We start from the raw sequence: 288,358 nt of genomic DNA, 5'->3' as shown, positions 1-288,358 counted from the left end.
AGTATTATTTTTCTCTCTATCCCATTGAAATTATAAAAAAAATAGTGATTCTTCTTTGTATTTTTGTGATAAATAAACAATTTTTGTGTTAAAAACATGGGTGACCGTGATTTTACATCTATAAGAGGTGTGGCGAACGAACTCTTTCGTTCGCCCACTTTAGGTTAGGCCATCTACATTCACATTCCAGATTCATTTCATATTTAGAATTCCCTCGACCGCGCATGCGTGGATATATTGTTTCGCCCATGCATTACATCTTTACCGTTTCTCCATTCAACATCACATCATCACTTTGATAGTCCTTTTATTTTATATCCTTTTACAATTATTATAACCAGTTCTTCATTCCACACCGCCTTATATCAATATACCAAATATCAAACCTCCATGGCAATAGAGTCATTATAGCACCTATTGCCAAATTGAGATTTCTTATAATTAGCATTTTCCACGCTGTAGTGACATGAAACATTTTTTGTTGCGTACGGCAGCAAATTTATTTTGCCCTTGAATTCCTCGCGACGCTTAGGGTTCCTTCCTGAATCCTTCGCTTGCTGCTTCGCTTTCGCTCTGTAAAAAGAATGTACCGTCAGTTGAGATCCAAGTCATGTGTCTACTAACTTCTCGATAAAAAAGGAATCGAAAAAAATAGAATAAATCTTTCTCCGTAAGTTGGCTACAATGTCAAATATAGTTACATATACCTGTTATTCGTTAACAATGGACATATCGCGTTTCAAAGTCAGAGTGCAGTAGATACTCGTGTCCTTTGTACAAAAGAAAAGTTTCACTTCGATATATTTTGCTCCGCTATTGAATAGCGCTTTGAAATTTTCAACTATAGCGAGGTATTTTATTGTATTCCACGTGGAAATTTTAAAGCCGGTTTTACCACCTTGTGATAAACAGTGTCTGATGGCTTCACAAGTATTGTCTTTGTTTAGTTTGTCATCTATACTAATATTATAAAGAGTATTTGTGGTATTGTACGGGGGGTAATCTCAGGATCTACTGAAGCGATTTATACGGTGAGGTGCTAGTTTGACATAAAGCATTAAGGTTAACAAACTTACGATTAGTCTATCCCAGTATTTCTCAAACTTTCGGCTCCACGAACCAGCGCCGGACCGAGGTAAATTTTAGAATGGAGCGAGATCCAATTATGGCGCCTTTCCTGTTTGCTCCTAACATTATATACTAGGGACGTTTGAAAAGTTTCTAGCTTAACGTATATCGGAATGTCATACATTTATACAATTACATACAATTTGCACCATAGGTAAAGAAAGACGCCTCTATTAGAAGTAAATTCACGCACGTCGCGTTCATCTCTTCGCTTTAAATATAGACGATCGAAAAGAAATAAATTTTCGATCTTGTCTTTGCCATTTCGGCGCCCCCTAGGATTTGGCGCCTGGAGCGACCGCTCCGTTCGCCGTATGGACGGTCCGGCCCTGCCACGAACCCTTGTTAAAATTTCCGAGTTACAGCGAACTCCTTACTAACTAATGACCCCCCCCCCCTCCCTTATGAAAATGTTTTTATTTGAATAAAATAGAATATGGGTGGTTTGGTATCAATCATCAGTAATAAGCCAACATTACGTAAATCTTGTCGCGAACCCCCTACCGTTGAATTGCGAACCCCTAGAGGTTCGCGTACCCCAGTTTGAGAAACCTTGGTCTATCTGACACTGATGGTCGTGAAACCGGCCCTTAGTGTTTCGCGCTTTATCTAATACGCTATTAGACTAATTTCATCCACCGACCTTTGAAAAATGTTGATCCAAATCCGCCCCCAAATTCTTTCTGATGATCAATTGGTGCAAATTTCCCTGCCTAATTCTGTGGGTTCGTTTGATACAACTCAGAAACTATTCGACAGATTTAAAATATAAGCTTCATTTTCACATAGGCTATATTTTATGCCCGTATTCCCACGGGAACGGGAGCGTTCCCCGTATTCCCGCGTATTTTAGCTATTCTTTATATTCTGTAAGTGTATAAAGATTTCCAAGCTCCGCCGAAGGGTCTGTAAAGTGCAAAGGCTCACACTTAATATCGACTTATCTATAAAATATTCAATAAGGCTTTAGCTGAGCCTTTCAATTTATTCATAAGCTTGTGATAAGTACTTTAGTGTAAGTATATGAAATACTTTTTTGATATTTATTATGATCTACGAGTATAATAGTAGGTACATACCTAATTTACTTTTAACGTCGCGTGGTTTCAGCGTTAATTATATTTAAGTTAATCCTATTGGACTATTATCGTATTTGAATTGTTTTAGGCATAATTATGTGTCGTTCAAGGCAAATACTAAGAGTCAACGATTTTAAATTAATATTATACAAACACCCCGCGGTTTCACCCGCGTAGGTATTACCCGTTCCCGTGGGAATACAGGGATAAAATATAGCTTATGACACTCACAAATAGCGTGGTACTATTGGTAATAGTACATTAAGCTGAAAGTGCGGTAAGTTGAAAATTACAGGCGAGGCGATAATATGTATATAGTAAGGAAGGCAAATTCTGTAATTATCAAAGCGCACATATATCATACGACGTTTTATAACACATTTGCGAGAAAACACACCTTGAACACACATTCTGAAAATGAATTTGCATCTTTGCTAGTTTTCCGTATGATGTAATTTTCACACGCTTGTAATTTTTACACAGATAGCGAAGTGTTAGCGGAATATGTGAAATTTTGTCACCTTTACGTATCGATTAGGTTATCCTGAGAAAATCCATCGTAGTAAGTAGTTTGAATAAGGTTAGGTATACATCTTAATACCTATTTGGATAAGTATGAAGTCCATTATTAAATAGAAATAAGCTAACCCAATATTATATTTAATATCGTAATACATAACAACAGAATGTTCATTTCAATGGTAATAATATATTTGATAAATCAAGTTACGACTGTATTGTATAGGGCAACATTGTAAGTTGTAACGTAATGATATCGTGGCAGCGTACTCGTAAACGCTTTTAGAGAGGTCCGAGCTTGTCGGTTCCGATACTAATCGATAAACTTGTTTCATCTCACTGAAAGCCGGGTTTATCCATTAATCCTTGTCCCCACATAAACCTAGAATTCATTTTGTTGGCGTCACTCACTAAAATTAAAAGGTTAGCTTTAAAAACTGCCAGTGAGTAACGTTGCAAAAAGAATTGCTTTTAAAATACACAGTAAGGGCTCCTGCACACGAGCCACCGGCCACAACCACAAAATATTTCCCCTAGTTTTCATACATTTTATACGGACTCACCGCACACGCTACAATCGTCGCTGCTAGCTTCTTGTGGCCCGCACCGGCCACTTAACGTCGACATAGAACGCCGCCACATGCCACTCGCGCTCACCTCTCAGTAAACCTGTTAGAGGCGAAAAGGGCAGCTACTTTTGTGGCCCTTTATGCTTCTTGTGGTTGTCGCGTGTGGCCCGTGTGTGGCGACACTTATAGGTACAACCGACTCCGCTATCGGGAGAGCTCCTAGCTTAACATACTTATTATTCATAACCATAATAATTATCTGTAACAGAAACACAAAAATATTAATTTACTTTATTAGTAATACTGGCTGTTTTTAGTGCATTTGCTTAAAAAGAAAACGCTGGTCGAGCACCAGTTCGCTATCTTTAAAAAATCCAATATTCTTTAAAAAAATGAATCACAAAAGCCTGATCACGCATATGTTGTCCAGTGAGCAAGACTTGATTGGAGATATGGGCAAATACCGTACTATTATGTTGAAGAGAGAAGAGAAAATAGCTAGAGAGTTGGCATCTCGGCACCATGCTGACTTCGGAGACAAGAAGAGGTCATTTAGTCAGTGCGAATCGTACACGCCCTGCCCAAATCTCCCCAAGTCTACAAGGATTTTTTCCTTCTCGGAAAAAAAAAACAACCGACCGTAGAACCTCCTCCTCCTCATTTTGAAAGTCGCTTAGAAATAGTTTCCAGTTCAAGTCATAATATTATCCTAGCTACATTTATGTTGTTGCAAGTAGGTCATCCCTAAAGAGTAACATGGAAACAAAAGTCTCGGTAATCTTCTCAAAGTACCTACGTCATACTTCACGTATAGGGTGTCCAGGTTGTAAAGCTAAATTGCCGGACAGAAATACCACGTTACCAGTTTACATACATTATTACGGAGCACTACTGGGCAAGTCTGCCTCCCTATAGGAGATGCGGGTTTTTTTCTATTCTTTACAAGTTAGCCCTACAATTTCACCTGATAGTAAGTGATGATGCAATCTAAGATGGAAGCGGGCTGACTTGTTAGGAGGTGGATAAAAATCAATACCCCTTTCGGTTATTACGCGACATCATACCGTTAAATCGCTTGGCGGTAGGTACATATTTGCCGGCAGGGTGGTAACTACCAATGTCCAACGCCTGGCGGGAGGCCACAAAAACCGCGGGTTGGTGGGCTTATGGTGATAATGTTAGTATGTAGTATGTTATGAGAGCACATTAAGCCGTCGCTCGGTGCCAATCATTATTGCTCTCCGAGACACAGGTGTTACACCATTGATTTCTCAATTCGGGCTGAAATTCTTTTTACTGTCTTATTAAGAACTAGCGGACGCCCGCGATTTCGTACGCGTGGAATTTACTTTTTCACAAATCCCTCGGGAACCATGGATATTTCCGGGATAAAAAGTAGCTTATATGTTAATATATCTCAATTCCAAATTTCAGCTAATTAGCGGTTCATTAGTCGATGCGTGAAAGAGTAACAAACATTCATATCATGGATTTTTTTCGGGATATATGTTAATACAGAGCCTATGTGTTAATACAGAGTAAAATCTATTATCATTCAATTTCAGCCAAATCGCTTCAGTAGTTGCGGCTTAAAAGAGTAACAAACATCCAAACATCCATACAAACTTTCGCGTTTATAGGATGAAAAGTATTAGTAACATAGTTCCATATTAAACCTTATCACATTCTTACCATCTAACAATAGATGTAATGTAGGTTAGATGGTAAGCATGTGATTTAGTGCCGGATTCACCAGTAGGCTAAGTAGGTTGGAGCCTAGGCAGATTCTAGGGAGCAGCATATTTAACCCAAAAATCTTTATCTTACAGAAATAAGGAAAATGAGTCTTGAATATGTAATAATGATGAGATATTTATTTTGATTACATTACATAAGGAATTTATAAGGTGGCTAATGAACATCTATACTATCAAAACTAATTAATTTAATTGAATTGAATTTTAATATTTAAATTTAATATATTTAGTTTAATTATTTGGTTCAGTCCTAGATTAAATTAGTTTTGATTGCGAACTATGAGTACATATCGAATTTCACAGTTCAGGGTCTGCAAAAATTCAATAGCCTACTGGCGGTAAATACGCCACTGATTGTAGACAAACGTAAACGTATTTCATTTTATAAAACTTAATCCGGTTTTATCCGGACGCGTGGTAATCCTATATACGTTTATATGTATAACTCTGTTTATCTCTATAACGTGAACAGTTTTGCCTTGTTTTCCGTAACTCAACAGGTTTATTCAGCTATGGTTCGAGACCGGGTTGGTTTAAAAAGGTTATTGGGTTGGGTACATTTTTCTTTCACAAAATTCTCAGAAACGAATAAAGTTGGGTATTTGGATACTTACTTATGCTTTGGATGATATCAGGTTCAACTGCTTCGAGTTTCAATTGCTTATCCATTAATTACGGGACATCCTGTATATAATCGCGCTCGTGGCTGGAGAACAGAAATACAAGAGTATACATAAGGAGGTACATAATTATTGCAACTCTGTTAACCTCCCACTTTATTTGATTACGTTCAAATCGTCAGATTTAAAATCTAACTGCACACCTTTGAGCTATTTATTATATTCAAATGTTAATTTATAATTCATTTATTTAAATTGGTTTAGTTTACAAGCACTTCTGAAACATCAAGTTATGTTGTGATTATGGTGGTAATTAAAGTCGAAAACATAAAATTGAAGTTACGAGGGTTCCAAATACGCCTTGATCCAGGAAGAGTCCACAACAAACGCAGCCAAGGTTTATTATTATATACTAGTGGACACCCGCGACTTCGTCCGCGTGAACTTGATGTAAACTTTCAAGTACCCCTAAATATTAGACCTCTTTAATCCAGCCCTTACAGTAGTATCGCTGTAAAAATGGAGTAACTTCTCCCGTTTTCCCAACATTTTCCTTCACCGCTCTGCTCCTATTGATCGTAGCGTGATGAAAAGTATACTGTAACCTGCCCAGCAGTATGAAGAATAGTTGTACCAAGATTTGTTAAAATCCGTCAAGTAGTTTTTGTTTCTATAACGAACATACAGACAGACAGACAAAATATTTACTGATTGCATTTTTGGCATCAGTATCGGTCACTAATCACCCGCTGATAGTTAATTTGGAAATATATTTCATGTATAGAATTGACGTCTCTTCAGATTTATTATAAGTATAGATGTTTTCATAAATTACAGCCACCCTTATCTGACGTGTTGGTTGAGTATTCTTGAAGTATTTTTTTATTGGTAACCTTAAGCATACCCGCCAGTATTGAGGGCTCATACTTGGTAGAAGTACTCAACAGCATGAAGTCTGACGCGCTCGGGTATGCCCAAACTTCCCCCCTTTTCAACTCCCCAGCTATTAGTAATCAAATTAGTTGCGCAAACCGCATAAAACCAATCATCTGAGACAAGAAACATGGAGGAAAATGAATTTTCCATAGCATTCTCGATGTTACCTACAGTACCTACTCCATACGCATGCTACGTTACACAAATCGATAGCAACGTCACCTCGCTCTGTTGGCATTGTGTTAATAAGTCGTAAAACATTATGTCTCTGCCTTGATAAATCAGAGCTTCTAGCGCACATAGAGAACTAGCTGACACCGCGCGGTTTTACCCGCGTGGTTCCCGTTCCCGTTGGAATACGGGGATATTATATAGCCTATATCCTTCGTCGATAAATGGGCTATGTAACAATGAAAGAATTTTTCAAATCGGACCAGTAGTTCCAGAGATAAGCTCGTTAAATCAATCAATCAAACAAACAAACTCTTCAGCTTCACTTTTCCCCCTCCAACTAAGCGAAGCTTGTGCTGGGATGAATGTAGTCTTATTGGTCTTATACTTATTCTTTGGTTTAGGCGAATATCGAACCCTTCGAAATTATTGTGAGATATTTAGTCTTACCATTGCCTTAGATCCCCCATCGTATGTCCTATCTAATAATAATGCACTCCTGACGGAATTTCAGCCTCGGCAGTTAGCCAATCTCACCGGAGAGTAGCCAATTATGCAGAAGATATGCATAAGTGCAAGCGAGCAAACCGTAGAACAATTACATCGTAAAGGTCATCCTCTATCTGCCTGGTACCTAACAATTATGTCGTAAAGGTCAAACTCGTTAAAATACGCGCGCAGGTATTTTTCTTTCATTTCTTTTTCATTGTCATATAGTCCTTTACAAATTTTGGCACGTGGCCTCTGAGTTACGGAAAATTGCTACTATAAAAAAAAACAATTTAATTATACAGTGGCGCAGTGAGTAGTGACCCTGCTTTCTGCATCCACGGCCGTGGGTTCGATTTTCACAACTGGAAAATATCTGTGTCTGGAGCATGGGTTTTTTCCAGTGTCATTGTATAAAGACGCACAGTCTTTATACATTATATAAGTATTTAAAGGCAGTATATAAATTTATATGGATATTATAATATCAACTATCTTAGTACCCATAACACAAGCTATTCTATTAACTTACTTTGGGGCTAGATAGTGATGTGTATTGTTTAAGTATATATACATAAAAAAAATAATAGGAACGTGGTGAAGAAGTGTAGGTACACAGTGAAATGTTTACGTGTAATATATTTGTCTAATAAAAATAAAATTAATATCACTTAGACACAGTGCCGTAACTTTTTAGGTTTTTAAGTTTTTTAGGGGCCGATTGTAAATTCGAGCCTACCCTCTGCCCCCCTATTTTAATTATTACTTTATTGTTAAAATATTTTATTCATTTCACTCCGTACAACTTATTGAAAATCAAGAATTAAAAAGCTATAACACTGCTTTGATAGAAGCACACATCTATTAGAAGAAACGGCTAATCGAGCGAATCCAAAATTATTGTAGGCTTTGAGGAGGAGGGTTAATATTTTCGTACTAGTTTTTGTCTAATGATTTTTATGAGGGGTATACATTTGGATTTTCTAAATTTTTTTCATTTTAAATTGACAAAATCGCGGAAAAAACTGGATTGTATTTTGCCTTACAAATTATGTGAACTTAATTAGTTATTGTAGATTACAAACATATATGCGAAGCTTTGTCTCAATCTCTTTGAGTCAACAATAACGTAACTACTAAGCCGCCGCATTCACAGTATGTCACGGAGCAATCTCGTCTTGTTATTTAAGTAATTAATTAATTAAAAATATGTAAATGAAAGAAAGTGATGTTGAGGTCCGAGTTTCAAGGGAGACGCCGTTAGAGAGTCGTTCCGCCCATCTACTCTGCTTATGCCTTCCATCATCATCACAGGCGATGTTTCTGCGCTCGCCCAAGCTACCTGGTGACGCGACTGAGGTCACATTAAGCCTAGAAAGTGATGATTAATAATAAATCAATATTCTATTAAGTACTTACTAACAGATGCCCGCTGTTTCACCCGCGAATTTTCCGTTAAAATATTTACTAACTATAAAATATTTAATATAGGGGTTAAAATATAGCCCATGACATTCACAAATAACGTGGCTATATTTCTAAGAGTAATAAAATTTTCAAAATTGGTTCTGTAGATCCCCCTACAATCTCACAAACTTTAACTAATTATTATTGGTAAAAATAACGCTTACCTATTTTAATTGAGTTCCTAAACAGTGAGAACATTAACCAGTTAGGTAACCACAGAAATCGGAATCTGTTTTCTGTGGTTAACCAATTACCAATTAAAACAACAAGAAACAAGGTGTAACAGGTAAAATTAATGTGCACTTCGGTTAAAGTATACGGCTATAAAAGACAAAACGACTCTGAAACGCGACGCCTGAAGCGGATGGGGGAGAACTAATTAAAAAAACCGGCCAAGTGAGAGTCGGAGTCACCCACCGAGGGTTTCGTTCGTAAAATCATTATAACTAGTTCAGGAATCGTACTGCGCAGTTTTTGCCTGTTTTTCAGACTTAATGGGGATGATGACTAGGTTTGAATATATTGATTGATTTTTATGATACATTCGGGTAAATAGGGTCAATGTTAACAAATTCAAACATAAAAAGCAAAGATTGTCTGGATATTTGCAATATAAATGAGATTATAAAATTTCAAAATCTATTAAAAATATTTTATCGTAATTAGATGAAAATTCATACAGTTTTAGCTTCCTTACATTAAATTACATTTTTTAATATATAAACTATAAACATAAACGCACAAATAACAAAGATATAGTAATTTTGTTTAAACGCACATACAAATCTAACGATCATTACATTCAACAACACTACAACCTACGACGTCATTAGTTCGTGCCATTTTGTATGAGGCGTTTTACAGGGATCCGCGTCAGCGCCGCAAATCTGACCCTTTAAATCCCTGTAGCTCCGAAAGTAACGATTGCAGATACCCTGTTTTTTTTTCAAAATTGCTTTACTATTAGCATACTCTTAATTTACATACAATTTAAAAAACTGTCATCATCCCTATTATACAATTAGACACATGTACTTATATGATGTAGATTTTTTCTTATGCTTGTAGTCGATAACGACGTTACTCACAGTTCTAGGTCAACGAGAATTACCCTATGAGTTTTGATTCCTCCAAGAGTGTTGAAATGCGTGTTTTTGCTAAATAAACTAGGAAGTTTGACTTTTTCACTATTTAATGGGGGAAGTTTCAACTTCCACAGACAGACAGACAGAACTCAGAAGGACAACAAACTGATCTTCTAAAGGGTTTTCCGTTTGAGGTACAGAATCCTATTAAAAACGAAGTAGGCAGACAGTATTCTCTGGTCACAGATTACTTTGTGTTACAGGTATAAAGGAGTTTCCATGCGTAATAAAGAATTTCTAACTTTTTCCCAAGTTGTTATTTGCTTTGTGCAAATAATTTGACTTTTCGAATGTAAGAAGTTACCTACTTACCTATATTTTTAACCAAAATTTGTGTTATTAATTTATTTTAGAATCTCAGATTATTATTATTATTATTATTATTATTATTATTATTGTATTTTCTATGAAATTATTTTTAGTATTAACTCTAGGATTTGGCACCAATTTATATATATTCTTTTGCCGGTGTAGTCGATAACACACATTTTTAATATTGAATTTACCTTTCATTTCCTTATGTTTTAGTATGATTACATTTCGGATATTTAAAAATGGAAGTGAACTGATTTTATGTGGCAATGAAGTTAAGTACAAACAAATAATAAATACGTAATTACGTATACCATATTACACTGCTAAACAATACAACAGTGCCTTAGGCTATAGGTATACAAGCAAAATGTAATAAGAACGACCTTCTCATTTCTTCCCCTGTCAATGGGGAATTTGAGGCACACAAATAAGTCTCAAGCAACTATTTCAATAACCGTTTGCGTCCCAGCTGAACAAGTGCTGAACAAATAATTCATTTTATACGAACATACCTACCTACTCGTATGTACTTGAGAGAGACGTTATTAATCTTGGTAAATAATGAGCTTACTGGATCTTACTGGATACTAGCCGACGCCCGCGATTTCGTCCGCGTGGAATTCAGTTTTTCACAAATCCCGCGGGAACCATGGATTTTTCCGGGATCAAGGATAGCCTATGTGTTAATCCAGAGTAAAATCTATTTCCATTCCAAATTTCAGCCAAATCGCTTCAGTAGCCGCAGCGTAAAAGAGGAACAAACATACTTACACACTTACACACAAACTTTCGCCTTTATAATATTAGTGTGATCTAAATTAAAATCTTTTGAATAAGCGATCTTAAAATGGTACGAAAAGTAAATCATACGAGTACTTAGGTCCAATCGTATACCTACGTAATTTACGTAATTAATTTACAGTTAAACTATTTACTGTGGTTAAACATTGTACAATCCCAGAAAATATTATAAGTATAATAATTAATAGGCTGACCAGGGGCGTAGTGAAAGGTGGAATTTTGAAATTTGCAAACTTTGATTTTCATTCCGAGTGGTTAGACGTAAATTAAACTCTTTAATTTACCTTTAAAAGCCTCCAAGGCTCCGTCAAAATATACTGACATTGGTGATTGTGATGATGATGATGATGATGATGATGACGATGATGATGATGATGATGATGATGATGATGATGATGATGATGATGATAATTAAAGTTGAAAGAAAATTACCGTTCAAAAGAAATTAAAATGATATTAAGCTAGCAACCATCTTTGATCGCGTTAAATCTCAAACTTTTCAGATGAAAAGGGACCACTTTCTTGATATTAAATTTATTTCAATTTCAACCTTGAACTCGCTATCTGTCGATTAGACGGAGTTATGAGTTTGGCAAAGGCTGTCTGATTTTGAAACTTTCCAATCGTTAGGGAACTTTTGCTGAATCTCGGTAGATTTTCCGCTATCTGGCTTTATGCAATAGCGTCGTTTTTGACAGAGGATTTAATATTTTAACTATCCAGAGAAAATTCGTTACACCACTTGTGAAAATCGGATTAATTATTTAGCTCGTACGGTGGTTTAGGTTAAATATCGTATAAACGTATAGGTAAATTCAATATTTTCTTTAGTTATTTAGTTTAGTTGTTTGGGCTTTTGGTTAATTTATTGATTTCATTTGTCGTTATGAAAATTAGCGACACTATTTTGACGTCTAATGGCGTCGCTTGGCTTGGGATGTTATCTAAATATATGGAAAGGTCACTTATCACGAAATCTCAATAACCGCCTGACGTACAAAGTTAAAAGGTAGAGAGGAAGTTTATAGTCAGTCCTTCAGTCGTGTTCCTTATATTGAGGGTCGTGACCACCTCCATCCATATACTTTCATTCTTTTCTGTTCATTAATGGGGTGGTTTTCTTGGGAAAAAACTCGCAGTGGATTCCCTCGTCCTTCCGGATCAGTCTTTTAGAGGTGATTTAGATCTCTCGGTCACTGGTTACTGTTGTCGTTAGTTGTACTGTGGACGTTAGGTGGCCATGGTGTTGTCGGGTTATTTGCCGCCGCCTCAGACTCGGCGTTGACCTTTTACGGTAGGTATCCCTCCTGACCAACCCTCCTCCTTTTACATTCGGGCTTGGGACCGGCAACGGTGGAGTTAAGGAGGTCTAAGGGCGAACAAAGTTGCGGACGTCCGCAAGTGTTACATATTTACTCCTACCAATGTTCAAGCAAAGCTCGGGTGACAAATAAACACGAGCTGAATCCAATTATCTCAGAAGATTATATTCAAATCCCACGAGTGACGTTGGAGTGACATAGCCTTTGTATAGAAATTTCCTATCTATTTTATGGTTATCCCAACACATTCGTGATAACTGATAATAGCTTGGCGGTTTGTTTGGAGTTTGATATTTAGCGGCTATGTACTAATGATTTTAAACTTATTTCGTGGCTGTTCATTATGAATATTAATAAAACGACGAGATTTTTAATGTCGATATTTGTATATGCAACTGGGTCGAATTATCGACATTAAAAATCTCGTCGTTCTATCGTGGTATGTACCCGTTTAAATAAATAATATTCATAGCGGCTATGTAGTACCTATATGTGGTGATTCTAAGTATATTTACATAAGTAATGACATGTTATCTAAACTTAAATAAATTGTTAGTATTTAACTTAAAAACTAGCCTCGGCTCGGCTTACTCGACCGATTTAAAGAATTCTTTCTCCATTACACATCAACATCTCCACCAAGTAAGCTATGCTATGCTAGTATTGGTAGTAGATTAGCCACGGAAACGGGAATTACGCGATGAAACCTCAATTATTATTGAAAGACTAGCAGCGGACGCCCGCGACTTCGTCCACCCTTAGACTTCTTATACGGCCCTATCGAAAAATTCGTTCTTAGTGTATAACTACTAACTATAAAGCACCTCCCTGCCAAATTTCAGGTTTGCATTTCAAGCTGTTTTCGAGATTTCATGATGAATGACCTTTTATATATAGGTATTAAGGTGCATAAATCATGAAAAAGATTACAAAACATAATGTGATATCAGAAATTTTAAAATTCAACCTCAAATCAGGGTTTGGGTTTTCTATTCTGTCGTAGCAAAGGTAGCCTTCCGTTCTTGGCGACCGCGACCTGCGACCACGACGGTCGCACGAACCACTGCTTAGTATAAATTATGGAGCACTAAACAAAAGTGGTCGCGCGTCGCGGTCTAGAGCTTAGCTTAGTTCGTTATCAACCCATATTTGGCTCAATGCTGAGTTCGAGTCTCCTCTCAGAATGAGAGGGGTTAGGCCTTAGTGCACCAAGCTGGCCCAATGCGGATTGGCAGACTTCACACACGCAGAGAATTAAGAAAATTCTCTGGTATGCAGGTTTCCTCACGATGTTTTCCTTCACCGTTTGATATTTAATTTCTTAAAATGAACACAACTGAAAAGTTGGAGGTGCATGCTCCGGACCGGATTCGAACCCACACCCTCCGGAATCGGAGGCGGAGGCTATCACGGTTTAGTTTAATGCTCCACATAAATTCATACTAGTGAGTCGCGCGTTCGCAGGTCGCGGTCGCGCGTCACGGTCGCCAAAAACGGAAGGCTACCTTTGCGGTAGGTTAATAGGGTGAGTTTGGCTAGGCTTAAGGCTGTTAAGCCTCATGTTTCTGTATTTCACAGGCAACCCTTCACCCTTCAGACCGAAATACAGCGATTGAAAACTTAATTTTTCACAGTTCTTTTTTAATACCGTCGCTGAAGCCCGACAAATACGGCTTAAAAGGTTTTGTGAGAAGTTGAGGGTGGAAGCGTTTTATTGAGATCCATTTGTGATTTAAAATCGTCCACTCGCCTTGATTGCATTACGTAATAGGATTTTGCGCACTTACCGCTTTGCCGAGAAAATGAAACCAGGAAACACTCAAATCTTAATACCTTCTGGTGAATTTTAATTGGATCCATCGTCGAATAATCATTAGTTATTGTGTGTACGATAAAATAAATAGACGGTTAACTCATGTGATCATTGGCGTATCTAGGATTATTTCCTAGGATGGGCCTGGCCCCTGACATACCGCTGAGAGTCAACACTCAATATAGCTCGTTTACAATGTTTGTGGACGCTGGCCTCGGAAACGGGTCTATTGATTATATTGATTTTTTTTGTATATTTAAGACGCCCGCGACTTCGTCCGCGTGGAATTTAATTTTCCTCAAATCCCGCGGGAACCATAGATTTTTCCGGGATGAAAAGTAGGCAATGTGTTAATCCAGAGTAAAATCTATTTCCATTCCAAATTTCATCCAAATCGCTTACGTAACAGCTGCGTAAAAGAGGAACAAACATACTTACACACTTTCACACTTACACACAAACTTTCGCCTTTTTAATATTAGTGTGTTTTTGACGTCCATCACATAATTTTAAATAGGTAGCCTATAGGAATTCTAGTTTGGGCACTGGTCCATTCTAGGGTGGGCACGGCCCACCCGGCCCCCTCGCTACATACGCCTATGCATGTGATTTTGTCGGAGTATATCCAACAGTTTCAAATCCATTCTTTGTCCCTAGTAGTACTACGATTGGGATGAATCGTTAATATCTAGCGGAGGAATGGACTGCGTGGGTGTGAAATCGTGCGTGCGGGGAAGTGAGGTGCATCTGTCGTGGGTTTCTCGTTCATCGCTACACGCCCCCCGGCCCGCGCGGACCATCGGAAGTGTTACGAACGGAGTTGCCAAGTTATATTTTACATTATTGCCTTTTGGTGATGCTCTATTAAAGAAGAGTGACAGCTAACAGTGTGTACGTAGCCTTAGGTTTATTAAACCTCAAACTGACGTACAGCCAGGTAGGTAATCCTCTGCCTTTCATAAATATTTATTGAATTTAAAGGTAACTCTCAAGGATTAAAATTTTCAAGCTTAGGTGCGATACTATGTAGCTTTCGAGTTGGGTAACGTTTAAATGATAAAAGTTTACTAACATTAAATTATATCTATACCTATAATAAATCTGGTCGAATTGTATACAATTATTCGCAATTTGAGATTTTACTTATACCACTTGTAACCACAAACGTTAGCGTGTCATAACTGACGACAGCGCCATCTAGGATCTATACTTATAATACGAAGTCGCGGGCGTCCCCTAGTGTTTTTATTTCGTGGAAACTATTAACTTTTTGGAGATCTTGTAAGTTAGCTGTATATTTATGCCAAGTTTTTAATACATGTTTACGTACAAATAGAAGAAGCTATCAATAGTCAATGGTATAGACTAGAGCTCAAAGCCACAAAACTTATCTAGTTAAGCTATATTTGTTATAGAAAAAGTCTTCTTGTATTATCTTCGGGATAATACAAGAAGACTTTTTCTATAACAAATATAGCTTAACTAACCAACGCTTTATACTTAAAGACTGAAGGTTTGTAATATATTTACATACCCATAGTTGTTAAGTCGCGGTTACATCCACGTACGTACCTACTCGTAGTTCCCGTTCCCGTAAGAATACAAGTATGTACAAAATAATACCTATCCTATATATAATATTATTCGCTGATAGTGAATCTTTCTACTTGTGGAAAAATAGTTAAAATAAGCTTCAGAGCGTATTCTCTACTAGACTAAATAGTCAACTGACCTATCAAAAGTGCTTGTAAACTGAGCCTACTTGAAATAAATGAATTTTGAATTTTGAATTTTTTGAATTTAGTAAATATTTTTTGTAAATTAAATATTTCTTATTATAATACAATTCGAAACTTTCGCTCTATTACTGGGTACTTTTATAAGTATTCTTTAAGTAAAAGTAATTGTTCTCCCGCAGCATTGTCCTGAGGCGGCGTTGGTGTCAGCGAGAGTGCTGGCGGCGGAAGGCACGCCAGCTACGCGGTCTGCGTCCGGAGTAGAGAGGCGGCCGTCGGCTCCTCGCCCGCCGCTGTGCAAGAGGGGCTCCGGTTCTCTACTGGCGCAGTCTCCACCGCAGTCCAAGTAAGTGGAACTCCATCTATCATGGAGGATTGTGTGACACACTACAGGGTTACAAGAGTGCTGGCGGCGGAAGGCACGCAGGCTACGTCGTCCGCGTCCGATGTAGAGAGCCCGCGATCGGCTCCTCGCCCGCCGCTGTACAAGAGGGGCTCCGGGTCTCTACTGGCGCAGTCTCCACCGCAGTCTAAGTAAGTGGAGTCCCCATCCATCATGGACGATTGTGTGGCACACTACAGAGCCACAAGAATGCTGGCAGTGGAAAGCACGCCGGCTACGCGGTCCGCGTCCGGTGTAGAGAGGCGGCCGTCGGCTCCTCGCCCGCCGCTGAGCAAGAGGGGCTCCGGGTCCCTACTGGCGCAGTCTCTACCGTGGACCAAGTGAGCGGAGCTCCATCCATCATGGAGGATTGTATGGCATACTACAGGGCCACAAGAGTTTAATCTGTATGTTTTAATCTGTAAAGATCACTATAACGCCAGCTAATCACGATCATATCCTTTAAGTCTCCAGTGTATATTTTAAATTAAATAAAAAACTATAAAAGTGAAAAAGGTTCTATCATAATGTTATCTTTCGGATTGTATTTCTTGTGGAAAATTGATTAGGGAAATTGTGTTGGTTTTGAGTTGAGCAGCGGAAATTAATTTCAATGACTTCGTGCGCCGAGGAGACCGCTACCGTCCTTTAATTAAATATATTGTTGACAGAAAGATCTTAACCGTGCTACAGACGTGCAGTTTTAACTGAACGTGTGTAGTGTCCGTCAGTTTTAACTGTACAGTTTTTTCTAATGATTTTGATTTTCGAAATATCGAGTAGATACAACTGTACTTTTCAGTTATGTGCACTTTAAGAAATTAAACATCACGTGTCTCAAACGGTGAAGGAAAAACACCCTGAGGAAACCTGCATACCAGCATTTACGCATTGGGCCAGCGTGGTAAACTATTGGTCTTACCCCTCTCATTCTGAGAGTAGACTCGAGCTCAGCAGTGAGCCGAATATAGGTTAATAATAATGATGACAACTGTATTGTTAAAACTGTGCAGTTAGAACTGAAGGTCTGTGAGCTATCATCTTACCTGTCAAGTATATGTGCCACGAACTGCACAAACTGCACGACGTTTTTAACTAGGCTAGGCATTACTCTTATAAATTGTGCAGACTTGTACTCGTACTTGTACTCAAAGAAAATCATTCTCCGATAAAAAATTGTGTTAAGTCTTCAGGGTAGGCAGTGTATTTTGAAATCTAAGAAGTGCTCGCCTCGCTACGCTATATAAACGTAAAAGTGCTACGAAATTTTTTTTACGAAACGTATACATTCGTTTTTATTCGAATCCGTTTTCCGTGTTCGGAAAACCGAATGCATGTAATCAATATAAAACACACGTACCTACGTTGTTTCCGAACGGAAGAAATTCCTCATTGTAAAGATTGCGAGCCCTTGCGATAATATACATTCAGAATGAGAATACACGTAAAGTCTGCGGTAGAGTCACGGAATTCCAAATCGAAATAACGCATTAGGAAAACGAATACGGCTAATGATATGATATGTAGCCGGTCTGACAAGTCACATTCTCGTGGGTTCATTGATTTGTTTGTTATGGCTTCGGATCACGATATCCTCGGTTCGAATCTTCGGTCGGGCTGTGAAATGTTGAGTATGACAGTCCTTTAGGTTTAATTTTCGAAGCGTTAGCGATTGTAGAAAGTGAATCGATCGACGTGACTAAAGCGGCTATATGTATGTCATGTTCAGATGTACCTACGAGCTACATTTATTAGGATCCTCTATATTTTACATGACGTAACATGTAAATTGTAAATGTCTGCGGTTAGCCTTCAGGCTTAGGACGAACCTGACGTGGGTACGAATACATAGCTTACCTATATTGTATTTGTCTAAAAGCTTGTGACGGCCACACCTTCATCCTTTTATAAAAGCTATGTCAGCTTCTGCACGTAAAGAAGAACAAAGTTTCAAAAGTTAAATAGGGCAAGTAGAATGTATTTTATTCTGGCGAAATGTTAACCTACCCCTAGGCCTATGGCAAATTCATGGCCAGAAAAATATCACATTATTTTTTAACCGACTTCAAAAAAGGAGGAGGTTATCAATTCATCGGATTTTTTTATGTATGTTCACCGATTACTCGAAGACCCGATTTTAAAAGTTATTTTTTAGTTTGAGAGGGTATGCTCTGCAGTTGTTCCCATAGTAATCGTGTCAGGATCTGATGATGGGATCCTGGAGAAATCGAGGGGAACTTTCGAATATTATAGGGATAACTAGTGCGTTTGTTAATGTTTTCATTAATTATTTTAATGCACTATAATTCAATAAAGGTCTGGTGTCAATCTGATGATGGAGCCGAAGCACAGGCGAGGGAACTCCTCATCGATTTACAGCAGTTACCTTGTGTTTGGACTTAATTAATTTGTATCGATGAGAATTTTACGTCCACATGGGTTGTGACTGTCATTAGCGGTCTGGTGATAAGAGAAGAGGGACAGTTAAGGGAACTCCTTAACGGAATCCGTTTTATTTTTTTATTATTTTTTTTTATTTTCATGTACATACATGGTTAGATTATTCATATATTTTACATGGCTCACGGCATTACGGATCGAAGGCACCTACGGACCAAGACCCCTCGCAATTTGACAGCCTTGCTACATTGTAGTGAGGTCACGGTTTGAATCTTTGTTAGGTACCTGCTACTATGACTCAAATTCTATGGTTGGCAAACCTTTCTGTGGTAGAGTGGTAATAAACATTCAATTTTTAGGAAATGACGAAGATCTGACCGTAATAGGCTCATTAATGATTTTAAACTTATTTCGTGGTTGTTCATTATGAATATTATTCAAACGGGTACATACCACGATAAAACGACGAGATTTTTAATGTCGATATTTCGACCCAGTTGATTGGATCGTGGTCACGACGGGACTGTCTAGCTCATTATCAATAATATAATATTAAACATGTTATGCTGCCTCCCTGTACCACTATGACCTAAAATATATGGTTGGCATACCTTTCTGAGGAAGGAGCTTGAGTCGACAAATATTCACTTGTTATGAAATGACGAAGTTCTGACCGTAACAGGCTCTGGCTCTACATTATCAATATGAGAGTGAGTCTGTCGTTAACGAGACAAGACGAAAAGGTCGCCAAATTAAACCTGTTATGCTGCCTCCTTGTGCCACTGGGAGAAAACAAAATATATGGATAAGATACCTTTCTGTGATAGAAGCATGCAAGCGTGGACAAACATCCAACTGTTATGAAATGACGAAGTTCTGACCGCAATAGACTACATTATCAATATGAGAGTGAGTCTGTCGTTAGCGAGACAAAACGAAAAGGTCGCCAAATTAAACCTGTTATGCTTCCTCCCTGTGCCAATGTGACCCAAAATATATGGTTGGCATACCTTTCTGAGGTTTTTTTCATTCAACTGTTATGAAATGACGAAGTTCTGATTGTAGCAGGCTCTAGCTCTATATTATCAATGTGAGAGCGTCTGTCGTTAGCGAGACGAGACAAAAGGGTCGCCAAAGTAAACAGGTTGCGAGAGGATTATAAATACGAGGACATTTATAATGTAGTTAGGTGAAGGGCGTAAGGAGGCGAGGGGACATTCCACGTAATTTTTATTAGCTCTGACGTAATTATGTCTGGGACGGCAAATAGAGTGCTGGTAATAAATAATATGATCTTGTGAATGATTTATTTATCACCAAATTTATTATTGACTAGCGGACGCCCGCGACTTCGTCCGCGTGGAATTTAGTTTTTCACAAATCATTCGGGAACCATGAATTTTTCCGGGATTAAAAGTAGTTTATGTGTTAATCCAGGCTATAATATATCTTAATACCAAATTTCAGCAAATTCGGTTCAGTAGTTGAGGCGTGAAAGAGTAACAAACATTCATATCATCAAGATCATCAGTTTTCGCCAATCTCGGGAAACCATGGATTTTTTCGGGATAAAAAGTAAAAATCTATTTTCATGCCAAATTTCAGCTAAATCGCTTCAGTAGTAGCGGCGTTATAGAGTAACAAACATCCAAACATACGTCCAAACATCCATACAAACTTTCGCGTTTATAATATTAGTGGGATAGGATTAGCCGACGGTTTCACCCGCGTAGTTCCCGTTCCCGTAGGAGTAAGAGGATAAAATATAGCCTATGACATTCACAAATAGCGTGGCTTTCTAGTGGTAAAAGGATTTTTAACAATCTGTTCAGTATATCAAGATATTACATAGATACAGGAGATCCAGATATTACATCTTACTTTTTGTCTCTCATTTATTTATTTTTCCTCTTTTTTTTTTAATTTTTAACAATTTTATACATAAAATATACAAAACACTATTAAAAACTTATAAAAAAAAATCAAACTACATCTTTATTATTATGTATGGGTTTATTTGTTTACGCACCGAACACAATAATAAAACCACATTTCTTTAAATTTCTCGCAGGAGATAATGTTGGAAAACTGAAAATGTATAAATTTAAATGCCAAATGGGTTTCTCAACTTTCTTGTGCCATAACGAAAGTATGAAATATACTTTCGTTATGGCACAAGAAAGTTTCCTTACGGGGAGAAGAAACGTACAATAATGTTAAAACCAAAATTTCCCTGGGCAGCCCTGAAAAAACCCTGGTCACGCTATATTTGAGAACGATTTCATAAATTTTATTCATCTGTTTTTTGTTTTGAAAGGAAATTGCTGTGAGGGAAAACTATTAGCGTATTTTTCAGAATCTTTCATCGCAATATTTTTATTACATTTCTATCGTTCTTTCGTATAAACCGATATGTTTTATCGTCGACATATTATTTTCCGAACGTATAACGTCTTTCGATCCATTATAAGTACACATATTATTGGATAATATGTAGGTAATGTATAACCCTTTATAAGAGAAAATTCTTTGAAATAAATGATGTAGTGGTTTACTCAATTAACGATCGCGCTCATACTAGCCCAAGTAGGTAGGTACCTAAATAGGATTAAGTCATTCAGAGAGTTTTTTTTTTTAATATTGGTACATGTTTTAATATGGCCAATATTCTCCTAACCCTCTAAATAGTCAGATAATAGGAGTAGGTACGACAATAATTCAGCTGGCAGGGATCGAACTCTTTGTGATAAGTCAAGCTGTTAGCGTGGCAGGCATGTGAGCTTTCTTGATCATAAGTGGCTGACTTAGAAGATGAGTTTAATCTATCAATAGCGCGCCAAGGTATTATTGCTATAAAGCGGCTGAGCGGCCTCTTCCAGGCAAGAGGAAAATTTAACATCAAACGGGTTGGTAAAAGTTTTAATTACACGTAAAAAGTTATCACACATAGTTACTACAGCATAGGAAAAACTGAAAACAGGTTTCCTTTTGTTGTCATAGCAAAATGTGAAACCCAATTAGAAGTTTGGAAAACAATTTGGTAGCGTAGCGACAGTTTAATTAAAACAACCGCATCGCGTACCTTTAGTTTGGTGACAACGTTGGATTTTACCTTAATTTAATTTATAACTACTGCTACACAAAACAGTGATGAAACTGACATGAGACCGCTTTTTTGGGGAAAGATCGATTCGTGTCGCTAGAATTTTTAGGAATGAATTCACATTTGGTCACAGTGTTGGTCTATGGACTTACGACATCAAGTTGGTTGCCAGGTGCCGCTGGACGCTGGCGATTCTTCGTCGGCTTAAGACGTGGTTCCTGTTTTATTACGTCACATTGACATGCATGTCAACCACGGTATCAGGACTGATTTCTTTCTTCCCATACCCCCATATTAACCCCAGGAGCGTCCTACAAACTTAATGCATATTACGCTCTACTAAGGGCGGGTCACATAGTTCAAAGAGCCGATGGACGTTGGGGTCCCAAAGTGCTGGAATGGCGACACCGCACTAGTAAGCGCAGTGCTGGCCGACCCCCCACCAGGTGGACTGTTGATATCAAGCGAGTCGCAAGGATTCGCTTGATGCAGGTGGGTCAGCATCGTAATGTTTGGAAGTCCCTACAAAAGGCCTATGTCCTGCAGTGGACGTCCATCGGCTGACATGATGATGATGATGATGATGAAGGGCGTAACGCCGCTCAATCCGTAAGCAGTAGAATCTAGCTCGAGGGCTAGATCGCAAACGAAGTTGCGAGCGGTTGGGGCGTATAAGTTGGATGGATTTTTTCGTTCGTATATATATTATAGATTTTGTTAATACATCAGTTAACCAGTCTACTTGTTTACATTGATATTATTGGACTGAGAGACAGGACTAATGGACTAAGAGGTTATCTAGCGTCGTGTCGATCGGGCGCGTAGATACATGAAATCCCAAATATATTGTATTAAAAACATCAAAAAATTACGTTTTATACTTGGATAATTGAGGGTCTCGATCCTTGAAACCAGCAACCTTCCAAAGTCACCACGGTCTAAAATGCAAGGCTGAAAAACTTTCGACCTTCAAAACATGTGGTCTGTCTATCGGTCTCGTTCTATAAACTTACAAAAGATTTAACAAATTTATCCATTATCTCCCAATTAAAATCTATTATCACAGATCTTCAATTAAGATCTGCTCAGCGAGGCTCTCTCAACAGATCTTGATGTGAGATAAATAATAATGAAAGTGAGTTTTAACTTTTCCTACTAAAACTCGTCCGTTAACGCTTCGCCTTTACGAGATTGTTTCATGCCCAAGAGACCTGCAATATCGTTATTACGAATCTTATGTTCGTATCGTAAAGTCGCTTTTTCGACATCGTAAAAGATATAACTTTGCTTGCCTGTTCCTCTTTATTGTCAGTTTATGACTGATCGTAAATGAACACAATAATGAGAATTACTTTTCATTGGTGTTTTTATTTGGTCCAGAAATGTAAGGTCAGTGAAGAAAATAATAATTGTATATGTCCCTAATTGGCATTTTGTCATTGACCTCATTGATATTATAATCAAAGGACGCACAATCATGTAGAAAACGCTACTTAAAACTGGCCAATTATGCTTTGACAGTTTTAGAATTTTTGGTAAAGAAAATTATACCTAAAGGACTTTAAATATAACATCACAAAGTCCAACATTCAATAAAATCCCAAATTCAGAGCAAATACAACCATAAGGATTGAGTTTAAGGTTGAATTTGCAAATGCGACTCCTTGAATGGAGTGCCAAGAAGTTGTGATTGGCACTTGTTGAGTGCGGACGTTTTTTGGCTGCTGATTGTGCATCCACTTTTGAATAGAAGATCGATGTATTTATTACTAAAAATAAGCGTAGCTTCGAAAGTTCAAATCTTTTGTTCCTCTAACGTTATCGCCATTGGCCTAGATGGCATCATCTAAATGCATTTTCTAAAATCAAAATCAAATTCAGATGATGCAAATGTACGTCTCATTATCATCACCATCATTATCAGCCAATGGACGTCCACTGCTAAGCATAGGCCTTCAAACAACGGCTTTGAGCTATCTGCATTCAGGGGCTTGATATCTTATGTCCACCGGTAGAGTGGGGGGTCGATCAACGCTGCGCTTTCCAACGCGGGGTTGTTCCAGCAACCCAACGACCAATATACATCTACACTTTATGAGCATTAAAAAAAACTTTTAAAAGTTCTTCGTTTCTGTTCATTAGATACCTCTGGATAAGGATAGCCCTTTTCGAGCGTCAACTCGCCAAGATCATAGAGCATCTGGTCAACAACGCAACGCGGTATTACGAGAGAGACGCACTGGTTGCTGATCCTGATTACGGCAGCATACTCAGCTCTTTGCTAGTTGGCCCTTGCGCCTTGGAGTACTCCAAGGCAAAGGCACCAGCTTGCTTCTGGACGGATCCCCCAGCGGATGAGCTAGTAAGTTGATTAGATAAAGGACGTATAAGGTGGTATGGGTAGAATTAACTTTTTAGTTAAAGCCAAGCTATAGTCTGGCAAGTTCGTTGATAACACTCCCATGATATGCGGGCGTCGGGTGGAAAGACTATGCGGGTGTGATATAGTGCGTTCGGGGAAGTGACGTGCATCATTCATGGGATTTTCATTTCATTTCTACACGCCCCCCCGCGCGCAACGTCGAGAGTGTTATGAATGAAGTTGCCAAGCTACCATCTTAGACTGCTTCTTCACTTAACAGGTGATATAACAGTCAAGGGTTAACTTGACATTGAATAAAAAATTAAGAAAGATTATCGTGAAAGTTACATCATTAATTAAAAACTTAACGTAAGCCGTTACAAAGTATAAACTTTTTCTTTACGCTTTGTCCTTTTCTACTTTGATCTAAAATAGAAACATTTTGTTTACCAATTTAGGGTAAAGTTTCCTAACTTTTTATGTTGGAAAGTTTTGGGATTATTTTATTATTTAACATCATTTTTAAAAATAAAATACTTACTTACTTAGTATTTTTTATTACCCGATGCAAGAAGGGTTATATTTTACGCGCGTATCTTGTATGTATGTATGTAACTATGTAATATTCTTTATTACTTTATATCTTCCAAACCTCTGAATAGATTTAAGTACATAATTAAGATATCATCAACCAATAAAATATTATAGATAGATTGATTTTTGACTGCATTACAACCAATATTATATTAAAGATTGATTTTAGTCTGCATATTTAATAGGGCCAGACTGTTTTTTAATTGCTTTCAACAATTCTAGACTGGGCTTGTTTTTTTTTTTCTTTTCAGTTTATATATTGTATGCAGTCGAGTTTTTTTAATTTTTTAATTATCTTATTTATTATTAAATGTATTTACAATTATACCACATCCTAACATTTATAATGGAAGTTTCAGGAGTTACCAAATGAAGTACCAAATTACAAATATACCTAATACTATACGAGTGTATGTTTGTTTTTTCAAGATCGTTGTTACAACAATTAGTACTTTGACAGGTTCAGAGGCACAGAATGTCTGCTGGTACGACAACGCCGCCGTCAGTTCGACGACCGATTCTTAATTTTCGGAGAAGTCTTAACGCTTCGTCTGATGATGGCGGAACAGTTCAAACAGGTAAAAAAACAGGAAACTGTCATATTTAAGTTTTATTTCAGTTTATGATGTATTTATATGGAAACTAGTAGACTCCTGCGAATTCACCCGCGTGTAACCTTTCTATAAAAGCGGATCCCACTATCTCACCAAGGGTTGACTATTTTCAACACTTTCATTTATCGTCATAATTCAACCAATTTATACAAAATCTTGACATATCATTCATTACTATCAACCCATATTCAGCTCACTACTGATCACGAATCTCCTCTCGGAATGAGAGGGGTTACGCCAATAGTCTACCTCGTTGGCCCAATGAGAATTGGCAGACTTCACACACGTAGAAAATAAGAAAATTCTCAGGTATGCAGGTTTTCTCACGATGTTTTTCCTTCACCGTTTGAGACACGCGATATTTAATTTCTTAAAATGCACACGACTGAAAAGTTGGATATGCATGCCTTGGACCGAATTAGAATCTATGCCCTTCGCAATTAAAGGCAGAGGTATATCCACTGGGCTATCAGGGCTCCCTTTTGACAGATATCCCTATATATAAATATTCCTCATGATTTACTTATAATATTGGTGCAAGCCGTTTGAAAACCCGTTCATCTTTTTTTTATAAAAATCTAGCAGACGCCCTGCGGTTTCACCCGCATAAATACTTTTGAGAATTGGCTCAGTAGATCCACAGATTACCCCCCGCAAACTTACAAACTTTACCTATATCATTATCATCATCATCAGCCGATAGACGTCCACTGCTGGACATAGGCCATTTGCATTGACTTCCAAGCACAACAGCCTCGAGCCGCCAGCATCCAGCGGCTCTTTGCAACCAGCTTGATATCCTCGGTCCAACACTGCGCTTTCCGGTGCGCGGTCGCCATTCCAGCACCTTGGGACCCCAACGTACATCGGCTCTTCGTATTTGCCCTGTTCATTGCCACTTCAGCTTCGCGACTCGTTGAGCTATGTCAGTGACTTTGGTTCGACGGCTGAAAGTCACTCAGTGGGCGATGGAGCGAGCTATCAGAAATGAGGAGATCCTCTTTATAATATTAGTATAATAAACTAATGAAAATAAGTTTTCTCATAATCTAACTTGGACCTAAGCTTGTAAGAGATTCATTAGGAGAAATTCCATTCAGATGAAACAACTTTTCGTTACTCGACGTGTAATTCACGTAATTGAGTTGGCAAACCTTCTAGCTACTTTGTTCTCAGTTTGTTCCGAGTTATTGTAACAGAGTTTGGTCTATGTTTCTGTTTCCTAAGCGTATTTGCTAATTAGCTTATCTATCCGATGGAGGGTTTACCTAACATTGCTTTTTAATTATTTTACTGTCAACATCAGATTAATTAATTGTGAAATCGAAAGTTTTACTTTTTAACCGACTTCAAGAAAAGGAGGAGGTTCTCACTTCGACCCGTATGTTTTTTTAATGTTTATTACCTCATAACTTCGTCATTTATTAACCGATTTTGAAAATTATTTTTTTGTTTGAAAAAGTAGGTATACTTCCAGATTGATCCTATTTCGTTTTCTTAAAAATCGGTTGAGTAATTTTGTGTAAAAAGCAAAATAACTGAAATACGTCTTTGAAGCCAGTACCATTTTTATGTTAAAAAGATTATTTTTATTATATATTTTCATCAACAGTCAATAACAATCCATATTTGTCTCAGTGTTGAGCACGAGTCTCCTCTCAGTATGAGGGGGTTAGGTGTTACTCCAACATGCAGACCAAATGCGGATTCGCAGACTTCACACATCTAGAGAATTAAGAAAATTCTTCAAAAAAGGTTTCCTCGCGATGGCTTTCCTTCACCGTTTGAGACACGTGATATATATTTTTTTTTTGCATGCCTCGGACCGGATTCGAACACCCTCCGGTATCGGAGGCTGAGGTCATATCCACTGGGCTATCACGGCTCAATATTATTATAATATTTTTGTATTATGTAACGTTTGCCAGGTCAGTTAGTTTATTTAAATAGGTTTACGAGCAGCGTATGTTTTGCTATTATGATTTTGTTTTTTTAAATTATAATTCATTTAATTTTAAACAACTGAGTTTAAGACTATTTTCGAATTTGTAGGTTCGGGTAATGCAGCAGCATCCAGTGCCAAAGATTACGTTGAAAGCTTACACCAAAACTCTAGAGCGACGCTTTTGTATGGAAAAAATAATGTACGCGTTCAACCAGTAAGTGGAAATTATGATTTCTTTTTTTAATACCTTTCAAGTTTAACCTAAGTTAAGAACGCAATTTTATATATATGTCGGCGGGGCATACTAAATACTACTTCTGATAACGGAGAAGCCGTAGTCTAAGAGCAGGTTCTAAGCTTTACGTGTCAAGGATGGCATATACACAAAGTAACACTGCCCCACTCTGATAAACGTACCGATCACCCTCCATATTGGACGCAGTGCATCTGCACATCAAATCAATCTTTCACAGTCTTATTTATTTAAACAGTAAATAACTAAAACCCAATTACATGAAACCTGATTCTAATATTATTGTAATAATTAACGTAGATTTTGCTAACCGATTAAATAACTCACTCACCGACATATATTCCTTTTTTTTAGTCTCTCATTATTCTAGCAATCTGTCGTGAGACATCCAGCGGGATTTTAAGTATTTAGCGTGTTAGGTGCAAGATCCTGTGATTTGCCCAAATATAATAATGTAGTGTCTATTTCATGACATCTTGTGGTGCTCGTGTCACCACAAGATGTCATGTATATCATCAAATTCATCATCATTATCAAACCATATTCGGTTCAGTGCTGAGCTCGAGTCTCCTCTGAAAATGAAAGGGGTTAGGCCAATAGTCCACCACGCTGGCCCAATGCGGATTGGCAGACTTCACACACGCAGAGAATTGTAAAAATTCTCCGGTATGCAGGTTTCCTCACGATATTTTTCCTTCACCGTTTGAGACACGTGATATTTAATTTCTGAAAATCATCCATAGGTAATAATGTATTTATACCTAAATTCGTAGAAAGACGTGGAAGAGCCAATGCCTGGCTATCTAAGTCTCCACCAAACATCTGCTGGGCTGGTCATAAAATGGACGCCCAATCAACTAATGAATGGATACGCTGAAAGTGAAGGCATTGACAAGAGGTGTGTTTCATTCTATTCTATTTAATATTCTTTTTGTAGGTGCTTAATTTAAATGTGATTTTTGCTTACCTAGTTTCCAATTTTTTACGTCAATTTAGATATTGTCTTAAAACTGTTGTCTCCTTTACTATTTTATTATTATTAGTTGCTTTCTTAATTGTTGTGTTCTTAATGGTATTTATTTTATGACCGTTAAATCCTTTATTGAAACCGCTTAGTAATTCATCAATGTTTGAAACATGCATGTGTAATTTTCGTTTTCAAATGAGCCGTAGCACAGTAGATATATTACAAGCTGTATAATAACTCGGCCATATTTTTGAAATAAATACCTACAGCCGCGCGCTCCGTAAACATGTGATAGGGCTGCCTGCCTCCAGCATTTTAATTACATTTGCCAACTTCGTGTTTCCATTTAGTTATGTGATTGTAAATATACTTTTTTTTAAATAAACATTTTTTTTTTAAACAAATAAAATACTTTGTAAATTGTAGTAAAATAGGAAGTGATCAATAAAATGCGTGTTGTTTTTTGATTGGTAGATTTAAATAAGGCTGATACTAATCAATGATCTTGAAGGACCTTCATATATTTATTTTGGTGATGCCATCTATCTATTACCACCACACTAGGTGACCAAATAATAAAAAATCGGTCAAGAGCGTGTCGGGCCACGCGCAATGTAGGGTTCCGTAGATTATGTTAGCACTTTAACCCCTTATGTAATGTACAAAAATACCGATAACGATACCCCCACACTATAGAATAGACGATAAAAAATTGACCCTGACTTGGCATGTAGGGAAGGAACTACAAAAAACAAATTGAGATTGACCGGGTTCGCTAGTAGTTTAATAAAAAAATCTGGATAGGTATATTGATATCAGCTGGCTCTTTACTTTTTTTATTCAAATACATTAAAGTATGAGCAACACAATAATGTTGTTAAATTCAAACAACTTCTTTACGTAACTTCTTTATTATCTTAAAATACAGGTATACAAAACATACATGTCATAAGATTTAAATCTATGTATTACATAATAATCAAAGAAAACAACCTAAATGAAGAAGTTAATAAATAATTATTTAATAATATTATATTAACGTTTACGTCATTTACCTATTTACACAATTTTATCATTTAAGCATTTATTTATTTATATATATTTATTAAATTATGCCTTTAGAATACAAAATATTAATCAAACTTTATAAAAATAATAACTTTTTTCCTAGTCGTCATAATTAAAAAATCCAATACACTGCGTTCGTCACCGCGGCACAGTCGCAACGGTCTTCACCCCACGATCACCCCACGTACGAGCTGCGTAGGTATAGCTCGCGTTTCGACCTTTAGTATGAAGTCCAACTACTGCTTGTAATATATCTACTGTGGCCGTAGTAAGTAGTGACTTAGTGCTTGTTCACGTTGACTCGCGGGCGCGGAGGCGGACGCGGATACGAAATATTAAACATACAGCATAATACGCTAATGTTCAAATACGAAACACACTGAGCTCGCTGGTATAAAAAACTTTTGATATTGTTTGTGTATGTTTACTGCAACTAGCGAAGGAGCGATTGACTCGCGAGTAGACTAAGTTCTATCAGACTGAATTAATTTCGTGCATTCTACTAATATTATGAACGCGAAAGTTTGTATGGACGTTTGTTTTGATGTTTGTTACTCTTTAACGCTGTAACTACTGAACCGATTTAGCTGAAATTTGGAATGGAAATAGATTTTACTCTGGATTAACATATAGGCTACTTTTCATAGTTTTCATCTTGGAAAAAATCCATGGTTCCATAGTTTGGATGGGGTTGTTAATAACTAAATTTCACGCGAACGTAGTCGCGGGCGTCCGCTAGTATCGAATAAAAATTTGAACATTTCCTACTTTAGGTATAAATTAATCGATTAAAAATTAAAGAACGACGTCTATGTTTTAACCCTTCACAATACCTCAAACTTCTGGTAGCCAATCTGAACACGAGCTCGTCCGCTTCACCGCGCCCGCCATCGCACCCGCGCCCGCGTGTTGAACATGACCAAGCGCTTAGTGTAAGCTTGTGTACTTGTGTAGTAAGCTCCGATGGCATCTAGTGCATGCGTCAGCCTGCCCTCACGAGTGTATTCTGTGCAGTGTAGAACCTTGCAGCGTGTATAGAAGACGATGCTCTGGCCCGCTTTGTATCGACTGGTAAGTATCACATACAGCGTAACTAATACTTACCCGTAGTTTAACTTAGGTAACGAAGTCTTGACTATCAAAAGTAAGCATTGGAGCGTAGTCAACAGGTTGTCTATCTGGGAGTTATTTTCTAGATTCATTTTGGTCTCAAGAACTTTCGATTTAGATTTCCCTCAACGTTTCGTTAATACCATGGTTACCGGCATCTCGGTAATCTATCACTTCTGTGGTGCATATACATTCTACGTGTACAGAACGTTTTTGTTCCTACTTCTTAATACTTCTTAATGTGAGGATACGGATTGCTCTTCCATCTTCCGTTTTCCCTGTTGCCATTGTAAGTGTGGTCAATTCTAGAGCGAGATTGTACAGTGGGAGTGAAGATATGTGATAGATCTCGAGATCATTTATCTGTAACCGTCCGTTAGTAGTAATCGACCGTCAGTCCTCTGAGCAGAGCAATGTAAAGACGAGTCACGAATATTATGCTTAGGTGCAGCAGGGTATTAGAACAATGAGCTTACTTTGGCTCCTAGATACACTGCATGAGGTATTCGACGACCTTGGTTGCTTGATAAGCTTCTGGAGTAAGCTGCGTTGACCACAGTGACTCCAGCAGGGACCAGCTAGCACTAACGACCTCGTGACCAAGTGCCAAAAAGACCCAGCCCCCCTAGCCAAGTGGCACGTCGATTCTCTTTCTACGATCGCTAACGCTTCGAAAACTAGAAAATGTATGGGAATGACAGATCTCGATCACGTGACCTATCGATAGCAAATGTCATTCCCTGCCAACAAATGACCTGCCACTTAGCTAGCATGTTTGTTGCGGCTCAATTCTGTACTTTCCTCTGGTGCGGTACGAGCTTTTTTGACCTCATTCTTAAACTTAATGTGGTGTGCTACGAGGTCCCATCGATCTTGTAACTCTTGAAGACGCTAGACTTACGAGGTCAATTGACCTCGTACCGCAGCGAACGTGCTAGGGGACAGAAACGAAGACACCTACTCGTATATCACTGATTGATTTATTTATTTTTATTTATTTTATTTATACTTTATTGCACAAAACAAAAACAATAACAAAGAAAACAAAGGAAAACATAGAAAACAAGTATGTGCAAAGGCGGTCTTATTGCTTATAGCAATATCTACCAGACAACCTTTGGATAAAGGAATTAATGTAATTAAATGCGGGATAGTGCAACAAAAAAAAAATGTATATATAATAATAAAAATAGTATATTTATATACACTACATATATTGATATGTGTAGGGCAGCGCATTGGACAAGGCAATATTATATTCTCAGCAGCCAGTATATCTGATAAAATTCTGTTATAGGAAAATGGTTTTCCACTTAAGATCGTTAGCTTGTTACGGCAATTATGGCTATAAAAATGCTCAGCAGTTTAATTTAAGCTATGTTAATAGAGAAGTGGCGTGAGGCGGTGCCGTAATTTAATAAACTTCCCTCGAAGCATTTCCACTATATCCGTTCAGGTTTACGATATTATGTTATTAACGTTGAATCAGATTTGCATCGTTGCAGCTAACGTTTATTAGATTTACTTACGTGCATTATATTTAACTACTAGCGGACGCCCGCGACTTCGTCCGCGTTGGAATCAATGTAAACTTTCAAGCCCTACTTCACCACTTTAGAGAATGTTAAAAATTTCTAAATTCCATTATATTTCGTATTTTTTTCATGATTTATGTACAAATTTTTAAAACTGTAACTCTAAAAATTAAGTCCTTTCCATACAAACTTTCAACCCCTATTCCACCCCTTCTCATTTTATTTTCGCAATAAAAAGTATCCTATAGCCTTCTCCATATAATGGTCTTAAGCTGTGCCAAGTTTCATTTGAATTCATTTAGTAGTTTTAGCGTGATGCCCGAATAATAAAAAAAAAAAACACGAACAGAACAGACAAAAATTCGAAAAAACTATTTCTAGCTTCAGTATCGATTATATAATGCCCCCCAACAAAAATTTTCAAAATATCTTCAATGTACAGAATGTACAAAATGTATAGAATTTGTATTATAAGTACAGATTCTAGATGGCGCTAGTAGTACTCTATGCCACGGTAACGTTTGTTGTTACAAATGGTATAAGTAAAATCTCAAATTGCGAAGAAATGTCTAGAACGCGACCAGTCTTATTATAAATATAGGTATAGATATTGGGTAACCATAATAAAATACTTCTACACATATCTATTATCTTCCTAATTTTATGCATATTCATTTTTAAAACAATGTATATTTATTAGGAGCATTAATCCTTAATAATTGCTCAATAAAGAATATTTAGGTGGGGGTTTTTCACATAGCTTGTTGATGTTCTGATTTAGGCGGACGATTAGGGTGTGTGCCAATTAATTTATACTATTATAGCTTGTTAATTGACACCCCGCGTAGTTCCTGTTCCTGTGGTAACACGGGGATAAAATATAGCCGACGACACTTACAAATATATATTTATACCCTACAACAATGATATTTTATATACTATAGATATGTCACATGCAGGTAGAGCCGTTATAGCCCAGTGGACCTCTGCCTCCGATTCTGGAGGGTGTGGGTTCGAATCCGGCCCGAGGCATGCACCTCCCAACGTTTCAGTGATATTTAATTTCTTAAAATGCACACATTTTAAGAAATTAAATATCACGTGTCTCAATCGTCATCAACCCATATTCGGCTCACTGCTGAGCTCGAGTCTCCTCTCAGAATGAGAGGGGTTAGGCCAATAGTCCACCACGCTGGCCCAATGCGGATTGGCAGACTTCACACACGCAGAGAATGAAGATAATTCTCTGGTATGCAGGTTTCCTCACGATGTTTTCCTTCACCGATTGAGACACGTGATATTTAATTTCTTAAAATGCACACAACTGAAAAGCTGGAGGTGCATGCCCCGGACAGGATTTGAACCCACACCCTCCGGAATCGGAGGCAGAGGTCATATCCACTGGGCTATCACTGTGTCTCAATCGGTGAAGGAAAACATCGTGAGGAAACCTGCATACTAGAGAATTAACTTAATTCTCTGCGTGTGAGAAGTCTGCCAATCCGCATTGGGCCAGCGTGGTGGACTATTGGCCTTACCCCTCTCATTCTGAGAGGAGACTCGGGCTCAGCAGTGAGCCGAATATGGGTTGATGACGACGATGTTACATGCCTAGCAATGCAAAAAGTGATCCAAATTTAGCTACTCAACTGAGCGTGCACTCCATGCACAATTTTGTGTTTAATTTTCCTGAACTCGACGTTAATTGATTGTCAAGGAATTCCTTAACCCTACGCCCTTTGGTCACAAGTCCAGGACTCTGCTCGGAGTTTTTCTCTCTATACTACGCGATGGACCCGGCACCCGCATGGTGAATCCAGATATACTAGATTTATTATATTAGATATATTATATTAGATTTCATAAAAGTCATGTTCCCTTAGGGTTAAAAACACGTATTTAAGCAAGAAATAGCTTTTAAACGAACAAGTACATTTCTTCATCATAGTAAAATCTTTTAATTTAAAAGTTTGCAGTTGCACAGCGGGCTAGAGTTTCATCTCAGCGTGTTGCGACTAAAAGCACGCTGAGTTGTGAACAAAACTAATTTAAAATGTTATGTTCTTGTTTTGGGTCGATTGTTGAATGTTGAAGTGTTCGTTTTGATAAAATTCAAAGTGAACGATACCAGCATTACCGCCACGGTTATCTGCCCTGAATGTTGTGTTCTGGTTTTGGGTAGATTTTTGAAGTGTCCGTTTTGATAAAATTTGAAGTGAACGAAACCTAACAGGTTTTACCGCCACGGTTATCTGACCAGAACGTTGTGTTCTTGTTTTGGGTAGACTTTTGAAGTGTCCGTTTTGATAAAATTCAAAGTGAACGAGGCTTATTAGTATTACCCTACGGTTTTTCCGCGAAGATCCGTTTCCATTGGGTATATCGTAACAAAAGCCAGTATGCTTTTCTATAGAATAATCTACTTCGGTGCCAAAGTTTATCCAAACAAGCGTACCTGTGTCCAGCCGTTCTGGAATTATAAAGGTCGTTATACACCAGACTTACAGACAAAATGTCGTGTTTGATGTGTTTGCCTGTGTATCTATTATGTGTCTATCTGTGGTACCTAATGTCTTGCCCAGGTGATTGAGGCATCAGACACTAGAGCGCGCGCACGTTTATTTTGTGGTTGGAAAAATCGGAACTAATCCAAAGTGCCTCTATCTCTATATATCTCTTGTCGGGTATCTCTATCTATCTCTTGTCGGGTAGATCACTAACGCTGGCAACATAATTGCGCCGCCAGTCGCGTGCAGACTTATCTTGCACGCACTGTACAGTAGTGCTTAGGGTATGTTGTGTGTGCCACAATTTAAAAATAAACGTTTTTTCTTTCTTTATTAGCTTCTAATTTCTTTATGGTTCTTAGCTAAAGACGAAGATCCGAAAAGATCCGAAAATATCGGCGTTTTCTTTTTTTGATGGCTCTAATTTCTGACAATAAAAGTCGTTAGTTTAGCAAAATTCATAAATTTATTTGTGATGAGCATGGGTGTTTTCCAGTGTCTGTGTGTATTTATACATTATATAAGTATAATATGTAGTATATAATTGTATATAAATATTATAATATCAACTATCTTAGCACCCATAACACAAGCTACTCTGTATGCTTACTTTGGGGCTAAATAGTGATGTGTATTGTTTAAGTATATTTATTTATTTATTATTTTATTTAACTTGTTATATTTTGCAGCGTTTACTGGGCAATGTCGCTGCAAGTTTGCGTCTGGGAAGTTGTCTACGTGCATGTACATCGGTCTCAAGCGAGCGATGCGCTTATATTGGTCGGTCAAGACGGAGTCCAGCGACCTCCCATACAGTTTCCAAAAGGTAGGTGAATATTAGTTGTAGTAGGAGCCATGATATCCCAGTGGATATGATCTCTGCCTTTCGATTCGGAGGGCGAGGGGAGGGCGGAGGGGTTCGAATCCGGTTCGGGCATGCACATCGAACTTTTCAGTTAGGTACCTATGTGCATTTTAAGGAATTAAATCGCATATATCAAGCGGTAAAAAAACATCGTGGGAAAACCTGCAAACCTGAAAACTTTCTTGATCTACGTGTGCGAAATCTGCCAATCCGCATTTGGTGGTGGTGGTGGTGGACTAAGCCCTAACCCCTCTCATTCTGAGAGGAGACTTGTTCTCAACAGTGAGCCGAATATGGGTTATTGATGATGATGATGAGGTTAATATTGATAAATATCACGAAAGTTATATATTATAATATTGGGCAAACCAGCATGCGAGTCACATAGCGTTTAGTGATTACCGTCGGCCATTCAATCAATCAATCAAATCATTTATTTGCTAGAATGTGGTACATGTTTTGATCTTAATATTATTGACTTACCTTAACCTATACATTTAACTAATTACAGTATGCAAAAGTTTTTGACAATTAAAATACATTAAATAACTCATTGGTTCAGTGGTTGGCTTATGTGGCCTTGAATCTCAAGGTCCTGGGTTTATATCGGTGTCCAAGAAGTTCTTAGCTAAAACCGGCCAGAATTAGGTACTGTTCTACCCCTGTGCCTTGGAGAGTAAGTTAGCACGTCGGTCCCGTGCTAACTTACTCTCCAAGGTCGGTCGTCATCATATCAATAAAATATGGCAGTGATCGTGACAAGAGTACACGATATCATTCTAAGCCCGTCAACTCAAATTGAAACAGCGTGGTGAGTCTAATTCTTTACTTTGACGGCTTCCGTGGCGCAGTGTATGCGCGGTGGATTCACAAAACGGATGTCCTGGGTTCGATCCCCGGCTGGACCAATTGAGATTTTCTTAATTGGTCCAGGTCTGGCTGGTGGGAGGCTTCGGCCGTGGCTAGCTACGACTCTACCAGCAAAGACGTACCGCCATGCGATTTAGCGTTCCGGTACGATGTCGTGTAGAAACCGAAAAGAATATGGATTTTCATCCTTCACCTAACAAGTTAGCCCGCTTCCAGGGTTCCAGGGTGGCTTGGGTCTGTTGACCGTAAAACCGCAGTTTACTATTTGGAGCCCTAAAAGGATTTATTTACTCGCTATATAAGCAACCAAACCCGACTAAAACATTTGTTTAAATAACATACTGGATTCTTTTTTATAAATCCTATACGTAATAACTTATTTTATTTTCAGGAGGACATTTACTTTCGTTTTTGAGCAATTTGGAAACCGGTTTGCTACCACATGGACAACTAGATCCTCCATTATGGTCACAAAGGGGAAGTGGAAAGGTGTGTTATTAAATGGCTTTTTGAATAATTATCTAATATGTTGTCCCGCCAGCTTAACTCTACCCTATAAGGAGGCCTAGTCTTTTAATAGGCCGTTAAAATAGGCTGATATTATGATAGGTGATCCCGCACTGAATCCCTCACTATGTAGACCCTGATAACATTCACTGAGTTACAGAAATGGATGGATGTGCATGGTGTTCTACGTCTACTTACTTGAAATAAATGAATTTAGATTTTTTTATTTTTTTATTTTTTGGTCATTGGCAGTAGCTTCTTACAAGAAACCTTTTTCCAGTAGTGGATGCCCTGTGGCTCATTATGCTGATGATGATGATAATGATGATATTGTGGTAACAAGATACCACAATGTACCAGATAATAAAGTTAATAAATAAATAAGTATAGCTGATACTTAAATTGTATAGCTCACATTACTAATTGATACTGTCCATCCAAACCAGTTTTTACAGCCGAAACCGAAACCGAATTTCAGCTTCAGTCTCAGTTTCGATTTCGGTTGTAGTTACAGCCAATTTTCGGCCGAAACCGATACTAAGCTGAAACCCGCTATTTCGCCGAACTTTGGCTGGAACTGAAACTGAAACCGTCAGTTTCGACGGTAAGTAAACGACACTATACTCGTATTGACAATCTCAATTCACGATACAGACGGACGTCGAAAGCAGGAGAGAAGGCAAGAAACGAGTATCTTTAGTTATTTTCTTTAAATTGAAGGTTTTGATGAATTCTTGCAGGTATTCGGTCGAGGCAAAACACGCAGGCGGCCGATGCCGAGCCTCTGTGAGAGCGGGCAGGCGGAGGAGCCGGAGGACGTCGCTGGAGATTACGTGTTTCGCATTGTCAATAATGCTATTGCTGATAGGGAAGGTGGGTTTTTGAAAGTAATATGGGTAATTTGATCAAATCTTCATGATTATCAGCCGATGGACGACCACTGCTGGACATAGGCCTCTTGTATGGACTTTCAAACACGATGGTCTCGAGCCACTAGCATTCAGCGGCTCCCGGCAACCAATGTCCTCGGTCCACTTAGTGGGGGATCAACCAAGACTGTGTTTTTCGGTGCGGGGTCGCCATTCCAGCACCTTGAGACCCCAACGTCTATCGGCTCTTCGAACTATGTGGCCTGCCCATTGCCACTTCAGCTTCGCGACTCGCTGAGCTATGTCAGCAGCTTTGGTTCGTCTGCGGATCGCATCATTTCTGATCGATCTCACAGAGAAACTCAAATGAAAAAACCATTATTTAACTTCAACTAACTTTAGTCAACCTTGGTTGTAGGCTTGTACATCAAATAACGAATGCAATGGGAATTCGCAATGCAGAAGAACACGAATTCCTGCGATGCGATTTCGTGCAGCAAAGCGTCTCCCTTCCACGGATTGGGTGATCTTTCCTTCGCGCGATGCGAATCTTTTCGGAAGTTCTTGCGATGCGTCTTGGGACTCCTAGATTTTTACGATTGGACATCGCATCGCAGTTTTATTCACAAGCTCTTACCAGCCCTTAACAGAGTAAACCCTTACTCTACTCTAAGCGGTATACCTTAAAGAGTCGTGATAGCCCAGTAGATGGATGAAATGGATGACATCTGCCTTCGTTGCGGAGGGCGTAGACTCGAATCAAGTCTGGGCATACCTACAACTTTACAATTAAATGCATTTTATGAAATTAAATATCGCGGCGAAGGAAAAACATCGTGAGGAAACCTGCAAACCTGAGAATTTCCTTAATTCTCTACGTTAAGTCTGCCAATCCACGTGGGCTAGCGTGGTGGATTAGTAGCCTAATTCCTCTCATTCTGAGAGGAGATTCATGCTCAGTGAGCCGAATATGGGTTGGTTATGATGACCTTAAAAATGGCTCTCCACGTGGTAATCAATTGCTTCAATATTTTTAGCGATGCGGCATTCGCTTCTAGAACGCGTAGTGCACTCTCCTCCACGGACGCCACGACGTCCATTGGCGTCCACGTCCACAACGTCTTCAGATTCATCCACCATGTCTGTGGACTGTCCTACGTCTGCTGGACTGAATGGACCACCTCCTGTTGCATTGCCGGCATCAAACCCCATTGTTGAAGAGGTAACGGTCGTTGTAATAGTCTATACCATAGGTTCTCAAAGAGGGCGATTACACCCCCTTGTGAGAGTTTTAGAGTTTCAGTTTGACAGAGTACCCAGAGAAGTAAAGAAGCATTGAGATGTTTTTAATCCTCATTAGAGCGTAGTGGGTCTAAGTTTTATATCCTCATATTAGTAGTAATAATGATGATGATATTAGGCATATTAAAATAGTACAGTACAGTATCAGATTGAAATAATGAGACACACGAAATAATTTTATTACGTGTGTGAAAATCACATAATTTGGATGCCAATCAAAGTGAAAGAATTTACATTAAATTGGTTTGCATGAAAAGCTTTTTTAAAAGCGTATGATACTAAGCGGTTCTTGTGAAGAAAATTTTCAAAGAGCGCGGTGGGCAAGGTACTTGTAAGATTTAGAACCTATGGTCTTTATTAATGTTGTTCCTCAAATATTTGCATCCTATAGAGATAGTGTGTGTGTGTGTAATATTGTTTTTACTTTCCAGACCGCATCCATTGAACTGGTATGCAGTACGATGCGACGTCAAATAATCTCGAGGGCATTCTACGGCTGGCTTGCATACTGCCGGCATCTGTCTACAGTGCGAACTCATCTTAGTGGTCTAGTGCATCCTAACATTGTACCGAGAGGTAAGACCAATCTGTACAACATCAACTATTTGAATGACTCAATAGGCTAGTTGACACTTTTTTAAAATTCGATGGATTTTTAAACTAGCTCGCTAGTCCCTGTCCACTTAAGAGGAGCGGAGATTTTGTGCAATCCTATTGGTTAATATGTCTCCGTTTCTCGGCTCCGCTGCCTCGCTCCGACTTTGACATTCTAACTTTGACATCCTAAGGCCAGTCAGCAGTCTTAGGATGTCAAAGTCATTTATTTCAACTGGGCTTAGTTTACAAGCATTTTTGAATCTTTAGGTTGTGTTATGAGATAATGGTGAATTGGTGATAACTTATGATTTAAGTTACGAGTTAAAGTAAAGATGTGTTACAGTTTAAATTATGGTTACATCTCCACAATAAGTGATGTGAATGTAAACGTAATATCTATCTATTACCACTTAGTATTAAAAATAAATAAAATAAGTTCATTTAATTTAACTTTGTATTAGATGACACCGAGGATGGTTTAACAGAAGAGTTATGGCGGTCAATGATGGATAACAGAGGCGTAGTGAGCGATAAGGATGAAGTGTATCGAATAGTTTACTACAGTGGAGTACAACACGATATTAGGAGAGAAGTCTGGCCTTTCCTACTTGGATATTACGAGTACGTACTTTTGTTAAATTGTTAAGTAGGTATTTACAGTGACGTAATTATACCATTTAAGGCTATTTTATTCGATGGATCATGGCTCTACAAGATACAAGCCGTGGAATTGTGGCATTTTTCCAGTTTGCCGCTGGGTAAAATAAAAACTAATTTTAATAACACATTATACAGACAGACAGACAGACAGACATTATAAAGACAAGACAGACACAGAACTTTGCATTATATTAAATTATAAACCGAGTATGAGTCGAATATTTTAGTAATCCGGGTTCGCGTCCATTTCGTGGCAGAGAGAAAATCTCCGAACGGAGTCCTGGACTTGTAATCAATGGATGTAGGGTTAAGGAATTGCTTGATAATAATCGATTAACACTCCCTTTCTCCACTCTTGTTTTTCTCCCTGCCTAGCCAAATTTGGTAAGATCCGTAATTACGAGTTCTGAGGATGAATCTCTTCGTACTGGGTACCCATGGAAAACCCACCCGAAGCCTTGCGGTGGTGAACCTAATATCATATTAATATACATATCTTATTACAGATTTGGATCAACGGCAGAAGAAAGAAGTGATCAAGATGTCACATATCGGCGACAATATGAAACTACTATGTCTGAATGGCTATGCGTCGAAGCTATAGTGCGACAGCGAGACAGAGAAGCGACCGCTGCGTCTATCGCACGACTTACCGAGGCTTCAGGGAAACCACGGCCGGAGGGCATTGAACCTGCTGAGGTTAGGTCGAACTTGCTTAAAGAACTTGCTTAAAGAGAATAACACGAACGGTAAAAGTGAAATCTATTTAAAAGGCGCTCCTTAATTCTACACCTATAGTCAAAAGTACAGGACAGGAACCCGGCATCTGCATGGTGATTTTATGGAATGCTAAGATATATGTCTCACTCCTTTCCGTGAAAACCTGATTACTCTGTATCGTGATGCCTCTAAATCCCACAATATATCCTCAAGGGGCCTTTTATTATAATTATTTTTTGAAATCAAATAATATCGAGCCTAAAGCGACCATTGTGGATATTATTTTAGATCTGGATGGCATTGCCATACGAAATTTTCGCGAAAAATAGCAAAATTTTGTTATTGGTTGTAAGCTATTATGTTCCACAAAGTGACTATTACCATTCAATATTAAATACTGTCAAAAGTATAAAGTAAAATATTTTTTTGTTTCTTTTCATAAAGGTATTCGAAGATGACTGTAGCGTAATATCAGATAATCCACCGATCGTCTCACCAGAGCCTAGTGAGATTGAACAAAGGAAAGAATCTAAGCCTGTCCTCTCAAGGGCGCCGAGCATAGACGAAGTTGACAACATTGAAATGGATTCCGAAGAGAAAGTGACTGAAGATAACGATAATGTTAACGGGGAGACTGAAACGACTGACAGCAGAGAGCATATTGATCTTGACAGTCTTAACGATATAGATGATGATGACGATGATGAGGAAGTGTATATTAAAAGCGTAGTCGAAAATCCAGATATGAGAAGAGAAAGTATAGCTGAGATCAAGAGATTAGCGGAAGGGATAGTACAAAAAGGCGACGGTAGAGGGTTGTTGTGTAGTGTAGATAGTGCAAATGAAACCAAATTAAATGGCAATGATTATAGGTCATCTTTAGATGAAAATCAACCGAATGCACATCAGCAACATACGAGTGTAATTATTACTAACCCTTCAGTCGATATAGTGCCGTCTGGTTCTCCTGCATCTGGAGGTACTACAGGTAATAAAAATAACATACGTTTGATCATTCTAAATATCAAACTCAAAGTGTTGTTAATTTTGAACCGTCATAATACATTTGTTATTGATTTTTTACTTTAATCTAAACTAATCATCGATCTCTTAAAGGTCAATGATACTAAAGTTAAAGAGTTTGTTTGTTTGCTAATCTCAGGAACTACTGGTCCGATTTGAAAAATTCTTTCAGTGTTAGATAGCCCATTTATCGAGGAAGGCTATAGGCTATAAATGATCCCAGTATTCCTACGGGAGCGAGAACTACGCGGGTGTCGGCTAGTAGAAACATATGACCATAAAAAGTCGCAAACTTTTAAAGTTACGATTAACTTGTACCTAAATTTATTAAAAGTGCCTATGATATATAGATAATTTTCACTTTTAATCTATTCTACCAATAGATTAATGGTGAAATTTATTTCAAAATCATTTAATTCTTCTCTTCCAGCAAATGTTAGCCCAGCGCGGAGTCCATTGGGTGTTGTACGTGAGGAGTCGCATTCGGCTGGAGCTTCTTTTGATACATTGGAGCCTAGTGACGCACGACCAGACAACCGGTCTAACTGCGTCTCCCCTGCCAGCTCCAATGGAGGAGTTTATTCAGTAAGTACTCATCTTTCTTCTTCATCTTCTGAGTAAACTGCTAATTATTCATTTTATAACATAGGCTAAGACTTTACTGCAATCACTCGTGGTGGTATGATAAAAATGTAGGCCACGACAGAAAACTTTAAGCTTCTTCTAGAAGCTCTTGAATATACTGGCATTGCAGAAAGGGATAGGAAAATTGCGGTTGTACTCGTATAATAAAACGGTAAAAGGGGAACTATATCAAAAAGTAAATAACAGGTTAAGTATTGAAAAGGATTAAAGTTAACAATTAACAACTATCACGTTTTCTTTTATTTCAGAACGAATTGGTGGAGAGCTTCGCACTCAATCTACATCGAATTGAGAAGGACGTGCAACGATGCGATAGAAATTATCCTTTCTTTACCGATGAGAATTTGGATAAACTGCGAAATATAATGTGCACGTAAGTTACAAGCTGGGGTTGGGGCCCCAAGGTGCTTGAATGGTGACCTCGAAAAGGCGTTATTTGATTGAAGTTTGAAGCTTTATTTGACTGGCTTTAGTTGATTTAGTACTTTTATTTGTTTCGAAACTGTACTGCATTTTGCTATACTGTACTGCAAATAGACTGTTGATGATTTTTTTAATTAATTTTAATTAAAATAATATTATTTATCTTCTGTCAACAGATATGTCTGGGAACATCTAGAAATGGGCTACATGCAAGGGATGTGTGACCTTGCAGCCCCTCTACTGGTTGTAATGAAAGAAGAGGCCGTGGCTCACGCGCTGTTCTCCCGCCTCATGTCACGAGCCCGAGACAACTTCCCGTCTGGTCAGGCAATGGACGCACACTTCGCTGATATGAGGTTAGATGATCGTATTTTATACTATAGCTATTACTATAAATAATAATATTAATAACTGCATTTATTCAGTTAGATTAAGTAAACCAAAAACATCATTTTAACTTTTTTATTATAAAAACACATTCGTAACTTGTTTATTTTCTCGTTGTTAATCGGCAAATGCTTCCTCGAGTTTTTTGCCATCAATCATCATCACTACCGCTTCTCTAATATTGTTGTTTCTGCTGTAGACTGTCACTTTTCCTTTTACCTTCTCTAGGAACTAGTTGAAGACTAGATACTACACCGGTATAATTCTTTCACAGGTCATTAATCCAGATATTAGACTGTGAGCTGTACGAGTTGATGCATGCTCACGGGGACTATACCCACTTCTACTTCTGCTACCGCTGGTTTCTACTCGACTTCAAGCGAGAACTACTCTACCAAGATGTAAGTACAATTACCTAATTTTTTTTGCAATATGTATTGGTTTTTGGTGATCCTTGTATCGTTTTAGCTAGTTAAGATTGCCTACATTAATATTGTGCGTGAACACTTATAATTTGACGACCACCCTGGCTCAATTTGTTATGCTGTAGTTTTCTGATGAGGGTCATTGTAGCACGAGTGGTTTTTGTGCTAATAACGTGGCGTGGCATACAATACCATTTGACATGATGAGGCATTCAAATGTGCAGTTCTCTGTGAACATAATTATATGTTCCAAATGTTTAGTACTTTTATTTGATTAAAAATTGTACTGTATTTTGCGGTACTGAACTGCAAATTAATGTTCATGATTTTTTTTTACTTTTATTAATAACGGACGCCCGCGACTTCGTCCGCGCGGAATTCAGTTTTTCACAAATCTCGCGGGAACCATGGATTTTTCTGGGATAAAAAGTATATGTGTTTGAAAAGTATATGTGATTTTTCTGGGCTAAAAAGTAAAAATGTGTATGCCTATGCGTTAATCCAGAGTAATAGTAGATTGTTATACAAGGGGCTAAAAAGACCCATTATATACGAGGTATTTTTAGGGCCTGAGACGTAAGTCGAGGGCCGCCTAAATAGAAACCGAGTATATAATGGGTTTAGCCCCACGTGTTACACTCTGCTTTTCACTACGATTGCGAGAAAATAAAATAGTTTAGTTCAATATTCAATGATTTATTTAATTGAAAATTAAATGTACAAAGTCTACAATTTTGGATATTATGGGAGATGCTTTTACCCGGTAACATAATTTCCGACTACTGTGAAGATGAATAACGAGTATATGAGGTAAACGTGGGAGATAATAGTTTTTAAAAACTCCTTTCGTAAGTGAATCCATTTGTTGTTGTTTTCTTCACTTATTAAATTTTTCGTAGGTAAGTATTTAAGTAAATGCGTCTGGACTTTGATGGTAACAGATTGAAAATTTCATCCATCTCCAAATTAGGATCACCATTCTCAGTAGATGAAGACACCAATAACAATTAATGTTGAAATATATGAAAGTTACGGTCACAAATTTACAATTATTTTCTGAAATAAATCAAGTATGTATTATTTGTTTTTTGAATTCTCGCTTTTTAATTTTATTTTTTTCACATGAGAAAAAGGCAAAGGTATTATTATTAAGGTATTACACCGTAAAGGATGTCCCATGTCTTCAATACAAATGAAATAAAAAAATGAACGCATTCCACAGACAAGAACGCTGGATTTTTTTTCCAATTTCAAGTTTTTTATTTATTTTTCAAAACAATCAGAGCCTTACCTATAATGATTCAATTTTCGAATAAAACCTCCTCCGTTTTATAGTAGGCTAGTACTCGTAACAGACAAGAATTAAAAAAACAAAATTACTTTAGCCCCTAGAGGCTAATATGCTTGTTTAGCCCCGCTGTGGAGTGGTAATATGACAGTGTTTTTGAGCAAGAGTAGTGAAAAATCTATTTCCATTCCAAATTTCAGCCAAATCGCTTCAGTAGCCGCAGCGTAAAAGAGGAACAAACATACTTACACACTTACACACAAACTTTTGCTTTTATAATATTAGTGTGAAGTGTGATAATATTAGTTATCTTCTGTCAATAGATATGTTTGGGAACATCTAGAAATTGGCTTTATGCAATGCAAGGATTAATGGCCTTGAAAATTCTAGGTTTTCGCGGCATGGGAGATGATCTGGGTAGCTCGCTACGTCGCCTCCGAGCACATGGTGTTGTTCATAGCGCTCGCCCTGCTCGAGACGTACCGCGACGTGATCCTCGCCAACTCCATGGACTTCACGGACATCATCAAGTTCTTCAACGGTGATTACTCTTATGTTTACATAGTGGCGTGGGTTTTCGCCATGCCATCAAGTTAGTCTATCATCATCATCATCATTAACAACCCATTTACGGCTCACTGTTGAGCACGAGTCAGAATGCTAACCTCCCCCCCCCCCCCCCATTTCCCCATTGGCCAAATGCGGATCGGCATACTTCACACACATAGAAAATTCTTAGGTATGTAGGTTTCCTGACAATGTTTTTGCTTCAGCGATTGAGGCACGTGATATTTAATTTCTTAAAATGCACATAACTGAAAAGTTGGAGTTGCACGTCCCCGGACTGGATTCGAACCTACGCCCTCTGAATCGAACACAGCTTGGCAAGTTCGTTGATGAAACTCCCATGATATGCGGGCGACGGGGGGAAATTCTGCGCGGGTGTGTAATCGTGCGTGCGGGAAAGTTAGGTGCATCAGTCGTGAGGTTTTATGTCTGTAAACGTTTGTCAGTACCTTAAATATTAAAAATTAAGGTAACAAACATTTTTCTTACTAAGCTTAGCTAGGCAAGTTTCTTCAAAATCGGTGCAGTATTTTTTTTAATTATGTTTGAAGTCGGTTTAATTCATTTTAAATTAATCTCGTAAGTATGTAGATGTGTAAAAATTATATAAGATGTGGGTAGTAGGTAGGTTAAAATAGTAATTTACCCATAATGACATGTTACGAGTATAAATATATAATTAGTTCATGTTTTCTTTCCAGAAATGGCTGAACGTCACGACGCTTCCGCCGTGTTATCTCTGGCTAGAGATCTTGTTCTGCAAGTTCAAACTTTAATAGAAAACAAATAGGGTTCAAAATACAACAACGCACAGCTCTCCTAGAGACGATGGTCAATGTTATGCATCATAGAACAATTAACTTTAAAATATAGTTGTTAGAAATTAGATGAAACTTATATAACAATTTTATCATGTTATTAGACAAATGTTATATAACTGTATGTATCGAATAATCGGAGTGGTAATATTATTCAAAATGTCGATTATTTGTCACTTCATGATAAATTAAAATATAAAAACTATAAAATTTATTGCTAAAATAAAAAATAGGTATGTGGTATATATTACTTACTACAGTATTTTACATTTTTAAGGAAGGTGACGTAAGAAGATAGAGTAAGATCGGTTTTAGTTAAAACAAAAAACGGACACCTTTTGGTTTGGCGTGTTTATTATGTTTACTAAATCTATGACGTCACGGAAATCACGAAAAATAAATAAATTACGCAATTTTTTAACTTGAGTTTCTAAAGTAATCTTTTAGTTTTTAGTAGGTAGATGTCGTGTAGAAACCAAAATGGGTGTAGATTTTCATCCTTCTCCTAACAAGTTCCATCTTAGATTGCATCATCACTTACCATCAGGTGAGATTGTATTCAAGAGCTAACTTGTAAAGAATAAAAACAGGTAAGTACTATACGAAATGAATATTATTTATATTAAAATTTATACAAGTCAACTATAAGTCTATTATGTAAGAACTTACTCTAATACGAAAATTAAAAATTAAAAAAAATTAAAATTATCATTCTTTGATTGTAATTATATACGAGTAATGAGTAAATTATATAATTTACCATTATATTTTATCTACACTTATATTATATAAATTACAGAAAAATATTGCTATGAAATACAAAATTTTTATATATTACTACTATATATAACTGATTATATGTATATCAATATTGGTTCATTTAGTTTGTATCCATGACCAATAGCTGACATAAATGTCAGAAACGAATTTCAGCAAACAGAATTTTTTTCAGCAGAATTTTCATAAAATATCTTTTATACCTATTAACATGTAAATGTATAATATTGACATAGACTCGTACATCAATATTTAGGGCATAGTGTACATTGACTTTTTTTTTATTCTGCGCTAGAGAGGGTTTATACTTATTGGATTAAATACTTAAAAAACATTTAGTTTGTTCAGTTAAAAATATATTTTTAATGATGAATAAATATATATTTACACAAATATAGAGGCATATATAATAAGTCGATAATTCATCAAGGTGACAATTATTTGAATTTATATTACAATATATCATTACAATTATATATTTGTGTAGTTTGCCAAAAAATGTTACCATTAAAGATAAAGTTTATTATTAAAAGTAACAATGTGCACTAAGCCTGGCTTTTAAGCACACTGACATGAAATTCTATAAATAAATAAATAAAAATACCTCTATTTTGATACTTATCATCGTCGTTTTAGATAATATTTATACTCATAATAAAAATTCAATGTGTCTAGAATAATATAATCAAAGAAAATATTGTAAGGGGTCGTTATTGTAGTAATTTCGATTCCATGTAATATATGATATAAGTACATATTATATTATGGTAGTAGTTATAGCTTGGCAAGTTTGTTATTGACATTGAAATGCGGGCGACGGGAGGGGAAGTAATACACGCGGGGCAGAGAGAAGGTACTGTGCGGGTATGAAGTCGTGCGCGCGGGGCATCGCTACCGCCTCCCCCTCCCGCCCCCCGCGGACCATTGGGAGTTTTACGAATTAATTTACCAAGCTATAGTTTATTTAATAATAATAATACAAATAATGTTTCATAATTTTACTTGTCAGTGTCACCTCCTGTTTCCAATTAAGATATATTGTCAGTATGTCTGACGAAATAACACTCGTCATTATATGTTATGTTATAATTTTATGAATGTTTCTAACGCTTAAAAAACGCTTAAGCAAAATCGAACAATATCAGTTTTATATATATATTTTTTTACTTCTCTTGCTCATCATTGCAGCTTACCAAGCGAGGAAAAAATAGAATATTATCTCTAGGTAAACAAGTATCTTTATTTCTGTGACTGGCCGCATCTCTTGATAATTATAATAGGTTCATATTATATCAATGGCCGCTACCATAGACAACTACGAGACTACGAGAAACAAGTCCCGTAGACGAGGCGCTAATATCATAATGGCGGTCTTATTGTCATTTGCGTAAAGGCGTTGTCAATCTTAGTTCAGGTTTTAGCCACGGGACTTCTTTCGTGGCGCGGAGTATAAACACTAATGTTTTCGTTAGAATGCGAGTGAGTGTAATCGTTGGTTCTAGTTCCATTTTAATAACTTAACACTTAATTCTTCTTTATTTAAATGCAGCTACAAGTACCACACAACAAAAACTCATTACACTAGGTAAAATTCGAGGAAAAATATATATTTTTCCTGGAATTACAATACCGAAAAATATTTTTTTATTAAATATTAAATATTTTTTTACAGAAATGTAGTAGCAAATAATATACCCACATTCTATTAAATAATTTGAACTATGTAATTTCCAAGTTTATAAGCTAAGTTTCTTATATTAAAGTTTTATTAGAATGACAGCTGTTATCTACAAAATAAAGGAGTGATTTTATTTTAATGTTATGCTGTAAATATAACTTGTTTTAGTTTCATGGCATCAGCCAGAAATTTTATTATTCGTATAAAAAAATTATATTTTAAAACAAAATCTATTTAGCTACTGTGATCATAGATCTGATTTTTAACGCGTTAGCCATACTTAAGTTTCGCTTAGTTTTGGACGTAAAAAATAGATAATAAAAGAAATATAGTTATGAACTTTAAATGACATATTTGCTGAGAAATTTCCAAGTATATTTTATATTTAATTATACATATTATTTTAAATATATCACAGAATAACATATAAAAACAAATATCTCCTTGACATCCGCGTGTACAAACTTTTTCAAAATTTAAAACTAACAACAATTACGTAAATTAATATAATAATAATAATAATAATAATAAAGCTTTATTGAATTCCATATAAATCTTAGAAACTAACACACAATCTTAAATAACATATCTAAAATAAATTTGATTTTTTTTTTTTTTTGTTTATATTTACACGTTTTTTATTTATTTATTTTTATATGGACCCCCTAAGGGTAAAAGCCTCCTCCAATGTTTTCCACCTTTCCCTATCTTTATCTCTTGCCATTTCACTCCCGCTGTCGCCTCTATTTCGTCTACCCATCTAGCAGCTGGGCGGCCTCTCGATCTTGTGCCTATTGGACCTGCCCATTTCATCACTCTTTCGGTCCATCTTCTGTCGGTACATCTGGGCAAGTGACCAGCCCATTGCCATTTCCTTTTTAGGCAGTAAGTTAAGGCGTCGGTTACTTTTGTTTTATTACGGACCTATTCGTTTCTCACCCGGTCTCTCAACTTTATGCCTAAACAACTTCTTTCCATTTTTCTCTGCGTAGTCTGGATTTTCCTTTTTGTTTTAGCATCAAACGTCCAGGTTTGGCATCCGTAAGTGAGACAAGGTAGTATTTCCGAATCCATAACTATCTTTTTAGATGTGAGCGGGAGCTGCGATTTAAAGATCTCTTTACGAGCCCAGTACTTATTCCAACTCATCGCCACCCTTCGATCTACTTCTGCCATATTTCTCTCTTTGTTAAAAGAAATCTGTTTGCCTAGGTAGACGTACTTCTCTACATATTCGAGGGGGATGTTATTTACCATGATAGGTGCCGTGTTGTGATTAGTCATTACTTTCGTCTTGTCCAGGTTCATCTCCAGTCCAACTTTTATGCTAGCCTGATTTAGGTCCTTTATCATTTATCATCATGATGATGATAAATTAATATAATAATCAATAATTACCAATAATAAAATACTCCATCTTATTTCTTTAGTTTTTGTAAACAGTTTTTAAAATATTTAAAAATATAAGACGCCCTTTTTCTTGAATAATATTGAAAGTTACTGATGCGTAACTTACTTACTTACTTTACTCACTAACTTCTGGTTTGTATATGTATACCAATTCGAAATACTTATTTACAATGAATATATACAAATTTATCTTGAGGTGTGCACTAAATTCCTTTATTAATTAATAATTAAATATTTGTACTAAAATATAAAAAAATCTGTTTTAAATAAACTAAAACACAAATACGTACCTGCCCTATGCAGTTACCGAGTACTCAAGTAGGTACGAACTGTGTACACTGTATAAAAAATATAATCAAATTAAAATATCTCTCATATCATCTTGTTCCTCCGTGCCTTGAAAATTCAACATACGAGTACTTAATTTTAACCCTAAAATTGATATTCGATTGTAATGTTTTATTACAAAATTAATAACATATTATCATCAATATTATATATACATAAATTAATTGCTCATATGCGGTTACTATTAAAGTTATAGATACTTTATGCTTTTTAATAAAGCAAATGCTAAAATTATTAATTAATATAAAGTCTTACCCTAAAATATAAATTATTTTCTAAATCTGTAGTAGAATTTAGGTACCTACATAAATTGTCATATAAGGAAAATAATTGTAATAATTATATATTGCATTAATACAGATACTTAGTACCTATTAGTCATTAATTATTTGGCTTCACAGTATACCGAATGTTATGGAAGGGCTTTTTTTTCAATGTTGGAGAAATAATTGCATATTTTTATTTAACTCCGGTTTCTCATTACCTATATACATATTAAGATACCTGCTTGTATAAACGTCGCAATTATGACATATTTCTTTAAAATATAGTTATCATAAATATAATGTGAATCCCCTTTATAAATGGCTATGAGATATTCGCAATGAAGGAAGTAAAGTTACGTTTATAATGTTAAGTAATTTTGTCATGAGGACTGAGGTAGTGATTATTAAATAGCTACCTGTGTAGCTTAGTGAACTAATTCACTACCTAATTATTGTTGTTTGAGAAAAATATAGAGATATTTAAGAAATAAGAAAATACCTTTGTCATTAGATAATATATATCTACTCAAATATATTATAAAAATACTAAAATTTTGGAAATAGAAACTACAATTACAAGTACTTAAAAAAAAAAGAAATTGGTGCCACATTAGTAGCTGCGGAAATTATAAAACTGAACAAAGAATAAAATTCTTCGACGTATGTGACTGAAGCGCTATTCCTATTGATGTTTTATAACTCGACAGTGTGAGTTTCAAATTCGTCTTCATCTCTCTCCGTCTAACACGATAATATACTCGTAGGTAGAGAGAGACATAAAACTCACATTTTCGAGTTATAAAAACAGTAGAACAGCGCTACAAAGTGTCTTTTAATATCGTTAGTTAACTTAGTTTTAAATACGAAACTTAATAAATCCAGGCTTTATGAAACAAACCTTGTGCTTCCAGTTAATGCAGCTTATGAATTTGTTACTTCACTTGTATTAATTTTATGAACAATGTTGCTACACGAATCATTAAGCTATTTGTAACAGATACCAGGAAATGAGTATGACGAACCAGTAACGTTTTATTGAATGTATCATCCATAAAAATGTCCCTTACATTTTTTAACATACTTACCTTTACTAAAAATAGGTACAATATATTGTGTACTATTTACATTTCAAAATTATGAAAATGTTTAAAGCAGGAAGAGAGATATTCTTTATAATATTTTGTGTTAGTGTTTATTTTAAATTAATTTTCTACATAGGTTATTCTGAGTGCTTAAATTTTATAATGATCTATATAATTTCATTTTCGAGTAAACAATGTGTATTATTATATTAGGCTCTATGAATAATAAGGAAATACTTATTGTAAATATTTGTGTATGAATGTCTCTTTTAGTATTGAATTATATAAAGAAAAAAATATGTAGGTAACGGTACCTATTTTGTAAGGCTTTCGTTGATGTTTCTATAACGTTATGCTTCAATGTTCCAATTATTGAAATGTTTGTGATTTTGTACGCTTAATAATAATTTAAAACATTTAAGTGCAAAGATCTGTATCCATTATACACACTGTGTTACTGTTAATGCGAATAGTTTTGGACGCTTATAATACCCGTAATTTAATTACGAGACTGCAAGTCTTTTCCCGCCGTTAAATATACTAGTAATCAATTATATATAAATACCGAGTAAAAAAAACCAACACCGCAGTCTGCTTAGTTTAAGGAAATCTTATCTAGGTATATTTTAATTATAGCTACCCGTCCCTGTCAGGTAAAAATAATTTGCTTATAACAAGATAGACAAACGAATAACAAGCGAAGATTTAATAACATCTTGTAGTAAACACAACATTGTCAAATGATGAAAATATTTTCACATATGCTATTTACGCTACGTCATTGATGGCGCATTGATGCTTTTTGGTCCACATCGCCCTCTTTTCGAAGTGAGATTTTATTTAGACTTACACTATGAGCCTATAACGTAAACGTGCATAGTACGTGTTCATCAGACTCGTTGATCAAATTCATCGATTACGTCGATTACGTACGTAATAACAGCCTCAAAACTAAATAGGGAACATACCTATCTATAATGCTACATTTAATAGGTTTTAATAAATGTGTGTATGTAAAGACAGTTATTGTTTTGTACTTGTTAAATAAGAAATATATTTACCAAAGTTTAGTGTTTATTGTTATCTCTAGAAAGAATATTTTCTCTATAGGTACCTATCTGATCTTTTCCCTTATTTGAGGTTTCCCACTATAGGCTGGGATCAATGGTGATTGCTACTGCAATCAGACCAACATCAATGCGATCTTCTAGCCGATTTTACTTTTATTTTGATTGCTTGGTGCATACTTGGTGCTTTCTTTTAAAAACGTCTGCAATTTACGCTTTTTTTCCTTGGCTTTCTCTTTTCCTTGGCTTCTATTATTTATACATTTGGCGCAATGTTAAATATTTAAGTATTCTTAGCAAAACATTAAAGAAAAGTTTTGCTCCAAAAGAAATATGTTTATTGTCGTTAATTTATAACCGTCACTAATTGATAATGATCAAAAAAGTTAATTAAACGATTAGTTTAGAATTTCACTTTTAAAAATCAATTGCATTTGAAAACCAACTATAATAATGCAGTGTTATCGGTCGTTGAATGGTCATTTATAATAAATTAATCATTAATGTAAAACATATTTAATATGTAAGTAAAGACATAATCTCTCATATTCTCATTGTACCTTAAATATAATAAAAATATTTCTTCTACGTGTCAGAAACATATAGAAATAAATGCGATATTATAGCGACTATAATATGATGAAACCTATCATAATAATATATTTATAGTAAATGATTTGTAATAAACAACTATTTTTGTGAAATCATCTTGTCATTAAAATGTTTCCATTTATTATGTACTTACTTGTAGTTTGAATTTAAGTCCACTTTTGACCTCCCTTGACAAATTTAACTACATACCACGTAACATTCAAATTCCTCTCTATTTATTTCTTTCTAACACCATACTACAGATATATAGAGATACAGAACAATTCAGACTCACCAGTCGAATTTTAAAAACATCGTACGAGTATACCGCTACTCTTCCAAACTATTGGACAGATCTTGATGAGATTTTGGTATTCAGGCTTGCACTTTAACGACAGTCATGCACTAATGTTGTGACGATATTAATGTCTGGAAGTAATCAGAAAAAAAATTCATCCACGTACAAAGTCACAGGCATCAGCTACATCTATATTTACGAGTAACAAATAGGAGAACTTCCTAAATACGGGGGTTTTATCTCAACGATTAGAACAAACAAATGAGTCATCTACATAGGTCAGTGGTCGCACAAACTAAGATACATCTCGTAGATTTATCATTTACTCACAATCATTATGTTGCGTCATTATCATTCACGCGAGAAACTTTACTGTGAAATTTGTTTGTATAGGCTAGGGAAATACCTTATTGGTTGAACTATCATGCCTTATTTATTTCTTGTTTAGTTATTTAAGTATTAATATTAATATTGTCCATATAGAGTTTTGGATATGGGTAATTTTATCGGCATATAACCAACTCTTCAGGAAGTATCTGATTAAAGACGACGCGGACGTCATGATCGGGGAGCTTTTCATTCTCGCCCGACGTTGAGTACCTAGATATTGTATATTTTGTGAAAATTACACAGTACATAGAAAATGCTAAAGCCGACGCTCTCTATATTATTAATAGGTTATAGGTATAAGAAAACAAACATATAAGTTAAATTTCTACCAATATATTTTAATTTGAGTAATTTTACGATCCGTTTAACAGAATTTTTGTAAAATATAATCAATATTAAATCTATTGTATATTATATACTAACATCTATTAAATCTACTTTTATTATTATTGTTCTAGGAAAAAGTTTTATTATATTATGTATATTTACATTCCTATATAAAAAAAGCTTAGCAGAAATAATATTAATTTCATTACTTTTTGAAGTATTATTGTCAATACTTTTGATTATAATAGGAACTTCCCTCTGAACCCTACTACAGAATACATAATCTCTAACTACCAGTGCGTTACAGTACCATTTTTTACTAGGTATTTTTTTATTTAACAAAGTTAGGTAAAATTATTTGTAATAAAATTTTATCATAACTGGGTACTTACTTTTATTATAATTTACAAAAAAAGACTACCTAGTAGGCTATAAATACGGATAAAACATCTATGCCACCTTATTCTATTAAGACAAGTAGGGTTAGAAAATTTTACTAACTTAATAACTTTTTTAATTTTTACTATACTAACCTACTTTTTAGTAACAGGTGTTTATATTACTATACTTACTTAGTATGCAGACACAGATATTTAGAGTAAAATTTTAGTTGTTTATTAATAACATAAAATGGAGATAAAATTAACCTCAATGGAATTTTTACATGACATGAATAATTAACCATGAAAAACCCATAATTTGTGTATTCTCCGACTACCAAGTCATTGAAGTTGTCTTAATATAATTCAAGTCATGAAAATCAAAACTTACTTATTAAAACTATAACTGTGTTATAGCAGAGAATACATAAAATAAGGTACTAGTTTAAAACATGATCATCTCAGTTTCAAAACTAAAATCAATGCTTAAATAGCACCGGCAGCAATGTTTTTATAACTCGACTTTGCGAGTTTCAAATTCACCTCTATCTCTCTCTCTCTTTCTTTCTAATACATGGGAGGGATTGAGACGAATTCGAAACTCGCACTGTCGAGTTATAAAAACATAATTGAAGAATAGCGCTACTATAATGAAAATATACTTTGCATTACCTAGTTACATAACTAGTTAATATAGACGGCCGCGTGGCGCAGTGGGTAGTGACCCTGCTTTCTGCATCCACGGCCGTGGGTTCGATTCCCACAACTGGAAAATATTTGTATGATGAGCATGGGTGTTTTCCAGTGTCTGTGTGTATTTATACATTATATAAGTATTTATATGTAGTATATAAATGTATATGAATATTATAATATCAACTATCTTAGTACCCATAACACAAGCTACTCTGTATGCTTACTTTGGGGCTAGACAGTGCTGTGTATTGTTTAAGTATATTTATATATTTAGTTATTTACAATAAAACGCACGTAGGCAATAACGTTTAATTATATAATGATGATGAACTTCCGCAAAGTAACGCCTGCTTCTATCCAATAATAACGTTTAATTCAACCAAGCTTCATGTGTCATGGATAGTTTCACTATTAACATATGAATAGTTATGATATATTTAATTATCTAAAAATAGAAGAATCAATTGTACACACATACAGCCACCCACCGTATATTATACCTTTTTATTTTTTTTTTATTGGGGGGGAAATCTCTTTGTGAGCCCTCAGTCACAGTACAGTGCATATTGGGATGCTTCGGGATCTCATTGAAACTCGCCGGTGAGCGTATATTATACCTACTCTACCTTCCTGTTCTTTTTTTAGCTATCGTGACAGTGACAAGTTAAAGTAAAGGTTAAAGTAAAGCTGATAGACTTGTAATCCAGTCAAATAACACTTTGAAGGTAAATAGACACAATCAATCCCCCTTGTGCAAAAAAATTGATTGATGGTGAAAGTTTGCAAAAATAGGTTTTTCGCGTTTTTTAGCTAAACGGTGAGTTTAACAGCAAAAATAGTTTAGACAAAAGTATTGTCATTTCCGTGATACAGCAGTTCAAAGAACTATAAAAATTATTATATTTATTGTGAACATTCATACCAATTTTTAGCTCTATGGGAATTATTGTAACCGTAATTCTATTTTAAGGATTAATTTAAATGTTACATCACACAAAAATACAAAAGCATTCTAGCGAGTAGATTTGCTTGGAGCTTTTTGCCGAGCCAAGAAGTTCTGTTTAAAAAATTTCAAGATGTTTTAGCAATTGACTCTATGCTTGGCTCGGCTCGTTGTTCAGTTCGATAAATATAAAAACGGCGAATGCTCGATGTTCTGTTACAAGTAAATGCTCAAGTCTGTCAGCACCTTTATAGTCACAAAAATATTGCATTTTAGTCTGCAAATCTGCCAACAATGAGGCACTTAGCTTATCTTACTAAAATAAATTATTTTTACTTTATAACACGGCACTCAATGTCGGAGTAGGCCCGACTAGTTTCAAACGCATACGGGGCAGTTAGTCAAGAGCTGGATCTTTGGAGTTTTACCGTGTTTTATAGAAATTATTTTAATATGAATAACACTCACGACAGTTAAAATTCTAAAATATTTAATTACTTACATAATATCTCTATGTCTATGTTTAACTTGAATTGGGTACCTACTTATTACTACCATAATATACCATAAATAAGTATTATTCTTTGTACATTCATGATTATCATCATTATCAATTCATACTCGAGTCACTGCGGAGCACGAGTATCCTCTCATAATTAAAGGAATTAGGCCTGTAGTCCATCGCGCTGGCCCAATGCGTATCGGCAGACTACACACGTAGAGTATGAAGTCATTGTACATTACCTACTCTAAAATCAAATAAATTTCTTTCACTTTCGGTAAATCGTCAACCGTAGATGGAAAATGGGAGTAATGTTCCCAAGTCTGTATCTCTTCGTAGAGCGTGTCCCCGGGGCACATCGTGTCGCGCACTTGTCTGTGCCCCACCAGTTTGTAATCAGCTCTCACGTATCCCAGTTCCACTCCCGCTGCTATTAGAGCTTGAGCTGTTTTTAGTTGATTCGTCGGAGGTAGACAATCTGTAATTGAAAAAAAAGTTCCAATATTTTCTTCTACGTGTTAGACGACACTTTAATCGAACTATCTTTCTTCTCCTAGCCGTAGCCTATTCTTTTTCTTGAGGCATACTTAGGTACACTATAGGGATGATGACAGTTTTTTAAAAGTTGTATATAAATTAGGAGTATGCTAATAGTAAAGTAATTTTGTAAATGGAACCGGGTATCTGCTATCATCACTTTCGGAGCTACAGGGATTTAAAGGGTCAGATTTGCGGCGCTGCCGAGGGTCCCTGAAAAACGCCCCATACAAAATGGCACAAACTAATGACGTCGAAGGTTATGTTAGATTGATGATCATTAGATTTGTATGTGCGTTCAAACAAAATTACTAATATCTTTGTTATTTGTGCGTTTATGTTTATAAATCATTTATTAAAAAATGTCACATTTAATGTAAGGAAGCTATAATAGTATGAATGGGGATGATGACTAGGTTTGAACATATTGATTTTTATGATACATTCGGGTAAATAGGGTCAATGTTAACTAATTTATACATAAAAAGCAAAGATTGTCTGGATATTTGCAAAATAAATGAGATTATAAAATTTCAAAAACTACTAAATTTTTTTTATCGTAATTAGATGAAAATTCATACAGTTTTAGCTTCCTTACATTAAATGTGACATTTTTTAATATTTGAACTATAAAGATAAATGCACAAATAACAAAGATATTAGTAATTTTGTTTGAACGCGCATACAAATCTAACGATCGTCATTGCCTATGACGTCATTTTTTCGAGCCATTTTGTATGGGGCGTTTTTCAGGGATCCCCGGCAGCGCCGCAAATCTGACCCTTTAAATCCCTGTAGTTCCGAAAGTAATGATCGCAGATACCCTGTTACTTTTACAAAATTGCTTTACTATTAGTATACTCTTAATTTATATACAATTTAAAAAACTGTCATCATCCCTATTTTCATCTAATTTCAATAAAAGATTTTTAATAGATTTTAAAGTTTTATAATCTCATTTATTTTGCAAATATCCTTTGCTTTTTATGTATAAATTAGGTAACATTGACCCGATTTACCCGAAAGTATCATAAAAATTAATATATTCAAACCTAGTCATCATCCCCATTATATGAAAATTTCTCCATCTATATGTTACAAAATCGTAGAAAATACCAAACATTTAAGGTAAGCCTCACCCGACGATTTTACCGGTACGAAGAAGTGAACGATATTATTTAATACCTCATTTACACTCTCGTGCGAGCGCCGAGACGAGCCGCGAGGCGAAGTATGGGGCGAGTATGTAAACAGTGCGTTCGTAGTTCGTCTCGCTATTCGCGGCACTTGCGTTCTGACCGGTTGCTACTAGACACGCGAGGCGAGGACGCGTCGAGGTACGAGACGATAACCGAGGTGCGAGTATAACTGAGCTAAGGATACTGAAAAAAATGATAACTTACCGGACCAGTCGCCAATGAGGCATATTCCAATGCTAACGTTGTTGAAATGCAGTGCGTGTGCGCCGATCACGTCCCAGCCCCTGCCTTCGTACGCCGCGCCGTCTGAGCCCACAGCGAAACTGGACGTTGAAACACAAACATTTAATAGGTAAATCAGGGGCGTAGCTTCGGCCGTATCAATCGTATCAATTATACAAGGCCCCCAATACCCCCTGTATTGGGGGCCTTGTATAATTGATAAGTTAAAAGTTAAGTTTAAAAGCAAAAATTTCATCTCTCACTTAATCTGGTGCTTCCAGAAGAAAAAAAAACACAAAAGACCTTTAAAGAGATTTTCGGGATTCGCCGCTCGTCTATTGGAGCCCCCAACTAATTTTTATTCAGGGCTCCTCCAAAGCTTTAAAAGCCTCAATATGTTGTATGATAGGCAAATGCCACCGACTTCTAATTTCAAAGTAACATAAACTATAAGTTATCCCCGTAGTCCCACGGGAACAAGAACTACGCGGGTAAAACTACGAGGCATCTGATAGTCTCTTTATGTTTCTAATTGGATTTATTGGATTATTGGATCTGATAGTCTCTTTATGTTCGGATTATACTGATGAAGCAACTCTCGTGCGAATGACGGCTAAATCTCTTAAAATATTTAAGAGATTCGTCGCCGTCATTCGCACGAGAGTTGCTTCATCAGTATAATCCGAACCCGAAATAATTTACATTATTTACCTACTTACTTAGAATTTTGGAAAAATCCAATTAGAACGCTTTTTTAACGTCAGTTAAAAAACTCTTGTGCGAATGACGGCTAAATCTCTTAAATATTTTAAGAGATTTAGCCGTCATTCGCACAAGAGTTTTTTAAACAGTTAAAAAACTCTTGTGCGAATGACGGCTAAATCTCTTAAATATTTTAAGAGATTTAGCCGTCATTCGCACAAGAGTTTTTTAACCGACGTTAAAAAAGCGTTCTAATACAACAAATGCATTCCCAATTACATATATCACACTACAGCGTTTTTAAAACACAACGCTTTTTACGAGTGTTGCATTTTCAATTTAGGGCGTTGTAAATGGACCTTCATTTAACTTCATACTATAATTGAAACGTTTTTTTGACGTCCGCTAAAAAACTCTTGTGCGAACGAGAGCTTAGATTGTTCGATGCTTATCGGAAAGTAAAACGCATTTTCATAACCTACTGAAAACTTGAGCAGATTAATTACCTGTATCCAATGTCCCACCAATCGCGATCGTCCATATGAAAGTTCTGCATGCTCCTCATGGCTTGCCTACACTGAATGCCGTCATAGCACGCCGCTGGTGTGTAGGAATGGTGGATGACTACGTAGGGCACTGGGGTCTGCAGGGGCAACTTCTCTTTAGCAGTGCGAGCCGACCACTGCTCTCGCGACACGAACGGGAAATCGTACGATGATACTTCATTGTAGTCTGCGTCTGCTGAAGGTAAATACAAAACTCATTAATACCTACTCGTCTTGCTCGTAGAGCGGCAGGGAGGCTTATCCTCAGTAGCGTAGCTAGGTAACCAAGGGCTCTGTAAGTAAAAAATGGGGCCCCACTCTATCTTAACTGGTTAGGTTTTATCAAGTAAAAAGTTATACTTATAATGAAACTGGTCGAATTGTATACATTTATCGTCGAATTATACGTATATTTTTCGATTTTTTGTCTGTCTGTCTGTCCGTGTTTTTTTTTGTTATTCGAGCATCACGCTGAAACTACTATGAATTCGTAGCGTAGGGTTGATGGACATTGAAATATTCGACGTGGCTATACAAGATCCAAGATCACACAGCAGCGTTTTTAATGCTAAAATGCAATTCCTATTATTATATTTCCCATATACCAAAATATCTCAAAAGTGTAAAAAAAAACATATCCTACTAATATTATAAACGCGAAAGATTGTATGGATGTATGTTTGTTACTGTTTAAAGCCGCTACTACTGTAGCGATTTGGCTGAAATTTGAAGTAAATGGAAATAGAATTTGGAATAAAAATAGATTTTACTCTGGATTAACACATAGGCTTTTATCCCGAAAAAATCCATGGATTCTCAAAATTTGCAAATATCCTAACAGTAATTTAGCTATATTACGATTCTTATTTTTTATCGGTTCTTGAACTGTAAGTAAACAATACAATTTGATGTATATTATAAATATAATCTGATTAATTAGTTCAGATAAAAAAAATGTAGTCACTTACTTTTGAACACTCCAGGTGCTCCCACCGCGACGGCCAATATATTTGTACACATCACGAATTTAATAAAAACCATCGTCACAACTTTCCATCAAGTAGTTCCAGCTTCTCGCAATGTTTTTATATAATTTGGACACTCTGTAAAGAACATTGAATCAATTTAAGTATTTACGTCAAATAGTACGAATAGTTATAGTTTGTATGTAAAACATTATGCGTGTTTTCGTTATTTTATATAACAAAACAATGGTCGTGATAAAGTTCTTATCACATTTAATTTATTTACTAATTATTTCCTCCAGTTCCACTTGCGTAATGATCATCGTCACCATCATCCTCTTTTAAGGCAGGGTAGGCTCAATTTACTCCAATTTATGGGTTTTTTGGGCCTGCACCCACTGTTTCATTTCGGATTTGATAGTACCAGAGACAGACACCCATAGCGTTCAAATTTATCATCGTTATCATCATCATCATCATTATCATCATCATCACCATCAGCTTATTTTATTTCTATGTAGAGACGTTTATTATTTTCTGCTTTATTTACAGGTCTCGTGGGTTTCAAAGCACTCTCAGGATTTTTTTAACCTCAGCTTTTCTTGCAGTACAATCTTAGAATCCTTCATTTGCGTGCATTGACAGCAAACAATTTTGCTGCCTTGCATTCTAAAATATGTATAACTTTTACTTTTTCCGCAAAAACCTTAAAACGCAATCGAGAATCGAGTATAAAAAACAAAGAATAAGTAGGTTTATTAAATCTTCCCAAAAATATAGAGAAAAAATCGCAGTTTTCAGATATTTAACAGGTTTCACATATATAAATTTTGAATTTGGAGGATGTAAGGCAATACAGAGTAACTTTTTGGTAATCTGACTGGAATTACGCTCGTGAGTCTATGGGTTCACGTCACTCGTGTGAAAAAAATATTATAACTCGCAAAACATCATAGGGGTGATTCGAATATCCAAAAAAATTTTTTTTTGTAATGTTATCTTTATTCTTGCACGGACGGACGCATTATTATATGTACGGACAACGCATAGATTAGATAATCAGTGTTTTATCAATGACGAATGATTTGACGCAGGTAACAGATGAAGTGGTGTCATAATATGGTGGAAATCGGAATATCCGTATTAGCTGGGGAGCCCAAGAGGGGGATTTTCATTTACTCAGATTTACTCGAGCGTGTCAGATAAGGTTAAACCTTTCATGCTGTTGAATACCTCCACCAAGTATGATCCCTCAATATAAGTGGGTATGCTATGGGTGATAAAAAATAACTACATAAATACTCGATCAGCACTTTAAACAGGAAAAAGGTTAGAATAGTTGATATTTCGAAAATATAACGATTTGGGCATAACTTAGAGGAATGGGAGAGTTGCCAATTTTCAAAAAAAAACTCCTTGTATTCTGTTCTCGAGCCACGAGCTTTTTTATGTAGGAAATAATGCCTTTAAATAATCTCAGTTATTTTGCCATGTCGAAATAATGAAAATTGTCTTTAAAATCTGTAGATTTTTTCTACACCGCTAATCCTGAAAAATGAATGATGATGAACGAGAGCGATTGCTCTCCAAAGCCAGAGGCGTAGCTAGGTAACCAAGGGCCCTGGTGCAAATGAAAAAATGGGGCCCCTCCCTATATAGACTGGTTAGGTTTTACGAAGTTAAAATAGTAAATAAATACAAATACATAAAAATTCGAAGTTACTTTATTTATTAGTTTTCGTTTTCGTAATTTCTCAGTACAGTTAGATCGCGATTTTCTGGTAAGGATTCGAGGCCCTCTGAGCTTTAGGGCCTCGTGGCATTGCACCGCCTAGCCTCTGGGCTACACCATTGTCCAAGGCACGCCTGTGCTTTGGAGAGCAAGTTAAGCCAACCAGTCTAACATAACCAGTTTTTCAAAGGAGATAGTCCAAAATTGTATGGCGCCCAGGATTAGTCATTGTACCCTGTACGTATAAAAGAAGATATTTTTTTAACTATTTTTGATTATACAAATCGACGAATTTACTTTAATTCTTTCGTAATAATATTCATTATCTCCCGAGAAATGCAACATTATTAAGAGTAATAATGGCGGATAGATGACGTTTTCAATGCAGTAATCGATTTGACGTTTGCTGTCAATTGTCATGTCATAGTTACTATGGGCGCCATCTTGATATATCTCAAAAACTTGGGTTTTTATTTTATTTCTTTTTATTTAAAATCCTTGTATTTTTTAAATTTTAATGATACAAGGAACAAGAGTGGACCTGAAATGGACCATCTCCTTTGGCCTGCTACTGAAGACTTGAAAGAAAAACCCTTTTTGTAGTAGTAAATTACACCGTCACTTTTACGAGTACTTTTTTGTTAAGTTTTTTAATTCGCTAGAATGATTTTTTTTGACCTTGCTAAATTACTACCTATTGAGTATGGTTATAAATAGAAATACAAATTGGTTTCTATTCGTTCTTATGAAAAAGTTGTCACAAAAAATTACCTACGATAAAAAACGAGTAATCCTATAATTGCTTGATGTAGTTTTTGTGACGCTTGATTAAATTAGAAATATTAATAAACTACGGGCAGATCTGTGCTATGGGGATTTGTTCACCAACAGATTAGGTATTTATATTTTGAACTTCAAAAAAAGTTTTTGAAGTTGACGTCTTCCGTAACAATTTTATGATTAAAAAAAACATACCTACATACAGCCGAACGTAGAACCTCCTCCTTTTTGGAAGTCGGTTAAAAATTAGAAACTAGCGAAATTCTTTTAATCATTACGAGTAGGTATTTAGAATTTTTATATTAATAAAACATGTAGGTACTTTTGTTCTTTAAGTTTTTGAGTTTCTTGTTTGTTACGCTTTAAACTATCTAGATATCTAGATAGTTAGTAATAAACTAATTACGACTGTTTAATTTTATTTAAACTATTAATATGCTAACTAATTAGTTTCTAAGTGATTCATGTGCCATACAACATGTTCAATATCCCTCGCAAAAAAAAATCGGATTAAAAAAAAAATCTGCTTTTAAGTTATTTTTATTATTCTTTAATTTGCGTCAAAATTACTGTTTTCTGTAATAGCATATTTAAGAAACTTCGTCATGTAAATTATTTTTTATGCTATGCAACAATTGACCTCATGTTGAACTTTGTAATTACGTACTATAAGATAATATTTACGATATGCAATTAAAATGTAATATAAACTCACCTATGTAATATAATTTAGAAACGTTGTGACCTATTGCCGATAAACTCGATAACCGCAAAACCGATTCTTCAATTTCACTAATTACTTTCGAACGTCATTTTTCGTATCAAAAGTAAACACGAGGAATAATAAGGCCACTGTCCATTCTTCGGCGGCGAGGGCCATACTATAGCTAGTAAGCAACGATGGTAGAGCTATGTATAGCCGCTGGCACGGCCAGGGATATCCCCGGCCGTTTCATGAATGAATCGAGGCGAAAACACTGTTGAGAAAAAACATGTTATGAGAATTTAAATTGTTCGTACCAAAGTTTCTACCTGTTTCTTTTTTTATGATAAATTGGACAATTATTTCTATATGCGAGATGTTGTTGTTCCTGGAAGGAATTTATACATCAGACGTGTGACGAACATATTAACAATAATTTCTACTATGAATGTTATGAAGGTATGTGGTACTTATGTATTTGAAAAATCATTTTTTTTTATTTTTGCCGGACCTACCCTTCGAATTCTAAGGACCAGTTTTATACAAAGTTTTCCCAGCTATCAACCTCACCTCCCCCTTCCCTTAAAGTAAGCCTTAGTCACATTAAATTCTCATGAGTCATATTATCTATACTAATATTATAAAGAGGAAATGATTAATTGTTCGTTTGCATTGAATAGGCTCTGAAACTACTGAAACGATTTGAAAAATTCTTTCACTGTTAGTGAAGCTACACTATCCAGGAATGCTATAGGCTATATTTTATCCACATGTTCCTACGGGAACGGGAACCACGCGGGTGAAACCGCGCGACGTCTGCTAGTACAATAATATTTTTTGCAATCCGATTGGCAGCGAATGGCATAGTAGGTACGTTTAAACAAACAAACACACACTAACTTTATTATATTGATGTTGGTAAAAACAAAATAATGTCGGTACACCATCATAATATCTGAAACACACATAAATCTTATTTGCCAGGCTATTCTGTAACGATATTTTTATAACTCGCAAGTGCGAGTTTCGAATACCTCAATCTATCTCTGTTTAACTAGATACTATAGAATGAGAAAGATAGCGGGGAATTCGGAACTCGCACTTGCGAGTTATACAAAACATCGTTAGAGAATAGCCGTGCAGGACATCATATCTGGATTACACATACACGTAGCTATTTTTTATGCCCACATGCCCATCACCAAGGATACGGCATAGATGCGAGTGGAACCGCGGGATGCAGCTAGTGTATATAACCTACAAAGGAATGAATATTATTTAATGTAATCATAATAATTAACTAACCAAATAATCATACTGCAAGGTTGATTAAATTGCGTGTTGATTAGTATCGGATAACATCAGTACAGACCATAGCCGATCAATGGAAATTTCCTACGTATAATTTACATAATCATGATTATATTCACAAAATTTTGAACGATTACGTCAAAATAAGCCGCCTCGTTGGTCCAGTGATTAAGGTACTTAGATTATGGGGTTCTGGATTCGAGTCCTGGGAAAGCTATGAAATACTTACTAAGCTTTTTTTTCTTACAATATATTCTCAGTAAACATACTTAACCCAGTGTTTTTGTGGTGGGGATATTTGGTTGTGTTACATCTTCTTGCCTCACAAGTATTTATTATTTACTAGCGCGCTCCAGCTTCACACGGGTAATATGTAGATACCAATATTATGATTAGTCTATACGTAGGTGCTATAGCCCCCTAGCCAAGTGGCACGTCGATTCTCTTTCTACGATCGCTAACGCTTCGAAAACTAGAAAAATGTATGGGAATGACATTTGTCACGACAGGTCACATGATCAAGGTCTTGTCATTCGAAGCGTTAACGATCGTAGAAAGAGAATCGTCGTGCCACTTGGCAGGATATCTATAAAGTACACGTGCCTAAGTATTTTCCATAACTTAAAGGTTGACGAGTCTACTTATAGGAGCCGAACATAACTAATATTTTTTTTTACTAAAAAATACAAAGTAATTCAAATAATTCTGACTATCCATGTAACACAAGCCTTTATCTAACCATTGCATTTTAAAATTTTGACGTTTTGCTACGTCATAATTAAAGGATACGTATAGGGGATACATTTTCAGATCTATTAGCAAAAGAAATATTATTTACTCCGAAAATATTAGTTTTAGATGTTCTTTGAACATGTTTAATTAATTTTCGGTTAAGAATAAAGCCCCCCAGTTATGGGAAATACTCCCCAGCACCCTGTATAAGTATCTATCGTGTATACGTAAAACCTTCCTTTGAATCATTCTATGTTTGTTGAAAACTGCATTAAATTCCGTTTTTAAGTAATGATTTAATTTTTATTTCTGTAAATTTAAAATTTTCTTCTTCCTTTTTCCACGTTATTATTCTAGTACTTATACAATAAAAATGTAGGGAACAGAAGATTAGTGTTACATAAATAACTCAGAGACGTATAAGGAAGGTCATGTTTTTATTTAAAAATGGCCATTTTAGGAAACTAATGATGGAGGCGTGAGGGGTCAATGACAATAGCCAAATTTAGCTTACCTTTACGTGTTCTCAATGCATTTGTGACATCGTAGGCTATAATTATTATACACAAAACAAGTGTCGCTACACCATTGAACTTATGAGCAGCTAGACAGAATTTTGTGATCTTTTATTTTGTAGGATTTGCCTTAATCAAATAGCAATAACGTCAAAAAACATCTGTACAGTAAAATGAAAATATAAATTAAAAAATCAAGTCAGATTCGTGCATGAAGGGTGCGCACGGCAAAAAATCAAGTAAGTATAGGAGAGCCCTTGAAAGTTTTATTTATTCTGTTTTTTTAACTGTGAAAATTGGCTTGTGGGAGGCTTTGTCCGTCGTGTCGTCGCTAAGCGATTTAGTGTTCCAGTACGATGTCAGCCGGTTTCCATCTTAGACTGCATCATCACTTACCATCAGGTGAGATTGTAGTCAAGAGCTAACTTGTAAAGAATAAAAAAAAATATTCAATTGTCTATCACAGTTCATGAAATATCAACAGCCTGGTGACAGGCTGACGAACAGACAACGTTCTTAATAATAGGATTAACCCTTTGGGTATGGAACCCCAAAAATATGATAGATCATGCGATTTTTGTGTGTGAATATGTCCAGTTCATTTATCAAAAAAATACTTCAAATTTTTTAGGGTTCCGTAGTCAATGTTCTCGAATCTCTAGACAATGTACCTTTATGTATTTGAATAAATAGAGTTGCTCTGTAAATAGATAACTGCCATTGATTTGAGAGGTCATGCGAGAGTATTATGAGGGTACAATGCCATTAAATATTGTTCTCATCCGTTTGTGTTTTTGTTATTGACAAAAGTGCTATTTTTATTAGGTAACCAACGACATTTTTATACTATAAAATCTTTGGTTACATAATTCACTCCAAATCGGCTTAAAAGTTTTACTTTTTTTTCGTTTTAGTTCGTGGATTATTACGGAAAAAAAGTAGCCAATGTTCTGCTCCAAGGTGCACTTTATCATTATCTCTATACCAAATTTCGTTCAAATCGGTTCAGCGGGTTCGTGAAAGGGTACCGAACAGACAGACAGACAGACTTACTTTTGCATTTTTAATATTATTATAGATTTTATTCGTACAAGCAGTCAGTCATAAGCGGTTTGTCGGTTAAGCTCAATTTTACTATGATTCCTCTGATTGTATGTCCGTGATTCTCATTTTGATTTATTTACGTTTTCAATTATTCGCATGTGAACTACGCGGAGATGTAAAATTAAAAACTAGTTTGGGTCAATTTCACACTTACATCATTTTAGATTATTTGCCGAGACGGCGTTGATTTCATTCCTTATTTGTAATCTTAGTAGTAGTAGTGCTGTAGGTAAGTGAGCTCGTCCAGGGAAGTGCATACTACAACTGTGTTTATTTCTAGTCATTCTTGTAGTCCGGTGTAACAGCGGTAACATTACAAGCAAATGAGGCTTAATTATTTTAATTTAGTATAATAAATTATTAAATTAAGGTGGGTACACTAATTATGCAACAATACAATAAAATAATTATTGTATGTTGTATTCCTTAAAATTATATAACTTATATTGTTGTGTATGTTGCTATATGTCTTTTTTTCTTCTATTATGTTCTTTTAAGTCCTCAAGTGGCAATGGACGTTGGGATTCCAAGGCTCAGGATCGTGATGTTTGGAAGTCTCTACAATAGGCCTAGACTGCAGTGGACATCAGTGATAAATGATGATAATAATGATGTTCTTATATCATGTTCTTCGGACGTATTACTTATAATATATAACATGCTCTGCATAGTGTTGGTCTGTTATAGGTATTTTTGGCCCATCTATTCCAACTTCCATCACATCATATAAAAGTATTTAATATAAAATAAATGCAAGCAATTTTCTTCTCGACTGTACTGCCCTACAACTAGATGCGATCAAAACATGTGTTGCAATGCGTTCTAAAACCTTCCATTGTACTTGAATCTTTATTTGCGATCGTTATTATGACAATTTATCGTCATCGCAGCAACGTCAGTATAGTTAGTTAGTATTTAAATAACCATTAGATAAATACATTGTTTAAACGCCCTGGTGGTTCAGCGACAAGCTAACGGTTACGTATTATTTGGGTCATGGGCTCGGGTTATGAAAATTTTGATTATTTTTCTTTCCAAGAATTTAACAAAAGTAGGAATCGACAAATTGCGATGTAGAGTAACTGACTACAACATTTTATTGAAAGAATGTGTTTAAAATTATCAGGAAAGAGAAGAATTGATTAGTGATCTTAAATACGAGAGATAAGTGACATAATAGTCCAGTTGATAGGACCTCTGCCTTCGATTTGGAGGGCATAGGTTCGAATCCGATCATGGGGAATGCACCTCCAACTTTTCAGTTGTGTGCATTTTAAAAAATTAAATATCACGTGTCTCAAACTTTAAAGGAAAAAGCGTCGTGAGGAAACCTGCATACCTGAGAATTTTCTTATTTCTCTACGTGTGTGAAGTCTGCCAATCCTCATTGGGCCAGCGTGGTGGACTAAGGCCTAACCCCTATTATTCTGGGAGGAGACTCGTTCTCAACAGCTGTTAATGATGATGAGGGGGAGGGATATTGGTTTATTTAATACCATTTTAGCTTGAACCTCCTCACAATGCGCACCGTGTCGCGCCGTCTCAAGAATTACCTCTTAGTCTTATTAAAAGACCTACTAGGTACAGGGGGGTCAACTAAACCTAAATTAGTTTAAGTATTAGTTAAGGTAAATTATAATATATATGTTTTCTGTGGCAGTAGATACATCGGCATTCTTTTCTCGTCTCTTTTAGAGTTCCGTAGTGAACAAGGAATCCTTATAGTTTTGCCATGTCTGATGTCTCCTCTATCAGTCATTAAAGCCGTTTCTGAAAGAACCACGGGAAAGAACTTTCTTCGGGAATGAGTCTTTAAATCCTAAAAATGTATGATTTTATCAGCATCACTGTGTTGGCACCGCCTTTAAAGTGATCAGAAGGTAGCACATACGATGTAATTTTTCGCTTTTTAGTTTATTTTTTGATTTTGAAGTCGGTTAAATTTTTTTTTTAAAAAGATTTTATGTTTCTGTTTTTAGTGTGTCTTAGCATAGTGAACGAAAGTGCCACAGTGCAGGCAACTTCGTTATTTTCACTTTAACTCAAAATGACAGAACCGATTTTTATGAAAATTAAATAGGACCAATCTGTTTTTCTTGCAAACAAAAAAGCATTTTCAAAATTGATTAAGAAATGACGAAGTAAAAAAAGTAAAAAGAACATACGCGTTGAATAGAGAACCACCTCCTTAGTAGGTTAATAAAAATTGAACCGACTTCAAAGACATATTTCAGTTATTTTGAATTTAACACAAAAATACTAAACTGATTTTCATGAAAATGAATTGGGACCAATCTGGAAGTATATGTAGTGTGAGAACCTCCTCCTTTTTTCAAAGTCGGTTAAAAATCACCATAATTTTTTAGTTGTTGACGTGCAATTACGGAATCCTTCGCTACGTGAGGCCTTACTCGCACTTGGCCGTTTTATGCTCTGTTATTTAATTTTAAATCATTAACCTCAACGGTCGCAAAGGTCGCAGTGGGTGTGTTTCAAAACCAGTCGTGAATATTATACCTGCTTCGTATGATACTATCTATATTAGTAGTTATAATACAATTGTATAAAGTACGTGCTTGATATATCATTATTAGTCCTCAAAACCTCGTAAATAAATAAAAAAAGGCTTTTCTTTCATTAAAAAAATACAGGGACAGGACATCCAGTTTAATAGGACTTTGCCACAATTTGCTATAATTTTATAACTCAGTGTAAGTTTTTTTTTCCTGATTGTGTAAGTGCCGTAGGCTCCTTATGGGATCTCAGCGGTTTCACCGAGGAGTTTGGGCGAGCGCAGAAGCATCGCCTGATGGGGCCCGAAGGCAGAAGCAGTGTAGATGGGCGGAACGACGAGGGCGCCTCCTCTGAGACTCGGACCTCGGCTTAGAGGGCCGTTCGGGAAGGGTGTTTTGGCCTGAGTGTATCAGTCCAGGCGCTCCCGAGATCGTGAGTTAAAAAGCCTACGTCTGGGTGACGTCAGATATCGGGGACCTCGTCTTCGCCGGCGAAGACGCTGTAATTGTGAGTTGCTGTATTTACGGTGCCTCCATAATTAGTGTCGGACTCAACTACGAGAGGTCTAGGTTCGATTCCTACCCATTGTCGTGTACACTTTATCTAGGTACCTTACTGCTAGCACAGAATAAATATATTATACAAGCTGCTAGAGACTTTTAAATTTTCTGGAAAAGTGGAATGTTGGTTGGTTGCAAATAAGTAATATATCTTTTTTTTTTATAATGAGGTAAATAAAACTTATACGTAGTAATGATTAATACTATTGTTTATTAATATCAAATTTTTCTTCAGTGAAATGGTCCCAAGTGGATATGATGTTCAGTAAAGCGGTCCCGGGGCATTCGGTCGCCATGACCTGGCTGTGACCTTGCAGCTTGTATGAGGGGCTGATGGCTCCGTTGAGGACCCCCTCGCTGATGAGAGACTGCGTTGTGTCGAGCATCTCTTGCGGCGGCTGTTCCACTGCGAACAACAATCATCATCAATCATATACTTGGCTGGTGGGAGGCATCGGCCGTGGCTAGTAGTGGCCGTGGTTACCTTACAGGCAAAGACGTTTCGGTACGATGTCGTGTAGAAACCGAAAAGGGTGTGGATTTTCATCCTCCTTCTAACATGTTAACCTGATTTCATCTTAGATTTCATCACCATCAGGTGAGATTGTGGTTAAGGTCTAACTTGTAAAGAATAAAAAATAAAAACAATCCTACCTAATAGGTATTATAAATGCGAAAGTTTGTATGGATGTTTGTTACTCTTTAACGACGCAACTGCGGAACCGATTTAGCTGAAATTTGGAATGGAAATACATTTTACTCTGGATTAACACTTAGGCTACTTTTCATCTCGGAAAAATCCATGGTTCCCGCGGGAATTGCGAAAAACGTGGGCGTCCGCTAGTAATAAAAAAAAATGTATTGGCCCTTTACAGGGGCAGGCTGCTCCATTTCCCTCCAGGGGATAAGGAGCTTAGACCCACCACGATGTTCCAATTTAGGTTGGCGGGCTTAGGATGACATTGTTAAATTCGATAACGACCACTATCAGCTGTTATTGCTAGTGATACACACCAACTTTCCAACAACTTGTAAATTCAAGTAAAATTTTTTTAGAAGAAAGAAGAACTCAGTTTCTCATATACCTAACCCTACCCAGGATTCGAACCCCAGGATTTCGTGATCCCAATGATTCGTGATTTTCGTGATGCCATCCCATTGGCAGGGACTGAACCGTGTTATAGGATTAGCTCATAATAAATATGATACTTTCTTGATAAGTAAATCATGATAAAACGGCCATTGTTTTTGTAATAATTTCTTTGTCTACTTAAATTACAAATAATATGTGTACGTATAATATCATATACTTACCTACCTTTAATAAAACATATTTGAGATAAGTACAAGTTTGTCTGTTTTCCATTGTAAAGGGAGTGTACCTATAAAGGTTTTTCATCGGATATTTGTAACTAAAAAAAACATGATCGGTATGTTTTTTTTAGTTACTTAGTACTAGTAAGTTTTAGTACTTGAGAACTTCCTTCAAAATTATTTTTAAGCAAATAAAGAAAATATTCATATGTATAATTATTTTTAAGCAAATAAAGAAAATATTAATATGTATATATAGGTACACTATTTATGTTTTCTATCTTTAACATAGCGTAACCTTAGGTAAATTAAATTTAATATATTAAACCGAGTTAAAATAAATTAGCGCATACCAATGTTAAAACAGGTTTTTTACCGAAACACCTGACGTTATATTTTCTTTTTTTTGACGTTCCTAAATTTAGTCATTTCATTTAGACCATATCCAACGATATATTTAAAACGTACGTCATTAAAATGTAATGAAATCGTTTCGTTGAAAAGGAAGGGAAGGAAAAATTTTCATTACAAAGTCTATAATCAGTTTCTAATATTGATTCATAAAAAATAAGACCAAAGGACACTCGGTGGAAATACCTGGCAAATACACGGTAAATCCATGGTAAATTAATGCTAAGATATTCATCTACTTGTAGTTCAATACAACTATCATCATTCTCATCCTTAAAACCGATGGATGTCCACTGCAAGACATAGGCCTTTTGTAGGGACTTCCAAATATCATCCAGCCTGCATCCAGCGAATCCCTACGACTCGTTTGATATCGTCAGTCCACCTGGGTAGACCAACAATGCGCTAGTTCTAGTGCGGGGTTGCCATTCTAGCACCTAGGGACACCGACGTCCATTGGCTATTCGAACTAATTGCCCCGTCCACTGCCACTTCATCTTCGCGACTCACTGATGTATGTCGGTTACTTTGGTTCTTCTGAGGATACACATCCACATAATGGCAGTTACAATTCATTCATAATAATACTGTTATTTACCTCTCCAATCTCCAATAAGACAGATACCAACGCTGAGGCCGTTGGCTGGACCGGCGTGAATGCCGCGGTTGTGCCAGCCTCGGCCTTCGTAAGCTCCACCCTCGCTGCCTACGCAGAAGCTGTAACAACATAGATCAACTTTACAAAAGAGAAAAAAACCCTAAATATCTTACAGAGAAGCCCAAAACATCTTGAGCACGATCCCCGCCAGTGTAAGACTATTTACGATCGATTTCTAGCATCTATACCATTAATAAGAGGAATGAAAAAACAGAATATTGTTCATGTGTAATTAAGGGTTCCGCTTTTGTACCTACATAACTACGAATTTTGGAACTCTAACAAAACGTTGAGTGACTCTCGTTCAATCGGCAGATGTCTGAGACATATCTGCTAGTACGGGTTCATGCATATACTATCTTATATTAAGCTAAATAATTTTAGGCTAAGCTAACTAAATATTATATTATAACAAAATTAATTTAGTATTTTTGTTACAAAATGTCGTAATTTTATTAAATTAGCACAGTTTACGCGTCACGCGTGGTGTAGTCCTAAGAATGCAACCGTAATTTTCTTGTCAAATATTTCATACCTACTGGTACGAGACTCGGCATAAGGAATATACATGGTGTCCAGTAATTAATGGATAAAATCCTTAAGGTGACCAAGTTATATTTTATTTCGAATTTTTTAAATGTTCTATCTTGAATCAGTTTTTTCAATGTTGTCGCTTCTGTAATTATTATTATAGGAAGCATTGAAAACATAATAGATACTTGTATTTACAGACGCCTCAAGGTTTCACCTGCCTAGTTTCCGGTTCCGTTGAAATACGGGAATAATAGTAGATTGTTATACAAGGGGCTAAAAAGACCTATTATATACGAGGTATTTTTAGAGCACGAGCCGTAAAGCGAGGGCTGCTAAATAGAAACCGAGTTTATAATAGGCTTAGCCCCGCGTAAGCACTATACTTTTCTAATAATACCTCGTTTAAAATGGGTTTTTTAGCCTTTTGTATAACAATCTACTATATCGTAATTATGACACAAATAGCGTGGCTTATTTCAATCGGTTCAGTAGATTCAAAGATTGTCTTCTACAACCTCACAAAGTTAACCTCTATATAATAAACCTTATTGAATTCTTAGTAGTAGCTAAAGAAAGAAAGATCTCTAGCTCATTTGGTCACGTCTTCTCAATCGTGAGAGAGTGGCTGAAAAAGGCACCTCATACGGTATTTACAAAATATTGCAACCTCTATAACCAACTACACGAGATGATTGAAATATATTATGTATATCTCTGAAAGTCTTATAGTGATAAAACCAAGGTAGAGGTGCCGGCCTCTACGTCGTGAGTTCATGGATTCGATCCCCGCCCAGTTTTTCTGACTAACTGGAGGGTAAAAGAAATATTAGTCTAATCTTAATGTATTAAAAAATGTATGACAAATATTTTTCTTCAGAAATCTGTAACAAAATTCTCAAGTAGGTAGCGAGTAGCTAGTTAAATTCATAGAGCTGTTCAAACGTAATAAAAACAAATAACAAATGATAGTATAGTCACTCAAGCACTCGATATCTGTCGTAGTAGATACGTTTCATTATCTACAATTGATAGAGATACTTTTTATTAACCGACTGCAAGAAGGGTTTTGTTTTTCGCGCGTATCTTGTATTCGTCTAATATTTTTTATTACCTCATATCTTCCAAACCGCTGAACGGTTTTACGTAATTAAGATATCATTATGTTTGTATTAATAACTCAAGTGATCTTGGATAGGTGAAGTTAAAAAAAAAACCAACATGACGACTGTGTTGTTACAGACTCGAATTGAAAAAAAAAAATTTTCGAATATTGCGATATGGATATCAAATTCAAGGGCTCATCAAGAGGATAATGGTATATCTAAAAATATTTATAAAGGTATATTTAAAAAACCCTAAATTAGAGAAACGTTATTTATTAATCGCTATACAAAATACGCTAGACCGATGGCAAGGTGCGAGGGTTAGGCAGGTTTTTTTTTAATTTTTTACCAGACTGCAAGAAGGGTAATAGATTAAGGGCAGCTTCAGTGCCTTATGTTCTGTGATTAGTGTAGTTAGTAAGTAGCAGTATTATAAATAATACTTACTGGTATCCAATATCGCCCCAGTCTAGACTATTGTGGTAGTTCTGCATAGACTTCATGGCGGTTTTACATTGTTGGGTGGTGTTGCAAGCTTCAGGTATGTATGTATGGTGTATGATCACATAAGGGACGGGGGTCTTCAATGGCTGGACGTCGGTGGCGGGAACTGCACCCCATTCTTCTCGTGTGTACAGGGGGTAGGGTTTTTGAACACCTTAAATATGAATATACAAAGTAAAAAATATATATATAACAGCTCACTACAAGTCCTAACCTTGGCTGTAATCTCACCTGATGGTAAGTGATGGTGCAATCTAAGAAGCGGGCTAACTTGTTAGGAGTAGGATGTACCGGCGAAGACGTACAGGTACGCTAAATCGCTTGACGGTACATCGTCGCCGGTACCAATTAAGAAAAGCTTAATCGGCCCGGAATCATAATACACCGCGCACACCTCTGCGTCACGGAGGCTGTCAAAAACGTGGTTTTTTTTAGAAGTCAGAGTTGCGAAGTGCGTGGTGTGACACCCCGTTCCTCGCAGAGCACGTTGAGCTTTCGGTGATCGGTCCCATCCCATTTTCACTCTAAGCCTTAAGCCAACCAACCCACACTGGAGCAGCATTTGAGGGTTAAATCTTTTTTTTTATTCTCTACAAGTTAACCCTTGACTACAATCTCACCTGATGATAAGTGATGATGCAATCTAAGATGAAAGCGGGCTAACTTGTTAGGAGGAGGATAAAAATCCCCACCCCTTCCAATATCTACAGGACATCGTACTAGAACTCTAAATTGATTGGCGGTGCGTCTTCGCTGGTAGGGTTATAACTAGCCACGGTGAAGCCTTCCGCCAGCCAGACCTAATTAAGAAAAGCTCAATCGGCCCAGCCGGAGATCGAACCCATGACCGTCGTATAAATCCGCCGCGCACACCACTGTGTCACGGAGGCCAAAAAAACTGGTCGTTAAAGTGTCATCACCCTACACCAATCGGATCTGTATTTAAGGAGGGTATAGCTATTAGAGGGCCGTTAAAATAGAATGATAATGATGAAATATATAAACTCACCATAAATCTGCGGACTCCCGACTACTAATAACACGTGACTGATCAGCACTAACGTTTGAACAGATAACGACATAATTACTGTTTTATATAATTATTTGTTTACTATAAACACTATACGTAAGTATGTTCACGACAATTAACAACGTTCCTTTGACAGTTCGTACTTTAAGCGTGGCTTATATTGCGAATTGGAAGAGCCGGTACTTTCCCACGAAATTTACGAAGTCTTACTGTGAACTAGTGTGTAGCTTCGAATTCGAATGCTTTCAGATGACGCTATATCATCATTATCAACCCATATTCGGCTCACTGCTGAGCTCGAGTCTCCTCTCAGAATGAGAGGGGCTAGGCCAATAGTCCACCACGCTGGCCAAATGCGGATTGGCAGACTTGACATACGCAGAGAATTAAGAAAATTTTCTGATAAGCAGGTTTCCTCACGATGTTTTCCTTCACCGTTTGAGACACGTGATATTTAAATTCTTACAATGAACCCAGACCCTCCGGAATTGGAGGCAGAGGTCATATCCACTGGGCTATCACGGCTCATGACGCTATATTGCGACTTGATATTTTTAGCCTGTTTGGGTATTTATGCAGGTTTCGGGTTTCCACCAATTCCATAACAATACTAAATACATATACTTAAAGAAAATTGAAGTGTGTGTTATTTCAAAAAACCTGTTTTCTCAAGTCATAAAAAACAGACTTCTTTAAATGATATCTGTCTCTCTGTCTGCTTGTCCAGGCTAATTTCTGAACCGGTTGATTCGATTTTAATGGGACTTTAACTGGAAGGTAGAGGAGGTTATTGAGCAACATCTATTCTACTTTTTATTTCGAAAAATCCGTAGTTACCGCGTGATTTGATAAAAACAAATCCATGCGGGCGAAGTCACGGGCGTTCGCTAGTTATAATTTTAGTATCGTATAAAAATAAAACATTGTGCTGAGACTGTATAATGACCTGAACTTCGCGATTTTTAGCAAAGGACAAGTTTAAAAATATACCTGCCAAGTGTGTTGAATTACGTAGATTCCGTTCTTCAATTCCGTTCCGTTCCGAGAGGTTCCGTAGATGAGATGAGATGGCAGCTGACATTTTTTTCTTGCTTGTCCAATCAAAATGTGTTGGTACTCAAAGTTCAGAATAGCAGTGTTGCAAAGTACATGGTCAGCAGTAGGTAGTCACTTAACATCAAGGGATTGCGTGCTGTGATCGACCTCGAAGTATCATCCGCGACACGACGACTCACTTGAGAACGCGTTAAGTAAGCGGAAGAATCATGTGTTGGCGGATGCCAGCATGGATGCTCTACTGGTGGACGCTCGAGATATCTTGAAATTAAACAAAAAACTCATAATTTCTACTCTTCCTTTTTTGTTATTACTATTTCAGAGACTTCAGTTTACCATTTCAGTTTTCAACTCTCATTTGGGCATAGATAATTATTCTACATCGATGCCTGTCATAGGTAGTATCACAGAATATAGACAACAATAAATTTGACGCTTTAGTTATTTCAGTGGGTAGTGCAATTTTTTCCCAAGCTTTTTACCAGACTTGACGGCCTCCGTGGCGCAGTGGTATGCGCGGTGGATTTACAAGACGGAGGTCCTGGGTTCGATCCCCGGCTAGGCAGATTGAGATTTTCTTAATTTGTCCAGGTCTGGCTGGTGGGAGGCTTTGGCCGTGGCTAGTTACCACCCTACCGGCAAAGACGTACCGCCAAGCGATTTAGCGTTCCGGTACGATGCCGTGTAGAAACCGAAAGGGGTGTGGATTTTCATCCTCCTCCTAACAAGTTAGCCCGCTTCCATCTTAGACTGCATCATCACTTACCATCAGGTGAGATTGTAGTCAAGGGCTAACTTGTAAAGAAAAAAAAAAAAAAAGACTGCAAGGAGTGTTATTTATAGCTACGGTGCTCTCCTGTGCCTTCCATTAGTCAATCAGTTCGCTAATTAAAAACATCCCCTATAACAAAGTATACTTAGCTGTAATAGGTTTACTTTTAACCTAGTTATAATTAATTATATTACAGTGTATTATAATTTTTTGGCCCATCGAAATGCAATTTAAATGTGAGTTTTTCTGGCCACAAAATCTCAAACGGATCCCTACAATGCAATGATTTACGTCTTCGAGTTACGATTGCTAATGAAATCTCTCGTTAAGTTATTTGTCCTTTTTTATTTTTTTACAATGTTAGTATAAAAATATAATACAAAACACTATTAAAAATTTATAAAAAAATCATCCCTCCCGCTGCGGGATTTTTAAGTGCCCAAGCAACCGGTGGTCAGGGCGCTAGAGTGAGGAACCTTCTCACAATACGCGCCGTCTCAAGAATCACTGCCTCTGTATTCTTTATCCATGTGAGTTTTTATTATTATTATTGTTTCACCAAAACATATGGTATAGAAAAATGGAGTCATGAGCAAACTTAAACTAGGAGTACTTGTTTATAAGTAAAGCGTCACTACGAGTAGCAAATTTTAACATTAATGTAACGATAACACAAGTCAATTCGACGTATCTATTTTATCTTCAAGTAACTACGTTTGTACTTGGACTTACATAATATTTTCTACGAGTTATTATAAGTGGAATGAATCATTTGGTAGGTAACTACTCCTAATTTTCATTGTATTTTTTCAAGTGCTTGGTATCATAAGTGAAGTCCAAGTTGTTTTGGTATAGCGATGACTGTCATTATATGACGTAACTTGCAATGCAAACGGTTTAACTCTTTGGACTTTGGACCATGTGGCACGTGGTCACGTGGCTTAGGACCAGTGGCGCAGCGTGCCTTGAAGGGGCCCTCTATCAAAATTAGTTGGAGGCGCAAGAGAAGGGTAAAGATTTCTAAGAAAAGAAAGAGAAAGAGATTAACAATTCAAAAAAAATTACACTTTTATTGTCTTTTTTCGGCAAATAATGTATTAAACCAGGGGCGTAACTACCGCTGTACGAGCCGTATCAATAATACGGGGCCTTCGGACTATAGGGCCCCCTAACGTGTGGAAGCATAAATTAGTAATCCACAATTTCATTTTTCCCTGGTTGAGTGTGCGCCCAAAAGATCGAAATATCTTAAATAGGTTAAGTCACTGATATATTTATTTAAAGCAAGCTTTATTTGGTTTCTTTTTTGAGAATTTTTTACCCTTCAGTGGGCCTCGCAAATACTTTTGATACAGGGCCCAAAGGCACGCTACGCCACTGTTATAGAGCTTTTTTTTGAAAGTCTCATCAGTCATCACCCTGGAGTTGGGAAGTTGTGTTACACTCCGGTTCCGGTCATTATTTTTAACCTCTGATATTGATCAAGGTCAATAGATTTTTTTACATAGGTACGTAAAATTAATCAGTCGAATTGAAATATCAATTAAAAGCAATCTATTGTTTGGGAATTATTATTGATTTATTATATTATGAATATATATTATAATCGGTCGATTCAATGTTATCAGATAGTTATCAAGATAAATCTTTCGATACGCAAGAGGGGGTCGACGGGGAAGTACCGCGAAAATAGAGTCATTATGTCTTTGTTCTACGGCAAGCTTTCCTTATTAAGGCTAAATATAATAGAAGCTATACTATATATAGCTTTTTTATTTATCTAAGGTAGACCTTATTAGAGAGCACTTATGACACTTTGTGAGATCTATAGGTATTTTCTCTACTTGGGAATATAAATGGTTCTGCTATAGTATTTTAAAATTGTTTAGCTAGTTACAATTACAATTGATTGTTTACGTGCGGTGTTTTTACGCCTAAACTTTTAAACTGATCAAGATGAAACACAGAGATAGAGAGCATTCTAGAGTCAGATATCATTAACCATATTCGGCTCACAGTTGAGCACGAGTTTCCTTTCAGAATAAAAGGGGTTTGGCCTTAGTCCACCACGGATTGACAGACTTCACTTACGTAGAGAATTGAGAAATTTGTCAGGTAAGTATGCAGGTTTCCACACATGTTTTTCCTTCGCCGTTTGAGACACGTGATATTTAATTTCTTAAAATGCACACAACTAAAAAGTTGGAGGTGCATGCCTTAGACCGGATTCCAACCTACGCCCTCCGAATCGGAGACAGAGGTCATATCATCTGATCTATGACATATCTGAATCTGATAAAGGATACTTATATTTTTAAAGCAATAACAAAAAAGCTCCTTGAATAAATATAAGCCCATGTATCAACGTCTGACAATACTCCGATTTCAAAGTGATTTTTGTCTTCCGTGAATTTAAGTAGTTTAACTTGCAATATATAAATCTTCTATGCCTTATGTTATCATCAGTTCTCTTTTCACGAATATATTTGGCTAAACAATTTTAATAGTCTTTATTTATTGCATTTTAAGTAACTCAGAGCACAACATAAAGCATGTAATCAAGTAAAATTGAGATGTAGCAAATAAAAAATAAGTTTTTATAAAAGTAATTTAATCAGACACTATTTATTTACCAATATATTTTTTCATTTAAATTTATGAACTTTTATAAAATACAAATTGTTAGAACTTTAATTCTAATTAATATCTTATAGCAACAGCGATGGAATTTAAACCGATAAGGTAATTAATTTTGTTCCACAATGTTATCATAAATATCACGTGTGACGTAGAAAAAACCCATTTATTTACAATAATACAACAACAAATACACAAAGAAATCAAATAGTCTCAGTACAAAAAAAAATCAGTATCAATATCAATCTTGATTAGATTACGTGTATAGCTAACGTTCGGATTTTTTGTCATATGATACATTAATAAATAACATGTAAATATTTATTTACACAAATAAATAAATTAAAAATAAATAATAACATAATTTATTAGAATAGACAAGGAATAGGTACTAAATAAAATTATTGACAAATACCTACACTGGGATCACATCATAGAATAAGCGTACAGAATAACCATTTTAAGCATTCGTAGGCTTAGAGTAAATATTTGTACTCTAAGGTAAGAGGTATTCGTACTGAAATTGCCCCACAATAAGTATTTTAATTTAATAAGTATTGTAGGTTGGAGTATCGAAAATATCGACTGAGTAAACACTTGTTTTAATTTTACAAATATTCGGTATGTACCTACCTAACAACAGAAAGTAAAGTTTCAAAATTTATATCGTTCTTGAACATCTAAGATTATTACAATCGACTAAGAACAAAAGGTTTGTTTTCTATTAATAAATATGTAATAATTATAAAAAAATATCTGGTGCTTATCACAGGTTTGTCATGATGGATATATCCTATACACATATTTCATCAACTACTCGTCATGCCACTTTTGTATAAAGGCGCGTTCTCACTTTGTCGTAACTAAGAAACATAACGTATAATGCAGATAAAAATTGCCATGGCGTGTATTTTTAACAATGGACGTTCACTTAAATGATGGCTCCATTAATTAACATCCACAACTTTTTAAAGTAAAGAGAGGTTATCAAGTCAATAAGAACCTATGGACAGCTGGATGATAGTCTTCCAAAGATAAATTTATAGTTATGACACAGTGGAAACACGACTTATATCGCCTTTTAGGTAATAATTCGCTATACAACAGTCGAGAAGCGATCCCACGTCGATATCTCCTGGAAAAGTGCTTCTCCTGGACATTCTGTGGGCTTGACTTGTCTATGGCCAACTATCCTGTAGTCTGGGCTGATGTAGCCGAGTTTTACGCCAAAAGCGATGAGTTTTCTTGTTGTTGCCATTTGTATTGCAGGTGGGACGACGGCTGGAAACACAATAGTATTGTTTGTAATTAAAATTTAAAATTTTGGAAGGTTAATTTTTACGATAAAACACCTACCTACTCGTGATTAGCGTTGCCAAGCGTCCGGAAAAAGCCGAATATAGTTGGGCTTTTAAGTTGCGTGTCCGCCTATTGCTAGGCTTTTTATATTTCTAAACTTATTTTTTACTAATGACATTATTTGAATGATTTATAACTATTAATTATAAATTACTGGCTTTTTGGTTGCGTGTCCGGTAAAAGCGAATAGCGTCTGGATTTTGCTAGGCTTTTTAAATTTTTAGAAACGAATTTTTACTAATGACTTTATTTGAAAGATTACTTTTAGTAATAAATTACTCAAACTGGTAAGATTTTTTTTAATATTTATTTAGAATTTAACAATATATAAAATAATAGTTAAAAAAGCTTATACATACTTTTTTGTCGTACACATTTCGTCATTATTGAAGATTTGTTTGATTTTTGATTTGATTTTATTTGATTCATTCAAATTTTTAATAATGTGTCCGTATGAGAGTGTCCGGCTTTTTCACCCTAATGTCCGGCCAAACTGACTAGTCTGTCCGGCAATTGAGCTTGGCGACCTGGCAACCCTACTCGTGATGCTCTTTGTCATAACGGTATGTGTTATAACCAAACACCGACACGGTTCAGGAAATAAATCATCGTTACCTTCCTTGTCGGTATGATAACGTTATAGGGATTTACCTTTACCGCTCTTTATTTCGGAAATTGTCATACAATTAATTAGTCATTAATTTTGGGAACTTATGTGACAAATAATTAATAATCGTGACACGATAAGTCGTTATGACAGCTTATTATAAAATATTATACAGGAAAATATAGCCAAGATAGTTAGTTATGGCTACTTGCCTGCCACCATACCCAGCACATAGTCACTAAAGTAGGTACACATTTTACCTTAAATTTATATTCGATGATCAGAATCAACCATTACCATTGTTATAATATAAATCTTTCTTCTTCAAGTTCACGATCACTTAATGTGGATGGCATAAATATCCAAAATAGTATCTATATTTTGTACAAGCTGACGCCGCGCGGTTGGTTCCCGTTAGGTTCCCGCCCCGGAGGAATACAGGGATAACATATAGCCTACAGCCTTACTCGATATCTAACACTGAAAGAATTTTTCAAATCGGACCAGTAGTTTCAGAGATTAGCGCGTTCAAGCAAACAAACAAACAAACACTTCTGCTTCAGCTTTATAATATTAGTATAGATTTCAATAACATTGTTAAAAATAATCTATCAATATAATAATAATATAATAATCTTATCAATCATCATTCAAAATAATGATGAATGACGAAATAATGAGTTTTGAAAAATTACAAAAATGTTTGGATCACGCGACAAATCCACAGCAATTTTTACTTGTGATTTTTTACTCGTACTCACTATCTTTTTAGTTTTTTGAATGTAGCCCTAAAAATGAATGCCACAGCTATCAAATCGATCGTCTTATCGTGTCACAGATATACCTACTTGTAAGATACGTAATGTGAGGTCAACCACACTTTTTGGTACGTGAGTGTTAATTATTATTATTTTCCAATAATTTGTACCAATTAATTATTACTATTTCCCTGGTAGGGTGTGTAATAATTTAAGAAATTGACGTTACAATTAGTAAACTATTTTAAATTATTTACCCCTTACTCTTAAGGTTTGGGAGTTTAACAATACCTATAACAAAAGCGCAGGCGATCATGTTGGATTTGATCAAAGATGGCTGCCATCAAAAAGTTCAAAGGAGGTCATGTCTTCTATATTTTTACCTATTTAATTACATACCATATCCTTCACTGTAACATAGCAATGCTAAAAAAAATGGTAGTAGGATTTTCCCACACAGACTCGGTCACACAAAACTATTGATTAAATTAAAAAAAATACGCGTGGCACTCTGAGACTGCCGAGGTAAAGCTATTGCATAGTATTTTTTATCAACTAATGCAATTATAATTATTTATTTATTTATGCAGTATTTTTTTTCTTTAGAAATAATTTCAAAAAGTCTTCACGTTGAGCTGAAATCGAACTCTGGTTTAATAAGTTTCACACCACTTGTCCAGTTGAGTTGATATAAAACGTCGAAATGTGTTGATGCACGGCTTGGGTGTTAGGTTTATTTTCGTTACGGAATTTCTTGATTCGGTCGCCACTATATACACAATAGTTAAAAAACAAAAAATAAAGAAGGCTACTCACAAACCCAGTCCCCGATGAGAACGATGCCGATGCTGCGACTGTTCACGCCAACCGCGTGAGCGCCAACTTGGTCCCAGCCCCGACCTTCGTAGGCGTTACCATCGCTGCCTACCGCGAAACTGCGCAAAAGTGTTACTAATTGGCAACTTCGTTCATAACACTACCGATGATCTGCGCGGGCCGGGGGGCGTGTAGCGAAGAATGAAAATCTCACGACTGATGCACCTCACTTCCCTGCACGCACGATTTCAAACCCGCGCAATCTTTCCCCCCGTCGCCCGCATATCATGGTAGTGTCATCAACGAACTTGCCTTACTATGGTTAGGTAGGTACTAAGTAAACGCCCAAGGCGTCATCCTCGTCAAATTCAGTTTTTCAGAAATCGGAGGGGAAACTATGGATTTTTAAGAGTTAAAGATGTGTTTAATCTATCTCCATTGTAAATGTGCCCCCGCACTAGAGCTACTTTTTAAAAGTCCCTAGTATATTCCCAAGGGAATGGGTACTACGTACTGCTGGTTCAATATAATACTTTTCAACTTACTAATTGGTCTGCTTCATATAAAAAAGCAAGACAAAGTCAGACTCTCTACTATCCGAAGCAAGACCAAGGTCAGAGATGTGGCAGTAACAGTTAAGAAGCTTAAGTGGAAGTGGACAGGACACTTCATGCGCGATAAAAGGGATAAGTTTACCAGGGATGTGACAGTGTGGTATCCTAGGATAGGAAAAAGGAAAAGAGGTCGCCCCAGCCAAAGTTGGGAGGATGACCTCAGACAGACAGCAGGAGACATATGGAGAAGGAAAGCAAGAGATAGAGAACTATGGAAGTGTCTGGAGGAGGCCTATGCCCGAGGGCAAGCTGAAGAAAATAATCAGAGTCATATAAAATTCAGTAATTAAAGGCTTTTATTATTATAATTGGTCTGAGCTTACTTATATCCAATATCGCTCCAGCCGTTGGTAATCTGATGGACGTCTTGCATAGACCGCATAGCTGCTGAGCAGTCTCTGATGTTGAAACACGCACGGGGCTGGTAGCTGTGATGGATGACCACCAGGTCTACAGGCGTCACCATCCGCGTCGGCTGTCTAGCAGGCCTGCCGCTCCAGGCCTCTCGGGTGATTAGGTTGAATTCTTTATACACTGTAAATTTACATTATTTAATTTGTTTGTAACACGAGGCATAAATAGTTCGAAGAGCTGATGGATGGATGGGACTCCAAGGTGCTGGAATGGCAACTCTGCACCGAAAAGCGCAGTGTTGGTCGAGCCTTAACTAGGCAGGATACACGTTATGGCATGATTACAGGCTAAGGCATAAAAGTTACCAAATTTACAGAAATAAGTCAATAAGTCAACTCAGCAAGTCGCGAAGCTGAAGTGGGCGGGGCACACAGTTCGGAGAGCCGATGGACGTTGAGGTCCCCAGGTGTTGCCCGAATTGGAAACCGCAGTGGTAGCCGACCCCCCACAAGTTGAATTGACGACATCAAGCGAGTCGCAGGAATTCGCTGTAAGCAGGTGGCTCAGGATCGTGATGTCCTGCAGTGAACGTCAACAGGCCGAAATGATGTTATTGACAATAATGGAGGTACGTTTAGGCCAACCAAAACAAAAGTAACTTTAGAAATACTCAACCAGCACGTATTTCATTACGTCAGGGGTAAAGTGGACTAGTTATTAGCTAAATGTGTACATCCCACATTTTTGTATTCACACTTACACGTCAATATTAAGTACGTACCTATACCAAAAGATAATTCGACCCCCCACAAGTGGACTGACGACATCAAGCGAGTCGCAGTGATTCGCTGGATGCCGGCGGCTCAGAAACGAAGTCCCTACAGGCTTATATCCTGCAGTGGACGTACATCGCCTTATATGATGATGATGTTGATGATGATGATGATGATGATGATGATGATGATAATATAATAAACAACTTACAATATTCATTTCCCAGTATCCGAGGATTTGGTAAACTGAATCCGCAGGCAAAAATAGCCAACAACACGAGGACTGTTCGTTGAATCATTTTTCTGAAACAATATTATGATATAAAATTCGACATTATTATGAAAACTAGCTGACGCCGCGCGGTTTTACTCGCGTAGGAAAACGGGGACAATATATAGCCTATAGCCTTCCTCGATAAATGGGCTATCTGACACTGAAATATTTTTTCAAATTGGACCAGTAGTCCCTGAGATTAGCGCGTTCAATCAATCAATCAAATATACAAACAAACTCTTCAGCTTTATATATTAGTATAGATTAATAGAGATAATATACATATAAATCCCAGTCAAATAAAATAAAATATATATTTATAAAGAGTTACGTATTAAAATAAAGAACTCACTCGCTTTGTCGATGTTACAAAAATGTTAAGTCACGTCAAACCGGTTTGTGTAATCAATGAACATGATAGGTGATACCTTACGTAAGTAATGATCAAAATTTGTTTTGATCAGGAAGTAATATTGATCATCGATTTACGAGTGCTTATCTATCACAGAATAAAGAATGATCCAGAATGAGTCTTTACAAACAGTATGGTAAAGCCGGTAAAACCTATAAAAAACAAACGCCACACGTCTCCTTGACATCCGTTTAAACATAACATTTGTATTTCAAGATTTAACACTAACAATAATTACGTAAATTAATATCATATTAGACTAATAATAATCAATAAAAAATACTCCATCTTATTTCTTTAGTTTTTGTAAACAGTTTTTAAAATATTTAAAGGCATAGTCGCCATTTTTCTTAAATAATATTGACAAGTAGCTGATGCCGCGCGATTTCACTCGCGTAGTTCCCGTTCCCGTAGGAATACGATGATAATATATAGCCTATAGCCTTTCTCGATAAATGGGCTATATAACACTGAAAGAATTTTTCAAATCGAACCATTAGCTCCTGATATTAGCGCGTTCAATCAAACAAACAAACAAACTCTTCAGCTTTATAGTATTAGTATAGATTACTTCGTGTCGTACTGATTTGAGAATGTATTCGTTTTTGAATTTTGTATTTGGAACGGCTACGACACCGTCGTGTTCCGTACGCTCTATCTGTATAATCTGTGCTATCTATAAATAACACCGAGATGCGCTAATAAGTCAGACAAAAATCAAGAATTTCTGATAAACAGGTATATATATATATATAGTTGCAGATAGCAGATGCCCCGCGATTCCACACGCGTAGTTCCCGTTCCCGTGGCAATATAGGGATAAAATATACACAAACAATGTGGATTTTTATTGGTAAAAGAATTTTAAATATTTTACCCTGATAAGATTATTTTACCCCGGTCAAAATACCCTTATGTAAACCAATAAATTATTTGTTTATAGAACATGTATAAAGAATTATTAGCCCTCCCAAATTGCCCAATAATTGGGAAATCCTTGCAAATTTTCTCGTCGACATCAACCCATATTCGGCTCACTGCTGAGCTCGAGTCTCCACTCAGAATGAGAGGGGTAAGGCTCCACCACGCTGGTCCAATGCGGATTGGCAGACTTCACACACGCAGAGAATTAAGATAATTCTCTTGTATGCAGGTTTCCTCACGATGTTTTCCTTCACCGATTGAGACGCGTGATATTTAATTTCTTAAAATGCACACAACTGAAAAGTTGGAGGTGCGTGCCCCGGACCGGATTCGAACCCACACCCTCCGGAATCGGAGGCAGAGGTCATATCCACTAGGCTATCACGGCTCTCAAATTTTCTCAGTAAGTTGAAAAACACGATGCCATTATAATGAAATTATGAAAAATCCCCAGTGTAAAAGTAAATTTATGCAAGGCTCAAGGTTCGTGAAAATAGGTGTTTGGGATTTTTAATTGGTACCTACGAGTAATTTAAGACAGAAGACGATCTTTGTCTAAAGTATATTTTTTTTTTAATCTAACCGGTTTGCTAAAAAATCCATAACAAACGAACTTTGACCTTGCATAAAATTTTTGCTCATTGCACTGGCTTAGGCTAATTGCACCGGGTTATTAAATTATTTCTATATACAATTCAATTTTATATATAATTTATTTATAATCAATTCAATAACTAAATAATAGTATATTGGTTACATTGGCGCACTTTAAAACAAATAACATATTTAAGCTCCTGTTTGTATGTTTGTTTGCAGATCACATTGCATTTCTGAAAATTCGGAAAATGACCCTCAATGGGTTAGAGAATGAAAGTTCTAAGTAAAAAAATAATACATTTACCTAATTATGAAATATCTTACAGAGGAAACCGCGGAGCGCAGCTTGTTAATATGCAGGAAAATCAAAGTAAATATTTGAAACAATAGATAGAAAGGGAGGTAGGAAGATAAAAATCATTACAAATACATGTTAATGTAGTGAATTCTTTCAGCTTTTTCTTTATGGGTGTGCTCTGGTTGGAAAAACTAAAAATTAGGGAAAGATGCAAAGTGAAATAGGGATAGAATGCATTTCAATATTTGAATTTTACACTGAGAAAATGAATAGGGACTAGTTTAAGAAAGTAATATAATTGTTTGTTTTCCAAAACCAAAAATTTTTTACAATTAGATAAGTTACGTTCTTATAAAATCACCGCTAAAAGTGATCCGAATTTAGCTACTCCACTATACTGTGACTGAGCGCATTCATGCATAATTTTATGTTTACTTATTTTATATACATAAGTAAATACATAAGTTATATACATAATTTATATACATAATTTATGTATAAGTTATGTACATAAGTAAATATAGTGTTTACACACAACTCGGAATTTTTAGACAGTATTTAAATATTATTTGTTTAAATATTTTACGTTGTTTACAATGCGACTAAATGAAATTAAGACAATTAGCTTATTTTGTCCGTCTCAGTTTCGACTCGCTAGTAACATATCTATAGTATAAAATCTTTGACCAAAAACATAAACAAAATGACGTCATAACAGAATACAAAAAACGATATAAACTCACCTTATTGTTAGAACTATTAGATCACAAACAGGTCCCCTATTTAAGTGCGTGCTAACACAGTCCAGTGATCAATGTCTCTCAATGGGACGTGTTTATATATATGCTAATGACGGGCCGATAAGTAATCGGTTCTTCACAAAAGATTCGGAGATATTTCACTACACTTCGCGATATCTACCATCTATCGCAGAGTGTGTTGCCGCTTCGATTCAGCCTATATCACGGGTAATCACTTTTTCCGTTGGACACTTGAAAAAATCGTCATGGCATTTGAACGCTGAAACTGTTGACTAAGCAAAACGTTGCAGTTGTAACTTTAATGATTGTCACTATCGATCTTATCATAGTTACATGTGTTCAAACATTTCTTTCTAGAGTCATTTACCTGTACAACTAATGAGTCGTTTATTGGTACGTAGTTTGTAATTAAATACGACGTCGTTAACTAGACAACGCCCGGCGGTTTTACCCGCGTAGTTCCCGTTCCCGTGATGTACGCCATTGACGATCAATTATTATCTCGTTTCTGCAGCACCCACGACTATAACTGATCGTGTATATGTCGCTGCGTGCATGACGGCTCGACATATGAAGCGTCTTCGCTGCCGTTTGCGCTGCAGAAACGTGAGAATAATTGACCGTCAATGGCTGACTTGATAAAATGCAGCGACACTCACAAATAACGTGGCTTTCTAGTAGTAAATTTTCAAATGCTTTAGTAGATCCAGAGATTACCATACAACACCATAAACTTAATCCTTTATTAGTGTAGATAAATGTAGGGTAAAGTTGCCCATAAGGAAACAATACGGGATACTTAAATTGTACACGTTTTCTACTAATTATTATCACCATTATCTAATAAAAGTAGTAGTATACTAATTATCTATACTTATAATAAATCTGTAGAGAGAAGAAGAAGAAGAAGAAATATTTTTTTTTTAATAAGAGAGGTTAATTCTGTACATGAAATATATTTCCAAAATAACTATCAGGGAATGATTAGTGATCGATACTGATGCCAAAAATGCAATCAGTAAAATTTTTGTCTGTCTCTTCGTTATAGAAACAAAACTACTCGATAGATTTTAACGATTTGGTACAATTATTCCTCATACTCCTGGGGTTATAGTATACTTTTCATCACGCTACGATCAATAGGAGCAAAGCAGTGAAGGGAAACGTAGGGAAAACGGGCGAAATTACTCCATTTTTACAGCGACACTACTGTAAAGGCTGGATTAAAAAGGTCTAAGGGCGCACGAAGTCGCGGGCCTCCGCTAGATATCTAAAGTATTCGAAAGTGTTTGTAAACTAAGCCGAGATAAATTAATTTAGACTTTGACTTTGACTTTATAGTCATAGTTGTACCTTACATATTGTCAATAATACACACAACTTACCTATTGACTGCGTGTAGGCACCCTTAAGAAATACAGACTTCCAAAAAAGTACGTCCTTCTTCCGTTCAAGAGCATGATATTCAAGAGATTTACGTAACAGTTAAAGTTAATTATAGGTAAGGTGTCGTAATGATTGATTACCGCAAAAACCGCAGGCGCAATAGCAACCATGGTGTTTTAGTCCACACTTGGAAGACCAATGTGGCCGACGCCTAATGGCTGTATAGTTAGGGCGGAAACTATATAATGCGAGACATACATTTCTCTTTATATAACGACATACTGCAGATGTTTTCAAATGTAAAACGCAATGTAACTGAAATTTACAATACAGAGGTACATTTAAAATTTATCCATGTTCTGTAGAGATTACCTATGTCACTTTTGCGACAAGATTTGCGTGTTCCATGTTTCTATGGACACAAATTGTAACTCTATGGCCGGTAATTAATGGTCACCATACCTAATGATTACTTGATTTTCTTGATTTTATCTATTTACAACTGCGAAGTAAGAATTTGAGCGAAAATGTTAGTGTGTATGCAACTTTACTTTGCAAAAAATCTATCCAATCGGCAATTATGAGTTTAGGTACCTATTTAATGTGGTGTTTGGTAGTTTCTAAATCCCGAGTTATGTTTAATTTATAATTACAAAGTGACCCAGCAAACGTTGTTTTGCCTTAAGCAGGGCCGGACCGTCCATACGGCGAACGGAGCGGTCGCTCCAGGCGCCAAATCCTAGGGGGCGCCGAAATGGTAAAGACAAGATCGAAAAGAAATTTATTTCCTTTCGATCGTCTATATTTAAAGCGAAGAGATGAACGCGACGTGCGCGAATTTACTTCTAATAGAGGCGTCTTTCTTTACCTATGGTGCAGGGAGTGGTAATAGAGAGTGCTAGGTTGATGATTGCACCCGGGCGCTGCGTGAGCTAGAGAGTCTTTACTTATAGTACAGGGGGTGCGTTACACCCGGATGTCGCGATTTCAGGGGCGCCCAAGCGCCACTCGCCGCGCGGGTTCTATAGGTACTAGGGGGCGCTACGGTGATGATTGCACCCGGGCGCTACGTGAGCTAGAGTCTTTACCTGTAGCGCATGGGGTGCGTTACACCCGGGTGCCGCGATCTCAGGAGCGCCCAAGTGCCACTCGCCGCGCAGGTTCTATAGGTACTAGGGGGCGCTAGGGTGATGATTGTACCCGGGCACTACGTGATCGAGAGACGGTATTTTGCCTGATTTTCAATTGGCCTGAGTATGGTCAAAATCTTCGCGTTCCATAAGTTCGTAGCCTAAGTAAACCAGGAAACTACAAAGCTATAATTTTTTAGGTAATTTATTTTTCAACTTTATTTAGAGCTCATTACACTTATTTTGTTGGCCTGGAAACATTTCTATACCAGCTATTTTTGTTCTTTAAACTCTTAGAAAATGCATAGACCACTTTCATAAAAATTTTGAACTCGATAAGTGCTTTTTCTAGATTCGGAAATAGACAAAAGTCTGATGGAGACGAGACTAGATCATATGAATATGGTGGAAAGGTAAGAATTCTAAATTATACTGATGAATTTCTGATATGCTTTTAACAAACGTTTCACACGTTTGTTAAAAGCATAGCAGAAACTCGCAAATTATCCTGATGAAACAAAACTTTTCTTCTCAATGATCACGGCCATTTTTCTTTAATTTGTCCTCTGAAACATCGCAGTAGATTTCACTATTAAGCAGAGTTTATATTTACGCCTTTCTTTAGTAATCCACCGTAATTACATCCCGCGAATCTCAAAAAACTAAGGCCATTACTTTTCCAACACACAAAACCGCTTCTGCCTTTTTGGAACATTGGATCCTGGTCGTGTCAACTTTTTAGACTGTACTTTTGTTTCTGGAGTTAAAGTAATATACTCAGGTTTTAACCATGGTCACAAAACATACAAAAAAGTATCTGCCTCAAACAACTCCAAGCAGTTGCGAAAATTCGTCAGTCGATCGCGTATTTGTTCAACTCAAAGAAGCCAAGGCGATTATGTGATGTTTGCCTTCTGTTGAGATACCAATAGTGTCAGCTATCTTCCTAAAAGTCAATCTATCTATCTATCTATACTATAATAAAAGAGTAGAAATCGAGTGTCTATACTTTGCCCAAGTTTAACTAAAATCAAGTTAGGGCAATTAGAAATGAGCAATTGAATACGAAAACATTTTTTTTAATTTTCTTGTCTGTCTGTCTGTCTGTCTGTCTGTCTGTCTGTCCTTCTGTCTGTATGTTCGCGCTATTCTCTGGTTCTACTGAACGGATTTTGATGCGGATTTCACAAATAGAGTAAGCATAGTCCAGGGCAACAGATAGGCTTTGTTTCATTAAGATCGGATATATAGCAAAAAACGCGAGGCCTTTGGCCGCGAACTTTATTATACACCGGCCTTCGGCCGGGGGTTTGTAATAGGGCTTTCGACCGTGGCTATGGCTGGGCATTTTACCCAAGCGCAAAAAAACGCGCGGCCTTCGGCCGCGAACTTTATTTTGCACCAGCCTTCGGCCAGGGGTTTGTAATAGGGCTTTCGACTGTAGCTATGGCTGGGCATTTTACCCAAGCGCAAAAAACGCGCGGCCTTCGGCCGGGGGTTTGTAATAGGGCTTCTGACTGTGACTATGGCTGGGCATTTTACCCAAGCGCAAAAAACGCGCGGCCTTCGGCCGCGAACTTTATTTTACACCAGCCTTCGGCCAGGGGTTTGTAATAGGGCTTTCGACTGTGGCTATGGCTGGGTATTTTACCCAAGCGCAAAAAACGCGCGGCCTTCGGCCGCTTATTATATTGTGCACCGGCCTTCGGCCGGGGGTTTGTAATAGGGCTTCTGACTGTGACTATGGCTGGGCATTTTACCCAAGCGCAAAAAACGCGAGGCCTTCGACCGCGCACTTTATAATATACTACTATATCATAAAAAAGTTTCCATTAAATTAAAAGCGAAACATAACATCGTATGTGCTATCTTCTGATCAGTTTGAAGGCGGTACCAAGTTAGTGCTGTGTTAAAGCCGTATCTGAAAGAAGTGTCTGAAAATCCAGTTAAAATCTTTATGATTTAAACGGCTTGAATCGAATCGAAATCGAACGGTCGAATTGAGAAACCTCCTCCTTTTTTGAAGTCGGTTAAAAATGTATGACATCCCGATATACGTTAGGCTACGAACTTTTCAAACGTCCCTAGTATATAATGTTAGGAGCAAACAGGAAAGGCGCCATAATTGGATCTCGCTCCATCCTAAAGTTTACCTCGGTCCGGCGCTGGCCTTAAGTACTTATAAATTATCCACTAGGGGCATGAAAAATAGACTTTGACCGATTTTCAAACCCACCCGATAGATATGCACACAAATTATAATTAAAAACTGATCAATAACAAAAAACTATTTCAGAGGTAAAAAGACCGCGACATGAGAATTTTACAATTATCATTTATTTATAGAAAATGGAAAACTGTACTTACTAATGAAGACCGTTGTCAAACATGGCAAATATCTAAATAATATACCTAAATTAAACATACCAAAGATAAACAAGTGCTACACAATATAGAACGAAAGCCTGCAATAGATATACCATTTCTGAATGCTAAAAGTTCGGCAGTCCAAATGTCTACTGATCATTTAACTGCAGTCGAACTATTCAGTTAATTCGCCCGTGTGTGGCGTCCGTCAGTTTTAACTTACAGTTTTTTCTAATAGTTGTGCTTGAAATTTCGATTAGATAAAACTGAACGTCTGTAGCGCGTGTTATAGTTATTTACGCTATCAAAAATTATTACAAGCTATCACACTATCTTATGTAGTTAAATGTATAAAATATGATATGGAAAGAAAATTATGCAAATAACAGGTTTTTTCATAGTTTTTTAATTGTATCAATAATTCTATATTTAACAGGGGTAAAATAACATTTTTTTATATACTCGTATACTTTAAATATTCCATAATATTGAACCATACTCTATAATATAAAAATAAATCGCTAAATGTGTTGCTAAGCGCAAATCTCGAGGACGGCTGAACCGATTTGGCTAATTCTTTTTTGAAAATTGTTTAATCTGTGGTCTGAAACCATAAAAAAAAAAAAAAAATGTCTATGCCAAAGCAAAATTGCCTAAATGAGACATTGACTCGACTTAACACTAGCGATAACCTTTTTTCTTATTTCTGTAATGGTATTTAGTTGTACTAATAAAGAAAGTCTTATAACATAAATTTGTTATTTTTTGTAATGGTTAAAGAAAGACTTAACATAAATTTGGTCTTCGTGCCGGATACGCAATAAAACACGAGAAGTACAACTACAAATTGCCTCGTGGTCGACGTCAAGGCGCATTGAGCAAGCGGTATACAAGCCACGCCAAGCTGCACCCAGCGGAGTCCTACGGGCGAGGCGCGACGGAGCATCGTGTTCGGCCTTCGTGTCTGAGAGACGGTACGAGAGGTGGCAGGTCTGCTGCCGGTGGCGGCGACTCGGGACATCGGGTTTGTTGAAGCGGTTTCATAGTCATAGTGTGTCAGTGAGTGATAAAACAAGATGGAGGCTCTCTACAGAGTGCAATCCAATTTAATTAACAATATCGAAAAAGCTCAAGTGAACTTTAAAAAGAGTCCAAAAACTAGATTAACAGAAACATACGTAGAAGCTCGGTTGGACAGTTTAGAATGTCAGTTTACAACATTTATGAACAATCATACCAAAATTGTGGAATTAGCAACTGATGAATTGAAAACCTATCAATATTTTTCGAGTGAACTATATGAAAGGGCTGAAGAGTTATATATTGATTATAAATCTGAACTAAAACAAATTTTAAAAAAATCTAGTGAATATAGGCCTAGTGGTAGTGCTTCCCAGGGTTTGGATATTAAAGAAGGCACAAGTGTCAAGCTGCCTCAAATATCCATACCTATATTTTCAGGAAATTATAACGAATGGCTAAGTTTTAGGGACTTATTCAGGTCCTTAATCCACAGTAATTCTAAAATTGATGAAGTTCAAAAATTACATTACCTTAAGACGCACATATCAGGGGAGGCAGAGCAGTTGCTAAGACACATACCTGTAACATCACAAAATTACCAAATGTGTTGGGACCAATTAGATAGGAGGTACAACAATAAAAGATACTTGGCAGATGGTATACTGAAAAGGTTCATGAGCCAAAGAAATGTAACAACTGAGTCTGCATCATCATTAAAGGAGCTTTTAGATACAAGTAATGAATGTTTGTGTGCTTTAGATAATTTAGGTATTAATACAGAGCATTGGAATGTTATTGTAATTTATATTCTTTGTTTAAAGTTAGACACTGAATCTAGAAAACTATGGGAGGTTAGATTAAGTGATTCATCGGAGGACATTCCTACGTTTAAAAATTTTAAGGAATTCCTAGAACAAAGATTTCGCTCTTTGGAGTTTTTGGAGAATAAAAATTCTAAAGGCTCAAGGAGTCATACTGTCAAAAATTTGCATGTAGTGAATAATAAAATTCAATCTTGTGGTTTTTGTCAAGATAATCATAAATTGCCTAATTGTAAAAAATTTGCACAAGAATCTGTTGAGTCACGGCGTGAATTTGTTAAAAATCAACGTTTATGTTTTGGATGCCTCCATAGTAACCACTCTGTTTTCGCTTGCCGTCTGCCTATTAAGTGTAAAATTTGTAATAAGCGACATCATTCATTGCTGCATCCTACGGTTGCAGAGACACGAGAAGGTCATTTGAAATCACAAGCACTGGCACAAAGTAGTAGTACCGTAGAACCAAAGGAAGTTAAGTTGAGCAATATTGTAACTTGTTTCTCAAATATTCATTGTCAAGTGTTATTGGCAACGGCCTTAGTTAAGGTCCAGGTGAGAAACAATTATAGTATTATTGTAAGAGCATTATTAGATCAAGGATCTCAAGCATCCTTTATCACAGAGGCAACCGTGCAGCTTCTGAAGTTGAATAAAATATATACTGAAAGTAATGTGATAGGACTCGGTGGTGATCAGCAAGGGTCAGTAGTATCTAAGGCTGTAGTTTTATTGAAGTTACAATCACTCCAAGATCCTTCATATAACATAACTGTTAAGGCACATGTATTAAAAAGACTAACTTCTTTCCTTCCTGAAAAACAGGTGATATTGCAAGCATGGGAAGAGTTGTCAAAGTTAAAACTAGCGGATCCATTATTTCATACACCTAATAAGATTGATATTTTGTTAGGTGCGGATGTCTATGGACAAGTGTTAATCAATGGAATATTAAAGGGTCCGCCAGGCTATCCAATGGCCCAAAATACAACATTGGGGTGGATAGTCTCCGGCCAGGTTGGGAACAGCAATATAAGCAGTTCACAGACATGTTGCACTTCAATTATCAGTATGCACACTGAAATATCTGAAAGGGATTTATTGCAGAAGTTTTGGGAAATAGAAGCTGAACCAAAAGAAAACAAAAAAAGGTTGTTAACTGAAGAAGAAATAAAATGTGAAGAAATGTTTAAAAATACAACTAAAAGAGATGAAAATGGAAGATACATTGTGAAGTTACCCTTTAAGTCCAGCAACCCACCATGCAAGTATGGTAACAGTAAAGAAATTGCTTTAAAAAGATTTGACATGCTGGAAAAAAGATTGTCAAAAAATAAAAAATTGCAAAAGGAGTATAGCAATGTAATACAAGATTATCTAGATTTAGGTCATCTAGAAGTTGTACCTAATAATGAAGAGGATGAACCTGAAGCAGTTTATCTTCCACACCACTGTGTGATTCGGGAAGAGAAGGATACAACTAAAGTACGGGTTGTCTATGACGCCTCATGTAGGGATAAAAATGGGGAATCATTAAACAGCAATTTGATGATTGGACCTACCCTGCAAGATGACTTGCGTACCTTGATCATGCGCTGGCGTGGTAACCCAATATGCCTTGTTGCCGACATAGAGAAAATGTATAGGCAAGTAAAAGTGAGCAAGGAAGATGTAAATTTCCAACGTATTTGGTGGAGAGATATAACCAATCCAGAATCTGTAATAAAAAGTTATAGATTACTCACGGTCACCTTTGGAACTGCGTCAGCTCCATATTTAGCTGTTAGAACACTGCAGCAACTTGCACGTGATGAAGGAAGCAATTTCCCAGCAGCATCTGAAATAATCCTACAAGATTTTTATATGGATGATTTGCTGAGTGGCTGCCAAAATATTGAAGAAGGAAAACAACTTCACCAAGAAATAAAAGAAATTTTAAGGAAGGGAGGCTTCATATTAAAAAAGTGGTCCAGCAATAATGATGAGTTGCTAAAGGGAATGCGAGAAAAAGGAATCGAGGAACTGGAAATTAAAACTGACAGTATATTTAAAATTTTGGGACTTACCTGGGACCGAATCTCAGATAGTTTCCAATATAGTGTGCAGCTTCCTGAATCTTCTGGACCTGTAACAAAAAGAAAGGTTATATCAGAAATTTCAAGACTCTTCGACCCACTCGGTTGGTTAGCCCCATCAATAATCATTGCAAAAATACTTATTCAGAAAATATGGCTAAGTGGTATCGAGTGGGACCAAGAGCTCACACCTAGTCTATTAAAAGAATGGAATAGTTATAGAAACGAACTTACTGAATTTATGAAATTTATAATTCCAAGATGGATACATACCAGTAAGGGTGACACATGTGTGCAGTTGCATGGTTTTAGTGACGCTTCCAACAAAGCATATTCAGCTGTAATATATGTTCGAGTTATTGATGAACATAAAAATGTGCATGTTGCTTTAGTAACCTCTAAAACTAAAGTTGCTCCAATAAAGCAAGTGTCAATTCCCAGACTAGAGCTCTGTGGAGCCGTTCTCTTGGCTAAACTGTTGAAGGAGGTATCAGAGGTTTTAAATACACCAAGGGAAAATATAAAGGCATGGACTGACTCAACGGTAGTACTTGCCTGGTTGAGCAGTCATCCTGGAAGGTGGAAAACATTTATAGCAAATCGAGTGTCAGAAATTATTACTCATTTTGATAGATCCTGTTGGGGACATGTACAATCGAAAGATAATCCAGCAGATTGTGCATCTCGAGGAGTTAAACCCTCTGAATTAAAGGATCTAAGATTGTGGAAAGAAGGACCTATGTGGTTACAAAATAAAGAGATTCTGTTGGATAACAATAAGTCCTATGAAACAACCATTGAAGAAAAGGCAAAACCGGCTCATCATGCAGTTGTTAGAGATCATGAGAATATGTTGTTGAGATTTGGAACACTAAGAAGACTTGTAAGAGTAATTGCCTTATGTAGGAGATGGCTACCTCAAAAACAAATCCAAAAAACCAAATGGTTGAGAGCAGAAGAAATAAATGAGGCACTCTTAATCTGCATTCGACAGATGCAAGTTCAATATTTTGGAAAGGAGATAGAAGATTTAAAAAAGGAAGGCAAAATTAATAGAAAAAGTAAACTTACCTCTCTTACTCCGTATCTGGACAATTCAGGAATCTTGAAAGTTGGGGGTAGATTGGAAAATGCTGAAATAGAGGAATACCAAAAGCATCCAATAATATTTCCTGCTAAAGCACATCTTACTGATCTTATAATTGCAGATGCACATGATAAAACTCTGCATGGAGGTATGCAAGTAATGGTAAACTACTTAAGATTAAAATACTGGATCCTGGATGTAAAAAATCGGGTGAAGTTTTATATAAGAAAATGTGTTCAGTGTGTACGATATGCAGCTCAAAACCGAGAACAACTTATGGGGCAATTGCCCAAGGCCAGAGTAACAGTAAATAGACCCTTCTATGAAAGTGGTTTGGATTATGCAGGGCCTGTATACCTCAGAACATCTAAGGGTAGAGGTCATAAATCATATAAGGGGTACATTTGTTTGTTTATTTGTATGGCAACCCGAGCAATTCATTTGGAAGCAGTAACCGATTTGACCAGTCAAGGATTTTTGGCAGCTTATAAGCGTTTTGTGGGACGCCGTGGAATTTGTAAAACCTTGTACAGTGATAATGCCTCAAATTTTGTTGGTGCTTCCAAAGAGTTGAAGAATTTGTTAGCAGAAGAAAAATCAACTGTGGCAATTGAAATTGCAGATTGGTTATCAACCAATGGAACAAATTGGCAGTTTATTCCACCCCATGCACCCAATTTTGGAGGATTGTGGGAAGCCGGCATTAAATCTACAAAAAATCACTTGAAACGAACAATTGGGAATGCTACACTTACCTATGAAGAGATGGTAACAGTCCTGGCACAGGTAGAAGCATGTCTAAATTCAAGACCTATATCTCAGTTAAGCGATGACCCAAAAAACCCCTTTCCACTTACCCCAGGTCATTTTTTGATAGGAGAACCTTTAATCCTTGCTCCTGACACTAATTATGAAAATTCTAACGTCACTAGCCTTAAACGGTGGCAATTTACTCAGCGTTTGGTACAGCATTTTTGGCGTAGATGGTCACAAGAATATCTCACTCAATTTATGCATCGATACAAATGGTCAAAGGTCACACCTGAACCAAATATAGGTGATGTAGTGCTTGTGATGGAAAATGATCTTCCACCATCTAGATGGTTGTATGGTAGAATCTTGGAGAAGCATCCGGGACAAGACAACTTGACCCGTGTGGTGACTCTTAAGTGCAAGGATTCTGTATTTAAAAGACCCGTGTCAAAACTTTGTATTTTGCCAGTCACAGTTTAATGATAAATAAATAATATCAATAAGATGGTCATCTTCTTCTTTTCTGAGGGATAAGCAGAAAGATGGTCATACTCATTATTCAATTAACTTTATTAAATCCCATTTTTTTACATTTATTTGATAAATGTTTATTAAATTGGTATGTAGTTAATATAACTGTGTCTTAAAACTAATTACACAAATGTAAAACATCTTTCTTAAGGCATTTATTACCAACATGAAGGTTGTAATCTATATGTATTGGTTGTAATTACTTAAAAAACTAAATATAAAAAATTACTAATATGGTAGAAGTATATTATAATGTTTAATTTGTATAAGAATGTATGCATTACTATAGTTTCTTATTTGTTCTTTATAAAGTAGAGTAAAGTTTTAATTTGTTTGTAAACTTTGATTTTTTTTAAGGTTCATCACTTATATATGAACCACAGCTTGTTGTTCACATAATAAATGGAACATACTTAGGACTTAATTAATTATGCAACTTATTGTTAAAATATTTTACTAAGGTTTCCATACCTAATTAGTAATACAATTTTTTTTATGTATATTGTAATTTACTTTGTTAAAATGTTACTTTGTTTAGTTTAATAGTTTACTTTAGTTTTCTGGATAGAATTTGTGTTGCAAAAGGTACCAGACCTATTTTAGTATGAATAATACAGTCCACAACTCATTTTTTGGTTTGTAAAAATAATAGAAATGTATTTCTTTAGTCTCCAATGTATGTTGCAAGCTTTATGGACAAATTTATGCCTGTGTTCAGTCATAATTTCTCCATGGCGGCCGGTATGTTTAATCTGTGGTCTGAAACCATAAAAAAAAAAAAAAAAAATGTCTATGCCAAAGCAAAATTGCCTAAATGAGACATTGACTCGACTTAACACTAGCGATAACCTTTTTTCTTATTTCTGTAATGGTATTTAGTTGTACTAATAAAGAAAGTCTTATAACATAAATTTGTTATTTTTTGTAATGGTTAAAGAAAGACTTAACAAAATATTCCTTGAAGTACGACGATGGTTATTACGAAGAGTTTGTTTAGGGAAGGTGTAGGGTAAGGGTAGGGTAGAGGTAGATTACGGGTAGGGTAGAGGAAGGCTAGGGGTTGGATAGGGGTAGAGTAGGCTTAGGGTAGGGGTAGCTTTGATGTTTACATCAAAGCGAAGCTTGACCGGGTCCGCTAGTAGATGATATAAATAATAAAAATTATCATCTCCTTTACCTTATTTAATTTACCTTTACCATAATTAAGTGGTGTCAAGGCAAAGTAGGTACGACAACCTCTTCAATTCGTAAACTTATTACACGTACATGTATGTCCTCTTTTACACACATCAACCATACGCTACATTATCGCTTAATCTTTTTTCAGCTAACATATTATTTTTTAGTTTTGTTTTAGCAAGTTTTCTTCATCATCATCATCATCATTATCAACCCCTATTCGGCTCACTGCTGAGCACGAGTCTCCTATTGAGTAGGAGAGGGGCAAGGCCAATAGTCCACCACGCTGGTCCAATGTGGATTGAAACGCTGGCCCAATGCGAATAATTCACACACGTAAGCAGGTTTCCTCACGATGTTATTACTTCACCGCCTGAGACACGTAGTATTTCATTTCTTAGCAGTGGATATTTAGAACCGTCACCTTCTGGTTATTGGGTAGGTACTGATGGGTAACAATGTCACCTTTTAATATTGTTAAAATAAAAAAAAAACTAATAAGTAATAATATATTTAGCCGTCTGCTTGGAGTTTGCTACGCTGGTATCATATTCATGAACCCATTGAATAACATGAATTCCTTGAACAAACAATATTCGCGCTAACCGAACTTGAGCCCTTTGGGGGAAAAACCTCAGAAAAGAACCTAGTGTATTGAGAAAGCAATAAACCTTCAGTGGGCCAGTGTCAGAGATTAAATAAACAAACATCTGACAATACACGAGGAAGAACTGGTGCGCATAAAGTTGAGAATTTACTGCATTCAAATTAACGGACAGTTCAGAAACCACACGTAGTAAATTTTGAATCACGCTATTTTCATCCCTTTTTTAGGGTTCTGTACTTTTACGGAAAATCTGCTGTCCATCCATCCATCCGTCTGTATCCACATATCTCATGAACCGTGTTATTTTTCACAGATAACGTTTTTCTGTTTCCGCTTGATGCGGAATACAAAAAACAGAATAAAATAAATATTAAAAGGGTTTCCCATACAACAAACGTATTTTTATGTCGTTTTTATAGATATGTTTCGGAACCCTTCGTGCTCGAACCCGACTCGCACTTGACTGGATTTTTATTAAACAATATTAATTAGCTTTCCCTGTTTGCAGGGTTACATTGGTCAATGAAATTGTACCTACCCTTTGATAGATTGATCTGATATGTGGTACCTACATAATATCTTCAGTTCTGATGGAAATACAATTTAACATAATTTTTCAGTGTTTGTAATTTAAAATCCAACATGGCCGCCGTTACAAATTGGTGGATTTCAAATATCTCTTCACAAGTCCCTCAATATGGGTATCAAATGAAAGAGCTTGATTAGTAGAAAACAAAAAAAATACAAATCCAGTAATTAAGTGAATAATGAATTACTAAATGAAGTAAATGAAAAATGTAATTTAATAAATTTTGGAAACTTGAAATTTATCACTATTTTCCTTTGGTGACCATTCGTATTCACTATTCGCATTTTCCACTTACTCGTACATATGTTTTACCAAACGTCATTACGTTGTGATTCCTATTTGTATTTTTTTCCTCATTATACGAGCAGATTACGTAATTATTTATTTTAGAAAAGTCAATGTCATGATTAGTAAGACTAGGTTATGTAAGAGATACTATTTTTATAACGCCACAGGTAAATATTTATCAATATTGGCACATATGTATACAGAACGAGACAGTGTTAGCCAGACATACCCAATGCCGGATTAAGGTAATTTGATGCCCTAAGCAATGTACCTCTGTGGGCCCCGCTATTCGCAAGACCCGAACGTCAATGTCAATTTAAAAAGCGCGGATTTTAAAATTGGTTTATTTTTTCGTGTACTCGTTTTTTTTGTCGGTTGTCTCTAGTGCTCCCAAGATGGGATGCCTTAAGCAATTATTAAATAGCTTATAGGCTAAGGTCACATGCCACATTAAATTATGAAGGCAGATAGGTTGTCAGACCATCCTCCTACAATAGGTACGTTAGTACTTACAGTAGTCAATTATGATATTTGAAACGTGGAGGCTTTGGAAGGTAATATGTTTCAAGGCTTCAGATTTAGTATTTAATTGATATTAAAAAACTAAAAGATATTTAAGTGATTGCTTAGGACATCCCGTCTAGAAAGCCCTAGATGATCTTTTTTTTCCTTTGTTGTAAAGTACCAAGTAAATTCGCACCTTATTTTAATGATCTATTTGTAATGTAGGATTCCAATCTAGCATATTCAAGAAGCATATTCTTGTCGTAGCATCTTTCTGATTTTTGCAATTAAACTTGCATACCAGACTTTGTCAAAAGCTTTTTCAATATCAAGAAACACCGTAGATTTCCCTTTTTTATCTTCAATTTTATTGTTTTTACTATGTTATTGACTCTATAAACTTGGTCGATAGTTGAGTGTTGCTCTACTAGAGACGACCGACAATAAAAACTAGCACACGAACAATAAAGCAATCGCAAAATCCGCGCTTTTTAAATTGACGTTATGTGGTTATGTATAATCAATTTTGTATTGTTCTGAGGGCCTAGTGGCAGTTTGATACTGTTACTATCGCGTTAACGTAAACGCGAATTTCTAAGGAATTGAAACACAACTGTTTCAATTCCATATAAATTCGCGTTTACGTCAACGCGATTGTAACAGTATGAAAATATTGAAAACTCCCACTAGGCACACTGGTCGGTCGGGGTCAAAATATTGCGGGCCCACTGAGGTACATTGCTTAGGGCATCAAGTTGCCTTAATCCGGCACTGATTCCAATTGATAGTAAATAGTAGGTACCTACTGAAACCTGCTAAAAGGTGCCTAACCTATTATAATATTATTCATTCATACTTAAGTTCAATTCAATGAATAATGTTGTAATTATAAGAAAGCGGGGGACTTTTTATTAATTACGTATTATACTTATCTCGATGCGTCAATTGTTACGATTATTTTGATTACTCAATTATTTATCGTAATGATATTATCATGTAAATATACCTACTATAAAGTCCACAGAACATAGAAAACGCTAAAGTTAACGCTACATAGTCAAACTTGAATCTTGAACCTTCTATAGAATAAAGAAGGTAATTTGGTCTGAGGTCTTGACTGACACAAAATTACTTAATTTGTCCAGTATTCAAAAGGTGAAAAGAGCTCTGATTTTGTTGTACTTAATATATTTTTTTAATATTACCTATGTAAACAAAATTCTCTGAAAATATGTAGGGCTTGGATCGCAAATTACTTATTATTATAAAATGGATGGATGGATACAGAAGGAAAGTCGCATCGTCGCCGTTGTATAAAATATAACGCTTTTACTTTATTAAGTCACAGCGTATTTTTAAGCTACAGCGTATTTTAAAGTTACTATTAGAAGAAAATTGAGGCTTAAACTTTAATCCATGTTTATAAATATGCCCGCCAAAGTTTAATATTTAACATTGGTTTAGAAGCTTTGCGAAGAAACTTCTTTTCTCCTGAAAAAAAATATATGATTTATAAATGGATTAGGGTTTTACCTGTGTTACCTTATACATACCTCCGAAAGCAACCATGATCCAGACTATGGTTGCTTAATACCTACGTACCAACAGCAGAGAGTTCATGCAAGGCGATTCCCACCTTTAAAAATCTTTGCATATTCATTGTTGTATTGTATCTAGATAATATATGAGAAAGTTTTTATCAAGCTATATCTTCCCTTTTCTTTACCTTCATACCTTACCTTCATCTAAATTCCATCCTTCGCCACTGCTACGTACTTAACTAAGATATGAACATTCACTGACTTTTCAGCTTTTGTAAAACAACCAAAACGGCGATTTTTCGTTAGATTTATTATAACAGCAAACTTAATAAAAAAAACCCGTTATAGCTCCGTGGATATGACCTCTGCCGACGATTCCGGAAGGGTTGTGGGTTCGAATCCGGTCCGGGGCATGTACCTCCAATTTTTCAGTTGAAGTCATTTCAAGAAATTAAATATCACGTGTCTCAAATGGTGAAGGAAAAACATCGTGGGGAAACCTGCATACCAAAGAAATTTCATAATTCTCTGCGTGTGTGAAGTCTGTCACTCCACATTGGGCCAACATGGTGGACTATTGGCCTAAACCCTCTCATTCTGAGATGAGACTCGAGCTCAGCAGCCGAATATGGATTGATAATGATGATAATGTATTATTATGTATGTATATATGTGTGTGTGTATGTATGTATGTATGTATGTATGTATGTATGTATGTATGTATGTATGTATGTATGTATGTATGTATGTATGTATGTATGTATGTATGTTTGTATGTATGTGTATATGTATTTCTTTGTATATATGTATGATGTAGTTTAGTATAGTCTATGTATTATTATTATGTATTATTGCTTAATATTTATGTATTTAAATTACTTAACTTTTCTTATTTTTTGCGTATACCCGAATCGGTGCTTACGTTTTTTTTTTCTCTTCCACAGTGGTTGTCTGGAAGAGATCGCTCTTTAGCGATAAGACCGCCATTTGTACATTAGTTTCTAAGTGTTATTATAAGTTATTGTTTATTTTTGTTTTTAATGTACAGTAAAGTATATTTCTTCTTCTTCTTCTTCTTCTTCTTATTATGTACTTACTTTGTCTCTATAAATCTATAAAATCGGTCATAAAAAATTGTAATTGAGCAGCATAATTTACCTCGTGGAATATGTTCTTACCTACGTAGGTAATTTTTATATACGTAGATACCTAAAGATAATATTTCAAATTTACCTACTTGCGTCAGTTTTCCTTGCTGTTTTCCACTGTAATAAATATAACACGTCTGCTGTTTCACCTGCGTAGTCCCCGTTCGTGTGGATATATGAGGATAAAAGAGTCTATGACACTCACAAATAATGTGACTATTTTATTGGTAAAAGAATTTTCAAAATCGTTTTAGTAGATCTAGAGATGACTTACCTTGTACAACCTCACAAACTCACTCACTTTTCAAGAGTGCCTTTTATCTTTAAATAGCAGAATACTACCTGTACCTAATTGTCTTGTGGATTATCTAAAACGCATGTGTCAAACGAGAAGATAGATTTCGACGCAATTTTTAAAAGGAAAGCTGATTTTAAGAAAAAAATTAGCGATATGTGTTGAGGAAACAATACAATATTTCACTTTGGCAACACTCTCTTTAATCTATGAACCACTCTTCTGTAATGTCTACTTTTGTAATGTCGGCCCGTGATAGATTGTGATGTGATCTAATACCTAATACAGAATTAATCAAGTTCCACTTTGTTTTATTGGACTACAAGTCCTAACAGGTTATGCGCCCAGGCTCATAATTCTGATTAGGTGAAGTTGAAGATCGCAGGGGAAATGTCTATCGATGTAACACGGTAGTTAGTGTTGGCGGCAAGGAACAACGTGCGTGGTCAGCAGGAGAAAGATAAGTTATTTTGTCAAGCGGTGTCTGGAGGAGGTCGTGCGGAGGTTAAAGTACGACATCAGGCATCGTGGAGAAAAGAAAACGCGCGTTGGGGTTCCACAAACACAAAGATGGATTTGCAGACAATGGCGGCGTCGACTTCAAATGTCATCAGACTGGAAGGCCAGAAAAATTGGAATGTGTGGAAATTCCAGGTGGCAGTTACATTGAAAAGTGCAGATGTGTTCCTGGTGGTTAACGGAACAGAAAAGAAATCCGAAGCCAATGTAACAGATTGGATGAAAAGAGATATAAAAGCACAGAATATTATCGTGTCAAGGCTGAGTGAAGCGGCTATGGTACATGTTTTAACATGCGAGACGGCGGCTGACATGTGGCTAAAATTACATAGTGTATTTGAAGCAAAATCAGCAACCAGTACCATGATGCTGCAACAGAGATTTCTTCAATATAAGTTTGAAGATGGAGAATTATCTGTATTTTTAGCTAAACTTCAAGAAATGGCTTGCCAATTAAAACAGGTTGGTGAAGAGGTGTCTGAGAAATTTTTAATCACCAAAGTCTTACTGTCCTTACCTGAGAAATACAGTCATTTTATATCAGCGTGGGAATCAGTAGAAATGTCTAAACAAAAATATGATGACATGGTGGCACGCCTGCTTGTTGAAGAGGAAAGGTTAAAAAGTAGAGAGAAGGATAAAGAAGGGGATAACATGGCGTTATTTGTAAAGAGACAAGCTGGATATGTCAAACACTGTTTCAAGTGCAGAAGTACACAGCATTTGGCTAAAAATTGTACCAGTGAGGCTGATGTTCGCAGGTGTTTTGTCTGTGGTTCCAGAGATCACTTGAAGTTTGCATGTCCCAAGCGTACAGGCACAGAAAAGACAGGAGAACACTTATTGAAGAAGGAAAAATTGGGTAATGCATTTACAGCAGCTTTAACAATAGATTCCAGGATTGAATTTTTGAATAACATAGACAAGAGGTCTTTCAATCAGTGCTGGGTGATTGACAGTGGAGCGAGTGAGCATATGACAGGAGATCGCTCTTTGTTCACTAACTATAAATCATTGTCCACTTCAAATAGATTTGTTGTTGTTGGAGATTGGAGACGTTTATCTATTGTTGGTGTTGGTGATATTAAACTAAGTGTGTTTAATGGGAAAAACTATGTTGAGTCAACAATAAACAGTGTGCTCCATGTTCCAGACATTAAAATTAACTTGTTCTCCATACCAAGTGTGACTAATAAGGGTTATAATGTAACTATTTCAAATGGGCAATGTTTAATTCACAAAGACAATTCATTATGTGCGTTAGGTCATCGTGAAGGGAGTTATTATGTACTTAAAGCAAAGAACAGTCCTTGTGGTGAAGTTGTAGCATTAGCAACATTAACTGAGTGGCATGAGAGACTATGTCACCAAAGTGTTGGATATGTAAAGCAAGTTTTAAAAAATAATAATGTTAACTATACAGGAGACAGTTTTAAATGTGTTTCGTGCTTAGAAGAACAAACTGGACAGAAAGATAAAAATATTGAAAATCTTCAGGAAAAGGATAATATAATTTCACTTGATATACCGTTAGAAAATAATGAGCAGGAGGAGGAGGAAGATGAGTTCTTTGATACCAATGAAGCAGAGACACAGAGAAATGGACAGAACCAGGATGAGGCAAATGATACAGTACTAGATGTTACTCAGGATCAGAGTGTAGGACATGAAAATGAAGAGCAAGATGAGAGCTTTGATTTTCGTCAAGAAAGTAGACAAACAAGAACTGTAAGAAAGCCAAAGTACCTACAGGACTATCATCTGTATATTGCAGAACCTAGAAATTATAAAGAAGCTATAATGTCAGATGAGGCTGAAAACTGGAAAGAGGCTATCAGTAATGAACTTAGTCAGTTAAAGGAAAATAACACGTGGACAGAAGTAGATCAAATACCAGATGGAAAAGAGGTAATTAGTTCAAAATGGGTGTTAAAGAAAAAGGCAGACTGCTACAAAGCAAGGTTAGTGGCCCGAGGTTTTGAACAGGAATGTGACGAGGACTTATATGCCCCTGTAGCAAAGCTAAATACTTTTAGGATTTTTGTGGCTGTTGCTACTAAGCTAGGATTAGAAATAAACCAAATGGATGTCTGTGGAGCGTTTTTAAACTCAAAGCTTGACAAAGAATTGTATTTGATTTTACCAGAGGGAACAGATACTAAATATGTAAAGCTTAACAAGGCAATTTATGGTTTAAAGAAATCTCCTAAGCATTGGAATGAAACATTTAATAGTGTAATGATATCTTTAGGTTATAAACAGTGTGATAAGGATTTTTGTTTGTATTCAAAATGTGGAGGGCTTAAGAAAACATTTTTATTATTGTATGTTGATGACATTTTGTATTTTAGTAATAGCGACAAGTCATTATGTGAGCTGAGAGATGTATTGTGCAAAACATTTAAGATGAAAGTTATGGGAGCTATCAGTAAATATTTGGGAATAAATGTAAAACAAAATTTAGAGAAAGGAATCACTATTATTTCACAAAAGGAGTATTTAACTAAGTTGTTAGCTCAATATAATATGTTAGAGTGTAAAACATTGCAGTTACCTATTGATAAAAATTATAATTTTCATATCTTGAAAAGAGAGAAGTCAGAGAGTTTAGAAATTGAGAATAAATGTAGAAAGTTAGTGGGAAGTTTAATGTATGCAGCAATGGGAACTCGACCTGATATATGTGCAGTTGTTAATATTTTAAGTCGATACCAATCTTGTGCATCCCAGCTGCTATATAAACTTTTGTTAAATGTTTTAAGATATATAAGAGGTACCCTTCATTTGTGTTTGATATATAGTAAGGACTATGATAATGATGTTGTTTGCTATGTTGATAGTGACTGGGGTGGTTGTAGTGACCGTAAGTCAACTTCAGGGTGTGTTTTTAAGGTGTTTGGTTGTTCAATAATTTGGTTTTCTAAAAAACAGACAACCGTAGCCTTGTCATCAACAGAGGCAGAGTATATTGCCTTATGTTCAGCGACTAGTGAGTCTTGTTGGCTGAAAGATATTATGTTGACTTTCGGATTTAAGGTAAAAATAACTGTTTATGAAGATAACCAGTCCACTATCAAAATTGCTGAGATGGCCACTGGTAATTCAAGAATTAAGCATTTGGAAATCAAACAAGCTTTTATTAAAGAGAAGCTAGAAAAGGAAATAATTAAGTTAGAATACATAAATACCAGTGACCAGCTTGCTGATTTATTCACTAAAACATTAGGGGGAATTCAGTTTAAAAAATTAAGGGATAAATTGTGTTGCTAGGTGGATAATGTTAGTTATTGGAAATATTTTATTGAGGGGAGGTGTTGAGGAAACAATACAATATTTCACTTTGGCAACACTCTCTTTAATCTATGAACCACTCTTTTGTAATGTCGGCCCGTGATAGATTGTGATGTGATCTAATACCTAATACAGAATTAATCAAGTTCCACTTTGTTTTATTGGACTACAAGTCCTAACAATATGAAAGTAAAGATCAGTTAAGCTCGATTCAGAAGTGTCAATATTATTCGTCTAAAAAACACAAATAGTTGCAAAATACATGGAATAACAAAAGCAATTAGTATAATTTGTTATTATCAAATGCCCCGCGGTTTCACTTGCGTAGTTCTCGTACCCGAGGAAGTACGGGATAAAATACTTTACTCAATGAAAATGTAGCTTCGCATGGTGAAAGAAATTTTAAAATCGATTGAGTAGTTATTGAATTAAACAAACAAACAAAGCAACAAAAAATTTACTGATTGAAGTCAGAGCAGAGCTTTTCTATATTTTTACTTAGAACTTGTATTGTATTTTTTGCCAGACGTATGACCATACCTTCTGACGTATACCTTCTGACTATTCTGTTAAATTTATTGAGTTTCTCAAACTTTCGGCTCCACAAACCACTGTTAAAATTTCCAAGTGACAGCGAACCCCTTAAGAACCCCTGAAGAAAAAAATTAATTTGACTGTTGAAGAAAAATTGTTACCTTTTATTCAAATAAAAATATTTGAATAAAAGGTAACAGTAAAGTACCAAAAGAAATGTTGCAAATGTTAGGAGTAATTTTGGACAATTTAACCATAATTCTGACTTAGTATCAGTTATCAAGCCACCATTACGTTAATCTTGTCGCGAACCCCCTGGCGACTTCGTCGTCGTCTCACTTTGAGAAACCTTGTGTTAGAACTTTGAAATGATCAATGTTAAGGTTCGATAAACAAACAACACTTTTTGCCGCCTCCATTTCTTGGTAATGTTATGTTATTTGTTTTTATAGTAGGTAGGTAAGTACAGTTGTAAATATAATTCAGCTGGTAAACAAGTGGTCGTGTCCAATGACCTTATGGATCTAGTTTGATTAAGAAAAGAGCCCCGGCGGTTCTTTACCGATCATTCACGCATTGTGCATTCAGTTTTCACTTTAGGTAGGTATTTATATTATCTGCATGTTGGGTATAGCGACTTTGGCCGCGTGGACCTGAGTTTTTCAGTTTTAGTTCATCCTATACGTTGCTCTACCTCCTTTAACGTTTAGTGAAAGTTCCATTTAAATCGGTTTAGCTGTTCCAGAGATTAGCCCAGACAAACAGACAGATAGTGAATTTTTACACTGACACTTAGGTATTCTTGCCATATAAATATATGTAAATTATGTTCTTTAAAACTTTAGTTAGGTATAAGGCTTGCTTAACTCGATCCATTCTGATCTACAAGAAGTCTTTTGTCTAAAAATTTATTGATGGCAACGTAGGTAGCTTAAAGCTGGCCTATTCTCTAACTTTTAGTGACTGTTGTGGATATACACGAAAATTATCAACTAGCTACTGTTAGTGATTCTAAAATCACGTTATTTCGTATTCATTATTCATTTATATTGCTATCTGACTAAAATTACTAACCACTAACCAGCGTGATTAACTTTGTGATTTTCGTTAACAATAGTAAAGTGTAGTTAACAACATTAGGTTGCTAATGTACCAAAGTTAGTGAATAGGCTAACTGAATATTTGAAACTGTGTCTGTAATTGTACCTAGGTATCCTGTAAAGCTCAAATAGCAATAATGCTTGGCACGTAAAATAGGCATGCCTGTAAGTAATTCACTGAACGATCCTGAGCTCAGCTACAAATTACATCAACATTGATCTATATTTATCCGACTTCAAAAAAAGGAGTTCCGAGTTTCTCAAAATCAAAAATCAAAATCAAAAATCATTTATTTCAAGTAGGCTCAGTTTACAAGCACTTTTGACACGTCAGTTGACTATTTGTAAAGATTCTACCACCGGTTCGGAAGGCAGGTTCTGCTGAGAAGATACCGGCAAGAAACTCAACAGTTGCTCTTTTGAAAAAGTCATACAGTATTATAATTTACAATTAATAACAAGTACTGTTTACATTTCTTATAGTTTTACTTTCTGTGTGAAGGTGGAAGCTGATCCAACGGCCTCCAAGCATCTTTATCATTAAGGAACTCATCAATGTTGTAGTACCCTCGACTAAGTAAATGTTTTTTAGCACATTGCTTAAAGCTATGCATTGGCAGGTCCATCACAGTCTTGGGGATCTTATTATAGAAGAGTACACCCAAACCTCTCAATTCGTCTCAATTCGTCTGTATGTTTTTTTTACTGACCCACTGTTGTACCTACTTGGACAGCGGGCTTGTTTGCTCTCTCTAATAAAAGTTTTTGTTTTGGGAGGTTAGGCCCGTCAGTCTACTGCATGTTAGTGGGCTTCGAACAACGATATTTTATACAATAGATGTGTTACGTGCTACAAAATCAACGTAAAAAGTGATCCGAATTTATCTACTCCACTGAGTGCACTTAAGCACAATTTTGTGTTTATTTACATTATATTATATTTAAGTATGAAGTTTTTACACTTCCTGAACACACATCTCGACATTGTAGATAATATTATTTGTTTTAATAACTTTCGTTGTTTAAAAGCGACTTAATATAATTAAGACAATTATGCACATTTGTCCGCATCAGTTCAGATGCGCTAGTGCCTCTCTAGTATAAATGTTTTATACTTACTAGAGAGGCGTTGCCTTTAAATTGTAATGTACCTAATGATCACTAAAGGATGGTAATGACACCGGAACAGACGGCCGTGCTACCCAAAGCACGAATTATCCAATTACTGATACCGATAATTTCTTGAAGAAAGAAAAACCCCAAAATTTTTAGAATCACAAATTACTTGAATCAAGGATAATGACTATCAACTAGGACAAAGCAAACAGATTCATCTCACATGGTAAAGATACCGCAAAAAAAGAAAACCCAATACTAAAATAGACAATTACATGTACATACATAAACAATACTTATTCAGTACTTACCCTGATTTGAGACAACACGTGTTGTCACACTTCAGTGGACAATACCACGTCCGATGGAGTTCATAGATCAATTAAGATTGATAGTCCAGGAAGGAGTGGTCCCAAGTTGTTACGCAAGGCGTGACAGGATCTACGGTGGCTCACACATAATAGGAAACGAAGGGACAATAGATATTTGATAATATCTATTAGGTATAGGAAATCATAATAAACTAACTATAAGAGCCCCCGCTCACTTACAACTTTTAGTTGACCGACTTAGTTGGACTATAGAACAGGTATAGCGATGTATGACAGCCCGCACATCTGTCCAACTAAATCGTCCAACTAAATCACGTACAATTAAAAAGTCGTCCAACTATCGGCCAACTAAAAATTGTCAATGAGCGGCCACACTAAGTATCTAATAATTAGTATTATTATACGTGACGTGAAGTGATATGACCTCTGCCTTCGATTCGGAAGGTGTAGATTCGAATTCAGTCCGGGGCATGCACCTCCATCTTTTCTGATATGTGTGTGCATTGTAGGGTGATATTAAATTAACGGTTACAATCAGTGTGCCTAGTGGGAGTTTTCAATATTTTCATGCTGTTACTATCACGTTGACGTAAACGCGAATTTATATGGAATTTAAACAGTTGTGCAGTAGTGCAACTAGATGGCGCTGTTTCAATTCCTTAGAAATTCGCGTTTACGTTACGTGACAGTAACAGTATCAAACTGCCACTAGGCCCTTTGATGTCAATAATAATGACCGTGACAGTAGGTTTAACGTGCTCTAGGCACCAGCTTCCCAACTCCGGGGACTCTTACTCAAATTATCTTAAAAAAAGCTCAGTAGGTACTTCATGACCCGACCCAGGATTCGAACCCAAAAGCACTTGATCTGAATCTACATAATCTAACCACTGGACCAACGAGGCAGTTATTATTCTCTTTTTTTTATTCTTTACAATTTAACCCTTGACTAACAATCTCACGTGATGGTAAGTGATGATGCAATCTAATATAGAAGCGGGCTAACTTGTTAGGAGTAGGATGACATTCCACACCCCTTTCGGTTTCTACACGACATCGTACCGGAACGCTAAATCGCTTGGCGGTAGAGCCACGGCTAGGAAGCCTCTTAGAGCCAAAAATGTCTTTAATTTATAAAACCTCAATTAAGTAGAAAAATATCATATATATCTAAAACATCAATATATAATATAAAACTACAATATTACAAGAAATAAAATAGATACAAATATGCACAAAGGCGGCCTTATCGCTAATAGCGTCGCGATCTCCAGACAACCTGCATTAAGAACCTTTTAGTGTAAAACTTCGGAGAATCTTTCCTCATTTGACATAATGTTCTCCTTCATTAGTCAGGGCAAATTCTATTTTAGTAGAATTACGAATTGCCCATCAAACTATATTTGAGCTAATTAACTGGCTCTGGTTATAAATCCGGTAAACGCTACAGAATGGTTTTAAGATTGTGAAAATACGGAAAAACTCTTTTATAAATTACAGGGAAACGGCCAGGCGTGTTTTTAAATAACGTAATGACGTCACACCTTCTATTTTTATGATTTCCTGTTTTATTTTTACGATTGACGGACGCGTTCATTATACTTATTAATAAACTTACTTATCTGTGGATATGTTTGAGAGGGAATTTGAGAATAATTTTTACTATCGATGTAGAATAAGTCACTCTGTCATATTTTTACGGTAAAGTATTGCAGAATTGCATAATTATTACTTAATTGATAATATTAATTTACATTTTGCCATAATTCGCGTTATGGACGCTTAGTTTGATTTCAATTCAATTTACATAAATGAAATTGATATAATTCATCATTATCATCATCATATCAGCCGATGGATGTCTGACGTGACGTCATTAACAAAACATGGGCCTTCTCTAGGGACTTCCAAACATCACGTTCTTGAGCCGCCTGCATCCAGCGACCCTAACGATAATAATCCCTGCGACTCGCTTGATGTCATCAGTCCACCTGGTAGGCGGTCGAATTTTCCAAAATTGGTTTAGTAGATTCAGAGATTATCCCCTACAGTACCACAAACTTTACCTCTTTATAATATTAGTACAGTAATATAGTATATAATATATATACTAATAATACTAGCGGACGCCCGCAACTTCGTTCGCCCTTAGACGTCTTTAATCCAGGTCTTACAGTAGTATCGCTGTAAAAATGGAGGAACTTCTCCCGTTTTCCCAACATTTCCCTTCACTGATCTGCTCCTATTGACTCGATGAAAAGTATGCTATAACCTGCCCAGGAATATGAAAATTAATTGTCCCAAGTTTCGTTAAAATATGTTGAGTAGTTTTTGTTTCTATAACGAACATACAGACAGACAGACAGGCAAAAATTTTACTGATTGCATTTTCGGCATCAGTATCAATCACTAATCACCCCGTATTAGTTATTTTGGAAATATATTTCATGCACAGAATTTACCTCTCTACAGATTTATTATAAGTAGGTATGAGCCGTGATAGCCCAGTGGATATAACCTCTGCCTCCGATTCCGGAGGGCGTAGGTTCGAATCCGGTCCGGGGCATGCACCTCCAACTTTTCAGTTGTGAGCATTTTAAGAAATTAAATATCACGTTTCTCGAACGGTGAAGGAAAACATCGTGAGGAAACCTGCACACCAGAGAATTTTCTTAATTCTCTGCGTGTGTGAAGTCTGCCAATTCGCATTGGGCCAGCGTGGTGGAATATTGGCCTGATACTTCTCATTCTGAGAGGAGACTCGGGCTCGAGAACCGAATATGGGTTGAGAATGATAGAAGATAAATGTACTTCAAAAAATTCGTAACATACGACGTCGCAGACAGTCGCTGGTCCGAGATATATATATTATTATGTTAATAGAGCTTACACTCCCGAATTATACGTTCTACATGCCATCTTGCCGCACCTATTTATAAATTCCAGCGTGTTCGAAGCTGAAATTCCGCGGCTAGTCTGTATCCACGCGCGCTTGACGCAGCGTCCTGAATATTTTTTATCTATTTACACATTTCAACAATATTATTAATTTTTTTTAGTTCAAATAATGATCAGTTGAAACTTTAGTGTTGTGTCTAGTGTTTTCTGTCAAGTGCGTATCACATTTGTGCTTTACACACATTCACGCAAAACACATTAGCGTAAGATAACATGAGTTTTTAACACATTGAACCAGATGCATTTTAACAATATAATACACAGTAATCTATAACTATTATGTTATTATTTAGGTACTCTTTATTATATTGTAAACCTTGAATTTATTTTAATAAACAGGCTAACAACATTTATGCTCACAATATAATTTATTTTATTTTAAGACAGATATACTGGAAATACATGTTTAAAACATTAATTATTATCGGTAACGAGCTTGTACAATAGACAAAAAAACATTAGGAAATAAACAGAACAAAACATACTATAAAACAATATACCTAAACTACGAATACAAAATAAATAAAGAAAGAAAAAACAAAACAAAATGAACTAGGAGCAAATTATAAGGAATTAAGATAAATGGAAAAAAAAACTTAAATAAATTTAATAAGCATACGTAGGTACATTAATGATATTACACCTTAGGTATACGTATCTAAATAAATAATGCAAAATACTGCAAATAATAATTTGATTATAAGTAATATTTGCGATACATCCCTGTATTTGGGTCACACCGATTGATATGTGCACCAAATTTCAACTGGATTGGTTTGTTATATTCGGAGAAAACGGACAGACATTAAAATGTGCGCGAGTGAGATTAAAAGGGTTCCGTTTTTGTACTACGTACATTCGGAAACCTAAAAACTGATACAATGCAATAATTCTTTGTTGTTAAATTGAAAATATCGGTGTTAGAGTCAGAATTACACAGTTTTGCTTGTAAATTAGTAATTATTACAACATCATCGCTAAACACAGCAGGAGAATGAAAATTTTAACAGCCGGCAGATCTCATGGAACATCGTAAACTTCGAGCGAATAACTTGGCAAATAGAATAGCTGCAGACTAACACAAATCACATCTGGTTAGAGGATTTTGCAATGTAACCCTTATTGAAAGGTACATTAAGATCAAATTAGATATCAACAAAGGTATTTACATAAATATAATATGATTGGTTTACATATGCATACGTATCATTGTTTCTTTTGTTTTAATAATATTTTAGAAAATTAACAAAAAATAGAATAAAATTGGAATTGGAAATTGGAAAGTGCAAAACTATAGCTAATGATTTTAACTTCCTGCTGGTTACTTAGAACTAAGCAGGAAAAATATTGACAAATAAAGCACATATACCTAACAGTAGGCACATTCGACATTAGTACAGTAGTTTGTGTGTGTGTGTAAGTGTTTATGTTAGTTACTCCTTCACCTTGCAACTACTAGACTGATTTGGCTTTGGATTTTGGAATTTAGATAGATCATACCTTGGATTAACACAATTTAATCGTCCGTTAGTAAGTATTAAAGATGCTCAAGCATCTGCTTTAAACTCTGTTTAACCAAATTATCCAAAATTTTAGATCTGATCTCCAAGTATGTAGACAAAATTCTATAAAATCTCAACTTACAATCTTTAAAAAAAGAAATAACTATGTTTTAAATTGTAGTTTGTATTATTAAAAAGTAATACATAAAATTGGAAATGGAAAATCAAGTATTTACCTAATTGAAGGTTTGCTGAACCTCGAAAATATCAAGTAAAATAAAAGCTCGCAAAAAATATTCATAACTCAAATTCTTCAACCTACACAATCAAGCAAAAATAGTGTGAAGGGAAGAATGCTTTGAGATTAGAGGGCTATTTATATTTATTAACTGCGAAGAGTGAATATTTCGTCTAATGTATCTGTGGGCGATTGTTCAATGAAACAAAGAAAGAAAACATCTTTAAAGTGCGATATAAAAGAGTAGAAATTAATAAAAATGTAAATAAAATATTCGCTGTGTGGCAACACAACATTTACTGTCATTATCAGAAAGATCTGTTATTATAGAGCAACCAATCATTATTGATAGTTTTATCAGATTATTAAATCACAGTGGAAATTTGGATAATTACCATACGAATTACTTTAAATATAATTTATTTAGATGAGATTCATTTTAATTTATTGAAATTTAATAATTGTATTAATTTAAATGTAAACATTAAATCACCCTTAACACATGATGCTTACTTCTGGGCTAGATAGTTAGTATTTTTCAAATATATTTATTAATTTATTTATATTAGATAATAATATTATTTTCAACCGATCATCTTATTTAATATAAAATAAATAAGAACATAATGTTACCTACGTATAGAACAAAATATCAATTAATGTCAAGTATCACGGTAATTGCAATACCAAGTGGGTAACAGTACACAGGGTTACCATATGAACGACAGCGCCCTCATTTATTTTCTACTATTTTGTGTGCACTATACTTAATCAGTGGCGTAGCTAGGTAAGGTAACCAAGAGCCCTGATGCTAATAAAAAATAGGGCCCCATTACTATCTCAGCTACGTATAACTTTCGAATTTCTTTAACTCAGACCTCATAGCATGACCCAGGTTCCGAACCCAGGACCTCGTGGTCCGAACTCACAAAGGCTAACCAAACCACTCACTAACACTTATGCCTAGTTCGGACTACTTTAGTATTTTAGTCGAGTACGAACAATTATTGGATTTTCCGCCCAAAAATTACACTCAGGTAATATGAATTGGGTACAATCTGATATTCAGTCACAGGAAACAGAAATCTACTGTTCTATTTTTTAATAGGCTCGTAAAATTTACAGGGTCACAAAAAAAAAGAGAAATAACTTACATTGAAGGTCAGGGTCAACGCTCTTGAATTATTTCCAAAAAAATATTCTATAAATATTAATAAAACATTTTTATAGCTAGATTAACTTTAGAACATTTAATAAAAAATGGACTTTGATACTATATTCAATCTATTTATTTTTCTAAATATTTCCTGGAGTTAATTAGAATCATCATCAACATCACACTTGTCGAAGCAGATGATGGGTGCATCGTCGTTTTCTTTGTACTAACACGCGTTTTGCGTCTGTATTATGTGTTTGTAACTCAACAGTTTAAGCTTCGAATTGTTTAACATCTCTCTATCTTTAGTATCGTGTTAGACATAATTATATAGAGACCAATATGACACCCAAATTGTCGAGTTTCAAAAACATCCTATCAAACCTGCACGTGGACCTTTTGTATACGAGTAGATGCTTCCAAATACTGCACTCCTGCGTCACCTGCCACCTTTGTTTATTGATTGGTTGACTTACATAGTACACACTTGCTATCTATTAATATACTAACATACATAGAGTTATTAAATTACAACACAAAAATCACATGAATTCTCTACAGCGACGCCTGTTACCATTGCTTAATAGTATACTTACACATTTATTCCGATAGGACTTTTTAAATTCCAAGACACAAATCACACGAATTCTCCACAGAACACCAGAATGCCAATCGGCAACGTGAATAGAGGCGCGCCTCCGAAAAGAGAAACCTTCCGACCTCCTTGGGTCAAAGAGAAGGACGTAGAGACTCCTCCGCCATGGACGGTGAGGAAACTGAAACCCGTGGAACCAAAGAGCACCGAAAAACCAGAAACAGCAGAACCTGCGCCACAACCAGCTCCTGCGCCCTTAAAACGTAAGTTTCCTTTAAACTCAGTAATGTTTAATTTTATATTTTTATATTCAATTTGAAATGAAGATAGTAAGCCTCATTTACCTGTGATTTTATAAATCGATTAGCGGAGACTTGCGATTTCATCCACGTGAAATTATGTTTTTAACAAATCCCGCCAGGACCATGGATTGTCGTGATAAAAAGTAGCCTCTAAAGTATATAGTTGATCCATTACCTTCTCTATCTTCCAGTAAATGTTCTATTAAAATCGGTTCAGCTGTTCCAAAGATTAACCCGGACAAACAAAAAAAACAGACAAATAAAAATGTTAATAAAGCTTGTTTGTGACTTGGTATCATGTAAATAACACTATTATGTGCTTATGAAAACACAGTTTCGTGACAGACACTTTATGTGCTTATCAAAACACAGTTTCATGACAGACACTTCTATTTTATTTATATGTAGGTTTTTATATTTACCATCACCATTTATATGTGGTGATGATGATGAAATACGTCAATGCTGACGTAGTGTTTGACGTTAAAATAAGTAAGTAGCTATGAGTACGACGGTAGATATAGATTCTACGGACAAATTATGTTTTTCCCCTTTCGGTTTCTACACGACATCGTACCGGAACGCTAAATCACTTGGCGGTACTTCTTCGCCGGTAGGGTGATAACTAGCCACGGTCGAAACCTCCCACCAGCCAGACCTGGACCCAGGACCTCCATCTTGTAAAAATCTACCGCGCATACCACTGCGCCACTGAGCTCGTCAAAACCTTGGTGATGTCGCAGTTATGAGACAACTTTTCATTAAATAAAATGATTAGTAGTGTTAAGGCAAGGCGGGCCTTATCAAACTTACGTAAGATTTTGGCATTCTTCACATCTAAATCTAGATCCGCTTTGTATTCTCCAGTTTATATTTACCTACTACTTTTCAAGTCTACAACTACATTGTACCTTGACAATGGAACAAGAAAAACATCAATTTATCAGCGTGTCTACTCCGCCTGTCTTGCTGTGGAGTACATTCTCAATCATTAACTAATTACTTGGCATCGAACATACGTGAGCGTAGTGACAAAATGGCTTGTGCTAATTCCTCTAATAGGTTATACTTATACATCGTGACTAACACTGGCTTTCGCACGCTTTCTTATGACGCGCACCGCCAAAACGTTGCCATAAATTTTATAGAGAAAAACGAGATATTTATGCATTGGTCTTTGGTTACCCATAAGTGAAAAAACACGGACCTTACACGGTTGTGTATTATATTGTAATGGCATAAATATTTACAATACTTAAGATCTTATATACTACTTTTTTTTTGTCTTGCGTCACATTTTGATTTGCTTCACATTGGAATGTTGTTACAAATACGGACGTGCAATCTTCTAGGACATGTAACGCGGAACATATAATGATATATAAACACTTGTTCTATACATGTAATATCACCTCGGTTTAGTTATGATTTATATTTATTATTTACACCTTATGTTTCTATGGACTGTGGCCACATCTCGCATATGTCCGTACTGAACAATAAGACATCTATAAATATCTGTAACTGTTACGTTCAGTAATCATTACTTGCTTCCCTGATCACTATTGATGGAGACGATGAAATGATCACTATTAACAATAATTGCTAACGCTTTTTTGGCAGGCGTTATTGCATAATTTATCTATAGCTATTTGAATAGCAGTCAAACTCAAAATTAAACTTGCAGTGATATGGAACTTTTTATAGTTTTTCCAACGGTAACTTAGGTGATGTTTGTCCGTCAAACACAGGGGCGTAGCTACCGCCGTATTAGCCGTATACCAGACTACAGGGCACCCTTACGTATGAAAACAAAAATTGGTAAAATGTAGACAATGTCACTTAATCTGGTACTATCTGCAAAAAAAAACTTAAAAGCAATATTTACCGGCAAAGACGTACCGCCAAGCGATTTAGCGTTCCGGTACGATGCCGTATAGAAACCGAAAGGGGTGGGGATTTTCATCCTCCTTCTAACAAGTTAGCCCGCTTTCATCTTAGACTGCATTATCACTTACCATCAGGTGAGATCGTAGTCAAGGGCTTACTTGTAAAGAATAAAAATAAAAAAAAACCCGGGTTAAGCGTGAAGCCAAAAAAATTAAACATCCTACATAGGTTAAGTCACTGTCATATTAAAAGCAATTTATAAGAATTCTTTTGTGAAAATTCCTTACCCTGCGTACCACCAACTAATTTTGAAACAGGGCCCATCCAAGACACGCTACGCCACTGGTCAAACCAGTTCAATTATTTATTAGGGAAATATTCAGTGCTTTTATATCTATGTAAACTTTGCATTATTAAAGCAAACACAACTTAAAAAAGATATACCTACCTACTAAACTAAATGGAAATCTCAAAGCAAGCAGTTTCCCCACCACTGCGCTTGACTGAGACTCCGCGCCACGAAAGAAGTCCCGTGGCTGAAACCTGAACTAAAATTGACAGCGCCTTACACAAATGACAGTAAGACCGCCATTACCAAAATGACAATGAGCAACATTATGACATAAGCGCCGCGTTTACGGGACTTGTTTTGTGGCATGGAGTATATCAACAAACTTTCATAAGGATATATTTGAACCTTCAGCTTTTCAATGTTGTAATGTTGTAATTAAATTAATTTTGGATAAAGATTATAATTATTTAGTTGCTAAATCAAACTGTTTTACAAAAATCTTAATATTAAATTACCACCTAATAAGTAAGCCATTTTAAAGACGTACATTAAAAAAATTGTAAATTGAAATATGCTAATGAACAGCAATTTAATTATATATTATCAATGGTCATAAACATCGCAAATTATAGTAAGAAACGGATGAATTTATTACTTTTTTTTTATTTATCACGTGAACAGTAGGAATATGTATAGAAATAATGTCCAGCGTAGCGTACTAAATTAATAAGTGACGATAATATGCGCCCACGCATACAACGACGCTTGTGGTTGTGTGTCCACTGTCTATGTGTGTTTACGGTGCAATGTTCGCGTTGAAATACTGTCCCATTGCGAAATGTATCAGGGATAGCGCTATATTATGACAATATTTTGTCTGTACACAACTTTTTTTTATTGAGAAAGAATACAATAAGGAACTCAAGCTAACTTATCTTAATAACTATACAAATCATGCCTACGTGCATTTCCGCGCAGGACAGCCAGGCTGATCCTTTGCGCTAAAAATGAGCCAGCCTTTCTGTCACCAGTCGAGGCAACTAATAATAATTAAATTTAAATGAATTAAAACTAAGAATTAACAGTAGATCAATTATCTGTAGGTACTAATATGATAAACAGCTGTTAAGCTTTGTAAGTTTGGGGTAATATCTGGATTTTTTTTTATTCTTTACAAGTTAGCCCTTGACTACAATCTCACCTGATGATGCAGTCTAAGATGGAAGCGGGCTAACTTGTTAGGAGGAGGACGAAAATCCACACCCCTTTCGGTTTCTACACGGCACTGTACCGGAACGCTAAATCGCTTGGCGGTACGTCTTTGCCGGTAGGGTGGTAACTAGCCACGACCGAAGCCTCCCACCAGCCAGACCTGGACAAATTAAGAAAATCTCAATCTGCCCAGCCGGCGATCGAACCCAGGACCTCCGTCTTGTAAATCCACCGCGCATACCACTGCGCCCCGGAGGCCGTGGATCTACTAATAAACGGATTTTGAAATTGTTGTACTAAATTGATAGCCACGTTATTTATTACAACTACCGTTAACCACTCACAAACTTTCAGCGAACTGTAAACTAGGTAAGCGAATTGGAGAATACCCATGCTCATCACATGAATATTTTTCAGTTGTGGGAATCGAACCCGCGGCTGTGGATGCTAAAGCAGGGTCACTACCCACTGCGCCACGCGGCCTTCAATAATAAATGCACTAATAATAGAAATTGCACATTTCCATGGCCACAAGGTTGTCAACCCTGTGAAAAATATAAAAAAAAAATTCAGCGACTTGTCTTTTCAGACATGGCCGTTTGCGTAAGGGCAATATTTCAAAGTGCACGCTATTAGTTGTATGTATGTCGGTGGATTCGCCTACAAAGTGACGTCAGCACCTTCCCGAAACTTTGGCAGGGTTTCGGGACTCAATATTTGTATCTCCCAAAGCGAACAAGTTTGTTAGTCTGGAGACGAAGACGTAACGCGGAGTGCTCGTTTTTGGTGAGAAAGGAACTTGAAACTAGTGCTTCATGTGATTTTAAGAGTTGCTAATAGATGGTGCATTCGTGCTCTGTGACGTTTGGAAGTTGGAACACAGTTAAATAAAACAGTGGCAGAGTATTTTTAGTTTACGAAGGTCTGTATGAATTGGGTTAGCTGATCTTTCTGTTAACTGTAATAATAATGCGAATACAAACAATTAAACGTCTAAATTGTGTTTATGTATAGCATTACAATACAAGGTAGGTAATTACAGGATTATCTTGTATTTTAATTGAATTTTAAACAAGTAATTTTGGAGTAGTTGTCATATAGACCTGTATAATAATAATAGTAAAGTTTGCAAGCATAGTTAGAGCATGTAGACAATTTGAGTGAATTGTAAGTAATAAAGAGGTACGGGTAAATTAACATATTATCTTCTTGAATTCTTTAGGCTTATATTTTACTAGCAGACGCTCCGCGATTTTACCCGCCTAGCTCCTGTTCTCGTAACAATACGGGGATAAAATATAGCTTATGACACTCACAAAGAGTGTGACATTCTAATGGTAAAAGAATTGTCAAAATCGGCTTAGTAGATCCAGAGATTACCCCCTACAACACCACAAACTTTCTCTTTATAATATTAGTAGTTATAGAGTATAGATTTACAAAATGCCATTTTCCTTACAAATTAAAAATGTATTAAAATAAACAATGTTTTATAATATTATTATCTAGACACATAAATGAGAATGATCAAATAGATACTATTAGTAAATCATCATTACAATAAAATACATAAAAGTTAATGGCTTTAGCGGTTTATTAATCGTAAATACGTACGTACAGTCCGTAGCATTATTAAAAAATATTTTAATAATGCTACGGACTGTAGCATATACAGCAGAATAGTAATAAAAGTAAGAGTAGTAGAATAAATGATTAAAATAAAATTATTTATACTTAAAATAAATCTGTAGAGAGGTCAATTCTGTACATGAAATATATTTCCAAAAAACTATCAGGGGGTGATTAGTGATGGATACTGATACCAAAAATGCAATCAGTAAAATTTTCGTCTCTCGGTCTGTATGTTCATTATAGAAACAAAAACCACTCGATGAATTTAAACAAAACTTGGTACAATTATCTTCATACTCCTGGACAGGTTATAGTATACTTTTCATCACGCTAAGATCAATAGGAGCAGATCAGTGAAGGGAAATGTTGGGAAAACGGGAGAAGTTACTCCATTTTTACAGCGATAATAATGTAAGGGCAGGATTAAAGAGGTCTAAGGGCGGACAAAGTCACGGGCGTCCGCTGGTTTTTAATAAAATGGAAAAAAAATCAAATAACCCTTTAAGATGGAAAATTTAAAATTGCCAAATCATCTCGCATGCGTAAGTCTCCGTCCCACGTGCAAAAAGCTGTAATGGGCTAAAGACCCCTCTACACTTGCGTAGAGGTACCTACGATTGATATAATAATATGCACAACGCAGTTGCGACGGATATTTTGAATATAATATTATAGTCTCAGGGGTAACTATTTGTATCAACTATGTTTTCTGAAGCGTAATTTAAGCAAGGCAAATAATTAAAAAAAAAGCTATAAATAGTAATTAATGCCTTTGCAAATTATTTTTAATAACTAAGTCCGAACTAGGCATAAGGCCTAGTTCAAAATATTAAAGTAGTCCGAACTAGGCATAAGGCCTAGTTCAAAATATTAAAGTAGTCCGAACTAGGCATAAGGCCTAGTTCAAAATATTAAAGTAGTCCGAACAAGGCATAAGGCCTAGTTCAAAATATTAAAGTAGTCTGAACTAGGCATAAGGCCTAGTTCAAAATATTAAAGTATTCCGAACTAATTTATAAATAAAAAAAATTTTGGATATACCGCCCAAACGAACAAGGCCTTAAGATGCGCTTTTTATGTCCGTGGTTGTAACTGTGTTATGTCTTGTATATATATTTTCTGTGGCTATGCGTTATTGTTAGGTATACCTACTTGCATTCTTGAATCATGCAGCAAAATGCTGAGCTGGTACCTTTTTCAAGGTTGTGCCAAACATGACGGTGTGGTGATTCTTCTGCTACTTGAGTTTTGGTCTTGCCTTGCTCGGGCGGTTGAAGCATCGAACGTTGCATCGGTGCTTCGGCATTGTGGTGTGTGGCACAATTTTAAAATAAACATTTTTTCTTTCTTTCTTTTTTACCTACAATAGATGTTGGCATGAAATATAAATGACCACCGCCCGTCATAGACTAATGATTTAACAATTTTGTAATGCCAGTTCTTTCAATATTAATGGATTTAGAGATCTATTACCCTCAGATTAAATTTAATAAGCAACTAGCAGATCTATAGACTACTGAAATCATTCATTTCATCGTAATAATGTTTGAGATACAAGTAGGTACCTTTGAATTCAACTTAAGCGATTACCTACCATCTTCAATTACATAAATAATTAAGGATAGAAATAGTGCAAGGTACAGATAGATAGATTGATCGATCGATGATCGATAAATCATCGAGGCTGTGGGGATCCTTAACATTAAGATATCCACAATCGAACGTTTTTAACATAGATTGTCTGTATAGATCTGTCTGTATGTCCGGGCTTATCTTTGAAACGGCTGGACTTATTTAAATGGGACTTTCACTGGAAAATAAAGGTGCAAGGTACAGATAGAAAGATGGATCGATCGATCGATGATCGATAGATCGTCGTGGCCGTGGAGATCCTTAACATTTAAATATTGTACCATCACCACAATCGAACTTTTTTAACATAGATTGTCTGCATAGATCTGTCTGCATGTCTGTATGTCCGGGCTTATCTTTGAAACGGCTGGACTTATTTAAATGGGACTTTCACTGGAAAATAAAGGTGCAAGGTACAGATAGAAAGATGGATCGATCGATCGATGATCGATAGATCATCGTGGCCGTGGAGATCCTTAACATTTAAATATTGTACCACCACCACAATCGAACTTTTTTAACATAGATTGTCTGCATAGATCTGTCTGCATGTCTGTATGTCCGGGCTTATCTTTGAAACGGCTGGACTTATTTAAATGGGACTTTCACTGGAAAATAAAATAGGTTATTGAGCAACAACACGTAGGCTACCTTTTTTCCCAAAAAATCCAAGGTTTCCCGGAGATTTCCGAAAAATTAATGACGAAGTCGCGGGCGTTATACATATATAAAGCGATCTAGTTTTAATATTCATTAACGTATTAATAAAAAACCGAGGTCATCCAAGTAATATTTAACAAATAGCCACGGGGTTTCTGGTTAGTTAGCATCCTCTTGGCAATCAAAAGATTTTTAACATTTAGGACTAACGCAAAAATTTCTCAAGCTTGCTAATTTACTTACCATGGCTCTGATAGTACCCAGAAAAGTAACCAGCCAGCAATAAGACTCCGTGTAGCAGCGTAGCCTTACAACTAACTACAGACTAATTTCTTTGTAGTGCTGCAGGCCAGGCGCGGACAAATAATACTTTCTTACGGGCAAAGAATGAAATACCAATGTTTGACAAACATTGGTATTTCATTCTTTGCCGCATGCGGCAACATAAAGAAATTAGTCAGAACTTTATATAGATATTGTGATACTTGTTTTTCTTTTTTCAGTTCATTATGCTTTTCGTAAAAAACGTCGGGTTTTTTGTTCTTTTAATAATATTTTTTTAATGTTTTTTTTGGAAAGCACCACCGCAGATTCAGTAATATTGTAGATTTATTGTAGACGTTTTACTTATTTTTCCTTTCACACGTAAGGGGCCCTTGTAGTCCAGGGGCCTCGTATCATTGATACGGCTGATGCAGTAGCTACTCCCCTGACTCCGTGTACAGTGACCGTGCTGAATTACTTCGCATTTTCAACCGACGAAATATTTTCTCGTACTGCACTTAAACTGAATAACATTATCATTCTATTTTTACTCAGAGAGTCTTTTGTTTTCTTTTCACGCAGTCAACACACTCGACTGTTTTTACGAGATTAATGATCCAGCATGAATCTGGAGAGAAGTTGCGTTTCTTATTTTCTACTATTAATCATCATCATCATCATCATTAACAACTCATATTCAGCTCACTATTGAGCACGAGTCTTATCTCAGAGTGAGAGGGGTTAGGTTAATAGTCCTCAACACATAGAATGCGGATTGGCAGAATTACCTATGCAGGTTTCTTCACGATGTTTGTCCATCGCCGTTTGAAATTATTTGTAGAAAAATAATTATTGCACTCAAAGCTTCTTTTACAAAACAAATAAAACATTATTTATAAAACAATATTGCACTGCACAATATCATAAGATCTTCATGAGACTATAATTGCAAGGCAAAGAGCCTACAGATCTATTGCCGCTTGTTTGTTGAAATGTAGGATCTGAAACTATGGCTTTAACATATTCAAATCAAGTTCTGAAACTACATGGCTTCAACAAAAATCCGCCTTTCATTTATTGGCAATTTCTTCAATCTGCTATGATACGAGTATGTATGAGTGGGCAGGGGCGTAGCTATCAGCCGTATCAATGATACGGGGCTCCCGGACTATAGAGACTAAGGACGATGGGCAGACTTGTCATTGTTAATTAAATAGATATAGAGGCAGAGATTAAAAAAACGAAATAATCTTTAGGTATACATGATTTAATAAATCAATTTGAGGGCAAGGAAAGTGTATATTTAATTTGAATTGTTTTGCTAGCTCAATTTCTAGGAGGAAGATTGGAAGTAACTTAAAATCAATAAATATTGGATAGAAGCAGGCGTTACTTTGCGGAAGTTCATCATAATCATAAATATGTAATAATTTATTTTTTTGCTATTATCCGCGAAAAGCCGACGAACCCATGCGACAACGTCACCCAGGTCCGACAAAATACTCTCTACGTACCTACCTACGTTTCACTCCGAAACCGATAAAACTATAAATTATTATAATTGTATTTATAATCAATAAATATTTGTTTTCATTTAATGTTTCTGTATTTGTTACTTTTGTGGGAAATCTTAATTTGGGGCCCTAACTAGTTATGATACAGGGCCCCTCTAAGGCACGCTATGCCACTGATGTTAGGTTTTAAGGTTCCTCGTAAAGAGTTTCTGCTTGTATGTCGTCTCGTTGATAGCGTTTAGGTAAAATCTTATCGTGATATGTAATCGGCCTTCGAGTCTGAGATATTCCGAGGCAGTCGACGCCAACGAATCGCGGTATTTTTAGAGAGGACGGACATTTTACAAAATAAACGAAGATGTTGGGGATACGCGGTATGATTTATAAGAAGACACTGTTAAGCGTCGCTATTTTGTGGTTTATGTACTCTTTTGATGGCACATTAGTAGATACTACGAGGAGATATACAGTTTGTCTTGGATATTTCAATATTATTCAATAGGTAGGTACATATTAATATAATTGAAGTGTCCGTCTATGATTTCCAAATTACTGTTTTCTCAATTGCTTAAACTTAGTTATTTACACGTAGAATACAAACAAGATACTTTTAAAATTTTAGTTCTGTTTGTCTTAACTAATCTCTGGAACAGCTGAACTGATTTTGATGGGACTTCAGGAGAAGATAGAGAAGAGGATTGAGAAATAATAAAGACTACTTTTTATACTAGAAAAATAAAATACCTTGGATCTCAATCCAGATCTCTCTAGCCACAGGAAATAACGTTTTAGCAATCTGTACAAGTAGCTGTGTGTGCTAGTTGAAAATGTGTGTAGTTTTTTTTTCACAACATGTTTTATTTTCCTGGTTAGGCTATATTATCTACATTATACTCGTAAAACAAACTTATGATGTCCTCGTTAACGTATCTATCAATGGCGACACCTTAATTTTACCATCTAGAATGCACCCGGATGTGACTGGCAAAACCTAACTTAGTTTTAAGAGTCCGGCCCCATAAGTACCCCGCCGCTAACGCCAGCCACTCATGATCAAGTTTATCGTCAAGTCTACATGACGCCTAGTGATGTAGGCTCCAATTGATTGTCTGTTCTGGACTTTTGAAATCTGTCACCTCCAAAAGCCAGCATAATCCCAACTCCATAGTTGCCTACTGCACTTTTATGCTGACAAGCTTTTGGCTTTTACAAAATGTTGAAGACCTGGTCATGACCATAACATAGACTCTTATAGACTCACACTATAATATTTCAGATATATTTTTTTACTACCTAACTAGATACCTAATCCGACAAAAAAACCTCTACGCTGTTTACTCTACAGGCTAAAATTTAGTCGTAGTAGGTTAGAACTCGACTAAATTTTTGGTAAAGACTAAATTTATTCGAGTAGGTTAGTATTCGACAAATTTTTTGGTGTTCAGACACGTTTAGCAGCAAAATTTTACTACTCGACTAAAATGCTAGAGTAGTTCTAACTAAAGCCTAGTTAGAACTACTCTACGATGATGGTCTAGATGATCTAGTTACGATGCGAAGATCTTCACAGATCTGTTATCGCATGGATTCGTTGAATTTCGTGAATAGCAAAATAAATAAATTCACTATCTATAATTAACTTCCAGAAAGTAACACCTGCTTACTAACGCCTATTCAAAACAATGAATAATGACAAAAACGTGAACGGTAAAAAAACAATCTAAAATGTGAACGGTCTCTAAATATTAAACTACTCGTAATCGTCTACGAACTATCGTCGTGTAAAAATATATCTTTTACAAAAAACACATTTCTCTTGTTTAAAATGTTTGACATATTTTTCTGTAACAAAGTAAAAAGATTAGCCGCAAGGGCTCTCAAATGTAATCACGCTAAAATAGCGAAGGTCGGCCGTCGGCCATCTTGGCATCACTCGTGTTTATTTACGTGCGCAAATGTCATCAAATGCATCGAAATGAGGACGGTACACGTGTTCGAATTTTATCACTTTCACTTTTCCTCAAAAACGCCAATTTTAACAACGAAACATTATTTTAACAAACTGCTCAGACACTGGTTTTATAAAAACAGTCAACAAATCTTGAAAAAATATACCTACCATTAAATTTTTTCTCGGGATTAAGTCCAAATTACATTGAAATATATCTTACAATTTAAACTAAGACGATGATGATGACACAGGTCATATTTACCAATATATTTTAAGTTAGTCTCTAACTGTTTTTTTTTTATATTCTTTACAAGTTAGCCCTTGACTACAATCTCACCTTATGGTAAGTAATGATTCAGTCTAAGATGGAAGCGGGCTAACTTGTTAGGAGGAGGGTGAAAATTCACACCCATTTTCGGTTTCTACACGACATCGTACCGGAACGCTAAATCGCTTGACGGTACGTCTTTGCTGGTAGGGTGGTAACTAGCCACGGTCGAAACCTCCCACCAGCCAGACCTGGAACAATTAAGAAAATCTCAATCTTCCCAGCCGGGGATCGAACCCCGGACCTCCGTTTTGTAAATCCACCACGCATACCACTGTGCCACGGAAGCTGCCATAAGCTTAAATTGAAGCGCTGCTGAAGAACGTTTTATTGATTAATGTTAACCAGATATTAATGTTTATTGTTTCAGCGGTTTTAAAAAAGCAGTCTACAATAAGGGAAAAGACTGAAAACGGTGTTTTGGCAGAAGCGGAAGAGAAACTCGTCAAACCTTCAGCTGCTAAACTTGCTGATAAAGCTTCAAAACTAGAGGAGGATAAGCCTAAATTTATCAAACCTACGCTAAAAACAGTTAGTAATAGTAGACCAATTAAGGTCGAAGATAAAAACACTATCGTACCTGAAAAGTCGATACTGAAAAGCGTTCGGACTATTGATGAGAAGCCAAAAGAAAAATCAGTTAGTATTATTGATAAGAGATCTGAGGACAAAAATGATACAATTAAACAAAATAGCACGGTAAATAATAAAACACCAACCAATAAAACTGTGATTAATACCGTTAGCAAGGATACCGACCACAAAGATTCCAAAAAACCTGATAAGGTAGCTACTACTGTGCCTGAGAAAGAGAAACCAAAAGTTGAACCAAAAGTTGAACCTAAGGTTAATCCAAAAGTTGAACCAAAAGTTGAACCTAAGGTTGAACCAAAAGTGGAACCTAAGGTTGAACCAAAAGTTGAACCTAAGGTTGAACCAAAGGTTAAACTAAAGGCTGAAGAAAAGAAAAAAGAAGAAAAAATGGCAACCAAACCACCTACGCCGCTTGAAAAAACTCCTTCTAAGGTAAGCAAATTTACAAAAATATATCGTATTATTAATATCTAAGTATTTAGCAATAAAAACTAATAAAAATGAAATTTTACAGCTCCCTCCGCGTAAACCTTCTTTACAAAAGGCACCTTCAAAGGATGAAGTCATGCAGAAGAAATGGAGAGATCCTCTGCATGAGCGAGTCAAAGAAAATATTGATAAGACTTTAGCCAATGACGTTCCTAAAGGCCATACCCTGACTAAAAATGAAAGTTTAAGGAGTAAGTCGAAATATTTTTTAATCGCACTATTATGTTTTTTGTTTTAACATCGATTTGGCATATATACATGTGGTTCGTAATCCGATTGGCGTACATTTATATCACACACAAAGGAAATGAATTTAACTTTGGCAATCTATCATGCGCACCTCAATGAGATAGCGTTATTTCAGTGCGTACCTATTTTACACATCGTAATGAACATTTCAATAGATACTCTATAGTACCCGATACACTCATAAAAGCCATATTCCTCTTGAGATAATGTCTTCCTTAGGCTCGTTAAAATTGTTTTCCAGTCTATTCCTTTTGATCTCTTGCTAGACAGTTTGTGGTCTAAATCAGGTCCAAAATAGTCTCGGATAGTTCCGCATACAGCCGAGACGCCTATCAGGTGCAAACGCCTACACTCTTGAAGACGGGTATACACGTCTTCGTTTAACGCTCAATTCTAAAAATCTGTGACTCCAAAGAAAACTGATCAGTGAAACAGTGCGCTTAGTTAACAATTCATAGTAGTGTTGAATAAGTTCTATTTTTAAATACACCAGATAATGCAGCTACGAATGTAATGCAGCATTCCATTTAAACAGTGCCGTGATAAAAGCTTTATTATATTATTAAGATTAATTATGGCTGAAGTGAAAATGTATCAAGGTAAAACGCTATAATAAATGTAGTATAATTTGTGAAATGTATGTGTTAAACGTTAAAGTAAATAAAATTCAGTTTATTTATTTAAAACCCGCTTAGTTTAATTTGGAATTGGAAACATTTTTTCAGGCTTATTAAAACCAACACCGCCTCCAATGCCACCGCCACTGCCTCCTAAATTACCCCCTCCACCAGAGTTCAAAAAAGCTCCTGTCGATCCAGCAAAGCTTAAAAAAATTGAATCGCTTCGAAGCAGACCAAGGAAGAGGCCTGACTGGAGTGATATGATGAAGGAGGTTGAAGAAGGAAGAAAGCTTAAGCATGTTGTTTGTAATGACAGGTGAATTTGTGTAACTTTATTTACTTATACATGTTATTTACACAATTAGCTGTGCATACAGTGCAGAGGTACAAGGAAAACTTTTTTATTACTAATTTTTGCCCAGAAAAAATTCGCAATCAATCGCAGTACATAGTCAATAGTCAATAGTCAGTTTTCATATATTTCAATTAAGTTTAGGCACTTTCTAAACGTCAGTTATTAATATATAAGATAAGGGTGGTAATAATTTGTCGTAAACTTAAAATTAAATTTACAATGCGAATTGCTCCGAGAAGAGACCACAACATCATGATTTTTGGTATCATCAAAAATCAAAGTATTACCTTAAGTATTTGAATGAAAATGCTGAATTAAATTTTATTTGAACATTATCCTAGCGTATCTTAACATAACAATTTAATGATTTCAGGTCAAATCCAATAATAACAAGATCAGTAGTCGTCAAAAATAAGGATCAATTTATATTTGAGTCTGAGAAACCTAACTCCCATAATGAATTGTTGAAAGAAATCAACAAAGGTGTGAAACTAAAGAAAGTTAAAACAAATGACAGAAGTAAACCTCATTTAGAAGGGTTAAGGAAATTCAGAAGACAAATGACTATAGAAGAACAAGTGCAGAAGTCAATGTCGCAAGCAAATCTCGCTGCATCACCATCCGGTGTTTCCATTGCGGAGGTAAATATTTAGTGCATCTGAACATTATGATAGTGTTTTCACAAAGTAAATAATAGCTAACTATTACACTTGTTGATTTTTGTAGGCGCCCGCAGCTGCAGAAGAAGAAGAAATTGACGAAATGGATGACATTGATAAAGTTAGAGATGATCTTCAGTCTACTAAGCAGTTATTAGCTATGGAACTTAGGTACATCTCGTTTTTATACTGTTAGGTGAATTCATATTAACTCTTATTCTTTAAAAATAAACGCGTACCCATAATATGACTTTTAAATCTTTAGTGCAGTCTGCAAGGCGAAAGATATTTTTGTCGATATAGAATAATTCTCGATGTTGTTCTTCCATGTTGTTTATGTAATTTATTAATACTATTGTTTTTATTGAAATTACAGAAACAGGGAGGCCCAAGAGAGAGAAAATAAGCGGCTTTTGACAAGAATACAAAATTTAGAGGCCGAGGTAGCAAGAGAGCGTGCTATTATCAAGCAAGAACAGCAGAAAACAGTCATATCCGTAACAGATGCCTATGATGAAAGACTAGTAACCAACCTAAAAATAGAAGTTGAAAAGGCAAAAGAAACAGCAGACAATTTGGAAAAACAGTATTTGCAAGCTGCAGACGAAAGAGATACTGCCCAGACAGAATTGGAGGAAGTGAAGAGAAAAAATGCAGAATTGGAAAAAAAATTAGAGCAGGCTCTAGCGGTATGTTTATACAGATTTTGCTTACTTAGGCCTAACCTAACTTTTTTCACTAAAGCCTACTTAGTATTATTACAATAATTATGTAAATTTCCTAAATGGATAGAATTTCGCTTGATTACTAATTCACTATTTTAATTATTGCTTTAAATCCAATTTGCAGGGTAATATTGAGGAGCTTCTAAAATCGGAAGAACCTTTATCGTTCTATCAAAAATCTCAACTTGATTTTTTGAAGCAGTGTAGGTTATTAAATATTGATGTTGACTCCGCTGAAGCTGAAAAACTGAAGAATATGTATGCTGACACTAACAACAATAACGCTAATTACGCTTTTACTAACAATAACAAAGATGACGAGGTAAAAAATAACACTGATAATAACTATCGTAATGACGAATAAATAATTAAGTCAAGTGATATTTAATGAAATTTAACAATTTTGAAGGGAAAATAAGTAGCCTCATATAAAAAGATATGACAATAATTATTCTTTTATAGTAAAGAAAAAGTAATAAAGATAATAATTATTATAAATATATATTTTTTTAAGAATTTTCACTTTTTAATAAAGCTTTTTACTTTCATTAACGTAACCACAGACTTTAAAATTGATAAAAATATATATTAACTCCATTTTATGATGTTTTTCAGGGAATTATGCCTACCAACGTCGGTTCAAGACGTGCGAGTCACGCCATCAAGCAACTCTCTGTGACGAAAGATGACAGCTTCGAAGAAGAAGAAGCGTCAGAAGCAGAAGAGGTAAATATTATCAGTGTCAAAAACTTAATTTACATTGGACTAACTGACTTTGTAGTAACCTAAAATTATAAAACCTTAAATTACCCAAAAATTATAGATTTGTATATTGTTATAGATTTGCGATACCCAATTAAGTTGTGTTTTTTCAACTATTGATTTAGCTATTTCCATTTATATTATTTTCTGTTGTAGTAAGTCTAAGTCTGTTAAAAACTCGGATCAGTCAAGTCATTTTTAAAGTTTTAGCTGATGAATCTCACTTTTACTTTATGTTAGAAATTAATTTAGTTTATAAGAAAAATATATATTACTTATTAAATTTTCAATGAAATTTCAGGATGAAAGTGAAGAAAAGAAGCAGAAGCGTATCGAGAAAGAAGTGCGCAACATGAGGAACAAAATTCGTCATTTAAAAGAAAAGCAAGATAACATGAAAAGGGAAAGAATGGCATATAAGATGTCGTTAAAGAATCAGCAAGCGTGCCTCAAGTTAGTATTAAAATAGTATAACTAACGTACCTACTAAAAAAAAAAAAAATTAAACTCTCTCAAAGAAAGAAAACATCTTGAAAATAATATAACAGCCATTATATTCTAGATACTACGTCAGTTCTGTAAAGTATTATTTAAGATTAAGAATCATTTTCAAGCTTTTACAAATTAAAATTCGCTTTATTGATTGCTTTATAACTTATTTCGATCAAAATAATTTATGTAATATTTGCAATGTAACTTATCTATTTATTGTTGCAAATTTCAGAGATGAAAAACGAAAGTATAAGGAGTTAAAACGAGAAGTAGATAAAATGGCAGCAATGATGAAGGAGGTCGGCTCGGACGAAGAAGATGAAGATGAGGACGAGGAATCTGAAGAAGAGGAGAAGAAGAGTGAATCTGAAGAAGAAGAGACCGAAACCGAAACTGAACAAGAAACAGAAAGTGAAACCGAAAGTGAAAGTGAACCAGAAGTAAGATAACTTAAATTTAAGTCTAGCATACTAGTAGTCTCACAGACTACGAGTAATATAAGTATAGTCTATAGTCTCACAGGCTATAGGCTATATTTTATCCCCGTATTCCTACGGGAACCACGCGGGTGAAACCGCGCGGTGTCTACAAGATTTACAATAAATAAAATTACCTTTACCCACGTTTAAAATAAAAAACAAAATTGAAAATTTTGAAAAAGCCTACGACGGTTAAACGTAATTGAATAATGATAAGATAATTCATTTATGGATAGAATAAAAAATTTTTATGTAAATTAAAGCCAATGCGAATGCTTGCACTGTAAAAAAAATTAGATATCAGATCTCGTGGAAAGGCAATTCTATACGAGTCCTAGACCATTAATAAGAATTCTTATTGATGGTCTAAGATACGAGTACAAGCCCTTACACATAACTCTCTAACTCTATCATACGGTGTTACACTTTATGATAGAGTTAGAAAGTGTTTTGTAAAATCTGCGTAAATCCTAGTTTTCAATTATCTACAATTCTACGTTTTAGTCACAGTGTATGGCTTGGCCGTTTCCTTGATTTGCAATAAAGAAATACCAAGGTGCGCCGCGCAATTTCTTAGAAGTAGGCAGCCACAAGGATATTTTAGTTATGCTGATACTGCAGTTTGTTGATACAAAAAGCTAAAATATAGAGCGCGCTGGCCCTGCTTAAAAGAGAACTATGACCTGAAGTGGATGCTGATAAATGATAATGATGATGATACTGTAGTTATTACCTACTGTTTTTTAACTATAACTTTTTTACAGGATGCTCCTCTACCCAATAAGAAAGAAAACTTGTCGAAGCGTCTGAAAAGGCACGAATCAAGGGTGAATGCGTTGAAGAAAGGAAACGCACTGCTAATGGCGAACGTCGACAGACTTAAAGACGATGTTCTTATACAGAAAGAGCAATCAGTGACACTTAAAAAAGAACTAGACTCACTGATCGATGATCTTGAATAAGACATATTAATTAGATTGTAAAGGTATTTGTATTTCATAGGCTGACCAGAAATATTTTGAATTGGGGGCGCCACAGTGACTATTGGAATTCGCTGCCCGGGGCCGATTGAAAAAATCCCGCCCTCTCTATTTTAATAGGGTTTAATATGCATGGTATTTTTTTTACCCAACTGTCAAGACGGGTTATTGTATTTTTAATCGATCTGACATAGCAACTAAATCATTAAACTAAGCAAATAATAAAATATATTCTTGTGAGCATCAAAACATACCAACAAGGAATTCAAAGAAAAACATCTGGCCTTAATTCAAATCCCTTATTTTTCTGGTCAAGCTATAGATATGAGTACTTACATAAATATTTTGCCTGGCTGTATTAAGTTTTTCGGTATATGCCTCAGTTAAGTCTACTTGTAGTCTAATTAGTTATTTATAATAAATTACTCTTAGTTGAATATCTGAGTATATATTATTAGGTATGTTATTACAGAATTAATTATAGAGCTTGGTTTATCAAAGATATTTCTGTATGATAAAATATAATATACGAGTAAGTAATTACTTCAATTAGAGTAATCTCTTAAATAGGCAATTAATGTAATAAAATTGATACCTATCTGCATATTATACTAGAAATATCTACTGTGACTCCGTAACCGTTAACGTGAAATCCCGCAGGAGCTATGATTTTTTTTTGGGGGGCGAAAAGCAGCCTCTATTCTGCTTACTGGTCCCATTTATCAAAGTGCAAAAATTCATATAATATCAGTTCAGCAATTAAGCCGTTAAAAGGTACGGATTATCGGACTTTCACATTCATATAATATTATTTAGTAGATATAAATTAGTCTTTAATGTACGTATTAAACACCATAGTAATTATATGTACCTAACTAGGTATATTCTTAACTGTAATAATATAATAATGGTCAAAATAAATATTACGTTTCTTACAATTCCCAATAATTTACATTATAATAAGAAGGTAGGTACCTGCTTGCCTACTTCATAACTATGTATAACTATGTATTATTTAATAACTAAACTTAAAGCTATTTTGTATAGTTTACTACCTTCTACTTAATCTTTACTTAATTTAATAAAATATTTAACAATCAAGGTATTATTTTATTTTTCTAATATGTACCTACTTGGTTAGTATCTATACCTACATATAAAACAGTAATAGGTCAAATTCTGTACATAATGAAGATATTTTGAAAATTTTGTTGGAGGGCGTTCTACGTTCTCCAACAAAAAATAATCGACACTAAAGCTAAAATATACTGTTTTGTTCTGTCTGTCTGCGCAACACACTGAAACTCTGGAATTATCTAATTTAAATGAAACTTGGCACGATTTGAGACCTTACGTAAAAGGTTACAAGATACTTTAGTTGCGAAAATTTAATTAGGAGGGTGTGAAACAAGGGTTGAAAGTTTGTACGGAAGGTCTATTTCCATAAAATAAAATTAATTTTAGCTACCTTAATAAATATAACAGCGGTTCCTTATTGCTTTATTTCTTTTTTAACCGACTTCAAAAAAAAGGAGGAGGTTTCTCAATTCGACCGTATATATATTTTTTTGTATTCATTTGCTCTTTGTTCAAGGAGTTGTGTTGCTTTGCAGCCCAAGTCTTCCTTTGGTCTTCTTTTCCCATAAAATAATTTACTCTTTGGTCTTTCAACTTCTTTTACATAGTTTCGAGAAGGTTTCGAGCTTAGATACATGCATAGAGTAGAATCAAGAATGTATATAGGGTATAGATGGTTTCGGGCCAAAAAGGCTAGAACGCAATGCCGTAAAGCCTGTTTGATAAAATGGCAGCAATGATGAAGGAGGTCGGCTCGGACGAAGAAGATGATGATGAGGACGAAGAATCTGAAGAAGAGGAGAAGAAGAGTGAATCTGAAGAAGAAGAGACCGAAACCGAAACTGAACAAGAAACAGAAAGTGAAACCGAAAGTGAAAGTGAACCAGAAGTAAGATAACTTAAATTTAAGTCTAGCAGACTAGTAGTCTCATAGACTACGAGTAATTAAAATGCATAAAATGAACATATCTATACTAATATTATAAAGCTGAAGAGTTTGTTTGTTTGTTTGACTGAACGCGCTAATCTCAGGAACTACTGGTCCAATTTGAAAAATTCTTTCAGCGCCTACTAGTTAGGTAGACCGCGCGGTGACAACTAGTTATACAATAAATAAAATTACCTTTACCCACGTTTAAAATAAAAAGCAAAATTGAAAATTTTGAAAAAGCCGACGACGGTTAAACGTAATTGAATAATGATAAGATAATTCATTTATGGATAGAATAAAACATTTTTATGTAAATAAAGCCAATTCGAATGCTTGCACTGTAAAAAAGTTAGTTAACAGATCTCGTGGAAAGGCAATTCTATACGAGTCCTAGACCATTAATAAGAATTCTTATTGATGGTCTAAGATACGAGTACAAGCCCTTACACATAACTCTCTAACTCTATCATAGGGTATTACAAACTATGTTATAGTTAGAAAGTGTTTTGTAAAATCTGCGTAAATCCTAGCTTTCAATTATCTACAATTCTACGTTTTAGTCACAGTGTATGGCTTGGCCGTTTCCTTGATTTGCCATAGAAAATTACCAAGGTGCGCACAATTTCTTAGGAGTAGGCAGCCACAAGGATATTTTAGTTATGCTGATACTGCAGTTTGTTGATACAAAAAGTTAAACATAGAGCGCGCTGGCGCTGCTTAAAAGAGAACTATGACCAGAAGTGGATACTGATAATGATGATAATACTGTAGTTATTACCTATTGTTTTTTAACTATAACTTTTTTACAGGATGCTCCTCTACCCAATAAGAAAGAAAACTTGTCGAAGCGTCTGAAAAGGCACGAATCAAGGGTGAATGCGTTGAAGAAAGGAAACGCACTGCTAATGGCGAACGTCGACAGACTTAAAGACGATGTTCTTATACAGAAAGAGCAATCAGTGACACTTAAAAAAGAACTAGACTCACTGATCGATGATCTTGAATAAGACATATTAATTAGGGTATTTGTATTTCATAGGCTGACCAGAAATATTTTGAATTGGGGGCGCCACAGTGACTATTAGAATTGGAATTTGAAATTCGCTGCCCGGGGCCGATTGAATAAATTCCGCCCTCTCTATTTTAATAGGGTTTAATGTGCATGGTGCTTTTTTACACAACTGTCAAGACGGGTTATTGTATTTTTAATCGATCTGACATAGCATACAAATCATTAAACTGAGCAAATAAAAAAATATATTCTTGTGAGCATCAAAACATACCAACAAGGAATTCAAAGAAAAACATCTGGCCTTAATTCAAATCACTTATTTTTCTGGTCAAGCTATAGATATGAGTACTTACATAAATATTTTGCCTGGCTGTATTAAGTTTTTCGGTATATGCCTCAGTTAAGTCTACTTATTAGTTATTTATAATAAATTACTTTTAGTTGAATATCTGAGTATATATTATTAGGTATGTTATTGATGATGATGATGATGATGTTATTACAGAATAATTAATTATAGAGCTTGGTTTATCAAAGATATTTCTGTATGATAAAATATAGGTAATATACGAATAATAAATACGACTAAGTAACTACTTCAATTAGAGTTATCTCTAAAATAGGCAATTAATGTAATAAAATTGATACCTATCTGCATATTATATCTATTATACTAGAATCCGATAACGTGAAATCCCGCAGGAGCTATGATTTTATTGGGGGCGAAAAGCAGCCTCTATTCTGCTTACTGGTCCCATTTATCAAAGTGACAAAATTCATCTAATATCAGTTCAGTTATTTAGCCGTTAAAAGGTACGGATTATCGGACTTTCACATTCATATAATATTATTTAGTAGATATGAATTAGTCTATAATGTACGTATTAAACACCATAGTAATTTATGTACCTAACTAGGTATATTCTTAACTGTAATAATATAATAATGGTCAAAATAAATATTACGTTTCTTACAATTCCTATTAATTTACATTATAATAAGAAGGTAGGTACCTGCTTGCCTACTTCATAACTATGTATAACTATGTATTATTTAATAACTAAACTTAAAGCTATTTTGTATAGTTTACTACCTTCTACTTAATCTTTACTTAATTTAATAAAATATTTAACAATCAAGGTATTATTTTATTTTTCTAATATGTAGGTACTTGGTTAGTATCTATACCTACATATAAAACAGTAATAGGTCAAATTCTGTACATAATGAAGATATTTTGAAAGTTTTGTTGGAGGGCGTTTTACGTTCTCCAACAAAAAATAATCGACACTGAAGCTAAAATATACTGTTTTGTTCTGTCTGTCTGCGCATCACACTGAAACTCCGAAATTATCTAATTTAAATGAAACTTGGCAGTTGGCACGATTTGAGACATTACGTAAAAGGTTACAGGTTACTTTAGTTGCGAAAATTTAATTAGAAGGGTGTGAAACAAGGGTTGAAAGTTTGTACGGAAAGTCTATTTCCATAAAATAAAATTAATTTTAGCTACCATAATAAAGATAACAGCGGTTCCTTATTGCTTTATTTCTTTTTGTATTCATTTGCTCTTTGTTCAAAGAGTTGTGTTGCTTTGCAGCCGAAGTCTTCCTTTGGTCTTCTTTTTCCATAAAATAATTTACTCTTTGGTCTTTCAACTTCTTTTACATATTTTCAAGCTTAGATACATGCATAGAGTAGAATCAAGATTGTATAAAGGGTATACATGGTTTCGGGCCAAAAAAGCTAGAACGCAATGCCGTAAAGCCTGTTTATAAAAAAATATATACGTAGTGCACAACCAAGGAACATATTTACTCAGGAGTGCACAACATTGCACAAGACGAGAAAATCTGAATCTGTGTAGACTCGTAGAAAATGCTGCGTCAACTGTCAACTGTCAACGTCAAATTCGAATTTCGAATTGTTTACGAAAAATAAAAGCCGTTGCGTGATGATCTCAAATAATAGGTTAATCGAAAATATAATTTGAATTGTGACCTTTTCCTCGTGTGTGATGTGATATCTTTTGATTTTTGAAGCCTTGAATAATTCTGTGCATGAACTTTAACTTCTGTAATGTCTCCTGCGGAAATCGACGCGCCAGGAGCTGGCCGAAAACTAAACCCGCGAAACAATCCTGTTATGTTCCAAATATTCCAAAACGTTCAATATAATGTGGTGCAGCATAAGAAATACGTGAAGGAAATGAATAAACTATACAGAAAGGTGAGTAACGAGGACCATGCTAAACGATTAGTGTTCCAATTAATATTATTTTACTAGCCGACCCGCCGCCTTTTCACCCGCGTTGTTCCCTTTCCCGTGAAAGTACTGGGGGATAACAGGGTCAAAGTTTTATCAAAAGCGGTTCTGTAGGTCCAGAGATATAATCCGTACACAAATATTTCCTTTATTAGATTTTTTGTACAGATGATGAACTCCTGTTTTGAGTTGACCCTTTGAATTTGAAGGATTGAATTGATCGGTTGCCAGTTAATATGAATCCTAATAATATTTTAAATTATATGTTTATACATAGTATGTAAATTATTTAAAATATTTTGTTAATATTAATATATGTTATTTGTGTTATTATAAGTTATGAAATAACAAAAATATTATTTAATAGTAGCTATAGTAGATCCTCAAAATTGAACTTGTCATCTTTCACCGAACAATCTCCTTCTTGCCTTCTCCATCTACTTGACACTGGCGAAATAAACCGTGCCCAGTTGGCACAAATGAAAGCCATAAAGAAGAATTAAATTGAATTGAATATTATAAATGCAAAAATTACAGAAATTCGGATCTTTGTTACTCTTTCATGTAAAAGCTACTGAACGAATTTCAGACTTGGCTGACATTTGGGGTGGAGATAGGTTGTGACAGACTACTTATATCTTGTATATATCCTTGGTTCATGTGAAAAATTTAATTTCACACAGACAAAGTTGTGAGTGTCCCCTAGTACAGTATAACAATGAACAATAAGTGCATCATTAAAACTACTGCTTTAATAACAGCCTACTATAGGGCCAGGCGTCCATCTGTCCCTATAAGAGGGAATATTGAGCATAGACCCATCACACTGCTTCAGTGCAGGTTGGTGGGCATCATCTTATTGATAAAGACCCCAACCAATGACTTAACTTGCTCTCTGGCACATGACAGAACACCACCAACTAACCAATTCCCAGCCTCTGCTTCTAAAATTTCTGATATATTTTCTGGTCTATATAATGTATTCATATAATCACATTTCATTGCTGCATTAAAATCTCATGAATATTTTATAAGATCTAAGTGAACATACAAAAGAACCAACTTCATTTTATATTATGATTTCAACATTATTTTCTGTTACAGCTGGATCAAGATGTATTTAGAGAAAGCTTCAAAAACGCTCTTCATTATCTATTTACATTTGGGGACACTAGTGCCAATGTGGATAGAGTTGTTGAATTTGTTTCAACTTTCTGCACCAAACTTGATGATGAAGAAGAATTCCTTATGTTCATTTTTGAAATTATTTTTGATGTGAGTATCACACTAATATCATAAAGCTAAAGGTTTGTGTAAGTATGTTTGTTCCTCCTTTATGCTGTGAATTGTGTGAAAATTTGGAATGGAAATAGATTTTACTCTGGATTAACACATACTTTTCATCCCGGACAAGCCCATGGTTCCTGCGGGATTTGTGAAAAACTGAATTCCACACTAACAAATTCGTGGACGTCCGCTAGTATTTGAATGCATTCAAAATTTCAATGTTACTTATTAATGAGAGAAAGAAGAGACAAATATCTTAACATTCTATGGATTTATGGTGCAGGTCCAAAATTAAGTATTACATTATTAGGAATTTCTTGCAAGTTGATGTTATAACAATATAAGACCCCCTTTTAGATTTCCATATGAGACAGGGCTTCTCACTTGATGCGCGCTTTTTTACTGTTTTTATTTGAAAATGTCAAGTAGTGATCAATTTATTAATACAACATGACCAGTAGTCCTAAAGGCAGCGAGAAAAAGCTACTCTATTAGCCTATTGTCCCCAAAATTTACCATTAGATGCTTACAAGTGTATTAAAATTTCATCATAAGGAAACAAAGTAAAGATGCAAATTCATTTTCAGAAAGTGTGTTTTTCGCCTATGTTCTCGCCAATATGTTTTAATAAAATGTTGCATGACATATGTCCATTTTGATATAATTACAGCCTCTACTTTCTTACCTCTTTTTTTCTTGCTAGTTCTCGCCTACGGTTTGGGCTAGCCTGTATTTCGCCCCAGTTGTAATTTGAATTTACCGCACTTAAGTCATAATGTACTATTACAAAGCCTTCTAGTACTTATAGTATAATATAAATATCACAAACAAATAATTCTCTTTCAGTGTCAATGTGTATCTGGTCAGTCTGTTAGATACAGAGCGAGCCAGTTGCTGGCAGCTGTGCTTGCTGCTCTGGGGGAGGATGCCTCATTAGATGATGATTTGTGTGACAAACTTCTTACATCCCAGGTATTTTATACAACTCAATCTAGTAAGTAGTACCATTAGTTAGTTGTATTACAATGAATGTCACATGATTATATTTATATCATATTTGGCATGTATTACAAAATCATTAAACTTTCAGTGCCTCCTTCTAGTTGATAAGTGCAGCACAGAGATGTTTGCGGATCAAACACTTGGTTGTAGATCCAAAATACCATAATAATTTACTTATGTAGATCTATTCTTGATAGTGTTTAATTTGTCACAGTGACAAAAATGGTTTATAAATGACTGTTTAAAAAAATTTTATTTTGTTTTTTAATTTGTGTGATCCTGACTGTGGATCGAGAGGTTAAAACAGTGAATACTGTTGCTTAGGTACTTGCTGTATCTTTTTGTTAGAAACTGCTTACCAAAAGCCTGTTTTTGACTAATCTGCTTTTAGATACAAGGGTTAAGTCACTTATCAGTTACATACTAATACTTGACTTCTTAAAAGTGCTTTATATAAAAGAACTACTTGAAAAAAATTAACTGCAATTCAAAATAAGTATTATAATCATTACTCATTTACGTACATAGATACTTTTAATTTGACAAAAGTGTTTATAAAAAGTATTGGATAGAAGCAGGCGTTACTTTGCGGAAGTTCATCATGATTATATAATGATTTATTTATTTTGCTATCATCCGCGAAAATTCGGCGAACCCATGCGACAACGTCACCCAGGTCCGACAAAATACTCTCTACGTACGTTTCACCCCGAAACCGGAGCATCCTCAGGAGATGTTGACTCTACAACGTGCAATTGCAAAGTGTCGTTTTCGACGAGAGATCATCCACGCAGACCCTCACGGGTCTCGGGGTTACCGGCTCGGCGATGGCCTCTTACGGTGGTTGCAAACGCCGCCTGCGACTACAGGCGGGTCACTGGGTGGGACCACTGTCGCGGTCCATGGTGCCAGAATGGATGTGTCATATCCGGTGTGTTACGCCGCGCTGCGATCGAGCCTGCGCAGGTCGCCGGCGATCTGCGGAGCTGCGGCGTGATGGTCTTCTGTGTGGGGCTTCTCTCACTGCTCGGCGAGGTGGAGCCCACCAGATGTGTGCTGGAGTGCGCCCGTCAGCCAGCAGCGAGGGAGCGGTCGTGTCTGGGGGGTTCATGAGATCAGGTCTCGTGGCAGGCCTCGTACGTCCGGTGGTCGTCGATGGTATGGCGCGATCCCTCGCAGGTGCTGGGATTGCGCTCCGTCGGCGCGTGCGAACATTGAGGTGCTCAGGCGGCGAATGTGATCGTCCAGGCTCTCGATGTTCAGGTCTCTGGAGATGACCTGGTTGCGTACGTAGCGTGGGGCGGCTGTAATTGTGCGCAGCGCTAAAGATTGCTGCGCTCGCAGCGACTTGCGACCCGACTCGCAGACCAGCGCGTACCACGCCGGGGCAGCGTATGTGAGGCGCGTGCGGATGTACGCCTTGTAGACGCCCAGCTTCGCACGGAGAGGCAGATGAGACGCTAGCACAGGGTGCAGGAGGCTACGTGCGGCACGCGTCTGCGTGACCACGTTCTTCACGTGCTGTCGCATGGAGAGATTCCTGTCTATGGTCACCCCGAGGTATTTAGCCGTCGGGGACCATTCGACAGTCTCATCCATTAGCGACACCGGGGGCGGTAGATGAGATCGCCCTATGTAGGTCGCCTGAGTTTTTGCCACGTTGACCTTGAGTCTCCAGGTCTTCAGCCAGTGGGGAAGCGCATCCAGTGTTCGCTGCATTTTGATCGCTGCGTGTCGGCCAGACAGCGAGGTGGTAATGAATGCAGCGTCATCGGCGTATAGCGCAAGTAAGGCGCCGCCAGCAACTGGTATATCGTCCGTATATCTGCTATAGCAGACGGGCGACAGGCAGCTTCCCTGGGGCACACCGGCGCGGATGGGCCGTACCGTGGACAGGACGTCTTCAACCGCCACTTGAAAGCGTCTGTCTTGTAGGAAGGTGGCCACAGTCTTAACTACTCGGCGAGGAGTAGTAGACGTGGACAGCTTATACACTAATCCAGTGTGCCAGACGCGGTCGAACGCTTTCTCCATGTCGAGAAATACTGCGATGGAGTGCTCTCGCTTATTAAAGGCGGCAGCGAGGTGGTGCAGTACCCTCGTTACTTGGAGCGTCGTTGAGTGTTCGGCACGGAATCCAAACTGTTCGTCGTGTGGCTGGAGATGAGGCGTGATGTGCAGCAGGAGCAGCTTTTCGAAAACCTTCGAGGTGGTTGACAGCAGTGTGATTGGACGATAGCTCCCAGGTAGCAGGACGTTCTTCCCTTGTTTGGGGAGCAGGATGACTCGGCCGAGCTTCCACGTTGAGGGGAAGTGCCCGGTGCGGAGGATGCCATTGAAGAGCCGCGTCAGCGTCGCGATTGCTCGTGGAGGAAGGTGACGCAGGGCTTCGTTAGTGACTCTATCGGAGCCGGGTGCTTTGCGTAGTTTAGTTCGTCGAATCATCTTTAGGACTTGTCCAGGGGAAAACACGACGGGGTCCTCTGTCGATTCTATCGGCAACTCGAAGTAGTCCTTCAAATGCTGTTCGATGGTATCTTCTTGTTGCACATCTGTGGTCGGGTTCGGTGTAAACTGCGACTCCAGAAAATCCGCGAAAATCTCCGCTCGGTCCTCGGCTCGGTAACGGGGGGTACCGTCACTGGCCATGAGGGGCCTAATCGGAGGGGGTTTTCCGGAGAGACGGCGGCAGAGGCGGTGAATGCCTGACCAGTCGTCACCAGCTCGCTCAATGGTTAAGTGCCATGATTCGGTGGCATTCGTTTCGAGCGCTTCCGAGATTTTAGCTGCCAGAGCGTTGAGCTGCAACCTCATGGTCGGGCATCGTAGGGTTTGCCATTTCCTACGCAGCTTCTTCTTCTCCTCAATCATCGCCTTGATGCTAGCTTGGAGCTGAGGTGGTCTATGCGTAGACGCATTGTCGAGCCTGGACTCTTGAAGAGCGCTGGACATTGTCTCGCTGAAGTCCGAGGCGAGTCGGTCGACGTCTGCGGGTGTTTCCACTCTGTAGGACGGTGAATTCTTTGCCATGTGGTTGGCGAAGATGTGCCAGTCCTGGCGTTGCTTAGGAGAAGGTGTCCATTTCATCGGAGGATTTCCCAACGTTAAGAGGACGGCTTGATGGTCGGAGATGAGGTGATCATCCAAGACATCTAATGATGGTGCAGCTGAGAGCCCGCGAGCTGCAACTATGTCAATGACGTCTGGTGAGTGAGCTGCATAGTACGGGTAGTGTGTCGGGGCCTCTGGCCCAAACACCTCGTAGCCGTGCCGGTCTGCGTCGTCCAGGAGGCGTCTGCCATCCGGGTCTATGATATTGGAGTTCCACGCCGTATTTTTTGCATTAAAGTCTCCAGCAATGATCGTTGGCAGTGTGGAGTCCAGCAAATCGCGGATGTCAGTGACAGCAAGCCGATTTTGTGGGGGCTTGTAGAAGGCAAACACACGGGTGGGCTGGCGATCAATGCAGACTTCCACGCAGGCAGGGCGTACGACGTCTGTAGTTGTGGTACTGGCAGCGGTTGGTGGATAATGTTCCGACGCACAAGGACTGCTAGACCCCGATAGGCAGTCCCTGTCGGTGATATGTGGTCCACTCGGTAGATAGAGAATCCGGGAAACTTAAGCTTGTCTACCGGTTTGAGGTGAGTCTCGCTGATCAGGCCAATGTCCACTTTGCGCTGAGAAATCAGGTTCTTGAAAAGACGGGCTTTTGTTGTTGAGAGCCCGTCGGCATTCCAAAATGCGATGCGGAGCTCAGCCATTGTTACAGCAGAGCTCCGTGATGCACGCCAGAATCAGCGGGATTGGGTCACGTTGCTCCTGGATAGCCATCAGCACCTGGTTGAGGGTACTGATGATTCTGGTCGTCCTTGAGTCCAAGGAGCCGCTGACCACCTGAGGTACTGACTGCGGCACCACACGCTTCGCCTTCGTCCCCTTGTCAGGGGCGGCGACCACGGTGGGTTTAGACTCTTCGCTGGGCTCTGTTGTCACCCGCCTGATGGTTTGTTGAGGTCCGGAGGGAGGTACTATGGGCGGTGCAGGTGGCTGAACTCGGGCGCGTTTGCCGCGTTTGCGGCGCCGTTTACCACCTGGCTGCTGCTGTGGCATGTTAGCGGCAGCCATCAGTGTCATTTTCGACCTTTGCTTCGTCTTTTATAGACCAAAAAGTAGGTGGGGCAAGAGGTGGGCTCGTTTTTTATTCAAACATTTTTATTAGTCACCACTAATAAAAATGTTTGAATGCGATGCGAGATAAATCGCTTATATTATGAGTATCTTGGCAACGCCCACCTCTTGCCCCACCTACTTTTTGGTCTATAAAACGAGGCCTGCCACGAGACCTGATCTCATGAACCCCCCAGACACGACCGCTCCCTCGCTGCTGGCTGACGGGCGCACTCCAGCACACATCTGGTGGGCTCCACCTCGCCGAGCAGTGAGAGAAGACCCACACAGAAGACCATCACGCCGCAGCTCCGCAGATCGCCGGCGACCTGCGCAGGCTCGATCGCAGCGCGGCGTAACACACCGGATATGACACATCCATTCTGGCACCATGGACCGCGACAGTGGTCCCACCCAGTGACCCGCCTGTAGTCGCAGGCGGCGTTTGCAACCACCGTAAGAGGCCATCGCCGAGCCGGTAACCCCGAGACCCGTGAGGGTCTGCGTGGATGATCTCTCGTCCTCGTCGAAAACGACAATTGCACGTTGTAATTGCACGTTGTAGAGTCAACATCTCCTGAGGATGCTCCGGTTTCGGGGTGAAACGTACGTAGAGAGTATTTTGTCGGACCTGGGTGACGTTGTCGCATGGGTTCGCCGAATTTTCGCGGATGATAGCAAAATAAATAAATCATTATATAATTTATAAAAAGTAGTTGAAATAAATTAATTTGTTTTCATATAATTTTGTAGTTAGCACGTCTTGAAGATACCCGCAGCGCGGTGCGGTGTCGCGCGGCTTTAGCGCTCCAAAGACTGCAGAATCCGTCAGAGCCTCATGACCCAGTCACCAGATCTTACCGCTTTCATATGAGTTGCGACCCTAACTCTTCTGTCAGGAGGTAATTTTAACTTTAAATCTTACAAAAACAGACAGATCAATAAACGCGATGACTTGACTAACTCTTATTTTATTTCTAGGGCGATAATAATGTCCATAGCCAAGTGCAGGGACAATGTGCCGTTCGTACTGGAGCGTCTCTGCGATGTGGACGAAGCGGTGAGACGAGCTGCCTTCCTCTACGTGTCCGCCATTAGCGTCACTCAGTTGAAAGTGAGGCAGCGCGTGCATACACTGAAGGTGAGTTCATTTACTGTATTTTCACTACTCTTGCTCAAAAACACTGTCATATTACCACTCCACAGCGGGGATAAACAAGCATTTCAGCCTCTAGGGGCTAAAGTAATTTTGTTATTTTTTTTAATACCTAGGTAATGTGGAGAAAAAAAACAACGAATGGATTCACTTACGAAAGGAGATTTTCAAACTATTATCTCTCACGTTTACCTCACATACTCATTATTGATCTTCACAGTAGTCGGAAATTATGTTACCGGGTAAAAGCATCTCCCTTAATATCCAAAATTGTAGACTTTGTACATTTAATTTTCAATTAAAATAAATCATTGAATATTGTACTAAACTATTTTGTTTTCTCGCAATCGTAGTGAAAAGCAGAGTGTAACACGCGGGGCTAAACCCGTTATAAACTCGTTTTCTTTAGCGTAAAAATACCTCGTATATAATGGGTCTTTTTAGCCCCTTGTATAACAATCTACTATATCATAATCAACACCCTGCAAGGGTTTTTGTTGAGCCTCAAATCTAAAGCTCCACAGTTAACTAATAGACTCCACACTGAGAAGTCATGGGCTAGATTTTTGGCTGGTGGGAAGCTACGGCCGTGGCTAGTTACCACCCTACCGTCAGAGACGTACCGCCAAGCAATTTAGCGTTCCGGTACGATGTCGTGTAGAAACTGAAAAGCGTGTGGATTTTCATCCTCCTCCTAACAAGTTAGCCCACTTCCATCTGAGATTGTATCATTACTTACCATCAGGTGAAATTGTGGTCAAGAGTTAACTTGTAAAGAATAAAAAAATATCTCTGCCCTATTGGACTGTTATTATCCCCACGAAATTGTAAAACTGGTCTAGGTCAAAAACATAAAATTAAAGTTACAAGAGTTCTAGGCGCGCCTTGGTCCAAGAAAAGCTGACAAAAAACTCGGGAAACACCTATAATTACACCAGCAAGTACAGGGTCACAAGTCCCTAGTTCTACTTGGAGTTTTTCTTTCTGTCATTGCAAGCCACAGAATGTTAAGATGCCTCTCTTTGCAATCATCTTCATCATTATTAACAGCTGATAGACGTACACTGCTGGACATAGGCCTCTTGCATGGACTTGACCAAACAAAACGTCCTCCAGTCGCTGTTTCAATTCCTTTGAAATTCGCGTTTACGTTACGTGACAGTAACAGTATCAAACTGCCACTAGGCCCTCAGGTAAGATTGTAGTCAAGGGCTAACTTGTAAAGAATAAAAAAAAAAGAAAAATTATTAGATCAGCAGAAGAAGAAAACCGACATAGCTCTTTGCGATGCAACTTTAGTTTTATTTTACTAGGTGGGTTTAACTGAACGGAGTCCTCGAGTTCGTCGTGTGGTGGAAGAAATCCTGATACCGGCATGGCTCGGCGCGTTCCAGGGCAACATCATAGATCTGCTCAAAGCCATCCGCCTAGACAACGCGCAAGACACCAATGATTCTCAGTATGTCGCTGGGAAGCTTCTGAAGTCGCTTTTTGAGTGAGTTACCTGTTACTAATAAAACACTGATGATAGGTATACTTATATTTTTCTTTGTATTCCTTGTTGTATTTCATACTCTCAAGTTTTTCTTTTTTCTTTTTAATTATTTCAGTTTGAATTTAAGAAATATCCCCAATTCTATAAAAGTAAAAGTATTGGTTTGGTTGAAAACTGACGTTATTTTTCACGCTAACAAGTCCAAGCTATTGCATTGGTCCTTAGCCAAGACCAAGAGCATGATATTTTGTAGGTCGTGAAGGCGGAACAGAAACCGTTGGCTTAAAGAACTATTCTAAACATACATTATTCTTGTGGTTTGCTTATGAATTATGTTTATATCTTATGTTTCTATGGACTGAGGTCACACAAGCAACCATTAGCAGTCTCTAGTTGTGACGTCGTAGTCCACTTTCGCATAGTACCGTAAATGTAATGTAATGCTTTAACTCCGGATTTAACTATTTGTCAGACATACAGTCAGAAAACATTTGTCAGAACATACATTGTTGTCAGAATTAGATTAAATATTAATAAAAATGGAGTAACTTCCCCCGTTTTCCCAACATTTCCCTTCACTGCTCCTATTGATCGTAGCATGATGAAAAGTATACTACAACATGCGTTTCGTTGAAATCCGTTGAGTAGTTTTTGTTTCTATAACGAACATACAGACAGACAGAAATTAATTTTACTAATTGCATTTTTGGCATGTATCTACAGTCTCATTTGGCATGTATTTTATATGATCGCTTATCACCCCCTGATAGTTATTTTGGAAATATATTTAATGTACAGAGTTGACCTCTCTACAAATTTATTATAAGTATAGATATAGATAGATTATATCGTGCCGCGATGCAAGAACCAGCTCATGACTAAGGGCCCCGTATGGGTTCGAAACTAGCCGGGCATACTCCGACCTAATATCACGTGAGTGAGTGAGTTTAGCCGTGTTTCATAATTAATAGACAGATTATTCCCTGTTGTATATTCGCAGACGTCTTGAAGTGTGGGAGTTGTTGAAGTGGCTCCCAACTGACATCGAGCACCGCCTCATACCAGCGGAGAAGCTCAACAAGGAGACGGCGTGGTACTGGCGCCACCTAGCGGAGCACTTGCAGGACGACGACGCGCTGGAGTCGGTGTTGCCAGAACTCGTCAAACTTACCGGATATATACGAGTGTGAGTGGCTTTGTGTTTGTGTGAGATATTTTTTTTTTTATAATAAGTCAGTCTCATTTTGAATTGCCAATGAATTTATTTTTAGATTATTGTAAAGTAGTTGCAAACACAGATTAAGAATAATTAGCAGATGGAGAGCACGGAACACGACGGTGTCGTAGCCGCTCCAAATACAAAATTCAAAAACGAATACATTCTCGAGTCAGTACGACACGAAGCGTCGCATCAGTAACTTTCAGTATTATTCAAAAAAAATGTCGTTTTATGTTTTAAATATTTTAAAACTGTTTACAAATACTAAAGAAATAAGAGTTATTGATTATTATACTATTTACGTAATTGTTGTTAATGTAAAATTTGGAAATACAAATTACGAAAGTTTGTATATGTCAAGGAGAAGTGTGACGTTTGTTTTTTTTTTTCATGGGTTTCACCGCCTTCACCACTTACACTTAACTCTGTGGTTGCAAAGTAAAAATTAAAAAATCTCTTGTTTTTTTTTACAGTATAGTTGAGTCGCCTTGTCCATCTGAGTCCGAAGACCCGGCGATGTTTAATCTGCGACAGTCGGTGCTGCGCGAGCTGGCCAGCATGCTGCGCGTGTACGACGCGAGCGACCCGGCCGGCCGGGCAGCGCTCAAGGACCTCGTCACTGACACTCTCACTGGTGAGCTGTAAGAGAGCCCGCGATGTTCAGCATGCAACAGTCGGTGCTGCGCGAGCTGGCCAGCATGCTGCGCGTGTACGACGCGAGCGACCCGGCCGGCCGGGCAGCGCTCAAGGACCTCGTCACTGACACTCTCACTGGTGAGCTGTAAGAGAGCCCGCGATGTTCAGCATGCGACAGTCGGTGCTGCGCGAGCTGGCCAGCATGCTGCGCGTGTACGACGCGAGCGACCCGGCCGGCCGGGCAGCGCTCAAGGACCTCGTCACTGACACTCTCACTGGTGAGCTGTAAGAGAGCCCGCGATGTTCAGCATGCGACAGTCGGTGCTGCGCGAGCTGGCCAGCATGCTGCGCGTGTACGACGCGAGCGACCCGGCCGGCCGGGCAGCGCTCAAGGACCTCGTCACTGACACTCTCACTGGTGAGCTGTAAGAGAGCCCGCGATGTTCAGCATGCGACAGTCGGTGCTGCGCGAGCTGGCCAGCATGCTGCGCGTGTACGACGCGAGCGACCCGGCCGGCCGGGCAGCGCTCAAGGACCTCGTCACTGACACTCTCACTGGTGAGCTGTAAGAGAGCCCGCGATGTTCAGCATGCGACAGTCGGTGCTGCGCGAGCTGGCCAGCATGCTGCGCGTGTACGACGCGAGCGACCCGGCCGGCCGGGCAGCGCTCAAGGACCTCGTCACTGACACTCTCACTGGTGAGCTGTAAGAGAGCCCGCGATGTTCAGCATGCGACAGTCGGTGCTGCGCGAGCTGGCCAGCATGCTGCGCGTGTACGACGCGAGCGACCCGGCCGGCCGGGCAGCGCTCAAGGACCTCGTCACTGACACTCTCACTGGTGAGCTGTAAGAGAGCCCGCGATGTTCAGCATGCGACAGTCGGTGCTGCGCGAGCTGGCCAGCATGCTGCGCGTGTACGACGCGAGCGACCCGGCCGGCCGGGCAGCGCTCAAGGACCTCGTCACTGACACTCTCACTGGTGAGCTGTAAGAGAGCCCGCGATGTTCAGCATGCGACAGTCGGTGCTGCGCGTGTACGACAGCATGTCAGGTGATGATGACTCAGACCAATTATAGAAGGACCTGTATGGCACTCATTTTCTGAAGAAAACGAGCTTAGATTTGGTATACTTATATCTTATACTAAACTAGAAGTTTTTGCCCGTTTTTTAAACAATTCAATTACACAAAAAGGTATTTTTACGGAGCTCTTTAACCGACGAACACGATTACAACTATTTAACATCGATTCTATAGACACAGTTTTTATAATCGCATTAGATCGTTGATCATATACTTTGACAGAAAAGTAACGTCTAGCAAGGCAGGTCCTATACAATAATTGGTCTGAGGATGATGATGATGACATATTCGCTATGATGCAGGTGACTACGGGCCCCTGAGCGCGGACGTGATCCGCGCGTTGGTGTCGGCGCTGGAGCTGGTGGTGCCGGACGTGGCGCTGCGCATCGACATCGTCTGCGGCATCGTGTCGGCGCTGCGCGAGCCGCCCGACCTCGACCAGTCGATGCAGCAGCCGCAGCCGCAGATTGAGTCCACTGAAATTAAAATGCAGGTAATGAGGATAATGACTAGGTTTGAATATATTGATTTTTATGATACATTCGGGTAAATAGGGCCAATGTTAACTAATTTAAACATAAAAAGCAAAGTTTGCAAAATAAATTAGATTATAAAATTTATAAAATATAAATATACTTAAACAATACACATCACTATCTAGCTCCAAAGTAAGCATACAGAGTAAGCTTGTGTGGATGGATGCTAAGATAGTTGATATTATAATATTAATATACTATTATATGCTGCATACTACTTGCTTTATATGTTACTTATATAATGTATAAATACACACAGACACTAGAAAACACCCATGCTCATCACACAAATATTTTCCAGTTGTGGGAATCGAACTCACGGCCGTGGATGCAGAAAGCAGGGTCACTACCCACTGCGCCACGCGGCCGTCAAAATTCAAAATCTATTAAAAATCTTTTATTGTAATTAGATGAAAATTCATACAGTTTTAGCTTCCTTACATTAAATGTGACATTTATTAATAAATGAACTATGAACACGCACAAATAACAAAGATATTAGTAATTTGGTTTGAACGCACATACAAATCTAACGATCATTACATTACCTACGACGTCATTAGTTCGTACCATTTTGTATGGGGCGTTTTTCAGGAATCCGTGGCAGCGCCGCAAATCTGACCCTTCAAATCCCTGTAGCTCCGAAAGTAATGATCGCAGATACCCTGTTCCTTTTACAAAATTGCTTTACTATTAGCATACTCTTAATTTATATACAATTTTTAAAAACTGTCATAATTGACAGCTTCATTACCATATTCGCTCTGCTCAATCACTAGCGTAGCGAATGCTTTGAGCGATAGTGAAATGATGTAACGAACCAAAACTGACATTTTCATCTGAACCCGTTTTATGGGGATGGATTGTAAAAATAAAACAAAGGAGGTTGGCGAAAGTGGGAGTCACACTCTGAAGTGTCGTACACTCGTACATTTGTATTGATTAAAACTATTATTTTGTAAGATGCTTGTAAAAAAATATTGAGATTTTACAGAACGGGAATCAATAGAAAAAAATGCATTTTATTAACAAAAAAAGTCGTCCGCAAAAACGCCTTGTCGTATTTATGAAGTAATCACGCAGTTGTATGTCAGCGGCGGTGTTTCTCACATTTATATATAGATACTACTAATTTAGCCGTGATAACCCAGTGGATATAACCTCAGTCTCCTATTCCGGAGGATGCGGGTTCGAATCCGATCCGGGGCATGCACCTCCAACTTTTCAGTTGCGTCCAGTTTAAGAAATTAAATATCACGTGTCTCAAACGGTGAAGGAAAACATCGTAAAAAAACCTGCATACCAGAGAATTATCTTAATTCTCTGCGTGTGTGAAGTCTGCTAATCCGCATTCGGCCAGCGTGGTGGACTATTGGCCTAACCCCTCTCATTCTGAGAGGAGATTCGAGCAGTGAGCCGAATATGGGTTGATAACGACGACTACTAATTTAATTAATCTTTTTTCCCTGCTTTTTAAGACTGTTTACCATTTACTTATTTGTTAGTTTAATCAGGATAAACAACTATTAATAGGTTTCCATTATGCACGCTACTTCTGTCAGCTAGTCCCAAAGTACATGCAATCTCGCCATTCTCCTTTAAATAATACGCAACATTAATGGCCATATTTACCAAATGTACGAATCATATCGGAAAGCAGCCGCGTATTTTTTTCCAAGAGTGGAACTAACTGTTCTTATCATGTCTTGTAATTCGTGCCGTGAATTTGTTGTACGATATTTTCTTAACACGAAGAGGTTTTTAACCGAATTTATAAAGAGAATATATTTTACTTTATACTTCACGCGTATGTTTTTTTTTTGTTTTAATGTTTGTTACCACATAACTTTGGACCATTTACCAATTTACCAAACCTTCTACAAAAATCGGTTTAGTAATTTTGTGTTAAAATCAAAATAACTGAAATACGTTTTTAAAGTCGGTTTCATTTTTATGTTAAAAAGATCATTACAATCATTGTTATTTTTTTCAGAGGGCCAGATTGCGCGTATCTCTAAATGTTGCCATAGAAGAGCAAGAAGAGGCGGTGAGGGAGGAAAATTATGCTCTGGCAGCTGAATGTAAAGCTAAGGTATGGTATAAATCTATAATATAAAAATGAATCGCAAAATGTGCCTAGACCAATTTAACCAATTCTTTTTTTTAAATGTTCGTTGAAGTTTTAGGATGGCTTTTACGGCGATAAAAATTTAAAAAGACTAAAAAAAAAATTTACACTCCCATACAAACGATTCGTAATAATTTGAATTTTAATATGTATAGGGTGGGGGTAGGGTAGGAGTATGGTAGGGGTAGGGCAGGGGTAGGGTAGGGGTAGGTGTAGGGTTAGTGTAGGGTAGGTAAGGGTATGGAAGAAGTGCACAAAAGTCAAAGCGAGGCTTGACCGGGTCAAGGGGTCAAATAAAGGGGTTTTTAGAATCAAGCGATGTCATAATCTAGGTACTTAAACTAAGCTCATGGTAGTCACAATGAATTTAGATTTTTCAATTTCTTGCAATAAGTAACAATAACCTTTTTGAGTTAAGCAACAACTAAATTATAGTGTGCTAAGTTGGTTTGTTTAATGTAGGATTTACTTTCAGGTAGCAGATATACAAAGAAGAATTGAAGAATTAAATGTTCAAATGCAACCGCCGCCGCACCAACCACGACCTTTGCCTGTAAGTATAGACTAAATTGTGTTTTCTATATAAATTTCTATAAGTTTAAGTAAACTCTGTAAGTTTGGATATACAGTAGTGCAAATAAAACCTCTGACTTATGCTGTTAGAAAGTTAATTATTGCTCGTAGGGTGACAGAATCATGACTTACTCACAAATAATGTAACTTTCTAGTGGTAAAAGAATGTCCCAAATCGATTTAGTAGATCCAGAGATTGCTCCTAACGACTCAATTTTAATATAAATAAAAGGTAAAGGTATAAATTCATCACGATATGTTAAAAACCGCTGACGTACTAAGTTGAAATTTGGCAGGGAGGTAGTTCATAAGTAGCAGACGTCCACTAAGCACGGGTTTTGCGAAATGGCCAAATTAAGGAGGTCTGAGCGCGGACGAAGTCGTGAGCGTCCGCTAGTATTATAATAATAATAAAATTGTCCTCTCTTCAGTTTGCCCTCGGGCATAGTTCTCTATCTCTTGCTTTCTTTCTCCATGTTTCTCCTGCTGTCTGTCTGTGGTCACCTCCCATCTTTGGCAGGGGCAACCTCTTTTCCTTATTCCTACCCTAGGATACCACTCTGTCACATCCCTCTTTTATCTCCCTCTAGTATAGATACATATATTGATATTTTTCAGACAATCCGAGAGAAACAGTGTGACGCAGATACTCTAAACAAATGTCTGACCATATTGAACTGCGCGTTGGACACTCCTCAACTGAAAACATCTACCCCACTGCTGGAGTTGACTTACAAAGAACTTGAGGTTTGTAATTTTGTATGGTACCAAAAATGTATAAATGTGTTGTGTTTTTACTGTAAACATGGATTAATACACAAACTTACATTCATGTATTTTTTTTTTAAATTTTCTTTCAATCTAGTAGTACGATAATGACCAATTTAACACCATTTAAAACAAAGTGTCAAATTTATTATTGAAAATGATATATGTAGTTCTGTATAAACATGGAAGTAAAATAATAAACTAAATTTTTAAATTTGAAATTAAAGTTATTAGATTTTTTATTTTGAACTCTGTTGAACAACTTTTTTGATATCCTAAATTATTGGCATCATTGTTTTATAGGTAGAAATATGGCAAAATCCAGATATCCTGGATAATGCGCTGGAAACGGTGGCCCTGTTTGGAATGCTTGACAAGGAGTTCGCAAGAGATAACAAGTCGTTCTTCTTTACTAATGTAAGTACCAACAACGTATCGAATGTCATTTAATTTATATTTAAATAATATAGAGCTTCAATAGCTCAACGGTAAGAGCGGTCAGACTCATCACCGAGGGGTGGTGGTTCGATCCCCGCCCCGTTGGTCTATTGTACCCACTCCTATATAAATAAATATTAATTCGATGGAGCCGGCTGCACAATCGAAAAAAGATGACGTCATGCGTCGTTCCCTCGCTTTAGGGTTGTCAACTTTTTTTACAAGAAATAAAGTATATTCTGGTCTATGAAGATTATTATTAAACAGTATTTTAAAAAACGAACTTTTTCTTGTGAAAAATGCAACCATTCCATCGGTATTTTCCTCAGACTAAATACATAAGGACTAGTATCGCACCCAAATTCACAAACAAAAATTTCTGCCATTTTCTAAGGAAAACGAGCTTAGATTTCATACATATCTTATACTAAACTGGCAGTTTTTGTTAGTTTTTTACACCATTTAACTAATTAGAAGGTATTTTTACGAAGGTTTTTAACTGACGGACACGATTGTAAACTATTAAACATCGATTCTATAGAGACAGTGTTTATAATCGTATAAGACCGTTGATCATATACTTTGACAGAAAAATAATGTCTTGCGAGGCAGGTCTTTATCTAATTAGTCTGAGGTATTTTCTTATGACGTTGTCACGTTCAACTATCGTCAGTAAACCGACTTTACAGACAGCCGATTTTTATATTTTAGGTACATTATAGTATTTTTTTTCTTAGTTGGTGGACCTCACCCTGGAGTCAACAGTCTGTACAGCACTCAAGTGTGTAGTTGATCTCTTCTGCGTGCACGGCGCAAGCGTCTTTGAGGAGAACACAGAATCCAGAGCTGATGCATCGAAGAAACGGAACACTAATCATTCTGTGGATACTTCTGAAGCTGATGGTAAATATCTATCATCATAATTAAATAGTTCCTTAATGATAAAGATGCTTGGAGGCCGTTGGATCAGCTTCCACCTTCACACAGAAAGTAAAACTATAAGAAATGTAAACAGTAATTGTTATCAATTGTAAATTATAATACTGTATGACTTTTTCAAAAGAGCAACTGTTGAGTTTCTTGCCGGTATCTTCTCAGCAGAACCTGCCTTCCGAACCGGTGGTAGAATCTTTACAAATAGTCAACTGACGTGTCAAAAGTGCTTGTAAACTGAGCCTACTTGAAATAAATGATTTTTGATTGATTGATTGATTGATAACCCATATACGGTTCACTGTTGAGCACTAGTCTCTTCTCAGAATGAGTGGGCTGAGGTTATTAGTCCACCACGCTGACCCAATGCGGATTGGCAGATTTCACACACATAAAGAATTAAGAAAATTGTCAGTGCTAGTTTCCTCACTGTTTTTCCTTCACCGTTTGAGACACGTGATATTGTATTTCTTAAAAACTGGAAAAGTTGGGAGGTACATGCCCCGGACCGAATTTAAACCACGCCCTCCGAATCGAAGGCGGAGGTCATATCTGTTATCACGGCTCAATATCTATGAAGACTCGTTATTAAACTCTTTTCTCTATATTTTTTTTAACTCTTTTCTCTGTATTTTTTAACTCTATTCTCTATATTTTTTAACTCTTTTCTCTATATTTTTTAATAATTTTTTCTATATTTTTTAACTCTTTCTCTATATTTTTTAACTTTTTTCTCTATATTTTTTAACTCTTTTCTCTATATTTTTTAACTCTTTTCTCTATATTTTTTTAATTCTTTTTTTATATTTTTGAATTCTTTTTTCTATATTTTTAGGTACTATGAGTGAGACTTTATCGACTCTGTCTACACACGGCGCAGTCATTGATTTACTGCTTGATATTTTGGATAAATCAGTAAGTTTAATATTTAAATAATTACAGTAAATTTTAATAATAATACAGTCCAATTCAAAGTGTATGACGTATCGGAAGTAAGCTGCGAGGTAATGGGCAAGCCACTTTTTTTTTCTTTTTTTTTATTCTTTACAAGTTAGCCCTTGACTACAATCTCACCTGATGGTAAGTGATGATGCAGTCTAAGATGGAAGCTGGCTAACTTGTTAGGAAGAGGATGAAAATCCACATCCATTTCGGTTTCTACACGGCATCATACCGGAACGCTAAATCGCTTGGCGGTACGTCTTTGCCGGTAGGGTGATAACTAGCCACGGCCGAAGCCTCCCACCAGCCAGACCTGGACCAATTAAGAAAATCTCAAACTGCCCAGCCGGGGATCGAACCCAGGACCTCCGTTTTGTAAATCCACCGCGCATACCACTGCGCCACGGAGGCCGTCAAAGTCGGGTGGTTAGTGGCTATGGATCGACGATTTTTTTTTTGTCATTTAAACTGCGATCTCTGTTGATCAAGTTGCCGATGTATTTACAGAAGACCTACTACGCTTCATGTTGATTGGATACACGGCAACACCTTGTTCTTATGAAGTGTTGCTTTGTTATAGTGATGATTTACCCGATATTTGCGAAAAAGTGATGGTTATGGTGGTATGAATATTTGTTACTCTTTCACGTCGCAATTACTGAACCGAATTAGCTAAAATTAAGAACGGAGATAGATTTTAACATAACACATGGGCTACTTTTAGTCCCGGAAAAATTAAATTACGTGTGGGTACATAATTGTTTTTTGCGGGTAACACCGTGGGGTGCAACTAGTTACTATATAAAATCTAATGATGGTGAATCTTTAATTTAATAATTGGATTTTTCTATAAGCTTGCATTTCACAAGCTAAACGTTACACAAATTAATTTCCAGTGCCCGTCGCATAGACTCATCATAGTGGAAGGTCTGTGTCGGTTCATATACCTCGGCCACTTGGTGTCGCCGGCTATCATCAGCAGGCTATTGCTGCTCTGGTTCAACCCTACTACAGGTAAATATCTATATCTACTAGCATATCATAAAACTTAGACGGCCTCCGTGGCGCAGTGGTATGCGGAGTGGATTTACAAGACGAAGGTCCTGGGTTCATCTCCGGCTGGGTCGATTGAGGTTATCTATATATATCATAAAGACCGTTTAAGACCAGACTCATATCTGAGAGTCAAAGTGCAGTGATTTTCTTGATTACTTTAGTACAGGCCTAATATAAGCATTTGCACTTTCTGATAGTGTTATGGATGCAGCCTGTATCTGACTTTGTCGATGTCGACGAGATAGTTGCAACTGGCACTCCATACTTCAATAATTAGCTACTTTGTGATATTTATCAATGTATAAGTTTCGCTGCGTCATTATTATAAGGATACGTATAAGGGACACATTTTAAGATCTATTTACAAAAGAAATATTATTTAATCTGAAAATATTCATTTTAGAACACATGATTTTCCCCGATTTCTCCCGAGCACCCTGCATATATATAGATTTGTTATCTTTCTTTTCGCTTTTGTATTTACATTTTGCCTTCCTTGCAGTGGACGAAGATTCTCTGCGACAGACTATAGGCATATTCTTCCAAACGTTTCCAACTAGCGTGGATGGGGCTCAAGAACAAATACAGGTGAGTGCAATTCTAATTTCGCTATATAAGTACTATTTATATTTTATTACTATTTATTATAAATAGTCCTGATATGTGTATGTACTCGTATGTAACTAAAACGTTAGACAAATAATAGAGAAGAGCCGAGAGTTCAATGTTCCCGTTATCATGTGCTTTATTGATTACTCAAAGGCATTCGACTGTGTGAGATGGGATTGCCTGTGGAATATACTACACGAAATGGGCGTTCCTCAACACCTCATAAAGATAATCGGGAACCTATACTGCGAAGGCCAATCCATGGTGCGAATCAATGATAAAGTCCCTGGGCCTTTTAAGCCGCGAAAAGGCGTAAGACAAGGATGTATTCTTTCTCCCATTCTATTTAATATCTATGGGGAATACATCATGAGAAATACCCTGGAAGCATGGGAGGTATTTCCATTAGGGCTGTTAAGCTTAGCAACCCACGGTACGCCGATGACATCACGCTTTTTGCGGCATCCGAACAGGAACTTGCTCAACTGTTCTGCAAACTAGAGGCAGAGGTCTTAGCATTAATAAGTCAAAGCCAAAAGTTATGCTACTCGATCGAACGGGGTAACTAGCGAGAACCGGAGAGCTCTCAGATCTTGAGAGCTCTCAGATCTTGAGTTTTGGAGTTAGTGAATTTGTCTACCTTGAGTATGTATGTATGTAATGCCGATAACCGTACCCCACAACGATAAAAAATTCATCCTCACTTGGCATGTAGGGAAGGAACATGGGCTGGGGTCGCCATTTCACCACCTTGGGACCCCAACGTCCATCGGCTCGAACTAAACTGTCAATTTAAAGTGCTATTGTTACCAACAGAAAGCAACTTTACCGACCCTAAGAGCTCTTGCCAACGCGCCGTCCAACTCTGCGATAGCTGCGATAGACCAAGAGGCGATGGTAAAATTTATCGTGTCGCTCACGAGAGTCAATCATGAGGTAAGTTAGGACTTTTCTTCTATACTAATATTATAAAAAGGAAAGATTTGTTAAAAATATATTGCGAGTATTTTGCTATGAACTTTTCTGGCCAAACTATCATTAATGATAGTTATTAATGGTTAATAATTGTTTGGCCAGGAACGTTTTTCGCAACCTACTCGCAGTATATTTTTTAACGTACTAAATTTGAAGAGTCGTGATATACCCAGTAGATATGACCGCTGCCTCCGATTTCGGAGGGTGTGGGTTCGAATCCGGTCCAGGGCGTGCACCTTTCAGTTGTGTACATTTTAAGAAATTAAATATCACGTGTTTCAAATGGTGAAGGTAAAATATCATGAGGAAACCTGCATACCAGAGAATTTTCTTAATTATATGCGTGTGTGAAGTCTGCCAATGTGCATTGGGCCAGCGTGGTGGACTATTGGTCTAACCCCTCTCATTCTGAGAGCAGACTCCAGCTCAGTAGTGAGTCGAATATGGGTTGATAATGATGAATAAATTTAATATAAAACGCTTTTCATCCAATAAACAGATGGGTGAAGGTCGTTACTATAGTCTGTTCGTTGATAACACTCCCATGATATGCGGGCGACGGGCAGAAAGACTGCGCGGGAGTGCACCTGCGTGCGGGGAAGTGACGTGCGTCAGTCGTGGGTTTTTCATTCATTGCTACACGCCCCCCGCACCGCGCGCAACATCGGAAGTGTTACGAACGAAGTTCCCAAGCTATAATACGGATCTTGTACTATTGGATAATATAATAATAATAAGTTTCTTTATTTATAGCTACAAAGGCCCATTGGTTAGGTTACATTCTTAAAAATTGTGTTGGTAGGTCCACATTTACATTTAAGATAATAAAATAAATAATAAACTATAAACTAAACAGAAATAAATTTCTGCAGGATCGGCGAGTCAGTCTTGCTTGCTAACATGTTCAAGATCCTATTGGAGCTCGCCCGCAGTCTTGCTAGGAGGGATGACTTTCGTTTACTAATTATTGCATAAAAATCGTCTGTCCGCTCCTGCGCAAACATACCTGACGCTGAGCAAAACCGCGGCAAGGCCAACAGCATCCTGAACCCATTGTTATATTGCACCCTTAGGGTGTAGTTAACCCACAGGCTCGCGGTGTAGAAGGTTTGGCAATATGATAGGATAAGTCCTAAATGGAGTTGCTTTCAGCTCATAGACAGCCAAGGCGCGATGGCTGTAGTGCTGTGCGGGCACTTGGCGCGCCGGCCCGCGTGCTCCGAGGCGGCGCTGCTGTGCCGCATGCTGGCGCTGCTGTCGCCGCCGCGGGACGCGCTCACCGCCTCCGACCTCGCCGTCACGCTGCGCGACTTGTGCCTGGTTAGTACTCAGACTAATTACTTTAGGGACCTGCCTCGACGTTACTTTTACTTTTAAAGTATATGATCAACGATCTAATGCAATTGTAAAAACTGTCTATTGAATCTATTGAAATGTTTTATAGTTGTAATCGTGTTCATCGGTTAAAGAGCTCCGTATAAATACCTTTTTGTGTAGTTATGTGGTGTAAAAAACGGTCAACAACTTCTAATCTAAACATATAAAACTCAAAGGTGACTGACTGACATAGTGATCTATCAACGCACAGCTCAAACCACTGGACGGATCGGGCTGAAATTTGGCATACAGGTATGACGTAGGCATCCGCAAAGAAAGGATTTTGATCAATTCTACCCTGAAGGGGATAAAATACGGAATGAAAGTTTGTATGAAACTTTGTCAATTTTGCGGCGATTTGGCTGAAATTTGGAAAGAAAGAAGTCGCGGTCGCCCGCTAGTTTAGTAGTTTAGATTAGGTACATATATTAGTTTTATATATGTACCTGATCTAAGCTCGTTTTCCTCAAATAGTGACTGACAATTTTGTTCTTGAATTTGGGTGTGATACTAGTCCTTATGTAATTAGTCTGAGAGTTATACAGCGATAGGACATAAATAATTTTCCTTGGTTTCAGAAACTACCCGATAAGCAGTCCTGTCGAAACCTGACTCGCTATCTAGGGGCCTTGGAAGAACGCGCCAGCCTTAGTAAAGCTTCTAATATTGGTACGAGACTATCCTAAATATTCTTCTTCATACTTTTTCAATCTTAGATGATAAATACTATTTTAGTTTTGCACAATCTCTTGTATTAAAACAACATATATATAACCGAATATAGAATCCTCCTTTTTGCCCGACTACGGCGAAGCCAAAAGGAAGGGTAATGATTTTGGCAAAATGCATGTATGTATTTTGAAGTCTGTTATTAAAACTGAATTGTACCAGAAGATTACGAGAACTAAAGAACATTTTGACGCAAGTAATTGTTTTTTTTTTTTCATTTTGCGGAGGTTAGTAGGGATAAATATGGAATAGGTACCCAAAAAAGCAGTCCAAAAATCAAAACATTTTAGGTTAGGTATGGGAACGTTCCTTTCATTTTGATGATATGAAATTCGGTAGGACAACTAATTAATATTGAACAAAAGTTGTTTTTTATGAGTGTTCTCATCATCATCATCATCACCATTCATTCATCCATTATTATTATCATCATCATCATCATCATCATCACCATTCATTCATCCATTATTATTATCATCATCATCATCATCATCATCATCATCATCATCATCATCATCATCATCATCATCATCCATCATCATCATCATCCATCATCATCATCATCGTCATCGTCATCGTCATCGTCATCGTCATCGTCATCGTCATCGTCATCGTCATCATCATCATCATCATCATCATCATCATCATCATCCATCATCATCATCATCATCCATCATCATCATCATCATCATCGTCATCGTCATCGTCATCGTCATCGTCATCGTCATCGTCATCGTCATCGTCATCGTCATCGTCATCGTCATCGTCATCATCATCATCATCATTAACAGCCGATGGACGTCTGCTGGACATGGCCTCTTGCATAGACTTACAAACACCACGGTCTCGAGCCGCCACCACCGCCCTGCAACCAGCTTGATGTCCTCGGTTCACCTAGTGGAGGGTCGACCAACACTGCGCTTTCCAGTGCGGGGTCGCCATGTCGGCACCTTCGGACCCCAACGTCCAATAATAAAATAAAATACATTTTGTTATTTTCCAGGTGTAGAAAGCACTATTCAAGCAGAAGACACAATAGACACTGTTGGCCGAAACACTTTATCCTTACGTAAGTATAAGTAATAAAGTTATTAAACTTTCCCCTTTTTTGGAACGAAGTTCTTTTATGTTGCTTCCAGTTGAGTAACATGGCAAAATTCATCACAATATAACGGAACAACCTTAACGGTTATATGTTTGTTTGACGTTTAATTTTGCGTTTAACATGTAAATGTTAACAAAAATATATTATGGGATTTTTTTATTTATCTATACTAATAGTATAAAGAGGAAATAATGTAAACTATCGTGAGTGTTATTCATATTAATTGATTATGAAACACGGCTTAAACTCACGTGATATTAAGCCCCGTATGGGTTCGAAACTAGTCGGGCATACTCCGACCTAATATCACGTGAGTTTTAGCCGTGTTTCATAATCAATTAATAAAGAGGAAAGATTTCATTGTTTGTTTGTTTGCACCGAATAGGCCCTAAAACTACAGAATCGATTTAAAAAAACTTTCAAATTTAGAATCCTACATTATCCCTAATAAACATAGGCTATATTTTATACTCATATTCCCATGGGAACGGGTACCACGCGGGTGAAACCTCGTACCGTTTGCTATAGTCTGGCAAGTTCGTCGATGATATGCGGGCGACGGGGAGAAAAATGCGCGGGTGTGCAATCGTGCGTGCGGGGAAGTGAGGTGCATCAGTCGTGGGTTTTTAATTCATCGCTACACGCCCAACGGCCCGCGCGGACCATCGGGAGTGTTACGAACGAAGTTTCCAAGCTATAGTAACTTATTTTTCGCTATTAATTATTTAATTTTTAATAAGAACTACTTTCAGGGCTCCCCCGCATATTCTTTATTTTTTAAATTCTCTAGCTAATACTGATAATTTTGATAATAACATCTGTAAGGTTGGCCGTCCACTTCTCTGAATCCGTCCACGAGAACGCACGTCTTCAAAAAGTTGTGTCTGTGTATGTTATTGCAGCAATAATTTAAAAAAATACCCATTAGTGTATAGACGGGCCAGTAGGTCTAACATGCAACCAATACTTCGAGAAGAGAAATAGACAAATGTCAACCAATATCGGCGCAAACGGAAATGGCATAACTCCGCTGCTATTGGTTGACATTCGTCTATTTTTCTTCACGAGAAATATCGTTGGTCGCATGCTAGGCCTACTGTAGGCTTAAGATGCGCGCCACGAGACATTTTATGAAGAAAAAATTATGTATGTTTACAATAGCGGCACATCGAAAATATCGCTCACTTTCGGAGCATCCACCACGAACCATGTGGCGTGTCAAAAGCGGTGGCGAAATCACATCAGTAAGAGCGGGGGTACACGATACATTGCGGCGCCGCATCGCAAAGATTTCACCGTATCAGCGGGCACACGAGCGGTGCGGCGCCGCAACGTTGATAAGGCAGCGGCGCCGTAACTGCGTTGGACAGTTTGTCAATAAAGTAATGTGGTAACGCATAAACAACTGCCGCTCCGATGCCGCAACACATTCACCCCTCCCCGCCTCGTCTCGGTGGTTGCAAGTCCGGTGCGGCGCCAGAGCGCATCGTGTGACATGCTTCATATATTTCTATGTAAGACGACGCAGCGACGCCGGCTGCAACGCATCGTATGCCCCCGTACTTATACATTTTCAATATCTGCTAGATATATTATTGTACGCAAAGCATTTCTGCCATAACGTATAAATTACTTATGAATTATATAACATTTTTATTTGACACACCCTGCATGCCTAGCATGCGTTAACGACATATCTCATGGCGAAAGAGAGAAACATATTTTCTCTATTGCGGTGGAATCGAAACTATCGTTTTTTATTAACTGACTTCAAAAAAAATGAGGAGGTTCTCAATTCTGATTAAATCATAAAGGTTTAGGATTTATAGACAGTTATTTCCCGTGGTTCTTTCAGAAACGGCTCTAATTAATACGTCACCGGCGTGGCACCGCCTTCAAATCAGATCAGAAGGTAGCACATACGATATTATTTTTCTTCAAAAGATTTTATAGCGATATGAACGAGTAAGACTAACGTAGACTACTCGTGGCGTGCATCCTAGGCGTAGGTACATTTGGCATATTTAGTATTTTTTTCTTTACTAACAACTTATTAACATAACATCAAATCAATTGAGAAATGTTATCTATACTGGTGGAATACTTTATGATATCCACCAGTAGGCGCCGGATGACATTTGTTACATAGAATCTCAATTTCGTATATGTCAACTAGCATACATCTACGATTTATGCAGGTGGCATGTTGTCAGTGTATTTCAATATTTTATTTGTATAGTAGACATAGAGTAGTTGACTCATATCAAATTTAATATAAACAATATTAATTTGGTATGATACTTAGATTAAAGATCCCAAATATACCAATTTGAAATTTGCGAGTGTTCAAGTCTCAAAAAATACAATATATTTTTTAGGATGTAATAAAACAACAATGAAGAAATTAAGATCTTTTTAAAAAAAAAGTGTCAACTAGCCTATTTTAGATTTGTAAATAAACATCATTTACTGTAACCGTATAATTATGTATATTTTTATAATAGTGTGTAAACTAATAATAAATAATTAGTGGTATGATACCAAATTTTGTTATAAAAAATTTAGAAATATTGACAACATTTAGAAAGTCATTCATGTTTGCAATTTTCTAATAAATCAAGATCCCCGATAATGTCAACATACCTTTTGATAATTAATTTGAATTGAAAATGGGTTGATAATGATGATATCAAAGATATTTCAAAAATTTCATCATATTACGATGTTCAATGTTTGTACTCGTAGGTTGATAGAAGTTGATCTATATGTAATTTAATAACACGGTTTATACTTTTAGCCCAACCGCTCGCACGAAGCACTCACGTGGTTATCAACGAGACTGTTCAAGAGGAACCAGAGATAGATGAAACCTCCCCCTCCGAGATTGTAGCCACAGATCCTGAAGGTTTGTTATTGGGCCATTCCATTGTCGCGGGTGCAACATTTAGACGCATATAAAGCTTTATAAATAATCAAATGAAAACATTTTTAACGAAATTAATGTTTGATGGCCTACATTTTAAGGTTTTTTTTTTATTCTTTACAAGTTAGCCTTTGACTGCAATCTCATTTGATGGTAGGGGATGATGCAATCTAAGATGGAACCGGGCTAACTTGTTAGGAGTAGGATGAAAATCCGCACCCCTTTTAGTTTCTACACGACATCGTACCAGAACGCTCAATCGCTTGGCGGTACATCTTTGTCGGTAGGGTGGTAACTAGCCACGGTCGAAGCCTCCCACCAGCCAAATTTAATTTTAACTAAATAGTTAAATTTACATTTTCTTAAAATATTGATTATAATGTTTGGATAGCCTAGAGGAAGGTTCAAAGTGCTATCGCGGGTGCAATCGTATTGGCGCACACTTTCCAAATCACATGACAAGGTCATATTTTAAAAATACATTGCTAATATTTTTTTTAACTTTCAGCTAGTACTAAGTAATTACTACTACTATACTACAGCCTTACTTGATGAGTACTGTTTACCAACAAACAAATTAAAAATAAGGGTATACATCACTAGTAATTTTACACCTAATAATAATTATAATTAACTTGGTCCTTAATTAATGTAAAAAATTTAATTAATAAGCTTAGAACAATTAGATATGGTTAGTATATTTTATATAACATTTTGTAAACAAACCATACATAATGTTAAATAAATAAGTTATGAAATGGCATGTTTTTTTTACCTTCATTTCTAATTTCTTTGTTGGTAAACAGTATTCATCAAGACAGACTGTAGTATAGTACTAGCTGAAAGTGAAAAAACAACCATGTCAATAGATCCCATATTTTGAACCGACTTCAAAAAGGAGGAGGTTCTCAAGTTGATCGGAATGATTTATTTTATGCAGAAGCTAGTTCATCAGACATAAGGAGAGAAGTATCGGAGGTGGCTGCAGATAAAGATGGTTCATCCTCCGATGGCAGCGGAGTATCCCCAGTGAAGAAAGCCAAAATAGTTAAGGGTAAGTAAAAACATAATATAAATAAGAAGTATGAGGGGTCATACCGAGAAAGATTGCCTCGGAAGTACTCCGACGTGATTTGATTGCTGCCAACTCTTTATAAACTAAATCACAGGATTTAGTTTAAAAAGTGTAGATGCAAATATTTGACATACGAACTTTCTTAAAACATATTGTTACAAGTGCCTCGATTGCGGGTAGTATTAACATTAATTACTTATGTTTTTGTAAAGGGAAGCTATCAGTATTGGTACGAGTTAAAATAAGAGGGTATTTGGTGACTTGAGCTCAGTTGTTTGTTTGACAGCGTGGACACCGTCACGCTGCCAGTCGCGTTAGTGATGATTCTGTGCAATAATGTTTTGTGTTGTAATTATTGATCATAAATTGTTTAGTGTGGGAATGGAAAACATGTCGGGCAGGGAAAGTGAGTTATGATGCATTCTAAAGGGATCCCATAAGCCTACTCCGAAGGTCACAAGTCCTGGCACCTGTGCTCGAGGTGTTTCCTCTACCATAAAATGATGGTACATTCACTGTTGCTGCCCCCCGTCACGTCACAATATGCCAGAAGACGAAAATATTGTAGCACTAGCGGACGCCTGCGACTTCGTCCGCGTGGAATTTAGTTTTTCACAAATCCCTCGGGAACCATGGATTTTTCCGGGATAAAAAGCAGCCTATGTATTAATTCAGGCTATAAAATATCTTAATACCTAATTTCAGCTAATTCGGTTAAGGAATCGAGGCGTGAAAGAGTAACAAACATTCATATCATCAAAATCATCAGTTTTCGCAAATCTCGGGAAACCATGGATTTTTTCGGGATAAAAAGCAGCATATGTGTCAATCCAGAGTAAAATCTATTTCCATTCTAAATTTCAGCCAAATCGCTTCAGTAGTAGCGGAGTTATATAGTAACAAACATCCAATCATCATACAAACTTTCGCGTTTATAATATTAGTAGGATAGTAGGATGTTTGGGTTTTTGTTTAAAACCCCAATGTCTGGATGTCGCCATACTTCGAAAATATAATAGTTTGTAAAATCTGGAAAAATTGAAATTGTGTTTTTATTATATATATATATATATATACATATTATTTAGTTCAATTTATTCCTTTACATAGTATGTATAGTGCTTTCTGTATATTAAAATGATGGTGGTTTTCCTGCTATAGGCAAGAAAAAGAAGCTACCTGTCACAAAAGATGATGATGACTTTAAAGATAAAGGCAAACCGACAAAAGCAGCAAAACAGAAGCAAACATCAAAGGGAATCAAACGAAGTCGCTCGCAGCGTTCGCAAGAGAATGTTGAAAGAGGTAAAATTATATTTATAATATAACTAGCGGACACCCGCGATTTCGTCCGCGTGAAAATCAATCTAAACTTTCAACCCCTATTTCACCACTTTAGGGGTTGAATTCTAAAAATTCTTGATTTACATTATATTTCATATTTTTTATGATTTATGAACAAATTTTTAAAACTGACTATAAATTAAGGACTTTCCATAAAAACTTTCAACCCCTATTTCACCCCCTTTTATTTTTATTTTAGGGTCAAAAGTACTCTATGTCTTGAGATATTTGTTAATGTTATAAAAAATATTGTGATAACGCAAGTCGAAAACTAAAAATCAAAGTTACTAGGGTTTCGAATGCACCTTGATCTGAGAATCAAGTAAAGTAGTAGTAGTCAAAGTATTTTTTTTGTTATCACCATTTTAGAATATTGTCTTCTTGGACTCATCACATATAGAGATTTTCTTAATTTGTCCAGGTCCACCCTACCGGCAAAGACGTACCGCCAAGCGATTTAGCGTTCCGGTACGATGCCGGTGTAGAAACCGAAAGGGGTGTGGATTTTCATCCTCCTCCTAACAAGTTAGCCCGCTTCCATCTTAGACTGCATCATCACTTACCATCAGGTGAGATTGTAGTCAAGGGCTAACTTGTAAAGAATAAAAAAAAAAAAAAAAATATATATATAAACTTCGTTTTTTTAGAATTGCAAAATTTTGTAAACAAATATGGTCGTATTCATCACTGACATTAGTTGTGACGTCATCCTAGGGATGGGCCGTTGATGAACTATATCGAGAATTAACTACTACTAATCGAATTTTATATCAATTGTAAAAAAATCACTTTACTTAAAAACTCACTTCTAAGTTGGCAACACTAATCACACAGTCAAAATACGCGCGATATTAACTATCTACCTCTTTCTGTTGCATATTAATTAATACCTATCAAATAACATTTTTTTCACTTGTATCTGTTTGTTATAAATTAAAAGAGTACTAAAAATTTAGGCAGTACTTGTTAACGCATTATCTTTTTTTAACATATAAGTACGTAACTAACTAAACAGCGCTATGACAAAATTACTTTATTCAAATTACTCAATTACGATATCGATACTGAACGGAATACATTCGATATTTACAATCGGTAAATCGTTCATTTTTAATCTGTGGTGACAATTTTACTTGGCACAACCTTAGAGAGACGAAACGTCAAATTAACATTTAAATGTAATCTGTGTGCATAATTTCGTGTTTAATTTCGTTTATTTCTAAAAATTTTGATTAAACCCTGTGTAAATTAAAAAAATGTTACGTTTGTATGATTCTCCATAGGTGGATTGTAAAGAACAAAGCGTTTGTACGTGTTTTAATAGTTTGATGGTTCTAAAAACTGTTATGAAAGTTTGGCATCGACAAAAGGGTTTGTTTATTTACCAAATAGCGCAATTCAATCTGGACATGGTATATATATATATATATCTTTCAGCTAAACCGAATAGCAAATCTAAAAAGAACCAGGTGGCATCAAGAGAAGCAGTGCAACGGTCCCCCTCACCAGATCGTCACAGCGTCACTGTCAGGAGATCGTCTCGCGGAGAGCCATCCAGCCCCAGCACAGACTCCAGTAGCTCCAGTAGAAGCAACAATAAAAATGGAAGAAAAGGTATGCTATAGTCTGGCAAGTTGATGACACTCCCATGATATGCGGGCGACGGCGGGGAATGACTGCGCGGGTGTGAATTTGTGCGTGGGTTTTCATTCATCGCTACCCGCCCCCCGGCCCGCGCGTATCATCGAATGTTACGAACGAAGTTGCCAAGCTATAACTAATGTATTATAAAACACTGCTAAAACTCACGTGATACAACGTCGCAGTATGCCTGGCTGACGGTTCGAAACTGAACCCATAGGCGGCCCTTAGCCATGAGCTGATTCTTGCAACGCCGCACGATCCAAACAAATGCCGCGTTGCAAGAACCAGCTCATGACTAAGTGCCCCCTTTGAATTCAAAACACACATCCAATGAACAGATGGGTGAAGGTTGTTTTAAATACGGATCTTCTGTCATTAGCCTTCATTCGCACGTGAGATTTTTCCACGGACGTTAAAAAAACGGTCAAATACAACAAATGCATTCCCAAGTAGGTTTATGTTTGCACGACAGCGTTTTTAAAACACGACGCTTTTTTTCGAGCAGTGTTGCATTTTCAATTTTTGGCGTTGGAAATAGATCCGTTAAAAAAAACTCTTGTGCGAATGAGGGCTTAGAGTTGATGAAACCCTAAATCATTAACGGCGCTTCCAACTATTGTTAAGTAACAAACAGAGCTTGTTAAAATTGACTCTTATTTAGGTTAAACATTGAGCTTCAATAGCAAGATAATGTCATTGATCTCTTATTAAAAATTGGATGCACAATCAGCGACCAAAAAACGTCCCCACTCAATGAGTGCCAAACATAACTTCTTGGCACTCAATTCAAGTAGCATTTGAAAATTCAACCTCAAACTTACTACTTAAGGTTTAATTTGCTCTGAATTTGGGGTTTTATTGAATATTGGACTTAAAGACTTTAGGTATAATTTTCTTTACCAATAATTCTAAAATTGTCAAAGCACAATTGGCCAGTTTTTAAGTGAAAATTTCTACATGATTGTGGGTCCTTTTATTATAAGAGGTCAATGGATAATGTATTATTTGTAGGTAACAAAGGTACGCAAGAGTCCCCGCCAATGAACGATCTGGACGTCTCCAACGTCACAATCCGGCGGTCGACTCGCGGCGCGGTGTCTCCCGACACTCCTGACAGTGATTCAAATGGTTCCAAACAGGGCAAGAAGAACAAAAAAGGAATTAATAAAGGTAATACTCAATAAGCAGTTCAATTGTATATTTTCAAAAATCTCTTTACGAGTATAAAATTACAAAAACAATGTACCTACAGCATTGTACAATCCAAGTAATATTATAAACGGGATAGTTTGTATGGATGTTTGTTACTCTTTAACGCCGCTACTACTGAACTGATTTAGCTGAAATTTAAAACGAAGATAAATAATACCCTGGATTAACACATAGGCTACTTTTTATCTTGAAAAAATCCATGTATTTTCCGAAAAACTGAATTGCATGCGGACGAAGTCGCGGGCGTCCGCTGGTAAAGTATATTTTATTCATTAATTAATGCAGATCTCACCCGCGTAGTTCCCGTTTCCGTGAGAATACAGGGATAAAATATAGCCTATGACAATCACAAATAATGAGGCTGTTTAGTAGTAAAATAATTTTTAAGGTCGGTTATAGTGGATTCGGAAATTACCCCCATAGAATGTCATTAACCTTACCCCTGTATAATATTGGTACTTATTGATAATTATTTCGAGTTTCAACACTAATAAAGAGGAAAGATTTGATTTTTGTGTGTTATGAATTAAACTCAAAAACTACTGGAGCGATTTGAAAAATTCTTTCGCTAATGGAAAGCTACATTATCAGGGAACAATGTACATTTTAGTTTATCCCGGTATTATAAACAGAAATACGAACTACGCGTTAAACCAAGGTAATCTATATAAATAAAAATGGATCTTCGAAATGTATGTGCGCCCATAACTTTTGAACGACTGTACCAAATTTAATGATTCTTGGTTTTATGTGTTGTTTAAGGTTAGGAAATTACAAAAGTGTTTCATATTTATTAAAAAAAAAATTCTAAAGCAACACTTTTCTATACTCCCATACAAACGATTCATAATAAAATTATAGAGTTAGAGTAGGGGTTTTTTTAGGGTAGCGGTAGGGAACAGGTACGGTAGGTGTAGGGTAGAGGTAGGGCAGGAGTAGGGTTGGGTATGGTAGGGTAAGAGTAGGGTAGGGGTAGAGAAGAAGTGCACCATTTGCATTAGGCAAAGCGAAGCTTAACCGGGTACGACAGTAAATAATATCTATACTAATATTATAAAACTGAAGAGTTTTTTTTTGTTTGGTTCTTCCGATTTGAAAAATTCTTTCAGTGTTAGATAGCCCACTTATCGAGGAAGGTTTTGCCTATAAATTATCCCCGTATTCCTACGGGAACGGGAACTACGCGGGGGAAACCACGCGGCGTCAGCTAGTATTCGATATTTAAAGTGATTTCATTTAAATTAGCGAATGAAGAACGTCGCACGACGCGCTCGTCGGCCGGATCGAGAAGCAGCGGTGCTAGTTTCATGCAAAACAACTCGGCTGATGAAACGGAACTGCACACCATTGTTTACGATAATGATATTGTAAGTATAATTACTTCATCATCATCATTGACAAGCCATATTCGGCTCATTGTTGAACACGAGTCTCCTCTCAGAATAAGGGGTTAGGCTATAGTCCACCACGCTGACCCAATGCGGGTTGGCAGACTTCACACACGAAGAAAAAAATCTCAGGTTTTTAGGATTCCTCTCGATGTTTTTCTTTCAGGCACGTGATATTTAATTTCTTAAAATGCACGTAACTCTAAAGTTGGAGATGCATGCCACGGCTCATATTATTAACTTCCTTTAGTAAAATGTTTTTTTTTTTATCTACACTAATATAAAGAAGAAACATGTTAGATTGTTTGTAGCAAATAGGCTCTGAAATTACTGGACCGTTTTTAACTATTTTGTCTGCATTTTGTTGCCGGGGTCGCCGTACCAATGATCATCGGCTCTTCGAACTATGTGCCTCGCCCATTTGTCACTTCATCTTCGCGATTTATTGTACTATGTTGGTCACTTTAATTCTTCTGCAGATCTCTTTATTTCTGATTTGATCACTCAGAGATATAGCATAGCTCGCTCCATGGTGCGCTGAGTGACTCTTGAACCATTGATTATCAAAATCGAAAATCACTGAGCGTAAGTGGCAATGGATGGCACATAGTTCAAAGAGCCGATGGTCGTTGGGTTCCCAGGGGCTGGATTGCGACCCCGCACTAGAAAGCGCAGTGATGGTCGACCCTAAGGTGGACTGACGACATCAAGCGAGATTCGCTGGATGCAGGCGGCTCAGAATCGTGATCTTTCTACAAAAAGGCATGTCTGCAGTGGACGTCCATCGGCTGATATGACGATGATGATGATGACATTATTCCATCCATCTCTTCTGTTTCTGCCTTCGGTCCCCATCAGAGGACGCTTCTGCGCTTGTTTAAACCCCCCTGTGACGTCGTTGAGGTCCCATTATGAAACTTACGGTACTTACACAATCAGGACAGAAATACATTGTATAGTAAAAACTATGCATGTATCATAGTTTATACAATTTTACAGGAACAAGAGTTGTTTAACGACTCAGATGAGATGCTGCAGAACAAATCTCACAAACCAAACGTGACCATAGAAGAGACACCAGACGCGAGCGAAGAGTAAGTACTGCATGAGATTTTTATATTAAATTCTCGTTATTGCAACACTTTGGAGGGGTAGCCGGTAAGGGCAACACTGCTGACCAATGGAATGTAACAGAAGCGTTAACTTTGCCTCTTTGCCTGTAAAATCTCGGGAATTCTCGAGGATTTTGTAAACGCTTGACACCGTAACACCTACCAGTTGCGAAGAATGGAATTTAGATGAAGGTAAGCCGTCCCAAAGAAAAGGAAATTCATATATCGTGATAAAATGTCCGGTTTCTCGTATATCTAGATACAGTACAACAACGAATATGCAGGGATTTTAAAGGTAACCCAGCGGGAATAGGCTTCCATTAACTCTTCGCCACTGATACCTACTGACTGATCGGAACCTTTCCCACGGATTCCACTAACAGAACTGGTTTTCAAAAATGCTGGTTTATTTCACGGGAAGAATTCTGAATGATGAATATAATATGGGTGTTGAATTTAGGCCAAAAAGTTGATGTTTTGGGAATACTTACGCTGGTTGATTGACAACGGTGATATGCAAAGTTAAACGTTTTTCCATTCATAGATATTATCAACAAGTATTTGTATTGTTCTAGGTCTGAAGTAGAGGAGGAAATTCTACCGAAAGGAAAAGGGAAACGAACATAATGAAATGTAGTGAAACTGATTTACTTATATTATTATACTTATATAGTCAAATAAATTTACCACCAGGGCCTTTCTAGTAATAAGAGTATTTTTATTTCTACAGTATAAACACTAAATAAAGTAATGAATAATTTGTACATAATATTACTTATATTTGTAATTATATAGTTTTTTTAGTTTTGAAAGTCTGTTTGGCTTTGGATGTAGTAGTCCATCTACTATCATGAATAGTTAACAACTAAGGATTTGCGATCGCAGAAAGAGATTCGACGTGACACGTGGCTACAGAGCCTATTTATATGTATACTTCACTTCACTTCATTTTAACATTACATTATATAATACAAAGACTTCCCGGAATATGTTGACTATAAACTAAACGTAATAAGACTGTTTCATCTTCATCCTGATTCTTCGTAATCTAACTAACAGTTAAAAGCTAATATTACACGATTCAATTTCGGTTCAATATTGCTTTCAAGGGCATTAAAAAATTTAACATATCTTAATTCGATTGAGCAATCTCATTAAAAGCTTCGATTGGCCAAACCTTTTTGAAAAATTGGTATTGCTTCAATTTTATTAAACCATGTAATATCGCCTTTACGTCATTCAATAATAACTATACCTATAACCAATAATGATTTTATACAATAGATCGGTTACGTCCCTACAAAATCACCGTAAATAGTGATCCGAATAATAGGTTATAACACTGAGCGCACGCATACACAATTTTGTCTTTAATTCCATTATATGTTTATGTATATATTATATAGTTTCTGAATACACAACTCGACATTGTAGACGATATTTAAGTATTATTTGTGTAAATAACGTTCGTTGTTGACCAAAACTAACATTGAATTGTGTATAAATTTCGCGCCTCATTTTTCATGCGTTAGTAACACATCTTACTTTACTCAACCCTTTGTGGCCTCCTCTACCAATTTTCTTCATTCATTTCTATTCTTTGTATTTTTTTCCCACGCAGCTAATTTTGCCATTTTTTGCAAGTCCTCTTTAACACAATCTAGCCATCTTTTTTTAGGTCTTACTTTGAATCTTTTTTCCTGTGGTCTTTATTTTGTCATCACGTTAGGCTCTCTTGTATTTGACATTCTCTCTGCGTGCCCTAGCCACTGAACGGAGTTACACATCTAACAGTATTTAATATCATTGTATATAACAACAACGCAAAATGAAGATAAGAACTCACAAAATAATTAAATAATAACTATTTTAATAATGACATAAATAATTAAGACTACTTTATCTCGAGTTATATGCTGGTTGGTTCACATTGTTCTTCCTATGCTGGTAGGGATGGTCGTATTTCCATTCTGGATTATCCCAATGCTTGTCCCAGGGTTTCCAATTGTCTACCCAAATGGGTTTATTACCTGATTCATTGCTGTTCCACCTGAAAATGATTTTGAATTTGTTAATATTACTATTTTATTAAAAAAGCACGGGATCCATGGATTTTTCCGGGATGAATCCAAAGTATTTCCAAATCTATTTCCATTCCAAATTTCAGCCAAATCGCTTCAGTAGCCGCAGCGTAAAGGAGGAACAAACATACACACAAACTTTCGCCTTTATAATATTAGTGTGATACCCGTGCGAAGCGTTTTTTTATATACAACGTTCATAGTTGTTCTGTAGTGTATTTAGTATCAGCATTGCACCCCTGCGAAGCCGGGGCGGGTCGCTAGTTATACATATAAACCTTCTCCTTCAATCACTCTATTAAAAAAACTGCATCAAAATCTGTTGCGTAGTTTTAAAGATTTAAGCATACATAGGGATATAGGGACAGAGAAAGCGACTTTGTTTTATACATAACTAGCTGACGCCGCGCGGTTTCACTCGCGTGGTTCCCGTTCCCGTAGGAATACGGGGATAGTATATAGCCTATAGCCTTCCTCGATAAATGGGCTATCTAACTGAAAGAATTTTTCTAATCGGACCAGTAGTTCCTGAGATTAGCGCGTTCAATCAAACAATCAAACAAACAAACTCTTCAGCTTTATAATATTAGTATAGATATAATAAGTCTGATATTTTTATGTTTAAAAATAAATAATAAACATGAAAGTTCCATTAATTATGTAACCAAGCGGTCTTTCTTTATCTCTGGATGCATATATGAAACACTTAATTTTTATAGTTCAAGTTGTAATGGAAGGCAGTTTTTTAGATACACCGTTATGTTACACTTTGATGAGTTCATGAGTTTTTATACCCATCTGATACATATCTTGTTGCCAAATATTATCAAGATCTTTGCTTATTTTTTTTCGGTTACTATGTAGACGACGAATAGAAGTAAACTCCTATCTTGCAACCTATTCCGTAACGTGAATAGAAATATGGGTTGACTTAATGATAATGGACATGAAGTGAGTTGCAGGCAGGAGTCCATGCAAGAGGCCTATTTTTTTTTACATTATATAGGCTAGCGCTTGGCAGCAATCATGCTTGATAGTAAGCGAAGATGCAGCCTATGGTGGAACGCGCTTGCCTAGAAGATGCCTATTCACTCTTGACATGAATATACCCATGTTATAGGTGGTAGGGAAAACGGAAGCTGGAAGGGCATTCCATAATTCCGCAGTGCGGATCAGGAACGAAGAACCGAAACACTTCGTACGCGTCCAGGGGACGTCAACTACGTATGGATGCAGACCTCTGCGATGCCTGGCAGTTCTATGGTAAAAAGGTGAAGAGGGAACTAGATCGAAAAGTTCCTGAGCGCACTCTCCGAAATAAATCCTATAGAACACCGACAGACAGGCAACTTTTCGGTGCTCCAATGATTGCAATTAAATTGTTTGCCTATGTCTAGCAGTGAACGTCCATCGGCTGGTAATGATGATGATAAATAATGGTTACAAATCTTCTATATTTGCCTCGGTGAACCAACATCTTAACTACTAGTTCTTGCAAGTCAAGAGTAAGTATTCGTGTAAACCAACCCTTCATTAGATCCAGAGAATATGCCGTCAGGAACTGTGTCTTCACCGAACTGTGTTCTCAGCAGTTCTTGATACTTGATGATGACGAACTCTGCAGCGCGCTCGGCGATCATCACCACAGGCGCTGCTGTGTTACCTGACACTACGGTGGGCATTATTGATGCATCAGCCACCCGCAAGCCTGGAGACAATATTAATAATATTACGTATATTCCAAGTTACTGGTTTGGCGACTCCGCACCGGAAAGAGTAGTGGTCGACCCCCCAGTAAGTAGACCGACGATATCTGGCGTGTTGGCGTTGTGTACAGTAGGTGGTATTTTATTATCAGCAATGTGAATGGAGGAAACTATCATTGACTATTACTTTTTATCAAAGCAAAACATTGGTAGGTCTGATAACCTTCGGTTTGTCGTCCATTTCAATCAATTCCAACCTCAAAAATTAAACCCCAAATATTTACTATAGCTCCATTGTGTTTTAAAGTTTAGCCAGTTAATATATTATAGTTTTAGCAGACTCAAAATTGGATTACAAACATAAGAAAATCGATGTTGAACAAAGGTTCAACATACATTCACAATATTTGTCAGAACAACCTAATTAACAAATCAAACTGTAACCAAAATAAGACCCTTGAGTGGAGTCACGCACTTGTGATCGGTGTATGTAGGGTTAAGGGATCCGACAGTTAACTAACACTCTTCATTTCCACTCAAGGCACTCTCCCCGCCTTTCCCAAGTAGAATCCCATAAAGAATTACACAAAATGAAGTGGCGTTCGATTCGTCCATGTGAACGACTCGAACGCCACTTCTTCGAGTATACTGGAACTGACCGTACGACGAGCGCCTTATATCGCAAGTCGATCGTTACCCCTCTCAAACCCCCTACTCTTTACTGAAATAAGTCGCGCCACAAAGCGGTTGCACGAGCCAACACGAGATCGTTCGACGTCATATCCGTCTCAGACTACTATTTCCTATAATAATAATAATAATAATAATAATAATAATAAATGCCGTGTGGCACCGGCAGAGCAGAATGTTGCCACCCCTACCTATCCCGAGGGTGTCGTAAGAGGCGACTAAGGGACATCGGAGAACCAACTAACATCTTCTGGTTCTCCGCAGAGCTAGCTGGCTCGTAAAATACTAGCCTCCTCGGGGACATGAGTGGACCCCGAGTGATGTAATCACCACTCACCCCTCCCCCTAAATATGATGATGGATAATAATGATGCGCGTATAGGGCCGCTACCTGGGGGTCGCCAGGGCGCGTCTGGGGCTGGCGCTGGACGTGGCAGCATGCGAGCCGCCAGCCAAAGTCGTCGACCAGCACTACCACCTGACCGGTCGGCACATCCATCATCTCCACCAGAGGGCTTGGCTCTGACAGGATCCATTAGGGCCCAATCTTCAGAGCCCGCCGCTGGTGGCGTACGGCGCATGAAATGGACATGCGACATGAACAAAAATGTCATGCGCGCGTACTACAGGGCTACAGGGGGAGAAACCGGACGGACTGGCTACCGAGCAGCAATGTACCGCGAGTTCTTGCTGCTTGAGCCGCACTTAACTGTCACCGAACAGAACCTAGCAGATCGAGCTCGGTTTATTCAGCGTTCTAACATCTTCAACGCGACCGAGCTCGAACGATTACGACGTGAGGCTGTTCCCGAAGTGCCAACCTCTTCTGCAGAGCAAATCGTCTCACCGGCGGCGCCTGTCCGCGAAGAGACTGAACCTATGTCCCAAGATTTGCATGCAGAGGAGGAGGACACTGAGGGAACCGTCTCCCTTGATTTAGAGCGGATGAGAAGGATCCTAGAAGAGACGATTGCTGAAATCCGTAATGCTCCTCTAGAGAATCGTCCGCGGCTCTCCCGTATTGCGCTAAATATAGCGACGCGGGATGTCATTGAGGCTGTCAACAAAATGCTGCCCCAACATCTGGCGGGCAGCACTGGTCTGGATGATACGGCTTCTATCCTTTTCGGGGCAGCCCTAACCGTCCACCGTTTCATTGGTATCAAAACCAAGGAACCTGGACGCCCGGGGCGTTCTGTTAATAACATCAGAGCAGAACCAGCCTGGAAGAGGAGGATAGAACGCCGTATCACCCTTGCCAGAGGCCTCATTGGCAGACTGCTATGCTTCAGGTTGGGCAATAGAAGGCCAAGGATTGTGCGCTCCGTCAGAATAGCCTTTAACGGGCTCGGGGTTAGGCTGGATCAGCCGGACATAACTCTAAAACTGACGGAGCGCATCGACGACCTGAAGCAGAAAATCGCTGCATGGGGGAACCGCATACGACGATACTCGGAAAGAGTTGAGCGATTTCAGCAAAATCGTCTTTTCTCGAGTGATCAGAAAAGGTTCTACAACAGATTGGAGTGTCCTGCAGTCTGTTCTACCTCTCCACAGCCGAATCCGGCTGACCTTATCGCTTTTTGGCGAAACATATGATCAAGAGAGGTAGAGCACGATGAGGGTCCTTGGATTTCGGCGATAGAGGAGACATGTGCCGCAATCAGGCCGATGAACCCAGTCGCCATCTCTACGGAGGATGTAGTTGGTGCAGTAAGGCGGGCCGCGAACTGGAAAAGTCCGGGGCCCGACGGACTGCATCACTACTGGCTGAAGGCGTTCTCGACTTGCCATGTCACCTTGGCTCGCCAATTCCAAGAGGCTCTCGAGCAAGGGACACTCCCGAACCTTTTCACCACCGGGATCACTCATTTAGCTCCAAAGACCACCGACACCGTAGATCCCTCAAAATACCGCCCCATCACGTGTCTTACTACCATCTATAAGACACTGACATCCGTTCTGAGCTCTAAGATAACTCGTCATGTAGACGATAATAACATCATGTCTGGGGCTCAGAACGGATGTCGGGGTGGTAGTCGTGGTACCAAGGAGCTCCTTCTCATCGACTCTGTCGCGGGCCAATTGGTCAAGCGCAACCGCCGGAATTTTGCCGCAGCCTGGATTGACTATAAAAAGGCATTCGACTCGGTGCCTCATTCGTGGCTCTTGAGGGTCCTTGAGCTGTACAAAATCGATTGTACAGTTCAAGACTTCCTCCGGTCATGTATGGGGCAATGGAGCACGATCCTTTGTCTCCATGGCGAGCGGTTGGCGGCTGCCGATGACCGGATTAGGATACGCCGGGGTATCTTCCAGGGTGACTGTCTGAGTCCACTATGGTTTTGCTTGGCCTTGAATCCTCTCAGTACATTACTAGAGGGTTCGGGGACAGGCTTTCAGTTTCGGAGAGGAGGGACAAAAGTGCCTCACCTTCTCTACATGGACGACCTCAAACTGCTAGCGCCCAATGCTACCCGACTGCAGGAATTACTGAATCTCACCACGGGATTCAGTAATTCCATCAGAATGGAGCTGGGACTAGACAAGTGTGCGGTCTTGCATGTGGAGAGGGGTCAGGTCACTCACACGGTCGGGATCAATCCTGACCTGCTTAACATCAAGACCCTTTCTGAAACTGAATCTTACCGGTATCTGGGCATGTCACAATCTATAGGGGTGCAAGAGGCGGACATGAAACAGTCAGTTTGCGAGGGTTTTTATCGACGTCTGACAAAGATCTGTAAAAGTTATTTGTCGGGCGCCAATAAGATTCGAGCTTATAACGGCTGGGTCATGCCTGTTCTCATGTACACATTTGGCGTGCTCAGATGGACTCAGACCGAATTAGACGTCCTGGATAGAAGGGTCCGCACGACTATGACTCTCTATCGTATGCATCACCCAAAATCGTCTGTCATGAGATTGTATGTCCCCCGAAAGTGTGGTGGTCGAGGCCTACTTAGCGCCAAGACCATGCACAATCGGGAGATATGCAGCCTCAGGACCTACTTCGAGACGAAAAGGGAGGCCCCGATGCATACAGAAGTCATAGCATGTGATAAAGGACTCACCCCGCTATCCTTGGCCAACAGCGAATGGCAAAAACCAGTGGTACAGAGCATCTCTGACCGGGAGACCGTATGGAAGGGGAAGGAGCTGCACGGACGCTTTTTTAAGGCTCTTCATGAGCCCCATGTCAGTAAAAAAGCGTCTGTGCAGTGGCTGCGCTTCGGTGACCTCTTTGGGGAAACCGAAGGGTTTGTTTTTGCGATACAAGATCAGGTGGTAAAGACGCGGAACTACCGAAAGTACATTCTGAAGGATGGCACTCATGACATCTGTCGAGCCTGTCGCCATCCCGGCGAGTCACTCAGACATGTCCTTTCGGGTTGTTCAGCTCTTGCCAACACTGAGTATCTGCACAGACACAACCAAGCAGCCAAAATCCTTCACCAAGAGCTTGCTCTGACGTACGGTCTCCTGGACCAGAGGTTGCCTTATTACAAGTACACACCGGTGCCAGTGCTTGAACGCGACGGAGTCCGGCTCTATTGGGACCGGTCCATTATCACGGACAGGACTATTCTTGCGAATAAGCCTGACATCGTGGTGTTGGATCGGGCACAGTCGAGGGTGTTTTTAGTGGACATCACAATTCCATATGACGAGAACCTTGTGAGAGCTGAGACAGAGAAAAAACGTAAATATCTAGATCTGGCTCACGAGGTTACCGCCATGTGGCATGTGGAGTCCACTGAAATCATCCCCATCGTTATATCTGCCAACGGTTTGATCCCAGTCAGCCTCGCTCACCATCTGAGGCGGCTGGGGTTCCGTGGCAGTTCGCTCGCAGGCAAGATGCAAAAAGCGGTCTTGCTGGACTCGGCTAGGATAGTCCGCCGGTTTCTCCACCTGTCGCCCTGACCCCCGGCCGTTTGGTCTCCCTGCCGGGGTGAATCCTCCGCCCGGTGCATATATGTATTTATGTAATATATATTTAAGTTTATTTGTTTTGTGTATTTAAGTAAGTTTATTTATTTTCCCTTTGGCTTTTATATATATTTATTTTGTACTGGGCGTGAGAGTTTAATTCATTTGGATAATAATAAAGCTTTATTTAATTCCATATAAACCTAAAACTAATACACAATCTTAAATAACATGAAGAAAAATAAAGTTGTTAATCTAAATTTAATATTTACAAGATTTTTCGTTTCTTTTTAATTAAAGTTTTATATGGACCCCCTGAGGGTAAAAGCCTCCTCCAATGATTTCCACCTTTCCCTATCTTTAGCTACATCTTGCCATTTGACTCCTGCTTGCGTCTCTATTTCATCTGCCCATCTAGCAGCTGGGCGGCCTCTCGCCCTTGTGCCTATTGGACCACCCCATTTCAGCACTCTTTCGGTCCATCTTTTGTCCGTACATCTGGCTAGGTGACCTGCCCATTGCCATTTCCTTTTGAGACAGTAAGTTATTTCCTATAATAGTATATTCAAAATAAACGGATTGTAAAAAAAGTTAACTACTTTTTTTACAACCATACTACACAAGCATTTCGCTTTTGATTGAAAAGTCGTGCTCTAATACTGGTCAAACTCACCGTTAATACCATATACCCTAAGTTGCGGGTCGACGACAGCCATAGGATCGTCCGCAGCTCCCATCTTGCAGGTCCCGACCTGGTGGTTCTCTGGCGCTGTGTGCAGTTGGGCCAAACACCTGAAGAACTCGTCAGTGGGGTTGGCCCCGCCGCCTGGACACTCAGCGCCGTATCCCTCTGTCGGTTGCATGCCATACTTCTCGCGTAAAATCTGCAACGATAATCATGTCTGTATCAGGACTAAGACCTGTGAAGTTTCCATGTGTAAATATGGGGATAAAATATACATTCGCAGATGGTTGTAGCTTTCCATTTGTAAAAGAATTACATTAGTTGCGTTTTTTCTCTTGATCTTACCAAAATGAGATCTGATCTGATCTTTGAAATTAGTTCATTTTATGTTTTATTCCATTCAAGAAAAATAAAACGACTTGATCACCATTCGATTCGTCACCTAAATATTGGTGAAATTTTAGCCAACGCACGTGGACCGCATTAGAATCATCCATTATTATCAGTCTATTTTAACGGCCAGATCAGGCCTTCCTCCTTAGTATATGTAGGATATGGAGCTTAGACCCACCAGAGAAATCAACATATTCCTATTTTTTTCACCTCCTTGAAATGGTTTTACGTAGGTACCTATCACAATTTAGATGATATAGCTAAACATACCGTAGTGTTAGCAAGTCTGTAAGCGATTCTCGAGGCATCTACCAGCACGTCCAGCTCGTGTTCGTCCAGGAAGTAGTTGGGCTGCATCACTGGCGGCTGCAGAGGGTCCGTAGACTCCAGCGTGAGGTAGCCGCGACTGCGGGGCTGCAGAGCTATTGCGGATATGCTGGAAAAATATCAGTTGCCAAGTCCACGTGCTAAACATTAGAATTCCCAACTTGTACATAAGAAGAAGGTAAGAAGAAGCCTCAATAACGGAGCGCTAAAGAGGCCGGGATCATCACCGTTGTGGTCGTGGTCGAGGTCGTAGTTCAATCCGCACCCGCTGGCCTATTGTCGTACCCACTCCTTACACAGTCTTTTCCGACTAGTTCGAGGCTAACGGGAGTATTGGTCATATTTAAAAGCAAATATTCTTTAAAAAAATTAAAATCTACGTAGCGGAAGTTCTTAAAAAAATTAACGCCCCGGTGCGGGACATTTGAGTGCCCAAAAAACCGCCGGTCAGAGCTCCAGAGTGAGGAACCTCCTCACAATACGCACCGTATTCTCTTTTCTCTCTTTTCAAAAAACAATAGGTAGACAATAATATGGTTCAAGATCCTGCCAGAAATATTATGGATCAAGATTCTGCCAGAATACCCCATATAGGCATAAGTACGGTTGCCAATGGACTAATTTGGACTGTGTTCATGTAGTGGCTTAGGAAGATAGCTAGTTTCAAGGGTCCAAGGACCCTCAACCGTCCAAGTATTAAGCATGTTTTTAGTATGCCGATAATACTTCTCCAGATAAACTGCTCTCTTACATTAAGACTATCATATCACCTTATTCCACTTAAATGGGGTCGGCAAAATATATCAATCTCCTCCATTCGCATCTTACTAGGACTATGTGAAAATTATTATCAGCCGATGGACGTCCACGACGACGTGCTGGACATAGGCCTCTTGTATAGACCAAACATCACGGTCTCGAGCCGCCAGCATCCAGCGGGTCCCTGGAACCCGCTTGATGTCCTCGGTCCATCTAGTGGGGGGTCGACCAACACTGCACTTTTCGATGCGGGGTCGCCATTCTAGAACCGTGGGACCCCAACGTTTATCGGCTTTTCTATTTGCCTACGGTGAAAATGATATGTTAATCTAACTCACGTAATAGTTCGTTTGTTATTCTCATCTACAATAGCATCAGCGTCGCCAAGGGAGCCGTCTCCACACGAGCTGCCGTATCCATTGAAGAAATACTGAACGTCCGGGTGCCTTCCCCCGCCGGCGGCCAAGCGCGAGTTGATTTTCCCTGATAGCTGCATTGTTGTGTTATTAGTACACCATTGATTTATTCAGACTTTGTTTATTGATTACAAACTCACTAATCTAAATCTAGTTAGAACTAGATATCTATGTAGGTGGATAAAATATGTTATTTATGTATTATTTTTGGAAATTGCAGTAATATCCTGTAATTTTGTACCTAGATCATTTACTTCAATATTAAATAATTATAATATCTAATATTGTAGGTATATAAAGGGTGTCTTCAAACAAATGAGATGAATCATTGCTACAAACTTTTAAGATCATTGTCGCGAATGTAAAAACACTAAGATTTAAAATATAAAGTCATTACAGCCGTTATAAAGCGTTATGTAATTAATTATAATTAATTAAGTATTTATTATTAAATCTTTATGTTGCTTGGACACGACACGACAATCCCTATTAATATAATTACAAATACTATTTATGTACTAAGTTACTTTAATTCCAATGTTTCAGAGAACACGTCATACTTTCAGTCCCGGTCATTATCAATAACAACTTTTCAGCAGCAGTTTCAAACTTACCTACCCTCAAAAAATAAATATTATCGTACTAGCTGACGCCGCGCGGTTTCACCCGCGTGGTTCCCGTAGGAATATGGTTATAATAGCCTTCGATAAATGGGCTATCTAACAGTGAAAGAATTTTTCAAATCGGACCAGTAGTACCTGAGATTAGCGCGTTCAATCAAACAAACAAACAAACTTTTCAGCTTTATTATATTAGTATAGATGATTGCGTAAATGCCGTAGGCTCCTTAATGGAACAAAAGCGGCAGTTTTAGACGAGCGCAGAAACATTGCCTGATGGGGCCCGAAGGCAGAAGCAGAAAAGATGGACGGAACGACTCTCTAAGGGCGTCTTCTCTGACACTCGGACCTCGCCTTAAATGGCAGTTCGAGAACTTCCAGGTGTTTTGGCCTCAATGTATCAGTCTTGACGCTCCTGTGACCGTGGATAGAGCTCACGTCAGGACGTTAAAAAATCGGGGACCTCTTCGTCTTTGCCGACAAAAACGCTGTGTAGCTTGTGTTTGTGTGATCAGGTTTATCATAATACTAGCTGATGCCGCGCGGTTTCACAAGCGTGGTTCCCGTTCCCGTTGGAATACGGGGATACTATATAGCCTATAGCCTTCCTCGATAAATGAGCTATCTAACACTGAAAGTTTTTTCAAATCGGACCAGTAGTTCCTAAAATTAGCGCGTTCAATCAAACAAACAAACTCTTCAGCTTTATAATATTAGTATAGATGACATAAAGACCGACAACGCTTCCCAGCGCTGTCGTATTGTCATCGGGACCGTGGAGGATGTTTTTCGGGCATCTATATATACCCCAAGCCTGGCAATAGGCATTCGAAGCGCCAAAGTCTATGCTCCAAATTCCTGGCCCTGTGGACCATTCAAAATATTGACACTTTTATCTATCCATGCTGTTACATACCTGTGACATTCCAGTAGCAGATAAAGGACCCTGCCTCTTCAACATGTACTCCATAGCACTCTCCCACGACAGTTCAGGCACGTCAGGTTCTTTTGTCAGTGTGAACTCTAAGTTCACACCTACATGGTTGTGGAGATTTTGTCCAACCCCTGGTAACTCCTTGACAACAGGAATATTGAGTTTGTCTAACGTTTCCTTGGGTCCAATTCCAGAGAGAAGGAGAATTTGTGGAGAGTTCAGTGTTCCTCCAGATAGAACTGCCTGTAAGAAAAAATGCTAAATAAATACTGAATAATGTAAATCTTCAAATTCAGTTATAAAAAGTTTATATATCTTATGTAATCCGACCGTGAGATATTGATGTAATAACAACAACGACGAAACAAAAAATCTAAGTATAACTCATCAAAAAAATGAAAAAAGCTGCACTAAAAAAAATAATCTATAAAATTAGTTAAAATCGGGTAAGGTGTGAGGTAAAATCCGCTTCTAGGTATTTTTAGTGTTGGTAAAAATGTGGCTCATGTTTTCTGCGACATAGTCATTAAAATCGAATGAACTTTAGCTTCGAAACTTTAGACGCTTCTGAGGAACATACTCGTACATTTATATCTAGAAACATGCATATACTGCTAAAATCTTAACCCCTTTGGCTTCGCCGTTTTCGTATAAAAATATTTTTACTATCTGGACTAACTAATTATATAATATTGATATTTACCTCTTTATTAACTCCAACGATCTTCTTTTCACCATTCTTAATGTACTCTACGCCTGTAACCTTCTTGGTAACTGGGTCTACTATAACTCTGGAACCGACTGCATTCAGTAGAATATGCAAATTTTCGCGCTTGGACGCTGGTCGGAGATATGCTCGGGCTGTGCTGTATCTCGAACCACCACTGCAATGTTTAATATATTTATAAGCATAATGATGTTTAACGAAAATTGATATCTATAATCGAACTGTAAGCTAAGTTGTTTGGCGACCGACTCTCCGCCATAGATAAATATTGTTGCCGCTCTAGCCATATTATCGATTCTCTTTCTACAAACGCCTCGAAATTAAATTCAATCGTGATCAAATTATCGATAAGAATATCATTCCCATACCTTTTGTAATTTTGTAGCGCTATCGATTGTAGAAAGAGAATCAATCATGGCTAAAGCGGCAGACATATTAACGGCAATATTTATTATGATTACAGTGATGATGACAAGTCGCAATTTGAATTTTTATATAAACTTACTCATTGTAAGTCTGCGCGATGGTGAAGCCGGTGCCCGTCTCTCCATTCAGGTCACTCGTAGGTGGGTAGCCCATCTCTATGCCAGCAGAAACCACATCGTGAGCTAATCTTGGCGCGTAACGAAACTGCAACATATAGGTAATTATTATTATGAACATTTTGTACTTTCTTTTCTAAGTCACATAAAGGATTAGAGATTTATCTAACTCTTGTGGCGAACGAACTCTTTCGTTCGCCCACTTTAGGTTAGGCCATCTACATTCACATTCCAGATTCATTTCATATTTAGAATTCCCTCGACCGCGCATGCGTGGATATATTGTTTCGCCCATCCATTAGATCTTAACCACTTCTCCATTCCACACCGCTTCATCTATTTGTTAACCTTTTATTTTATATCCATTTACAATTATTATAATCAGTGAAAGAATAAATATACATAGCAATACAATCGTCTTCTTCATATCTATATACCAATACCAAACCTCCATGGCGATATTGGTGACCACCGAAAATGGAACACGCAACGCAACAAAAGAAAAATCGTAACATAGCAACCGTTTGTGTCAGAAAAAATATATTCAAGACTTCAATACAGTGAAACAGTAATGCTGAAAACACAAGAAATGTTCAAATTCAATCAAGAAAAATCGTCCATAAATGTTGCGCCCCAGCGCTGATTCAGGATCCGGTGCACTTCGACGCCGTCCACGCGTCGCTGCGCCGCCCTCACTCGCCGTTTGCCCTTGTTGCGCGGCAACCCAGCGCTGGTGACATGGCGCCCGGCGTGCCTCGCCGCCTCTACTCAACTTGTGCAGCGCCCCAGTGCTGATTTTTTTTTTGGCACACGGCGCGTTTCGGCGCCGACCACGCGCCGCCGCGCCTGCTGCCCCCTTGCCGTCTGCTCATTATGCGCGGCACTGCAGCACTGGTGTCTTGGCGCACTGCGCACTATCCGCGCCACTGGCTCGCGCATACCGCTGCCAAGCGCGCTGTCTCCGCGTCGCTTGCTCACGCGCGACGCCCAACTGTACATCTGATGTCATGGCCCTGCGCGCAGGGTGCGCCGCCTGGCTCGCGCACATCGCTGCCCGGGGCACTCTCCGCGCCGCCACGCTGACATCATGCCGCCCGGTGCGCTCATCACGCCGCCCGGCGCGCTCTACGCTGCTCGTCGACTCCAAGCCTTTAAAGCCGTGGCTGGACGAGTCCTGCTCTTCTAGTGCATTTACTATTTCTTTTATTTTTATTATTTTTTTTTTCTCCGTAGGGCGGTGGTGTGGCGAACGAACTCTTTCGTTCGCCCACTTTAGGTTAGGCCATCTACATTCACATTCCAGATTCATTTCATATTTAGAATTCCCTCGACCGCGCATGCGTGGATATATTGTTTCGCCCATCCATTAGATCTTAACCACTTCTCCATTCCACACCGCTTCATCTATTTGTTAACCTTTTATTTTATATCCATTTACAATTATTATAATCAGTGAAAGAATAAATATACATAGCAATACAATCGTCTTCTTCATATCTATATACCAATACCAAACCTCCATGGCGATACTCTCACCCAATAAAAATTAAATATCAAATAGAAGTGGACGTCTGGCGGTTTTACCCGCGTAGTTCCGTTGCCATGGAAACACGGGGATGAATATTGCACATGTCACTCGCTAATAATGTAGCCTTCCATCAGTGAAGGAATTTTTAAAAACGGTTTAGTGGCGTAACAAACTCAAATTCGCGTTTATAATATTTAGTAGCGACTTCGTCCGCTATTAGACGACTTAATTCGGCCCTTGTCGCAAAATATATTCTTAGCGGACGTCTCCTAACGTACTACCTCCCTGTCAAATTTCATTTTTGGAGGTTTAGTTTTTTCGGACCTTTTGTTTTTAGGATTGGTTCCGATATGCTAAAAACAGATGAAGTAAGTTTATAAGCTTACAATGTGTGGGTGTATGTATGGTTTAAATTAGTATCGCTTTCACGATGACTAAATTCAATGCAGAAAGTCTGGTCTGACCAGATTTCAGTTGTATAAAGAAAGTGTCACACAAAATACCTACCTAACCTTTTTAATTTTATTCGCTTTTTTACTCAATATTTTGACGAAATCAAATTATGTGTTGTAAGTAGCTTATCAGTCACAGATAGAAAATATTATCTTAAGAATAATTCCATCTTGTTATGCCACCAGAGCATATTATCGCCTCACCAGGGTAATGCTATATAGTTTGGCAAGCTCGTTGATGACATTTCCATGATATGCTGGCGACGGGGGGAAATACTGCGCGGGTATGAAATCGTGCGGGGAAGTGAGGTGCATCAGTCGTAGGTTTTTAATTCATCGCTACACGCTCCCCGGCCCGCGCGGACTATCGGAGGTGTTACGAACGAAGTTGCCAAGCTATAGGTACATAGGGTTTCGTTCTTTTTATTAAATAAAATGAAATTGCAATGTCATATTAAACGGGTTCGCTTGACTTTATCTACCAAAAGGTATCCGGTTTAATAACCCTTACAGGCATCTTCGGTCAAAAACTACTTAAAGTATATCTGTATACCTACCTACTAATATTATAAAGAGGTAAAGTTTGTGGTATTGTGGGGGTAATCTCTGGATCTACTGAACCGATTTTGAAAATTCTTTTACCGCTACACTTTTATTTTGAGAGTGTCGTTGGTTATATTTTATCTCCGTATTCTTATGGGAACGGAAACTACGCAGGTAAAACCACGGGGCGTCAGCTAGTCTACTATAAACAAGATCTTACCCGTTGCACAGGTAAAGGTCCTCCAACATTATGATACTGTCCAGACACTCCATTACCGATCTCCTTATTGTCTTCACTTTTCAAAAAGTATGGCAACACTTCGAACCAGGACCACCCGCGCGCGCCGTTCACCGCCCAACCGTCATAGTCGGCAGGATTACCTCGCATGTACATCATGCCATTAATAACCGAACATCCACCTGCAAAGCATTAGAAGAATTACAGGCGTTGCCCACTCAAACTCACTCACTCAGCGAACGATAGAGCGAGCTATAGATACTTGGAGTTTCTCTGTGTGATCGAATCAGAAATTAGATCCGCAGAAGAAGCAGTCATCGACATACCTCAGCGAGTCGTGAAGCAAAAGTAGCTTAGGCAGGGCACGATATCTGACGTCACCCAGACGTGGGCTTTTCAACTCACGATCTCGGGGGGGTTCGGACTGATACACTCAGGCCAAAACACTCGGAACGGCCCTCCAAGCCGAGGTCCGAGTCTCAGAGGAGACGCCCTTAGCGATTCGTCCCGCCCTACTACTCTACTCTGTTTTTGCCTTCGGGCCCCATCAGGCGATTCTTCTACACTCGCTCAAACCCCCCGGTGACGCCGGTGACGCCGCCGCGTAAGTGCCGTTGGCTCCCATTAAGGAGCCAACGGCACTTACACAATCAGAAAAATATTAGGCAGGGCACACGATTGAAGAGCCAATGGATGTTATGATCCCTAGATGCTGGAATGGTGACTCAGCACCGGAAAACGCAGTGTTGGTCGGCTACCCACTAGGCTTAAGACGGACGTCATTAAGCTTATTTGCAGAGAGTATACAAGAGGCCTATGTCCAGCAGCGTACTTCCATCGGCTGATATGATGATGATGAACGAGGAACTTACCAAGCATCTTTCCTCGAGGCCAAGAACACACGCCACCGCTGTCGAGGCAGGCTTTCTCCTGAGGCACAGTGCGGTAGTCCCAGTCGGTCTCATTTTGCCCCCAGTATGACGTCACAAATGAAGGCACCGAGGAAGCTATCGGTTCATCACCTCCAGCTTCTATCAGTAGGACCTGGTATAGTAAAATTTTATTTAGAAATAAAAAACTAATCGACAGAAATATTTTTAAGGAATGTTCTATTATATTATATAGATATAACTTATAGGCCTACCTATATAATAAATAGGTAACGGCCTATAAGTTGAACTATGTGCAGTAATACATTTTCCAGGGTTAGCGATGTACCCACAGTAACCATAGCAACACGTTGATGCCATTACAATCGCTTAAGCTATTTTCAATTATTTGACATCTTTATTGTTAATTTTTGTTTATAATTTGTACCTGAGCAGATAACTTTCATTTATAACTTACTTGCTGGGGTCTATCCCTACCTAATACGAGTATATTTCACAAAAAATATGCGTCAGGGAGGTGCAGTCCCCCTTTAGAGATTTAAAAAAAGTCTAGTCAAAAGTGGTCTTCAGTGAAGTAAATGACGGTCAAATGTAAATCTTTTAAAACATCTTGTTCTTAATCGAATTAAGTAACTTTTTTCTTATTTATCACTAATCAGCTACTCCCTGGGTCATTTCGCGTAAAAATAAAAAGATACCTTTATTGACAACCTTAGAAACAATAAGCTATCTTCCATTCAGGTTGTACAGACATTGACGTGACAAATACATGCGGAAACACGGCTACAATCGACGTGCTTGATTAGCCGATTAAATTAGCCATGGTTAAGGTCATATTGTTGATTATTTTACTATTGTATTGTTGTTTTAAAAAGGGTCTATTTTCCCATACAACGACTACTTAAGCCTTTGGGTATCTAAAGGACGGCCTTAATATCAAATCGCTCTTGGACCCTTGCGGATTTTTTTGTTGTTTTTAGGGTTCCATTCCCAAAAAGTAAAACGGGATCCTATTATTTAGATTCCGCTCTCCATTTGTCTGTGTCTCCATCGGGCACCACGCTCTCCATCAGTTATTGATAGTTAATGTTAGTTAGTTAATTAATAAGCCTCAATAGCTCAACGGTAGGAGCGGTCGGACTCATCACCGAGGGGTGGTGGTTCGATCCCCGCCCCGTTGGCCTATTGTCGTACCCACTCCTAGCACTTCTTTTTTTCGTCTTTGCCGACTAGTTGGAGAGGAATGGGAAAACGGTCATATAATAAAATAAATGGAAAATATTCTATAAAAAAAAAGTTAGAAAGTTGAAATTTTCACATTACAACGAATACTAAAAAACAATAAATCATATATTTAAGGGGCTCCCATACAGCAAACACTAGTTTTTGTAATTTTTATAGATAATTAAAAATTGCTAGCGCTCCGCTGTTTCAACCCCATAGTTCCCGTTAACATGAGAATACGGGAATAAAATACAGCCTTTGACATTCGCAAGTCACGTTGCTTTCTAGTTGCAGAAGAATTTTTAAAATCGATTCAGTAAATCCAGAGATTACCCCCTATAATACTACAAAGTTAACCTCTTTATAATATTAGTATAGATGGTACGGAACCCTTCGAGCGAGACCGACTCGCACCAGTCGGGTTGTTTTTGTATCGTTTCTTCCATACCTTCCATTGCGGATTTTCTGAAAGCCTAGCCGCGACGACAGCGCCGCCAGTGCCGCCCCCGACAACCACAAAGTCGTAACTGTCGTCTGGTACTTGTCTATCCATGACTCGGTTGCAAGGGTCGGCGAGGTCGCATCTTCCATTGATGAAGGATTCCAAGAGGCTCATGAATATGATAAACTGGCTGGAGCAGGAGCCGACCATCGATGGCCCTATCTCCCGGATAGGGCAGCCGCATGCCTGTAAAGAAGGATTTGTCGAATCATTATGGCTGAATTTTAAAAAAGAGTATTTTACCTCCGTTATCTGTTACAAATGTTGTGTATTTATTTTATTAATGAAGATAATACTTAAATAGGCTAAACTTATTATAAAAATAAAATATAAGGAAATATTATTATAACTACATGTCTACAAAATTTAAATAAATTAAAATTAAAACTAATAACTAAAAATACTTATCAAAATTCGCCGCCCTTGGTAGGGTGCCCATAACGCAGGCAGCATTCCCGCGTTGAATTACGATTGAAATTCTTTGCGCGAGAAAGCTGCCCGCCCGAGGGTCGCCTGTTGCCTCTCTGAGGCGTTTGCTGATCTCCTCGTGGAGAGTCTGAGCGCTCCTGCCCCACGGGCCTAGTGTCTCGACGCCAAACGGGACGAATTCATATTGGGCCCCGAGACAACTGTATTTTAGAAACTTTTGACGCTCCCGCATGTCTGCCGCCGCCCCGCCAATGTTGTGTTATATTATTATTAAGAAAAAAATGCCATAATACGGCCCCTAGCCATGTTAATATTGTTTCTCTTTCTACAAACGCTACCGCTTCGAAAACTTTTTTGTTTAATTTTTACCGTTTTCGGGTAATTCTACTATGAAAAACACTTTTTTGTGAATATAATCATTAATGTTTTGTTTATCTTTAAAATATGCCGTACAACAAAAAATGCAAAGTTGAATTTAAATAAAAAATATATGTATATACCTAACACATAACAGACTTTATTAGGCTGGACCATGCAGGTGTTGGCAGCTACCTTAATTAAGTTACGTATAGGTAGATATACTTACCACGGTTATCATTTAGATTTAAACGACTTTTTCATCGATTCCGTGGTTATCAGAATAATTTATGTCATATTATAAAGGCCATACGTGACTACAAGATAAGAAAAACATAATAGACGAATATAGAACCTAATCCTTTTTGGAAATCGGTTAAAAAACATTTACCTACACAGATAACAAAAACCCCTAGAAGATGATCTAAGTACTTATCGTCTTCACTAAGACTGATATTATTATTTAATTGTAAGGTAACTTCGTTACATAGTTTCTATTGTATTGATTATCATAAGTAGCAAAGAGCAGAGACAATAAAAACTATTATCTACTAATCTACGAACAATTACAAAAAGGGCAGTTTATTTCCTCACTTCGCAATTCGCATACCGAACTAAGTAACTTGTTATTGTTTCAAACTCCAACAATTATCCACTTATTAACTAATTTTTAAGGCAGCGCACAAACTAACAACTTTCAACAAATTTAGACCAAGTATATTTTTTTACCATCATTTATTCATCATTCTTCTTCCTCTTAGCGTAGACCCACTACGTGGGGTCCGCTTTCCGACAAAATCTTGCCTACTTTGCCCGATCTTGGGCATCCGACTTCTTAAGTTTGTTGGCAGAGACGTTTACGTTTACCTATAGTGCATGGGGTGTTTTGCACCCGGGCGCCGCGATATCAGGAGCGCGTATCACTATCTTATACATATTGCATAGCATCTAGAGCTCTTAAATAAACGTGTCTAGCAAATAGAGTCAAATAGATAACTAATTACAGGTTATTTGTTAGCTACATAGTTAGTTTGTGGTAACTTGAAGTGCTGTACATATTCTAACTTATATATTTAACAGTGCTCAGTACGGTACTAGAGGCGCTAGAATGTTGATTGCACCCTTGCGCTACGTGAGCTAGAGACGCCTCTGTTTGTTGGCTCTCAAGTCTACGTTTATAATGTCAAGCCCCCTGTAGCCAAGTGACACGTCGATTCTCTTTTAACGATCGCGAACGCTTCGAAAACTAGAAAAATGTATGGGAGTGACATTTGTTATCGATCACGAGATCAAGATCAAGATCTGTCATTTCCATAAATTTATCTAGTTTTTGAAGCGTTTGCGTACGTAGAAAGAGATTCGACGCGCTACTTGTATAAAGGGGCAGCGCTTTTTGGGGCGGCCTCTAGATTTAGCTCTAGGGACTTCATTCATCATTACCAGCCTATATTAATAGCCTGGTCTCATTACAGGAGAGATGATATGGAGATTAGCCACACTACATCATTATCAGCCTATAGTTATTAATAGCCTGGTCTCATTATAGGAGAGATGATATGGAGATTAGCCACACTACGCTGCTCTGATGCGGCTTGGCGGGTTTAAGGTGATAATATTTGACCATTTATCGAACCCACGACCTCGTGATCCGATGCCACATGTTTTAACTACAACGAGGCAGTTGATAGCGCATTTTTAATAGCTTGTATAAAACATATCGATGATTATAACCCATAAACAATGGTTATTTTGTTATGCTAGGCAGCAAAATTGATTTTTACGGCTAGCGCGCTTATTGAGTGCCGAGCAAGCGAAGGTATTTAAGATTGAATCACGAAGCGTAAATTTTCAGGTTGATTTAAAAAATCAATTATATATCCATTTTATTCTCGTTACCTATTATAAAATGTAAAAGTTACTTTTAACGTCTGATATGGCTGAGCAAAAGTAACTTTTCCGACCAAGTGAGATGAAATAAAAATTTCATTGTAATGAGCGCTAATTAAACTTTCTAAAACTATGTTATCCTGGTACTTTGTAAGGAACTTTTGTTATGCGATTTCTGCCGTTTCAATGTACTATGTACCATAAAATTGTACAGATAAGAACGGTTTTCCGATATTCCCTTAAATACAATCTATACTCTATACTAAAATTATAAAGCTGAAGAGTTTTTTGATTGAACGTGCTAATCTCAGGAACTACTGGTCCGATTTGAAAAAATCTTACAGTGTTAGATAGCCCATTTATCGAGAAAGGTTATAGGCTATATATTATCCCCGTATTACTACGGGAACAGGAATCACGCGAGTGAAACTGCGCGGCGTTAGCTAGTAAATAATAATGCTTAAATCACCACTACACTAAACGACGACGCCCCGCAATTTCACCAGCGCAGTTCCCGTTCCCTTGAGAATTATGGGGTATAGGGGGATATAGCCTATGACACATACAAATAACGGAGCTTTCTAGTAGTAAAGGAATATTCAAAATTGGTTTAGTAGATCCAGTATAGATCTAGGTAGAATATATATAGATACAGCTAGATAAGGTACAAGCAATTGCTCTATTACACAAAGCCTTAAATAGCTAGGTTACACGATCGAGTTTTCTTGTCGTATTTTTCTGTTTGTTAAACCTACCTAGGACAATAATTATTGTGAATCCTTGGAAAAAAGAGAAAGGCAACGCTCTCCATGGAGAAAATCATTATCTAGTACCTAATGTCATAATTATTAGCCTATTGTAACGGGTCACTATAGGACCAGGCCTTCCTCAAATGCGGGTTGGTGGGCTGAGGCTGATAATTGATGTTAAATTCATTAACGACCACTATCAGATCTTAATGATTATGACGCGGGACCGAAAGTTCAACTCTCCGAGGCACGGGGTGTATCTAGAGGAAAAAAACTGTAAAAAACTTTTTTAAGAAAACTCAACTGTGTACCTAGTTACCTACAATTATATTCGTAGTACCTTATCTAATAGTTATGAACTGTTTGCAAATACTCAGCAGGCTTATTCACTTTCTTTGAGGTATGATCGTTGACATAAGTATAATAAACTAGCTGACACCCCGCGGTTTCATCGGCGTGGTTCCCGTTCCTTTAAGACTACAGGGATAATATATAGCCTATAGCTTTCCTCAATAAATGGACCATCTATCTAACACTGAAAGAATTTTTTAAATCGGACCAGTATCCTAAGATTAGCGCGTTCATCCAAACAAACAAACTCTTCAGCTTTACAATATCAGAGTAGATTGAGATTTTATTTAAAAATATCATCCGGTGCTGACTGGTGGATATAAATGACATTTTGTTAATTGATTTGATGTTTATTTTAATAGAGATTTAATAGATGATAATAAAGATCAAAATTGTGAATAGGCCAGCATCAGGCTAATTCACTAACTTTGATGTATGTTAGTTGACATAAATACGATATTAAGATTCTATGTAACAAATGTCATCCGGTGCCTACTGACAACCCTTCGTGGATATCATACAGTAGGTAGAAGTAATTTTTCAGTTGCTTTGACAACTTTGGTTAATTTAACAGGTTGTTAATAAAGACCAAATTAGTGAATAGGCCAGCGATAAGTTAGACGAAGAATATATCCCTACTCCGCGGACTAACTTGCTCGACCCTTAAGAATCGGAAAAGCTACATTATTCGCGTAATCGGTATAGATTCTAGTTTTTCTGAATCGGCAAATAACTACCTTGTCGACAATTTAAATCCGGTATGCTACCTACATGTACCTACTTATGTACAAATTATTAAAATGTTTACATATCCTAAAAACGTGGTTTTTTCTAACGCCATTAACCGCGCGGTAAACCCGGGTACTAGGTCTGAGTAAAAAATAGGACATTGGTATATTTTGCCATCACATCGTGAAAGACGGGTGTCATCTAACTCCTGAACTCCTTCAATTAAAAAAAAACAAATCTATATTAATAAGAAACAGAGAAAAGATTTGATTATTTGTTTTTTTGTTTGCATTGAATAGGCTCCGAAACTACTGGACTGATTTGAAAAATTATTTCACTGTTGGGAGTTGGGAAGCTACATTATCCCCTGATGCTACAGGCTACATTTTATCCTCGTATTAATACGGGAACGGGAACTACGCTGGTGAAACCCTGGGCGTCTGTCAGTAATAAATAAAAAGTGGCCGAATCTGCATCAGGCGCAAGCACTATCGGCGACGGATTGGATACCGTCCCAAAACAGGTCGTTGATATATGTATGTATGTGTATGTATATATATATATATATGTCATCGTACTTGACAACAGGACAGAAACAGGCTAAGAGGAGGAAGGATTTTCCTTCAAATAGGGGTACAAGCGCAACGAGGAAGCAAGTTTCGTTGTGCTTTAGCCGGACAAGGTGTATCGCCTAAAGGCCTTCGAGAACCCAAACTCTGGGTGACTAAGGTGTTTTCGTTATTAACACTGAACATGACGTACCTACCTGCTTGATAGTGTCGTCATTTTCACTCGACAAGCAGTCGTGGAATACAAATAAATCGGTGTATTTTAAAACTCATGCTTACTTAGTATTTGTACTACCTACCTACCTACTAACATTACTGCCTTCACGACTCATAAAACAAGTTCCTAACAACAGATGCACGCCTAATTACCCATTGGGAGGTTATAATCATCATTTGTTAGAAGTAGATAAAAAGAAATACAAAAAACCCATGATATATGTGGTAGGTAGGTACATATATAAAAGCTCTATCAATACTCGTATGTATATCTGCAAAACCATTATATTCAAGGAGACTTATTTAGGAACTAATAGAATATGCTTATTATTATTACGACAATATCTAAATCTTTTGTGAAGTTGTGTGCATTTTAAGAAATTAAATATCACGTGTCACAAACGGTGAAGGAAAACATCGTGAGGAAACCTGCATACCAGAGAATTTTCTTAATTCTATGCGTGTGTGAAGTCTGCCAATCCACATTGGGCCAGCGTGGTGGACTGATAGCCTTACCCCTCTCATTCTAAAAGGAAACTCGAGCTCAGCAGTGAGCCGAATGTTGATAATGATGATGTGAAGATCAAACGTCATAAAAAATATTACATTGGTGTTTTAGAATACACTCAAAAATTTAAATCTATATACTTATAATATATCTGTAGAGAGGTCAATGAAATATATTTCCAAAATAACTATCAGGGGGTGATTACGATTAGTGATCGATACTGATACCAAAAAAGCAATCAGTAAAATTTTTGTCTGTCTGTCTGTATGTTGTATAGAAACAAAAACTACTCGACGGATTTTAACGAAACTTAGTACAATTATTCTTTATACACCTGGGCAGGTTATAGTATACTTTTCACCACGCTACGATCAATAGGAGCAGAGTAGTGAAGGGAAATGTTGGGAGAAGTTACTCCATTTTTACAGCGATACTACTGTAAAGGCTGGATTAAATAACAACATTTGTATTTATAATAAAACAGTTACCTGACTACGAACATAATCGGTCAAATTTCGCTTATATATAAACTGTTCTCTTGAATCACTCTATCTATTGCTGAAAACTGCATTAAAATCCGTTGAATAGTCTAAAAGATCTAAGCGAACATGTTATCGTATTTATTTATACTTTATAGCACAAAACAAAAACAGCAACAGAGAAAACATAGAAAACAAGTATGTGCAAAGGCGGTCTTATTGCTTATAGCAATATCTGCCAGACAACCTTTGGATAAAGGAATTAATACAATCGTAAGTAACCGTATCGTAATGATAATACAACCAAAAAATATATCTACTCATAGCTTCTAACTTTACCAGATTCTTTTTCTACACAAATGTGATTACTAATTAAAAATCCATTATATATAAATCTTAGAAATTAATTTAATAGTCAATTAATTAAGCAATAAATATAAATGGACCATTTATTTTTTTCGCCTTTTGTTCTCTTTAAAATTAACATTTATTTGTAGAATATAAAAAAAAATATATATTTTTTTCGACTGTTTAAAAAATAATTATGATAATTTAAAATAAATGTATTAATCAACTATAATTTAATTTATGTATTTATTACAGTAAGTATACTTAATATTTATTTTATTTTTATTTAATACTCTTTATTTGTACACCACAAAAATAAAAGAAAACAAGCAAAACAGAAACACAAGAAAAAGTAGAATACAAAAGGCGGCCTTATCGCTTAGTAGCGATCTCTTCCAGGCAACCTTAGGCTTAAGAACTTATTAGGACAACTGTAGGTGGTGTGTACGTAATAATATTGTACATATACATACATACAAATAACTACACACTAATACATAAACCATAATACACAAATTATATAATAATTATAAATATCATAAAATAAACTAATATATATAATATATCATTATGTCGTATGATAAATATTCTAATAAAATAAAATATGTAACTAGTGACTAAGATAATATGTCTTAACGGATTTTTTAAACATATCAAGGGATTTGGAATTTTGGAATTTTGGATTAATAGCAGACGCTTCACTTACATAGTTCCCGTTCTCGTGGGGATATGGGCAGTGGCACGCACTATAAATATGCAAAAAGGCACTGTCTACCCTATGAACTTAATACAAATCTATGTTGCACCTCAGAATAAATAGTTGGACAGAAAAGAAGACAAATTTTCTAATTTTTGAAGAAATTTTCCAATTTCTCTGATAGTGCATACCCTGGGTAAAAACCTTATGCACGCCACTGGATACGGGCCTTTTCCGTTGCTTAGCAACGACTATAGATACAAATATAGAAACGTTTTTGTTTTCCTAATGAAGTTTACTGGATTTAATAAAACTTTTACTTACGTCTGCCGCTCTTATCATTTTGAAATTTCACCGCACTCTACAAAAAAAACAAATTCAAAATCAAAGTCAAAAAGATAAAAGTATAGTAAGTATAACATAAAGTATAATTATTTTTTTTATACTTTACAAGTTAACCCTTGACTATAATCTCACCTGATGGTAAGTGAGGATACAATCTAAGATGGAATCTGCCTAAGCTGTTAGGAGTAGGATCAAATCCACACTGCTTTCGGTTTCTACACGACATCATACCGGAACGCTAAATCGCTTGGCGGCACGTCTTTGTCGGTGGTGGTAACTAGCCACGGCCGAAGCCTCCCACCAGCCAGACCTGGACCAATTAAGAAAATCGACCCAGCCGGGTATCAACCCAGGACCTCCGTCTTGTAAATCCACCGCGCATACCCCTGCGCCACGGAGACCGTAAAATTGCTATCGGGGCTATAAATGTACCCAAACTCCCATGACGCATTTTTTTATTATAACCATTTATTTAGAACTAGCTGACGCCACGCGGTTTTACACGCGTGGTTCCCGTTCCCATAGAAATACGGGGATAATATATAGCCTATAGCCTTCTTCGATAAATGGGCTACCTAACACTGAAAGAATTTTTCGAATCGGACCAGTATTTCCTGAGATTAGCTCGTTCAATCAAACAAACAAACTCTTCAGCTTTATATATTAGTATAGATTTAAATGTTTAAAACTACCACTTCTTTACAGCAATTTGTTTTTATCGTTTATATGTAATCCTTTACAATGTAATAGGATTTTTCTGTAAGCTTGCGTTTATAATAAGATTTTTTCTTGATATTATCTTAATTTACCAGAAAAAAGTATGATTTGTACCGTAACAAATAAATACGACTGGTTTGAGCGCAGAAAAAGTTCTTATTATCTTGAACCGGTATAATTTGATGAACTCTCTGACACAGTTGATAGTGCTGTGGTTCTCAACAGAGGTCTCGGTTTGATTCCCGGCTTGGGTCAGTTAAGGATTCTATATTTTTTTAGTTGGCTTAAGTTTAATCTGGTGGTAGGCATCTACCGGGAAATTGTCAATACGATACCGTGTAGAAACCGTCAAAATTGGCTAGTTGACACTTTTTTTTAATGGTCTTAAATAGTTCATTATCATTGTTTCATCACATAACACAATCATAGTCAAGGGCTAACTTGTCCTTAAATAAAAACAAAATTACATACATAATAAATTCCTAATTAAAATTAAGTACACTAAAAAAAATATTAAAAATAATTAAGAATAATCTTGTATAAAACATAAAATACTTACGCAACTTTTATAAACAGCAACAACTAAACCAAATTATAAATTAAAAATAATTACAAGATTAATTTAATTAAACTAGCTTAAGTTCCTTATTGTATTCTTTCTCAATAATAAAAAAAAATCACAAACGCGTCAATTTTCGTAAAAAACAAATTATAAAACGACCGCGAGTCGCAACGCGCCTTCGCGGGGAGACGCACTGGCGACAACACCGGACGCGCGCTCACTGCTTTTGTTTATATCGATCATCTTCGCGGGAAAGTCGGATAATATACTAAATACAATAAACCACTTAAGTTACGAGTAACTTATCCTAATAACTATACAAATCAAGCCCACGTGGAATACGTCCCGATAAGCGATGCTTTTGCGCTGGTCCAAAACCCCCAGTGACGCCGCTGAGGTTCCATAAAGGAAACTACGTCACTTCCAAAATAAATAGAAAAAAAGTGTAACAAAAAAAAGTAACGGGCTATCTTTTTAGTATTAGTGAGTTTCAATGGTCACTTATGACTGTGTTTTCACAATAGATTCGTTGTGCCATATTATTGGATTGCCACCGAAGTTTAATTAAATAGGTAGGTATGCATTTAGGAAAATTTACTTAAAAGTAGGTTTTTTACTTTTGTTTATTAAGTACAATTACAAAATTCAAACGGCAAAGACGAATTACGAATCAAGTTTTCGTTATCTGAGTCAAGAGGGTGTACCAACACCGCCCATTTCCCAACTCCAGACCGCGGTTGGAATTTTTCTCGAAAGATTTTTTTTGTCTGACCTGGGAATTGATTTTCCGTGGCTGACCCCATTTTCCGTTGTCGATCTAGCTACCTAACCAATGAACCAAGGAGGCAGTTAGATACTATATCAGTAAGCCAGTGATCTCCTATGATTCCTAGACTTGTTCGCTAACCATAAACATAAGAAGAGTCACACAGCGGATGACAGAACGAGCTATGTTCGGAGTATCTCTGCGTGATCAAATCAGAAATGAGGAGATCTGTAGAAGAACTAAAATCAATGAGTCGCGAAGATGAGGGCAATAGGCGGGGCACATGGTTCGAAGAGCTGATGGACGTTGGTCCCAAGGTGTTGGAATGAGGACCTCACACTAAAAAGCGCATTATTGGTCGACCCCTCCGTTTTCGACCAGGGTCTCCGTTTCCGTTGTCGACCAGGTGGAAATACGACATCAAGCGAGTCGCAGAGATCCGTTGGGTGCGAGCGGCTCAGGATCGTGATGTTTGGAAGTCCTTACAAAAGGCCTTTGTCCTGCAGTGGATGTCCATCGGCTGATATGATGATGATGATGATGATATTCCGGCAGATGTTGTATTGTTAGAACTAGGTACACGTAATACTAAATAAAAAAGAAAGTTCAATGAAATGATTTGTATGTCATTGGCCGAGATTGTAACTTCGTACTCATAATAATCCACTGTCACTGTCAAGGTAAAGTAAATACTCGTAGACGATGCAATCACAATTATGTTTTCGATAGTAAGTAATAATAAGAAGTAAGATCGTTCCATGTGCTTACTGGATGAAAGTTATATTTTAAATGAAGAAGTATGGCAATGAATTATTATGATTCTTCTGACACTTTTATAGATATGATAAATAAATAAAACAAACTTCCTGTTAAGACTTCATCAGCATCATTATCAACCCATATTCGGCTCATTGCTGATCTTGAGTCTCGTCTCAAAATGAGAGGGGTTAGGTTAATTTCACACTCGCAGAGAATTAAGAAAATTATCTGCGAGTGTGAAATTAACAATTTTATACAAAATACATATTGAAAAATACCTACTTAATTGTCATTTCTTATATTCCATGACATCATACATTTTGCTTTAACAAAGTTGCATCAAAATCTGATGACTGGTTTAGAACACGTATAGCATAAATAAACTTACATTTTATACTATTGCGTTTGTTTTATTCGATTCGTATATACGGGTATATCATAATTTCAACTGATTTGTAGCTGACATCTCACTTCATGTATTCCATAATATTCATAATAATTCAGGAAATGGTCGTATTTCATAAAATGGAAAATAAGAATAACTTATTCACAATGATGAAATATCATGAGGTGTTAAATTTTAAAATGACGGTAAAGCGTAGGAAAACAGTAATTAAGTAGTACCTTCGTAATTCTGCTAAGTGAAATATGCCAGAAGGTTACGGGATAGCAAAAAATTTAAGTCCATCTCGCGAATTATTTTTGTAACGCAGGATAAGGATGTAATAATACAATATTTTGTAAACCACAAAATAAATGTAATTATAATTAATTTTGTTTTAAATTTTAATATATATTTAGTATTATTTTAAATAATTTATTTAAGATGATTTGCGAAGTTCAGTATAACCTCCAAGTATGCCTTTGGACAATAACATCGGCTTATCCTCCTAGGGGATTTTGATAGCCTAGAAGTTAGGTTATGGGCTTTTAATGAGTTAGCGAGTTGGAGGACCTCCGTGTATACTTCTGACCTCGGAAACGGAAGAAATTTAAATGGGTAGGTTGTGTTAAAAATCAAATCACGCAATTTTTTCAAACCTTAACCCACTGTCCCTCAATGAACCTTAATTAAACTAATTAGATACTATTCTAGTGATGATTCTGTGATTTTATCTGTATTTTGCTTCGAATATAATCTTAGATAGGGGTCACCGATTGTTATTTACCGATGGATTACAATATTTTTTTTTAAAGAATATTTGCCATATCTTTTTAATTATGACCAATATTCCCATTCCCCTCCAGTTAGTCGGGAAAGACTGTGTTGTCAGTGGGTACGACAATAGACCAACGGGGCGGGGATCCAACCACCACTCCTCGGTAATGAGTCCGACCGCTCTTACCGTTGAGCTATTGAGGCTATAAATTATTTGCTGATATTATTAATTAATTATTTTTCATTTTTTATTTTAAAGATAGGTTTAATTGAGTTAACAGTATGATTAAGTAGCTTTGTACGTATCTATTTATCTAGATAACTAATTATTATTTATCTTCCTAGGTAGAGAATTTTTCAGGCATCAGCCGATGGAAAAACAATAATTGTTAAAAAATTATAACTTTGCCTGTGTAAACTTATGAATAATATCAACAAATGTACAAAATGATGTCAAAACTTTCTCTTGTATTAAGGACCTTCATGCATTTTACTTTCAATTAAGCGTATCAGATTGTTTTTGATGTAACCTGTTGGCAATTATAAATATATTTTTGAAATGTTGCCGAGAATATACGTAGGTACCTACGTTAATTTATACAAGTATTTATAGTAGGGGAGTCCGGGATGCTAAATTTGCAGTAACTACAGCGTCATTGGAATGATTAGATGTTAGAAAAAATAAATGGTTATATATACTTTTTTCGCTTTCAGCGATGGGGAAAAAACTACAGACTTCAAAGACAATTTTTATTACTTTGTTTTACTGAAATCATCAGAAAACATGAGTGATTATTCAGGAGATTATTTCATTAAAAATAATAAAAAAATAACCGCGCTCGTGGCTGGATAACATAAACATAAGGGTTTTATTTTGTAACTTTGGAACCCTCCCATTCCATTACGTTGCATGATATCACGCCGATCGCGATCAACACACGATCAGTTTTATCGGTTGTCAGACAAGCATGTGAGATTACTTGGTCGTCAGTGGCTGACATTACAAATAATAATCAATCATGACCTTTCAAAAGTGTGGTTCACAGCATACCTACCTACTTGATACGAGTACAAACGAATTATGATATGATTTGATTAAAAAAAAAACCTCTCTTTTAGGTGATTTTTCATCGTAAATGTTAAACAGTATCAGAACAAAATAGTAAGTACATTAATTAACTAATAATACTGCTAATAGTTATTATTTCCACAAGAAAAAAAATAAATTACGTCAACTATCGTAAAACACAAAATGAAATTGGTATAACCAATTTCATTTTGTGTTTTATGTAAAATGAAAAAATTCACAAAATGAAATTGGTATAACCAATTTAATTTTCCATCCAGTCCAGTCCAGACCAATCCAGTCAGCCAAATTATTGAAAGACCGTCAAATGAGCTAATCAAGGCTGATGTTAGGTTGGCAATTTTACAAAAGCTGATCACAGAACATAGACAAAATTACACTTTTTTTTTTAATTCTTATCTGAACGATAATCTTTTTTATCATGTTTATTTACCGTTGCCAATGTTAAGATTATATGCATTTAAATATACGATTTCTCTTTAAATTGACGATATTCCAATTTCATCCTTGAAAATTGATTTTAAAATAACATAAAAAACATAAATGACGAATAACGTGACCACACAACTTCCCTGCTCACTTTCGTCGTTACTTCCCACGCCACTCGTGAAGTGTGTGGCAGCGCCTTAAAACAAACGGAACCGCAAAATCAGGCACAGCAATCAATCCTAAATGATAAGAATATTCCTTTTAAAACAAAACTCGTAAATCTTATACGTAGAATGACCGATATTTCTTATTTTAACAAAACCATGCCGTGGACAAACGACACGATGCATTCACTTACGACTTTTCGTTCGTAACATAATGAAAATCTCCTACAATAAAATTCCCTCAATAATAATAATATAATATTAAACAATAATGATGACTCAGTGGATATGACCTCTGTCTCCGATTCCGGAGGGAGTGCGAATCCGGTCCGGGGCATGCACCTCTAACTTTTTAGTTATGTGCATTTTAAGAAATTAAATATCACGTGTCTCATACGGTGATGGAACAAAATTTAACCGACTTCCAACTCAAAAATTGACCTAAACTAAAAAACAAAAAATAACATTATTTAACAGAATTAAAACATCACTGGCTTGGCACCGCCTTCAAACTGATCAGAAGGTAGCACTAGTGTTAGCATACCTACTGAGTGTGAACAAAAATTATGATCTTAACTGTCCTCCGTCTTCATCACCAGACCCCTATGCAGTCACAATCCATATGGGTGGAAAGTTTTCATCAATATAAAATTAATCAAGTCCAAACACAAGGTAGCTACTTTGAACCGTCGAAGAGTTCCCTTAACTCTCCTTCATCTTCATCACCAGACCCCTAATACAGTCACAGCCTATCCAGGTAGAAAGTTCTCATCAATACAAAATTATCAAGTCCAAACACAAGGTAGCTACTGTGAACCGTTGTGGAGTTCTCTTAACTGTCCTTCGTCTTCATCACCAGACCAACCCATATAGTCACAACCCATCTAGGTGGAAACTTCTCATCAATACAAATTAATCAAGCCCAAACAAAAGGTAACTGCTGTAAATCGTTGACGAGTTCCATCGTCTTGTTTCGGCTCCATCAGACCAACTCTAAATCCTCATAAAATTGTAGTGGTTTAAAATACCTTATGGAAAAACTAACAAACGCACTAGCCGTCTCTAAGATTTTCAAAAGTTCCCCTCGATTTCTCCAGGATGCCATCATCAGATGCTGACATGAAAAAAATGGGACCACCCTGGAATCAAACACTTCAAAACAAAAAAAAAAAGAATTTTCAAAATCAGTCCATAAATGACGGAATTATCGCTGGACATACATAAAAAAAAACCTGCTACCCAGAGAATTTTCTTAATTCTCTGCGTGTGTGAAGTCTGCCAATCCGCATTGGACCAGCATGGCCTAACCCCTCTCGTTCTTGGAGGAGACTCAAGCTGAGCGGTGAGCAGAATATGGGTTGATAATGATGATGATGATGAATGATGGCTCTATCTTTGATAAAACCATAGTAGCGCCAAGCCTGTTGTATATAACATTATTATATACTTTTAGGATATTCTTTAGGATGACTGTATCATCCGCAGCTGAACTGGGTTTTGTATTACAAATTATTTTCGAAGAATTCCAGTAAGTTACGCATTTAGGACAATGAGTAAGTATTTCTTTGTTTGCGTAGTAATACTTATGTTCGTTGAAGTTCCTGTTTGAATTAAATTGTTAACGTGTACCTATATGTTACACGTTAACAATTTAATATAATATGTTAGGAGAGCGTTTGTGCACTACACCCGATTCGAATCCGTGAAAGTACGGATACGAAAAAAGAAACACGTGCGTCTCGGGACGCTCGATAGAAGATATAACATAAACTTGTTGCCGTATACGTGACAGAAAAGAAAGCCAGACAGAGTAACGCCGTAACTCGTTACGTTACGAAGTCTACCCTTCCATAAAAAGTTATCACTTCAAAATATTTGGCATCCGCCCGCTGTCGAGTTGATTCCGAGGCACATTCGAGGTATTCTTTACGGGTGACGAAGAGAAATCTGATGCTAAAGGAGATGTTCCATTTCAGGTCCACTGTTGTACTCTGTATCATTAAATTTTAAAAATACAAGGATTTTATTAAAATTTATTAATGTTAATTAATTTTAACTAAATAAAAACCCAAGTTTTTGAGTTATAACAAGATGGCGCCCGCAGAGCAACTATGACATGACAATTGACAGCAAGCGTCAAATCGATTAATGCATTAAAAACGTCATCTATCCGCCATTATTACCCATAATAATGTTGCATTTCTTGGGTGATAATTAATATTATTTCGAAAGAATTAAAGCAAAGTCGAAGATTTGTATAATCAAAAATATATAAAAAATATCTTCTTTTATTTCCGCTAGGGTACAATGACTGATCCTGGGCTCTATACAATTTTGGACCATGTCCATTTGGATTCGGATCGGATGCAATGCGTAACCGCCTTTACAAACAGTTGATTCTCCGATATATTTGAATCAGAGTTATTATTGCGATCGAAGTCGTGGATAATTTACATTTTATTACATTTACACGAACTGGAAATATGTATATGAAATAAATCCAATTGCAATGTATTCTTTCGATTTTATCTGCAGTATTGTTTTTGTTTTCCTGCTGAAGATGGACTGTGCTTCAATCTTTGAGCTGTTTTAATTACGAACGACATGTTCCAAATTTTTAACATTAAAATTTATTTCATATTACAACAGCCTTGAATATTAATATTAAGCACCCGAAGCGGAAATGCAGACTATTCTTTAATTTTTATTATTAATATTGTTTATAAATAAATCCCTTATATATTAATACATTAATTTCTTTATCTAAAGCTTGCCTAGCAAATATTGCTATAAGCAATAAGACCGCCTTTGCACATACTTCGTCCGCGTGAAGCTCGACGTAAACTTTCAACTACCCCTTACCCTACCCCTACCCTACCTCTACTCTGCACCTACCTTACCCCTACCCTACTCCTTAATTTTTTAATTTTTTTCTGTCATAATATGAACCTTCTGACAAAATAAAATAAAATAGTGAAATCTTTATCAAAAATAAAATAGTCCAGCCGTTCACGCGTGATGGCGTGACCAAGGGATATTTTCGGATAAAGAGTTGGTATATGTTGGGTGTTCTCGACCAAGAAATCGTTAATTTATTTTATATTACTTTATTGGACAAAAAAATAATCTGTATATAGATTAACTGTATATATATATAAAATAAATTAACGATTTCTTGGTCGAGAACACCCAACATATACCAACTCTTTATCCAAAAACATTGATTCTCTTGTAAATCGCACTGCAAGTGACAGTTGCTCGTACGTAGGTAGATACAATCAACTTGGCCCACATTACTGAGTTACGGTCATACGGGCAGTTCAACCTCATTGTTGAAACCCATCAGTACATACATAATAGTACAATATATATATTTATAGGGTAGCAATAATTTATTAGAAAGCAAGATGAAGATTTTTATGTTCGACAATAGTTTAATCTGGGCCTGTCGCAAAACTCATTCTTAGCGGACATCTACAAACTACCTCCCTGCCAAATTTCATCTCTCTACATGAAGTAGAGATTTCATGATGATGTGTGAAGTGATCTTTCGCATTTATACATATACTCGTACTAACGGACCCGGTCAAGCTTCGCTTTGACTGAGTGCACTTATTCCCTATCCCTACCCTACGCTACCACACTCCTACCCCTAAGCTACCCCTACCCGACCTCTACCCTAACCCTACCCTAGCCCCACCCTACCTTACCCCTACCCTAAGTCAACTTAATGCCCTAAGCAAACCTCCCCTGTGGGCTTCCTATCCAAGTCATTATTATTACCAACCCATATTCGGCCCACAGCTGAGCTCGAGTCTCCTCTCAGAATGAGAGGGGTCAGGCCAGTAATCCACCACGCTGATTGGCATGTATGTAAATATGTACCTGGCGTAGGTAGAATATATATCAACCAACATCAATTTAAACCCACAGATTTTGAAATTGCTCTAACTTTTGTCATTCGTGTGCTCGTTTTTTTTCTAAATCATCTCTAGTGCGGGATACCCTAAGCAGTTGCTTAAATAGCTTATAGGCTTATCCAGGACTAGGTAAAGGCGATGATAATGATGAGTCTTCGGTATAGACCTTGAACCTTTGGTAATATTTAGGGTGGATCACAGAGTAACCAGACTGAGTCTTTACAAGCAACGTACTGAAGCCGGTGAAACCCATTAAAAAAACAAACGTCACGCGTCTTCTTGACAACCGCATAAACAAACTTTTTTCATAATTTGTATTTCAAAATTTAACACTAACAACAATTACGTAAAATCTTATTTCTTTAGTTTTTGATAACAGGTTTTAAAACTTGTAAAAACGTAAGACTCCACTTTTCTTGAATAATATTGAAAATTACTGATGCGACGCTTCGTGTCGTACTGACTCGAGAATGTATTCGTTTTTGAATGTTGTATTTGTGACAGGAACGACACCGTCGTGTCCCGTGCGGTCCTTCTGCCTATTATTGACTAGCTGACGCCGCGTGGTTCCCGTTCCCGTAATAATACGGAGATAATATATAGCTTGTAACCTTCCTTGATAAATGGGCTATCTAACACTGAAAGAATTTTTCAAATCGGACCAGTAGTTCCTGAGATTTGCGCGTTCAACCAAACAAACACAACTCTAGCTTTATAATATTAGTATAGTTTAATCTGTGAGGTGGATATTGATATGAATGAATGAATGAAAATATCGAACAGTGCGGTATCAACAGGAATCATGGTGACCATAATGCACCTACTGACTCATTGCCGTTTAACAAGACGGTGCAGCCTCTGTACAATAGTAGAAAATCTAGGCTACAGTATAAGGTTTTCCCTGAACTCTTTGTTAGAAACTTTATCCTCATGTTCTAAATTCAATCATCTATAATGAGGGAAGAGCGATGGAAGGTGCGACTAGGTTTATACTAATGCAACTTCCATATCATTAATTTATTTGGATTAACACATTTATGTATACTTATATTAAATAAGTATGTACTTGTATATTGTATACTTAGTAGTAACTTTTAGTAATAAGGTTTAATTTTTAATGATTATTATTATTCCAATGCGGAATATTGCACTGTACCCATAATAATCTCTTTACTATAGTTTTAAATGAATGAATCCCGGGGTTTAATCATGAGCTTGTTCACGCGTCCAAAATTAACTTGAGTTGTCTATTTCTGTACTCTGTACTTACGTATGTATTCTGTGGTAGTATGAAAAACATATACGTGATAGCCCAGTGGATATAAGAGCCGTGATAGCCCAGTGGATATAAGAGCCGTGATAGCCCAGTGGATATAACTTCTGCCTCCGATTCCGGAGGGTGTGGGTTCGAATCCGGTCCGGGGCATGCACCTCCAACTTTTCAGTTGTGTGCATTTTAAGAAATTAAATATCACGTGTCTCAATCGGTGAAGGAAAACATCGTGAGGAAACCTGCATACCAGAGAATTATCTTAATTCTCTGCGTGTGTGAAGTCTGCCAATCCGCATTGGGCCAGCGTGGTGGACTATTGGCCTTATCCCTCTCATTCTGAGAGGAGACTCGAGCTCAGCAGTGAGCCGAATATGGGTTGATGACGATGAAAAACATGAAATAAATAAGTAGATATTGAACCTGTTAGAAAAAGAAACTGTTATTTATTAGCATTAGCAGAACCTCGCGTTACTCCCTAATAATGTAGCTTTCTATTGGTGAAATAATTTTTCAAATATTCGTTACATACAAGAAAAAAATTCTTTTTGTTTTCTTTATAACATCAGTATAGATAAATAAAACATGGATAGATAGACTTCTTACAGACACCGGTGCTCTGAATGATACGGGAAAACCATGGGAAAACTTGGATATTTCGTGATGATGATTATTATTAGTATTTTGCAACATCATGCATAGACACCCGGATTATGTATAATTCTAATAAACCTAGTAATAATGACGCTTGAACAAAAATAACACGTCACGTTTTACCTACTTGTTTTTAAACAGCTAATCCTTTTTCATTTTATTTAATTTTTATGTCACATAAAAAGACAAGAAGACCTGACTCGTTACCCCTCTATCGTAGTGTATGATCAACGATCTTGAAACTGTTTCTATAGAGGCGATGTTTCATTGTTGTAATCGTTTTCTGTATCCAAAGAGCTCCCTAAAATGGCGGTTTGCGTAGTTAAATGTCTATTTTACTAAAAGATGAAGTTACGTTATATTTCTATGTATTTCTAACTTGTAATACAAACTATAGGGTATCTACCAATCGATTCTTCAGCCGTAACAACAAATCTTCGATCAAGTAATCTTATATTCAATGTAACGAGACTAAATTATTATTGGAATTAGTGCGTGTAAAAATTAAATTTATTATTGTGTGTAGTGTAAGGATACAAAATATATTAATTATTGGTGTTAAAATATTTTATCGTCCCCCTAAAAAAAATGTCAGACAATTTTGTAGGTGAATTTGTGTGCGATGCAACTCCATAGTCAATTAGTCTATGCATGATAGCTACAAATATATACTATGCACAAAAATTAAGGGAGCAGAAAAAAAATCCAAATTTTTGGGGGATTTTCAACAGGCTGTAACTTATACAAAAATGGTCGTACAGCAAAAAAAAAAAAAGCAAATTGTAGCTCTAAGTGTTTAGTTTTTGGATCTGAGTTTGAAAATTTTTTTTTGAAAATATTTTTCGAGTAATCATAAGAAAACCACCGTAAAAAAAATTTTCGAAATTTTTTTTGTTTTTTTCTTTAATCTACGGACGTGGAAAAAATTTTTTCGACTCAACCTCTATATGGACCGGATAGCTTGTTTATTCAGATTTAATTTCCTTTTTTTTAAATCTCGATACGAGCATTTCTCGCTGAGATATCGATGTTTGAATGGAAAAAGATCATTTTGTCTTTGATTACCAATATGTCAGCAACCAATGATCGCACAGAAATTTCGAGGTTGGTTTTAAAAACTTGAATAAAATCTCTACAAGGATTGGCAATTGAATTTTGAAAAAAAAATTTTTTTTCAATCATTACATGAATTTGAAAAAGCATCCAAAAAAGGGCTTTTTGTCGTTTTTTGGAAATCAAGCGCCCAATCAAAAATATTGCGGAAACCACTGACGTTAAGTGTGCCTTTTACTGTTCAATATACCCACAAAAACCCTACAAAGTTTCAATTCAATCCAGCCAACCGTTTTTTTTCCCACTTGATCGAATTTTTGAAAAAATTAAAGGAGCAAGAATTTCGCTCTGAAAATGTCATAATTTTTATCAAAAATGAAAAAAAAAATTTTTTTTCATTTTTCTCTCAATTCTGTATTAGGGACTTGAAAAATTTAAGAAAAAAAAATGACATTTTCAGAGCGAAATTCTTGCTCCTTTAATTTTTTCAAAATCCAGCCAACCGTTTTTTTTTCCCACTTGATCGAATTTTTTGAAAAAAAAATTTTTTTTTCATTTTTGATAAAAATTATGACATTTTCAGAGCGAAATTCTTGCTCCTTTAATCTTTTCAAAATCCAGCCAACCGTTTTTTTTTCCCACATGATCGAATTTTTGAAAAAATTAAAGGAAATTTAAAATTTCATTTAAAATTTAAAAAAAACTAAATTAAATCTGAATAAACAAGCTATCCGGTCCATATGGAGGTTGCGTCGAAAAAATTTTTTCCACGTCCGTAGATTTAAAAAAAAACCAAAAAATTTCGAAATTTTTTTTACGGTGGTTTTCTTATGATTACTCGAAAAATATTTTAAAAAAAAAAATTTCAAACTCAGATCCAAAAACTAAACACTTAGAGCTACAATTTGCTTTTTTTTTTTTGCTGTACGACCATTTTTGTATAAGTTACAGCCTGTTGAAAATCCCCCAAAAATATGGATTTTTTTTCTGCTCCCTTAATTTTTGTGCATAGTATATATGTAATTTATACAAAAGCAGCAAAACAATTTCTCAATTCAGTCCTATTTTGATCTAATAGGATTTAATTTAGACTAGACTATGTACTGGATAATGGAAGAATACACAAATACAAATAATACATATTTAGGAAAACACATCAAACTGCCTACCGAGGTAGCTGGTAAACCGCAATTTTTGCATTTTAAACAATTAGGTAAGCTAACCTTTTATACCTATTAACTGCAATTATTTTATAAACTCATTTACTTTTAAACCCTCAATTAGGAACTAATAAAGTAATTAGGTATTTGAAATCACGTCATAAATATAACCCATAAAGCCCGTGCGACTGACCTAGACGTTTCGTGCGTCTTTTGTTTCATGGTATTTGCATAAGGTTAAATTGGCTCGAGTTTTGATTCTTTATAAAAAATTAGGCTCAGTCAAGCAGCGCTACTCGTTATGAATAATATATATTTACTAATTATTAGTTATTAACACGTTTGAATATATCGCAAGTATGATAATTTTATGACAATTGTTCCTCTTTTACACCCTGCATTGGTATAAAGCATATAGCTCAACATTATATATAGCTCAACATTTCTCAAGTTATACAATACATAGCAATGCTTTTAAAGAAAAGTAAAAGGAAAACCTTCTGAAACATTTTTAACTAAACGATTCATAAATATTTTTTTCGTTTAAATAATGTATCTAGAATAATTTTGCGAAATAACCAAAGTGATGCATAAACGCGTAACTACGTCCAAATATCAAACGATGAATTTTTTTTTGCACTTAGTACCATAAGTAACTGTATTTTTTTCGAAATCAACTTTACTCGAATGGATAGTATCTATAACGTTTAAAAAGATACACAAACCTAAAACTTACAATAATAATACTCCCGACCGAATTGATTCTTTTTCGGCCACGGCAGCCAGTCTCATGGCGAGATTAACCACGTACGCAGGAGATATTTTAGTACACAAGTGTTTGCACAAGCACAGGTGCACTCACTCTCATAGTCCGATGGGACGGCAGATCGACACGATTAGTGAAAGATCAGGCGCAGGACCAACCGCTTAACGTGCTCTCCGAGGCACAGGGGTGGAACAACACAGCCAACATCGCAACTCCAGACTGCTAATAAGATTTTTCTTGAAAGAAAAATCCCTTTTCTTACAAGTGAATTCAGTTACTAAAAGTAATTCAGTTTCATCACAAATCCCATGGAACCACGAATTTTTCCAGTATGCCTATGTATCCTATCCAGGGTAAAATCTATTTTCACTCATGTTATATATCATACACACACGAGCATTTATATTAAATAAGTAATGTAAGAGTCAAATTGTAAATTAACATTACTTATCTATATTAAAAGAATTATATTAGGTAAACCTTTTGTACACTAAATTTAATAAAAAATATTGTATCATTAATATCTAAACTAATATTACAAAGACGAACGATTGTATTTTTTTTCTGTTTGTTTGTGACACATTATCTCAAAAACTACTACATCGTCGCCGAGTAACAGGCTATATTTTATCCCCATATGATATGGGTGACCGTAATCATACACGAATTATTTACGGATGCAATATATCACAAGTTAGCCAATGCTAAGTATTTCTACAAGGCACTTTTACGGATACCTAAACTAGACACGCGCCACAAAAGAAGTCCTGCGGGTAAAACCTGACCTAAAATTGACAGCGCCTTACACTAATGAGAACAAGAACAAAAACCTTGTTTGTTGACTTGTTTCGTGTCGCGGATTTTATATTTAATTTATCAGAAATGTAAATAGCAATATTAAACTTGCTTTTATTTGCTATTTATATAAAAAGCTTTCTTACAACAAAATTAGAATAAGAACTTTCAGGTAAGGCTTTCTACAGCACCACCATATGGCTTTATTTTATAATGACCCACTGCAGGGCCAAAATTGATCCACCACGTTGATCCAATGTGGATTGGGCTTAGGAGTTACTCGTTGGATCGGTACTGAGTCTAAAAGTATCTGTCACTAACAGATGTTAAAATATGATATGTCCAGCGGTCCTATTCATTAACTTCTACGGTCTATTAGCCACCTAAAATAATAGACATCAAATCAATAATAATAATAATAATTTTGTATTCCTTAAAGAAAAGTTAACGTACGTGTAAATCACAATAGCAAACACACTATAGTTAGTAATTTTGATCAGGAGACAGGAGGGCTATTCAGTAACGATGTTTAGTATAACACGCAAGTGCAAGTTTCGAATTCACCTCTATTTCTCTTTTTTTTAGAGAGCGAGATACGAGGTCGAAACTCACACTGTCGAAGTTATAAAAATATCGTTGCAGTTACCAATAAATTCAGTCAATACAAAATCATGTGACCTAAGTAGCTAGTTGGTAAATTTCGTTTTTATCTACTAAAGTTACTCAATAAAGTTAGTGAATAGCAGAACTGATGGCTAGATGGACTGATGTTTTCCAAGGCAGGGGCGATGTCCCATAAATTTTCTTACTTCAGGCTGCTACTGGAAATCTATTGAATAAAAACTCAAAGTTTCATAACCTGACCCAGTGTTCGAATAGGATTCTCAAAATCCGTAGCGCAAAAGATAATTTCTAATAGGCTGCGTTCTGTCTGAACAGCATTGCTATTTATTTCTCTTCATACGTAAACGCAAAACAGTGCATCTTACTAAGTATACCTTGGTATAGCAAACGGTTGATCGGTTTATTGGGACCCTCGTAACTTTAATTTCAAGTTTTCGACTTTAATAAACACCATTATCAAATAACATTTAACCTAACGTTTCAAAAGTGCTTCTAAACTTATCGAATCAAAGCCTAATTAAAATATAATACTTAATTTTGACATTTTCATGAAAATATATTACATGATTCTTGTAACAAAAGTAAGTTGCCTTTTCAAATTATAACTGAAAAAATTTAAAATCGACTTTTTGTTTGGCTGAGCATTCTAATTTCAAATTAATTTTATTTTAAAAACATGGAATTCTTTTTCCAATAGTTTTTTATTGATTAGTATTACATTTTCATCGCATTTCAGACTTTTTTGCCGGTAGAATGGTAATTAGCCAAGGCCCAAGCTTACCACCAACCAGACCTGGACCAATTAAGAAAACCTCAATCGGCCTAGCCAGAAATCGAACCCTGGATCTCCATCATGTAAATTCACTGCCCAAACAACAAAAGTACTAGTATGGAGATGAAATATTTTGTGTTGTTTATAGCTTTGTTTAAAATTCATTTACTCTTGTGCTCTTAAATACCTCGCTACGCTCAGGATTCGTTTTTGAACCCCTCGCTTCGTTCGTGGTTCAATCTCTTGCTCCGTATTCAATAAGTAAAAATCAATTTTTCTCCCTAGCATAACTAATATTATTAGTTCTCTCTGCGATACGAGTACTGCAGGCAATGGTGGGTGACCAGACATCCTATTCAATTTTTTTCTTAAATAGAGAATATTTCTGTATAATATTTTCTATTATTATTTACAAATTAATATTTATCCATTTAATAAAATAGAAATGAATGATTTCTTTAATAAACAAATAAATAACTAAACTTTTATACTTCAAGGACTAACCACATTAATTCTATATTTTAACACATTTAGTGCTCACTACTCGGATCCGAGTTGGGAGGGGGGATAGTAGCGGTGCCGCGCACTCGGATCCGAGTGACCGGCCTGTGCATTTTGTAGTAGTCAGTAAGCCGCCGGCGTTTGAGGTGAGTTTATGTTGGTTTGCGCGACCGCTCTGAAACATATTCAACTTACGAAAACGCGTATTGGTTTCATTATAACAGTGTAATTGTGACTTTTACACACGATCGTATCAAAGCTATTTTTGCACTAAAATGGACAATAAGGCTGGACCGTCTGGAAGTAAATCTACGAGTAGTTCTAGAAAAAAGCGTCGGCAAAGTGATGACTATGAGTCTGACTATAGTGATGAGGATGTGTATTCTCAAAGAGCTGATGAAGACTCTTCAAGTTCAGAGGACTCTTCTAGTTGCGGCAGTGATGATAGTATCTTTGATACTAGACTGAAGCAAAAGACGACCAGCCGTGTACCACCAGCTCAACCTTCAAGGTCATCTGCCCCAAAGACGACAAGCCATATACCACTAGCTCAACCTTCAAGGTATGACTAACTAATGATGTTATGAACGCATGACAATAAATATTTGAAAACAATGTGGAAAATGAAATCTCCGAGTGGGAATCGAACCCGTTCCTTCAGGATTCCATCCTTGACACTTTAATCACTAAGCCTCAAAAGCCAAATTCCTCATTGCTTTGAACCGTCTCAAAGAGGTGTAGTTACCATCAAAAAATGCTTAAAAATATTTATTATGAAATTAAATTGATTGAACTCAATAATAACAGTAAATTGTACTTAATTCCATTTAATTTTATTTAAAGGTCACCTGCCTCAAAGACAGTCAGCTGTGTACCACCACCTCAACCTTCAAGTTCATCTGCATCAAAACGTGGTTTATGTGAGTCAGATGGAAGGGCTATCATTCAATGTAAGCGATTAAGACCTTCATTTAGGGATGGCCCCACGCGTAATAATTCTACTCAATCGTTGAAGTTACCAGATCTAAATAGTTCCTCAGCATCGAAGTCAGCGCCTCGACTACTGGAATTTGATGGAGACGGTAGCTTTGAATTCAATTCTGAAATTGACTGCCGTCCTACATCGCCGAATATCGTACAGGACTATGGAGATTTTTTGCCGGATATACCAATTAACCCTACCAGTTCAACACCTAGCGTATCTCTTCTGAGATCCGATGCGATCACCCCCAACCTTTCGCCAGAACGTGATGACGTCTCTCCATCAATTATGGCTGTTCGGAGATCTGGAAGTCGTACTCCAGACTTACCCGATGATTTTTATCTATCACCCAATAACTCACCCTCTGGTCAAGGAGCCACTACCACCTGGAGCAGTGATCCAAGCTCCATGAAAAGCTTAGAGTTTACTAAGGAACAGGAACTCTTAGTGCCGCCTCCAACTGATCCTTACGAAGCATTCCGACTAATGATTGATGACGAGTTGTTAGATCTTATAGTTCGCGAGACCAACGCGAACGCAATAAGAGTCGGTAATGCACAAAACGTCAAACAAAACTCCAGAATAAAATCTTGGAAAGATTTAACAAAGGAAGAACTGCTGACATTTTTAGGACTCCTTCTTCACACAGGAACAATTCGACTAAACCGTTTAAGTGATTATTGGAAACGACACTATTTGTTTAATATTCCATGCTTCGGACAATTCATGTCACGAAATCGTTTTTTACTTATTTTACGATGCCTACACTTTACGTCTGTAACCAGTGAAGAAGACCGTCTCAATAAAATCCGACCATTCATGGATCATTTTAACAATAAAATGAAAACTATTTACTGTCCAGGTAAAGAGCTATCATTGGATGAGTCCATGGTATTGTGGCGCGGTCGGTTGCTGTTCCGACAATATATAAAAAACAAACGGCATAAATATGGCATTAAACTCTATGTTTTAGCAGAACCAGATGGTACGGTCTTGAAATTTCAAGTTTACGCCGGTGCTAATGATGAGACATCAGGGCAAGGACATAGTAGTAAGATTGTCTTCAAACTACTAGAAGAGAGACTGGACTGTGGCCATCATGTATACATGGATAATTATTATAATTCTTATGGCCTGGCTGTGAAATTGCTAGATCGACAGACATACTGCACAGGAACGTTAAGAAAAAACAGGAAAGATAATCCCGTCGAAATTGGCTCTGTTTCACTGGAAAAGGGAGAAAACAAATCCTTGTTCTTGAACGGCGTTCATGTCGGAAAATGGAGGGATAAGCGATACGTTCTGTATATTTCTACAGAACACGGTAGTGAGATGATGGAGACTACTTCCAAAAGAGGATCTATAGTAGTGAAACCAATGGCAATCGTTCATTACAATAATTTTATGTCGGGTGTTGATCTTCAAGATCAGATGTTGGCATACTATCCAGTCCAAAGGAAGACGCTGCGTTGGTACAAGAAGCTGTTTGTGCATATGCTGCAAATGAGCCTTACTAATGCATTGCACTTGTACAATACATTTTCGGCGAATGACAAATTAAATCTATATGATTTCCGTATGAAGATACTGGAGAAGCTTTTACCTGATCCTAATGATGTAAATCGACGCAATGTTTTGAAAGTGAAACACGAACTCACAAAAATAGAAAAGACCCGGACGAGAGTTAAGACAGTAGGAAGAGTCACGAAACAAACTATCGAAGTGGTCCGAAAAGAATGCAAAGGTTGCAAATCACAGAAAAAAAGGGTGCAAACAATTTATGAATGTAAGCAATGTGAAGGTTCTCCAGGTTTCTGTACAAAATGTTTCTGCCTAGCACATTCATAATTGTTTTCATTAAATTTTATTGTTTTGTTACCTATGTGGTTAAAATTTTCAGAATATTTTTTATTCCTTTGTACCTTTATGTGAGTGACTCACCTTTATTCTGTGACAAGTTTTCAATTAAACTTATAATTATTACGTACTGATACTTTTGATTGTATGGCTTTGATTTGATTTTTGATAAATATTATTGTATCGCTCAGATTTATGAATGTCTTCCTCAATAAATAATTATTCAAATGCGCATTATATTTTATTTACTATCTATATCCCTATGTTACTTAGGGATAATATAGCATTTAAAATGTAAAAGAATTATCGAAATCTGTGGAGTAGTTCCATTCCAACCATTGCTGTCCCTTACGCTCGGATCCGAGTGACCGGCACCTGGCGCGCTATGTGCCTAACACTCGGATCCGAAAAAGGTTATTTTTTATTAAAAAAATAATAATAACAATATACTTTCATCCATATTTTTAAACATACCTATATACTTAATCAAAATACGCCTTAAAAAAATTTGGTTTCTGCCTAATTATTTTAATAATATCTTAAGCAGTGAATGTGTTAAAAAGTTACTTTTCCCGTGAAGGCGGAAAGAATTTTTGCCCATCTAAGCTGTAAAAACGACTTTTGCTTGCTTATATGACTGGGCCAAAGTAACTTTTCCAAGCAAGTATGAGATTTAAAATAAATACTTGACCCCGTGGAATTTTTGATATACCTACTCGTATACTTACTACTATACCCTACTTTGATATTATTTACTAATGTTATGTAGATAACTTGATAACAATTTTGTTTAATAAATTTATCTTTAGAAAATATTTTTGTCTTATTGTTAGAAAAAAATATTAGGTAAATTATTATTGAGTACTTTCGTAAATGAATGACAAGCATCTACGTTTATTTGAATTAATTTGGTGGAGATTATAAAATTTTAATTAATCTGTAATTATTAAAAGTATTTAAAATTCCTACCTAATCTGTTTCAACTTTCAAAACATAAACGTTAGAGATATTCCTATAAAAGAAGGGTTATATTTAAATTAAATAAAGAAAAACGGTAGTTATGTAACATTATAAGATTTTTATTACATTAGTTAGGTACAAAACTCCCTCTAGCGTCGCTATCCACGTCGGTCATACTTTATACAGCTTAACATTTTTTTTTGGTTTTTTATTCACTTTTGTATAAAAAATAGTTTCACAGGCAGTGCGGGGGCCGAATCGGAGGTAGATTTAGTGCCAGCCGTGGGCACCGTGGGCGCTGTGGGCGTCCCAGGGCTCTTCGGGCGCGGAGGCGGCGGCTTGCGCGGCATGGGCGAACTGGGCGAAGTGAGACGCGCGCGCGTGTTGGACCTCGGGCGTGTCTACGACGTACTGTCCGTCGTGGGTGAGTTGGATGTGCGCTTGAGGGCCGGTCCATTTGCCGTAGTTGCCAGCGTAGCCAGCGCCGTAGCCAGCGCCGACTCCAGCGCCGTATCCAGCTCCGTATCCAGCACCAGCGCCGTATCCAGCGCCAACGCCGGCGTATCCGCCGTGAGCGGCCTTAGCTGCTTCCGCGGCGTGAGCGGAGATGTGAGCGGCCTTTAGGTGGGCGACCTCGGGGGTGTCGATGACGCGACCGTCGTGGGCGAGGGGGGCGGGGCCGTATTTGTGGAGACCTGGGAACAGGTAAAGGTAAATTAATATTGAATAGTTCCAGGCGTTACTTAGCGTTTTTGACAATTGACATTGACAATTAATTTTCGCTATGCTCCACCAAAAGCAGTCGAAAGGTTTAGGTTGACATAAGTCTGCTGTTGTATTTCATGTAGTAGCCATATGGTTCTATCATCAAATTCTGCGCTTATACCCAAAGCGTATTGGTAAGATATCGTTAATGCCTTCTTTAGGATTCGCAATTAACACCTGATCAGCATTTAGGGATAGATGGCACATGCAAACAAATAGAGTTATGTAGATTGGTAAGGAATTCCTGTGGACACTCCACTATCATTGTCAACATCAGATCATCCCTATGGTACAAATAACTCTCCAATATCCCCAAACTATAGACAAATATTACTAGCAATAACACGCTTTAACTCTGTGGATCTAATTACAAGACATAAAAAACTCAACACTTCTTTAGCGATAACGTCTGAGTCGATTTAATAATCTGGAAATCTTAATCCAGTCATTTGTAATTGCTGTTGTGACAGACGTGACAAGCAATCTATTGCTTGTTCAATCAACACACTGCAACTTTCAATTTACGAACTTTTTACTTTTACTTTGATTGTCTGCAACAGTTCAATTATGTCCTAACTAGCTTTATGTCAATAGCGAGCGTTACATAAATACCTACGGCTATGCTTTGTTTGAGTTTAGACAAATGGATCGCTAAAATTGAGAGTAGATAAGTGCGTTACCCAATTTCGATCGATTTAAGTACTAAAATGCACGAACTAAAGTACGTTACCATCCTGATGCACTTCAACATGATTCAATAAATATCCCTCTATCTACTTTTGTTTTCGATTGCTATACTGATAGAGTATCTATAGATAGTTAAATTGATGCTATGAACCAAACGTACTTAGAACCTAGACTCTACTTAGAACCATTTTAGATTAATAGTCTGATGACGACCGTGATTAAAGTGCGTACACAGAACTGGAGCTAACTCTCTTACTGCCCTGCCTCTGCACGTATGTCATGCTTAAATCTTTTACTCTACTTTGAATACAATTTCCATCAATAGATAGTGATCCATAAGTAAAGTTACATAAGTATACGCATATTTACTAGAGGTAAAGGTTATAGGGGTGATCAAAATGTAAGGGCAGGGGTTGGATCTAATGAGCCAGTTTTTAAAATTCTCTAACCAATAGAAAGATATATTTTCAATGCCCACGGAAACGGAAACTACGCAGGTAAAAACTCGGGGGGTCTGCTAGTTTTTTTTACAATATTTAGGGTTTAATTTTGTAGTTTAAAAATAAGGTTAGTTACCAGCAGCAGGGGCACCATAGTGTCCACCGGAGCCGTACGCGGGCCCGGCGAGGTAAGCACCGCCGGCGGGCGCCCAGGCGCCGTGCGAGGTGGAGGCTTGCGCGTGCGCCGCGAGGTGAGCGGCCTTTGCGTGCGCTACTTCGGGCGTGTCGAGCACGTACTTGCCGTCAGCGCTCAGTGCTATGTGCGCTGGCGGGCCCGCGTAGTAGGATGCGTGCGCGAGGCACAGGGAAGCGGCAAGGATAATCTGTAACAATAGACAACGTGGGTAAGTCTATGTCCCTCTAAAAGCCTTATTAGTTTCACAGTTAAGCTGGACTCAAACCCGCGAGAGGTAGGAATAGGTATCGATCCCCAAATTTCCTTGCGACCCAGGGCTTGTTGTGTGCGCAGAGGGAGACATCGGTAAATTTACAAGAGGTTCCGGACGTCCTCCAAGTGTGTATTCGTGGTCATTGAAGTGAGTGGGTAAATGAGTCCCATATAACCCCGCAAATCTACCCTGAGACCAGACTTTCTCAGCGCCTTCATATCATCTCAATCTCATCATCTAGAAGGTTTATTTACCTGCTATTCTAAACGTCCATGACGTCTAACATCGTTCATCATCGTCAATGATTTTATTGTAATTAATTTATAAAAAAAATACTATCCCAAACACAAAGACAAACTGCCTTTATGTGGAAAAGTTCATAATTTTTAACCTTTAACAGAAAATATTAAGATTCCTATATAATTCCTAATTACTTTATGATCGTGGGATAATTTGTGAAGTATTTTTACCGACAATTTGTAAGCTATCGGTGTAATCAATCTTTTTCTCGATAGCGTGGATCAACTAATATGGGCATTGGGTTATGTGAAGCCGACAAGCTATGCCGACAAGGCTGTTATATTTATTGATGGCTGCTTCAAGTCAACACGACAGATTAATGATTTATATCAATTATTAACTGACTTGTAAGGAGAAGAACTTAATTGTAAAGATCGAACGTCTGTCTTAATTGAATTTCACCTTTTCGGTTTTAAGTATGACATGATACATTTTTTTGTCTTAAGGTCTTCTTTAATCATTCATTATTTTTAATAAGGGACTGTGTATAAATAAGTAAATCACTATCAGAGTTGTGTTGAAATGCTATTCAAAAGTCGTTGATAATATCATCTGATTCCCTCAACGAGTTTTTGCGGAAATATGATTCTTTTATATTTTAGTATGACATATATTGAGGATAAAATAATATATAATATTAAATAATCTAATCAAATTTAATAATGAAAATCTTAAACAAACTATTATCTTTTAGTTGTACCTAAAAAATAAAGCCTTTCACAATACATCTGCTGCAATTTTTCAAAATCAAATAAATCAAATCTAACCTAGCAGATATAACAAAAAATCTAAATTAAAAAAGACGTACTCGTAAGAAACATCTTCACGCGTATTTGTTCAAAAGTAGACCTCTTTAGTCAGTACAAAAAACTGTCTCTTTGAAACGCTTTTTCTTGATGTCATCGTTTCACGGCACGGTTCACTTAACCGCAATAAATTGAATTACTTCAAAGAAAGAACCGTCTATTACCTTGAATACAGTTGGCGGGAATATAAAAACTTTGGATTTTGAAAGACCATCGAATCGTAAAGTGCAGTATTCTTTTCGATTTACTTGAGAGGATGCACAGCCTATAATGGAACGTGCTTGCTTAAGATATGCCTTGACTACTGTTGACTAGTATAGTAGACCCATGTGGGAGAAAACGGAATCTGGAAGGGCATTCTATAATTTAGCAGTGAGGATCAGAAACAAAAATTCGAAACGTACGAGTCCAAGGGACATCAACTACGTATCATCATCATTAAAAGCCGATGGACGTCCACTGGACATGATCTTTTGCATGGACTTTAAACACCATGGTCTCGAGCCACCAGCATCCATCAGCGAATTTCTATTTCGCAGAGATTCGTCCAAAATAAAACGGACCCATATAATACCGTGATTCTTACGATATACGGGTCACGTTACTGGTACGCACAAAATGTTCATACTAAACATGGTCGTAAAAATGTTACACAGTTAAAAAATTCGGCGCAATCGTAAACGTGACGAGAACATTTTTTTTGTAAGCGTAACATGATAATACGATAATAATTTCAAAGTAGGTTTATTACGGTTCAAATTAAAATTGTAACCATTGAGAAAATTTGTACATAGCTAACAATATTATCTTTTGGTACATCAAATGTGCGTGTATTTAATTCGTTAGACATTTGTATTTGTAGCAATGTTAGATCGAAAATCTCCAAAGTCTGCGAAATGATTTACCAAAACAGATAATGGTTTGAATGGCTTTTTTTCGAGGTACGTGGGTACATACGGTTTATATTGTAGGAGGTTGGTGAAAACGTCATGAATTCATTCATTGATTTCTGTACAGTGAGAAATTTTACTTATTGTGTTTTGTAGTTTTATTGGATGAATATTTAAAATGTGCGCGAACATCCTAATGTAACTAGTATCTCTAAATATGATAAAATAGTAACAGTTTCCTGACTAATTACAAAACCTAAGTTAAAATTAGATCCAAATAAAATTGCGACCTGTCAATTTTAAGCAAAATCAGACATATTCATTAATAAATTAATAACAAAGCTTAATATTTCCTTCACGTCCACGTAGCCATAGCTTGTAATGATTTGCATAAACGAAATAAATTCCAGAACTAAACGAACATTATGTAAATGTTTGTAAGTGATTCATATAATCAGAGCAAGTTTAGGCGATAAAGGTGTGGCCGCAGTGTGATAACAGATAAACTGGGAAGCAAAATCTACCGGTAATTATGTACGTTGACCGATTTATACGCCGACGAAAGTTCACGTAACAGGTAAAATAATAACTCTTTAATATAAATCTAGAAATCTTGAACTATATTTCTTACGTAATAGATCTACCTATTTGCATTTAAGACCAGACATTTCTAGTGATAAGTCATCACTATCAGCCCATGTTCGGCTCACTGTTGAGTTCGAGTCTCCTCTCAGAATGAGAGGGGTTAGGCCAATAGTCCATCACGCTGGCCCAATGCGGATTTGGCAGACTTCACACACGCATAGAATTAAGAAAATTCTCTGGTATGCAGGTTTCCTCACAATGTTTTTCCTTCACCGTTTAAGACATGTGCATGCTCCGGACCGGATTCGAACCCACACCCTCCGGAATCGGAGGCAGAGGTCATATCTACTGGGCTATCACGGCTCTAGTGTATCACTTATCACTACGGATAAGTACGTGGAAATAATACAAAAAAATGTATGAAATTTTACAACCGTACATAAAGGCGCTAAGCATTAAGTTTAGCTTTAAATCAATTTATCAAATTTTATCGCCTAGATAGAGTAAGCCGATAAGACCAACAAAGTCATTAACAACACTATTAAAAGCCAAGTTATATTAACTTGTGTTACAGACTTGGGTTTCAATTGGAAACTATATTTTGTTACAAAATAAACCGCACGCACTTATTGGAATTTCAATATCGTACGAAAACCACAGCTTTTTACATTTCAAGGTACGGGCGACACGATATCTCGTTCTGATTTTAACAATTTTTACAAACAGTTACGCGGCAGTACAGTTACAATACTTTATAGTTGCATAACGTTAACTAGTATTAGTATCTTTAAAGATATAAATAAGTAATACTCAAAAGAAACTAAATATATAAGGTATCGTTAAATTATTTAATGTGTTTAGTAAAATAAAACCATTGATCTACTCTACATCTTCCGAAAAGGAAAGTTTAGGTTTCCTTAGGTTGATTGTTTTTGTAGGTACTGACAAAGGTTTACATGTCTAAGCAGCTAAATTTAAAAAGATTGTGGCAAAAAGAACAATGATTATTTTTAATACTCTAGTGCCTATGAAGCGATAGCTAAAGAGCAAACAAATACAACGTGTAGACAGATTATATCGTACACTAATATAGACAAGTCTGATCGATTTTGTACTAGAGTTGTTGCAAAACTAAAACGAATTGGTAATAACAAAAACGTGTAAGAAATGTCGCTTCATTCTCCATTATACTTTTAAAACTAGATTAGGAGTAACTGTATTGAGAGTATTGTAGTAATATCAAAATTACTATATTGACTTAATAACATTATTTCATTCACACGGAAGATAGATCTACGCATAATTTAAACAATGTACCAAATATGTATGTACCTAATATCGTCGTCATCAACCCATATTCGGCTCACTGCTGAGCTCGAGTCTCCTCTCAGAATGAGAGGGGTTAGGCCAATAGTCCACCACGCTGGCCCAATGCGGATTGGCAGACTTCACACACGCAGAAAATTAAGATAATTCTCTGGTATGCAGGTTTCCTCACGATGTTCTCCTTCACCGATTGAGACACGTGATATTTAATTTCTTAAAATGCACACAACTGAAAAGTTGGAGGTGCATGCCCCGGGCCGGATTCGAACCCACACCCTCCGGAATCAGAGGCAGAGGTTATATCCACTGGGCTATCACGGCTATACCTATAAGTATTATGTTTGATCTCATTCTCTACTGTATTAATATTTCAAATTATATAAACATTAGTGTTTTAACTTTACTTAGTTACAATTTCATAAATATTCATTTTATATTACAGCAATTATAATTGCGTTTTTTTTTACTTAAAACTGAATATTCCATAGCAAATTAAGTACGCAGTTAACTAGAGTGCATACCTAATACTAAAATTTGAATATTTTTAATAATTGTAATAATCACTCACCTACTGGTGAAAATTCTTTCATGAACGATTCGAAATCATTTTACTAAGAAAACTAGAGAAGGGAACATAAAGTAAATATAAAATTTTACTTTGTTATATATAGTAGAGTTGGGCTTTGAGTAAATTGCTATACATACGAGTATTAATCTAAGCGAATAAGCAATAGATGCATGTTTTATGCATAAGTCTATTCACGCGTTGAAGTTCAAAAAGTGAAACCAATTACAGATGAAATTTTTGTTATATTAATTTTGAATTAAGCGGGATAAATTATTTAATATGTGATGATGATTTAGAATTTCAAACTTGACATTCTGCATTATTTTTTTATAAACGTTACTCATTTAAAATTATAGGCATCATGTTGCGTGATATTCAATTTAATTTTACTTGAAAAAAAATGTTATAAAGAGATATCGATTTTAAGAAACTTTCCAACTAAAAGATCTTGACCGCTCATGTATCATAAACAATTGACTATTGTGAAATGCCAATTGAATAGCCATGGCCGGTCAGAAAGGTCGATCTCGTTCCCATTATACTTAGGAGCAACGTGGGAGCAACATTTGGGCCAGATCCTTTGACATTTGGAAATGCTACGAATTCTGTAAAACATTATCAAGTCACCTTGATCATTCGCATTTATGACTTTAAACTTAATCGCTTGTATTAGTCACTGCTTCTACTAATTTTGCGTAAATTGGATTTAATGGACTATTATCGATATTCCGGATACGTTCCATATTAATCAAGTGAAGTACCTTTATAAATTAAATGACAAAAGTAGGTTACATTTGAATAAAGAAATATACCGCACGCATGTACTTTTGTTACAAAAATGAAGCTAGGCAAATGTAATCATCATCATTAACAACCCATATTCGGCTCACTGCTGAGCACGAGGCTCTTCAGAGAATGAGAGGGTCCACCACTGGCCCAATGCGGATTGGCAGACTTCACCCACGTAGAGAATTAAGAAAATTCTCAGGTATGCAGTTCTCCTCACGATGTTTTTCCTTCACCGTTTCAGACACGTGATATTTAATTTCTTAAAATGCACACAACTGAAAAATTGGAGGTACAAGCCGCGGACCGGATTCGAAGGCAGAGGTCATGTCCACTGGGCTATCACGACTGCATAAAATTGTGCACTAGATTCAATTTACCCGTGTTACTTGGTTGTTGGAGTAAAACTGGAGTATTGTGTTAGGAAAATGATAAAATCTTTCCATGGGCAGAACAAAGCAAGTGTATAATTTGAAGGCGTGGACTTCATATCGACTCGCCTTGCATTCTGTTGCAAGCGCCTCTTTTGCAACGGTTCGGAATTATCATTCAGTGAACTGGTGCACAACCAGCCTTGCTCAACAGAGGAAGTGGGCGGGCGGGAAGTGGTATGGTATTCTGAAGGTCTATTTGTGGTTGTTTACCTGAATTTTCATAGGGAATAGGTTCTTAAGTTTGACCTAAGTGATCCAAATTGTTACTGACGCGTGCATGAGTATCATCTATATTATATGGAGGTAAAGTTTGTGAGGCTATAGGGGGTAGTCTGGAACTACTGAACCGATTTTGAAAATTCTGTTACGAATAGAAAGCCTCGTTACTTGTGAGTGTTATAAGTATTATAAGTATGAATTACGCGGGTGAAACCACAAGGAGTCTGCTAGTCTAATCTAGATTGCTAAAAAATGTTCTCTATGCCTTTCTAAATAATTTATCAGTTTTGTTTTTCATACACCCAAGATTGTCTCTAGCACACAAACGAAACTGAAATTAAGGTTTCTTGTCTAACAAAGAACGCAAAATGCAAACTCAAATTGGGAATGCTACAAATTTTGCCAAAAGGTATTGTAATAAGGACAGGTTTTCAAGGAAATCGAAACACTAATAGGCAGTCTAGTACCTGTTTATAAGTCATTATCTAAATTGGGTCGTTTCGTTTCACGTTCCAAAAATCAAGAAAATGTATGCACAGTTACTAACGCGTTGCGGTAATGGGTCAATACTACGAAGGTTATAAGTAAAATTTCGCGATATAAATCATTATTGCCCGCGTCACGCTCAAACGCAATGTGTTCGACTTTGCGGTTGCAATGGTTGATAATGATCGGGGAAAGTCGACTGATCTGAGTTCTTATCTATACTAATATTGTGAGTCTACGAGGGCAACCTCTAAATATACTAAACCAATTTTTTTAATTCTTTTACCAATAGAAAGCCACGTTATTTGTGAGTGACAAGGCATATATTTTATTCCCGTATTCTCACAGGAATTGGAATTACAGGGGTGAAACTGCGAGAGGTCATTTAGTAATGTTCTCTACATTTATACGCATTGAATTTGTGAACACCAAACCATAAATGCAATACATACCTAATAGATGTTGCTAAAAGGTTCTATGACGAGTCAAATGTCAATTATCACCCTTCTCTTGCGGGTAAAAATAATCTTTTAAAATGTTTTAAAATTATTAAAAATGGAATTGTTCCTAAATTTATTATATAAATGTTTAAGTCTTGAGTTATTCTTAAAATATAAATTGATAGTCTCATGAAATGAAATGAAAGCCTCAAAAAGATAACTTTCATAACCATATTAATGCAGTATCAATATAACAATTATGTTAAAACATTCAGCCCACCTAGAAGATGCGCAGGCTGCGTACTAAGTCGTGAGGTCATCTCGCTCGTCGCGCCCGCCCATGGCTTACGCAACGCTTTTCAGTTTTTCACTCGCCTACTTAAATAGATTGCGCCGCTTATTGATCTTATTGCCATTCATCTGTACAACCTTGACCGAATCGTTTGAAAGAAATTAACGCACTAACCTGATTGTATAGATTGAGTAAAAAGCTACTACAAGGAAATTTAAAATGGAATATCAACAGGGTTGTACGACAAAAGTTTATTCAATTAATTAAATTTAAAACATATTCTTAAGTAATCGCAAAGCGATTAATCGACACATAAATCAAATAAAAATATTGCTAATTAGGTATAGACTTAAAGCAAATAAGTGTTCCAGATACAGGCGCTATCAGTTATTCTGTGTGCCTAGTGGGAGTTTTCAATGTTTTCATACTGTTACTATTGCGTGAACGTAAACGCAAATTTACAGGGAATTAAAACAGTTGTGCAGTAGTGCCAATATATGGTGTTGTTGTAATTCCTTAGAAATTCACGTTTACGTTAACGCGATAGTAACAGTATCAAACTGCCACTAGGCCCTCTGATAGCGTATAGGCTTTTGATGTTTATGTAACAGTATATAGCTAGATTACCAAGACTTGGAAGATATTCACTGGAAACCTTACAGAATTGTTAAGAGGAGGAGTTCTGAACCAAAATGCAAATGAAACTATTATAAAAACAATGACTAAGTGTATTATTGATAATATGCAATCTTGTAGGCGACTCCAGCCCGATATGTATCTACATGAATTAATTGTTAAATCTTCAAATGCATTGTCTCTTAAAATCAACCTTGACACGATATTTAAAACATAAGTAGATTCCACTAACCGCCTAGATGCCGCCCCCAAAAGTTTAAGTACATAGGTACAATGCAAAACATTGTACATAGTCGTATTTAGAAGTTTCTAGTAATATACAACAAAGTCGAATTAGTTACACTATTTTTATTGGACTTAGAGCCTGCGATAGCGAGACCTAAATCATTTTATGAAGGTTTTTTTAATTCTTTACCATTTAGCCCTTGCCCACAATCTCACCTGATGGTAAGTGGTGATGCAATCTAAGATGGAAGCGGGCTAACTTGTTAGGAGTAGGATGAAAATCCATACCCCTTACGGTTTCTACACGACATCGTACCGGAACGCTAAATCGCTTGACGGTAAATCTTTGATGTAGGGTGGTAACTAGCCACGGCTGAAGCCTTCATTAGCCAGACCTAGACCAATTAAGAAAACCTCAATCAGCCCAGCCGGGGATCGAACCCAGGACCTCCGTCACGTAAATCCACCGCGCATCCCACTGCACCACGGAGGCCGTCAAAAGTGAAGTTTGAACTATTTAGCTTTGCAGCAACCCCTTGAAATACACCGTTGAAGATCAAACTTTAAGGGTTGCTTTGTTATAAATTACTAGAAACTTCTAAATACGACTATGTACATGATTTTGCGTTGTGTCTACTTAAACTCTTGGAGTAGGAGTATAAACGGTACGTAAGTTTTAAATACTGCTTCTGACAAAGATACAAACTTCTTAAAATAAATTCTCTCGTTTTGTATAACGCAAGAACACCTGGACCTTATTTCATGATATTTGAGTTATTAGATTTCTCTCCTCCCCAAGTAGCGGAATTTAAATATCGGAAAAGTCAAAGTATAAATAACTATAAACTTATCGCTTTCTCATTCCTTTTGTTAGGAAGAATTTTTGGTGATATTCCGAAAACGCTTCTTGCACACCATAAAGCATAGTTACGGATGAACTATTTAATAATATTAATTAATAACAAAACTAATTGATTTTAATAGTGTTTTGTATTATATTTTTATATTAACATTGTTAAAACTTAAAAAAGAAGACAAATAAAATAATTGAGAAATTAAAAACTAATTGAAATCTGATAGTGATCGTTATTTGTTCTTTTTTTATTTTATTAGTGTTTGTTACAGATTCAAATATTATATATATTTGTCCGCAAGAGTATCAATTTTCTTAATACGTGGTTTATGTAAATAGTTTAGCAAATTTGTCTGAACTGACCACGATTTTACTCTAAACTGAGTTTGATTACAATTTATGACACACTTATGCTAATTTTATTGCAATTGTACATTTCTAAGATTATCTGTGTTCTATCTTAATTTATAATTATTTACATAATTGTATATTATCATTGTAACTTTGTATCATTGTGTTTTACTTTCATTGTATTACCATGTAAAAAAATATTTTAGACGTTGTTCGTAGGCGCAAAAAAGAAAGTGTTTCAAATAATAATGAATCAAAAAAACGTTAATTTATGTAACAAATGGAAATTTTGATACAATTTCATACAATTATTTTTTTTGTTTACTTATTACGATTTTTCGAGATTATAGAGCCGTACGAGAAAAATATAAATCAAACACAAACTCACCATTGACTGCATGATTATTGTTTTTATAACTAAGGTTGGGAGATCTCAAACGAACTAACTAAGCGCTACTGGGAGTCAGTACTCGCTAAGAGAATTTCGCCTAAGCGTGTGTTCACCACCACTTCAAAAGTCAGAATGCTGTGGTTCGAAGCCCGCGCCCTTATATATGTAAAACCCCGCTAGGTAAGTCGTAATTGGAAACAATTAATTGGCAAGTGCAATGCCGTAATTTTAATTGTGATGCGTTTTGACGTATGATAAGGGTGATTTGGGGATGATCTATCCCAAGGTCAGGGCTATTCCCAATAATTCATACAGTTAGTACCAACACACATTTATTCTTGCGTAAAATTTGTGGTGTAATTGCCATGTATTTTGTGTTATTGGTAGCATTTTTTTATTTGGTTTTCTAATGCGTTATTTAGCTAGCTTAACTTGAGCAATACCTAATCTTTTTTTAAATAATTTCATCTCAAACATTATCCAAAATTACTTAAAGCTTTCTAATTTTAATTGCAATTGTCTATTCCTAATATTGATGCATTGTCTTTTTCAATATAATTTACTGGTATATAAATAGTAAGTACATATCAGAGATTCCATGAATACGTCGCTTTTCCCTATACACATATAACTTTTAGATGTATAATAAAATTGTCAATATAACAATGTCTAATTTAAGCCTAGATGATTACGAGGACATACACAAATACTTCCTCAATGAAATTCCAGACGGTAAAAGGCCGGTAGGCGGTACCGCCAACAAAGGACGCCAACGGGACGACGTTGATGTCTTTTGTATGGAAACTTCGATATAGGGCGTTACCGTCTAAGGTTTTTTTCAGATTCATTATTATGATAGGAGTGCCTATGATGCTAAACATGTAGTTAATCAGGCATCGTGGTATATTGTTAGAATAATAATAATTTTAAATGCCTTGTATTAAAAGATTTTACTAAAATTATGCAATCATTAATTTATGCCTGTAACAAGAGTTATAACTACAACTCTCTTGTTAAAGGTCTTGGACTAAAATCTACTAGATGATGGGGATCGCCCGTTTGCCCAAATCGTCAGAATTTTGTAGATTAGATGACAGGAAAGTCATACACAATTTCCGTTTTTAGCGGTGGGTAAGAACTGCAATAAACTTTAGGCTTTAAAGACAATTTTTATTGCTTCTGTTCGCCCAAAACATCAGAATTTATTTTTGTTATTTTGAGATCAAAATTCACGAGCCACGAGCGTTTCATTTTTCTACATTGTATTAATTATCCCTCCTTCCCTTCTATTCCCTTAGGTTACGCTCAAATAATCAGATTTTCGAAATGCACGCTTTTTAGCTATCAACCACCTTATCTGACGTACTAGATGATTATTTTTGAAGTTATTTTTTTAGGTTTTAGGCCTTACCCACCCTACTTGGTTGTACCCTCCAACATTGATGGCTCTTACTTGATGGAGATACTCAACAGCATGGAAGGTAGGCTTATCTGACGTGATGGAATAACTCCCAAAATCCCCTCTTCGTCTCTCTATCTATAGGCATTTTTTCATATAATTATTTAAGCGAGTCAATGTCGCAATATGTCGACTTCGTAACAATACGCGCAAGCGTATTTCAATTTTCACAAGGGCAGTAAAAAAGTGTAGATTTTTACTTAAACTGCAATATTTGTTCTGAATTAAATATTTTTGTCTATTTACAATTTTCTCGATCTGTTGTTCTTATAACTTTTTACATGCAATTTAGGTTGAACCATAACGAAATTCGTAATGTTACTTTATGTAAACATTACTTTGATAGTATATAATAAATACAGTTCGTTTAGACAGCTTTATTTATGGTCGTATCAATATAAACCCGAGCATGAATCAAATCTGATAATTTCATTATCTGTACAATTATGTTTTGTTGCGATACGGAAATATACTAACGACGAACGGCGGAACGTTAAAAGTAAAAGTATTTGTTTGTAATTTTACTTTTAATATTCTTTAACATTTTAAAGCGTTTTGAGCGTTTGTGGTTGTTAGGCAAGTTTATATTTTATGTAAAAAGTGTTGGAACTTTATAAAACGTACACGATATTTCGTTATCCTATTTTAACGGTCCACTACAGTGCAGGGATATGGAGCTTAAACCCACCACGCTGTTTCAATGCGGGTTGGCGATAATGTAAAATTCAGATGGTGATGATAATTATCAGAATCAGTTAGGAGGAGGATGAAAATCCACACCCCTTTCAGTTTTTAAACAACATCGTACCGGAACGCTAAATTGCTTGGCGGTGCGTCTTTGTCGGTAGGGTGGTAACTAGCCACGGTCGAAACCTTCCACCAGCCAGACCTGAACCATGTCCCGTAGAAGTCATCATAGGTCTGGGTAGAATAAATTTGTACGTCTTCCAATAAACCTGATTGAAAAAAATGTGAGCCGTCACGGGGCGTTTGACAGATGTGAAACATCGACATTATTATAATTGGCGACACCTGAACTGGGTTCTAACTGAAAATTGGTGCTGCATACTTTTATTGAAAGTATGCGGTAAAATGCTGAGCTAGGGCCTTTTTCTAGGTTATGCCACATATTACAGGGAATTCTTTAGTATTCCACTGTTTGAGTGGACAGTTAAGCCATAATATAATTCAGATTTAATGTGATATGTGGCATTACTTAAAAATAAAGATCTCTCTTTCTTTCTTTCTTCTTTCTTATAATCCATTAACACCGTACACACTACTGCATATATACTGCATATATATACCATCATATAGCATGGCGACGCGTCGTCACGGCATGCGTGTCCACGCCAAAAATCGGTTTTACTACTAAGAACTCGTATGCTTGACATTTATTGACGTTAAAACTTTCCATATAATTTAAGTACTTTTAAGTTATCAGTACTTACGTATCAAATCTACCATAACATGTCATGTCACACAAGTATATGTCATAATAAACTAAAACTCGATGTGCGAGGTGAAAATCACGAGCATTGTGACCTTATCAATCAAAATAGCTCTATAACCGCGTCTATAATCACCTCTTTAAGGCCTTATTGGAATCGACATGACTAATTGCTGTCAAAGGCCTATCATATATTATACAGATATGTTGGAACGTAAGCGTGAAACAACTAGTGTATATCTTATTATTTTACAAGCATTGATTCAGTGAAGGAAAAACATCGTGAGGAAACCTGGGAATTTTGTTAATTCTCTACGTGTGTGTGCAAAATCCACATTTGACCAGAGTGGTGAACTAAAGCTCACATTCTGAGAAGAGACTTGTGCTTAACAGTGAGCCGAAAATGGGTTGTTAATGATGATGCTGTATCTATGGAAGTAGATTTTGAAAGTACCTAGTTACATATAAGTATGCGACTTCTCCTTTGCATTTATGCTGAAGTTTTTAATAGAGATGTCCTGGATTCAATTCCCAGCTGGGGCGATTCAAATTTAATATTTACAAAATTGGCCAAAATCTGGTCTGATGGTAGCTTATCAGAGCGTCAAGCGTGCACGTTGCTTAGCAATTACAGACGCATGATAACTTATAAATATGTTTTTGTTAAGCAAACATTTTTTCAGTTTTATCTACAAACGAGCATGTCAAACGTAATCTGTAAACAACCAACCAAAACTATACCTTCTTTGAAAATAGAAGATCTAACCCATCCACCTAATAACTAAAATTTGGTACCCTTTTGGTAACTTTAATTTTAAGTTTTCGCCCAATTATTATTACCATTATCTAATAATATATTCATAACCTGTGCTTATAAACTAAGCCTAATTGAAATAAATGAACTTTGACTTTGATGCTTAGCACTTGACATAATTATTATTATTATGATAATTATTTAGTAAGTAAGTAAGTAACATTCAGTTTTTCACCACATAAATATCTAAGGGCTGTATGCTTTTAATAGCTTCAAAAACACATAAATAACGTAACGTATGTACCCATTAGCGACTCTTAAAGAGTATGGTTATGGAGCATATCCATTTGAAATATCCGTAAAACAATTTTAAGGGCATAGCGGCCCCACCTAATGATTTTCAAAAAGGATCTGATTACTCTACCTACATCGATTATTATTGACAAGATCTTATTTATCTTGCCTTGTTAGTGTATATGTTAAAACTTGCTACTGAATTTTAAGCAGTTGACCGATTGAATTTAAATTCAAAATTTATTTTCATTTTAAAAACTGCCAAACTAATCTCACTGTGGCCCTTGTAAAAATACTCAAAGTCACTCAGCGGGCGATGGAGCGAGCTATGCTTGGAGTTTCTCTGCATGATCGAATCAGAAATGAGGAGATCCGCAGAAGAACTAAAGTTACTGACATCGAGTCCCGAAGCTGAAGTGGCAATGGGCAGGCCATGTACGAAGAGCCGATGTACGTTGGGGTCCCAAGGTGCTGGAATGGCGACCCCCCACTAGGTTGACCGAGGACATCAAGCGGGTTGTAGGGAGCCGCTGGATGCTGGCGGCTCGAGACCACTTTGTTCGGAAGTCCATGCAAGAGGCCTATGTCCAGCTGTGGACGTCCATCGGCTGTTAATGATGATGATGGAGTTAATCTAGGATACGTGTATATGTAATGTGGGTAAATACCAGTGGCGATAGATGGAATTTAGATGAAGGTAAGCCGTCCCAAAGAAAAGGAAATTCATATAGCGTTATATATTTAGATACAGTACAACAATGAAAATGCATGAATTTTTAAAGGCAACCCGACTCGCATGAACTGTTCGCCGCTGGTAAATAGGTAAGTACGAAAATAGGTAACTAAGGAAGATCACTTGCACCATATGTAATTATAATTATTCAAGCTGTCAGTGCTTGTAATAGTAACGAGAGATACTTTTATCTATAACAAATCGTAAGGTTAATCGATTAGCACGTTTTTGTACCTACGAATGTTTTTCAATGTTAATGTTGCATTAAAATGCAACTAATGAACCTGCTATCCGAGCCGGAGTCTTTACAAATAGTCAAACTTGACAGCCGCGTGGCGCAGTGGGTAGTGACCCTGCTTTCTGCATTCACGGCCGTGGGTTCCTCCGTGGCGCAGCGGTAAGCGCGGTGGATTTACAAGACGGAAGTCCTGCGTTCGATCCCCGGCTGGGCTGATTCAGGTTTCTTAATTTCTTTAGGTCCGGCTGGTGGGAGGATTCGGCCGCGGCTAACCGCCAAGCGATTTAGCGTTCCGGTACGATGTCGTGTAGAAACCAAAGTGTGGATTTTCATACTCCTCCTAACAAGTTAGCCTGCTTCAATCTTAGATTACATCATCACTTACCAACAGGTGAGTTTGCAGTCAAGAGCTAACTTGTAAGAAAAACTAACTACTAACTTGAAAATAAAAAGCAATGTCTACGAGTAAGGAGTGAGGAGTTTGATAGGAGAATGACAGAAGAAGTGATTTGTTTCACTGACCCACCAATAAGCAAAGATATTACCACCAATACTTAGAATTTGGACATTCTGGTCGGAAATAGATATTTTTATAAGTAAAAGTTTTACTTTATTGCTCGCAACCTAATTAATAAGTGAATTTTATAAGAACTCCATACTTATGAGTCAGGATATAATTATGAAAGCAATTCAGTATTTTTAATTATAATTCTCATTTTTAATTAACACATAAAGTCGAGTTCACTTGACATAAACAACACATTCTTATAAGTTTACCAGAAATACAAAGCATATTACCAATTATTTTTTAACAGGTAGGTGCAATTTAATACGTTATAAAATTATCAAATACCAGTATTTTTAATTAAAAATTATTTGGTTCAGGCTTAAATATCATATAAGTTCATAAAAAGCCAAGTTCACGTGTACATTCATTACGTCCTACGTGAGTTCACACACGGCTTCCCATTTTTTTAGGCTCACACAGTTTCCCATTCCTTTTTTATTACGAACTGTAGTCTGTATAAAATAAATCCATACTTGAAAAAATATAAAACACTACTACACTAACGAGCCGTGATAGCCCAGTATAACCTCTGCCTCCGATTCCGGAGGGAGTGGGTTCGATTCCGGTCCGAGGCGTGCGAGGTGCATTTTAAGAAATTAAATATCACGTGTCTCGAACGGTGAAGGAATAACATCGTGAGGATACCTGCATACCAGAGAATTTTCTTAACTGCGTGTGTGAAGTCTGCTAATCCGTATTGGGCCAGCTTGGTGGACTATTGGCCTAACCCCTCCCATTCTGAGAGGAGACTCGAGCTCAGCAGTAAGCCGAATGTGGGTTGATAATGATGATGCATATCTACTACTAGCTGACGCCGCGCGGTTTCACCCGCGTGGATCCCGTTCCCATAGGAATACGGGGATAATAGGTATATAGCCTATCCTTCCCCGATAAATGGGCTATCTAACTTTGAAAGAATTTTGCAAATCTGACCAGTTCCTGTGATTAGCGCGTACAAGCTAACAAACAAACTCTTCAACTTTATTTTTTTTTTATATATTAACATAGATAAACGCATAAAATGGGAAATTGCCACTTAAATAGTAAAAAAACAAAGATTCATGTTTGTTTAATAGAAGGAATAACACAGTGTTTGCGGTAAGTCTGTAGGTAATTTATAATATATTTACAGCATTTATTTATGTTTGAATATAAGAAAATACAAGGAAAATATAAGAAAATATGTGTATGAAATTGTTAAACTTGGAAGCTATTTGATCGATCAATATGAAAATCGACAAGTATACGTATTTTTTCATGGAGAAAACGATTGGCGCAATTTGCAGAAAAAAAATTTATAATCCCGGAAAAATCCACACTTATCGCGGGGTTTGTAAAAAGTAACAAGTAATAGTAGTTCACGAAAGTCCGCTCATTAAATACATAAATTACTTATATACATTATAGCTCTGTTGTTGTATACAAATAACAACACAGCTATACAAATAACAACACAGCTATACAAATAACAACAGAGCTAGCCCTAAAATACACATTTCATTTTATATTCATCGAGAATTTTCTTGTAATCAAAAATCTTTATGAACTTTATATTTGTGTGGTTGTCGACCTTCACTCAGGTGATTTAGACAAAGTTTAATGTGAACTGATCAACTTATTTAATATATAAAAACAAGACCTTAATATGTTTCCGATGGAACGAGATTCTTGAGATACCTTTATTCGTGAATATGAATGAATGAAATTCTACCACCTTGACAGAGGAGCTTGTGATAAATGGAGCTTGCGTTAAAGACATATCCTCAGATAGGCGAATCATATACTGTTCCCTGGTTTGTCTCGTACAGAGTATTGGTTGCTGCATACGGGACGTGGTTGAGGCGATGACAAGATGAGGTGTTATGTAAAGGCAGGCGTCCACAGATCCGCATTGTACGTATCGGAGGCATCGCAACTCCGTAATTACTCTGTAATCTTACACGAATTATTTTCCGAAATCACGAAAGATTTTTGTGCCCCTTTTAAAATAAATTGCGTAAACGGATAAAACTTAAACCTAAGACGTTATTTTTTTTATTGAGTAATAATAGTTACATAATTGAGTATTTATTGAGTAGTAACTATACAGATCATGCCCACGTGAAATGGTGGTAAGAATACTACCTACATTTTCGCGCTGGACAGCCAGATTGATCCGGTACGCAAAAAAATGAGTTAATGGTTGTTTCTTTTTTTCATTGTCAGACTTTTTAATGTCATACAAATAAATAATAATTTACTTTGTATGCAGCATGAAAATAAATGTTAAAGCCTAAACTAGATTAAGTAGCTATGTTTTGCAAAATAATGTAGCGCAGATATAACAAAATAATTATGTTCGCCAGATATCACTAGATCCAACCATTTATCTTGCAATCATTACCAAATTCCGCCTGTATATTACAAATGTCAAAGTCTAGTAGCCAGAAGTCGTGACGCCTCCAGTAATTACATGTTACCCGGTTAGAAGCGATAAACGAGTAGTAATGCAATAAAATCTAGTTATAAACCTATTTACCTTGTAGTAATTTTGGTATTCTATATGTTTTATTATGTGGTTTGACAATAATTTACAACATTTGAAGTAAATCGCCCGTGGCTGTGTATCTCTTTTATTGGACACCTTGTTCGAGTTAATAGACTTTATACATTCTAACATTCGTCTAGCAGTTAAGCTCAGATTGACGCAGTTAAAAATTAACCTTGGTACAGATTACTTAACCCACTTCACCTGATTCTGTTTACCATGCAATAATTATCACCGAATCACAGAATGTCTTAAGTTAAGTGATAATTATAATAGATAACGCTTTGTAGCATTGATATAAATAATTGCTGAGTAAAGAACGGACGGAGAATGCATTATGTGTTGCTTCACAGACGTTGTTATTATGGAAATAAATATTATTTATTTTTGAGATTTTCATTACCTGTTCAAAATGGCACGAAATTGTACTTTGTCTTCCTAGATAAGTTCTTTACTTGTTGATAATACTAGTCTCGTTATTAGGTACGGGCCGGATTTAAATCCGCGAGAGCCTAGATTTTAACCCCGCCCCTGGACCGTTGTAGTACTCACTCTATAAGCTCAGGCTTTTCACTTGGTTAGAAATGGGAAACTTTGGCCATGTATAAAATACATAGTTAACATAGTAATATTAGTAATTTGTTTGTATTTTTTTTAATTCGTAAAACTCCAAGAAGTATGAAAAATTATATCTATAATATAAAAATGAATCGCTAAATGTGTTGGTAAGCGCAAATCTCGAGAACGGTTGGACCTATTACAATATTTTTTTTTTGATGTGTTTGTTATTGTCAAGAGAAGGTTCTTAAGATAGAAAAAAATCGAAAAATTGAAGAGGTAGGGTAGGGGTAGGGTAGGGGTAGGTTATGGGTAGGGTAGGGTAGGGGTGGGGTAGAGGTAGGGGTAGAGTAGGGATAGGGAAGAAGTGCACATAAGTCAAAGCGAAGCTTGACCGGGTCCGCTAGTATAATTATAAAATTAGATTTCATGTAAGGATAAAAACTGATTAGCAACCTCAGCTTTCAGTACATATGAGTCATCCATGCCAAAAAGTGGAAGGAGTGGAGGAACACGTCAGCCGCCTTTCAAAACTTTCAGAACGCCATATCTTTACATACAAATCTATGTGTTCGTCTAAATCCCATACGGCATTGACTACGGTTTAATTATAAAGGAGCTTGGCTATCAGCACAGTTGGTTTTGCAAATCATTCCACGTCTTACTTTGTTTGACATGTTAAAAGGTATGTAAAATTTTTAACAATTTTCTGGTTTACCCTAATCTATCCTTACCCAATAGCTCATTAGTATGCACGCCTATTAACGACAGTAATTAATTAATTTAGTAACAATCGGTTTTATAACAGGTAATTTTAGTCATAAACTTTACTATAACTACTTTTAAATTATGCATATCAGGTAAGTGACTTGACTTGTGGGAGGCTTCGGCCGTAGCTGTTTACCACCCTACCGACAAAGACGTACCGCCAAGCGATTTAGCGTTCCGGTACGATGTGTGTAGAAACCAAAAAGGGGTGTGGATTATCATCCTCCTCCTAACAAATTAGCCCGCTTCCATCTTAGACTGCATCATCACTTATCATCAGGTGAGATTGTAGTCAAGGGCTAATTTGTAAAGAATAAAAAAAGTACCGCAGTAGGGATATATTTTCGAGGTATGGAGTAGATAGGTCTAATTCTATGGCCTACTCTACAGCTTCGTTTAATTAATAAAAAGACTTGTTCAACATAAAAAGTTTTATTTCGTTTATTTAGTAATTTACAAGTTTATCTTGAAATCTTTTTAAAACTACGTACTTATATTTACTACCATGATGCATAGTAAGTACCTCTGCCTCCAATTCGTAGGTTCGAATCCGGTCCGGGGCATGCACCTCCAATGTTTTAGCTGAGCTTTTCTTGACTGTTGGCCTACCCCTACCATTTATTTTCAGCTGAGCTTTTCTGGACTTTTTGCCTAACCTAACCTAACGTAACCATTTAGAGAGGAGACTCGTGCTCAGCACTGAGCCGAATATGGGTTCATAATGATAATGATATTGAGTACCTAAAACTATTATATTAACTACTTGTTTAGTTCAACATTGGATAATATGTCACCGTTCTGGGAATCGATGCTGAATGACTTCCTAGGCTTTTTATTACTTACACAGTCGGAATTTATTAATATGTAGTATGTACCTACCGCCAGTTTATTTGTAAAATTTGAAAATCTTTTTATTAAATTTTTTCACGTTACCCATTTTGACAAACCCTATTCAGATGTTCACCTACAAAGCAATTTCTCTGCCAACCATATCCTTGATCGGAACACAACCATTCTAGTTAGCCAGCATGGTTATAGGAAGCATGGGACAGTTCATAGAAAACGCTACAGCTAACACCTTAGTTCGCCACAGAAATAAGAATAGCAGAAAATGCACGAACTTTCACAAATAGCTTCTATCAGTAGGTACTTGTCCAAGCTTCATTATTCAGTGGAAATCATCACATATAAAGGTATTTCAAGCAACCATATCCTTGATCGGAACACAACCATTCTGGTTAGCCAGCATGGTTATGGGTGGCATGGGACAACATAGAAAACGAGTACGATACGTACGATTTCTACGAGTAGGTACTTGTCCATGTTTCGTTAACTTACGCCAGACAATAACCTGTCTCTTGCATAAACGTTTATGAGTTCGTACAAGTATTTAATTTTCTGATATGATTTGAATAACAATAGTTTATTAGTTGATAACTTGAGTCCACTCTCATACCGGACGCTGGCGTGCGATGTTACACAACTTGTAATTAAGAGCAAAAACGAATCTAGATAGAGCTTTATTTTCTATCGGCTACTTACAACGGCTAGGCGTGGCTCATTAAAACTACATCGGTGTAATCTAACAAGCAATTAAGTAAACAATTTTCTATAATAAATCATGCAATAACTTATAGGGATGCCAGTTTTTAATGTCAAAGCCAGGCCTGTTAGTTTAGCTGGAAATTTGGAAAAAAAATGAAAAACATTACCTTCCTTTTTATGCAGTAATAAAAACAAGACACGTAATTACTTATATAATTAATAATTAAGTATCAAGAATTTACTGACAACAAGAAGTATTTACCTACATAAAATGCAGAAAAAGATTTTCCAAGTTTTTTTAATTAAGTATTTATTAGCACTCATTATGAATAGGTACCACACGAAAATTTGCTTAGTTTTGAGTATCGCCTTTAGACAAACACACGAGGAGGAAAAGCATTATAGCGCTTTGCGTATTAAACAACTATTTTTAGATATTTATATTCAGCTCCAAAGAAGAAAGCCTGTTAAAGCAAATATCTAATTTAACACATATCTGAAACTAATATTCGGCAATACCCGCAACGCATGGCCACTCTAATAACGTACACTCTAATAACGTATTTTTTAACAATAATAATTTCACAAGAGTCACATTAGGAATGCAATGTGTACCTACTGTAGGTACTGTTAATTGCCCCGTCTGTCCAGTGTTTGGTCTATGTGGGTTCGAATCCTGGGTATATGAGATCCCGTGGTAAGCTGGTTCAGCTACGTACTATGAGGTTCAGGGTTTGAATCCCGAGTCAGGGGATGTTTCTTGCAAGAAAAATCTTAATAGCAGCCTGAAGCTGGGAAGTTGGCGGTGTTGGTGCCCCGTGCCTCGGCAGGTAAAGCCGTCGGTCCTGCGCCTAATCTTTCACTGTTTGCGCACACACTTGGGCACTACATCCCTTGCGTACATGGTTAATCTCCCCATGAGATTGGCCGTCGTGGCCGAAAAAAAATCAGAATTTTTTTCTTCTATAAAAATTCTGAAAAATCTACTAAAAAAAATTCTAAAAAATATACTGGGAATTGTTGCTTTGTCAATAGTTATCCGCTTTATAACTTTTTAATCTTGTATTTTTAAACGGTGTGAGACCTAAAACTCGCGCTAAAGTTTTTGAAAAATTTCGTGACTGAGGAGGGGAATGGGAATATTGATCAAATTTCAAAGATATGCAAATATTTAAAAAAAAATTACATCGATGTGTTCACTTGGTTTCGACGTCTGATGTGGTTTGAAAGAAGTGCCCAATAGAAACGCCGTATTTCATATTATAATAACTTCCCCAAAAGTAAACGGTAGTTGACCGTTTTGACTCGGTTTGTTTTGGGCTCTTCTCAGACCCTCGTAATTTTAATTTTAAGTTTTCGACTATTATTACCACCATTCGATTAAATTAAATTATGACATAATCCAGACTTTTCAAAAGTGCTTGTAAACTAAGCCCAAATAAAAAAAATGAATTTTGAATATTGAATTAGAATTTTGATATTCCTTTTTATACGCGTAGGCTGAGCAGGCTTGGCAGTGTTTCGAATTCAAACTGATAACAATGGCCAGCCTCATTTAATGTCAAAGATAGGCGGACTTCGTAGACCGTGGTCTGCTAGGCTAACACATATCACCGATCTAACCGCCCTAGAGCCGCCATTATTGTGGTGGTCAATCTACTTGTTCCGTTAACGAATACTTTTTTTTTGACAAGTTGGACGTCAATCACACCTAAGTCTTGGAAGTCTAAGATGGAAGTGGATTTACTTGAAAGAGGCAAAAGTAACATAACAACTGTGCCTTCGACGGTTTCTACGCGACATCGTGCCGGAAATCGCTTGGCGGTACGTCTTTGTCGATATGGTCGTAACTAGCGTGGCTAGTTAGCCTATGACCTGAGCCAATTTAAAAATTATAAAATCCCTAACTCAGCCAAGCTGGGAATCGAACCCAGGACTTGTCTGTTGACCACAGCATTACCAACTGTGTCACAGTCAAAAAGTAAACTATTAAAACTACTTGGGCGGTCGAGTAATATAAGACATGTTTGCTCGACAGCTGATAGACCAAGAGCCCGTAAACCTAGTCCTTCGTCATTTTTATTTTTCAGATTTATAAAAGCTGACTGTTCGTCAGCTCATGCTCCTAAGTAAGTACAGTAGCCAGTTATGGAGCTTGGACCGTGATGGCTTTGGGAGATAGCAGGTTTTAAGGATCCAGACACTCAACCGTCTAAATATGAAGTGTAATTTTTTCAGATTTCCTCGGCACAATATGAGAAATTATATTACCAGTCGCCAGTCACTTAGCTTCACGGCAACCCTTCGAAAAAAAACCTAATTGAAATTTTAAGGGTATCTAGCGAATGAAACTAAGTGTCTGGTGAATGGGGATATCATTTCTCATATTATTCCGATAAAAATATAAAAAGATTATACTCGAAAGGTTTAGAGGCTGGATCCTTAAAACCTGCTATCTCCCAAAGCCACCACGGTGCAAACTCCATAGTTGGTGACGCTACTCATCTATAGTAGGAGCATGAGTCGACAAACTTTCAACTTTTATAAAATGACGAAGGTCTGGCTGTCGCTGGCTCTCAGTCTATGAGTGATGACGTTGCTGACTATTAATTGAGTAATTAAATTAACGCTTCCAACAGTCTGTAACGAGTCTTCACGAGTCTGTGAGTGTTCAACCATTGTGAACATGACTGCTAAGCGCAAACGCAATACTGAACAGAACAATTAAAATATAATTTAAACTAATAATTCATTAACTAATGCACCTTTTTTTTCAATTCATTTCACACTTCACGTTATTTTAGACTCATGGAAGTGTGAATTGCATTGTTGCAATTTGTCAGTGCGTGCATCATTGCGTACCATTCTAAGGACGAAGTTAGTATGTGATATTCTCTGATTTGTGGTTAGTGGGATTTTGGGTTTAAATCCTTGTCTGTACAATTATTAAGGTTTTTTCTAGAAATTCTCAGAATGACGCTCGAGCGAGCACACATTTACTATCATGGGCTCCCCTACCATGAGTTTGATGTCTTCTGATATACTCGTTGTATATGATTGCTGGATTGAACTTACAAATGCATGGGGCATAATGCAATTTTTACTCTCACTTATTTATTTCTCCTATTTTTTTAATTTTTTACAATGTTATACATACAAAATATACAAAAACACTATTAAAACTGCTATTTTCAAGAACTGACGCTGGATCATACCTATAGTAAGGCATCTCAGAATCGATAAGGCCATACTGAAGAGCAAGCTGTTGGTGAATTATCTTGGCTACTTGATTATGTCTGTGCAAGTATTCGCCGTTAGCAAGGTGAGAACACCCGGACACAATATGCCTGAGGGACTCCCCAGGACGATGACACGCTCGACAGATGTCTAGAGTGCCATCTTTCATAATATGAAAGATAAGTGCCATCTTTCGTAATATGAAAGATAAGTGCCGTGCCATCTTTCATAAGATGACCTCTTATTATTACAGATTCTATATTCTTATTAACTTAACATCAAATTGGACCATCTACAAACAGATGGTCCAATTGGATGTCATATATTACCATAAGAAAATCTTATATAATCTAAAAGCACATATACCTACCGATACCGATAAGTACCTGAATATGCAATGAAACAGCTGTTAGACTTCCCATCACCTGTTTCCCTGCTCGCATAAACATGTAGCCAGTTGTCTAACTTCAATCCTGTTGTCCTACATACTTGTAAAATGTGTCGCTAGCCGGACCATTACGTATACTCTACCTGTACTACTAAATCTATTATCCTATCTATTATTATCTATTAGCCTAGAATCTTATCAAACTAAGCCTTAGGGCTCCCGCACACGGGCCACCGGCCACAACCACAAAACGTCGCCACACGCTACAATCGTCGCTGCTTTCTTGTGGCCCGCACCGGCCACTAAACGTTGACACAAAACGCCGCAACACGCCATTCGCGCGATTATGATACTGCATGTATGGGTTAAAAAGTAGCAGCCACCGACCACAAGTATCGACCACCGGCCACAAATGGCTGTCGCACGCTTCAGCTACTTTTGTGGCCCCTTCTTGTTTCTTGTAGCGTTTGTGGCTGTTGCTTGTGGCCCGTGTGCGGAGTTCATCATCATCATTTTCAGTCTATATTAACGTCAACACTGTGGTAACGACAACGATCACAAAACGAGAACAACGACAGAACACTGTGGGGTTTTAGTCAGTTCATTGTCAACCTTATTCGACTCACTACTGAGCTCGAGTCTCCTCTCAGAATGAGAGGGGTTAGGCTAATAGTCCACCACGCTGGCCCAATGCGGATTGGCAGACTTCACACACGCAGATAATTAAGAAAATTCTCTGGTATGCAGGTTTTCTCACGATGTTTTTCCTTTACCGTTTGTGACACGTGATATGTAATTGCTTAAAATGCAAAACTGACGGAGGTCCTGGGTTCGATCCGCGGCAGGGCCGATTGAGGTTTTCTTAATTAGTCCAGGTCTGGCTGGTGGGAGGCTTCGGTTGTGGATAGTTACCTACCAAGCGGTTTAGCATACCGGTACGACGTCGCGTAGAAAACGAAAGGAGCGTGGATTTTTATCTTCCTAACAAGTTAACCCGCTTCCATCTTAGATTGCATCGTCACTTACCGTCAGGTGAGATTGTAGTCAAGGGCTAACTTGTAAAGAATAAAAAAAAAACATGCTACCAAACAAAGGTTTTTAACAAAGTTAAAAATAACTGCATAACTATAGTACATTATCGGTAAAACTATTCCGTTATACAAAGGTCAATTTTCACCAGATACCTATCACAAAAACGACCTTTGCTGGTAACAAATTATAATTGTGCGGTAAACGGCCATTTGTTGAAAGCCTTTGACTTTAAGAGTATTAAGATCGTGCGAATTCGTGCTAAAGGTCGGACCTAGCCCATTAGATACTGCCAGCTTACCTTCTAGGCTAATCAAATTTAAAATAGGTTGGTGATACGTAAATGTTCACCCAAATCGACACTGATTTTTATATCTCCTTTCTTTAATTTCTCGCAGCACACTGCCCGAATGGTGTCTGAAGTAAGCAGAGACGTCGTTTTTTTATTTATTATTTATTTATTTATTAAAAATTACAAAACACAAAAAGGTAAATTAAACGGACAACCACAAAAATCACAAATGCATATATAATAATGCATGCATCCACTGCAGGACATAGGCCTTTTGTAGGAATTTCCAACATCACGATACTGAGCCATCTGCATCCAGCGAATCCCTGCGACTCGTTTGATGTCGTCAGTCCACCTGGTGGGGGGTCGGCCAACTCTGCGCTTACTAGTACGGGGTCGCCATTCCAGCACTTTGGGACCCCAACGACTCCAACCTCCATCGGCTCTTCGAACTATGTAAAACTTATCATACAAAATTAATTTACGGACGGAGTAGCGGGCGTACGCTAGGAGGTTGTAAAAATAAAATTTCTTTGTGGACAGCAGAATAATTTATTTGGTTGTTAACACAATTTTACTCAGAAATAGCAACTGCTTTGACAGTATTCGTGTGCAAGATGAAATTTATGATCCTTAAGAAAACGTATTAAATTTTAAGTACCTTACTTAATTAAGAAATCATTTTCTATTCACTAGTGGACGCCTATGAATTCGTCCGCGGAATTATTTTTTAACGAAAATATCATTAGGTATCTAATTAAATAAAACCTACACTTACTTAAAGTTTATGCGCTGTAGGATGGTGCGGGTGACAGTTCGTTTCACTCTTGAAAGTTTGTCGCGGTTCACGATAATAGTACGTATTATGAACGTCATAAGGCAACTGTCACCCGCACCTTGCCACAGCGAACGAGGTATAAGGAAGTACCTTCGCGTATATTATTACTAAATCATAACATAATTAAAAATCCACCTAAAATAACGTAAGAAACAGACATCGGTGTAAATATTATCCTACGTATAAGTCACGGTATAGACAATTTATGTGCTAAACTTTATCCTAATTCGTTCGGTGTGGTTTTCGTTTTGTTTGCATGAGCACCTTATCTAAAGAAAATACAACAAACAAAAGCACTTACATCTTAAATAACTATCTAGGTAGGATATTGCCTTGCCGATTTTTTCGATAAACTCTTGTACAGGGTATACCTAGCTTATTCTTCATCATCATCATATCAGCATCATAGACGTCCACCGCAGGACATAGGCCTTTTGTAGGGACCAAACATCACGATCCTAAGCCGCCTGCATCCAGTGAATCCCTGCGACTCGCTTGATGTCATCAGTCCACCTGGTGGGGGGTCGGCCACTGCGCTTTATAGTTCGGGGTCACCATTCCAGAACCTTGGGACCCAACGTCCATCGGCTCTTCAAACTATGTGCACCACCTATTGCCACTTCAGCTTCGCAATACGTTCAGCTATGTCGGAGACCTTGGTTCTTCTGCGGATCTCCTCATTTCTGATTCGATCACGCATAGATACTCTTAGCATAGCTCGTACCATCGCTCGCTGTGTGACTCTGAGCCTTCTTACGAAGCCCATAGTTAGCGACCAAGTCTCAGATCCACAAGACATAAAAGTCTTCGAACAGTGCTTATTCTTATGGTAAAACTAAATGTTCCTTCTATTACAAAACAGAAATTACACACGGACAAAAAGTCATGAGCTACATGGATATTTATTAATCGATTATTCGCCGTTTTAAATTAATAAGAACATTTCAAAATTATTTACGACCTATTAACATTAATGACTATTTATGAGAATATTGTTTTAAATAGGTCCAAATCCTTGTTCTGTACTGATTACCGAGGTGTTATAATTGATAGCGTTATTGATTATGACAGTGGGCCAGCCGCTGTTAATAAATATAAGTCATCTAGATTTATTGGTCTAGAATTTATTAATTTACTGCCTCCTGACTAGAAACACCTACAACTTAACCTATGAATATAGATTATATATGCTCTTATCTGTAGACACTATAATCATCACCAATGATGCTAGAAACAATATTGGTCATCATCATCGACAACCCATATCAAAATAAGAGGGGTTACGCCTTAATTCACCACGCTGGCCCAATGTGAATTGGCAGACTTCACACACGTAGAGTATTAAGAAAATTCTCAGGTTTCCTCACCATGTTTTTCCCTCACCGTTTGAGACACGTAATATTTAATTTCTAAAAATACACATAATTGAAAAGATGGAGGGACATGCTTCATACTGCATTCGAACCTACGCCTCCCAAATTAAAGGCACAGCTCTTACCTACAAAACTAGTAACTACCTACCTAGGTTCGTTTAGAAGTTCCTGAAAAACGCCTGTGTTTATGTCTGACATCTGTCTTCTGACGTATTGATGATGAATCTAGGCAATCATGAGAGTTCAGTCTCGATGTCTAGTGGGGATTCATAATTTTGTAGAAAGATCTTCCTCTACACCAGGCTCCTCGGGATTTAGACCAACTTAAGGCCCTCTAAAAAGGCTAAATACCTACTTAAGGCTATGCTATTTACAATGTATAATTGTAAGATTTTATACACTATACAGTATCTAAATCAAATAAGCAAAGCGTATCATTAAACCATAAGCGAGTAATTAAGTAATCTAAGAAATTGTTTCGCGTTAAATTCTAATTACTAAATAGATTATAGAATTAAATACTTAGAACTAACATAGTCTAAGTAAATGTTTGTGAAAGGAAAATAAGTACTTACCTAGGTAGTTTTTATTTTATTTTATTTTAACCCGACTACGGATAGTTTGATTTTGATTAGGGAGTAGAATGTTTGGAGATGACATCTCAGAATCTGATTCTGAACCGATTATGACGGGACGTCCCGATTTTTAAATAAAAATTAAATGTTTTACATTGCTGAGCTCGAGTCTTCTCCCAGGATGAGAAGGGCCTTAGCCCACCACGCTGGCCCAATGCGGATTAGCAGACTTCACAAACCTAGAAAATAAAGAAAATGAATAAGGTATGCAGGTTTCCTCACGATTTTTTCCCTCACCGTTTGAGACACGTGATATTTAAGCTGAGCCGGACATTATAGACATTATAGACAATATTTAGGTATTATTTGTTTAAACAACTTTCGTTGTTTACTAGGCGACTCTTTAAAATTAAAACAATTAGCCGCTTTTGTTCGCCTAATTTTTGACGTGCTAGTAACATATCTTTCTTATAAAATCTTTGGTCATGAATAGCTAACATTATTATAACATTATACTTGTAGATACGAGTATGTTGACAGGTGATCAAGTCCTATTTACACGTAAGGCCGTACACGATTTCGGTTCACGCCTCCTCTTTCCTTATGTTCTAAATCGTTATCTGAATAGACTAAATGTCCACTACCTTTAACAAAACAATCGCCTTTGACGCCTCCGTGGCGCAGTGGTATGCGCGGTGGATTTACAAGACGGAGGTCCTGGGTTCGATCCCCAGCTGGGTCGGTTGAGGTTTTCTTAATTGCTCCAGGTCTGGCTGGTGGGAGGCTTTGGCCGTGGCTAGTTACCACCCTACTGACAAAGACGTACCACCAAGTGATTTAGCGTTCCGGTACGATGTCGTGTAGAAACCGAAAGGGGTGTGGATTTTCATCCTCCTCCTAACAAGTCAGCCTGCTTCCATCTTAGATTGCATCATCACTTACCATCAGGTGAGGTTGTAGTCAAGGGCTAACTTGTAAAGAATAAAAAAAAAGAAATCGCCTCTAAGAAAGGAACACTTTGCTGGCCATGCTGGGACGCTAGGAACATGCCAATACAACAGCCCTGCTCTCTTCAAGAAAAAGGATAAATGATTTAACATTGTAGCAGCCTGCAGCAGCAGCGTTAACTCAGCAATGTTGCAAAAAGCTCAACATACTAATGAACTAATAATAATAAAAAAATCCGCATGAAACCGAGTTTTTGACAATTTTTCTTATTTTAAAGGACTCCCACTTGACCCAAATGAAACTAAAAATAATTTCTTGCATGATAAGTTAGAATTACCCAGTCTGCTATTGCAAGAATTACATATTTACCTATTTATTTACGCGTTACCTATAGTTCCCTGGAAAAGCTTTAGGCATACAAACTTTCAGCGTTAGCAGGAGCGTATTTACCGCCGTATCAGCCGTATCAATGATACGTGGCCCCCGGACTACAGCAGCCCCTTACTTGTCAAAGCAAAAATATGTAAGAAGTAATCTACAATATTATCTAATCTGGGTGGTGCTTCTCGGGAAAAACATACCAAAAACTGCAGAAATTACAAAAGTAAAAAAGCAGAACTATAAACTTGACCGCCAGCTTAGTGGATACTTGAAATTAAACGATGCACAATTTGGATTTAGAAGTGGGTTGTCTACTGAAAGTGCTATAATGGCACTCAAGCAAACTGTCAGATACTATACGGACAGGAAAACTCCCATTTATGCAGCTTTTCTTGACCTTTCGAAAGCATTTGATCTAGTTTGTTATGAAAAATTGTGGACAAAATTAGAAGACCTAAATGTACCTGTAGAGTTAATAAATATATTGAGATTCTGGTACAGTTCACAAACAAATCGTGTCAAATGGGCTGGTGTCTATTCAGACGCTTACCTGCTGGAATGTGGAGTTAGACAGGGTGGATTGACATCTCCTGCCCTGTTTAATGTCTACATTAATGAACTAATTGATGAACTCCGCAGTACTAGAATCGGATGCTCAATTGATGGTATAGTAACCAATAATCTTAGCTACGCAGACGATATGGTTCTGTTGAGTCCATCAATTAATGCGCTTAGGAAGCTGCTGAAGATATGTGAGTCATATGCTGCGTCACACGGACTCATATACAATATTAAAAAAAGCGAACTCTTAGTATTTCAGAGTAAGGGATGCGCCTTAAATTATATTTCTCCTGTGACTCTTAACGGTATGCCGCTAAAAAGAGTCACAGAGTTCAAATACTTGGGGCACATTGTAACGGAGGACTTGTCTGATGTTAATGACATAGAAAGGGAGCGCAGGGCGCTGGCAGTCCGATGCAATATGTTAGCCCGCAGGTTTGCACGGTGTAATATGGACGTTAAACTGACCCTATTTAAGGCATACTGTCAAACATTTTACACATGCAGCTTGTGGGTGACATATACGCAAAGGGCCTATAGCGACCTGCGAGTCCAATACAATAATGGGTTTAGGACACTGATGGGGCTGCCGCGTTACTGCAGTGCATCACTGATGTTTGCTGAAGCGCATACAGATGACTTTTATGCTATAATGCGAAAAAGAGCAGCATCAGTTATGCACAAAATGCGCGAGAGCTCCAACAGCATATTAAAAACGCTGGTGGAAAATGGTGGAAATCCATTTATGAAGCACTGGGTGCACTTGCATATGCACTCACGGTGCTTCATAAATGGTAGATACTGTCATTACTAACACACTAACATATTTTAATTTAGTTTTTAAGTACCTATAACTACTAATATTACTAACAATAGGATATTAAAATTTAATCAATTGAATGTATTTTATGGATTTTGTTATCTGAAATAAAGATTATTATTATTATTATTATTATTATAAAATCAAGCAAGCAAGCAAATCAAAAACTAAAGAGATTTTTGAAATTTGCCGCTAGTCTAGTGGGCCCCCCAACTAATTTTAATACAGGGTCCCTCTAAGGCACGCTACGCCACTGATTAGGTATTAAGTTAGTAAGTATATCTATGTAAAGTATTTAACTCTTAATTGTAATAATATAATGTAGGTACCTACCTACAGTTAAGATAATTTAAATGCAAATTATAGCCATTGGTTTTTTACACCAAAAAGTTGCAAAAAAGAATCGAAGCTGATTTAATTATTGATTTGCAATTTAATTCCACTGTACAATACATCAATTAGTAAAACAATTAAACTGAACATTACAACTATTTATTTTTACCATTACAACATAGAGATACTCCAATTTGATAAACGATGTATTTTTAACACTTAGTTAAGTGACTTAAAAATGCCTTCCTTTACACCCGAAGAATTGGTTTCAATGGTTCCAGCTCAGCATTAATGAAGAGTTTAACATTTCCTACATTGGCTCAGGTACTTACTTATACTATGCTGTGGTTCAGGACTCCTTACCAAAAGACATATCTCGTGAAGAGAAATAGACAAATGTCAACCAAAAGCAGTGCAACCGGAAATATCTCTCTAATCTCTTACGTTGCATTAGGGCGAAAGAGATGGGATGGTACTACTCTGATGTCATTTGAGAAAGATATGTTGCTGGTCGCATGCTAGGCATTCAGGTAGGATCTGGTGGTAGGCTTTGGCGGACGCTGGTTAGCATCCTACCAACAAAGTCCAAATTATTTTAGCGTTCCTGTGCGATTCCTCGTTGATGGTAAGTGATGATGCAATCTAAGATGGAAGCGGGCTAACTTGTTATGAATATATGAAAATTCACATACCTTTGGGTTTCTGCATGACATCGTACCGGAACGCTAAATTGCTTGGCGGTACGTCTTTGTCGGTAGGAGGGGTAACTAGCCATGGTTGAAGCCAGCCAGACCGGCACTAATCAAGAAAGCCTCAATCGGCCCAGCCGGGGATCGAACCCAGGACCACCTATTGTAAATCCTCCATGCATATCACTGCGCCACGGAGACCGTCAAATGATACAATTATGGTATAGTAGTTTAATAATCCCTTCCAAATTACTACCATCTTAGACTGCACCGTCACTAGTTAGCAGTCAGGCGATAATTGGTCGATAGCAAAAAAATACTGGCGTTAGTAAACCACCAGAACCTTGAACGTGTCACTATTGATTCTAGAAATCGTAATGAATCGCCCGGAGTACGCAGTATGCAAATTACTATGCTGTGTCAACACTCGCAGACTTACCTACAATCATTTTTAATTAAGGACCTGTCTCGAAACGGAACATGTCAGAGCTCAGAGCGTATGCATTTTTAAACACAGGAATACGTTTTTTACCGGTAGTGATACGATGTAATGAGTATGACTAATCACAGACTACGTTTAATTTTTAAAACAGCAAATACTCGAAAAAAATATTGGACGCCCGCGTGGAAATGAATGTAAACTTTCAACCCCTATTTTACCACTTTAGAAGCGTTTCAAAATGTTTGCGGCCGAATCCACACATTAATGTAAATCCCAAGTAGTACTTTTGAAACCGCCATAATTAAGAAATTAAAAATCGTCCAAAAAGAGTTATTTTTTGAGAGGACTGACCATAATTGTATATATATCAATGACCTTGCCAATCAATGTACGTTTACGTACCTACCTCAAATAAAGGGCAATTTAACAGCTGGAAAAGGCATCGTAGTGATTAAATTAAGTTTTTGATTTTCGAATCATTATCAACCCATATTCGGCTTACTGCTGAGCTCGCCTCTCCTCTCATAATGTGAGGGGTTAGGCCCATAGTCCAACCACGCTGGCCCAATGTGGATTGGCAGACTTCACACACGGAGGGAATTAAGAAAATTCTCTGGTATGTAGGTTTCCTCACAATTTTTTTTGGTAGCAGAATTAATAAGAAGCTTTTGCCATTTTAAAAAAGAAATAGGCCGTGGAGAAAGGGATATACTCGATAGGAATTAGATTATTCAATATAATATCCGATCTGGCCATAAAATGTACTTCAAAATGCAGCGTGAGAGAAGACGTTAGCTAATTAGTTGTTGAACAAACCACGGTAAAGCTTTTTCATATAAAGGAAATTAAAACAACTATGTTTTATTGAACGCAAAACGTACGCAACATTGCGCAAAGGTTTTCCGTTACTTATAAAGTAAATATACACACACAAATATATACACACCTACCTACGTATGTAATTATCTAAATTAGAAATACTCTCAGTAATTACTCCTAATGAAAAAGGAAACGTGTGTTACGCTTTGATAATTCCGTACATCGGTCGTCTTTTGTTTTAGCGGTTCTGCGTGACTCTTACCTATTGCACATTTTCATGCATTATTGCTATGCAACTAGCAACCAGGTATGCTATTACAATTTTCGACCCCAGATATCATCTATAATCAAACATTGCTTAAACGGGTATAGTGGGAAATTGGACTCTTCCGAATCCTAATAATAAAGTTCATTTTCACGTGGTTGTGAATTGCCATTGTTTTTAGTGGGATACAAGCGAATACGTGCACCGACTCTTAGATTTTTCGGTCTATTTATTTAGTCATTAGTTCGTTTTATATCTAAATTGTATTCGAACTGCTCATTTAAACTGTATATATAAGATTTAAGCACCTTTGAAACCTCAATTTAATTTATTTGCATCGAGTCAATTACTTGTTCGTAAGAACATGTTATTGAGAAGAAGTTCTTTTACGTATTCGAATACAGCGTAATCCACTCGGTTTCCTTTATCATATAAGCCAAGAAAACGGTTGGCTTATAACACTTTTTATAGAATAAAGGGAGGAAGAGGAGTCATAGAGAGGTGTTGCTTAAAAACTCGACTTTCATCTCTTAACTTGTACCTTATTAATTTCAATAGGAAACCTTACTTACCAATATCTGGTATTATCAGGATCACATATTAAAATCAAAATTACACCTTACACGAACTATAATAAATACTAATTATTCATAAATAATTAGTATTTATTATAGTATTTATTATTTTGACGGCCTCCGTGGCGCAGTGGTTTGCGCGGTGGATTCACAAAACGGAGGTCCTGGGTTCGATCCCCGGCTAGGCAGATTGAGATTTTCTTAATTTGTCCAGGTCTGGCTGGTGGGAGGCTTCGGCCGTGGCTAGTTACCACCCTACCGGCAAAGACGTACCGCCAAGCGATTTAGCGTTCCGGTACGATGCCGTGTAGAAACCGAAAGGGGTGTGGATTTTCATCCTCCTCCTAACAAGTTAGCCCGCTTCCATATTAGACTGCATCATCACTTAACAACAGGTGAGATTGTAGTCAAGGGCTAACTTGTAAAGAATAAAAAAAAAAAATCCGTGTTGTCATATTCAATTACCTTGTATACAGAATCGCAGGCGGAAGATATTAAATTTTATAGTAACTTGCACGCGAAACCCATGTAGGTCTGCCCTTCAGTACACTCTTTCGATATGGTTTAAATAGGCAGTTACATTTCGAAAATGCATATTTGGATGTAATTTAAAAGTCAAACACATCGAAACAGCCTAGTTAAACTACTGTGAGGTGTATTATATTCTTTAAATTATTTTTAAACAGCTTTTTTACATTCAATTTGAAGTCCTGCAATATTTGTAAGCTGCGTAAATAATGTTTTTAAGATTATTGGAAACTAGCGGACGCCGTGCGGTTTCACTCGTGTGGTTTCCGGTCCCGTAGAAATATGAGCATAAAATATAGCCTATATCACTCACACTACAGGATTTTTTTTAATTGGTCCAGCAGTTTCGGAGCCTATTCAATGCAAACAAACAAACAATTAAATCGTTCCTCTTTATAATATTAGATTATAGCTTTTATTTTAATTCAAAATGAAGGCCGAGGTTTTGAGACTAAGCAAATATGTTCATTGTTCATGCTGCATTTTCTTTTACAGGGCTCGTCAATTCAAATTCAAAATTCATTTATTCTAATTAAGCTTAATTTACAAGCACTTCAATCTTTAATGTCCATCGAATGTAACAAAGTAGTTATATGTCCCTAGACGAAAAAAAAATTGAATTTTAATAGGTTTATCTATGGTCTACCCTGGATTAGTCTACGTTGTCTATCAATCTTATGACTCAACAGATAAACAGCTATCAAACGTGCATGGCATGCTATTCCATTCACTAGTAATTTGGAATACCGATTGTATCTTATGGTTCTACCACATCGTACAGTTTCATCTACCTACTCTACTCTTAATCTTGTAATATGTAAACGAGATTGGCTGTGTATCATTAAACGTAAATCTTTGAAACATATCTAACTACCTGATACCCGCGACTTCGTCCACGTGACTTTAGGGTGTCCACAAAGTGTTTCAAAATAACAGCCAAATCCAGTTTTTGCGTGAAGGAGTTCATACAAGGACTCTTTCGGGATAAACAATCTAGGAATTTCTGCTTAATCGGTCCAATAATCGCGACATAACAAACACCCATACAAACTCTCCGTTTGTAATATTAATAGGATTGGATTACGACTTTGGGTTTTTAAAGAATATTTGGCAAATTAGTTAACAGGTCTTTATGAACGATCGAATCCATGACCTTTTGATGTAAATCCTGCCCCGTAAGCGTGCATCTATTGAGGTTTTATCAGTGTAATATTTACTCGTAAGTCCTAATAACTCTGATTTTTAAAAATGATTCCCATGGGCTACTTCCACCATCTTCGGATAAGTGTCGGATTATCTAACCGTAAGTCTTGTCACTTTCTTACTTTTTGTCACAGAACAATGACAAATCTTGTGAATGAGCACTTAACAGAAACGCTGGAGCTCGCCCTTAATGTCAAATTATACAATAAACCTACTTCCAATACTGCAGCTTATTGGACTATAATTGGACACAAGATAAACACTAAAAAACCCCAAAGAATGCGGCTTTTTTGACATACTTACAAACAGGTCTCGTATCTAAATAAATTAAACTTACGAGTATTAGTCTTACTGTGCAAATTCATAAAAAGCTAAGACTCGTCTCATGCACCAAATTGTGCGACTGTTTCTAATTGGCGCTTTACTACAAATATGCCTGGTGGAAATAAATGTTTAGTTTGGAGCGCGCTTGCCTAGAAGATGATTTAAATACACTCATCTTGCCTTGAAGAATACCTTAAAGCTGACACTGAAAGAGCATTCCACAATTTTAACACTGCAAACATGCCATGCTAGATATCTCTAATCTTTATGAAAGTAGGCCTGGTCCTGTAGTGTGCCGTTAAAATAGGATGATAATGATGACCACAACGTCTCTCTGTGGTAAAAACGAACTGATCTATATTGTGAAGCGAACATCTGATAAGTTTCTTTGAGTAATACGGAACGAAAGGAAAAAGGAAATCACTCGTAATCAGTGCTAGTGGATGCATTTGTATGTAACATTTAATTATTTTAATTTATGTTGGTTACACCGCTGCCACACACCTGCTGTCCTCAAGCTTTCCTAATACTAAATACAAAGATCTAGACTACGCGATACCGACTGGTACTTATTTGTATTAGGAATGTAGCGCACTTCACAGCAATAACCAGTGGCAGCAACGACCAGGTTAATTGATAAAACCATATGAACATTTCGTACTTGGCCGCAAGCCGGGCCGTACGACAGGTTTTTGCGACCAAGCTACGACTAGTTTGCTATGATCTTCCACACACTGGTTCCATGACAATCAATGACATCTAAACAACGCGTAACCCATATTCGTTCTACAGCAACGTTCCATCCGCGACCTAGGGAGTATGCTAAACTTCTGGAGCGAGCCCGGTTGGCTGAAGTAACTCCAGCTTGTCCTGCAGCACCAAACGGAGCTAAGCACAACGGCCAACAGAAAGCGCCCAAAAAAAAAAAGAAGAAGGTCCGGCCAACCAGTTATATGCGGGCAAAATTAACTAATAATTATTGGCCGCATTACGACCGATCGTGGACGCAAACCTGGCCGCAAGCAACCCTTAGCTTTTCCGACCACGATTAACGACTAGTCACGAAGTGTGCGAGGCCCCTGATGTGGTATAGTGTAGGTCAAATAAATGGATAAATGCTCACCCTATAAATTATTGTCCAAAGTCGTTTCAATGATGGATTAATTTTTAATCGGTTTAATTTTTTTAAATCCTATTCACTTTTCAAGACTTATTTGGGACACTTTGGCTTTCATTAAAACTTAAACGTTATGAAGTTAGCTTAATAATCATTCACCTCTTGTAATAAATAGGAGATCGATGTGAATAATACATATTTCTAATTACATAAAGCATAGTAGGTACTTTAATGATTGATTTGAATGCGATGCTATGCTAAATATAGGCTTTTAAAGTTTATTTTTTTTCTTGGCACCGCCTTCAAACCGATCAATAGAAAGGACATAGGTGCGATGTTTTTTTTCGTTTCTTTAGAATAATGCGTCTCAAAGACGCATTATTCTAAAGAAACGATTCGGTTAAATGTTTTTGTTAAAAAGATTTTATTTTTCCATTTTAGTGTGTCAGAGTATGAGCAATTTCGTTCACTTATTTAAGTTATGTTGATTTTTACACAAAATTACTGAACCGATTGTAGTTGAACTAAACTCAATTAATAGCTTTATGAGGTACTAAAAGTACGAGATCCAGCATAAAAACTATATACCTTCATCTGGTATTTATTTGAGGATAAGAAGTAAATGAAAATAGTCACATTGACACATTGCAAATATGTTGCATTGTACAAAAGCTCTAGCACAAACAGCTCTGTTACTTACTGCTTATTAAAAAAAATAGCTGTAAATAGTTTTACCCGCGTGGTTCCCGTTCCCGTAGGAAAACGGGGATAATATATAGCCTATAGCCTTCCTCAATAAATGGGCTATCTAACACTAAAAGAATTATTCAAATCGGACCGGTAATTCCTGAGATTAGCGCGTTCAATCAATCAAACAAACAAACAAACAAACTCTTCAGCTTTATATTTTAGTATAGATATATAATCTATACAAAAGGGAAGCTTTGATTGTTTGTTTATAAAAAAATATAAATATTTATAGACACTTGAAAACAGCGATGTTCATCACACAAATATCTTTTCAGGTGTAGGAATCGAAGCTACTACCCTGGATGCTGGATGTTACATGGACAAGAAACAATGGTACATTTCATGTGGTTGATCCTTTATAATGGGCAGCTTAGCCTGTTGCGGGGCTAGAATCCGCACGACTGGGCGTTGTCGCTATAAAACGGTTTGACATCAGAAATGTTCTTTAATCTTATTTAACACATACCTATCTAGATTACATCTGAGAAATTCGTTAATACATAAAACCATTTTAATTTTACTACTTACCAGTGGCGTAGCGTGTCTTGGAGGGTCCTGAAGCAAAATTAGTTAGGGGGCCCAAATGAAGGTTTGTCACAAAAGAAACAAAAATGCTCACATAAAATTAATAGGTATGACAGTAACTTAGCTTATATAGGATGTTTCCAACTTTTGGGCGCACGATTGACCAGGGAAAAAAAATGTGGATTACCTACATTTTACTATTTTTTTTTCACACGTAAAGGGCCCTGTATCTTTGATATGGTTGATACGGCGATAGCTACGCCTCTGCTACTTACCTTACATAAATCATGTATTATCTAATAAAAATGAATCAGGGACCTGAGATTTTAGCATAAACTTCAAGGAGCTAGTGATATAGTCTAAACATCATCAGGGTTTTTTATAAGCCCAATTTCGTATTATATTCTGTCGTCCGACCCAAGTCTCGAACCCGTAATCTCAAGCTCTCACAACTAAACAAATAGCTTATAGGCCAGAGTCGGAAATAGACTAACATCCTTGTAAATATCATCATGCCTAAAGAACGTGAAAATGCTGAAGCAAACGCTTCATACTTACCTATACTTTATGTAACAGTTCGAACTGAGTCCGAATTAGAATTCTTTCAGCCATTTGCACCACCAGCTAAAGAAAACAAAGAAGATAATCTTATTTTTAAAATATATTTTTCTTTACTTTTTATCATATTATAAATTTTTACATTTAAACACAACATTTTTATAGTTAAAAAACTTTAGAGACGTAATACGAAAAGTACGCCTACTTAGTTAAAAGTCCAAGGCAAATTCTACTATGAGTTTTAGTTAAAATTTTGTAATCTCTGATCTTTTGATCCGTTCCGGCAATGAAACAATAAAGCACTGACTATTTATTTTAACATCCTTAGATCTAGACAGAATTATTATGTCATTAATCTTCGACTTCTATAGTTATTTGATTGATTTGACTGTTTGTTTGTTTCAATGTAATAATATTGGATAGAAGCAGGCGTTACTTTGCGGAAATTCATCATGATTATATAATGATTTATTTATTTTGCTATCATCCGCGAAAATTCGGCGAACCCATGCGACAACGTCACCCAGGTCCGACAAAATACTCTCTACGTACGTTTCACCCCGAAACCGGAGCATCCTCAGGAGTGTTGACTCTACAACGTGCATTTGCACGTTGTAGAGTCAATGTAATAAGTTTGTATGAATGTTAATTAGATGTTCGTATGAATGATAGGTACTAAATTTAGAACGGCTTAAGGCGAAATTATAATTATGTGTCGTGTCGTGCTCATCAGAACAAAATCGATATCATACATTTTGTATGGCATCGTTTACACTTATGTGACATGTCGTGATGGCTTCTGATGTGTCGCATACAAAATGTATGATACCGATTCTGTTCTGATGCGTCACGACACAACACGTCAGACAAATATAATCCCGCCTTTAGAGGATCTGGACGCAATATAACATTTGCCTAGGCAATGGGCAGAGCACATAGTTCGAAGATCCGATAGATGTTGGAGTCCCAAGTTGCTGGAATGGCGACCTCGCGCCAGAAAGCGCAGTGTTGGTCGACCCCCCACTAGGTGGACCGACAGGCAACATCAACCAGGTTGATGCCGCTGGATTTTGGTGGTTAGAGACCGTGGTGTTTGGAAATCCAAACAAGAGGCCTTTTCCAGTAGTGGACGTCCATCCGCCGACAATAATGATTTATTATGGTAATGATAGATTACAAGGTAAAAAAATGATAGTAAAAAGCAAATATAAGCTATATTTATCCCAATATTTCCACAGGAACGCATGTACCGCCGCAGGGCATAGCTAGTACAATAGACGTCTTGGTTTTCACTCTGAAGCGTGCCTAGACACTAACATTTTTAATTTTAAAACCAGTACAAAACCCGGAGTACATTTTAAAAATAGCCGCAAGGCGAACTGGGCTGAAAATAAACTAGGTAGGTATCAGAATTTAGGTGCTCTCACTTTTAGATCACACTAATCTTCTTTATAAATTTAAATAAGCGAGTAAAAATTATGTTTGTCGCCAATAGCTTTCTTGCGATTGGTTGTACTGTCAACTAGCCAATGGGTTAAATCAAAGCAAAGCTTGACCGTATCCACTAGTATTTTTATATAATACTAGCAGGCGCCGCGCGGTTTTACCCGCGTGGTTCCCGTTCCCATATGAATACGGGTATAAAATATAGCCTATAGCACTCGGGGATAGTAGTAGAATCTTTCAAATCGGTTCAGTAGCTACAGACTATTCAAAACATACAAACAAACAATCAAATCTTTCGACTTTATAATATTAGTATAGACTATGTATGAGAGCCGTAATAGCTCAGGATATTATCTCTGCCTCCGATTCCGGAGGGTGTGGGTTCGAATCCGGTACGGGGCGTGCACCTCCAACTTTTCAGTTGTGTGCATTTAAGAAATTAAATATCACGTGTCTCTAACGGTGAAGGAAAACATCGTGAGGAAACCTGCATACCAGAGAATTTTCTTAATTCTATGCGAGTGTGCAGTCTGCCAATCTGCATTGGGCCAGCGTGGTGGACTATTGGCTTAACCCCTCTCATTCTGAGAGGAGACTCGGGCTCAGCTGTAAGCTTTTTAAAAAATCAAGAAGGTCCGGCTACTACGAGTAGGTACAACCTCTCGTTTTATATCGAATCCGTTTACAAATGAGTTAACCGGTAATGACAGTTATTTTTCATTACCTTGTTTCATGCTAAAAAAAAAATATCTAGACTTGACGTCCGCGTGTGATTTACGTCATTGTCTGCTAATTTATGGAATGTAATAAATAATTAAACTGGTTAAGAATTGCAACTCATCAACATAATCTTGGAAATGTGAACTCATTACTTTTAGCTAATTGACCTTAATAAATTGCCTCATGATGAAATATAGGTAAATGAAGTACTATTTGCACTTTTACTACCCGACGCCCCGCAATTTCACCCGCGTAGTTGCCGTTCCTGTGAGAATACTGGGATAAAATATAGCCTACTAGCAAACGCCAGCGACTTCGTCCGCGTGGAATTTAGTTTTTCACAATTTTCGGGATAAAAAGTAGCCTATCCAGAGTAAATACAGGGATAATATTTAGCCTATAGCCTCCCTCGATAAATGAGCTATCTAACACAGAAAGAATTTTTCAATTAGGACCAGTAGTTCCTGAGATTAGCGCGTTCAAACAAACAAACTCTTCAGCTTTTTAATATTAGTATAGATGTAGAACCAGCTAAGGTTAGCAACTATTCAGATATTTAGATACTTAGCGCCTGCGAGTCCTTAGTATTTCACATACCTAATCATATTATTAAGATTACAAAATAAGATTTACGAGGTAATGTTCAGCCGCTTGTGATAGGCATTATCAATTATTCATTTGCTACAGATGTCATAGTAAGTATTCGCTCGTTTTGAAAGATCACAAGAGTTAGCTCACTGGCAAACACAAATAAACTCAATTGGATACTTATAAAAAACTATCTGACTTCGCGCGGTTTCACTCGCGTAGTTCCCGTTCCCGTAGGAATGCGGGGATAATATATACTCATAGCCTATAGCCTTCCTCGATAAATTGGCTATCTAACACTGATTTTTTTTTAAATCGGACCAGTAGTTCCTGAGATTTGCGCGTTCAAGCAACAAACAAACTCAGCTCTATATTATTAGTATAGATATCGAAACTTTTTAATTTTTTTTTGGCTGTCGCTTGTTTTAATTGGCAAAAAGCACTGTCAATTAATTTACCTATAATTAATCTTTACATGGTACAGGTCCATGCAAGAGGCCTATGTCCAGCGGTGGACGTCCATCGGCTGATAATAATAATTAAGGTGATGATGAATCTTTACATTATGTTTTCGTCTATTTATTTACCTATTAATTTTCTAATTATTTTAATGTAACGCAAATCTCATCTAAAATGTACTTAATTTAAATAGTTCGTTACGCAGAACGTAAATGAAGCGCTTACGCGAAGACATTTGCCATGTGAAATTCTGTTTTTTACAAATCCCCCAAAAATAATAGATGTTTCTACAATGTTCTGCCCCAATATCTTACTACTTACTACCCCAATATAATAGTACTACCTACGTTAAGCAGCTAACTGAAGACAAACTGGGCAAATGAAAGGACCTAATTTTAAAAAACTCACTATATGACTATACCAAGACTACACTGTAGGTATAAGTACTGTACAATATACACATAGCGATTAAATACCTAATGTGAGGGAAGCCCACGCAAGCTAAAACCAGTGCACTGCCGGTGTTCTTAACCTTGAAGTCAGCACCGGCCCTTTCACCGGCGCTTCTGGATATTTCTATGAGTCGTTACTCCATGCGGTTTCGATAGGTGTTGGTTCCTTTAAATCTGATATATTGAAGGTCATACGTCATTAGGACCTAGGTGCCATATTGTGTATATAAAAACTTTATGATGGTAGATACCTATGATATGATGCATTTTCTGATAAGTTAGGTACTCAATATTTACACATACTTTGTTATGCATATGTTACCTTTAAATTGTAAAATACGTTAGTTTATAATCTCACTCTTGATATTATAATCTGCCGTCATACTGTGAACTGAAAATACTGATTACAATTTAACGTGTTATTTGGAAGTGTAACCGTTAAATTGTCAATCAGGAAAAATGTACCAAAGAGTTTACCAATATTAATCGGAGGGGTGGCCAGTGCGTTTCCTAATTTTTTTAAACACTTAATTTTAAACACTGTTCTTCAGTGAGATTATAAACTAACGTATTTAACAATCTAACGGTGACACATATACTTTTAAAATAACTTTAAAATATACATAATTTATTGTCTTTCTTTTACCAGCGTTATTTCACAATAATTAGGTAGGTACCATTTACGTTTTCATTATAGTTACCGTTATAGCCTTAACAAACACCATTCTGGCTTAAAAAAACAACATGCTCCGGTCATCTTTACTTGGAAATCCCATACAAAAGGCCTACAGCAGTGGAGGTTGGCTGGACGGGCTGATGAAGATGGTTTGATAAAGGGGAATAGCCATCCCCGGTCCAGACGTACCCTAACCACCCGGCAGTTTACTTATATCTAAAAAAATCTTGATAATTCTACTTAAATAATGAAATCATTACTTTATAAAAAAAATTTGCTACAACATTTTACGACATTTTTAATTCATCTTTCATTTGTCACCAACAGGGACAAACTAAGATCGTTGACCATACAGCCTGAGTTTTACGATATTTATAAAAACTTGTGATTAATATGCTTGTTCGTATTCTAATTGGTTAAGCTTGTGGGTAACAGAAAAATATAATACAAAAAAATAATAATACAGTTTCAAATGTTACTTCGCCACTTTTGTGATGAAAAAATGTATTTTTTTCCTTTAGAACTGTCTGAAAATCCTAAATCTTTATTATATAAACGGCTTGAATTAATACATTACTAACTTGCTACCGCCTACAAACTGATCGCACTGAGCAAACTGAGAATGAGAAGGTAGTACCTACATACGATGTTATTTTTCGCTTAAAGTAAACTCCTCCTTTTTTTGATGTCGGGTAAAAATAATCATTGCTTGTGACTGTCAACTTTTCCATCGAATTCTTAAATGTTGTAGTATCCGTGTAATAAATTATTATTGATACAAAATACCTAATAAATGCTTACTGAGAGTTTGCGTTACGTTACGACGTTCACGCACGCGCATGTCGCTGAGTAATTTCATTCATGAATGTGCGGTACATTGCGATCACGTATCTAATGCGCATTGCATTGCCGTAACGTAATTGATGTCTTAATTATAACATTTACTGAGCTGTCATGTTAAATAAAGCTGGAATTGTTTGATCAATAACGCATTTTGTTGGTAATATTTCGATTTTATTTTATTAAAGGAGATGGTCCATTTCAGGTCCACTCTTGTACCCCGTGTCATTAAAATTTAAAAAATACTAGGATTTGTTAAAATTTATTAAAGTAAATAAATTTAACTAAATAAAAAGAAATAAATAAAATTAAATCCCAAGTTTTTGAGTTATGTCAAGATGGCATCCTTAAAGTAAATATGACATGACAATTGACAGCAAACGTCAAATCGATTAATGCATTGAAAACGTTATCTATCCGCCATTATTACCCATAGTAATGTTGAATTTTTTTGGGAGATAACGAATATTATTTCGAAAGAATTAAAGTAATTTCGTAGATTTGTATAATCAAAAATATCTTCTTTTATTTCCGCTAGGGTACAATGACTGATGCTGGGCTCCATACAATTTTGGACCATCTTCTTTAAAAATAATTATCTATAGCTAAAAGTTTTTTAATTAATTCTTAATTTTTTGTCATTTTTTAAAGAGCAGAACCTGCCTTCTAAACCGGTGGTAGAGTTTATACATATAACTAGCGGACGCCCGCGACTTCGTCCGCGTGGATTTCAGCTTTTCACAAATCCCGCGGGAACCATGGATACATCTAAACCTTCTACCAATATACTTACCATAATAATGTACTTGGCTGTATTTAGTACCTATCGTTAACATTCTTACTAAGTAAATTCTAATCGATACTTCTGACCCCAAAGCTCGGTCAACCAAATGTAACATTATATAATGGGTATCTTTGACTTGTCCTTCAAATTAGATCACTTGAGTCGTGTAAACTAGGTCCAAGTAACTCGCGTGACCTTTATTCAGTTTATCATCTTAGAATGTAAGTCACATTACAATAGTGCCATTAAACAAATAAAGTCATAAGATCACAGGGTGGCCGAATATTGATCTATCATGAATATTGAAAGCAAAATCGGAGAATAATAGTAGGTAGTTAGTGGCAGACCAGGGATCGTGATGCTTGGAAATCCCTGCTATTCGTTAAATCAAAACCACTACCATCATCGTCATCATATCAGCCGATGGACGTCCATTACAGAACATAGGCCTTTTGTAGGAACTTCCAAACATCACGATCCTGAACCGACTGCTCCAGCTAATACTTGCGACTCGCTTGATGTCGGAGTCCACCTGATGAGGGTTCGATTATCATTGCGCTTTCTAGTGCCGGATCGCCATTCCAACACCTTGGAACCCCAATGTCCATCAGTTGTTCGTATTATGTGCCCCGTCCATTGGCAACTGATCTCGGTTCTTCTACGGATCTTCTTATTTCGGATTCGATCACGCAGAGATACTCCGAGCATACTCGTAGCTCGTTCCATCGCCCGCTGTGTGACTCTGACCCTTCTTATGAGGCCCATGGTTAGCGACCTGTACAAACTGCAAGTTTTTAAATGAAAGACCGACTTTTATTATTATTGTTAGATATTCTTAAAGTTGGTATCTTCACACATTATTACCTAAGCTAACTTCTACGGCTGGCCTCATGGATACTATCGGAAGTTAGTTCATATGCGGGTGTTAGGAGGTTTCTTACTCTTACAGAGGTTTCTTACGGAGGCTCTGACTGAAATGTTTAGACCCTCAAGCTCAGCCAATCATCATTATCATATCATCCGATGGTCATCCACTGCAGGACATAGGCCTTTTGTAGGGACTTCCAAACATCACGATCCTGAGCCGCCTGCATCCAGCGAAGTCCTGCGACTCGCTTGATGTCGTCATTCCACTTGGTGGGGGGTCGACCGACACTGCGCTTAGTAAGTAGTGCGGGGTTGCCATTCCAGCACCTTGGGACCCCAACAGCTTTTCGAACTCTTCGAACTATGTGCCCCGCTCATTGCTACTTCAGCTTCGCGACTCGTTGAGCTTATTAAGAAAATTTAGCGCCCGCTTACAACCTTCTAACAATGCCTGTAGCGCGGTCATCTGTTCTGATAGTTAATTTACATATTGGCATACCAAGTTGAACAACCAGTAATTATTTGTCTAAGTGTTGTGTTTTCGTCTAATCACAGGCAATTTAATATAGCGCCTACCTTCCTATAATCATATATTATCAAAAGTGTATTAACGTTACATACCCGACCGTGTACTGTGAATTTACAAACAATTTGTTACTTTAACATTTTTAGAATACAATGCGGATTGTCTAAGTAACAGAAATATTTGAGAAAGTTGAACTAGCAATGGAAGATATAGATGAAGAAATAAACTTGATGATAATTGAGTAGGCATTACTAACTGTGGAATGCCTAAATTGGAATTAGCCAGCGGCATATCATTAAGTGTTAGTAATTATTTGTATGTCGACATGTTTTTTGTTAACTAGTAAATTCAAAGGTGTCAGTAAGTACCTACGAATAAAAATGCCTAAAAGATGATTAATTACGTTGAATTTCGAAACAAAAACCAAATTAAATTATCAAAGCAAAATGTGAATTTGGAAAGCGGGTAGCGATGACAGCAAAACCCACAACTGACGCACCTCACTTCCAGCCCCGCGCGCACGACTTCACACCTTCCCTTCCCTCCGTCGCCCGCATGTCGTGGGAGTGTCGTCAACGAACTTGCCAAGCTGTAGTGACGTTTTATTTTTGGCATGCCATAGAAATAAAGTTCAAAGTCTAACAAAACTTGTTTTAGGCGAATATCTCGACGAGTATGAAATAGCGGAATCACAACCCCAATTCACAAAATTTCAGTAGTTATAAAATGTGGAAAGTCTGACTACTACATGCTCTTAGTCCATCAGCCTTGACTTTTGCAAGCATTGACCAGTAATAAAACTACGATACAGATCAAACCAGTGCGCATTAACAAATGGCCCATCCATTAAATTGATAAATTGCTACATGAACTCGCTCGTAGGTATGAAATATTGATAATTTAATGCTAAAGCAACTGTTATCCATTACATGTGGACGTTTTATCATGTAAAGGAATACCTTCCGCGTTCGTTTTTCACTTTTAATTTATTCTAGCGGACGCCCGTGACTTCGTCCGCGTGCAATTCAGTTTTTCACAAATCCCGCTGGAACCATGTATTTTTCCGGGATGGAAAGTAACCTATGTGTTAATCCAGAGTAAAATCTATTTCCATTCCAAATTTCAGCCAAATCGCTTCAGTAGCTGCAGCGTGAAAGAGGAACAAACATACTTACACGCGTACACACTTACACACACACAAACTTTCGCCTTTATACTATTAGTGTGATAGTGTGACTAGCAGACGGTCGCGACTTCGTTTACGTAGAAAACTTCTTCATAGAATCGATGATTTTCATGCAAAGTTTTCTCACCTAGTCCCCCCAAAAATTAAATAATGTATGGGCATTATTTATTTATTTAAGCCTTTACAATCTAAATTACATAATATTTATTACATGCTTTATAGTTAAATTTCATCCCACTGCTGGGCAAAGGCCTCCCCCTTCCTCTTCCATTGTGTCCTTTCAATACCTGATCGGGTCCAGTATGTTCCTTCAAAGGCAATCAGATCGTCTTTCCATCTACTAATTGGTCTGCCTCTTTTTCTTTTTTCATGGGCATTAACCTATTTTTAATAAAAGATCGGTCTATATGGAATAGACATCCGTTATCGACAGGTCACGTGATCAAGTTGTCGATCGGATGTGTGATTCCCATACATTTTTTGAGTTTTCGAAGCGTTAGCGATTGTAGAAAGAGAATCGACGTGCTACAGGGTACAGGCTCTATTCCACATAACCTTGGAATTTTATCCCGTGGCGTATAGACTTTTTTGCTCCGTTCATCATAGGACAGCTTTGTTCTTAGAAATTAATCTACTTGAATGAATCTTATAGACTAATAGCCTGCGACAGCCAGACATACACCTCATTTTATGAAGGCTGTCTGGGTTTATTTTTATTTTTATGGTATTTGACCTAATTTTTTTTTACCGTTTTTATATATCTTAAATAAAATAAACTAGCTGATACCCGGACTTCCCCGCGTGAAATTAGGGTTTCCACAAAATATATTAGGGTTTCCACAAATAACAACCAAATGCAGTCAGTAGTTTTTGTGTGAAATACAATCATTACAATCAGTTTTCAACAATTCTCGCAGGAATCGTGGTTTCTTTCGGGACAACAATATAATCAGTAAAACTATCAAAAATCTCGCAGGAACTATGAATTTTTTCGCGTCTAAATATAGCCTATGTGTTAACCCAGGATAAAATCTATTACCATTCTAAATTTCAGCTTCATATACGTTCAATATTCGTAGTCGCGATGTTAAAAAATAACAAACATTCATACAAACTTTCGCCTTTTTATTTAAATATTTGTTGGATATTAGTAGGATACCTTACCATTGTAATAGGAAAATACTTAGACTTAGGTATAATATCATGTCCTTAAGTATATCTAAAAAACCTTAAAAGTAGGACAAAAGATGAATAATTCACGTACCTCGGTATAAGTCGTGTCACATAAAAAGAGTGATTATCGCTGCTGCTGCTCACTGGATGATTTTTACAATTATAATTACATGCATTTGTCGTCAGATACATCGAATGCTTGAGCGAATCATTTAAGCTTTATACATGATGGACGAAATGTATTACGACGTTAATTTGAAGTCATAATTTTAATTAAATTCATTTAGTTTAATTTATCGTCATAATTACAAGCCAATTTAACGGCCCAATACAGGGTTAGGCCTCCCTCTTTACAGGAAAAAGGATATGAAGCTTAGATCCAAAACGCGTTAACGGTTAAGTAAAGTTATTGAAGTTTTTGCTTTCGTTCTAGTATATAAACGCAGGTAAAGAGTGGTTTTTTATATTAGGGGTTGCAAATCCTTTATAACTCGGTTTTTAGAACCTGGCCTAAATGCTCGGGACTATAAATACCTTGCAAAATGTGATTTATCTTAACCCCTTGTATAATAATCTACTAGATACGAATACGTAAATTATATCTCATAACTTACTTTTGTAAATTAAAATTTCATAGAACAAAAGTAATTTTTAAAAAAAACGTCTTAACAAAATGTCTGTCGTTATAAACCAGCCCTTACCTTGTTACAAAAAGTGAAGTAGTTATTAACGTACCGAGCGAGTAGTTGATTGCAGATTGAAATGTTTCTTCAAGTTTTAATTATTGACCCTTTCAAGAGCAAATAGTAATTATTATTATTAACTGGATAATGTTATGCATGGTGCAATGCAAAATTACTTATTTGAATCTATAAAAGATCCTTTTATTTTTAAATAGCGGACGCCCGCGACTTTGTCTGCGTGTGAACTTTTGACAAAAGTTAGACGTATCTCATCGTCATCAACCCATATTCGGCTCACTGCTGAGCTCGAGTCTCCTCTCAGAATGAGAGGGGTTAGGCCAATAGTCCACCACGCTGGCCCAATGCGGATTGGCAGACTTCACACACGCAGAGAATTAAGAAATTCTCTGGTGTGCAGGTTTCCTCACGATGTTTTCCGTCACCGATTGAGACACGTGATATTTAATTTCTTAAAATGCACACAACTGAAAAGTTGGAGGTGCATACCCCGGACCGGATTCGAACCCACACCCTCCGGAATCGGAGGCAGCGGTCATATCCACTGGGCTATCACGGTAGTCTAAACGTATCTACTACTAGCTATATAATGCTAGCGCAGTTTCTTATAATTTTGAAAGGGGAAGAATTCCGTCATATATATATACTGTGTTTTTAAGTAACCTCAACCGAATAAGAATAGAAGAAATAATTTTTCCCGTGCCCCTGTACCGTGGGGGGAGGGGCGGGGGGGGAGCTCCATAGCTATGCGATAGAAGCAGAGCGGGATATGGATTGAAAACTATTTCGTTTCGGTCGAAACCGCCCGAAACTACAGCCGAAACCGAAACTGAAGCTGGTTTGGTCGGACAGTATCAAGTAATCTGAGATACTCAATTTAAGTATAGCTGCCCCCCCTCGATACAATCCTAGTTAAGCCAATGCATGCCTATATGATTTCTGGTCACGTGTTTCTGTGTTCGAATTCTGGATTGGGTTATGAAATACTATACGAAGTACGCTTTTCTTTCTTCTAAAAATATCAATAAAAAATCTCAGCTCAGAGCTGAAAACCACTGTGCCTTAAAAGCAAGTTAAGCCATCGATACCAGTCACCATCATCATCACCCTTAACTGGTGGGTCTATGGTCCATATCGCCTCTTCTCCATGGAGGATAATTTGATGTCATTCAGCCAGGAATGATGATGCATACAAAGTATGAATAAATGGCCTAAAGGAATATCACCAACGAGACGCTTTTACTTCTAATATTCGTAGACTGGCTAGAGGTTAATTACACATACACCTAGTGGGTAATTAATCGACATTCTTAGGTCGCGTGGGCCACGCTCCGGTGCGTCCGGGAGTTGCACTAATTGGATTAAACTATCATCAAGCGTTGCATTATAATAAGTTTCCTATAATAATTATGTAGATTCTATCCGATTGCAATATTTAGGTACATAATAGGCACTTGTTTAAATTTTCAGTTGTTGACAATGTACTCGTAAACAGGGCCGGATTAACAGTGACGGGGCCCTTAAGCTAAGGGCCCAAGGCAAGTCAAGGTGACTTGCGATAGCGATCAGTGCGAGTGCATAAATATATTGTGTCGTCACACCGCGTTCGCGTTACAGATGTCCACCAGGATGGCATCACTGTGCAGTCTGATACAGACAATGAAATTGAAGAAGGTTTCAATTTCACTGTAACTGAAGATCATAAGGCATTGCTACTGCCGTTTCAGCCATATCAAAGATACGAGGTCCCCGGACTACAGGGTGTAAAAGTAAATATTAGTAAAGTGTAGTCCACAATCTCACTGAATCTGGTGCTTCCCGAAAAAAACGTATAAAAAAGCGGCCTAGAATTTCACTTCAGAAATGACAAAAGTAAAAAAAAAGCTTTTCTTTTTTTCCCGAGGTTTAGGCGTCCGCACAAAAGTTGGAAATATCCTACTTACGTTTATTTGTTGTTGTTGTGAGGAATTTTTACCCTTTATTTGGGGGCCCTCAACTAATTTTGGTACAGGGCTCCTTCGAGGCACGCTACGCCACTGGCGTTGCTTCTAAGTTCGCACCACCGCCACGCCACCGTGCACACGCGAGCTGGACTTGGTTGGTAGGCGTTGCATTCTCGATGCCCCTTCCCAGCCGTTTGAAGATCATCAGGTTTCATACTATATTAGTATTAACTAAATTTAGCAATCGGTTCTTGGCGACTGCGACCCGCGACCGCTACCTGCGACCGCGACCGGGTCGTACCACCCTTCTTCTTCTTTCTTCTGGGCCGTTTCCGTACTTGGCCGTTGTGCGTGGGTCCCTCGGTGTAGGTTCCCGCTGGTTTCACTGCATCCAGCCGAGCTCGCTCCAGAAGCCTACCAGGCCGCCCAGGTCGCCGATAGCCTCATGGAGTATCGCTGAGGAACCAATGTAGGTACGACCCGCTGCTTAGTATGACTTTATAGGGAGCACAAAACTAATCCTCAGATCGTGTCGCGCGACTCCCTTTGTCTATAGTATATATTTGCATCAGCTGCTTCTCCAAATTGATGATTAACTAATCAAAAAGTTACAGAACCTATATGATTTGTATCTGAGCTTATTGAAATAAGTTGAAAATAAACAGTAAAATCTATGAGAAAAAAATACAAAATAATCAAACTATACGCATTAGAGATATGTATCGCAAAGCGAGAAATATGTAATTAGTCTTAGAAACAGAACCCTAATTATATTTTCAATCAGTTCAAATCAATATGTATGAAAGCAAAGCCGGGTATTTATGTAATTATTATGTCTATATTTACCGACAGCTAAATAAAAAGGCCTATACGCAATAATGACAATGCGTTTAACGTAATTGTGCCATTACCAGCTGGTCGGCCGTGCCTAAAGGCAATTGCACATTTGCAGTCTTCTGTGCTGTAATAAATAATAGGTTTCAGGAAACTGACCTTGTGCGGAGACCAGTGCTCATTAGTGCCACTTGGCGTTTGTAAAGCACCTCCTGTTCATATGACTGCTTGCTTGCTTGATAAGTCCTCTTGTGGTTCATACATACCTACATTAAAGTACTGCATACCCTAATAGATGTTTTTCTTAATGCTTACCAAGTACAGATTTGCCCAAATTAGTTAATACTAGTGCATATTCGACAACCTTATGTACGCCAATGCTTGTAGATATGTATTCTGTGTCAAATTCATATAAATCTTCTAATACGCGGCCTAGTAGCTAGTAGCTAATTATAATAATTATATTTAACTAAAGTAAGTCGCGGAAAACTACAAATCGAGTGTCTATAGCTTGGCAAATTCGTTCGTAATACTCCCAATGGTCCGCGGGGGCCGGGAGGGAGGTAGCACGACTTCATACCCACACAGTTCTTCCCTCTGCCCCGCGCGCACGACTTCGCATCCGCATAGTCCCCCCCGTCGCCCGCATATCATGGCAGTGTCATCAACGAACTTGCCAAGCTAATTATAATAATTATATTTTGCTAAAGTAAGTCAAGTATCTAGTGTACGCTGGTCCTAACAATAGTGTGAAATAGTGCAAGTGGTACTAAAACACAATTCACTGATATAAACCCACCGCGCCCACTTGTCTCGACATTCTCTCCGTACACTCGCAAACAGAAATGGGATAATGTGGTTTTAGTAAAGATAAAGTTTTAAGTACAAAAAGGAGCAAATAAACCTGTTTGATGATCCCAATGTCTTATCCATAAGGTTGATGTTTAGGGTTCTTTTTCTCTTAATTTATCATTTGAGTTTGACAATTTTTTCCAAGTTTTGATAATACCTAGCTGTAGGTACGTACCATTACCGTTACTTGTTGCCATAATTTCTGTTTAGCTTATTCAGATACTTGAAAGTGCTTGAAAAAGGTTTACCTACCTTAAACTGCAAAAAAAGACATAAAAGCTGTGCTAACAGAACTACGTAAGTAGTGCCAAAGTAACTATAAAACATTAAGCAAATCATTCTGCCCCATGAAGCCTTAAGTATATCTAACACATAATAAATGAATTAACTTTTATATAAAAAGTGAAGTAAGGTCTTGCTCCACATAATAATATGATTAATAATTATTATTGTATAATTTTACAAGCCTTATACATTATACGACACTATTTATCAAGCAGATATGGTTGAAAAACAGTTGGTGGTAGCTTTTTGTAACCTTATAATTACAACTATGTAGCTACATAAAACTGAATACATAAATATTTTGTTCCTGTGACCAAGGCTTACCATACCATATCCATAACAATCTTCATTGATATAATTTTGCATGATTGATAATATTTAATTATTACAAAAATAACAAAATAATTTAATTCTTTACAAATCAGTGAAATACTTTTGTGAATGATGTTACCTAAAACAATTGTTGTAGTGAGCATAGTCATAAGAAAAGATAACAAGAATTGTGTAATAGTAAGTCAAACTGAGCATTTCATAAAGCAGGTGAGTTAATTATAATTTATAGTGAGTGTAACTACTCAGTATACTTAACTACTCGTATCTATTTCTTTGTTTAGACTAACTTCTCATTATTACTCTTAATAATATTAATTTTATAAAGGTAAAATTTATAGGTAGGTAAGTATTCTCTACTACATCTTTTACCTTTAGAAAGTCACGTTATTTGTGAGTGTCATTGGCTATATTTTATACCCGTATTCTCACGAGAACAGGAGCTACGCGGATGGAAGCCCGGGCTAGTACAAAATGATTCCCATTATGAGTTACGAGAGATTGGTATTAATCGGCAGGTAGGTATAAATTTACAGGCAAATATTCCTCATTTTACATAAGCTAAAAGTTCGTCAGTAGATTCGTTATCGACAGGCCACGTGATCAAGTTATCGATCGGATCTGTTATTTCCATACACTTTTTTGTTTTCGAAGCGTTAGCGCTTGTAGAAAGAGAATCTACGTGCCACATGGCTACAGGCCCTAGTACCTTTGTAAAGGTTGTGCTAATAAACATGACAGTGGTATTCTGATGCTTATTACGCTAGGTCCTAATTTTTGGATTTTGGTCTTGATATGCCCAAGTAATATGTACTTATAAGTAGTGGTTTATGATCACTGCATATAAATAAAATTGAATTGTCTGTCTGTAAACTAAAAATTTCTCAAGTGATTACAGTTTTACAGGTTTTTATTACAGGTTACCAAAACACAAACATGTTGTTTTAAAAGTAAGCCTGTACGTTTGTCGAGGCAAATCAATCACTGGAACGGCTATACCGATTTTAATGGAACTTTCACTGGGAGACAGAAGAGGTCGTCAAGCAACATTTAGGCTACTTTCCTGGAAAAATCCAAAAAATATGGGATTTGTAAAAAACTGAATCTCACGCGTATTAAGTAGCAGGTGTGGTTTTATCTTTCTTTCTTTGTTCTTTCTCTTTATTTATTTAGAAACATATAAATAAACAAACAAAGTATAATTAGTACCTTACACTGTATGCACATAGACAAAGATACGATCATTTTTTTTAAATCTTACCATACTTAAAACCGAAAGTAAATCTCAATAAAGAGCAATGCTAACCCACTTTCTAAAACACAATTTGTGCATTACTCGTAATATCATAAATATACCTAATGTAAGTAGTTTATAGATGTATTTTGTCAGAAGTACGTAGTTGCGAACGCCGTCTGTGCAACTGTTTGAAGGCGAACACTCGTTGCGTATGAGTGCGTGTTGCCCCACAATAAATTACTAAATAGCCCCTACTGACTGTACACAATAAATTACTAAATAACCCCTACTGACTGTAACTTTGATATAAACTACTTCTAGGCTATTTTATATTCGGACGTTTTCTGCGAGGGTTCAACCAAGAAAATACAGTTTTAACCGATTTCAAAAAAGGTTTTTTTTTATTCTTTACAAGTTAGCCTTTGACTACAATCTCACCTGGTGGTAAGTGATGATGCAGTATGCTAAGATGGAAGCGGGCTAACTTGTTAGGAGAAGGATGTAAGTCCACACTCCTTTCGGTTTCTACACACATCGTACCGGAACGCTAAATCGCTTGGCGGTACGTCTTTGTCGGTAGGGTGGTAACTAGCCACGGCTGAAGCCTCCCACCAGCCAGACCTGGACCAATTAAGAAAACCTTAATCAGCCCAGCCGGGGATCGAACCCAGGATCTCCGTCTTGTAAATCCACCGCGCCTTCCACTGCGCCACGGAGGCCATCAAGGAGGCAGGTTCACATTTCGACGCGTATATTTTTTTTTAAGTTTGTAACTTCGTGATTTCTTATTATTATTTAACCTATATTTTGAAAAATTCTTTTTTTAGTGTTAAAAAGAAAATAACGCAATTTCCCGTACGCGCATTCGTTACAAAAAACTAAGAACAGAAAAATAAAATATTTTTAACAAATAAATTCAACCGATTTCAAAATCACAGAAATAAACTAAAAACCGAAAAATAACATCGTATGCGCTACCTTTTGATCACTTTGAAGGCGGTGCCAACAGTCATTTACCTAATCTATGATATCCACGAAGGGTTGTCAGTAGCTGCAGGCTTATTCACTATCTTTGACGTATGCTAGTTGACATTTACGAAATTGAGATTCTATGTACGTAAAAATGACATCCGGTACTTTCTAGTGGATATCGTATCGTATATAGGTAAATGACATTTTGTCAATTGATTTTATGTTTATCACATCACACATCACACTAATATTATAAAGGCAAAAGTTTGTGTGTAAGTGTGTAAGTATGTTTGTTCCTCTTTTACGCTGCGGCTACTGAAGCGATTTGACTGAAATTTGGAATGGAAATAGATTTTACTCTAGTTTACCACATAGGCTACTTTTCATCCCGGAAAAATCCATAGTTCCATAGTAGATGTTTGAAAAACTGAATTCCACGCGGATGAAGTCGCGGGCGTCCGCTAGTTTGATAATAAAGACCAAAATAGTAAATAACTTCATTCGTAGCTAATTACTACCGACAAAAACGTATTGCAAAACAAAATATTGAAACTACATAGTATATAAAATATACAAAATTATACCGATGCCTTTAATTTCCAACGAAAATTATTCCAGTGTTTACTAGTGGGCTATTGTGAATGTAACACTGGTGTTTGAGAGTAATCGACAGAGATACCGGAGCAAGAACGCGGGCACGGGCGTGGTCCGCCTTCTATTATGAACATTTGGCCCGATAAGTGCATTATTCGAATGTCTAGCTATTTTGAAACACAAAAAATGGAATCCGTAGATGAATAAGCGATAAAAAATGCATAGTCACTTATTCCACGCTAGAATTGCAGCTGTAAAATAATCTACCGGTGCTTTGGTATATCCGATTTATGAAATTAATTCGCTAATCTTGATAACGAGTTAATAACAATGTAAGCGGTTTTGAAGGATGTTAAACAATTTAAAGAGTTGCTTAGCGTCAGTGGCGTAGCGTGCCTTGGACCAAAATTAGTTCGGGGGCCTATAGACGAGCGGTAAATCTCAAGAAAAATTCCAATTCCCACTCGGACCATAAAAAAAAACATTATATCTTGTGTAGTAAAGTGTTGCATAAACATTCAAAATTCGAATTCAACATTTTGGTTCTCATTTTACATAGTACGATGTGGTAGGGGCACAGAATACATTGTTTGTACAAAGCAGGGGTAAGGTTTAGAAGCACTAGACTAAATCTATTGTGTACATTTTACTGATTTTAGCTTTCACACGTAAGGGGCCCCTGTAGTCCGGGGGCGCCATATCATTGATACGGCGGTAGCTACGCCCCTGCTTAGCGTATAAAATAGTAATGAAAAAGAGCCATACCAGGACGTCCGACAAACATAGAGAACTTCAAAATTAGTTTTTATCTTCATCTTCTTCTCATCGCTTCCTGCCAGTTACCATAAAATTCCTTGCCCCCCTCGGATTGATAGTATAAAAAACCTTGATATTACGTAAGATAATCATGATCTATTTAAATAATTATTGACATAGCTCAGTAAGTCGCGAAGCTGAAGTAGCAATGGCATATAGTTCGAAGAGCCGGTGGACGTTGTGGGGTCCCAAGCTGCTTGAACGGCGACCCTGCACTAATAAATGCAGTGTTAGTCGACCCCCCATCAGGTGGAATGAAGACATCAAGTAAGTCGCAGGTATTCGCTTGATACAGGCGGCTCAGGATCGTGATGTTTGGAAGTCCCTACAAAAGGCCTGCAGTGGACGTCCATCGGCTGATATGATGATGATGATGATAATGATGATTTACTTAATTTCCGTATAGGATTGGGCAATATTTTAGAGGGATAGCACCAATGACCTCACGGAGTTGCCTCTTACTTAATGCTATTGAAGCTTCAGATGTATTGAATCATTGGCGTATTCATTTCGTAGTAGTTAAAAACGCAAGCAGTAACAAATACAATAGTATGTTAAGCAAATTCGCATTGGTGAATGTCATATCGATCGATCGAATCGATCGATTAACTTCGATCGAATGTCTATCGAAGTTAAACGCAAAAATAACAGAATTCAGACTAGTTAGTTAACTATCATTTGCAAAAAACGTGCAGCATTTAACTATACAACATTACTAATTATTATTTAATGATTTTAATTTAGTTTATTTCTTAAATAATAAAATAAACTGAAAAAGGAAATGAATCTGTATACTAATATTATAAAGCTGAAGAGTTTGTTTGTTTGTATCCTTGAACGCACTAATCTCAGGAATATAGCCCCTACAGTCGATTATAAGCGATTATTAGTGGCACGTCGATTCTCTTTCTACGATCGCTAGCGCTTCGAAAACTAGAAAGATGTATGGGAATGACATTTGCTATCGACACAGATCTTGCTCACGTGACCTGTCGACGACAGGTCACGTGAGCAAGATCTGTCATTCCCATACATTTTTTGCGATCGTCCGATTTGAAAAATTCTTTCAGTGTTAGATAGCCCATTTATGTATTATCCCCGTATTCCTACGGGAACGGGAACCACGCGGGTGAAACCGCGCGGCGTCAGATACCACTCTATAGTAGCTTTTTTTTTCTAATTGTGTAAGTGCCGTAGGATCCATAAGGGACGTCAGCGGCGTCAGGGGGGGGTTTGTGCGAGCGCAGAAGCATCGCCTGGTGGTGTGCACAAGGTACATCTAGGGTAGGCACTGTGTCCTTTTCCATTACTGGTTCGTAATGAGTCCTCGGGGTAGGCAGTGCATTTATGTATGTATGATGTGCACGACACTGAATTGACAACAACTCGTAAAGCTCTAATTAATTACCAGGATTTCAATTATCGGCCAATTTAAATTCTCTCAATTGATACAAATTATTGTAATGTTCGAGGAATGAATAGGCCAGGTACCTGTTAATGTCTACCTATCCACCTACTCTAATTGCTTATTTACCTACTTATTATAATGTTTACGATAGTGGAATGGAAAAGATTTTTAACCGACTTCAAAAAAAGGACGAGGTTCTCAATTCGACTGTATGTTTTTTTTTAGATGGAACTGTTTCTATTTGGTGTATTTTTTTATCTTTACACGTTTTCTTGGATAATTGAGGTTTCATTGAAACTAACTGATCCTAGCGATTTTACTCACGTAAAACGATCATAAAGCTTTCCTCAACGAATGGGCTGTCCAACACTGAAAGACTTTTTCAACTCTAACGAGTAGTTGCTGAGAT

General features: G+C 37.1%; 10 protein-coding genes across 13 annotated transcripts in view; 6 read left to right on the top strand and 4 right to left on the bottom strand.

Annotated features, from left to right (window-relative positions):
- The window catches only part of LOC112056966 (small G protein signaling modulator 1-like), a 49,300-nt gene extending 9,783 nt beyond the window's left edge, over positions 1 to 39,517 (top strand). The window contains exons 4-15 of the mRNA XM_052882872.1: positions 16,050 to 16,213; positions 16,261 to 16,401; positions 16,450 to 16,590; positions 23,895 to 24,114; positions 25,169 to 25,286; positions 27,375 to 27,481; positions 28,294 to 28,418; positions 35,397 to 35,533; positions 36,834 to 36,931; positions 37,690 to 37,822; positions 38,856 to 39,040; positions 39,512 to 39,517. Of these exons, the coding sequence (XP_052738832.1) occupies positions 16,050 to 16,213; positions 16,261 to 16,401; positions 16,450 to 16,590; positions 23,895 to 24,114; positions 25,169 to 25,286; positions 27,375 to 27,481; positions 28,294 to 28,418; positions 35,397 to 35,533; positions 36,834 to 36,931; positions 37,690 to 37,822; positions 38,856 to 39,040; positions 39,512 to 39,517 (1,575 nt within the window). The remainder of the gene's footprint in view (positions 1 to 16,049; positions 16,214 to 16,260; positions 16,402 to 16,449; positions 16,591 to 23,894; positions 24,115 to 25,168; positions 25,287 to 27,374; positions 27,482 to 28,293; positions 28,419 to 35,396; positions 35,534 to 36,833; positions 36,932 to 37,689; positions 37,823 to 38,855; positions 39,041 to 39,511) is intronic.
- Positions 39,518 to 39,556: 39 nt separating this feature from the next.
- On the top strand, positions 39,557 to 46,869 carry LOC112056616 (small G protein signaling modulator 1-like). Its single transcript, XM_052882782.1, has 10 exons — positions 39,557 to 39,696; positions 40,179 to 40,338; positions 40,884 to 41,076; positions 41,542 to 42,085; positions 42,551 to 42,705; positions 43,014 to 43,138; positions 43,365 to 43,544; positions 43,850 to 43,976; positions 45,679 to 45,829; positions 46,557 to 46,869. Exons 1-10 carry the CDS (start codon positions 39,582 to 39,584, stop codon positions 46,643 to 46,645), a joined length of 1,839 nt encoding a protein of 612 aa, XP_052738742.1. The 5' UTR covers positions 39,557 to 39,581; the 3' UTR covers positions 46,646 to 46,869.
- Positions 46,870 to 53,794: 6,925 nt separating this feature from the next.
- LOC112056613 (peptidoglycan-recognition protein LB) lies at positions 53,795 to 65,049 on the bottom strand. Of its 3 annotated transcripts, XM_052882784.1 has the most exons (6): positions 64,826 to 65,049; positions 61,602 to 61,736; positions 60,595 to 60,829; positions 59,369 to 59,487; positions 57,701 to 57,906; positions 53,795 to 54,321 (listed from the first exon to the last, which is right to left on the bottom strand). In XM_052882784.1, the coding sequence occupies exons 2-6, from the start codon at positions 61,672 to 61,674 to the stop codon at positions 54,298 to 54,300; spliced, it is 657 nt and encodes a 218-aa protein (XP_052738744.1). In that variant the 5' UTR covers positions 61,675 to 61,736; positions 64,826 to 65,049; the 3' UTR covers positions 53,795 to 54,297. The 3 variants fall into 3 exon arrangements, with proteins under 3 accessions (XP_052738744.1, XP_023952832.2, XP_023952833.2); XM_024097064.2 differs by lacking the exon at positions 53,795 to 54,321 and having other exon boundaries at positions 55,500 to 57,906; XM_024097065.2 differs by lacking the exon at positions 53,795 to 54,321 and having other exon boundaries at positions 55,500 to 57,906; positions 60,595 to 60,826.
- Positions 65,050 to 71,746: 6,697 nt separating this feature from the next.
- LOC112054699 (peptidoglycan recognition protein 3-like) lies at positions 71,747 to 87,182 on the bottom strand. Its single transcript, XM_052882871.1, has 8 exons — positions 87,061 to 87,182; positions 86,046 to 86,256; positions 85,109 to 85,227; positions 82,666 to 82,849; positions 81,984 to 81,988; positions 76,017 to 76,227; positions 73,873 to 73,991; positions 71,747 to 71,955 (listed from the first exon to the last, which is right to left on the bottom strand). The coding sequence occupies exons 1-8, from the start codon at positions 87,146 to 87,148 to the stop codon at positions 71,753 to 71,755; spliced, it is 1,140 nt and encodes a 379-aa protein (XP_052738831.1). The 5' UTR covers positions 87,149 to 87,182; the 3' UTR covers positions 71,747 to 71,752.
- Positions 87,183 to 117,308: 30,126 nt separating this feature from the next.
- On the top strand, positions 117,309 to 139,953 carry LOC112054688 (DNA ligase 1). Of its 2 annotated transcripts, XM_024094551.2 has the most exons (13): positions 117,309 to 117,440; positions 120,839 to 121,040; positions 132,825 to 133,480; positions 133,563 to 133,728; positions 134,512 to 134,722; positions 135,135 to 135,402; positions 135,488 to 135,591; positions 135,797 to 136,109; positions 136,270 to 136,467; positions 136,761 to 136,871; positions 137,209 to 137,360; positions 137,632 to 137,839; positions 138,643 to 139,953. In XM_024094551.2, exons 2-13 carry the CDS (start codon positions 120,848 to 120,850, stop codon positions 138,838 to 138,840), a joined length of 2,778 nt encoding a protein of 925 aa, XP_023950319.2. In that variant the 5' UTR covers positions 117,309 to 117,440; positions 120,839 to 120,847; the 3' UTR covers positions 138,841 to 139,953. The 2 variants fall into 2 exon arrangements, with proteins under 2 accessions (XP_023950319.2, XP_023950320.2); XM_024094552.2 differs by lacking the exon at positions 136,270 to 136,467.
- A 709-nt stretch (positions 139,954 to 140,662) lies between these two features.
- On the top strand, positions 140,663 to 141,881 carry LOC128198326 (guanine nucleotide-binding protein-like 3 homolog). The gene is made up of 2 exons (XM_052883115.1): positions 140,663 to 140,824; positions 141,676 to 141,881. The coding sequence occupies exons 1-2, from the start codon at positions 140,663 to 140,665 to the stop codon at positions 141,871 to 141,873; spliced, it is 360 nt and encodes a 119-aa protein (XP_052739075.1). The 3' UTR covers positions 141,874 to 141,881.
- Positions 141,882 to 143,787: 1,906 nt separating this feature from the next.
- Positions 143,788 to 179,769, top strand: LOC112054696 (condensin complex subunit 3). Its single transcript, XM_052882969.1, has 29 exons — positions 143,788 to 144,107; positions 145,248 to 145,418; positions 146,277 to 146,402; positions 151,356 to 151,504; positions 151,584 to 151,743; positions 153,072 to 153,253; positions 154,254 to 154,439; positions 154,946 to 155,106; positions 156,492 to 156,682; positions 158,719 to 158,817; positions 159,329 to 159,406; positions 160,045 to 160,173; positions 160,498 to 160,611; positions 161,370 to 161,535; positions 162,401 to 162,480; positions 163,404 to 163,521; positions 164,066 to 164,151; positions 164,989 to 165,108; positions 166,300 to 166,467; positions 167,103 to 167,193; positions 168,257 to 168,322; positions 171,156 to 171,263; positions 172,222 to 172,335; positions 173,518 to 173,661; positions 175,138 to 175,314; positions 176,356 to 176,514; positions 177,802 to 177,923; positions 178,944 to 179,038; positions 179,632 to 179,769. The coding sequence occupies exons 1-29, from the start codon at positions 143,958 to 143,960 to the stop codon at positions 179,681 to 179,683; spliced, it is 3,762 nt and encodes a 1,253-aa protein (XP_052738929.1). The 5' UTR covers positions 143,788 to 143,957; the 3' UTR covers positions 179,684 to 179,769.
- A 1,137-nt stretch (positions 179,770 to 180,906) lies between these two features.
- On the bottom strand, positions 180,907 to 207,379 carry LOC112055214 (glucose dehydrogenase [FAD, quinone]). The gene is made up of 13 exons (XM_052882968.1): positions 207,187 to 207,379; positions 205,890 to 205,926; positions 198,193 to 198,432; positions 196,503 to 196,674; positions 195,613 to 195,812; positions 192,833 to 192,957; positions 192,304 to 192,484; positions 191,583 to 191,843; positions 189,969 to 190,120; positions 188,815 to 188,980; positions 188,140 to 188,350; positions 182,665 to 182,845; positions 180,907 to 181,106 (listed from the first exon to the last, which is right to left on the bottom strand). The coding sequence occupies exons 2-13, from the start codon at positions 205,905 to 205,907 to the stop codon at positions 180,956 to 180,958; spliced, it is 2,058 nt and encodes a 685-aa protein (XP_052738928.1). The 5' UTR covers positions 205,908 to 205,926; positions 207,187 to 207,379; the 3' UTR covers positions 180,907 to 180,955.
- Positions 207,380 to 223,087: 15,708 nt separating this feature from the next.
- Positions 223,088 to 226,037, top strand: LOC112058084 (piggyBac transposable element-derived protein 4). Its single transcript, XM_024098762.2, has 2 exons — positions 223,088 to 223,630; positions 223,912 to 226,037. Exons 1-2 carry the CDS (start codon positions 223,344 to 223,346, stop codon positions 225,896 to 225,898), a joined length of 2,274 nt encoding a protein of 757 aa, XP_023954530.1. The 5' UTR covers positions 223,088 to 223,343; the 3' UTR covers positions 225,899 to 226,037.
- Positions 226,038 to 226,965: 928 nt separating this feature from the next.
- On the bottom strand, positions 226,966 to 238,953 carry LOC112055213 (pupal cuticle protein). Its single transcript, XM_024095234.2, has 3 exons — positions 238,794 to 238,953; positions 228,896 to 229,142; positions 226,966 to 227,562 (listed from the first exon to the last, which is right to left on the bottom strand). The coding sequence occupies exons 1-3, from the start codon at positions 238,803 to 238,805 to the stop codon at positions 227,138 to 227,140; spliced, it is 684 nt and encodes a 227-aa protein (XP_023951002.1). The 5' UTR covers positions 238,806 to 238,953; the 3' UTR covers positions 226,966 to 227,137.
- Between the last annotated feature and the right edge of the window lie 49,405 nt (positions 238,954 to 288,358).

This window comes from Bicyclus anynana, chromosome 8 (assembly GCF_947172395.1).
Source record: "Bicyclus anynana chromosome 8, ilBicAnyn1.1, whole genome shotgun sequence".
In the NCBI taxonomy this organism is placed as follows: Eukaryota; Metazoa; Arthropoda; class Insecta; order Lepidoptera; family Nymphalidae; genus Bicyclus; species Bicyclus anynana.
Note: the sequence above shows the minus strand (reverse complement) of the source record. Positions and strands in the feature narration are given on the sequence as shown.

What these genes read in the sequence shown, in the direction of transcription:
- LOC112056613 (XM_024097064.2), bottom strand. Translation starts at nt 61,674, where the DNA reads ATGGTTTTTATTAAATTCGTGATGTGTACAAATATATTGGCCGTCGCG. An exon ending in AGCACCTGGAGTGTTCAAAA is followed by an intron (nt 60,830 to 61,601) that starts GTAAGTGACTAC and finishes ATTTACCTTCAG; the next exon opens with CAGACGCAGACTACAATGAA. An exon ending in CCTCATTGGCGACTGGTCCG is followed by an intron (nt 57,907 to 59,368) that starts GTAAGTTATCAT and finishes TTTCAATTACAG; the next exon opens with ATTGTCTACCTCCGACGAAT.
- LOC112054699 (XM_052882871.1), bottom strand. Translation starts at nt 87,148, where the DNA reads ATGATTCAACGAACAGTCCTCGTGTTGTTGGCTATTTTTGCCTGCGGA. An exon ending in GATACTGGGAAATGAATATT is followed by an intron (nt 86,257 to 87,060) that starts GTAAGTTGTTTA and finishes GTAAATTTACAG; the next exon opens with TGTATAAAGAATTCAACCTA. An exon ending in TGGAGCGATATTGGATATAA is followed by an intron (nt 85,228 to 86,045) that starts GTAAGCTCAGAC and finishes ACTTTTGCGCAG; the next exon opens with TTTCGCGGTAGGCAGCGATG.
- LOC112055213 (XM_024095234.2), bottom strand. An exon ending in CTATGGTGCCCCTGCTGCTG is followed by an intron (nt 227,563 to 228,895) that starts GTAACTAACCTT and finishes ACCTGTTCCCAG; the next exon opens with GTCTCCACAAATACGGCCCC.
- LOC112056616 (XM_052882782.1), top strand. Translation starts at nt 39,582, where the DNA reads ATGCGACGTCAAATAATCTCGAGGGCATTCTACGGCTGGCTTGCATAC. An exon ending in TCCTAACATTGTACCGAGAG is followed by an intron (nt 39,697 to 40,178) that starts GTAAGACCAATC and finishes ACTTTGTATTAG; the next exon opens with ATGACACCGAGGATGGTTTA. An exon ending in CATCATCAAGTTCTTCAACG is followed by an intron (nt 45,830 to 46,556) that starts GTGATTACTCTT and finishes TTTTCTTTCCAG; the next exon opens with AAATGGCTGAACGTCACGAC.
- LOC112055214 (XM_052882968.1), bottom strand. An exon ending in CAGAAAATCCGCAATGGAAG is followed by an intron (nt 196,675 to 198,192) that starts GTATGGAAGAAA and finishes TTACTATACCAG; the next exon opens with GTCCTACTGATAGAAGCTGG. An exon ending in ACAGACTTGCTAACACTACG is followed by an intron (nt 188,351 to 188,814) that starts GTATGTTTAGCT and finishes TTATCGTTGCAG; the next exon opens with ATTTTACGCGAGAAGTATGG.
- LOC112054688 (XM_024094551.2), top strand. Translation starts at nt 120,848, where the DNA reads ATGCCAATCGGCAACGTGAATAGAGGCGCGCCTCCGAAAAGAGAAACC. An exon ending in TAAAAATGAAAGTTTAAGGA is followed by an intron (nt 133,729 to 134,511) that starts GTAAGTCGAAAT and finishes ACATTTTTTCAG; the next exon opens with GCTTATTAAAACCAACACCG. An exon ending in AATCAGCAAGCGTGCCTCAA is followed by an intron (nt 137,361 to 137,631) that starts GTTAGTATTAAA and finishes TGCAAATTTCAG; the next exon opens with AGATGAAAAACGAAAGTATA.
- LOC112054696 (XM_052882969.1), top strand. Translation starts at nt 143,958, where the DNA reads ATGTCTCCTGCGGAAATCGACGCGCCAGGAGCTGGCCGAAAACTAAAC. An exon ending in ACAAACTTCTTACATCCCAG is followed by an intron (nt 146,403 to 151,355) that starts GTATTTTATACA and finishes ATAATTTTGTAG; the next exon opens with TTAGCACGTCTTGAAGATAC. An exon ending in TGACTTACAAAGAACTTGAG is followed by an intron (nt 160,174 to 160,497) that starts GTTTGTAATTTT and finishes ATTGTTTTATAG; the next exon opens with GTAGAAATATGGCAAAATCC.
- LOC112058084 (XM_024098762.2), top strand. Translation starts at nt 223,344, where the DNA reads ATGGACAATAAGGCTGGACCGTCTGGAAGTAAATCTACGAGTAGTTCT. An exon ending in CCACTAGCTCAACCTTCAAG is followed by an intron (nt 223,631 to 223,911) that starts GTATGACTAACT and finishes TTTTATTTAAAG; the next exon opens with GTCACCTGCCTCAAAGACAG.
- LOC128198326 (XM_052883115.1), top strand. Translation starts at nt 140,663, where the DNA reads ATGGCAGCAATGATGAAGGAGGTCGGCTCGGACGAAGAAGATGATGAT. An exon ending in AAAGTGAAAGTGAACCAGAA is followed by an intron (nt 140,825 to 141,675) that starts GTAAGATAACTT and finishes ACTTTTTTACAG; the next exon opens with GATGCTCCTCTACCCAATAA.